This window comes from Colossoma macropomum, unplaced genomic scaffold (genome assembly GCF_904425465.1).
Source record: "Colossoma macropomum unplaced genomic scaffold, Colossoma_macropomum, whole genome shotgun sequence".
NCBI classification, from domain to species: domain Eukaryota; kingdom Metazoa; phylum Chordata; class Actinopteri; order Characiformes; family Serrasalmidae; genus Colossoma; species Colossoma macropomum.
Genome location: NW_023495530.1, coordinates 714,154 through 977,222, shown reverse-complemented (window position 1 = coordinate 977,222; position 263,069 = coordinate 714,154). Strand labels below are relative to the sequence as shown.

Here is a 263,069-nt window from a genome sequence, read left to right as displayed (position 1 = left end):
GCGAATAAGCATTCACTCACGTAAAAATATACATCTTTGTTGTTTTATTAAGTATTTTTCCTGAGCGAATCTGATCATTTATAATAACCTATTAGAATATCTTTAAGTAACACGTCAGAAATCCAGCCTGATTAAGGCGGTGTAGACATTTCATTATTATAACTGCGTAAACTAAAAAATGTAGCTGGTTTCTCAGAAAAAAAGACGTTTTTTGCTAATAAAAATCGCCTTTCCACCTCTCCCCGGTTTATCCCCCCCTCCTCCAGTCGACGCCTCCCCTCTCAGTGAGCTCATCCCTCAGCCAAAGCGAAAGCAGGAGCCGAGAGGGTCTCCAGCATCCATCGCCCCCACAAAACACCTCCATTTTCATCGGTGTCCGTTAGCGGGTTAGCGCGGAGCTCGAAGCCTCCTTCCGCGGAGTGAACGGCGCTGGAGGGAGACCAGACCCGGCGGATGAGGAGACGGAGCTCTAATGGAGATGAATAAGCCCTGAGCTCGGCTCTGTCCAGCCTTGCTCCGGGGCTCGGGACCCAGCGCCGTCGCTTAGTATCGCCGTTTGGCTTAGCCTAGCAGCCCGCCTCGCTCTACCCGCCAAGCCGCATCAGCCGCGCTGCAGCCCGGCTTCGTTTTCGGGGAGCCCCGCGGGGAAAGGGCCTCGGCCCACAGGTGCGGAATAAAGCGTTTTCGGGCGTAAATAAGAGCCTGTCGGCGTATTTTGCTTGTGGCCGGTGGTTTTTCTGTCACTGGACGGTAAGTGGTGTTCATTTGTGAACGTTTTGTTTAGAAATTGATGTCGCGTTTGCAGCCAAATTGTTGTTTACTCTGTGTTTAGGCTCAGGGTGACGGTTAACGGTTTAACGGCTCGGTGGCCGTTGATGACCGTTTCTTTGTACTGAGAAAATGACCGTTCACTAAAGGTTTTCAGTTTGGATTGGTCGTTTTTGATCATATAAATGAACGGAAACACACGTTACCACAGCAAGCTTGAGAAATTGTCCTGGTTTGGGCTACAGAATCTCGTTTGTTTGTCTGGGGTTCAAGTTCACACGCACCGTGTTCCAGGCTGTTTCAACGCTGGCCCCGGACTCCTCTTCTACTACACAATTTGGTGTCTTCCTTGCTCTACCACACCTGAGTCAACCCCTTAGCTCAGAAAGCCCCTCGTGTAGTGAAAACATAGGTTAAAGTGGGCTACAATTGCAAAGGAGATTGGAAATCATTGGTTTGTGAAGCTTCACATACCTGGTGGTGCCCATCCCAGATAGCAAGACAGTTTTGGGCCAATTCTGGCTTTCCTACGTGCGTGTTGGTTGACTGCTGGGTAGATGTTAAGCATGCAGGCCAGAATAGGGTCACATCCTGGACATCTTTGTACCATTTTGCCTCGTGTCTACATTTGTGGGACAATTCTGGAGTGAATGTTGTGGACCAACAATGTAGTTGGGCCAGATTTGGGCCATATCCTTGAGTTCTACTCATTTTACAGTGTGTGGGCGAGAACAAACCAAGGATGTGGTCCAGACAAATTTTGCTGACTGGGATGCACGAATGCCCCAAAGTACTGGATATATGTAGCCATCAAAAAGCCAGTTTTGTCTTGAATGGGGGTTTTTAATTTTTCAAATTCTGCATAGTTCAATTATGTAGATATGAACAGAGTCATTAAGAGTGGTTTATTGTGAGATGGTTAACTGTGAAACCCACGACTCTAATTTTCTTTACAAATAACAATGGAAATGCAATGGTTGCGGTGTGTACAATGCGTATTTGCTATCTCCAATGACCAGTAAACCCACACACCTTTTCAATGTTTATATGTAATGTTGATAATAATATGTAATAGTATTAAAGGCTGAAAGATTAGTTGTTTATATTTTAAAATCACAATTTAAAGGTGCTTTTCAAATCACAAGAGCTATAATAAGTAAAACCTACAAAATTGTTATTATTGTTATTATTATTATGTTGTCTTGGCAAGTTTTAAACAGAGACATTTAAACAGATAACACAGAGCTGGTGAACTGCCAGTAGATGAGTTACACCAAAGGAAGGCAACCAACACCCATGCATTGTGTACATGACAACAGAACCACAGCTGTCTGGCAGTCTGGAAAAATCTGGCATTTAGGCCTTAAAAGACCTTTTAAGTTGTGCATCATTCTGTAATTGGCATTGTGTCCATATTTGGAACTCCATACCTAACCTGGTTTTCTTTATGGCAAAAAAGAAATGACGTTTTCGAAAATTGCTGCTGTTGCATCCTGTGGGAGACAAAAATGCTCCAAAGCTGATATATTTTGTTCTGTGTACATTGGATCCACTGAGTTACTGGATCGTTTTGCAGTTAAAATGTCAACAGTGCTACATGTACGATGCAAGCAAGCTAACATTTGTGCACAATGAATGATGTTGCATGAGCAGAAGTCTGTTATTAGATTTCAACATGGTTATATATTAACACCAGATGCTCAAACTCACACTACTACTGCTAAATAGTGGTAAATCTGAAAAACCTTCACCATGAATGTATTTTTAACAAAAAAAATAGATGGTTTAGCGCAAATCCTCATTTCAAAACCGCTGTAAAACAATGTCTCAGGCAGCATAAACATAACCATTTCGTGTTATAACTTTCTGTAACGTTACCTGTAGAGGCATTAAACTCTTCAGACGTCTAATTCCTATCTGAACAGTCCTGACTACAATTATCTAGAACGATGCATTTCATTCCAAACCACTCTGAATGAACTTGTTTACATCTTAATGATTTAATTATGCTTAATTCCATTTCATTGGCGTCACATACACGAGCCACCTTTGAGATGCAAGTGCAAAATATCTCGTCCTGACACAAGTGGTATTAATATCGAGGCTGCATGTGAGGCTGAGATGAAATGCCACTGCCCTGTCTGGTGCCTTACACTCTTCACGTATTATAACTGCGCCTTTGTTGTAGAGTCTCAAACTTAATTTCAGGGTGGCCTGGTTTTCTTTCAGCCCAATATCCGTTTTCCTAATAGATTCGCTTAAATGTCCGAGTAGCATGTTCATTCTGGAGCGGTGCCCAGACACAGACGGCTCTGCATGGAGCAGATATGCCTGTTCACAGCTCACAGTTCAGAATAACCAGTTTATTATTTATAGTATTTCTGGAACACCAAAGGGAAGTTGTTACATGTTGTATGTTGAATGCTGAATGGGAAAAATGGAGGGAAAAAAACAGCATCTGAAAGCTCTAATGGTTTCCATAATTTGCACTGTTATGAAAAATTTGAAAAACATTTTTAATGATGGCCAGTAAGAATGGATGGGTGGAACAGTGGAATTTGGAAATGAGTGTAATCTTTAAGGTACGTCATGATTACCAAACAAGGCTGTTGTGCCTTTACAGGGAGTGACAATTAAATCATCACCTCTGAACCACAGGAACCAGCATACGGTGATCCACGCTTCCTTCCTTGACTCCTGTCAAGAGAAGTAACTAAAAATGGCCGGCTGAATAAACATGCTAGTTTTTAAGAAAATACAAAGCCATGAGAAATAAGACAATCTAGTATTAAGGGCAGAAAGATCAGTTGTTTATGTGTCAAAATCACAGTTTAATGGAATGCTTTTCAAATCATTCCAAATTTAATGGAATGCTTTTCAAATCATTCCAAAACCTAGAAGATTGTTATAACTGTTGTTATTTTGTTGTCTTGATGAGTTTTAAACAGACATTTATACCTATAACACAGATCTGGTGAACTGCCTGTAGATGAGTTACACCAGTGAACCAAACCACCAGGCAACCAAACACTCATATCGCTGCTGTCGGAAGAAAACCTTGTATCTTTATTTTGTCGTTTTGTTGTTTTTTCAGTATTTGACATAATTTGAAAATGCCTGTTGCCCTTTACATTGTTTGTGAATTTCATGGTTCCACTGACTTACATTAAAAGTAAAGCAGGTTTTTTCCTTCTCTTGTAAAGTTACCATTTTGGAGAGGTTTTCAAGGTTTTCTTCCGACAACAGGGATATAAAAAAACAGAACCACAGCTATCTGGCAGTCTGGGAAAATCTGGCATTCAGGCCTCAATAGACATTTAAAGTTGTGCGTCATTCTGTAGTCGGCGCTATCCTCATTTCAGGAACTCCGTGTCTGACCTTGTTTTCTCTATGCAAAAAAGAAATGACATTTTCAGAAACTGCTGCTGTTGCATCTGCAGTGCTGAGAATGATCCACCACCCAAATAGTATCTTCTCTGTGAGGGTCCATGGGGGTCCTGACCACTTTTCCAGAAGAATTTTCCTGCTCAAATTCACTACTACTGCTAAAGCAACTTAACTGCCACATTTTACAGGGATTACTGGTTTAAACCTGACTCTAGCTTAACCCTAGTAACGGTTGTATTTCAGCTCCTTAATGACCTTGCTCAGAGGATCTGGTGATGTTCTGTGGAAATATGTCAGTATGGCTAGACGTACCTACATAAATCTTGGTTGTCATAGAGAAAAACCAGCTAAGACCAGGAGTTCAGAGGTCTATGCAGAAAAAGTGAATGTGCTGACCTTCATAGCCCAAAAACAGGCCTGGACCTCTTCTGTTTATAGAAAATACCTGACATTTAAGTTGCTATCACAACTGGATTTTCCCCCAAATTGTTAAAATCTAGTACTTGATATTAGGTTGAATTTTCATCATTAGTGCGTCATTACTGTTCACATTGGGAGATCGTTTCAGTGTATTGTAAACTGTTTTCATTGACATGAGTACGGAGATGTTGGAAAACAACAATGTGGCCAATGAAGCGTCCATTAAAGGAAGTGTAGACAATTTTTATCTTGTAGTTATTAGACCTGCTATCTTCTGTTATAATGTCTTTGTCGATCGAAGTTGCTTTTCTTTGGTGCCAATACTCACCCTTATTAGGCTTCTGCTTTCAAAAATGTCTGCTTTTCTGTCAAAATTATAAAGATTATTTATAATTTAGTTAAGTGGTGGGAGTTCTTAGCTCTTAGTCATTTCACAAAATTTCTTTTCTTGCTGGAGTAGCCATGATAAGAAGAACAGATGATGCTAATCTTGACTATTTATGCAGTGTTCTTTATCTTATCTAATCCTTATTCTAAACCTCATTATCTGACTATTCTGGACTCAAGGAGGCCATTTGATAGCCTGATGACAATTGAGGTAGGCCCTGACATGCTTAATCACTTTTGCCTGGCAGGCACAAGGATCCTGAAGGGCAATAGATGCTATTGTTTGAAGACAGCTGGAGCTTCTTTAAGTGGCCCCACCTTTCCATTGCCTATATTCTTGGTGTCGGAAGTCGCTGCAAGTCATTTGATCAATGGTCATTCCAAAGCCATGCATGATAAAGCCATCAAAGCTTGCCCCAGTTACTTCAGCACGAGATGCAGTTGAAACAGAAATCCCCACAGAGGAGATTTAGAGGCAGCACTGCTGAGAAAAATGCCTATGTGTGAAGCAATATCTGGACTGTTACGTTGCATGTTGTTAGCACCTAGTGGGTGGTCACTGTGCTGTGGTCAGCACAGAGAGATATGCCAAACCACACGTTGTGAAGTCCGGTTAAGAGCTCTTGTTTACATGTTTTGTTCAAATACAGTGATTTGAACTTCGTAACATTATATTCACTTCTGGGTTTCAAAATTAATTGTTTTTAATTAGGGACACACCAATTTTGGGAACTGTGGGCTGATGCCACTATCACAGGTACAAGATTTTGTTCCAGCAGTGACGAAATATTGGTTTAAAAATCTCGGTCAAATGTACATATTTGCTCTACAGCGATATTTGATACAGATGATTTTATATATAATGGTTATATTATCGTGATTAATTAGTTTTCCCACTCACCAGTCAGCATGTGTTGATGTTTGTCTTTGCATTTGCAGAACATCATGCAGCATTGTCTCGGAACAGCATATCGTCACTGTCCAATGAAATCCATGTATCTCCATTTTTGCTGATTTTTAGTTTTCATCATTTCAACACACCAGCTGTCCTTTACGTTGTGTGAAAATTTCATAATGAATGGACCAATAGAAATACTCTAAAATCACTTGGAACAAGATCTCTTTACCTTGACTTACATTGAAAGGTAAGAGTGTTTTTGCCCTCTCCTGTAAAGTTCATATTTTGGAGATACTTGTTTTTCATTGGACAGCGACGATATAACTGTCGGCGTGAGGACGGACCGCAGAACATTTTCCAGTCGTAAATGAAAACGAGTGGAAAATTGTTTGAGGGGTTGTTTACACAATCCATTTACATGCCAAACCGTTATATGTACAGCTTATTTTTGCCAAGATTCTCCTCCTTAGTTTGGGTCTTTCTTATAGTCTCACAAGGCATCTTCACAGTTGAAAGAGATGTCAGGTGTCACTGAATAACTGTCATAAAATCAGATGCTCCCTTGTTTCCATATACTGGTTGTCTTCCTAGCAATGTCAGCCATGATTATGTCTTGAGTTAACTAAGGAAAGCTAAAAATATCTTGTGTTTATGTGAGACTGTTTTCTGTGAATTAGTTTGCTGTTTCTGAGTTAAAGCACTGAGATATCCTGGACCGTTTGGTTGAACGAGACACTTGACCCAGTCAGCTGCAGTGGATGTGTCAGATAATGAGTCATTTGTGTTCAGTGTATTTGACATTGCCTGCTGCGTGGCTAATGGAAGAATCATGATGTGGACCTTTGTTATTAGCTGTGGAGTACAGATCATTTCACACTTCATGACCTGAGATACAGAACTAAAACTGATTGATGAAAGGAACCCTGCTGCATAATATCGACATACATGCCTTGAATATGTCATGAAGGACGTCATATACTGTCATGAGGTGTCATGACAGATTATCTCCAGTAATACAGTAATATACCAGTGTCATGTTACTGTTACTGGTAACTGTCATAACAGATCATATCATGGCATCAAACATTGTGACAGATGTCATGATGTTAGATGTCATAACAGCTGACTACAAACCCACTTCCAGAAATCGTTAGGACAGGTATGCAAATGCAAATAAAAACAAAAAGCAGTGCTTTGTAAATCAACTTTGACCTGTATTCAAACAAAAACAGAACATAACTAATGTTTTAACTTGTCAGCTTCATTGTTTTTTGTAAATCAGGCATAACAATATGACCTCGTCTCTATGCTCATTGTCTATTTTATCAGCTCCACTCCAGCAGCACTGCTGTGTCTGATCCACTCAGACCAGCGCAACACCACTAGCACACCACCACCACGTCAGTGTTACTGCAGTGCTGGAATGATCCACCACCCAAATAGTACCTGCTCTGTGAGGGTCCATGGGGTCCTGACCACTGAAGAACAGAGTGAAAGGGGGCTAACAAAGTATGCAGAGAAACAGATGGACTACAGTCTGTAACTGTAGAACTACAAAGTGCACCTATATAGTAAGTGGAGCTGATAAAATGGACAGTGAGCATAGGAACAAGGAGTTGGTCATAATGTTATGCCTTATCTGTATATATACTCATTCTGAAATTGAAGCCTGCAACAAGTTCCTAAAAAGATTGGTTCAGGGGCAGTTTAAGGATGGGAACATTGTTAAGTGTTCAGAAAGTATTTTAAAAGAGGTGACATAATCACACTTGGGTACTAAAGGAGTATGTAGGAATGCCTAGTTCTTTGTGAGCAAGGATGGGTTGAGGCTCGCCACTTTGTCAGAAAATGCATCAGCAAGTAGTCCAGCTGTTTAAGAACCACACTTCTCAACAAGATTGCAGGACTTTAGATATTTTGTTTCCTGTGGTGCTTCATATCATCAAAAGATTCAGGGAATACAGGAAAATCTGTCTGTAAAAAGCGCAGCCAAAAACCACAGCTGAATACCCATGACCTTACGACACTGCATTAAAAACAGACATGCTTCTGTGATGGATATTGCATGGGCTTGGGAATGCTGTCGTCAGTAAACACTGTTAATCACTGCACCCACAAGTCATATGTCAACAGTGCCCGGAAACACTAGCCGAATTTTCTCAACTAAAGCTCATCTGAAATGGTTGAATTCCCAATGGAAATGTGTATTTTGATCTGTATTGTGAGTCCACCTTTCATATTGTTTATGTAAAACAGTGGACGAAGTGTTCTCTGGGCCAAAGAAGGAAAAGAAGGTCCAGATTGTTACCACCGTAAAAAGTTTAAAAGCCAGCATCAGTCATGGTATAGGGGCATGTTAGCGCTTACTTTGCGCATCTATGAAAAAAACTAACTCTGAAAGATATATACACGTTTTGAAGCAATATAGTCGGCCTTCTAGATGCCGTCTTTTCAGCGCAGCCAAAAGCAAAGCCAAGGGATGCCCATGCTTATTTCAACGCGACAACATCAAGAAACATTCTGCATGTGTTATGACAGCATTGCTGCGTAAAAAGGGAGTGTGGGTGCTATAGAGGCCTGCCTGTCTCCTACTGAAAATGTGTGGCGTATTAATGAATTTGACAACGAAGGCCCCAATATGGTTGATTAACTGAGGCATGGCAAAAAATCTGCTTTCAAAACTGCATCAGATGGTGTTTTCAGTCCCTAAACATTCATTAAGTACTGTTAAAAGGAAAGGTAATGTTACACATTGGGAAACAAGCTCCTGTCCCAACTTTTTTGGAACGTGTTGCAGGGATCATATTTGGAATGAGCTTATATTTACAAAAGACCAATGAATTTCATAATGTGAAGTAAGAAATATCGTGTCAAACAGTATTTACTAATCGCTGGCATATTACATATTGTCCCAGCTCTTTTGGAATTTGGTTTGTAGAGCACAGAGCAAAAAAAAAGTATATGACAAAATCTGTCACAACATCTACTGTGACATGTTTATGGCATAGTTATGTCAGTGTTGTGTAGCAGGGTTCAAGTAAAGTGTAAGCACTTATTCTTTTTATGTCAGGCTCTTTCAACACTGGTTAGGCCCTTTGCTCTTAAGTTACTCATGTGCACTAGAGCAAGCATTCATCCAATTCCATTCCATCCACTGCTATCCTAGACTGGCAGCCTATCCGTTGGACTGAGCGAGGCAGGGCCTGGAGCTGTTTTGAGCTGCACTGCTGCTAACCCACTGACCCTGTTAAGCAATTCACCAAACACTTGTTGCCTGCTTTTGCCACAGATAATTAGGCAGCTGTTGGACCCTCCGTGTGGACATGACTCAGTGCACTCAGTGGTTTCTTCCGGTATATTTTTGCTTGCACATAAACAGCAAGTCCTCTTACTCAGTCCCAAGGCAACTTAAGCAGGCAATCAGTCTTTATAGCCACCTGTGGACCCGTAAGGTTGTAATCAGGCTTGTAAGGTGGATTGAAAGCTTTGCTTTACTTTAGGAAATGAGTGTTACATGTTATTGTCCCAGTACCAAAAATAGATTTCTGCGTTTGTACTTTCAGTAAGGCCGAAGACATACTCAACCCAAGCATGTGAACTCAAATGACCACACTTGGCCAACGTATTGCAAATGCATGGCTAAAATATCTGAGCTGGAAGTGGATTAATTTGTGGTGTTACACATTTATAACCACATATATGCAGAATTTAGTCCTTGCTACTACAAAATATGTAAGAATACAAGTAAGAGACGTGGAAGTTCATGCTCTTGGAGTTTTTAAACACTGTGTCCACTCACTGTCCACTTTATTAGATACTCCTACCTTGTCAGTCCACCTTGTAGATGTAAAGTCAGAGATGATAGCTCATCTGCTGCTGCACAGTTTGTGTTGGTCATCCTCTAGTCCTTCATCAGTGGTCACAGGATGCTGCCCACAGGACGGTGTTGGCTGGATATTTTTGGTGGGTGGACTTTTCTCAGTCCAGCAGTGACAGTGAGGGGTTTAAAAACTCCAGCAGCACTGCTGTGTCTGATCCACTCAGACCAGCGCAACACACACTAACACACCACCACCACGTCAGTGTTACTGCAGTGCTGAGAATGATCCACCACCCAAATAGTACCTGCTCTGTGAGGTGGTCATAATGTTATGCCTGATCAGTGTATATTTTGTCCTATCATTGCATCCACAAATAAAGCAAATGTTTTTGGGCAAGCGTTTCAAGAAGCCTTAACTCCCTACTAGAATCTTGATTATTTACAGAACTTTCATGAAGGGCTTTCAAGCAGGAACAAGGACAGGATGCCCAAAGCCATTTGGACTGTAGCCTTTCTTTAAGAGTGCTCTGAGTCATTATCCTAAAATGTGGGTCATTAAAGTGGCCCTTTTATGCTAATCAAGAGCTAGCTCCAACCAACTCCAAATGCTAGTCTCAGACTCAGACACTCCACCCAAATAGAGGTAAGGACCATATGTTGTATGTTATACACTAAGATGGCCAGAACTGTTGGTATTTTGTACCAGTTTGACGGGAAACAAACAATGGGTCTCATTTACCAACATCTTCCTAAGTTTTTTTTTTTTTCTTCAATGTGTACTGGAGAAAGGTCCTAAGAAATGTTCATGACGTGTTCTTAAACTGCAGAATTGTTCATACCTTTGTGCTCTTGAGTGTGTAGATTGTGTTCTTACCTAAGAACGAATCCAAAATAAGAAAAACACTTGTGAATGTCAGAATCTTCATCAAAACTGCGTAAGTAGGTTTTAAGAAGTTTCAGTAACACTTTCTATGAATGTCATCTTTGTAGGCATCTATAAACACATTCATAACATGTTATAATACATTCATAAGACATTATAAACATAGCTATAAATATTTTTTAAAATGCACTATACATTATAGCCATGTTTATTATGCATTATGAATTGTTAACATAGCACATTATAAGTACTGATCATAACAAATTATAAGAGCTCATAAGTCATATTTGTCTGCTCTAAGTAAAGTGAAGCATACTGTACTAAAGCCTCCTCCAGTGTTAAAAGTGAGGCTTCAAGTTGAAGTATTTACTGAAGGATTTACTGAAACACTAAAACATACACAGTAAAGCACATTACAGGCTTCAAATGTCAGATTTTAAACTAGTGCTGCCATCAGTGTTTTACCCAATGTGGGAAAGGTAATGTACACCAGCGTTAGCTTGGTATTTGTCTTTACTTTACATTCTCCAAGCTGGGAATGACTTCTTTGGCAGTGACAGTATAACATGTTATTAATACTATTTATAATGCATTATATTAACAATTCATAATGTATAATAAACATGGCTATAAAGTGTAATTCAGTGTAATTCTTTTTTATAAACATTTATAACCATGTTTGTAATGCCTTATGAATACATTATAACATGTTATAAATGTGTTTATAGATGCTTACAAAGGTGACATTCATAGAAAGTGTTACCGAAATTTCTACTTAAAAATGGTTGGTGAAGGAGGCCCATTGCTTTGTAAAGACAAATGCTGGCTGGTCAGTTTTGGAGCAAAATGAAGTCACTGTACTGAATAAGGTTTGCAAAGTTAATACCATCACAGCTTTTATTCCAGAGTTTTGAAGCAATTAGTAGAAGTTATCCTCATGTGTTTTTCCAGCAAGCACCACTTTGACAGTTGCCTGATACATGCTATTATAAAGCAGCTTATTATTGGTTGTTTTGCATGTCAGTCAGACTAAGCATTTCTTGGCCATGTAAAGTGACATAGAATATAAACTCTCTGAAGTCAGAAGGTATGCAAGATTATTAAAGTGCTAATCTAACCATTATAAAAGAATCCAAAAACTGGTCTTGAAGTGAAGATGAATTTGAAATCATAGCTAATTTTCCTTCTATACGATCTATTATTGAGTGAAACATGATATCAGGCAGGGTTTCTCTGAGCTAGCTGAGCATGTCTCTCAGTCATAGCTGGGGGTGGTGGGATGAAATACAATTTTATTGGTTTACATCTCCACCCACTAGTGTTTATTGTTGTAACCTATAATCAGAGGATATTTTAGGGTCTTTTTTATAAAATTTTACAGAAAACAAGAACTTCTTTATTAAAATGGTATTGTATGAGCCATTGTCCTTATTATGACCAGGGACATGAGCTATCAAGGTAAAAGGTCAGTTTGGATTTCAGGTTGACTGGAAAAAAGCAGTTCTATGATGATTCATTACTGACCACCAGCTAGATCAGTGCCAATATGTGGTGGATGACTTCTTGTGTGGCTTTGAGATGCTTTTTTTGTCTTGTATGTGAGTCAGAGATCTCTCTGCAGGTCTCCTGTGAGCCAGCTTATATTGTAACACATTTGACCATGCTTGTGGTCATGTTTGTTAGCATATTTAAAAGCCCGGAAGAATACATGTTGTTCCTGCGTCATTAGAGCCACCTCAATACTTTGTGTATGTGTGTTCACATGCGCGCTGCAATCGCAGGAAAAGGTCAAGGCATGTGTTGGTTTTGCTTGGACAGGATGTGTTGTGTGCATGAGTAATGCCAGAATAGCTTCGTATGACAATAAGTAGCACTGAGGGAAATAGTGGAGGTCAAGAATGCTGGCCTGCGCCCACAATACACCCATAACACTCTCTTAACACATGACCCGAAATAGGTTTCATCGTCATGTTCTATTCTTTAACCCAGCTAAGCAGTTTGTCTCCCTCACTGGTCCTATTTGTGAGCACGACCTCTTGAGTGTCTTTATAAACCTTTTTTGTCAAGCCTTTTTTTTACTCCATGGGAAACAGTTGTGACCAAAATAAGTAAAGGCTTACTGGTGTAATTTCATTGCCATTATTGTTTGTGGAATGGCCTTGTGCTGCTGAACCCCAGAAGTCACTGTATTTAGCTTTAAGCTCTCAGTCACATAAACATACAAAAACTGCTGTGGTTATAACCACAAATTTGGATTTCATGTTCTTTTGTGGGCCATCTTTCAAATTAGGGTTGCACAACATATTATTTGTTAATTGTTACTGCAAGACTGGCTTCTGCAGTATTAATTAGGGCCTGAGCGATAGAAACTAAATGGCCAAAATTATGTGGATACCCCTCTTTATTATTGAGTTCAGGTACATAGCCATGCAATCTCCATACACCAATAATGGCAATGGCAGATCGTGCTGAAGAGCTCAGTGACTTTAAACACGGCACTATCATAGGATGCCACCTCTGCAGCAAGTCTAATTGTGAAATTTCTGCCCTGGGCAGCTGTAAGTGACGTTATTATGAAGTGGAAGCATCTAGGAGCAACAGCAGTTCAGCCGTGAAACGGTAGACCACGCAAACTCACAGAGCAGGGACACTGAGTGCTGAAGTGTGTAGCATGTAAAAATTGCCTATCCTCTGTTGCATCACTCACTACAGTACCCACATTTACATGCAGCCTAATAATCCGTTAATAATCAGACTAATAGCTCAATCGGAATAGAATATGCCCATTAAATCGGAATAGTCTAGTCCAATTGAGACCATTCGGAATACAATTTCTATCCGACTGAACGAGGTGGGTAATTCTGTAAATAATCTGTTAAATAGAAGAATAATAGCTGTGTAAACGCCTGTATGTGATTACATTTCCAATCAGAACGTGTAAGTATGTTCTGTGCATGTGCGTTGCGTCATAGCAAAAGCAGAGAACTCATAAACCGGTTCTGGCAAACGTTTATAACGTTCAACATGGCGGGAGCAGAAACGGGTCTGCAGAGGAGACGAAGTATATGATCTGATCTTTAAAAGATGGCGGTGGGACGGACGTCCAGCTTATGTGTCTCAGAACACGGCGTCTTCCTCTCGGCCTTCTTTAATAAGGACGTGAGGTTAATTTTTCTGACTCTGACATATTTTAAAGCAATTAAAAACACAAGTGCGCCAACTGAAAACTCTTACTCTGACTGGACTCACGTGATGTTCGCTGTCATAGTAACGTTTACTCTAAGTGGTACTCCACACGTGTGTCATTTTGGATCGGATTAGTTGTACTGAGCATGTAAATGAAGATTTTCCATCAGATTGTTGAATAGAGTGAGCATAAACACCTCAGTCTGAATCTGTAATCCGAATAAATTTTTGCATGGAAACATAGCCAGTGTTCCATACTGCCTCTGGAAGCAAGACCAGCACAAGAACTGCACACTGGGGGCTTCATGAAATCCTAAGATCACTATGTGCTATGCCAAGCGTCAGCTGAACTGGTGTAAAGCACACCATCACTGCAGTGGTGGGATAATGTTCTCTGAAACGATGAATCATGCTTCACTATCTGGGAGTCTGATGGATGAATCAGATTTTGGTAAATCCTACCTACCAGAATGCATAGTGCCAACAGTAAAGTTTGGTGGAGGAGGGATAATGGGCTGGGGCTGTTTTTTTAGGGTTTGGGCTGCTTAGTTCCAGTGAAGTGTAATGTTAATGCTACAGTATACAAAGACATTTTAGACAATTATATGCTTTCAGCTTTGTGGCAACAATTTAGGGAAGGCCCTTTCCTGTTCCAGCATGACTGAGCCCCTGTGCACAAAGCAAGCTCCATTAAAAACATAGTTTGACTGATTTAGTATGCTGCCCTAGTATTACTATCGCATAAAGCTGCCATAGCATCACTGTCATTCAGAAACCTTGTTTCATTTTTGGCACTCTTTGAAAAATCCACTTACCTGGTATGTGTTTTAATAGATGCACTTTAAATCAAATAATGGCCTCACCTCTCACTAGAAGCCCTAGGTAACCAAACTAAATCTCTTATTTTGGACTGAGAAGAACCAATTCTTTGGAAAATCGTTCTTGTAACAGTTGAAGGAAAAGAAGGAAGAGAACGACCAGCAGTGAGATGGATACAATGAGAAGGAATCATGAACCAGTCTAAGCCTAAAGACCCAAACAGAAGACAGGATCTTCTAAAGAAGCACTGTCCATACGTTCGCTAGGAATCGGTAACAACATGTATAATAATACAAAATAGTAATAATAATAATAATGAACAACATTTGCCAAAATAATGAAGGACAACATTAACTATGTCGAGTTAAGTGTACACCAGTGTATTCTTTAATGCTTCCATTACATTCTCATTGTGTGATTAAACAGTCTGTCCATATTTCAAGGCTGATTAAAATCTAAGAGAGGAGTGCAGCATCGCTCTGTCATCTCCAAACAGACATGCGTGTCTTAACATATAACATCACTCTGCAATATCACCACATCTGCCATGTTAGCCCAATATTTGCCTCCGAGCTCCAGACAGGCCTCAGATATGGGTCAGTGCTTGGGGTATTCTGTTCTAGAGATGTGTTGGCTCTGTTATAAATAGTGCGACCCTCCACAGTGTATAAATAGACTGAGGATAGATACAGAGTTGGAGCAGACTGAAGAGTCTGATGCTTGTTTCTAGGAGCTAAGAGTGTTTCCACACTACTGGACATAGATATTTATGGCTCGAATTCTAATGCGGTACCTGTGAGTGAGCAGGACATATGCACCTCAGAAGCTCATGAATATTTTCTCGGTAACACTTTACTATAGGGTGCTGTTCATAAGACTACATGACACCTACATACAGTTGTCATTACAACTGACATAACCCTACATAACTGTTTATAAATGCTTATTACAACAGGTGTCACCTGTCATAAAGGCTACTTTAGCTGACTTTGATCAAAATTGGCAAATGTAACCTTTATAGCGAATAACGCTTGTTGGAACAAGCATTTATAAACAGTTATATAGGGTTATGTCAGTTGTCATGACAAGCTTATGTAGGTATCACGTTGCCTTATGAACAGCACCCTGCAGTACAGTGTTAACATTTTCTTCTTAGCTCAGCTACAGTTTTATTGTTTACAATTGACTTTGCTATTTCTTAGGGTCATATTTGGACATATCACAAAGGTCACATAACAGAATGGTATAAAATAACATCACATTGAGTGGCACCAGAGTGGCATAACTATGTTTGAGGTTACCTGACATATGATTAGAAGTTAATTAGAAATGAATGATGAATGAATAAACAGTCATTCAGAGTGGTTTGACATTAAATGCTCCATTCTAGAGGTACTTGGACAGAATTGTTCACAGAGGTGGTGATAGGAACCAGACGTCTGAACCAGGCGTGAGTTGAACGCCTCTAAGAGCTCACTTATACGTGAAGAAGTTTCAGATACACTGCTTGATGCCTGAGATATTGTTTTGCAATAGTTTGAGTTAAGCTTTTGGCATAAAGCATTTTAAAATCCATTCCTGGCAGAGAAGCATATCACTGTTGTTGGAAGAAAACCTTGTATCTCCATTTTTGATATTTTTCAGTTTTTGACATTTGTAAAAACCTGTTGACCTTCACATTGTCTGTAAATCTCATGATGAATGGACCAAAAGAAACAGCCCAAAATTACTTGGAAAAATGTCTGGTTCCATTGACTTACATGAAAAGTAAAGTTGTTTTTTCCTTCTCCTGTAAAGTTACCATTTTGGAGATACAAGGTTTTTTTCCGACAACAGCGGCATGTATGTAATAACATATTTTTCCAAATTTATCACTATTTTATTATTATCAACATTATACATAGAAACTCAGAAGATATGTGTAGGTTGACTGGTGGTTTTGGATGGTAAATAAAATGTCTATATTTGTGCTGTAGACATTGTGACCCCTGGTTCCTAGCAACACCAGTCTCTAGGACAGAGCATTTCACATAAACCCACCTTGTTTACATCTCAACGACTGAATTATGCATAAATTTTAAAGAATTGATGGGATTATTTACTATGTAACTTATAGCATTTGAAAACGTAGTAATAGTACACCCTCATAACGTCATGCATACATGTAATTTATCATGTATTTTCATCAGGCCTCATTATCTGCACAATATACCGAAGTTATTGTGCAAGAATTAGTTTCCACCTTAAATACCCTTCTGATCACATACGTAGCTCGTTAGCATCTCATTAGCCCTTTGTTAGCATCTTCCTGTGTTAGCGCTGGTACTCTCAGGCAAGGGGGTATAATGTCTCTCAGAGGAGGCATTAGCTGGGATTGGGCCACGCTGTCTCAGACAGGGGGAGCTGACTCAGTCGTTCGCTGGCTGAGCGTCTTCAGGAGGAAGTGCACTAAAGGGGGGGAGGACAGGATGTAAGATCATTAGCTAATGGGTCTTAGGTGAGCTGACAGTTCCTGGCAGAGCGACAGCTGCAGGGATTGGGACGGCGCCACGAGCGGGCTGGCCCAAAGAGGAGGCCACAATACATCTCTTTCTCGCCTTTGTCTTGCCCGTTGGTTGAATGCAGTCTAACACGTTGAATATATTGAATTATCAATATGATATCAATATCATAAGTCATTTTCTGAGCGCATATGATCTGTATTTGCTGAGCTTAACATACTGGAAGAGTAAACGAGATATGTGTCATAGTGTTTTCCTTAGCATGTTAAATTCAGCAAATAAACAGGATGTGTCTGGGTTTTTTTTCAATTAGAAAATCAACAAAACATGGACTTTGAGGGTGCCAAAACTTTTGTATGTGGCTGTATATGAAGCGTCCAATAAATGTCATAGTGTCTACTGGTTCATTTTTGTCTGTTTCAACACAGTAAACAACAACAACAAAAAAAAATGGTAGAATCCTTAGAATTAAACAGGCTGTTTTCGCTGCTTTGTCTTTAAGAACGTTTATATGTAAATGAGCTCTGTTTTGATTGGCTGTACTGTATTGCTTGTTGAAAAAGCAGTCCGGCCTAAAACTTACTGTGAATGGGTAACATTCCACTGCTGTAGGCTGAATAGGTGGATATATGTAAAATTGTTTTTTTGTTGTGACATCACAAAAACACTGAAATAAAAACAGACTTGGTTTCCATATATGGTCTGGACTGTGGAGTTAATATTGCATTTTGAAGCTTCAACAACGTTTCTATACCTCATCACACTTTTTTTACAAAACAAGTCATTTTTACGTGATACGGGCCCCTTTAAAAGGGTAATAATATAGCATTTTTCCTGATTGTATGATCATTTAGAAATCATTAATTTTTGGAAACCGTAGAAGTGGAAAGTAAGCGTCTCTGGAGCTAGGAAGACGTCTTTGTTGTCCTCGGGTTGGAGGGAATATCCTGTTTCCATTGTGCAGAAGCTAAATGAGTCACTAATATGCGACTGAGTGACAATGAGGAGGCGAAATAATAGATGCTGCTTGTTGCTCCTTTAATTTGCCGGTGATTAAAAGGAAACATTACGTACACAAAAAGACACATGTGCTTCCAGGCTAGTCTATAGTCTAATATCCTAATGATGATTACATGATCAAGGAGAGCTGATCTTAGATTAGCGTTGTTGTTCCAAGAGGTTTGGTAAACAGAGAGCTTGTGAAGCTTCAGGCTGGACGAGGTTCAGGCCAGGGGCAGTAGGTACAAGGAAAGCAGCATTGGCAGGGTTCCATCAGTTCAGCCCTGCTTAATGGGAAAAAGGATTTAGTTTCATCTGCAGGCGCGTCCGTCCGAAGCATGACCTCATGCATAGTTCTCGGCATTCCTTTCAGTGGGCCCATTAGCGTGGAGGCCATTTTTTAGTGGTGGATCCCAACTGGATGACCAGTGATTAAGTTTGTGAACTTGACCCGAGGTTAGCTTCCCTGAATCAGTCTACACACCATTGGCCAATACAATGAAAGTAAGTGATGATGTGCCTCTGCTGAAGGAAGTCCTATGGGGCTAATGGTCAGGGTGGGCAATATGGAAAAAATTGTATTTCATGATACTTAAAGACATTTTCCTGATAAACGATATGTGTCACAATGTTTTATTGTTATGTGACATTTTACATACTGTGCCACACTAAATCCAAATAAACAGGACTAATTATGCTTTGTTTGTAGGGAGTTGTTCAGTGTTCAGAGTATCATCTATACTGAAATTTATGCACATGGCAATTAAGTACAATACTGGACGGACTTATTTTATATGCACATTGATATAAACAGATACACCACGTTCCAGTTTAAGACATACACTCACTGACCACTTTATTAGGTACACCCACCTTGTATCTACACTCATTGTCCATTTTATCAGCTCCACTTACTATATAGTTGCACAATGTAGTTCTACAATGGTAGAACTACGCTGGTCTGAGTGGACCAGACACAGCAGTGCTGCTGGAGTTTTAAACACTGTGTCCACTCACTGTCCACTCTATTAGACACTCCTACCTTGTCAGTCCACCTTGTAGATGTAAACTCAGAGACGATAGCTCCTCTGCTGCTGCACAGTTTGTGTTGGCCATCCTCTAGTCCTTCATCATTGGTCACAGGATGCTGTCCACAGGACACTGTTAGCTGGATATTTTTGGTTGGTGGACTATTCTCAGTCCAGCAGTGACACTGAGGTGTTTAAAAACTCCAGCAGCACTGCTTTGTCTGATCCACTCACACCAGCACAATGCACTCTAACACGCCACCACCACATCAGTGTTACTGATCTGTGGGGGTCCTGTGGGGGTACTGATCACTGAAGAACGTGGTAACAAAGTATGCAAAGAAACAGATGGACTACAGTCTATAACTGTAGAACTACAAAGTGCTACTATATGGTTAGTGTAGCTAATAAAATGGACAATGAGTGTAGATACAAGGTAGTGTCAGTCGTCCTCAGACTTTTTTAGTCCAAGGCCCACTTCGTGTCCCAGCCCAGTATAAGCACAGATCCAGTGGAATTCTTTATCTGTGAGGAGTGAGGATAAAAGCTGCAAGGTCAGCACAAAGTGTAATTAATATGAGGAAATATCAACAAGGAAGATTTAGAGGGCCCTCCTGAGTGTGTGTGAGTGTGTGTTTAGACAGGGAGATGAAATCAGTCGAGAGAGTGGGGTGGTAATACAGGGATTAATGAAAGCTTTCGGTGGCCGCTAAATCCGCCCATTCTCCCTCTAATCCGTGACCAGGGATCAGTTCTGCACACCCTCTAGTGTGTGCCTGCATGTGTGTGCTGCATCGCTGAGTGTGTGCACACATGTGCATGTTAAATATGCTCCTCAGTACGTCACTCTTCTTTCTGCTGAAACAAGCTTGGATTGTTCACAGTTAGAATTTAATGCACCTAAGCTCAGTTGCTGGATTGGTGGATGGTAGCAGTGAAGCTGTTACAGTCTTCATATATAAAGGTTGATTCAGCCATTTGTGTTGGATGGAGTGCAGTTACGTATTTTGTTGTTTTTTAGCTGATAAGACGTTCTGCAGCAAACTATAAAAATACATGTGTTTCTGTAAATGTTAATGCAGTTATTTTATATTTGATTAACTTAAATAAAAGTCGAAAAAAATGCCACTGCGCCATGTCCTTTCAACCTCCTAATATGCAGTTGTATGCAAAAGTTTGAACAGCTCTGGATATATTACATATTTTGTTGATTTTCTAAGGGAAAATAAGTTAACATGACCTCTACAGGGAACTTAAATATGGCTTTTTTTTCTGAAAATTTTAGTGTGCAATTTCTATTTATGTATTCAGTTTAGACTATAAAAATGTGCCATAACTTTTGCACAGGCCTTAATTTCTGTTTTTTCCCCCGTGTGTTAAATTCAGCAAATAAACTGTAATTGTGCATTAAAATGGCCACAACTTTGTTCTCTGTAGAAGATGTGTTAACTTGTTTGTTGCAAAAATCAACAAAAACACGTAATTTGACTCAAACTGTTGCATACGACTTTATGCCATCAGATCTCTACACTATGTTTGATGCGCTTCAATGAACCCTCGATAATCAAATAGCACAAAACATACTTATATAGCGTAATCATTAAAGCCCACATCAACATGACATCAACTCCAGAGGTCGGTAGAGCATGATGAGCCCTTTCCAACCAGCAGTGGATCACATTGCTGGCCCTTAGGGAACCGGAGATATGGATCCCAGAATCTCGCAAATTTATATCCAACTTAGGCGCACCCTAGTCAGCCTTGCCCAAGCTTCTCTGGAGGTCCAGAGAGCCAGAGATATTTAAAGCGCTGTAACTTTGTGAAAAAAAGAGTAACTTGCTCCAAACTTTACAGGATTATACAGCGTTATGCCTGCTTTCCAGCGACACATGACTTTCTGTTGTAGTCTTTGGGAAACCAGAGACAGTGACGTTCAGTTTCCATTCTTTGAAGCACTGTAGATCAGTGGGGAAATTTTAGAATGAGCCAAACTCCACAGGTCAGTAGGGCGTGATGTGCCCTTTCCTTTAGAAAACCAGATATGGACCCCAAAATGACCACACTCCTCACCTGTTGTCTTCCCTGAGGCGTCCATCATGTTAGTGTCATCACATCATCAGCGACTACTCAACATCAAGCTTAAAGCGTCATCGCTGAGCAATGAAGACTAGATGACTTCACTAGTCCGTGCAAACCCTAAGTGACGACACCAGTCGGTGTGGTTCAGCCCTGCACGTTTGAGCCTCCCCAAAGACAAACAGACAACTTCGCTCTTCTCGACTGCTCTCTGAATGGAGAGTAAAAAGTGCAAAATGGAGAACAAGCTGTCTAATGGTCATTTCAGAGATCACATTTTACAGCTAATGTTGGAGAACTCAGGCTTTCATCTTATGAGGGGTGGGTTACAAGATGGTGTAATGAACCTTCACAACAAGCTTTTGTGAGTTAGGCCATGCCTTCAACATGGTGGTGGTAGTATGAGTGCAGACTGATTAAGGGAGGGGGTGGGGACTGAGAACTTGGGCTGGAGTTCTGGGCAGCTTCTGCCTGTAGCTAGAAGGCCAGATCCCCCCTCATAGCTATAGCAGCACTGATGCAGGACTGAGGAACAGGGAGGAGATGGGGTGGCGGTGGGGATTGTGAACCCTTCGTCATGGGAACGGAAGGTGATTATGTTAACTTACAGGGCATTAGTTACAAATGTCAGTTAAAACATGACATCTGTTAACAAATTTAGAAAAGCTTAAATTACCTACTTGATGGGAGTTTTGGCTGCGACTCAGAGCAGAGGGAGATCAGTCACTGTATGTGAGGAGAGGAATGAGAGTAGCTGATGTGTACATATTGCTAAATCTGGTTGGTACTTTGGCTGATCTGACATCACCTGCACAAAATTTAGTCATTTTCTATACAGTTCATAGTAAAAAACTTAAAAGAAAAAAAAAGAAAGAGTTAAGAGGTTAAAAGAAAATTGTGAAAATGAGTGAACAGGAGCTTTAAGTAAAGCTTTGCAACACCCATTGGTCTCAACTAAGTAAAAGTAATTGCATCCTCATTCATAAACTGGTAGAGATGTTGTTGTTTATAAGCAGTAACTGCAACTGGATGTTTCCTATGTGTAACATACTGATACTAATGCCAAACTTTCTGTTTTACTTACTTAAACCTCCTGTAAGTTGATGATTCATGCTTTGTAATCACTCTCAAGCAGGGCTTTGTTAAATTTTGATGGATTTATACAGCATCTTTATATAAGTGTTAGCAATACCAGCCAGGATATTAGTGCAAGTATCAATTACCAAAATCGAAAATACTCTTGAGGGCTGAAACACATTCCGTTGACCGTATTATAACAGTCTCCTTCTCTTCATATCTTTTCTTGTAAACCATGCATGAGTCACACCAGTCTCATCACTTCGAGTACTCTGCTTATTGTGCCTATGAGGGAAAACTGAATAAGAAGCAGCATAAAAGCAAAAGAAAGGCCTTTTCCAGTGTAGCTATGAGAATTGACTTAGCTTTAGACGTGCAAATACTGTCCATATTAGAAGCAACATGAAGTTAACGGTACATTGTGTAAATTGCATGGGATTAAATACAGTGTCACAAAAGAGATGGAACCCGTCTGCTTCTGTAATCAACTTTCCCCTGACCAGCAGCACAGCCCAATATGGTCAATCAGCCACATGTTTGGGGTCTTCAGTTTGCTTATAGCTTTGCGCTGGAGCTACAGTGGCAAGAAAAACTATGTGAACTCTTTGGAATGACCTGGTTTTCTGCAGTAATTGGTCATAAAAAGTGATCTGTTCTCCATCTATGTCACAAGCATAGATGATCGCAATGTGCTAAAGCTAGTAACACACAATTATGTGTTTACAATTATGTTTAATGTCTATTTTGCACACCAATTAAACATTCACAGTTTTGATTGTTTATTCATTTTTGACATCTTCACTTACATTAGCATTTCAGTGAAAGCAGCCAGTAGTGACCTACATGCACACACAAGGCTATGCAGAGCCATCATGTACACCTGTATCTTTAAAATTCCATAAAATGTAATAGGAAAGAACTGAACTGTAAATGTAAGAAATATGAAAGTAGTAAGTATATTAATTCCATTATTTACATTACATTATTGTTAATGAAAGGAATAAAATAGTTGAACTAAATCTTAGCCCCTTGCCATATGTTAGGACCTGTTAATTCGGTTTGTTATTTTATGAAACATCGAGTCAATTAACGATTAGTAACTACTGATTACATCAGTAATATGCTTATATACTGGATCATCATATTGGCCGCATCAGCTTCAAGTTAAAGAGCTGCATAAATGAAAGTTTACTTGGTCTTTTTTCAAAGTTGTGCATCAATACCCAGTCGCTAGCATTCTGGCTAGCAACATTTTGGGAGCAAAAGTGCATTAATTTCAGGGGAATTCGCTGTTTTGTGCATTTTGCTGTTGCTGACTTCCGAAGAAAATACATTTAACTTGCAAAAACTCACCACAGTTGAACCCAACACGCAAATTTGTGGCTTCGACCAGTGTTGCAGTGTTATTTGTGGTGCTTTGGCTGTGTTGACCTCGAAAAGGTAAGGATATGGCAGCACTGAGGATCCAAAATGGTGGAAATGCTACATTTAGCAGTGGCTAAGCATAGCTCAACATTTCTTCCCTGCTGGCTACGGATAAACACATAAAAGAGAGACTGCATGCTGCACAGTCAGTCACAAGACTGTATTATTATCCATACTTTTGTGGGTTTAGTGACTAATGGGGTTGGCAAGTTAGCCAGCTTGCTAACTTGCAGTGTTAGCTGCTTGGCTAAGTACAGCTGCACGCAAGTCACCCCATTGCCACCAAACACAGCAGTTATCTATATGTTTTTGCTACAACTTAGTGAGCAGCACTATATTCCTGCAAGTATATGATTACTTGCTATAATTAAGTTCAACTGTATGTTTTTATTCTTTATGGTTAGCAGTTTTGGTAGCTTGCTATCTGCATTAAAATGGAAGATATTTTTAGGGCCATTTCACAAGGCAGTACAAATTGAAAATGCCTGGTGTGAAGAGCTGCAGGCTGGCAGTTTTTATCGGCCATAGGAGTATGAAGGAATATGCCAAAAAAGGTGCTGATTTCAGATCAGTTTTGTAGTGTTGCTCAGCTCAAAGCTTCGTTATTATAAGCAGTTTGTCTTGGAGTCGATCAGTGAGCATGGCCTGAAAAGCTGGATATTCTCTTCCCTCTGGAACAGTTAAATAGAGCTGCATCTCCACAGTGAGTTTTCTCTGACAAAAGCCCTGCCAGCATTCCAGACCATACTCTGTGGACCCTGGAGCACAGTTTTTCTTTCTCTGTCTTTTCTTTTTCACATAACCCCATTACTAACTGAAACATGAGCTCGGCTGGAACCTGAGTGGATGATTTACACATTTTGAAAATGTAATCTAGACTTGGTTTGGATCTTGGATCTTCCCAGAAGCGAATGGAACTGTGGACTGAAATAGTTAGTTCTGAAATAGTTAACTGAAATAGTTAGTTCACATCTTGTGGTAGAAAGAAAAGATGGTATGAGGTTTAGTTAAAGGAAAACACTGAATCAACAAAAACTTTTTTATTGCATTTTTTTACTCATTTACATTTTATACTGAGTCTAAACATGGTGCAACATCATATCTAGAACCTATTGATTGGGTACCTGACATTGTCAATTGCTGGAAGACCGACAAACAAGCAAGATACCAACTGAAGAGAAATAATTTGAATTTAACTTGGACCACTAAGTTAGCAATAGAATATTAGCTTTGATATCCATTGAGTAAAGCGACCTTTATCAGTCCCACAATGGGGAAATTTCACCCCTGCATTTTAACCCATCATTGCAGTGAAACACCACATACACACTAGTGAACACACACAATAGGGGGCAGTGAGCACACTTGCCCGGAATGGTGTGCAGCCCTATCCATGGCGCCCGGGGAGCAGTTGGGGGTTAGATGCCTTGCTCAAGGGCACTTCAGTCACGTACTGTCAGCTCAGGAGATCGAACCGGCGACCATCCGGTCACAAGGCTGGTTCCCTAACTTCCAGCCCACGACTGCCCCTACCAGCAAAGCGGCTAAACTGACCATCAAAGCACATTGCTAAATGCACTGAAACGATTGGCCGAAGTGAAAAATGCTCCTCGCTGAGCTCCACCCAGGGAAACTTCGCATCAGCGGTAAATTTTCATTCATTCAGCACTCGGTGTGAAAGCAGCTTAAAATTGCATTGCGTGCCCAGCTTGAGCCTTTAACACAGTAAAATCACGTGGGCTCTCGCGTCTTATCACTTTAATATGTCAGTGCTGCTGTCTTGTTGCAGATCATGGACAGACTTTATCCTGAGTAGAACCTTATAATGATCGTTTGTCTGTTTATACCTGCTGAAGTGATGAAGACTGAGGCTGTGTGTAGAAAAGCAGACTGGGACTGTTTTGTTTTCACAATGTACAAACCAATCGAACTACAAACAAACCGAACAGTTCGGTTCATTTTTGGGGCCGTTTAGAGGGTCTGAGTTTGTTTGGCATGTTCACATACGCAAAAGAAGAGAGTCCATTTCAGACGCTGAAACGGCCCAAGTGTGAAAACACCTTTAGAAGATGTACGTCTAAAACGTAGTTACTGAATTACCAGTTTAGTTGTTGTGTTTGAGTTGAGGCAACCACTGTACTTTGCCGGACGGTGGTCCTTCTGGACCACTGCTGGGTATTCCTGATAAAGGAAGTTTAACCTTAAGCTCCTCCTTAAAAAGGTTCCTCCTAGAACTCTTTAGCCGTGTCTTAGAGCTAAGGATGCGGTCGAGGAAGGCTGCAAGTCTCGGCCGTGTAGGCTCTCCCGTTATTCCTTCAAATGTGGCAGAGAAATGCATCCTTAGTTTGTGAGAAATGGAAGAATAGTACACTTCGAGACCTTCAGTCACCTGCAACCCTGCAAAACAGTCACGAATGTAAAGATGCCGCGGCGCCAGACTTTGTAACAAAATGGAAAACTGAATGTTTCAAACGTCAGATTTAAATGTGTGTCGTTGTTAACGTCATTGCTCTTAAGAGTCTCTCCTACCTCGTCTGCAGCTTTACTTTGGGACACGCCTTTTGCGTGTCAGCGTTTGAAAGCGTGCAGCCCAGGCGTGTGTGGGAGAGAGCAGAAAGCAGCATGGCAGTTACGTAAGCTCCAGCACTCCCAGTGGGGCCTTATCAGCTCCTGCTCCACAGGCTTGCTGATTTTCTTCTCAATCTATTTATCGCTGCCAGTGGTTGAAATAGGATTGCCACTTACAGCATCTGTAGTGTTTCCCAGACTGGCTGCGAGAATAGTGGATGGCCTGTGTAACTGGAGGTTTTAGAGATTCTGGATGATCAGGAGTACAAAATAAGGTCATTTAGGTCTTTATATCTGGGCACCATATCAAGATATGTTTCGTAATGATGAATGTTATGTGATCTTCATAGTCCATTTATGATAACGCATTCTCTTTCAGTTCCCTCCTTTTCTTTCTCCAGCTTGCTGTTGATCTCTTGGTATTATGTAACTACGGTCGTGCCGTCTGCTCCACATCACGCCTTCTACTTTTCATCCCTCTGCTGTCCAATCGTGTCCATGCTAAAGTCTTTGCATGGCTCTGTGCCTAACATGAATAATAAAGCTGGTAGTGTGGCCATGCTGGGTTAGTTCCAAATGCATTGGGGAATCTGGGATGCATAGCATAGAAATGTTTACAGCCAAGGATGGATCACAGGAGGCCTTGAGAGAGCTGACTGTTGCTGTTGTGGGGAAAGTGATTCTCAGAGGCCTTTCTTTATGCATGTGTGTAGAGTGCTTTAATTACTCTTGTGGTTGCTGTACATGTCTTTCAAGCTGTACGTGACCCCATTGTAGAGTTCAAATTAGGCTATAGAACTGGCTGGAAGATGGTAGCAAGAAATCTTAAGTGGGCTGCAAGTGAATATGTTGTGTCCAGTTGATAAAATAAACACATACCTTCATTAGAAATAACCAATGGTTGTCATCCACAGTGTTAACCACATTGTACCCATTTCTTCCATTTTGGGGTAGTGCGTGTTGTACTGGTATGGGTGTGGACCACCACCTTGAAATATCCAGCCAAGATATGGCTCTATGATCAGAAACTGACTGCGAATGAAGGACTAGAGCATGGCTAATACATATTAACGCAATAGAACACTCGAAGTTGTGTGTTATCATGAAATAACATCACGGCTGTGATTTGGTCACCATAGATCATCACAGCTGTGATGTTATTTGCAATAACACACAACTTTGAGTGTTCTATTGCTTTTATACAACAGTTGAATAAATAAAGTATTTTATAAATAAATTGGGCCGTGAACGCGGCGTTTAATATGTTTTAATGTTAGCAGTTCCTTCTGCCAAATTATAGTTCCTTAACAAGCAGCTTGTTGCTACGTCAGAGTAACGAGCTCCGCCCACTCGCTGCACAGTCTGCTGTAAGCCTTGCCTTTTGAAGTACAGACTGAGCCAAAAAACTGCCACAATATCAGGTTTAGCTCAGTAAAGCATCTTACAGCCCATTTTGTTTGGCGAATAGCATTGGGTTTATTTTTGGCTGATACCAGGTTGTTTAGCTGTTCTTCTGTCACAGCTGCCGACTGAAAAGCTGCTCAGTGGTGACGACAGTTTGGGAATTTAGTGTCGTCTCATCTTCAGAGTCTGACCAAATCGGCTGTCGGTCAAATGTAATCTTTAAAGTATCCATTTTCTGTTTGTGGCAAAGTAAGAAGTAAAAACGTTCAAATGGCTTCAGCGTCTCCTACAGCTGTCAAAGTCAATGGCGTCTCAGCGGAGTGATACAGTGTTTGTGAAAAAAACATGATGTTATGGTGAAATAACAGCACGGTCAGAACTCTTCTCAACCAATCAGCTTGCGTGGCCGTAACTTACTGTTGTATAATGTACATTAACAGAGCTACAGTCTCTAACTGTACACCAGCAAGGTGAAGATACAAGGGGTCTCCATTTTTTATTCCTATACCATGTTATGATTTTCTGCTGTATCATTACTTAGTACTGCCAGCATAGTAAATTTTTAATGTAGGCTAAACTCTGTGGGCTTGGCTTCACCATAGGGTTTGGTGGTATGTTAATTTAATACGGTACTCTGCGGAATTTATGATGCCAGTGGTGTGTCGAATTTATATTCTGTGTCCACCCATTTATATTTTAGAGAATCTCACTGATTGATGGCGTTGGAGCTCAATTATAGGTGGTGCTGATAGAAAGAAGTGGAAAATCAGATCCAGGAAAAAACTCAGGAAAACTGCTAAGCATGATAGCAGCTTAGCAACAGCTAAGAGCTACACTCATCACAGAACATGTTCTATTTCGGCTTCCACTCTATTACAAGTCACTCAACTCCAATCGTGCTCTCAGATGTCCTCTAAACGAGTGCCATTTTAGCTTCAGTTAGCTGGGACCAAGCTTATGTCGTTGTGTGGCACGTATGGCCTGCTAGCTAAGCTCTCATTAGCTTTGCCAAAATGCTACAGTTCCAAGCACTACAAGACAGATTTGATTTCAGCTTTTTGTCACAAACATCAGTCACTCCACTTGCTCTCTAAAACATTAGCTTTTATCATCTACACTTGATTTAGAAGTGCAGCTGTTAGTCAGAATCAAACCTGTGCTGTGGTGTGTGGCACTGTTTAGATGTGTAGCCTAGCGTTAAGTTAGCCAATGCGGATCCAAACACCACAGAACAGGTTTTAATTCAACGCCAATTTCTTGAATTCACTCCCTCAGATTTTAATCGTAATCATGTAAACCTGGTGCTTTAGTTTGCCACAATCAAACCTGTTCATGGGAACAGAGCTGTTATCATGCTAGCTAAGCTAGTGCTTACCAGCTCCTCTCTCCTAGTTAACATTGAGCAGTGATGGATTGAAAATCTTGCACTGTATTCATCTATTTGTTCACCATGTAAACAAGCTAAACATTTTGATTTTTATTTTTTAATAAAATAATGATTGTTTCTTCCCCTTCAACCAGCACAAAAGAGAACTCCGTGCTAATAGTGTTAACGAAACTTCAGATGGTCACACTTGTGAGGAAAATGAGTAACAAATCCATGTACACTTACTTTTCATTTAAAAAACGAGAAGTTTTCCATCGTTATCGGGGAGCCACTCTGGAATTGAGCTATAGGTTCATGTGGGGGTCCATGAAGTATTGTATTTTTGTAATTTTACAATTTATCTGAACTATTGGGACACTTAAGCTGTATGTAAAATGCTGAGACTGTATGCTGCATTCTTGGAAACCCCCAGCATATTTGTGACTTTGTATGCAGCAGCTTTACAGTGAATTCTTCAGTAAATATTTAGACTGTACTACTGTATTAGCATGTTAGCTTCTGAACTGGTTCATGAACAAAGCCACATTCTTAGGAAGGGTGTGTTTTCTATGGTTCCCGGCCTTTTATTTCATATACATGAAATTTGTGACCAATTTGTGACTGCAACCTTAAGAGCTACAAGGAAGGGATTTGTAATAAAGTGGCCAGTGAGTATACAATGCAACATAAAGTACGTATGTAATTTTACTATGATGCTACTAGCCTAGCTTGGAAGGCGTTGTCAGGTGTCTGGCATTTTATTTAACGTGAAAGTGATACTAGATGCTAAACATCTTGACATAAATTAATATTTGTGGTAAGTGTGGGTAATATGGCAAACTTATCAAGATACTTCAAGGCATGTTCACGGTACACAATATACATCATTATATTTCATTTTTCTAAGTTGGAACAGACAAAATAAAATCTGTAGAACCACATATTCATAGCTCAGAAAAGTATATTGTGACATGATTTATCACAATAATAAATTATTGCCCACCCCTAATTTGTATGACTTTTAATGCTAACACATTTTACTTAGGACTAATAGGACCAAACAGCCGAGGGGCTGCTTTTGGCTGTTATATAGATCGCTCCTGGCCGCCGCGCAGTTGTGTGCTTGGTCAGCGGCCAGGTCATGCTGGGGGCTGAGGTGTAAGAAGGATGTTTGGTGGGTAGCGCTACGCTGCGTCTCACAGTCCTTCCCAAAAGCCTGTGCCGACAGCTCTGACAGAGGGAGCTAATTTAGGAGCCTCAGAGGAGACACATGCTTATCGACGCTTTTAGAAAGCAGGGCTGACACAGAGAGGGACTGAGGGAGAGAGTGAGAGTGAGAGGGTGGGTGTAACGAGATACTGGTTGGAGATGCTGGTTGGAAAGATTGTTTATGATTGGAAGAACAGATAGAGTTGCAAAGACACAGAACACAAGTATTGTGATGATATTGCTACATATTGTGATTGCTATTGTCTCTTGCCTGGGGCTGTAAACATTAAAACAATATCTATGGCCGATATAATTCTGTAGTTAATCACAGTGAATTGCATTTGTCTAAATTGCTCAAAGTTGAGCCCAAACAAAGATTTGTTACATTTAAAGGGGCAGATTTTGTTATATATGAGTGGACAACATGTTATTGATGCTATTGAGGGATGATTCTAAACTTTTTTGATCACCGACAGATAGTGAGAGCAACAGTGGCTGCGTGTTCCAACCAGTAATGTATACATCATATGTATCATAATTACAGTCGATGGTTTAACATGTACAGCTTGTGGACTCTTGGTATAGTGGAGACCAGAGTTTCCACATTGCTGTTTCTTTTGTTAGTTTGCTGCTTGTTGATTTATCAGTAGTTCTCTTGCAGGCACTGTCCAGTGTATTCTGCTGAAGGTGCTGAAAGTATCGCTTCAAAAAAACATTTAAAAGCTGTATTTGAACAACAGGGCTACAATCCCATTCCTTCATAGCAACATACAGCCCAGTGCAGCTGGGCTACGATAATGGCGTTAAAAATGTAGCAATATTCATGGTATACAATAAGCATCACAATATTTTGTGTTTTGGAGGTTTGATAAGTTGAAACAGAGAAAAAGCAGCAGTAGTGGCACATAAAACAAGATCACAATCTGTGAATACAATTTGTTATTCAGCATTTCACAAACTGCACTGCACTAACCCAAATTAATAATTATAATGAAATGTGCAGTCGGTCAGTGTTTTTAGATCCACAGTATGTTCAGAAAAGCTTATTGTGATGTAACATGATGTTCTTTATCACGATAAATACAGTCACACAGCCCAATCCTGTGTTGTAGCCTCATGATGTCAGTGTTGCAAAGGCCAACATCATGATTAATGATTAACAAACAATATATTGTTCAGCCTTAATACACTGTTACAAATAAAGGTTCTGTGCAGGTACATTTTTCATTCATTAAGGTACAAACAATGTAAATGTTCCCTCAAAGGTGCAACAGCAGTTTTAAGGTCCAATTGTGAACCTTAAATAAGTTTTTTCATGTGAAAAGTTTGTATTTGTACCTTTTCATAACCTAATGTTTTAAAACAGAGCATTAATATAAAAAGCCTGGAGACGAGACGGGGTGTGTGGAGTCAGCACAGCTTAGAAAATATCATTTCAATGGATTATGGTACAGTTATGTTCCCTGACTAAAGGTACTGAGATGTACCCCTGAGGGTACCAACCCAGTGACAAGAGGGGAACTGCCCCAGTGACAGTTTAGTACCTTTTTTCTGAGAGTGTAGAAATACAGGCCAACTGATAGATGGACAGACACTGGAACATAAAGAAAGCTTTGATAAAGCCACTTACCACTGTTCTTCCACTTCCACTTTTGTTCTGCCTTTGTCCCCTTTCATTCAAACAGAAAAATTCCTATTTACAGGATATGTCCGTATGCTGTTGCCATTTTATTTTGTTTTCTATATCCTGTGCCAGTAGATATTGAACTGAGCCTCTTTCCTCGTACGCCCCACCGCCTTTGTTGATATTATAGCTGCAGAGGGCAGATTATGGATAAGATTAATAATGCGATGGGTCACCAGTAAATTATTACAGTATGGGGAATATTCTTGTCTGTGCAGTATTACTGTTTGCCATTATTTGATGTTGGCTTTACTTTGTCGAGTGACATCTGTCACATGCTGGAGTATTATTATTATTATTATAACAGAGTGGTCCACATAATTATAAAAATTGTTTTTGGGCTCCGTTCCCAAGAGTGATGTTGATTATGATTGCTGTTATGGCTATTAGTTGATTATATACCAAACAAAAATAGATTGTTTTGTAGCTGTCATATCATAACCTTTGCTTTTTTTCTTTATACCATTTGTCTGAGCATTTAATGGTGAATGGACTGAAAAATCTTGTTATTGCATTTGTTATTTAGGTCCACTTATGACATTTATATGAGTTTATGGATTGGACTGTACATTTATATGAGATTATAATGGTCATAATTCAGTTCTAACTTGACCACTTTTCAGTGTTGAACCGTCAAAACTCGGTCAAAACAAGGCTCCCAAATGACACAAAGTGTTGGCCCTTTTGTCAAGAGATCTGTTCAATCCCTGTTCGATCCCTGTTGATGCTACAGCCATCGGTGGCTGGGAGTCCAAGAGAGCGCAATTGTCCTCGCTTTCTGGGTGGTTAGGATGGCCCTGACTCTCCCCATCACTCAGCGTGATGCTAGTCAGTGCAGGCATCTGTTATCTGACGTAACAGATCTGGTGGTTAGTGTTCTCCTCCAAGCACCTTCGGCTGGCCAGTGACGTTGCATGTGCAGCAGTTTGAAAAGATGCAGTGGTGCTTTATAGGTCTCAGAGGAAGCCTGTGCTAGATTTTACTCTCCTAGCGCTGGTGGTATTGTGTGATTGGGGGAGTCCTAACTATTAGGTGGAATTGGATATGACTGGATATAGTTGTGCCTTCGCTCTTTCCATGTTGCTAAATATTAAGAGTCAAAATATTTACCTCACCTTCTCTCTTTTTCTTTTGTTCTAGGTCTCTTGGCCCTCCACCTCCACTGAGGCCTGTATATATCTTTCAGTTTGAGGATCTATTTTCTCAGTTTGGTTACCTGGAACATGTGGGCGATCAGAGAATGAGACCTTCATCTTCCGTCACCTTGGCTAATTCCTAAACACCTCACTGCCTTTCCTGAATCAAAAAATTGAATAATGACTGCGAAAGACTGAATAATGACTGCGGAACATTTGCTCATTTCTGCAGGACAGTAAATCCCAAGGGATGTTCTTAAGGTTCTTCTTGCCATCTTTTGGTGTTGAGGTCTCCTGGAGCTCCTGAATATGGCTGAACTTGGAGAACTTTGACAGGCATCAGCTTCAGGCCCCCTGAATGGGGGTCCAGTAGGCCACGTTCTTCCGTCTTCCTTGGATTGAATGTTTTCTTTCAAGTGCTGTGACGTTGAATAAAACAAGGAGCAATCTTGGTGCCTTCCTTGCGGCCCTTAAACTTGTTTATTTAGATGATCCACACCGCCTGCGGAGACTGTTGTTGTGGAGGAGGTGACCCCCACAGTTGACTTGTTGGGTCCCAATTCCCGACCCCCTTACCCTGCACATCCTCCCCTGTGTTCAGGCCTTTTGGCCTTCATTTCTTTGCCCCCCGTACATCCGACCTCCACCATTCGCCCCTCCCTGGCCACAGCTGTCCTCCCTCCCCGCACCCGCCCCCACCCTACCCCCCCTCATCACCCCAGCCCTTCCCCTCACCACGGCCCCCATCCCTCCCCTCACGTCACCATGGCCACCGGCACCACCACCACTGCCCGGGAGCACCTGCTGGTGGTGCGGAGGCGCAGTCCACACATGCGCTACACACTGGGACCAGAAAACCTCCGCAGCCTGTCGGCACAGGGCGGTAGCAGCGGCACAGGGGCTTCCAGAGGGAGCGCTCCGGAAACGATGGGCCTGCAGCGGGCCAACAGTGACACGGACCTGGTCACATCAGACAGCCGCTCCTCCTTGACTGCCTCAACGTACCAGTTTACTCTAGGCCGAGGCCAGAATCTCGTCATCTCTTGGGACATCAAGGAGGAAGTGGATGCTACAGACTGGATTGGACTGTACCACATTGGTGAGTTATGAGGGGGAAGTTCTAGTTCACAGCTACTCAAGCTGAGAAAGGATTTAGATGTGAAAAATATAACTAATTTTGTAGCTGCTGGATTTCATTTTTGAATGTACTGTAGAAAATATCAGGCCAAAGATGAAGTGGCACTGTTGAAGGATGGAACCAAAGAGGTCTGCATGATACAAATAAACTGACTAGCTATATTTTTCCCAAATATTAGGTAACAAAGCCAGGCTTTCAGATTGTATGATTTTGGGCTAAATCATTCCTCTTCCTTTTGCTCTTATAAACACCTCTAGGCCATTTGAGCAGGCACATAGCTATAGTGAGCAAGCTATACTGATATGGGCTCATATCTGTTGCCAGCTTTGATTATATTGAAACTAGGGCGTGTGGATGGGTAGTTGACTGCTTGCCTAATTGTTTGAGGTGCCAATATTCGAATACTGAAATCATTGTTTGGGTATTTGTTATGTTTCATCCCGAGAAGACAAAGAAAATCTGTAGGTCTTGTTTTTGCTAACTAGGGAAACTACTCTAGCTGATGTTAGCTGGGTCCAGAAATCACTGAAATATATTTCTCTGACAAAATTACGTTGGCACATCGTCCGCTGAGGAGGAAAGACTTAGTGTAGAAGACGATGAGTCCTTACCAGCATCCAATGCTGTACCAGTTAGCTGTAGTATTAGCATTAGCACATTGGCTCATCTGAAGAGGCAGCCTCTGTTATTCATCTGATACAAAAATGACAGATTTCTTTGGCTGTTTTTGAATAATGAGGCATATAATTTCCAATGTATTTCCCTATGTGCTGTAAATGAGTTTTTAGCCTGCTAAAATGTTAGCAGACAGCCCTGCATTCATCCATTCATGCACTCTTACAGATACTCAAGTGTCAAAATTAGTCAGAGTCCATATTTATAATTGGAACGTGTATCATGTGTGTAGTTTTTTTCCAGGCAGGTGAGGTAATAGTTTCATATTAAAGGAATAGTTTGGCCAAAATCATATTTCCACAGTTACCCCAGATGTAGTTGATCAACCAAGACATGTCTGGTGTCCAAATGTTGCTTCTTTAGTTCAGTGCCGGAGCTACAAGGCTAATATTGCTATAAGTCAATAATCACCCAGTTTTTTTTCAGTAAATACATCCCCCAAAACTTCTCTTAACCGACGCAGGCCACATCTAGGTCTTCAGTAAGGTTGCACAGATTTGTTGATGTGGTTTTGAGCACAGTATGACTTACTGTCCCCTGCAAACCATTGAATGCTGATGTATGTGCCTTGGTTGATTAACTGCAGCTGGGGTAGGTGGAACATTAAATAAATTGCAAAACCATTTCTTAACAGCATTGTCAGGGGCCCAGTGAACATTTTGCAGTCTAAGACAGGATTGGGCTACGGGCTACAGACCATAAGTGGACTTTGAAGCACCCTCTTGTGGTCCTCAGGCCAATATTGAGGGGGGGAGAAAGTGGTCTGAAGTGGGCCATCAATGGCACATTGTAATAGAAATCAATGGAAAAATAATTGGCTCAATAATAAGAATGTAATTTAAGTTGTTTTCAAACAGTAAACAATATTAATACAAGCTCTGCAACAACAGCACACAAAGCAGTTTGTCTCTGGAAACAGTCGATCACTTGTCTCTGGAGACAGTCGTTCACTTTAGTCGTCATCCACTCTCCTTGTTTTCGAGGGTCACCTTGCTCCTTGGAACTGAGTTACAAGCGGTAGTGGTTGAAATCTTCCCCACAAAATTGGACCCTCAGATAAAAAGAGCATTACTTCATTAACAGGCCAAGCTGCTCTGTGGGCGACCTGGCCAGTTTGTAGTGAGAGCAGAGGAGGGTAAAGTTCAGCAACCTCGCTGCTGGTCTTTAGTTATATTTAGGGAATCATATGCCTTTAAAAAGGGGGGATAATTATTTATTATCACCCACCCCTAATTCTTTGGTGATATGAAGCTGAGGTCAGATATTCACCAGATTCTTGTTCAGATTTTCCGGTTCCTCCTTAAATGGTGCAGCAGTTACATTCTGGCGCTTCAAGCGTCAGAACCGCTGACTATTTAAGGTGGAACGAGAAAGCTAGCTGTCGAGACATCAGCACACTATTAGCAATTTTTTATGCTGAAAACAACCATAATACATTGAAACAACATTAAACTAAGATAATACAGTGGTTATCGTAATTTTTAACAGAGAAAATTCTCACGTTTGTGGGTTTCTTTGGTCTCTTGTTCAGACATCTTGCCGGGTTTTCTTTGTTTCTCATAACACACCATTTGGAGTGTGACTCTGAAAAACCTCCGTTTGGACAGCCATGTAGACCTAACACTTCACCCCACCCCTCTATCTCAACAAGATAAAGGACACTCTACCCCGTGAACATGCAAAACGGAGGGATTAGGGCTGAGTGGTAGGGGCGAGGAGTGGAAAGGGATTGGGCCTTACTCTGAGACAAATATTAATATATGTCAGACTCATAAAGTTGTAGATGTGTGAATGCCAGTGTGAGTCTTGGTGATTTTCTTGTGCATTAAGCCACATCTTTACTGTGCATAGAGCTCTTTTTTGTTTAGTCCAAGCTTATCTGGCTTATTCTGCCAGCAAAGGAAATAGCTTGGTTTGCTCTGCGTTGCTCTCAGGGGAAGCCCTCATGAGATAGCTACATTGCAGGATGTTTTTTAAGTGCTGTGTCTGGTAAATGGTAAATGTCCAGTTTAGTGTAATTCTCAGAGAATTTGAATGTGTTTTTGTGAGAAATGCTTATTTGAATTGGAGAGGTGGAACAGAACAGATCCTTCTTTTGCAGAGAACCAGCCATGAAAGGTGTCCCTAGTAGCCCAGCATGGTACAGTGGATGGATGGATGACGCAGAATAGATTATCCTCTATTTTGACACTCCACTGAGCTGAGAATGTGAAAGCTAGAGAGAGAGAGCAAGAAAGCAGGCGAGCGAACGTGGGAGAAAAGCGCTGAGTCAGCAGTGTAGTGGTGTACCGACATCATGTCTCTGACTGCCTTTTCTCTGTCTCTCCCTCTCTCTCTCTCTCTCTCAGTCCTTACTCCCACTGAAGGTTAAGTCTAATTACTTAGTGCTGTAGCGGGGTTTAGATGATTCCCAGGGTTCAGTGGAGGGTTGGACATTGGCCAGCAGCACACAGTGAACCGTAAACAAAACTCAGCTCAGCAACACCCAGCAAAACAGGAAGCCTTTACAAAAACTAATGGGCACAATGGGATCAGCTATTGAAGGTCAGCTGATTTCTATTGTGTATTGTTGTGAAAGTTATTGTCATTGACATTGAGGGTTACAGTCTCATGAATTGCTTACATGTCTAGCATTTACAACCAGTGTCAGGGTTTGTTTCAGTCTGTTTTCAGGACGAATCTTTTACGGTTTCTGTGGAAATTTGTGCCCATGTTGTGCTTCACACCACTCTAGCCGATGCTTGGCATTGCACATAGTGATCTTGGGCTTGTTTGCAGCTGCTCTGCCATGGAAACTCATTTCGTGAAGCTCCCAATGCGCAGCTCAAGTGCTGATGTTGCCTCCAGAGGCACTCTGGAACTTTGAAGTAGGTGGTGCAACACAGGATAGGCCATTTCTATGCACTTCTATGTGTATTTCCGTTCTGTGAGTTGACGATCTATCCCCTTTGTGGCTTTAACAGTTCACTGGATCTAGCAGGGCAGAAATTTCCCAATCTAGCTTATGGCAAAATGGTGAATTCAAATTGTTTCCAAATAATGCCTAACAAATCTGAATATCAAGTTAAACTGAAATGTCCAACTCTAATTAAAACATGTCTGAGTCTGTTTTAAAGGAAATTACATGCATTTTAAAGCTTTTATGGCAGCCTAGCATATCTCACCTAAACTGAATGGGTTGTGGTCACCAGACTTGATGTGTGCACTGCGAGGCTGTATTTTCTATGAAAGTACAAATATCAGATTAGACCATGAGCAGATACTCATCCTGGAGCATATGCCTCTATTTTTCCAATGAACAAGTGTTAATTTGCATTGCATGTGTAGTAAGTTGTCCTCTAGTCATCCTTGCATTAGAGTGCAGCAGCGGTTACTCTGTTATTACTAGACCAGAGCTCCAGGGTCGTCTGGCTGTGAAGGGGAGTGAAAGTCTATCCCTCATGCCACTACAACCAGCTCCATGGACCTATCGATCTGGTCAGGGAAAGTCCAGTGTGGCCTTGTCCAGGGAGAGCCCCCCTCTCACGGACAGTGCCAGACATCGATCCCTTCTGAATCCTCTGGAGCTACGTTTACAGTCATACTGGAGCTCCAATTGCTCCTAAGGGAATGTCCAAAGGCAGGCCATCTCAAGTTTTACAGTGGGTTAAAGTGAAATTGATTGGTTGGCGTACAACTGGAAAATGGATGGTCTGAAAGCACGTAGTCTTGGTAAAAGACGCCATGAGTTCCACAGGACGTTACCTGAAGCTTTTACTCTGCAATTGAATATAGTGGTATCTAGTTGGATATAATGGCTTCCATGGTTTCTTTTTCAGCAGAAGATCTTGTTTATGACTGGCCAGAAAGTCTGGCCCTCAAAAATGCCCCAGAAGTGTTATTAGCCAGCTAATAAGTTCATAGCAGTCAGAATGGATTGTACTGAACAGTTATTAAAGGATCAGTTTGAGTCCATTTCTATGTCACCAGCTTTGTCTCAGCTTGCTGATTTCCAACTGAGGCACACTTGACGTTATGAATGCGAATTTTGCATCCACACAAAGTCGGCAGCTTGCAGCTTTTAAGTCTTATTGTCACAGGGCTCATCTATATAGGCTTACCCTTAGCTAACAAGCACATTTGTAGGCTATAGCTTAAGGCTACACTCAACAGAAGCAACATGATGTTTAAAAAATGTAAGTGCTGAAATAGTTGTAGCTGTACTTTAGTTGAACTTTTTATCAGATGTCAAATTAACTTTTCAACTGAAAGCATTGGTTGAACATTAATGTGTTTGTTGTTTAATGGTTAGTTGGTTAATCAAGGTCTTTACTTGACTTGTTTATAGCAGGTCATGCAGGGGTCGACATTGACTGTTGTCCAGTCCCCTGGGCTCAAGATTTTACATGATGGGCAAATAAAAACACAGAGCTAGTGACCTGAGTGGCCATATGGCTTAAATATTTTATTTTATCAACCAAACTCCCAGCCCAGTTCAGTTTTCACACATTAACAAATACGAACTATCAATAACACATCACTGCTTCTCATCCTCCCACATGAGGTCCAGAGCCTGTTTGGTTGGATACGGAACTAATTGCATAGGAATTCACCAACCGTAACCACTTGAGATAGCTAACACAACAGCAGTGTTCTTTTTAATATTTCCCTTTTCAAAGCAACAGCTGGCTGTGTTTTAGTATCAGCGCCAACTTGTTAGTTGTACATACGATGTATATACAATAAATATGCTTCTCCAAAGCTGGTTCTATATTTTGGCTGCAAGATTCATTGGCTTGGTTGCCTGAATGCCCAGTACAGATCTGTCTCTCTAGGTCAGGGTAAAATCTCGATCTATCAGGTGCCGCACTGTGGTTGCAATAAGGTCAACTGGTCATGCACTGGGTAGCCTAATTCATTCATGCCATTAAAAAATGGGTATATGAGGTGGTTCTGTATATCCAGGCTTTGTTGTATTGCCTGGGATTCGAGGCAAGAACCAAATCCTTCTTTGAATCTTTTTGATTCTGTATTGAAATATTTAATAAGCCGGATGTGTGACTGTTTTTTAAGACTGTTCATTTGTAGCTCAGTTAGAAAACATGTCTAGGCCATATTGTCACCAGTCTGACTGCATGGGGCTTGATTTGTGTGGCACAGCAAAGTAGACAAAACCATTGATTGTATTAATATATGAAGTCAGACTGATGGTGGAAATACAGCGCCTTGGTAAACATGAGCAAAACAGGCTCTAAAAAACATCACTTATTGCTGATCCATTTAATCTTGCATTAATGCTATTAACAAGACTCTAAACTTTATTTAAAATACAGTAATTAAACCGAAAAAACTAATTTTTTGTTAAATGTTTTCTCAAATATGTGTGTGCAACAAATGGTACAAACGGCACATCTAATACTTTGCACAGCCTCCCTTTGCAAAGCTAAGTCTTCTTTTTTAATGCTTAATGAGACTGGAGAACACAGGGTAAAGGATCTGAGACCATTCCTCCATACAGAACCTCTCCAGAACCCGGATTCCGAGGTCCATACTGTGGACTCTCTTCAGCTCATCCCACAGGGTTTCTATGAGGTTTAGGTCAGGAGACTGAGGTGGCCATGGCAAAACCTTGATTCTTAGGCACCTCGAACCATCCTAACCGTGCAGGGGTCATTATAGACATACGTCCTCTTCCCAGCAGATTCTTAAAGTCTCAAGTTGCAACTTCTTGATTTTTGCCCTGGTTGTGGAAATGGGCATTTTCAACTGCTTGGCTATTTTCCTGTAGCTATTTCCAGATTTGTGCAGCTCACCAACCTTTTGTCGTACATCACTGCTGTTTTCTCTGCTCTTTCTCATAATGATGGATGACTGAAGGAATTTGGCCTGTGTTTCATCTCATATATATTTCCCAGTGAATCAAGAAGTCATGACTGACCAGGTAAGCGTTCCTAATCGCTTAGGTGAACGAAAACTTTCAATGAATGGGAATAAACTTTATTTAGATTTCACTCGTACAAATTTCTAGGGGTGCCAATAATAGTGGCAGACATAGATGTGAGAAAAACATTTATTTATTGATAAGATTTAGGAATTTTTTGGTCAGTCATTGTACTTCAAATACAGGTTAGAGGGTCATTCTACAGAAACGTCCATTTTTGTGTCCCTAGCATTTACAGATATATTGCCACACTGATGACATCACTTGACTTCCTTTTACCTGTTTTCTGAAGATCTATAAAGAAAAGCACATGGTGAGTCCACTGTGTCTTTCAGTTATCAGAGATTTTCTCAGTTAGCTTGTGATTTCATATGAAGCTTTTAGCTGAAGTCACTGGTGTGACCGAGTTTATTCTTAGGTAGTTGTGAAAAAATAGAACACAAATGGATTAAATTACATATTTTAGTGGATATTCCATGACTGACAACATGTGGTTTGATGCTCTGTAGCAGCTATTTTGTAAAATGCATTTTTCATTAAAAATGTCTCTGGTGACACCATTATTATGTGTAACACCAATGAGGATCAGTAACACAAGTGACTCCTATGGAGAGATAGAAAAGTGGACATTTCTGTAGAATGACCCTAGATTTTAGTTAATATTTTGAATGAATATTTTTTACAGCTCCTTTTGCTCTTTATACTAGGGGTGCCAATATTTGTGGAGGGCACTGTATGATGGGTCATCGCTCGCGAAGTTGTATATTAATTGGTCAAATATGGTTTCTTGTCTGTATGTTTTTATTGAGTGTTTTATTCAGTGTTACCTCACTTGCTGTATTGAATGTGCCATGCTTGTGTTCTGCTTAGAGATTTGTAGCATCAATTATTGACCAGTGCGGTCGAGTCGTCTGACTGGTTTATACATGGTGTTCTGGACTCAGGGAGATGCAGTTAGCTGTCGCTGCGCTCCTCCTTACTGTGATTGATTTTTGCACGGGTCATGTGACAGCGAAGGGTGAATTGTGGCTTGTTGAGGACGAACCGCAACAGAAGACCAATGACAAAGCCTGAAACCATTGGCCGTAGATCATGCTAGACAAGGCTAATCTCTGCACCAGACCCAGTCACAGGGTGAATGGTGGCGTTCTACAGTCACAGTTTACAAGCTCTGTATACAATATGAGCTGTCCATCATTTTTCATTCCAGGTCCTCAAATTCATTGCAAATTAAAGGAATGTCCTAGTAAAAGGTGTAGAAGTAAGAAGTGTCCAAAAAATAATGCTAGATGATTTCTAGAATTTGTAAAAGCTGTAATATGATTCACATTGTTCAGCCATGTTTCAGGTTTGGAGCCTGACAAATAGCTTTTTACTAGTCTGTCTTTTATAGTAGGCGCTACCTAAAAATCTCCAGGCCACATCACTATAAACTAGTGTCCGGTTTGATTTAAAAAATGTCCTTCTGTTTAGTAAGTCAGAGACTTTGCTTTTATTGTTGCATTGCCACAAAGGCTACATTTACACAGCAGGCAAAAGTGGCCCAAATCTGATTTTCTCACCAACTCTGATCTGTATGAGACATCAGTCTGAACAGATCAGCTTCGAAACTGACCCACATGTGCGAAAGAACAGAGCTTCACGTGGCTCGCCCACAGGTAAACAATCATAACAGCCAGTGAATGGCAGTCACTCCTGGAGCTTTCAGCTACATCTTCACCAGCATCACAGGAGCCATCGTGAAGTTCCAATGAGTGACAGCTGGACTCATCACCCACAGTGTGTTCAAGTTCGCTGTAAAAAGGGCGCGTTATTTGGCCTCAGTCACTTCTTTGGTTCGTGTCCTCGGATTCTTTAAACTGTTCTCCGACGCTGCAGCCTTGGGCTCCTCCAGCCGTGTTTCGTCCAAAATCTCTTCAGACTCGGAGCGGTTTGATAAATCTCTAATGTTTTGGTACAGAAACATCAGCCTAAATGATCTCAGCAGCGCGAAATTATGACAAATGTCGAGCTGGATTGACGTAAAAGTCGCATGAATTCCGATCTGGCTGTTCAGAGTCGCATTGCCGCAGATCGGATTTCAGTACCACATATGAAAGTGTCTCAAATCGGAATTGAAAATGTCAGATTCAATGCGTTTTTTGAGTCAGATTTAATTTAATTTGATTTTTTTTTATTTAATTTTTTGTGTCACATATGAAGATAAAGATTGGATTTGGCCCACTTTTACCTGCTGTGTGAATTTAGCCAAAGCCATATTCATACAATGCAGATTTCTTCTGCTGTGACTGCTTTTCAAAATCATGGTTATTATCGCTTGCATCTCTCAGTTGGAGTTGACCGAAACACTTTACTTGGACTTTAGATCATTTTACAAACCAAATGTGATATTTTCCTCATTGTTCCTCATTGTTTTGTGACTAAAAGCACATTGTATTTTAGTAACTTTTGAAATAGAAAGAATAATATCTAGACAAATGGCAGGTCTAAAGCAAGGGTGCTCAGCGATGGTCCTGGAGAGTTTAGCTATAACCCAAATTTAGCACACCTGATCCAAGTAATGAAGGCCTTCAGGAGCATCTAAATATTAAAGCCAGGTGTGAAGGAATGAGCACCCCTGGTCTAAAGTGTACACACCTACTCCCAGGGGCGTTTCTAGACTGCTGGTTGTACAGGGGCACACTCTGAGGGGGGTACAGCCAAGCACAAATAAAAACTGATTATGAGTTTGATTTCAGGGTTAAAAATTAATAAACAATTCACACACATGTATGTAAAATAACTAATTCAAGACCAAAAACCTACAGGCAACTATAACTACAGTGATTTTGTTTTAGTTCATGTTAGTTAGATAAAACCAACAAAATTATTAACAGCACAAAAATGAAACACAAATATTATTGGTTTAAACTACGGAAAATATACCTGTGTATGTTGATAACTAAACTGATGCTTTTGACTTGGTCTAATATGTGTTTTTGCTAGGCTACCGATGGTTAGCATTACTCTGGCTTCTACGTGACTGACTTACTAATACGCATACATTAGTATATCTATGCTGTTAAATACTTGTGACTTCATGTCCACCTCTTGCTAGCTTTGTATTGAGAACAGTTACTGCACATCCTGACTGAGAAAGCTAAAAGCATTCAGAGAAAAGCGTGTTCAGAGGGTAGCCCTGTCGCCTCATGAAGAGTAAGAAGGGCCTGGGTTCGATTCCCTGGCCGGGCGACTGTCTGCATGGGTTTCCTCCCACACTCCAAAGACATGCAGGTGAATTGGAGATTCTAAACTGCCTCTAGGTGTGAATATGTGTAATCGTGTATGCCCTGCTATGGACTAATGGCCTGTCCAGGGTGTTTCCTGCCTTCCGCCCAATGACCAATGGGATAGGGTCCAGCGACTCACGAAGATAAGCAGCTTAGAGGATGTAGGTTTAACCCAAAACTCATGGTTAAAGTGTAAATGTGTGGCAGTAAATTGAGTCTAGTGACGTCCCTGCTACTCCCTGTAGACATGGTTAATTTCTTCGTTTTAAATTGGCCCAGTTTGTTGATCACAATATACTTGGATAATTACAGTAAATTTCCAATTTTGTAACATTGATCAAGGCCGTCTGTACTGGTAAACACACTGAGCTGAATGCTGAGCTGGGCCAAAAAGCCACAGGTTTTATAGACTGAGGGCCAACTGAACCAGTTCCAGCTGCTTCTCATTAATACGTCTTTAGAAGAATAGATTCTATTTGACAGTATGATGTATTCAAGTAGACAGACGCTTCTTACAATGAGCTCCAAATCTACTGCAGATTTTCCTTTGGATATTTTCCCGCATTTGTCCCACCGAATTCAGTGTAGCTTGATAGATATGTGAAGGTCAACTTTAATGGGTGCAGCTGCACTTTAGCAGCCACAGTAAAACCAAAGGAACGGTCACTGCTCTTTAGCACTTTTGCTTCATTGCATATTGTCAGTGCCAAAAAAGACATGTATCTCCATTTTTGTTGATTTATATTTTTACGACATCATTTAAAAGCAGCGGCTGTTGTTTTTACTGTAGGGATTTTGTGATGATGAATGGACCAATAGAAAAGCTCCAGAATGACTTTGAATAAGTTCTTGTCACATTAAATTACATTGAAAGTTGAGAGCATTTTTGCTTTCTCCTGTAAACTTTCTTTTGTAGAGATACATGTTTTTTTTTGGACAGCGACAATAAGCAATTAATGGAGTTTCCCTTTCCAAGCGTACAGTACAGGGAGAAAAGGTTACTTTTGACATTAATGTGGCTGCCATTGTGTTCAAAGGCTACGCTTACGGCAGGCAAATCAAATTTCTCAAATCAGATCTTTTGAGGTGACTGTCCGCACTGTTATTTGCAAGTGATCAGACCTGATTTGTGTGTCCAGACATCACCAACCTATCTGAATAAGTTGTTGTGGTAACAGTGTAGCATCAGTGACTACGTAGCCCGCTGGTGGTGCAAATTTCAAACATGGATGCAGGAGAGATGGAGATGCATCATCTCACCCTCCAAACTCTTCAGAATCGTCAGGCATAAGCATGAATCTCTGACACCCTTCTTGAATCCCAGCACTTCCGTCACTCTGGATCTGACATTGTCATTGTTTGCCACGTTGCGAGTGACGCAAATGACACGTTGAAATCCGATTTGTGCAAGCTGACGTTATTACAGTCAAAAATTAATATAAACAGCCCGAGGCAACCAAAACAAAGACCAACAATCAGAAAAAAAAATACACAGACTGTGGGTCAATGAACATGAAAAACACCAAGAACAATAAATAACAAGGCTTAGGCCCAATCCCATTTCTTCTTTTTACCCCTACCTCTTGATTTCGAGTGTCATTCGCTGCTCTGTAGGCGACCCGGCCCGTCTTCGGCGATAGCAACCTCACTGCTGGGTTTTAGTTACATTTAGGGAATCATATGCCTTCAAAGAGGGGGACAATTATTTATTATCGCCGACCCATAATTCTTTGGTGACACGAAGCTGAAGTCAGATATTCACCAGCTTCTTGTTTGAATTTTCCCGTTCCACCTTAAATGGTGCAGCAGATACATTCTGGAGCTTCAGGCGTCAGAACTGCTGGACTATTTAAGGTGGAACGGGAAAGTTAGCTAGCTAGCTACCGAGACATTAGCATGCTATTAGCGAAAACGACCATAATACATTGAAACAACACTAAACTAAGATAATACAGTGATTATCGTAATTTTTAACAGAGAAAATTCTCACATTGGTGGGTTTCTTTGGTCCCTTGTTCAGCCATCTTGCTGGTTTTTCTTTTTTCTGATAACACTGTTTGGAGTGTGACTCTGAAAAACCTCCGTTTAGAGGGCCATGTAGCCCCAACACTTCACCCTACCCCTCTATCTCAACAAACATCGGTACACCCAAACCCTAGACGTGAACGTGCAAAACAGAGGGCTAAGGGCTAAGAGGTAGGGGCGAGTGGTGAAATGGGATTGGGCCTTAGAATTGCAAGGTAAGATCTGGCAAGATTTCGCAATGACGTCAGCCAAAATACAAGCTATATATAGAGAGAGTAGTGAGAAAACAAGCTTCAGGTGAGCAGTCTGCCAATAAAACTCAGGAGAGAGTGACCTCTGCAGGCAGGGAGGGGAATCTCCAGCCAAGAATCGCTTTTCAAACCACCTCCAAATGTGGTTTGAATCCGATATGCAAAAACTGGATTTCATGTGGTTTTTTAGCTATCAAAAGTCAATCTGGATACAATCTGGATACCAAAAATTGGACATGGGCTGAAAGTCTGAACATAGCCAACGAGTGTTTTTCAAATCCAAATTTATTTATTTTTATGGAAAAAAACACCCTTTAAACATCTACCATCATTGTTAATTTGATGAAGGAATATAAACCGAACCAAATAATTAAAGAAAAAACAGTTTTTATACCGCAATTTCCTAATATTTTGAGTACATTTTACAACGCTATCAAAGAGCAAATTTCGCCTAAATAATGGTGATAGTGATACTGATAATGTGATTATATTCCGAACAGACTGAGACACTTTGGTTCTGCAATCCCTAATTTATTAAAGCTACCCTTTACCTTTACCCTTTATCTTTATTCCTGCACAGTGGTTTATGTGTGCGGCAGAAATATCTGCCATTATTTCATGTACTGCACGTAGCTAAAAGGTTGCACTCAAGATCGTACAATTCCCAAAAGACCTGAGCGTGTTCAGTTAATTTAAACAGAAATTTTACACTGTCACACGGTTCCCAAATGCACTCGGCATAGAACTCGAGTTCAGCTCATCTCTGTATCATAAAATTAACACGGTTCAAAACAAAAAAAAGTAAAAAAAATATTGACATAATTTCCTCATATTTCTGATGAATTAATGTCTTATTTTCTCAAAATAATTACTCATGATGATGGGATAAGCATACTTTCTCAGCGAATAGTAAATCTTTTTTTCCAAGTCAAAGTATTGAGAAAATAAGTTAACATTTCCACCCAGTGAGTCAAAGTTTGAACCCAAAACAATACTTTCATACAAAAAGCACGAGTCAAACACATTCTTAGTTTTTAGTACATAACCTAAAACTAAACTGGCCGCCCTCACCAACACAAAGCGTTGGTAGACTGTCGGTAATTTAGTGCCTCTCTTAGTAAATCTGCCCCGAAGTGTCTTAAAAGCAGATTTTACCTGTATAATGATTTGCCATTTATCTTTTCCAAATGTTTGTTAAATGTGCATATTTAAACACTTTTACTTTTGCAGTCCTTGTATTACTAAAGTCAATACTTGCACACTATGGCAGAAATGTTACAGTGTTTGATGTACTGTGGAAGAAGTTATACTATAAATCTTAAAAATCTTCCAGTTCCCAAATAAGCAGAAGGACTGAGTGAAATTAAACAGATTTCACACGATTGCCCAGGATTTATAGAGAGATATTGTACTAAATTAGCCACACCCACCAGCATAACGTGATATGCTTTGTTGTTGTTCAAAGGCAGTGATGTGGTGGTTATTTTTTATCATGCAGCAACATTTTATGATTTGCTTTGTTGTTGTTGACTCAACCCAACTGATATGAACATTTTGTGGCTGATACCAATTTTAAGAAAGTAAAACTTTTGCTGACTGATAAAATTGGTTGATATCCATTGAATACCTCTCATCAAACATATTATATTATAAACATATTAAACATAAACATATATATTATATTAAACATATTATAAACATTATAAACATATATATATATATATATATATATATATATATATATATATATATATATATATATGTAAAATTTACAGACGAAGACAAAACATTTCTTAACTTTTAATGGAAGTTAATGTAAAGAGCTTTATTCCAAGCAATTTTCTATTGGTCCATTTATGAAATTTTCAAACAACGTAAAATATATATATTTTATGCACATTTCCTCTGGGAAATTGATTGTGTTGTACCTGTACATAAACCATTTATGACATGTTTACTAACCCTAGCATGTTCATTAGCACCTTATGTCTTTTGACTTTTAAAAGACATTTTTTGACTTTTAAAAGACATTTAAAACCATAGTTTACATCAGGATGTATGCTAATTTATGAGTGTTATTATTACTGTACATATTTTCAATGTCAGTGATGTACTGTAGCCCATATTATTTGTACTCTGCCTTATGGATGTGTGTGTGGTCTATATGCGTATTCACAAATGGAACAGTGGGTCACTGGGTCCCTGCTCTGTATGCAGCTGTATTGATCTGGACGTGGGGAGTCGATTTCCCCCATAGCGGCCTGTCTGCTGTCTGCCTGTTGTCCATTGATAGCCTTGTAAAAATTGTGCAGGTTTGGTGGGTTCATACACTGGGGAACATTTCTGAGAAAGAAGAGCTCTTTGTAGTTCATCTCTGAGCCTTTCTTTAACCTTTTCATAGCTCAGCTCACTATGATTCTCACTGAGACGTTCAGATCTTTTCTTCCAGCTGTTATTTGACTTTTACGCTAATCCAGTGGTAGCACGCTGAGTGATTTTTATTGTAATTAGGACATTGAGAGAGTGCTCTATGTTTCAAAGGCAGCGATGTGGTGGTGACTCATTGATTGCTTATTTAATTTATTTTTATTATGCAACTACATTTTATGATTTGCTTTGTTGTCGTTGACTCAACCCAACTGATATGAACATTTTGTGGCTGATACCAGTTTTAAGGAACTAAAACTTTTGCTGACTGATAAAAATTGGCTGATATCCATTGAATACCTCTCATCAAACAAACATATATATGTAAGTATATATATATTGCTGCTGCCGGAATAAAACCTTATATCTCCATTAACTAATCGCATGCATTGTACATATCACACGTGATGCTACAAATTAGATCTGTGCATTACGATGAGCACTGAGACTCGAGTGAGTGATGCACACACAGGGGAGGGACGAGGCGAGAAACAGCAGTCAGAGAAGAAAGTGAGTCAGAGGAAGGTTGTTTCTCATGGCGTGCTCTAAAAAGAGAAAACTTACAATAATTGTTGTTGAAATATGACTGAATTGTATTTTATTTGATTTGACATTCAGTTGTTGACTGCATAAGATGTTTATATAACTACTAGGCTACTTCTTAAACTTAAACCCTGTTGTAACCACAGTAACCACTGCTAGAAAAACCAGCACAGACCAGCATGGCTGGTCACCAGCAAAACCAGTGTCCATTTTTGACGGTTTTCACTTTTTGACATAATTTGAAAATACCTGTTGTCCATTACGTTGTCTGTAAATTTCATGATCAGTGTACTAGAAGAAATGACCCAAAATGACTTGGAAAGAAGTCTGGTTCCATTGATTTCCATTAAAAGTAAAGTAGGTTTTTTCCTTCTCCTGTAAAGTTACCATTTTGGAGATACGAGGTTTTCTTCTGACAACAGCCATATGTCGTGTTTTGGTTGCTTGTATGCTTGTCAACCAGCTTGACTATGCTGGGTGACCAGCTAAACCAGCATCAGACCAGCATAAACGAGCTTAAAGCAACATAGAATGCTTGCTGGTCTATGTGTTTTTCAGCAGTGTGGTCTCTTTGCTTATTGTTCTAATATCACAAGACAGATAAAACAAGACACGAAGAAAACAGAGAACATGATTCAGAAAGTTCAGTGGACATTATCACAGTTATCATACATCATCTGCCCAATCAGTTGTGACCTTTTACTTGCATGACTTTTGTTTTGTTTGCTATCTTTTGATTTTGGTTTTTGATAAAAGCTAACTAAAATTAAAATGCCAATCTATCATCATCTGCTTTGGTCTTGACCAAGAGAACCAAGCTACTAGTATAAATGCACCCTAACTATACCCCAGCTATACACCAGTAATGAGTTTCTAATAAAGTGGCCAGTGGGTACACAATTAAGCCCAATGCTGTGCTAGGCGGGTGTGAGTGATATGCTGTAAAGCTGTATTCCTGTTGGCTCAGTGACTGTACAGTAGGGAAACAGCTACAGTGCCAAACAGATGGGAGTCAGTTGGAGGCTTGTTAAGATCAGAGGGATGTTGGATACCTGAGCTTTAGAGACAGTAAAACATGAAGAGCTGGCTCCTCATCATCAGCACAAATTCTTCATTGCTTTATTTTTAGAAATTCTAATAATAAATAAAGAGTAACTAAAGTTTTATACGATGTACTGAGAATTCAGAGATTGCTTTGTACTGTCATGTTTTTTAATCATTTTAAAAGGCAGATATATAATCTGGTGTATTTTTCTGCAATAAACATGCAAGAGATAAACGACCAAGGATGCAATTGATAGAAATGAAATGCATTGTTCTCGTTCTAAAATCTGATGGTGATTAAAAATTGCAAGGTTTCAGTTTTTAAGGCGTTGCAAGGCATTTTGGTTGTGTTATATTAGTCATAGTTTCAGATGAGGGCACCTTAAAAACAAAAACAGTTGCTTTCAGTTTGATGCTCAGTGGATTAATTGTATCAAGAGATCTTAATATATTGTTATGTTGCTTGGCAACTGTAGCCTGCCATTAACAAACTACACTTCATGGAAGAAGAATTGTTTATTGTGACAGTTATTAATAATATATTAAATTAGAAACATATAGTGACTGTGTAGTTGAAGTAGTTACCCAATATTGCTAGGTTATTGCTAGATGGTTTCAGTGGTGTTCCAGATGGTTACTAAGGGATTGCTGTGATATTGCAGGTGGTGGCTAGATGGTTGATATCATGTGCCAGGTGGTTGCTAGGGTTCTGTTAGGTGGTTGCCGTGGAATTCCAGGTATTTGTTGGGGTGTTGCTGGGTAGTTACTGTAGTGTTCCAGGTGATTGTTAGGTGATTAGTGATTGCATGTGGCAAGGGTGTTGCTAGGTAGTTTCTGTGATATCCCAGGTGGATGCACAAACTGTTGACCATAAATTTCCACCAATTATTTCTATTGGAAGAAAACAACTGTGAATGGTTGCTTGGAAACCATACATCTAATCAAATAGCTGTGTACAAGCACATCTTTCCCAATCAGACTAAACTAAGCTGTCAATATCTTGAAAACTGCCTGATGAGTTAGCTGACAAACAAATGTCAGGAAAGGAATAATATAATCAGATAACAGTAGTGTTGTGCATTGCATAGTAATGAACAATCACTAGTTAAATGAACACCAGGATGTTCAATCTAATTATCGTATTGTATTTTATTGGTTTTCACAAAAGCACTAAGCCAGTTGTTACAGTGATTTTCCACAGTTAACAGGGGTTTCAGGCTCTCTCTCTATATATATGTGTATGTTTTATGTCCACAGATGAGACGTGTCCAGCTAACGTCTGGGACTCAAAGAACCGCGGGGTAAATGGCACCCAGAGAGGCCAGATTGTCTGGAGACTAGAGCCCGGGCCCTATTTTATGGAGCGTGAGTGTCCTACATGGTCTCTGTCTCTCACTGTCTGTCTCTTCCCTCTGTCCTTTGTTGATGCAGCTTTGTGAGAGATTCTGGTTTATTTTCATTTAAATGGTGTCTTGTTTTTTTGTGTGTGTGTGTAGCTGAGACCAAAATCTGCTTCAAATATTACCACGGAGTGAGTGGAGCACTGAGAGCAACGACCCCCTGCATCACCGTCAAAAACCCTGGAGTCCTGGTGAGTGCACGTGTCAGTGTATGTGTTTATGCATGGGTTCAAAAGCTCCCCTCACCCTGGAAAGGGAAAAGAATTATTGAGGTTACCAGTATATATGGCCCATTCTACAAACGTTCCAAATACCTTAACTCCAACATCTGTTTTACCAGAATGTACAGTGGAGAAAGTTGCACACATGCACCTCACACACTCATGTTTAGCAACTGTAGTGATGTGGTCATCCTGTCTGTCCACCACGACTAATAAAGGATATTCCAACTAGGCAATACAAGATGCCACACACTTCATTGAAATTCAGACATGTTTTAAAATGCTTTGAGATCTGGCCACTTTAGAAACACCTACCTTGTGGTTCTGCTCACTGGCCACTTTATTAGAAACACATACCTTGTTCTTCCGCTAACTGGCCACTTTATTAGAAACACATACCTTGTTCTTCCTCTCACTGGCCACTTTATTAGAAACACCTGCCTTCTACTTCTACTCACTGTCATTTGTCTCATACGTTCACTCTTACACTCAAGCTTTCATCTACGACTGTCAGATGCTGCTGGAATTTGATAAATATTACATATTACAGTCATGCTGTCGGTATTAACTGATATTACAAGCTGATATTAGTTGATATTACAAACTATGCACACCATCTGCATCAGCTGAGAAGATGTCGAGCCAGAGAGGTGCGGTAGGAGGTGCGAAAGTCTCCATATATATCGAAGAATTTCAACTGGTATACTACCCACTACTATACATAACTATATATATATATGGGTGGTGGGTCGCTCTCAAGTCTGTGTGTTGCAGCTTTGGCTAGCTCCACAGAGAGTATCATATTCACTGGCATGCCAGGAATGCACCAGCTCCTCTAAAAGGCACCCTTTGATATGCTTTGAGGTTTGCCTAAAAGAGACACACTCTGAACTAGAGCAAAGTTCACATACTTACTCCATGTGATGGCAAACATGTTGAAAAGTAGTATCATCAGTTACTACTGAATCACCAAATTTTCCCAAAATTATCAGATTTTTCTGCAGTTTAAAACATTATAAGCAAAGTTTTCAATAATATTAAACAAGTTTACTAGCATATAAATGTATAAAATTAATATGATATGCTGATGTCTTCTGCAACAGTTTCAAATAATTAATAGGAAGCTCTAAAAATGAGCAAAATAAGAACTGTCATACTGTCCTATACAAAAATGTCCAGCAACCCAGGTGAAATTACACATTTTGTTGATTTTTGAAGTTAAATGAAGTAAACACAACCTCTGCAGCAAACTCTTTTAAAAATAAGTTTTCTGGAAATATTAATGCACAATTACTCAATGTTTAATTAACTTAAAAAACAAGAAAAAATAGATTTTGAAGTATGTTCTGAATCATTGTCCTGCTGCAGAAGCCAGTCTCTTTTCGCCCGCGGTTTCTTGGCTGTCACATTTGCTTCCAGAGTTTGCTGAATTTTAGTTGTCTCCATTCTTCAGTCTACCTGTGCAATGTTTTCTGTGCCACTGGCTGCCCAACAACCCTGAAGACTAACAGATTCACTCCTAGTTTAACAGTTGGCAAGGTGTTACTTTCATCAAATGCTGTTCCTTTTTTTATTGAAAGAGTTCATTTTTTACTTGATCAGTCCACAGCACTTGTTTCCAAAATGTTTCTGGTGTATCTAGATGTAGTTTTGCGCTCTTCAAACATTGACATTAGTGCCCAAACTTGGCAGAATCATCCAAATTAATGAACAGAGCTGTAGATGATTCTAAATTGACTGAGGAAGCTGTATAACATTGAGAATGAAGCTAATAATAAAAGTATCTTCCAGCATTATTCCAGTTTATTCATCTCTTTAGTACTACATGCTTATGACAGCCTTGGTTATAGCAGTTGTTTTCACTGACATCATCATTGTGGTCAGTTGACATTAATAAGGTTATGCGTTTCAATAAAGCTTGAACCTCAGCAGGACGTACGTTAGCCAGAGCACTCGCGGTGTGCTTGTGCTTATAAGATCAGGTTGTCGTGCGCACTCAGCGGATGTTCCTGTGATTCATTAGAGCACTCACATTGTACCAGTAACTTGGAGTGCTTGGATTTGAAGAGAGATCAGTACAAAAGGGCAACCTCCTCCTACACTTTAAATGGAAACCCATTAGGCTGGTGTTGGGGTGAGTAGATTGTAAATGAGTAGGTTTTTATACCATGCATGATACTTTCGTGTAGTATTCACTCACTGGATAATGGGATATGCTTCGTCTTTCAAAAAATAATTTGCCAGAAAGTTACATTTACACATTTTCACCCTTAACCCAAAGTCGAGACATGTTTGGTGTCTGAAGTTTGCTTCTCCTGCTAGAAAAACTAGCGTGACTGGTCACCAGCAAAACCAGCCTGCTGAAAAAAATCATAGAAACCAATAAAAATTTCTCTTGATTCCTGTTGGTGTCCAATAGTCAATAATGGAGTGTTTTCCTGATGGGTTTATATCACCGAGATAAAGTCGATGGCTTCCTAGTGGTCTCTAAAGGTAACCATTAAGCCAATTCCCCTAAAAAGCAAACCCATCTGGTGTTAATGCTAAGCCAACATCAGACCAGCTTATGTGCTAACTGTTTTTCAGCAGTTTTTAGCTTTGCACAATGCTATGAGGCTGATGTAGTTAGGTAATGGAAGCTAATACGCACTAGTTAGCATTGTGCTAACTGTGTGCCTACATCATCACACTGTCGCCTCAAACTGTATAAGGTTATTCATTTCTCAAATAGACTTACTTGTGTGGTTGCTAACAGTGTACGAGAAACGGTCATCTATAAAAATGGACAAGCTTCAAGATGGCTGCTATTTTTGCAGAGTGTCCAGTGTTTCCCTCACCCAGCATAACAACTCATATGCTGGCTGTCTTGGATGAGAGACAGACACTACCATGTAACTGGAAGGCTAACATTTGCTTCCTCGTCTTCAGTTTGTGTAGTATATGAGTGTATTTTTTGGCCAAAATAAACTCAGATCCCAAATCTGGTACAAATCTGATCACAGAGCAGTGAGTGGCAGAGCTGGCTTGTGCCGGAGGAGCAGCATCTAGCTCTAGTCTTGTAGCATCTTGACGGTTTCTGGGTCCTCAAAGAAACAAAGTATTTTTGCAAACTGAATATATATATATATATATATATATATATATATATATATATATATATATATATATATAAACAAACACCATGTTGGCAATTGCAAGCTGTTACGTTCATTTTTCAAACAGTGACATGTCTCCTCCTCCTTTATAATTTCTCTGGTGAAACTCAAGCGTGGTGTTTCATCTTTGCTGCTTTTATCAACAAAGTAATCAGCAAGAGCTTTTTTTCTTCTGGAGATTTGCAGACATAAGCAATCAACCTCCTATAGCAAGTTCTAATAATTAATAGCAGATCTGTTTAAGCTTTCTCACACTGAAGGTCCACGGGAGAGCTTGTTTGCTGTTGAATTTGATGTATCTGGACCATAGCAAGTTTTTTAAACATAATTAATTTCTGAACACTATTTAGTGCTGGTGTAATGAGTTATTAACATTATTTTCATATATATATATATATATATATATATATATATATATATATATATATATATATATATGTATATATATATTCTTCTACACCATAGAAATATAAGCAAACTATTCTTTGGCCCAGTATGAACTACAAAGTGTTCAGTCACAAGTGAATTGTTCGAATGTAATTTAATCTATAAATGAACTCCAGACATAATTGTTCTTTTTGAAAATAAACATGTAGAAAATGTAAAATTTAGTGTATTTACAATGTACAGTGTACAACAATCATGACACCACATACACACAGCAATACTGGTAGCTGTGGAGCGTGTACCACCCAGCCTGAAAAAAGTCATCTTGGGCACATAGAGCTGTATATCTGTACAGTGGACAGCACTGGACAGCATAAATAGTCTTTAAACGTTCTTCTCAGTAAGTGGCAGATTTGTATTGCACTCGCTTCTCCAGTTACCAGTCTAATCTGTATCTCTTCCACAGCCAGAGAGCCATGCTGGTGCGTTAATGTGGAAGTGAATAACAATGGAGTTAAATAATTGAGGGCCATTAACCAACATTAGCAGGCTCCACATTCTGGTCCCTCTTTTTCTTTTTCTCCCTCTCCTCATCCGTCTCAATAGCTGCAGGTCTGCCAGCTGTCACAAATTAATTTGATAGGAGAAATTTTGATCATTTAATCCAGCGGATAGAGTTGGCTGGCACACTGCACTGTTGCTGTCATCTCAGGATGTGGTCAGTTCGTCCCAGCCCAATAAAGCCCAGATGTTTCGCTGCATTTTAGAGGGTGAAGGGCAGTTTTAGCTTGGGTCAAGCCCACTCAACCATGGTAAAAAATTTGCAATCAAGTTGTGGTCATTTCCTCAGGACTTTGTCCCTGATTCAGCTCATTTCATCTTTATTAACTCTTCAGGCCACTTCAGTTCTGTATAGTGTTCTTTACAGCACTTTGCAATAGCCATTTATGTAATGTCCATTCAAAATGTTCTTTAAGTATAAGTTAATCACTTTTCAGAAGATATTTCTGAGGATAGATATAAAATAATCCACTTGCATTAGGAAGAATAAAGTCAAAGGGAAAAAAAGAAGTTTCCAAAACTGGACAAAAATAACCACCTATTAGACCTGGTAGACCAACCGGAACTCTAATCTGATAAACAGCACTTAGAGCTTTCATCTATGAGAGAGAGGAGAAAGTCAAAAATCCACAGGTGCGGTGGGTCTAAAAGGATGTGTAGCTGTGAAGAAGCCCTTACTGAGAAAAGTATTCACATTTCTTATTTTTACCCCTACCGCTTGTTTTTGGTTGGTCGACAATTAGTTATTATCACCCACGCCTAATTCTTTGGTGATATGATACCATCTGCCCATTTCTTGTTTGAATTGTCCAGACCTCCACATCTTTGAATGTTTTAAAGATTACTTGGATTGCAAGAAGCAGAAAATGCAACTTCTAAGACATATTTTTTCTTTGCATAAATTAAGATTAGATGGACAAAAACAGCTTCATCAAATCCAAATAAATCTACTTACTTTTATGGTCTTGATCTGCACTTTCAACAGAATTTCTTTAGATGACTAAGAGTAACAAATAATTAACGAAAAAGTAACAAGAGCTGTTTCAAGGCATATATGGCTTGGAGGGTTCATTTAAGTGTGTCTCTCTCTCTCTCTGTTCCTGCTGTAGGCTGGACCAGAAGGACAAGTCGATGGTCAGTCTGTGACGGAGCACTGTCGAAAACTTGTCAGCTTCACTCTATCAGGTATGTGTTTTCAGACACGTCTATACAGCCTCTGTGGAATTGTTCTGCTTTCCTAGAAGCCAAATTAATGGGACAAGGTTTAATCTTTTTTGTAATGGTAAGTGAATGTAAAGGCCTCTCTGCATTACAAATGCTGCACATCTTCACTGCCTCCCTGTGGATAAAATTTGTCAGTGCATATTTAAATTTCAAAGATCTCTTTAAACACCAGGCTTGTTTAATAAGAAGTTAATTTCTCCAAAAGCTGGTTTAACACACAGAACTGCATATAGAAGCATGAACTCTCTATTGGAGCATAATTACCTATTTATCATATTCTCATGTAAACAAAAGTGCAAGAGCTGATAAGTGCCAAAGCAACATCAGTAAACTATTGCTGTGTTCTCAGAGCATATTCTCTTCACAGCATCAGCTGTTGTTGAATGCAGTTCTCTTTAGCAGGGCGTTATGTATAAGAGCGGTTTCAGTTCAGCAAAATGTGGTGAAAAAATAATTTAAGCTGCCAGTTTAAATAACAAGAAGCAAATGAAGTGCTGCATTGAATGTGAGAGGCAACTGGCAACTTTAGCACAGTAGGTCATGAAAAATTATGCTACAACATGTTGGTGTAATTGTAGCAGCAGCATTCAGATGCATTGCGAGCGTTTTTTATTAGGTTCATGTAATTTATGTCGTAAATAAATCATAGATGAGCCAAAATCAGAAGAATAAATTGGATGGTGGTTGATTGTTTGTTCTGGGCAAATAACTGATTATTCCAGTCCTGCTCGAATCTGACCTACACCGTTTCTGATCATGGTTGATTCCGATCTTGGGCGATTCCAGTCTTAGACAGTTCCGATGCTGGCCAGTTCTAATCTTGGCCAATTCCAGCCTTTGCTGATTCCGTTTTCGGCCAGTTCCAGTCTTGGTTGATTCCAATATTGTCTGTTTCCAAGCTTGGCTAATTCCAGTCTTGACCAAATCCGATCTTGGCTGATTGCATTCTTGGCTGGTTCCAATTTTACCTAATTCCAGTCTCAGCCGATTCCAATCTTGGCCGATTCCAGTCTTGAACAAATCCAATCTTAGCTAAATGCAGTCTTGGCTGATTGCATTCTTGGCTAGTGCCAGTTTTACCTAATTCCAGTCTCAGCCAATGCCAATCTTGGCCAATTCCATCTTGACCAAATCCGATCTTGGCCAATTCCGGTCTTGACCAGTTTCCGATGCTGGCCAATTCTAATCTTGGCCAATTCCAGTCTTTGCTGATTCCAGTCCTGGCCAATTCCAGTCTTGACCAAATATGATCTTGGCCAGTTCCAGCCTTGGCCGATTCCAGTCTTGACCAATTCCAATATTGTCAGTTTCCAAGCTTAGCTAACTCCAGCCTTAACCAGATCTGATCTTGGCTGATTCTAGTCTTGGCTGATTGCATTCTTGACCGGTTCTGATATTGCCCAATGCCAGTCTTGGCCGATTCCAATCTTAAATGATTCCAAACTTGGCCAACTGCAGTCTTGACAGATTTAGATGTTAACTGATTTGGATCTTGACCGATTCGGATCTTGGACGATTCTGATCGTGCACCTCTATTTAATTGAATTATAGCCCACACATCCATTCAAGTAAATAGACTCAGCATACATGCGGTATGTTTTTAGGTGCTTTTCTTAGAGACCCAGCCTTGCTCTTAGTGGTCTTTATCCCTTGGTTCTTGCTTTAAATATGGCCATTACTTAAAGTGTAGCACTTCCCAGATTTGTATGAAATGGAAAATGCATTATCCAGCACGTCTCCCTAGAGGGCAAGCTGTAGACTCAGATGTGTTTATAAAGTATTGAAATGTATTATAATGTAATACATTACAGTGGGACCTGTACATTTCAACTGTAATGAGCACAAATCTAAATTTTGCCATCATGCAGACTGTATTACTGACACATTGAGTTGCTCATTTCTGTTTTAACATGGTAATGTTCACATTTGTATGTGCAGTTGGTTTGACTGCTGGCTTTGTTTTGCAGATATCCGAGCTCAGGGGCTGAAGAAGGGTATGTTCTTTAATCCTGACCCTTACCTGAAGATGAGCATTCAGCCGGGCAAGAGAAGTGGCTTCCCCGCCTTTACTCACCACGGCCAGGAGAGACGAGCCTCGATCATATCCAACACCACCAACCCTGTGTGGCACGGAGAGGTGAGGCTCCCATTAATCTCTCCACTGTCCACAATTTCTAAGCCCATTACAGAGACTGTTTTCCTGGTAATAATTATCTATGCAAAATTAATTTCTTTGTTACTTTATGAAAAATAAAAAACTCTTTATTATCCAGGAAGAAAAGGTTTAAACCTTAGGATGTTAATAAAGACATGGTGTGATTTTATATCATTTTATTTCTTATCGCTCATTGAAACAAAACTGAGAAAGTGCAGTTTCGAATTTGTGTTTGTGAAGAAGAGTAGACGTATTATGATTTGAATTTGATGAAAAGTTATTATGTGCAGTCTTGTTGAAAGAAAAAACATCCTTTGGCATGTTTTTGTCCTATTTCAATATATAATGTACTATATAATTAAACATGCAGTTACAAAATTGTTTAAATAGTACAGCAAGCTCAGTAATCACATTAGTGTAATATAGTAAAATATAGTAAAATACACACACATCTTCTAAGCCGCTTATCCTTCTGGGTCCCGGGGGGATGCCGCCCTGATAGTAAAATGTGAATACAAACACATAGGTACAACCTTTTAACCTTATTTGGCCAGATTCATCATATTATTTAAAAGGCATTCTTGTTGTGATAGGAGTGCGCCGACTTTTGATAGGAATCTGCCTGTAAAATGTCTTCTGAGTTTTGTTTACATCACTGTGCACCAGCAGACAAGACAAATTAATACAAGACAAATGAAGTCCTATCATGTTGCACCCCCCCACCACCCCCCATCATCGAGAGCAAACTCACAGCTAGCTCAGAGACCGTCCCAGATACCGTTTCACTTGGTAATACATCATGGTATAGAAGAAAAATGTGTTATGACATGCATACGTCATCTCTATGTTTAGACATATTAACACATAAACATAAAGCACTTTCATTGTGGTATCATTCTATTCTAGTATAAGACGCTCTTTCTCTCTATCGCTTTACTTTTTCCTGTTTACAGCATGTGTTTTGCTTTTCTTTGTTCTCCCTCTTTTTTGTCAATAACCTGCTCTGTTCTCTTGCAGAAGTACACCTTTGTTGCACTGATGACTGATGTTTTGGAAATTGAGGTCAAGGATAAATTTGCCAAAAGTCGACCAATCATTAAGCGCTTTTTAGGTCAGCTGACTATACCAGTGCAGAGGCTTCTGGAAAGGCATGCATCAGGGTCAGTGACTATCTGTAACTACTCTACAGAATATCACTGTTCAGTATCTACTGTGAACTATTCAGTAAATTCTGTGAATTATTCAGTATCTGCTGTGAATTAATTAGGAACTACAGTAAATTATGCGGTATTTAGTATGAATTATGCGGTATTTAGTATGAATTATTCAGTATCTGCTTTGATTTATTCAGTATCTGCTATGAATTATTCAGTATCTACTATGAATTGTTCAGTTTCTGCTATAATTATTCAGCATATGCTATAAATTACTCAGTATCTGCTTTGAATTATTCAGAATCTGCTTTGAATTATTCAGTATCTGCTATAAATTATTCAGTGTCTGCAAAAAATTATTCAGTATCTGCTTTGATTTATTCAGTATCTGCTATGAATTGTTTAGTTTCTGCTATAATTATTCAGCATATGCTATAAATTATTCAGTATCTGATTTGATTTATTCAGTATCTGCTATAAATTACTCAGTATCTGCTTTGAATTACTCAGTATCTGCTTTGAATTATTCAGTATCTGCTATAAGTTATTCAGTATATACTATGAATTATTCAGCAGCTACCATTATTGAGTATATGTTATGAATTATTCAGTAACTACTATTAATTATTTAATTACTACTATTAATTATTCAGCATTGACAATTATTTATTCAGAACTCACTTTGAAAGTGATATCTAGGTATGAGAGGAACTGAAGTGTGGGAGAATATACAGGGTCTTCTTAGTTTAAGGGCTTAAAATTAGACACTTTATCATGAAATTAGTTATTTTTGTGTTTATTGATGATGATGGTGTGTGTCTGTGTATGTGTGTGTATGCGTTTGATCCAGGGATCAGCCTGTAAGCTATACACTGTGTCGTCGTTTGCCCACGGAGCATGTGAGCGGTCAGCTTCAGTTTAGGGTGGAGATCACCTCCACTGGACATGAAGGTGAGAAGATTTATCGTATGCATACATACATTTATATTTATTCAAAATGTGGAAACACTGGCAGCCAAATAGATACAAAATACCCAAAGAATCTGCAAGTACCTAAGGGTCCATTTATCATGGAAGACAAACTGTCACTTTTTTAAAATATTTAGTGTGATTTAGTATGTAAAAATTTCAGAACATGCCATTTACTCCCCAAGAGACTAGCAGCTGTAGAACTGCCTGTTTTTGTTTTTATTCTTTGCTTTTTATAATGTCACAAAAATCAATATATACCTGTATAATCAGCCTATAGCAGTTTGGCCCCACAATTCACACTGAAGTTATTAGTTGCATTATAGTTATAAGGAAAATTTCATTGAAGTTTTAAAAGTGTTTCAGGCTGGGTGACTGAGGTACATAGTACAGGGCCAGAACAGGGTCAGTTACATGTATCAGTCTTACAGGCACAGGAACAAAACAGCCTGTTTTGAGATAAAGAGAGGTTGGAAATGGTCATGTTTGAAAATTATAGAATTGTTGGTACATAAAACCACACAAATTCTATAAAGTACAAGACAAATATAGGACCTGAAAGACAAGAGCTTGCTTTAGTTTACTAAATATATATGTAGCACTTGAGGACAATAATAAGGGAAAAGAATGTAATAATGCAGTCTTTGAGGATCATAGGAGGCACAGCTTTTCTTTACCATCATTTTGTTTGACTGTTTGTGTATTTTGACTAATAACTGCTAACTTTCTTTCCATCTTCCCTTTAACACTGTAATATTCTCAAACCCACCTAATCAGATGCTATGGGCTCACTGCTTGGAGCCTCCTCCGTGAATGGTGACCCGGGCAGTCCGTCCGATGACGAGGACATCCTGCCTTCATCCTCGCGCATGCCTAGGGGTCCATCTCCCACCGGCTCTGAGGGCTCCCTCCACAGCGAGGCCTTCAGGGCCGACGAGGGTCTGTTGGACCCGGACGAGGAGCGGATCCTGAGGGACGGCGACCCCTGATTCAGCCGAGGGTGCTGTGGGCCACACCCAGAGACAGGTCTCTCTGAATGACTATCTGGACGCTATCGAATCCCCAAAGGGCCCCGGAGACCGGCCCCTGGGTGCGGCATCTCCGAAACTACGCTCCAGCTTTCCAACGGACACCCGGCTCAATGCCATGCTGCACATAGACTCGGATGAAGACGAGGAAGGACACTCTTCTCAGGAGGCCCCACTGACAAATGGAGTTCAGGCAGCAGGGGGGCAGGGGACGTCTGAGCAAGAGCAGAAGGGGGCAGAGGGGAGTCATGGTGGGGAGGTGGAAGCAATGGCTTTGAGTAGTGGCACCACTAAAAGCCAGAATGGCGGAGCAGAAGGGAACCAGGAGGGAGCAGCCAGCTCAGGACCGACAGCTCAATCTGCCTCGGCTTCCCAGCAACCGGCGTCCACAGCTCAGGTGAGCAGCTTCATATATAAATGACCGTCCTGGTTTCAAGCACTTCTCACCAGCCTGTCTAATTGATTGCCATTTAGAACAGTTCCTAATGTACTTCTGATGTACTGTACTGTGTGCTAGGGGTTGCATAGCTGTCACTTTTTACTAGTCAACTTGTCATTACCATATTACAAAAAAAAAAAACACTGTAGTTTAGACGTCTGTAGTTTAATAGTAGTTTGCTAACAGGGGTTGGGGTGGCTGATGTGAAATTGCAGAGGAGTTTTCATTGTATTTCAGTAAGTTTCAGCCTCCGGCCCACAGAAGTACACGGACTGTCTGATGTAAACTGCACGCAAAAAACACCATAGCTCTTAGAATCTCGCATCTCATGCACAATTTACACTGGATCTGCCTGTCTGTGCTTCCGTGCACTGGTTTTATCAGTTGAGTAGGGCATAGACAGTTGTTTAGCTAGATGCTAATAGCAAGAAGTTGCATATATAAACATATGCCTTTCTAGGATATAAATAAATAAATAGTTGGTATAAAAATACCAACATCTTCTTCTAGGACACAGAAGGGGGTTCATCCAAAGAGGAGGCCAGCGAGGAGGTGTTTGTAGCAACAGAAGCTGCTGTCTCTGAAGCCTCGGCAGCTAGCAGCAGCTTAGCTAGCGAAGGTGGAGCCAAGCAGTCAGAGCCCAGCAGCTCCCAGGAAGAGCCTGGCAGCTCTAACAAAGCCAACGGGGAGGAGGAAGAAGGGGACGTGTGGAGGAGGAGGCAGAGTTTACGGGCGTCAGTTGGCGGTTCTCAGACAGAAGGAACGGGGTCGCTGGAAACACGAGGAGCTGCGGGTGATCAAGCACAAGGTGCCACGGAAACAGACGGAGAGTCAGGTGCTTTTTTTATGTTTTTTTTTTTAATGAAAATCTTTCTTGGTTTGTTCAGTGTAATAGGCAGAAGCATTATTTTCAGTGGAATTTGATGTGTTTCTGTAGGAGCTAGTGCTTCAGTGAACGGGCATCAGCCCGTTCGCTCTCTGCCTGCCGTACGTCACGACATAAGCCGCTACCAGAGAGTTGACGAGCCTCTACCGCCAAGTGAGTGCATTAATGTGCTTAGTTGTGCATGAGAAGGTGTTGGATATCAGTGTGTGATGAAGTCCATATGAAACATATATTAGATTTACTGCTAGACAGATGTATTGTAGTGGCTTCCACCAGTAAGGTCAAGCAAACCTTGAAAATGCCAGAATGTCTTCAATATCAGCCACAGAACCAAAGCAGACCTTGGTGTGGAGCCAGTGTGGTGCAAAATAATGTAGAGTGATCTTGAAGGGGGTCAAGATGACCATAGATTACGAATGGGGTGACAAACAAGGTGAGGTCTATGGAGTTACTGCTGTGTAAATTCAATAAATGATACGTTTGAACGCAGTGAATCTTCATTTTCAAATCCGATTTAAGACGCTTTCATACGTGGTACTGAAATCCGATACATATCCAATCTGCGGCAACGAGTCTGAATAGCCAGATCAGAACATTTAGGCTGATGTTTCTGTACTAAAAATTAGACTAATCGCAACTGCTCCGTGTTCGAAGAGATTTTGAACGATACAATAGAACGCGGCCGGTGGAGACCGAGGCTGCAGCATCCAAAAAAAGTTTGAAGAATCAGAGGACATGAACCAAAGAAGTGGCCGTGGCCGAATAACATGCTTTTTTAACGCCGAACTCGAACACCTTCTCGGTGATGAGTCCAGCTGTCAACAATTGGAACTTCATAATCGCTCCTGTGATGCTGGCGAAAGACGAAACTGACTGCGACTGGCGTCCGCTGGCCGTCATGACTGTTTACCTCTGGACGAGCTACGTGAAGCATTGTTCTTTTACGCATGCAGGTCAGTTTAGGAGCTGATCTGTTAAGACTGATGTCGCATACAGTTCACATCAAAAGATAATGTGAACAGCCAAACAAAAACATCAGATTTGGTGAGAAAATCAGATTTGGGCCACTTTTACCTGCTGTGTAAACATATAATAAAAAATAAAGCCAAGAACATTGGATTCTGCCGGTTTGTCAGTAACATTGGCTTCAACAAGTGTTAGTAAATCTATAATAAATCTATCCAAAGATAGATTAAAACTTTCTACAGAAGGTTAGACTTTTCCTTGAAGACATATTTATATGTAAGCCTAATACTGGGGGAACAGAATCACTTTCAACACTCATCACTTTTAGATTATGGCCTTGTCTGGCTTGCTGAAAAAACAGCTTAACCAGCTTGAGCTGGTTGAGGTAGACCCTCTTTGCTGGTTAACCAGCATAGGCTATGTTTTTGTTTGACACCAGCATGACCAGTTTGACCCAGCTGGTCAACCATCGTGACCAGCCGACGTAGTCAACTGGACAAAGCTTGTCAACCAGCTGGGTTAAGTTGCTCTCGCTGGTCAACCAGCTAAACCATCACACTCAACTGAAAACATCTTCCAGCTTAACCAGCATAGGGTATGTTTTCACATAGCCTACCTTGACCATCAAAGACCAGCTTAGACCAACCAAAACCAGATGTTTTTGCAGTAGGGATGCTGGTCAGCCAGCTTCAGCAGCAAGGTTTTGCTAGTTCTCCAGAACAACCATGTTGCTACCAACTTCTAAGACTAACTTCTAAGATGTTGTGTGTTGTAGACTGGGAGGCTCGTATCGACAGCCATGGACGCATCTTCTACGTGGATCATGTTAACAGGACCACCACCTGGCAGCGGCCCACGGCCCCACCTGCGCCTCAGGTCCTGCAGAGATCTAACTCCATCCAGCAGATGGAGCAGCTCAACCGCCGGTTAGAAACACACCCACATTCATACCCGCACACATGTATGTCTGCTGAGGCACAGGAACGACGTTTGAGTAAGGGGACCTGCCTTCCGCAGGGCTGCACCCCTCCTCTTTAATACATAAGAGACGTTTTTGTGTATATACATATGTTCACCAAGCAGAAGACAGGATATTCTGGAGAAACACTATCCATACGGTCGCAAGGAGTCGGAAACAACGCGACAGCACGTAATAATAATGTATGCTCACATGAAATTCCACAAATTAGTAAAATCCTTAACACATATATGCTACGCTACACTACAATCAGCATGTGTTAGCTATGAAATAACTACAATCAGCATGTGTTAGCAATGGAATAACTACAACCAGTGCATATTAGTTATTAAATAACTACAACCAGCATGTATTAGCTATGAAATAACTACAACCACCATGTGTTAGCTATGGAATATCTACAACCAGTGCATATTAGTTATGAAATAACTACAACCAGCATGTATTAGCTATGAAATAACTACAACCAGCATGTGTTAGCTATGAAATAACTACAACCAGCGCTTATCAGTTATGAAATAACTACAACCGCCATGTATTAGCTGAGAAATACCTACAACCACCATAGATTACCTAGTAAATATCCACAACCACCATGTATTAGCTATGCAGTATCTAAACCCAGTATATGCTATGGAATAAGCTAGCTATGGAATATCTACAGCTAGTGTGTATTAGCTATGCAGTATCTACAACCAGAATGTATGTGCCATGAAATGCCTACATTCGACATGTATTTGTTCTGAAATATTTACAACCAGCTCATATTAGCTGTGGAACATCTACAACTAGTGTGCATTAATAAGGAAATATCTACAACCAACATGTACTAGCTGTGAAACATGTACAGACTTTCGACAGCAGCTTCAAACAGTGTCCTTGTCTTTATTGTTTCTTTTTTAATCTTAAATGATTAATCTCAGTTTTTTAATCTGCAAAATATTTTACTTGTTTTTAATCTTTCTCCACCACTAAGAGGTACTGCAGCACCCTCAGCACCCCCTTCCAGCTCCTCTAACTGTGTCAGCAGCACTGAAGTGCTCACTCCGTGATTCTGATCAGATAACAACTCAAAATCCATGATCCAATTCTTTAAAGAGCGAAATGCCATTTTTAACCCTCCTTGACACAAAAGGAATCACTGCTAAAATGCCATCCTGTAGTCACCACAGCAACCTTCTCCATTTGGCCTTTATCTATCTCTCTCACTCTCTCTTACTTTGTGCCTTTCATTTTGCCCCAGTCTTTCACTATGTGCCTGCCTCTCATTCTCTCCATCTGTCACCCTTTTGTTCAGGTACCAGAGCATCCGGAGGACAATAACCAATGAGCGGACGGACGAGCAGGCGGCGGAGATGCCCTCTGATGACACTGACCTGATGCATCACTCCATTCCCGGTACACACACACACACAGTACATTGTGCACTCGACAGTGTCCTGAGATTTACTACAGCAGTTTAGTCGGTAATGGGGCATTTAGGAGGGCCACTCTCGCTTATTCTGACATCAGATCAGCAATAATCCTCGTTTTTTATGGAAAAAGCCTTGTACATGATACAAAAATCTAAGTGATTTTTATTTCATGCTGAATTCAGTTAAATGGTCATCTAAAAATGTTAAACACAGTTAAACACAAAGTCAAACAGAGTGGTTTAATATGAAATGGATTATTGTAAAGATACTTACAAAAAACCTTGGATTTCTTACAGTGGTGGTGAAAGAAACCAGGGATTGCATTTATGGACTCTAAGTAACCTTAAGTAACTTCAGGGGCTGTGGTGCAACCATTTAAACCAGAGGTCTTCAAACTCGGACCTTTAATCCTGCTTTTGGTCCTTTATTTTGAAATCACTGGTAGACCAGTCTTAGTTGACCAGTGGTAGTTGACTGACCTGTTGACTAGATGGCCATGTCATACCTACAAATGACCATCCAACACTGAAAAATGGATTCAAGCTCCAGATTTGCTCTGTGCATTTATCTCAACATCAGGAGAGTGTGAGTTTGTATCCCAGCGATGCCACAGCCATCCAGAACTGGGAGCCCAAAAAAATGCCTGATGGGACTGTGTGATGTCGGATGGGATTGAGTCTAAGCTTGTGGGAAAATTGAGTAAAAACTTTTTTTTTATTAACCTGGCTGAGATTCAGAACTTTTGGCTAAAGAAAGCAGTTTTGGACTAAGGCCCAATCCCATTTCTTATTTTTACCCCTATCCCTTGGTTTTGAGTGTCATCTTGCCCCAGAGGAGGGTAAAGTTCAGCAACCTCACTGCTGGGCTTTAGTTACATTTAGGGAATCATATGCCGTCAAAGGGGGTGGGCAATTATTTATTATCACCCACCCCTAATTCTTCAGTGATATGAAGCTGAAGTCAGATATTCACCAGCTTCTTGTTTGAATTTACTTGTTCCACCCTAAATAGTGCAGAGGCACCAGAATGTATCTGCTGCACCATTTAAGGTGTAACGGGATATTTAGCTAGCTAGACATCAGCTACTACTAGCAATTTTAATGCTTGTTATGAAGAAAATACCATAATACATTGAAACGACATTAAACTAAGATAATACTATGGTTATTGTAATTTTTAAAAAATATTTATATTTGTGGGTTTCTTTGGTCACTTGTGCAGCCATCTTGCCATTTTTTTCTTATAAAACTGGAGTGTGCCTCTGAAAAACCTCTGTTTGAAGGGCCATGTAGCCCTAACACATTACCCTATCCCTCTATCTCAACAAAAACTGGGACACCCTACCCCTAAGCATGAACGCAAGAGTTAAGGGCTAAGTGGTAGAAGAAAAGGGCGAAGGGATTGGACTTAAGTTTCTGCCACCACCACATTGAACAGTGAACACTGTAAGTTGGTATCTTTGTCTACAATTAACTTTTTCATATCAAACCACTCTTTGTTTGACTTTGTTTAACCATTTAATTATGTAGGAATTTGCAGAACTTATATAATTTTAAAAACAAAAGCAAATAAATTTTCTCCTTTCCACAAACATTGTCAGTCAGCTAAGAGATGTTCAGTGTCTGAAGTTTGGTTTTTTAATTTTGCACTGGAGCTATGAGGCTAATGTAGCTAACAAGTAATGGAAGCTTATAGACACCAGGTTAGCACTCATCACACTGTTGCCTCAGCCTGTGATTCTAATAGTTTTTATGTTGTTTCTGATGCTATATAACCTACTGATACTGTAAAAATGAACAGATAAAATTCAAGATCACTACTACTACTGTTTTAGCTATACGGCATACTTTTGTCATTTTGTGTACAGAACAGTACATCATACAGTTATGACAGTGGACACTCACTCGTGAACAATCATGGGAAAAAGAAAGTACACCTTCAATTCTGTATTTTTATTTATCAGTGTCTAAATAACAATTGTGTGGTCTTCACCAACTTCTATAAACGGCCAAAACTCCTCATCCATCATACATCTTGTAAATTCTCACCTCTTCTTTCAGTTTCCCATGACGAAAACTTTACATCCCACCACCGCCCTGTCTCCTCTCACTCTTCTAGGACCGCTCACTCTTGCTGAGAGACATGGGATGTCTGGCCTCCTTGACCAGCTGCCCAGAACTCCAGCCCAAGTTGCTCAGACTTATTTTAGAGATGGCCCAAACTCGCAAAACAATTGGCCCACAGTTGTACAACATCATTTCAGTTCATTGATGTTTAAGGGTATTCGTTATTGCACAGCTCTCCAAAGATCCCACCACAGCATCTCAACTGGGTTTGGTCCGGACTTTGACTTGGCCATTCCAAAACCGTTTTTTTCTTCTTTAGACATTCACATGTCAATTTGGTGTGCTTGGGATCATTGTCCTATTCCCACTGCTGGGAAGAGTCTTAAAGACTCTTTATTTCTAAACGATCCTTCTCACTGTAGAATGGTAAATTTCAAATTGTTTGGATGTGGCTTTATAACCCTTCCCAGATTGATGAGTGGGAACAATTGCTTCTTTGAGGTCATGGCTGATGATCTCCTGGCTGGTGTCCTTTCTTCTTGGCATGATTTGGACACACACCTGAGTGCTCCAGCCAAACTGCCAAAAGTTCTGCTTTTATAGAGTTAGTCACACGTCTTGATGTTTAACTAATCTTGTGAATTTGATTAGTAACACCTGGCTGCTAATGACTCTCTTAATGATTGTGGAAGTGGTAAGGGCATAATTACTTTTCCTCACCTGATTTTAAAATGTTGGTTCACTTTTAAGAAAAAAAAATCAAGTCAAGTCAAGGTTTATTTATATAGTGCGTTTTACAACAGACATTGTTGCAAAGCAGCTTTACAGAAAAAATCTGGGTCCAAGCCCCCATGAGCGTCACCAAGGCAACAGTGGCAAGGAAAAACTCCCAAGAGTAAGAGGAAGAAACCTTGAGAGGAACCAAGACTCAAAAGGGTCGACACCGGACAGCAAAACAATAAAACAAGAGCAATATGAACAGAGAATAAGGTTTTATCATTAGTGTAAAACATTAAAATGCCAAAAAATGAAAAGCAGATTAAGCAATGGTTATGCTAAAATAGTTTGAAGCAGCACAACAGGAGGGTCAGTTTATGCAGGTGAGCTTTGCACAGAATTGTACAGCAGGAAGCTCCATGGTGGTCAAACTGGTCCAGAAGATGGGCGACTACATGAGCACATTGAAATCTGCTGTGTTTTTTAACCACCTGAAGTTATTTGTTTGTTTATAAAGGCTGCTGATGACTACATAATTGTGACTTACGTCCTGATAAAGAAAACAGCAGGCGGCAGCAGTAACGCAGTCACTGTACCGGACTGTTGTGGTGAAGAGGGAGCTGAGCCATAAGGCAATGCTCTCTGTTTACTGGTCGGTCTACATCCCCGACCAGTAAACAGAGAGCGGGGGACAGGGTCGTCTGGGATTCTGTCTGGATTAAGCGGTTAAAGATGATAATGATAATGATGATAAATAAAACATGGAGTTGAAGGATGGTGTACTTTCTTTTTCCCATGACTACATAATGATGCCACACGCGTGCATTAATCCTGAGATCTCTGTTTTCAGAGTACCGCAGGGATGCGGCGGTGGGTCCCGCTAACTCGCGCTCTCGCCTCTCTCTGCTGCTGCAGTCGCCCAGCGCTAAGTTCCTCACCAGCCCTGACTTCTTCAGCGTGCTCCATTCCAACCCTGTGAGTCGCTCTCTCTGTCCCTGCCTGCAGGTCTAGTCTTCATCATATAGAGACTATGTTGTTGCATACACCTAAACATATTCCTTCTCTCCTCAGAGTGCCTACCGCATGTTTACAAGCAACACGTGTCTGAAACACATGATCAGTAAGGTCCGGCGGGACGCGCACCACTTTGAGCGCTACCAGCACAACCGGGACCTGGTCACGTTCCTTAATCTGTTCGCCAACAAGCAGCTGGAGCTGCCCCGTGGCTGGGAGATGAAGCATGACCACACTGGCAAGGTCAGCCTCAGCCACCCAGACCTGGTGGAGCCAAAATCCTCTACCTCTCCATCTTTAATTGAACATCTAAATTTGGTTCTTGGATACTAACTGCTTGCTTGACTTGTTCTTCTCACCTCATCTGAATCCCCTTTGTGTCCTCTCATGCAGCCGTTCTTCGTGGATCACAACTGCCGTGCCACCACCTTCATAGACCCCCGCTTGCCCCTGCAGAGCGCCAGGCCCAGCAGCCTGCTGGCCCACCGGCAGCACCTCAGCCGACAGCGCAGCCACAGCGCCGGGGAGGTGAGCACACGACGTCTGGTGAGCCCTCCCGCCCCATTCACCTGTTCACTCCACCCAGCCAACCGCTGCTCTCTCACCCCCGCCCGCACAGAAGCAGAGTCATCCGTTATGAAGCTGTGTTTGCTTGGCTTACTTTAACCCCATACCCCCCCCCACCACACACACACAAGGTGGTGGTTGATACCTGTGTCTGCATCATCAGGTTCCAACGCCTTTACTACCAGTACTGTCATGTTCAAAATGAAGCATATTGGACTTGATGTGAATGTTTCAGTGCGTTAAAAATCATGTGCCCAGTTTTCATCCATAAAAATCGGCTCAGTGTGTAACGACCTTGCAACAACTGAACGTTTAACTAAGATTAGCACAGAAAATGCTGCTTCTGATGGCATGTTCCCTGTGTGGCTGTGAGCACATGCAGTTGCAAGTGAAACCCAGACTTGAGTTTCCGGTAATGGGAAATGGAAAGAAAAAAATATAAATTACATTCTCTGATCTCATGGTGGCTATCAATAATTACTGATAAATTGATATGTGGTCCTGGCCTTAGATACCTTAAAGCAGGGGTGCACAACTCCGGTCCTGGAGGGCCGGTGTCCAGCACAGTTTGGAGGTTCCCCGCTCAAACACACCCACTTAACCTGGCAATTAACAGATGAGTGTGATCAGGTGTGCTGGAGCAGGTAAATCACCAAACTGTGCTGGATACCGGCCCTCCAGGACTGGAGTTGTGCACCCCTACCTTAAAGGAAACACCTATAAAATATCAATTACATGCTGTGGTTGAATGAAGCTATATTTTTATCTAAAAACATCTAGTAGTGATGCCATTTTTACTATGAGTCTAAAAGATCACAGTCTTTTTTATATTATTATGTTAGTCAAATTGCGTTATTCATGCATGTTCCCCAACCTGATTCTGTGGTCTGCTTGGGGCTACGCTCTTAAATTTGTCTGGACACACCATGGCTAAGCTGGCAAGCATAACGACAAGGCAGCCAAGTCTTGTCTTCTAGCTCCTCCCGGTGGCCATGTGTCTGTTAGCTCTCCAAAACACAGGTACTGTAGTCTTTTTTTCTGGAGTGATTTCAGCATCCTGGAGAGCATCAATTTCTAAAACAGCTCTATGTTACTCCTTCACCGTGTGCAAGCAGCCCTTTATACAGGTAGATGCTTCTCTGGGAATGAGTGTATTTTGACAGATTAGGTGCTGGTGCAACAACTCACCCTAAATCAAGCTCAAACAATAAGTTCACTGTTTCCCACCATTTTTCATATTTACCACTATATTATCATCGTCAACATTCCATATAAAACTCAGTAGGCTCTCTGGTGGTTTTGGATGGTAAATAAAATGGCTATATTTGTGTTGTAGACATGGTGACCCCTGGTTCCTATCAGCACCACTGTAAAGAAATCAGAGTCAGAAAATTGAGCCGTTTAGTATCAAATCACTCTGAATGACCACTGAATAATGCAGACAGTTGGTGGAATACTCATCAGCCTGTAACTCCTGCACATTTTATTAAAATGATGTAGATGGGGTAGAGTAACTCAAACGAAATGGACGCCTTGGAACTGAGTTACAGGGGGTAGTGGTTGAAATCTTTCCCTACGAAATGGGACCCTCACATTAAAAAAAAAACAAAAAAAACATTACTTCATTAACAGACTACTGGCGCTGCCCGTCTTCAGTGACAGCAGAGGAGGGAAAAGTTCAGCAACCTCACTGCTGGGTTTTAGTTACATTTAGGGAATCATATGCCTTCAAAGAGGGGGAGAATTATTTATTATCACCCACCCCTAGTTATTCAGTAATATGAAGCTGAAGTCAGATATTCACCAGCTTCTTGTTCACATTTTCCCGTTCCACCTTAAATGGAGCAGCAGTTACATTCTGGCGCTTCAGGTGTCAGAACTGCTGGACAATTTCAGGTGGAATGGGAAAGTTAGCTAGCTAGCTACCGAGACATTAGCATGCTATTAGCGATTTTATATGCTTGTTATGAAGAAACTGACCATAATACACTGAAATGACAAAACTACGATAATACAGTGGTTATTGTTATTTTTTAACGGAGAAAATTCTCACGTTTGTGGGTTTCTTTGGTCGCTCGCGCAGCCATCTTGCCGGTTTTTCCCGTAACACTCTGTTTGGAGTGTCTCTGAAAAACCTCCGTTTGGAGGGCCATGTAACCCTAACACTTCATCCTACCCCTCTATCCCAACAAAAACTGGGACACCCTACCCCTAAACGTGAACACGCAAAACAGAGGGCTAAAGGCCAAGTGGTAGGGGTGAGGGGTGAAATGGCTTTGGGCCTTAGTATAGGAGAGCTTTTCCCTTCGATTTCTTTAAATGTTGAAGTCTTGTAGGTAAACTTGCTGACAAACTTTTAGAGAAAGAAGAGTCAGTATTTTTCCACTCAGCATTGACGGCTTTAAACAGCTGAAAAGCATTGCCGAGCTAATTTGTATTTAATGTGAGACCAAATAATCTCTACAGGGTTTAAATATGGATTCTGACCAACACCATCATTGTAAAACATTTTTTTGGCTTTTCTTATTTTATTGTATATGTTGGCCATAGTGAAATAGATCAGCATGTTTCCTATCACTATATAAAAGAAGCACTATGCTGCCTTTATTGCTGGATGCACTGCAGTAATAAAAGATGGCTGAACTGTGAGGAACATTCATTCATTCACATTCAACATTTCGCTGTTGTTGGAAGAAAACCTCGTATGTTCGTTTTTTGACTTTTTTCAGTTTTTGACATAATTTGAAAGTATCTGTTGCCTCTTATATTGTGTGTAAATTTCATGATGAATGGAGTAAAAGAAATGACCCAAAATGACTTGGAAAAAATTCTGGTTCCGTTGACTTACATTATGAGTAAAGTATTTTTTTTCTTCTCCTGTAAAGTTATCATTTCGGAGATACAACGTTTTCTTCCGACAACAGCGATATTTATATGTTTGCTTGCTTATAGTGGTAGAAAAATTCAGAAATGTTGAACACAAAAAATATCATTTCTGTTTTCCAGCAGTGAGAAACAAACGTCATTGTGCTTTAGTTATCATTTGTTGATAAGCTCTTTTGTTCTCGGTCGTGCCGCAGACAGCAGATTGCCCTCAGTGCTGATTACTTTTTGTCGAGTCTGACTTATCCTCACTGTGTGTTAGCATACTGTACCTAAATGACTCCGCTAAGCTCTAAATCCCCCTGTCTTCGTAACACGTGAAGGCAAATATACTCGTTATTTAAAATATAAATCCCCTCAGCTGGCGGAGGCACCTGGAGAATAACTCCTGCAAGATAAGGTTTGCAAACAAGCTACTTTAGCACATAATTAAAAACGGGCAGTAAAAGTACATCTGTAATGCTTTTATATGTGGGTAGAAATTACTGTTCATTCATGGAATAAGCAAGTGCAGTAATTACAGCATATAACTGCATGTTGCAACATACAAAGCAAGCTTTATTATGTACATATAATAAAGTCAAATAACACATCCTCTACAAATAAAATTAATTATGGCATTTTTTTGCAAATTTTAGTGCACAATGTGCTGAGTTTAACAGATAAAAAATACAAGCTAAAATCTAAATTGTGCCATAACTTTTGCACAGGCCACATTTAATGTTTTATTTTTTCTATTATGTTCAGTTCAGCAAAAAACTAATATATATATACTGATCAGGCATAACATTATGACCACCTCCTTGTTTCTACGCTCATTGTCCATTTTATCAGCTCCACTTTCTGTATAGGTGCACTTTGTAGTTCTACAGTTACAGACTGTAGTCCATCTGTTTCTCTGCATACTTTGTTAGCCCCTTTTTCCCCTGTTCTTCAGTGGTCAGGACCTCCATGGACCCTCATAGAGCAGGTACTATTTGGGTGGTGGATCATTCTAAGCATAAGTACGCAGAGAAACAGATGGACTACAGTCTATAATTGTAGAAGTACAGAGTGCACCTGTATAGTAAGTGGAGCTGATAAAATGGACAATGAGCGTAGAAACATATATATATGTTCCAGAAATGTTCAGACAGGAGCGTGTTTACTACTGTGTTGTAACATCATCTTTCCTTTTGAAAGTACTTTTCATAAACATAAAAAGGACTGAAGAAACAAATTGATCCAGTTTTGAAAGTGGATTTTCTTGCTGTTCGTTTATTATAGCAGTCTTTGCCTGTACAACATTAATGGTGCCTTCACAGATGTGCAAGTTATCCATGCCAAGGGCACTAATACACAACTGTACAGTGATAGATCCTGGATTTTGAACTTTATGCTGGTGACAGTCTGGATGGCCCTTTTGGCCCAGAGAACAATGTCCACTATTTCCATAAATAATCTAAAAGGCCAACTCGTCATAAAACAGTCTTGGTTTCAGATAAGCTCAGAGAAGTCCGCTCAGCTTTTAATGTCTACACTATTATTGTAAAATGTGAAAAACACTTAAATAAGTAGTTGTGTCCAAAGTTTCTGAGAGCAAAGAAGTACGTGTGCGAGAGTTTTTAAGCTGCTTTTGTTTGTTACAGGTGGGTGATGATCCTCGCCACACCGGACCCCCTGTCCTGCCCCGCCCCTCCAACACCTTCAATGCAACCAATCGCAATCAGTGCCAGGACCTGGTTCCCGTTGGTGCGTTTGATGTCATGAAACATTTTTATTCTTTCATTCTTCAAATAAGTGTTCAGCATTTGAAGACTGAAATCGATTTCTTGAAATACCTCTGAACATTCCTAATTAAGTACTCTTTCACTCTGCTCTCTTTGCAGCCTACAACGATAAAATCGTGGCATTTTTAAGGCAGCCAAACATATTTGAGATCCTGCAGGAGAGGCAGCCGGAGTTCAGTAGGAATCATTCACTCAGGTAAAGTAACAATACTTAAAGCGACACTTTGAAGGGAAGAATCAGATATACGAAATTTCCCATTTTATAGCATTTCATGCTAAATTTTTAGCTAAATGTAGTCAGTCAGCCAAGAGAGGTTTGGTGTCTGGAGTTGTTTCTTTAGTTTTGCACAAAAGCTAATGGGGCTAACAAGTAAGGAAGGCTTATGTTCACCAGTTAGCACTGTGCAAGCTGCGTAACTAAATCTTCTTGCCTCAAACCCAACTGAGTCGTTCAGTAACATTAAACAGACTTGCTTATGTGGTTTCTGACATTGGCTGTGTTTACATGCAGATATTCTTGCCAATCCGATCGAATACATCCCAATTATAGATTGAGACTGAGGTGTTTACATGCTCATTCTACTCAACAATCTGGTGAAAATCCCCGTTTACATGCGACATTACTGGAAGCCTTGGTCTGGTCTCATGTCAGAAACTAAGCAGTGTGGGACTTGGTGAGGGTTTGTATTGAAAACTAACTGATATTAGAAGTTGCAGTCAGGTTTTGAACCTAACCTTTACTTTGAAGTAAAAATGACTTTGATTCAAAATTAAGTGTCATGGTCTCAGTGGACCACAAACGTAGTCTGTTCATGCAATAGAAGGTCTCATTTGTTGTGTGCGGTCTTAATCCAAAATTAAAAGCAGTATTCCAGGGTCAGAGGAAGGTAAAGCAATTGCAAAACTGAAAGAGCAAACTTGAGACATCAAACATGATTGACTACAAAAGTTTGGTAAAAATGCTGTAAAGTACATTCATTACCAAACTATTGCTTTAATTTCTTAGAAATTGAGATATGGGGAGGAGTAACAGTTACTTTTGGAGTAAACAGACACTTAGTCTATTGCTATACTCTGTCATGCAGAGTGTATGAAAGCAGTTTTTAATTTTTTAAGATGGATTCTTAACTGCTATGTTTATTTGTACCCTACAGGGAGAAGGTGCAGTTTATCCGTAATGAGGGAGCAGCTGGCCTGGTCCGACTATCCGGTGACGCAGATTTGGTCATTCTGCTCAGGTAAGCTTGATAAGATCTCAGCACCCTCAGTTCAGTTCGCTCGTGATTGGCAATATAATGATATTACGTTACATCACAATATGCTTTTCTAAGCATATCATGGATGGTCAGTACCTCAACAACACTAAATAACTGCACATTTCATTACAAATAGAGTATGATTTGCAGTGAAATTAAAATTCTTGGTCACACTTTATTTGGATGGTCCTCTATAGATGCTCTACAGCTACTTAACAACTCATTAACAAACTTTGTGGTGATCGTCAGTTGATTATCTACAACATTATGGTTAGGTTTAGGGTTAGGAATAGATATAATAAACTCTTTCACACTGAACTTCAAGTTCAGTTGAATTTAATGGATATTTGGTTGAATGTTATTGAAAGGCAGACTACAAAGCATCTGTAGTGAACCATCTAAGTAACATGTAACTCTAAGTTCAGTAGCATTTAATGACTATTCAGTTGGATGTTACTTAAATATATACTGAACATTTACAATGAATCTACAGTGGACCGTCCAAATAAAGTGTTACCAAATTCTTGACGAAAACTGAAACCGAAATGTAGGATTTTTGCCAAAAACTAAATGCAACAACCAAAAGAAAAGGTTCTTTAATATATAATTTCCCATTTTATTTATGCTTTTGAATCAACAAAATAAGTTGATAAACGCTATGTTAGGAGAGAGAACTATTTCATTTTAAACAACTTGCTTAATAATATTATTACAAGTTGTGAAATATGGAAAAAGTGATACTGTGTGGATTCCCAAAGGCATTGAAAGCTGTATTCCTGAGCCCCTTCTTTAAAACAACAGGAAATGGCTCAGTTTTTAAAATGTAAAGCGCGTTGATGTGGTTTTGAAACTCTCGTCCAACAAATTAAAGTTTCACCAGCATGTAAGTCACTTTAGTGTTTAGAGAAGAGAATTTAGAGAACAAACAGCCAAGAACCTCAGCAGGATACAAACACATGTGCTTACAGTTACAGTAAAATGAGAGGGAGAAAGGTTTATTACCAAAAGATATTGAGTTTCTCAGTATTATTATGTGATTTTTCATTAAAGAACCTTAAATCAGTTAATGCTTTAAAGCATGTAAGTTAAAGATAGACTGTGTTTGAATGTTTCACTCTTGATCCACATGCAAAAGAACGATAGAAACATACAGCATTTTTAATCAGTATTTCTCTTTTTCACCATCACTGTAAATGTTAGATTTCAACATCATCGTAGACCGCTTGCATCCATTTTCAGCCGAACTTTTTAGTTGGAATCTCTGTGCATCTCTAATAATTTGTCCTGTTTAATTGGATTTAGTGAAGTGCAGTTTGTGAAATGTTGAATAAAAATTGTATTCATAGTTTTTTTGTTCGTATTTTGTAATCTTTTTTGTATGTTCAAACTACAGAAAACAAAACACTGTAATTTAGTGTATTATGAAAATGTCTTTAAGTATCAAAGTGTTATATTCGTGCCATATTGTCCACCCCTACTCTCGACTATTCATGATGACATAACAGCACACTAGTCAACTGATTCAAATTCAACCACTTACTCTCTTTCTTCCTGTCTTCAGCCTGTTTGAAGAGGAAGTGATGTCATATGTGCCTCCCCATGCCTTACTGCACCCCAGCTACTGCCAGTCTCCACGAGGCTCTCCCGTCTCCTCCCCTCAGAACTCCCCCGGTGAGAAAAATGACTTAAAAACCAGCCCTGATTCAAAAGTTCTCAATACATGTAAAATTAGCCTCTGATTGGTTGTGTGAGCTGAGCTGAAATCACTGAAAGTCCTAGATTTTCATGGTGATTTAACATCTAGAAATCAGTTACTGCTGTCATTTTGCTGTTCTATACAGTCGTGTGCTAAAGTTTCGGTGCCCATGGTCAAATTCTATGTATTTGTTGATTTTCTAAATTAAAATAAGTAACACATCCTCTACAGAAAACACACTTCTGCACATTTTACTGCACAATTACTGTTTATTTGCTGAATTTAACATATAGGGGAAAAACAAAACGTAAAATGGGGGCTGCGCAAAAGGTATGGCACATTCTGTATTTTATGTTTAATTTTTTTCAATAAGTTTAACTCAGCAAATAAATAGAAATTGATGTGCTAATTTCACTTAGAAAATTAAACTGGGGTGTTCAAACTTTTGCATCCGACTGCAGTTACGGAATTTTGTACACTTACATTAGATTTACATGTTGACATGATTGAGTCTGCGATTTTGTTTCAGTGTTAAACAATGTCAAAACATGGCAAAAAAGTTTTATTACAATATCCACAACTACTTTGCATCAAATTTACATCATTATTTATATATATAAATGTTTCTATTTACAAACACAAATGTGGTATTGATGGAAAGTTTAGATTCTTCACCTTGGACAGAATATCCCTGTTTGTTTCTGTGAGCAATGAGAGAGAAACAATTTAATGCAATGCTTTTGTTATTACCAGCAATATTAGGGGTCCAAACACCAAAGGTTTTTGTTATTTTTTATTATTTCTTTCTGCATTATAGGTAGATCAGTAGCTTTGTGATTTCACAGCTGTAAAGCAGCATTTTTGGACAGCTACAAAACTAATCCCCTGTTAGGGTTGTTTTTTACAAAACAGGGGGCTAGGATTTTAGATAATCTTTACATTTTGTTGTTCAGCATGGTGTCAAATCGATGTACTGATTTTCAAAGTATATCTGTAGGGCATCATTTTACTGGGTGCCAAAGGGAGGTATACACTGCTGTAGTGGTTTGACCTAAATCTTTGTGACACTTTCAGATTACCCAGTGAAGGTAATCTCTGGATTAGGTATGGGGATTTTCTATCATGTTAACGATATTTTCCGGCATGTGTTTGAGAAGAAAGTGGTTCGGTTGCGTCCACTGACTTTCCAGAATGCTAGTTTAACCCATTGCTTCTTTCAATGAGCTATGAGTGAGAAATAATTAGGATAAAATGATATGCTTTAGTCATTGGCAACAATAACTGGGGTTAAACTCATAAGGTGGTAAATATGGCTAGTAAGTGATTCCTGTAGGATTTGTTGCTCATATGTCTAGTACTGTGAAATAAATGGGATTTTTCTCAGCAGATTATGACTCAGGTTTTCTTCATTTTAGGCACACAACGAGCCAACGCCCGTGCTCCTGCCCCATACAAACGAGACTTCGAGGCCAAACTCCGTAATTTCTACCGCAAGCTGGAGACGAAGGGCTACGGACAGGGTCCAGGGAAGGTCAAGTAAGTATTTGTGCAGCTACAAGACAAGAAGATCCCTAAATTTCAACTAACAGAATAAAACTGCCTTGCGCATTGTCATACAGACGTCTCTCTGTCTTTCATCAGACTCATAATCCGCAGAGACCACTTGCTGGAAGATGCATTCAACCAGATCATGTGCTACTCCAGGAAGGACTTACAACGAAGTAAACTTTATGTTAGCTTTGTTGGTGAGGAGGGGTGAGTGTTTGAAAACTGAAAATTCATGTCTATCTTTAAGGACTAATATGAACAAGAAGCTCTTTCTTAACTCGCTCCATACATTGGGATTACTCACTTTTGGTTTGCATGAATGACTAAGGCCCAAGATATTTATGGAAGGTTTAGAATCTACACTTAGGAGAGAACATCTCTCTTATTGTCTGTTTTAATTATACTTGCTTATTGCCTTAATTATACTTACCAATCCATTACTTTCTTGCAGTGATAAAGTAAACAATGTATACTCACTGGCCACTTTATCAGAAACCCCTGTCTTATAGCTCCCCCTTGCTGGTAGAGGCCATCTTTTGATTCACAGCTCCTCTAGTCCTCTAGCTCCCCCTTGCTGGTGGAGGCCATCTTTTGATTCACAGCTCCTCTAGTCCTTCCAAATGTCCTCTAGCTCCCCCTTGCTGGTGGAGGCCATCTTTTGATTCACAGCTCCTCTAGTCCTTGCCAAAAGGTCAGTTTCTGACCACAAAGCCACTCTTGGATGGATATTTTTGGGTATTTGACCACTCTCAACATAGCAACTGTTAGAGGGGGATCCCGAGTGGTGGAACCATATGTGTTGGTAATCAGGAGATCTCACGTTAAATTCCTGTTGATGCCACAGCCATACGTAGCCAGGAGTCCAAGAGCTTGTGTTGAGCAGTCCAGTGACGTTGGCATGAGCTTAAAGGATGCAGTGGCGCTTCACATGTCTCGGAGAAAGCACATGCTAGCTTTCACTCTCATAGCTTTGTAGTGTCCTGTTATCAGGGGGAGACCTAGCTAATGACTAAAATTGTGCAGTTACAGCTATATGAGTGAACAAAATAAGCTTCATCAGAATGTATTCATTACTTTCTCTAATTCAATAACACTTTTGAACAGTCAAAGGTTTTAACTCCTCTTTAACTTTAGCCCTTTTGCTCTCATTTGTTATTAATGTGTTAACTTTAATAGTCCTATTGACTATCAAAGCAGTAGCACTGCTGTGCTGAGAATGATCCACCACCCAGATGAAACGTGGAGCTATAAGGTAGCGAAAGTTCATAAAGTGGCACTAATAAAGTGGACATTCTGTGATGTAGATTCAGTAGATTAATTACATTCGTGGTAACACTGGAAGGTAAAGTTTGCAGAAATTCAGTCATTCAGTATGAGCCCTTGTCTTTTTCATGAGACCATCAGTGAGATCTTTTTTCATAGAGAAGCCAAATCTTTTCAGGTTTCAAGTCAACATTTGCATTTAATAAACAAAACTTAGCTGAACAATCCTAATACAAATCAGTGATGTTTATTTTCATCTCCTTCTAGGCTGGACTACAGCGGCCCATCAAGAGAGTTTTTCTTTCTTGTGTCGAGGGAACTCTTTAACCCCTATTACGGCCTCTTTGAGTACTCAGCTAACGACACCTACACCGTCCAGATCAGCCCCATGTCCGCCTTTGTGGACAACCATCATGAATGGTCCGTGAAACTTCATGTTATACTCAGAACTGATAACACCATTTCTGATCTTATGCTGTATTTACATTCATGTTCGTGTTTCTGCTCAGGTTTCGCTTTAGTGGGCGTATCCTGGGTCTGGCTCTGATCCATCAGTACCTGCTCGACGCCTTCTTCACTAGACCCTTCTACAAGGGGCTGCTGCGCATGTGAGTGGGCACTAGACATGGGCATTTGTTTCACTCATTTATTGTCAACATAGAGCACCAAACTCTCTCTCTCTCTCTCTCTCTTTCTACAGTCCGTGTGATCTGAGTGATTTGGAGTATCTAGATGAAGAGTTCCACCAGAGTCTGCAGTGGATGAAGGACAACGACATTGAGGACATGCTGGACCTCACCTTCACTGTGAATGAGGAGGTGTTCGGACAGGTTAGTTATTTGTATGTGGTGTGTCCAGTTAAGAATTTCACCAAATAAGAAGTCAGGGCTCCTGAGTGGTGCAACAAACTTACTCCTTGAGATTAGCCCAATGCTTAAGTGTGATCTCCAGCGATGCCACAGCCATCCATGGCAGAGAGTCCAATGGCTAAGATTCTAATTCAAGCACACGGAACTGTACAATGTTGTTGCATTCATACCATTTTTTTTTTAAATTGCAGTGGCTCTTCATGTGTCATGGAGGTAGTATGTGCTAGCCTTTACCCTGTCAGCTCGGTAGGATCATGTGATAGAGGGAGACGCAACTACAGAGTAGGGATTATGTGCAAAGAGACTTTACAGTTGTGCCTTTGTGTATTTCCAGATCACGGAGCGCGAGCTGAAGCCGGGTGGTGCTAACATCCCGGTCTCTGAGAAGAACAAGAAGGAGTACATCGAGCGCATGGTGAAGTGGCGTATAGAGAGAGGGGTGGTCCAGCAGACAGAGAGCTTGGTGCGAGGCTTTTATGAGGTACAGAAAAGGATTCTCCTGTCAACGTAAAACAATTAACAGTCCTTGATAATTACAGTAAAATAAAACAGTAATATATGAGAGCTCATGCGTTGCAGTGGCTTTGCTAGGCATGACACCAATAGTCAAACAATTTTATTAATTCATTTATGATCAGTTTTTCCACCTTGCAGTGTAGTTCCGTAACAGTATGCTGTGTTGGACAAGTGACAAAACTGTCAAATACTATTAGATGAAGAGCGTAAACCTGCCACATTAATAGACAATACAGAATATTACTAGAGAATATAGAGTATGTTTGATTTTGTATAGAATATACAGTGATGAGTCAAAACATGACCACTCACAGATGAAGTGAATAACGTAAGGATACATTAAATGGTAAGCGCACAGTCGTTTCTTGTAGTCAATGTGCTGGATACAGGAGAGGTGAAGACCTATGCAACTTTGACAAGGGCCAAATCCTTATGGCCAGACAACTGAGGGGTCAGAGTATCTCCAAAAGGGCAAGGAGCTCCCAGTCAGCAGTGGTGAATACCCACAAATAGTGGTCCAAGGAGGAACAAACCACACCTAAGGCATCAAAGGCAATCCCATCTGATCCAAACAAACAAAGGGCTAATGTGTCACAAGTCACAGAAATTTTGGAGTAATGTGTCAAAACACAGTGCATTGCACCCTGCTGCGTATGGGGCTGCATATCCACAGACCGGTCAGAGTGCCCATGTTAACCCCTGTCCACCATTGAAAGCACATACATTGGGCATGGGATGTGTTGGAAACACAAGTCTGATTCACAATGGCTCCACCTCACAACTTACAGGACCTTCAGAGGTCTTGTAGAGTTAATGGCTCAGCAGGTCATAACTCTTTTCGTGGCACACAGATGACCAACAGCATATTAGGCAGGTGGTCGTAAAATGGTTTGGCTCATCTGTGTACACAGGATTGTGTTGCTGAGGGTATCTTTTATATTGGAGGTCACTAATAGGCGGACCGCAGTCCGAGTCTGGATCCAGACGCTGTCCTATGCGGACCTGGACCTATAACCGAGAAATGATGGAGAACTGTTTAATTTCGATGGAGTGGTCCTATTTTAATCGCCGTAACTTTTCTAGCCTTTATGGTTTCGCTTTAGCGGCCCAGGAAACTCAGATGTTGCGTTGTAAATATCACACGTGACGCTACGCAACCAATCAGACACACTGGGGAGGGACAAGGCGAGACACAGCAGTCAGAGAAGAAGGGTCAGAGGGAAGTTATTTCACATGGCGTGTGCTAAAAAGAGAAAACTGACCATAAATGTTGTTGAAATATTACTGAATTGTACTTTATTTGATTTGACATTCAGTTGTTGACTAATAAGATGTTGATATAACTACTAGCCTGCTTCAGTAAACTGTATATGGCACTGAATCACGATGCAAGTTAGACATTATGATGTTCCGGGCCTTTGCTTGAGGAGTTTTTCTCTAGCTGGACCTTACTTAATTTTAATTAAAGACCCCTGTTTTATATGAAAGTTTTAGATGGATGCAGATCCGTATCACAACGTCAAAAACTAACGGGATGTTTGAATGCAGGTTGTTGACGCTCGGCTGGTGTCTGTGTTTGATGCCCGGGAGCTGGAGCTGGTGATCGCTGGAACAGCAGAGATTGATCTGGGAGACTGGAGAAACAACACAGAATATCGAGGAGGTAATGCAGGACTGATTTTCGAAGGTGTATAAAACATTAAGGATACCCTACACTGATGTAATACACTGTTAACTTGAATCAGATGTACTTGATTCATACTTGACTCATCATTTCTACATCAGTAGAATATATTACATCAGTAAAATAAACACTAACAGTTTACATGGCTGTGTGTTTAGTTTGATGTTCAAAACATCCGTGGTTGTTACTGTATTAATAACTACGATGTATAATTACGATGACTTGTTACATTACGCAGTTGTGTAGTAGTTTCGCTGAAGTGAAAATATGTAACGCATCCTCTACAGAGAACACACTTCTGCCCATTTTAATGCACAATTACTGTTTATTTGCTGAATTTAACATATTGGAAAAAATAAATAAAACATAAAATATGACCTGTGCAAAAGGTAGTTTTTAGGTTTTATATGTACATGTTTTTTAAGGAACATGTTTTTTAGATGTTAAACTCAGCAAAGAAATAGAAATTGTGCACTAAAATTCATGGAAAAACTGTTTTTTTTTTTAACTTTCACAGTAGAGGATATGTTAACTTATTTTCACTTAGAAAATCAACAAAACATGTCTTTTGACCAGAGGTGTTCACATTTTTGCATATGACTGTACGTAATAACTAATAAGTGTACTTTATTTGTTACTGTATATGGATACAATCATGTATAACCACACTCACATATGCTGCTTGTCTCCAGGTTATCATGACAACCACATTGTCATTCGCTGGTTCTGGGCAGCGGTGGAAAGATTCAACAACGAGCAAAGACTACGGCTGCTTCAGGTGGGCTTCCACCCCCACGACAACCCTCACCCCACACATACACACCTCGTTAAACGTTTGAGAACACCAAGACCTTTGTAATGTTTTTATACAAATAAGCATGTTTTCTATATTAGTTTGCAGTAACATGATATAGGAAAGACTAATCAAGTTTATTACGGGGACAACAAGTAAATCGTCACTGTTGTACATTTATGGAAGGAATAATTGTTGAACCTTTTAAAGTGGTCTGTTCATCTTGAAATTTATACACAAGGCAAATGGTAACTGGACTTTTCAAATGAATACAAATAAAAAAAGAAAAACTTTTTTTCCAGGCGTTCTTGACTCATGAAAAAACTGTGTGCAGAAGATGTAATTGCTAAGGGCTTTTGGTGTCAGAAATGTATGGGTCATTCTACAGAAATGTCCACTTTTCTGTCTCTCCATAGGTGTCACTGGTGTTGCCAATCCTCATTGGTGTTACACATAATAAAGGTAACACCAGTGACATTTTTGATGAAAAATGCATTTTACAAATTGGCTGCTAAAGAGCATCAAACCACATGCTGTCAGTCATGGAATATCCACTAAAATATGTAATTTAATCCATTTGTGTTCAATTTTTTCACAATTACCTCAGAATAAAGTCGGTCACACCAGTGACGTCAACTAAAAGCTTCATATGAAATCATGAGCTAAGTGAGAAAATCTCTGATAACTGAAAGACACAGTGGACTCACCATGTGCTTTTCTTCATAGATCCTCAGAAAATAGGTAAAAGGAAGTCGTGATGTCATCAGTGTGATTATTATTTTAAAATAAGAGATTTTTTGTTACGCAGTAACACCAGTGACACGACTCCTGGAGACAACAACTTTCATTATATATTTTATAATATTTATTTGGCATTTGTTTTCTTTATGTCATTTAATTTATATATTCCATAGTCATATATATATTATTGTAGCTAAAATTGCAGAAAAATGAGTTTTTTTCTTCAAAATATGGCCTCAGCCTTTACACATGACTGTGGGGACGAGCTCTTCTGTGGTGCTTGGAATTCTAGATAATTGATTTAAAAACCAATATTGCTAAATTGAGGCTCAAGAAGTTTACTGTTAAAATAACATTGTTTTATTTTAAAATATAAATAAATTGTAACCTCAACATGTTACCAAGTGTAACATATCTGTAAACACTAGGGACACAAAAAATCGACGGTTCTGTAGAATGGCCCATATACAAGATATTGCTCAGTCAGAATGAGTCTGGTTAGGTGTCCTCAAACACCTGATGGCCAGTGAACACAGCAAGAGCTTAAAAAGTACTTGCAAAACATGTTGGAGCTCCAGTATTTTACATTGTGTTTTTTTCTTAGTTTGTGACAGGAACGTCCAGTATTCCCTATGAAGGCTTCGCCTCCCTCAGAGGCAGCAACGGACCTCGCCGTTTCTGTGTGGAAAAGTGGGGCAAGATCACCTCTTTACCCAGGTACCCTCACTACTGATTTTCAGTGGTAGTGATTTAGTGATGACGTAAATGGCAGTTCCACTCATTTCTCTAAATTCCTGCATAATTCAGAGGTTGAGATGTAAACAGAGTCATTCAGAGTGGTTTGGTGTGAAATGGTTGACTGTAGAGTCTCAGGTTTCTTTACAGTGGTGGTGATGGGAACCAGGGTCACCGTGACTACAACACAAATATTTTATACAAATATTTATTTATGAACCTACACGTCTTCTGAGGTTTTATGTGGAATGTTGATGGTAAAATAGTGGAAAATCTGAAAATAATAAGTTTTCTTTCTTGCTTCTATTTTGCCTCATAACACCCTAGATTACCCCTCCACCATGAATAAAGTTTAAAAATACATTTTTGGCCAAAACCTTTTCAAAACTGGAATGTTTTTTTATACAAATAAGCATGCTTTCTATGTTAGTTTGCAGTAACATGATATAGTAAAGACTAACCAGGTTTATTATGGGGACAACAAGTAAATTGTCACTGTTGTAAATTTATGGAAGGAATAAATGTTGAACCTAAATCAAAAAACCCTCAGCCAGTTCGCACTGTAGTCCATGGAGTTCCTGAATAGTAAGTTTTAGGATGTAATAAGCCTGGGATTTTAAGGGGTCAGTTAAGTTTATTAATTTTGTTAAATCTTCTGATATGCTTTGAAAGTTATGATACTGAACTTTGCCTAGCACTACTTCAGGGTTAGGTTAGGGTTAGACTAGGGTTAGAGTTAGGTTTAAGGTTTTATTAGCTATTTGCTTAAAGGTCAACTGTCAAGCTGAGCTTACACAGTTGACGCTCAAAATAAAAGTGACATTGTCTAAGATGTCTAAGACACATGATAACATTAGTCAGTAGTCATTAGGTGGCCAGTAACCAGAAGGACTGGGTAATCCTGGTTGTGCCCTTAGCCAAGGCTCTCAACCCCCCACTACCCAAGGCAGTGCTGCTCTGCTGGTGCCACTGTTCTGCTCCCAGACTGGCACAGCAAAATGACAAATCTCCCTTGTAGAATCAATAAAGTATGACATTACACTGAATTGCCCTGCACAAGACATCCACTAGATGGCACTGGATGCCAAGACACAACTACTGACGTGAAATAATTTCTTGTTTTCAACAGGGCTCACACGTGTTTTAATCGTCTGGACCTCCCTCCATACCCCTCCTTCTCCATGCTGTATGAGAAGATGCTGACCGCGGTAGAGGAGACCAGCACCTTTGGCCTGGAGTGAACTCCAGTCTGGACTGATGCATTCACTCCTTCTCCATAAGCTCCTTCAGGAGAGACTCGAAAGCCTCAAACTTGCGAGTTCAGTTCCTGTTGCTCGATGAAAACAAATGGTCACCAAAAGCACTTAGGATCCTTTTTTCCCTTTGTACACTGTCTTACTTTGTTATATTCACGGGTGTAAAAGGCTTCAAAGATCGGAAAGGTGAACCCGTACAACAGGTAAAAGCTCCCAGCTGGTTGGGAGAAGAAAGGACTGGGACAACCCTTTCTGGAAAGAAGACAAGAAGAAAACGACTGGCCAGCCCAAAGCTGAGACTGGAGTGAATGTATGAAATGGCTTGAGAACAAACAAACTCTATGCTGGACAACTGACCCCAATGACGAGCCCCAGTCAGAGTGGCTCCACTGCAATGAACCGCTGCATTTGAAACAAGTTCTCACGGCTGAGAAAGAAACAATCCGAGCATGGCAAGCTAACTTTGTCCACTTCTTCTGCAAAAAGCCTTTCTTTCTCTGACCACCACAGCGATGCGGTGTGAATGTACACGCGATACGTTGCAGAAGCAGCTTTGTAATAAATCGCCACTGCTTTCTTAGATCGCCTCAAGCACGGTCACAATCAGCTTGTGTTACGGGGCTGACCGACACTTACACCTTACTTAATGTACTGTAAGTTCCAAATGTAAACACTTCTGTTTAGTCATATTTATACGTTGCTAGTTACATGTTTATACTTATCGTTTGACACCATGTTATTCAGGTAGGCAGACGGTCTACAACACAGACGGACCAATACACTTTTTTCACTACATTTGAAAGGGCACCTGTATACATAACACTTGGATATGGCATGTGTCCACTATAAATAAACCATCTCTAAGAATAAGTGGAGAAAGGGTTTATCTATAAGAGAATGAACTGAAAATGGCTTAATTGTATGCAAACCATCATCAATCACTTTCAAAGAAGGGAAGATTTGGAATGTTTAATAATTTTTTTTTGGCCTTGTATGAAGAAACGAAGAGGATTATAAAGATTTGAGTCCATTCCTTTTTTATTTTGAAGGCTATAGGTGTTGTGTACAGGGCTCTTATCACTGTTTGTACTGAACACAGCTTTTTTGAATGTGCACACATTTTGTTTCTCTTTTTTTGGCACTTCTTTCAAAGAATATTTCTTTCCAGGTCTGAGCCAAGAGTAGAAACCTCGGTTGCTTGTACTCGTGCTCCCTGGATTTGTAACGACACTGCCATGACCTTGGACCTTCTGGATTGTACGCTTCCTTCGAATGTCTTGCAACGTCGAAATTGGAACAAAAACGTAGAACAAAAGGAAAAAAAAACACACTTGAACTCGTTCAGATGAATGGTTTGTCGTAGTGTGCCTAGATCAACTCAGATCAGTCAGGTCCAAACCCACGCTTCTCTTTTAGTTCAACGCTGTCACGATTCCATGTTTATACTTGCACTGAATGTACCAAAGGTTTTGGGAAGGCTTCGGCCGTCCTCATCTTCCTCGCTTTCTTTGTGTTTGTTTGACGAGAAACATTGAACTTCACATTCCTTTAATCACTCAGATGTCCCTTCACTTCTGCATCGTGCTATAGTTTCATTGTACTCATTTTTTCCATCCAAAAGTAAAAAACTGGTGAAAGAACTGTGTTGGTTACATAGTGGCTTATCTGTATTCATTTTCTTTTCTCTGGCAGGATACGTTTGATTGCTTAAATAAATGAAGAAATTGTAAAAAAAAAAATGTAAAATGGCTGATTTTTTAAGAAAACAATTGTCTTGTAGAAATATTTGATTTTGTCAAAAATGTGCTACTCCACCCCCCCTCATATACAGTTGTGTGCAAAAGTTTGTGTTTTAGTGGCAAAAATCAGTATATACATGTGTATATATATATATATATATACACACAGTGGATATAAAAAGTCTACACACCCCTGTTAAAATGCCAGGTTTTTGTCATGTAAAAAAACGGACCATTATGAATCATTTCAGATTTATTTCCACCTTTAGTGTGACCCACAATCTGTACAATTCCATTGAAAAACAAACTGAAATCATTTAGAGGGGGGAAATAAAAACAACACAACTAAAATAATGTGGTTGCATAAAAATGCACACCCTTAAACTAATACTTTTTTTGAAGTACCTTTTGACTTTATGACAGCATTTAGTCTTTTTGGGTAGGAGTCTGTCAGCATGGCACATCTTGATTTTGCAATCTTTGCTCACTCTTCCTTACAAAAGGGCACTGAAACTGTCAGATTGCGAGGGCATCTCCTGTGTACTGCCCACTTCAGGTCTACCCACAGATGCCGTTGTTGATTTGGAGCTATGCTTTGGGTCATTGTCATGCAGAAAGGTGAAATTCCTCTTCATCTTCAGCTTTTTAGCAGAGGCCTAAAGGTTTTGTGCCAAAATTGACTGTTTTGAACTATTCATAATTCCCTCCACCTTGACTGAAGCCCCAGTTCCAGCTGCAGGAAAAACAGCCCCAAAGCATAATGTAGCCCCCACCATGCTTCACTGTGGGTATGGTGCACAGTGTTGGCTTTGCGCCAAACATACGGAATTTGGAATTATGGCCAAAAAGTTCAACCTTGGTCTCATCAGACCATAACACGTTTTCCCATATACTTTTGGCAGACTTGATGTAGATTTTGGCAAAACATAGCTGGGCTTGGTTGTTTTTCTTTGTTAGAAAAGGCTTCTGTCTTGCCACCTGACCCCACAGCCCAGACATATGAAGAATACGGGAGTTTGTTGTCACATGCACTACACCAACCAGTACTTGCCAGAAATTTCTGCAGCTCCTTTAATGTTGCTGTAGGCCCTTGGCAGCTTTCCAGACCAGTTTTCTTCTTGTTGTTTCATTTTTGAGGGACGTCCAGTTCTTGGTAATGTCACTGTTGGGCCAAATTTAATTCACTTCTTGATGACCATCTTCACTGTGTTCCATGGTATATCTAATGCCTTGGACATTTTTTTGTACCCTCCTCCTGACTGATACCTTTCAACAATTAGATCCCTTTGATGTGTTGTAAGCTCTTTACGGACCATGGCTTTAGCTGTAAAATGCACCCAAAGAATGTCAGAAAAATCCTACTAGAACATCTGAACTTTATATGGGGTTAATCAGAATCACTTTAAACAATGGCAGCTGTGTACTGACTACTGTTTAACATGAGTTTGGCTAATTCTGAACACAACATCCCCAATTATAAGAGGGTGTTCACACTTATGCAACCACATTATTTTAGTTTTGTTGTTTTTAACTTGAAGAAAAAAAACATTTCAGGCTTTAGAAATTATTAATTCACATTCATTTGCATTCCTTTAAGGTTATACATGACTGTAATGATTAGAAAGCTAGCCAGACAGCACTGTATAAGAGAATGTACAGCGCATGTATTCAACTGTATTTAGCATAATACATGATTACAGCTGACTAATCACAGACAGTGAACTCATCTTACCATGAATCTAAAAAATTAAAAACCCTCAGCCTTTTGCTGCATAGTCCATAAAGTTACTGAATAGTAAGTCTTGGGATGTAATAAGCCTGGGATTTTAAGGGTTCAGAGAAGTTATCTGTGCTGTATGAGATGCTGATCACGGTAGAAGAGAAGGAGCTGATCACTCCTTTGGCCTGGAGTGAACTCCAGTCTGGACCGATGCACTCTCTCCCTCTCCATAAGCTTCTTCAGGAATGCCTCAAACTTGCAAGTTCAGTTCCTGTTGCTCGATGAAAACAAAAGCACTTAGGATCCTTTTTTTCCGTTTGTGCGCTGTCTTACTTTTTTATATTCACGGGTGTAAAAGTCTTTAAAGATCAGAACAGTGAACCTATTCAATTAGGTAAAAGCTTTATAATTATAGAAATCAAAATATAAGCAAGGACATTGAGATTGTCTACTTGAACAGTGGATTTTAGTAGTAGCACTAATACTGTGTAAATGAATATTTTGCCATGGTTATTGGACCTATTTCTGTCTCCATGAGAAGTACCAGTAGAAGTATCACAGAATCAGTTCTCATTTTGGAATAAATTAGATCTAGATTTGAGAAGGGAAAATACCAAGGACCTGGTACTCAGCACTTCAGCTAACAAAGGATAAATGTGTAATTTTTATTACATTTTGTTAGTAAGATGGAAAGAAACTGAAATGTCCCCTCAAGTTCACCAAATCCAAATTTTGTCAGGAGAAAACAGCTCCCCTCAAATATAAAAAGTACAATGGGAGCCAATTATAATTTTTACACTACAAATTTGGTTTAGGCTATACACACACACACACACACACACACGTTTTCTAAGCAGCTTATCCTTCTGGGTCATAGAGGGGAGCTGGAGCCTATCCCAGCAGTCATTGGGCAGAAGGCAGGAAACACCCTGGACAGGACGCCAGTCCATCACAGGGCATGGTTTAGTCTGGTTAGACAAATTAGAAAAAGAACAAAGAATACTGAGATGGATTGCATTCAGTAATAAATTTAATCTAAGGATAAGTGAATCAGGATTCTTCAAACAGTCATTAACAAAGGGAATTACTGCCTTATGCACAGTAATTGCAAATGAAAAAATGAGGAGCTTTCAAGATCTGAAAGAGAAATTCACACTTAGGAAGCAGGATTTATTTAGGTACTTGCAACCTAAATATCATTATTATAGAGAAGTAAAATTTGCATGTCATGATAAATGCATACAATAATGAGGCAACCAAAAGTGGAGGGAATGGTGTTGGTTAATTCTTTACTCTTAAAAATAAAATTAAATAGTTGTTAGTACAAAAACATGTGGTGGCAGAGTGGAATCTTTGGTGCAAACAATGCACATATTTTCTAGAGTTGCCAAAAATTAGATCAGTTTTGGGAAAGGGCCAAGCTCACTGTGAATACACAATTCCAAAGAGGGGTAACATAATGTACCTGGGCAGCATTTCACCTGGGTTGTACTGAAGGAGTACAGATACTTGGCAAGATTGTTCCTCATAGCAAATAATAATGCATTTAATAGAAACTGGTGAGACTGATCCCCCAAACAAAGTCAGTATTTTGACACAGAAAAGGAGATATTCCAGATGAAAATTAAATACACATTGACACTGTCTGCTTTATGACCATTCATTGTAATTTGGTGAAATGTAAATTTAATGTATTTATGCTGTGTACTGCTGTTATAAGTCTTGCAGGCAGTATTCTGTTCCCCTTTTTTGTTGTTTTTTTTTCCTTTTTTCATATTTTCTTTGTCTTTTTTGAAAACTAAACAAATAAAGTGAAAAATGTACAGAGATGGCTATAATAACAAAGGAATAATGTGAGATTTTTTATGTTAGGTCTGTAGAGAAGTGACAAGAGACAAAAGGAGAGAAAAGACTTTTATATGTGGGAATTTTTCCAAATGTGAAGTGAGATATGTTTCTCTAGGGCACAGGAGGCTTCTCTATCTGACAAACACACACTGAGGAGTCATAACCAAACCCAAACCCTGCATAGAGGGGCTCATTGAATAGGCAGTGGAATGTGTGTAATTGTGTCAGTGTGTGTGTGTCAGCGGAGACGCTGTAAAATGACAGCGTGCCAGCCTTCCAGTCCAGATACACTCCTACTCTGTTGGAACAAGTTGAAGGGACAGATATTTCAGTGATTTTATCATCATGACAGGCAGCATAACCGTTATTGTAACAGCTCAGTCTCCAAGATTTTCTATTGTATCCAAATCTACACTCACGGCTCCTCCCTTTCCTCCCGATTCCTTTATATGTCACTGCTATATCTGTATCTCCACTCCAGTCAGCCTCCCAGTAACAGCGTCCACTCAGACTCTCTCTACACATCACTTGAAACCTGCAATCGAATCTCTCTGGATGATCAGGATACGACTGCTCCTTTCTCACACACACCACCTTCCTGTTCTCCTCACTCAGAGAGAGACGTCTGTGTGCTGTGTTTGGGTCCAGAGTGAGATCACAGGAATCTGAACACAAGAAAAGAGATTAGAAGAAAAAACATCAACTTAAAAGAACAGAGATTAGAAGAGGGAATCCATACAAATTGTGTATGTGCTTTGCATGCATGCCCATGTGGGCCCATTCAGGGCTATCCGTGGGCTGTATTGGCTAGGGCTAGCCAACAGATAACCCTGTATTGGCCCACTGTGAGTCAGTCCACAGGGCCCACATCACTGAACCCACAGTGGGCCCTAAAAGGTTTCCTGACACAGGTCTAGCATTATCAACAATAATATTAACAACAGCAGAATACTCTTCGCCATGGTTGACAACCTAACTAAGTAACCTACATATATGTACCCCGAATTAGTTTCACCTGAAAAATGCAATGAGTTTGCTACCTTTTTAACAGTAAAATCCAGAGCATCAAGCAAGCCATTAACATATCTATATCTGCCAAAGAGCCCATGTCCTCTCCATCACCACATAAAGATGTCATGGTTAAAATGTCCCAGTTTAGTGCTATAAATAACGAAATTTTAAGCGATACAGTGAATCATCTCAAATCCTCCAACCAACTTTTTAAAGAGTGTGTTTCACTCAATAGCAGTGGACATACTTCAGATAGTAAACACCTGACTCATGTCGGGCATTTTTCCTAACAAATTAAAAACAGCAGGTGTGAAGCTTCTCTTAAAAAGAAAAATCTAGAAGCAACTCTATTGAGTAATTACAGACCGATTTCAAATCTACCTTTCATCGGAAAAATTATTGAGAAAAAGTCTTTAAGAGACTTAATGCTTTCTGTCCTTAAATAGCTGTCTAGACAAATTTCAGTCAGGTTTTCGGCCTAATCATAGTACTGAAACGGCTCTTTATCAATGACATTCACTTAAATACAGAAATACAGGATACAGGATTAAAAAATCTGTTCTATTACTGCCCGATCTCAGCGCTACCTTTGATACCACTGATAATAAAATTCTAGACAGACTTGAGAACTGGGTTGGGTTCTAAAATGGTTCAGTTCATGCTCGCAAGGAAAGGACTACTTTGTGGAAATTGAAAATATTTCTAGGAGAGTGCCAGTGACCTGTGGACAGTCTTATTAAATTTATGCATGCTGCCTCTTGGCCAAATAGTGTAAGTCGAGACTATGGGACATCTTAACACAGCTATGCAGATGATACTCAGATCAACTTGGCCCTTTCCCCAAAACAACTATGGTCCCCTTGACTCACTCTGTAAGTGCCTTGAACACATCACGAACAAAACTTTCCGCAGTTGAATAAAGATAAAACAGAGATTATTTTATTTGGCAATAGCAATGAGAGGCAAAGACTAGCTGCCTATCTGGATTCAAGAGCCCTTAAATCTAAAAAACTAGTATGTTACCTTGGTGTACTAATCTTAGTTTTATCAGTCGTGTCAAAGCAATTACTAAATCAGCATTTTATCACCTTAAGAATATCACCAAGATCAGAGATTTTCTGACTAAAGCAGCCTTGGAGAAACTCATCCATGCCTTTATTTCTAGCAGGATTGATCACTGTAATGATCTCCTAACTGGACTCCCAAAAAGACCATCAAATAGCTTCAGCTGATTCAGAATGCAGAATGCCTTATTAGATTTGCGTGGGCAGTACATCACTGTGCAAGCCCACAGATAACCTGACACAGGCCCACTGTGGGTCACTCCATCGTTTGGCCCACACTGTAAGCAAATGAGGAGACAAACTGCTGTTGTTTTGAAAGTGAAATGTTTTCCCATTCTTACTTGATACAGGATGTCAGCTGCTCAACAGTTCGGGTCTACTAAGTACAGCTCAGTATGACAACTTAGTGTGGGTTTCCCGAAGTGGGGCCCCAGTCAACCCACACTGAGACCCATGTAGGCATGTTTGCCGGGTGTATGTGTATAAACTTACATTTCTTTAGTCCTGGTTTGATCCTCCACTCTCCACAGCGATCCAATCTAAAGAACAGACATACACAACAGAAAGAGAACAAACAGAAAACAGAAAATGTAAATATAAAGTATAAAATCTTTATTTACTTCCCATCAACAAACTTGTCCTGTATGGGCCCAGTCTGGGAACAAAACTAGCCCCCACGTTGCAAGGTCTTGAATGTAAGAACAGTGTAAGTTGATGTAAGGAGCCCACAGTAGACCTCTTTGTTCTCAATCGTGATCCTGGGCGACCCAGTCATGCACATTTTAATGTCTTCCCTGCTGTCAACAAACTTCATTCAGCTTATCAGAATCGGATTCACTTCATTTCACCAAGTATGTTACACATAAATTTGTCCTCATGTCTGCACACATGCATGACATGTAACATACAAAATAGAACAGACAAGTACACAGACTATAACAAATATTTAAAAGACAACAAGATGGCAACCAAGTAAAAAATAAAAATAGAAATATAACCACAAGTGGCAATCTGCGGGGTCTAAGCACCATGAGGTCAAAAAGGGCTTATAGACAGATAGTTTGATTTTTAAGAAAGACCTCCATTTCTTATGATTAAGACTGCTAAGTGTTACATCCACTACAATTTATACAGCTGTCCATCATCTCTGATGGGGAATCAAACCCACAAACTTGGTCTTCAAAGACAGATGTTTTCATGGTGAGCCACAAGACATCCAACTTTCAATTACTGAGATTATATTGTGAGTAATATAATTGAAAATTAATGCATAATACACCCTCAGCTTGTCATAAGTTTCAAATTTTGGTATAATCAGAAAATTATTAATGTATTTGTAGCCTTTTAAGGCAGGATAAGCCAGGTCACACCAATTGGTTGCAGCCATACCGTGCTGAAAATTCATAATGTTTTTAATGATTATTTCTCTTTGGGTTCCAAAGAGTTCTTTTGGGCTTTTTTCACAAGATAAATACAGTTAGATATTTGTTTGCTTCTATCTTTTGAAGCATACCCACTGCAATTACTCTATTGACTGGAAGTAACATTGCAATATATTAATAATTTTAATATGTTAAACATTTAACATAAACATTAATAAGATGCAATAAAAATGCAGTGAGTAGTATGACATTTTCAAACTTTGATGATTTGCTGGAAAATGTTTTTTAAAAGACTTTCATTTGCAAAACTGTCAGGCTTGGTGGAATACAAAACATTCTGCCACTTTCTATGCCAAAAAATAAATATAGTATTTTGGTTATTTTTTAAGATGGCTATTATAGTTATTGCTGAAAGTCCCTCTTGTGGCTGGTAATAATTATAGCATCACCTGATTCTGTGATCAAATAAATTTACAGGATTTCCAACATACATATATTTACAGGATTTCCAACATACATATACATATGAAAAAGATTGTCTTATTGAGATGTTTAATTTGAAACCCTTATAGTTTCTTTATTTTAATCTTCAACAAAAATATTATTTAAAATTGTTAGCAGTACATTGAGTAGTGTAAGAGCCAGTTTAAGTTGATTAAAGCCAATGTTTCCTCGGCTGATTTTTGTGAATGAACTTTTCAAATTTAGTCACAATCAGAGCATCACTGATGGATTTATGGCTTTTGACTATTGTATATTTTGCTGAAGATTGACATTTGCAGTTACTGATGTGGCTCCCTGTGGTGGCCAAAAAAAAAAAACACGTTCCGTGATCAATATTTGTTCAAATCAAATTAGGATTTCCTGTGAAGTTAAGCAACATACACATATTTGCAAAGTGTTAAGGCTCATCAAAATTTACATTAACTGAATATTAGAACATTAAAGTGCTTAGGACTTTAGATAGAACAGATTGAAAAAATGTTATCTTTAAAAAGATAAAAATAAATTACTTAAAGGGCTCTTGATGATGTTTATTAGTCAGTGATGTTTGTAAGAAAAAAAACACTCAAAAAGGGGGCTCAAAAACTTTAAATCCAAAACATTTTACAATTATATTAAATATACTTGAACAAATTTTATATAAAACAGATATGTAGTATGAAAAGACTTTCATAACAGTGTTGAAATCGTAAATATTAGGGGTGAAGCTTCCCTTTTCAGTATATAGGTGCAAGCAAGAAAGCCCAAATACTGGCTAAAAACTGCATAAAGCCTACACTAAACAATTCACAGAATTGTAAATGTAACCACAATAAAAAACATCACAGTAAACAGCTAAGCAATCATGTTTCCTTTGTAAAAAGAAACAACAGCAAAGGTAAATAAATGTTAGCATGTTTATTTTATTATGTTTTTCAATCAAAAATGTATTTTATGAGATAACAAGCACAAGATGAATGTAGCTGACATATTCTGACTAGCTTTTGAAAATGTGCTGCATGATTGGAAACGGTCCATTTAGCCTAAGCAGAATGGTGGAATCTTTGGAAGTAGCGAGCTGCATGTATAACTTATTTTTTAAATGCAAAAAAAGTTGTGATTTTACAAATAAGTTAATGCTTTCTGGAGGCTGGTCGGCATAATTGGCCACCCACCCAAACACTATGTCTGCTCCCATACACATAAACCTTACACTCAACGAACATGTGAGGGGTGTGTTGTATTCTTTGGCTGAGGAGACCACAGATGTCAGTTTAAAGGGCAAAAGGTCTTCATCTTCCTGGACTTTACCAGTTCTGTCATGGAGAAAAGAAGGCAGTTCTCAGGTTTGATGAGAGAGCTGCAGAGCTCAACATTTAACATTCACTTTGTTTCCCTGTCAGACTTTGCATTGAGGCTAATGGCCAATCCCAGACATTTACAGTGGTTAGAGAGGCAAAATGGTTTGTGGATTCAATGTTGAAGAACAAAGGAGAACTTACAAAACTGTTTCCAAAAAAGTTGGGACACTGTGCAAATTGTCAGTAAAAACAGAAAGCAACTGATGTTTAAAGATGTGGAGGGCTTCACCACTCTGTGAAAGACTGCATGGGCAAATTGTGCAACAATTCAAGAATAACATTTCTTAACATAAAATAGTATCATCTGTCATGATTGTGCAGTGGGAATCATGGCATGGGCTCCAGAACACTTCTAAAAAACAATGTTTATGAACACAGTTTGTCGCTGCATCCACTAATGCAAGTTAAAACTACCATGCAAAGAAGAATCCATGATTAAACAGGATCTGGTAATACCACTACTTTCTCTGGCCCCGAGAGAAACTGTGGTGAAGGGAAAAGTCTCCTGTGGTCCGATGAAGCAAATTTTTGTTTGGAAATCATGCACTCCATGTTCTCCAGGCTGAAGAGAAGAAGGACTATCTGGCTTGTTATAAGCATACAGTTCAAAAGCCAGTATTCATGATGGTTTAGGGATACATTAGTGCAAATGACACTGGTGACTTGCACATCTATGAAGGCACCATTAATACTGAATGATGTATACATGTTTTGGCAACATATGCTGCCATCCAGATGACGTCTTTTTCAGGGAAGGCTTTGCTTATTTCAGCAAGACAATGTCAAACCACATTGTGCACAATTTACAACAGCATGACTCCGCAGTAAAAGAGTCTGTGTGCCCGAACTGTGGAGCAGCAGAAATCTTATATCAAGCAAGAATGGTTAAGAATTTTTGTGGCAAGCAAGAATTTTTGTGTAAGAGGCCTACTTGTGTAATTGTATATATATATATATATATATATATATATATATATACATATATATATATTCATTTCCAAAGCTAGGGGGTTGCTATTCTCTTTAGAATTTTATGACCAATGGTGACTGCTCTAAATTTTTTTAAACTCCACCACGGTGTAGTGAAATATAGGCAGTTTAGAGAGCATCAATAGTAATTTAACCTATGTTACTCCTGTACCACACACACACCTTGGTTTGATCTCATCTAGCTAGGAAAGTGTGGGTTACCCAAGGTCAGAGATCATTCAGGCAGACAATGATATTTCACATATATGACATATATGATATTTTCACTCCATATTGTTTACAGATAGCTAGCTTTTTTATTATTGGTACAAATTGACATGATAATCAGTCTAATCAACAAGTTGGCATATATGAATCTAATACAAGAAATTAAGCACAGATTACATGAGTTATTTATGGCTAAATGGTAGAGGGGTCTCTGGTAAGAACTGAGACAGATGGCTAAACTTAAATGATGCAAATATGCTGATATTAAATCAGGTTAGCTTCAGAGGAAGGCTAGCAGGGCGGCCCGGGCATCAGACCTGAGCATACAAAGGAGTTTCAGCCTTAGTGCGCTAGCAGGTGCTAGGTAGATGTTGTTCCTTTTATGCAGGGTGCACATCTGGTCACTTGGTTTAGGTCTTGGCAGGCGGCTTCTTGTCGAGCTTCTACAAGCGCAAGACTGGGTGGTTAGACTCGGCCTAGAGCTCAACCGTTGATAAGGCACAGAAACTGCATGAGTCTCTGTGGGACGGGCTCCAAGCCACATCTTCTAGGCGAGGATTGGGTATGGAGCTAACATATCATATATATACATAGCTAACGTATGTTCCAGGCTATTAAGTGTCTTACATGCTGATTGGTGGACTCAACCCCAGGTGGTTCTACTCACTTCTTACCAGAGATTTTAACGTAACTCAATTTTTTTCTCTAAATTGAATGAGCCCTTCCTTGACTGAATAAAAGTTTTAATCTCACAGGCCATATATTCATTTACATTGATAGTGCCTGGGTAATTTGATAATTCATTTTCAAGCATATACTTTTACCAGGCTATGAAAATATTTTCCTTCTAGGACAGACAAAGAGATATTCTGATTATAGGTTTATAGATTACAGGTTTTTATAGGTACAGAGTATTACTATTACTAATAAACATATGGATTTTTGAGGTACAGAAATACATCTTCTATGATGGACATAAAAACATTGATAAGATGATAAACAAACACATGCAGTTTCAAAACTAGGTCACACTTTGTTTGGACAGTCACCTATAGATGCTCTACAGATACCAAAATCACTAACAAACTTTCTGGTGATGTTCAGTTGATTATCAACGAAAGTATGGTTAGTGTTAGGGTTAGGAGTAGGTGTAGGTTCTGCCTTGAGGTTAAGATTAGGGTTAGGTTTAGGATTAGGAATAGATTTAATAAACTCTTTCACACTGAACTTGAAGTTTAGGTTTATTTCATGGATATTTAGTTGAATGTTACTTAAAGACAGACTGAGCATTTACAAAGTATCTACAGTGGACCATCCAAATAACACTCAACTTTACGTCAAGTTGCACTTAATAGATATTTAGTTTAATGTTACTTAAAGATATACTGATCATTTACAAAGCATCTGCAGTGGACCATCCAAATAAAGTGTTACCTAAAACTATACTAGGCAGCTAAATACTCATAGCTAAGGCAACTATTAGGATTATTAAGGTTCTATATGACTAACATTCGGACACTCCTAGAACTCTAATTAAATAAAAAGCCTTAATTTGGACCCAATAAATAACATTTACAAAAGATCATAACAGAGACAACACTTAAAAAACAGAATAAGGGAGGCAGCTGTGCCTTAATAAAGGCTGTTACATGTTATTAAATGTTAATAAAGGCTAGACATCAGTTCATTTGAGAAAAACCAGACACTACAGCAGAGTGAGACAAGGTGATCCTCTGTCTCCCCTACTCTTTGACTTTGCTTTGGAACCATTGGCAATAGGAATTGGCAGCCACTCATGCATTCATGGTATCAAGTTAGAAGATATAGAAATCTTGGCCAATCTATATTTGAATGACTTGCTTTTGTACATTTCAGATCCTGTGTCTTCTGTTCCTAATTCGCTAGACTATACTGATTCATTTCGTAAGCTATCTGTTTACAAAATCAATTGAAAAAAGTTAATTTATACAGCTTACTAAAATTTTAGATCATAGTTTTTTAAATTCATTATCATTCAAATTGGTGAATACATGTTTTTCATAATTTGGTAATCCAAAATTGTTGTATAGGCTAAACTTTCTCTTGATAAGTTTAAGGCAAGTGCTGAAAAGAGGAAATTATTTCCTTTGTCAATGGTGGGATCATTAACGCAATCAAAATAGTGATGCTACCAAAATGTTTGTATCTTTTTCAGAACCTAGCAAATGTCTGGGCTCCAGCTTTTTGGCAGTGGAAATCTCCAGATGAGCCATCACTGAATCCATTATGCTCACTTAAGATTCTTAACCAGATACAAAGTTTTACTAAAGCTCAATCAACATCTCTTTGTACTCCAGTCTTACATAGACACTTATTTCAGCCTTCTCAGCTGGATGGGGCATTCTTTGTTTAGAAGGACAAAGGTTTGCAGTGTATTGGGGATTTTTTATGAGAATAGGAGATTTGCCTCTTTTGACCAGCTCAAAGATCTTTTCTATTTAAGTTTTTTTTTGCTATCTACAGTTTAGATATTTTGTCAGAGAAAATATTCTTTAACTTTACAGTCAAACCTGATGATTATTCACTTTTTTGTTTGGTGTCCCATTTTGTTTAATTTTTTCATAAATTCTAGATAAAGCCAATTTTTAGCACACTTATTCTGGTTTTGCCTTCTGTTGCAAAACTTCTGGTTAAGTGTTTTTCAGTGGTTCTCTAAAACGCTTACATCCTGACCCTGTTATTGCGATCTGTGGCTTCTCAAATTCATGTGAATGACACTTCGAGTGAAACTAACCAGCACTTCTAGTCTATCTCTCTCTGTCCCACCCCATGTTGAGTAAATCGTGTCAAACATGCTTTCTGGTTTTGTGAGAGATGCAGGGGAGATTAAAGCAGTGCTTCCTTCACTTCCACAGGGACAGAAAAAAAGTATGAATATGTCAAGGTTTAAACAAAGCAGTTGGCCAAAAGCACAATGCACTCAATCATATAATTACTCACTCTAGCCAGACAAATGTGACTTATGCATGCAGCTCAAGCCCTGCCCAAAACATCATGTGTTTGTTGAGAGTGAGGTATCTGTATGGGAGTAGATATGATATGCAGACTCACACTGCTTCTGTAGTCATTTGAATGTGTTCGGAATATGTGTGCATAGACTGGAGCTTCAGTGGGTGACCAATTATGCAGACAAGCCTCCAGAAAGCAGTGAACTATTTGTATTCAATTTCATTTCTATTTTTTATTTGCTAAAGGTACAGACAGTTGCAGCTCGCTACTTCCAAAGATTCCTCTGTTCTGCTTCAGCTAAATGGGCTATTTCCATGCAGCACATTTTCAAGAGCCAATCAGAATACAATCTGATACGTTCAACTCATCCAACTACTGCTTGTTATCATATAAAATATATTTAAATTAAATTAAATAAACATGTTAACCTTCATATACCCCCACTGTTGTTGCTTTTTATGAAGTAGTGACAGTTTTTACTGCATGATTGCTCAGATGCCTAGTTCCTGAATACATCTGGACATAAAGTGTATCTAACAACAAGAATGGTGAGTCTGCAGGCATTGCAGCAAAATCCTGGCTGAGTCTTATTTCAAAACACCATGGTTCCAGCATCTTGGTTTACAGAGATTCTGCGCTCCAATATCATATGGTTTATGTTCTACATCACTGGTTATCAGATCAGTCCTTTTTTTTGCTGTAAACCAGCTCCAGACACACTTGAACCAATGATTTAAGAACACTTATTACCTGGAACAGATGTGTTGGGTGCTGGGTTAGAGCAAAATTGTGGACTGGCTGTGGGCCCTGAGAACCAAGAAGGACTGGTTTGAGAATCGCTGCTGTACATACCTGAGTGTCTCCAAGCTGCAGTATGGATCCTCCAGTCTAGCAGACAGCAGGTTCACTCCTGCTTCTCCAGGGTGATTGTAAGTCAGATCTAGTTCTTTCAGGTATGAGGGATTTGAACCTAGAGCTGAAGCCAGAAAAGAGCAGCCTACCTCTGTAACCAAACAACCAGACAATCTGCAGACAGGAAGTACAAAAGAAGGGTGAAAATTATGAGTACATAGTGTAAACAAGTCTCTACATAACTCTACAATCATTACTTTTTAAAATATGTACACAAACAAAAATTAGATTTTCAACCTAAGATGAATCTTCTGTCAACTCTAACACTTATTAACAGAAACCTCACCTCAGGGTCGTCAGTTTACTGTGTGGACTTCTCAGTCCAGCATAGAGCAGCGCCACTCCTGAATCCTGCAAGTCATTGTTACTGAGGTCCAACTTTTTCAGTGATGAATTGGAAAATTGCAGAGTTGAGGCCACAATTTCACAGGACTGCTCAGTGAGCTTACAGACAGCTAGGCTGAGAAAGGGGAGAGGGGGTAAAAGATTTCAGAATCACTCATGGCCCATCCACCAAGACAGTGCTCTTTATCACAGTCAAAACACAAACAATGCTATTATAAAAGTAAAAGAACTTGTCACAGCAGCGAGGATGGAGGAGGGGCAAGGAGCAAGACTGATGATAGGAAACTGGAACTGGACAAAGTTCTGGATTAGAGACAGGACAGCAGACTGGACAGGCAACTGGGCAGGAGACTGAACATGGGACTGGATAGGGGATTGGATAGACATAATGAAAGGGACAGGAACAGAGATAGTAATATAAACATGGGTGGTGAAATAATAGGGACAAGGATAGATGCAGAGACCAAGATGGTGATGGACACACGCCGTAAAAGGGTGAAGACAGAGACAGGGAAAGGAATGGGTAAACAGTGATGGGACTAGCAATCAAAATAGAAAGCAATCACAACCTGAAAACAAAACAGGAGGTGAACCATAATCAGGGAGAAAGTCCAGGAGCACATGAAATCACCAGATGTAAATCCCAAATAAAGCACAATGCATGACACAGAGACACAAGGAAAATAAAGGGGTATGAATACACAGAACAAAACAAAGAACAGCCAACAGAAATAATACATGGAGGGGTTACAGAGGGCAGGGGGCAGTTGTGGACTGGAGGTTAGGGAACCAGCCAGGTTCAATCCCCTGAGGGGACAGGATGTGACTGAAGTGCCCCTGAGCAAGACATGTATGTACAGCTGTGTTAATGTTATGTTATGGAAGTGAAATTTCCCCATTGTGGGACTAATAAGGGTCACTTAATCTTAATCAGAGTCAACACAGGTGAGAGGCTTAACAAGCCAGGGTGGCTTGGCAGACAAACTAAAGAGGGAAAGGGAGAGACAAGTTAATTTATATAGCACCTTTCATATACAGTGGCAATTCAAAGTGCTTCACACAGAAAAAAAGAGTGATAAATGATATTAAATAATAAAGATTATGATGTCCTGAGATGTAGCACCTCAGAAAGGCATTCACAAAGACAGTTACAAAAATTAAAAGTAACATGCTAAAGATAAAGAACATTAAAATAGAAAATAAAATAAAGATTAAAAAAAATAAAAATAGTGCTAAGATAAAGTGTAGTGTGAAACAAAGGCAACCTCATCGGAGAGTTTGTCCCAGCATTTGGCAGCATAACAACTGAATACTGCCTCACCCTGTTTGTTCCTGACTGTGGGCAGTAATAACTGTCTGGCCTCTAGTGAACAGAGAGACCTGTTGGGTTTGTATATTTCAGGCAAATTAGCAATGTATTTTGGTCCAAGTCCACGTAGAGAATAACATGCAATTAGAGGCACTTTAAAGTTAATTCTGTAGTTGACTAGTGGCCAGTGCAGTTACATGAGGATTAGAGTATCGTACTGCATGTAATGCAGCTGCGTTTTGAATAAGCTGTAGTTGTCTGAATGTGGTCTTGAAAAGGCAAGTATAAAGACCACTGCAGTAGTTCAGACTGTTGGAGATAAATCCATGAATTAGTTTTTATAGCTCGTTTTGACATGGAAATTTTACATTTTAATATAATCTTTAGATGGTAGAAGGCTGCATTTATTGTTGGTTTTTGATCTGAATCAACAGTTATGCCAAGATTTCTGACTTCATCTTTAACCCTCAAAGCTGTGGTTCCACAATGAAAACTGACCTCAAATCTTTGCCTCTTTACTACCAAATACAATGATCTCTGTTTTTTCTTTATTTAGATGGAGAAAACTTTTTTTCATCCAGTTTTTGTTGACTCTAGGCAATGACATAGAGTGTCAATGAGACTGTAGTAGGCAAAAAAGTAGTTCTGAGTGTCATCAGCTTGGCTACGGTGAGATATGTTATTATTACTAATGATTTGGTCCAGTGGTGCCATATAAAGATTGAACAGAAAGGGCTCATCAAATGATCCTTTTGGGTCATCAAATCAACTTTTCCCATTTAGATTTGTGGCTGTTGATGGCAAAAAATTAGCTTCTATCTTCCAAATATGACTAGAATCATTCCAGAAAGCCCTACCCAGTTTCCAGTCTGTCTTAAAGAATTTTATGCATAATTGTATCAAATGCACCCTGCAATGGATTGGCGACCTGTCCAGGTTTTTTCTGCCTTCTGCCCAGCACCCCTGTGACCCAGGAGGATAAGCAGATTAGAAAATGTGTGTATCAAATGCAGCACAGAGATCAAGGAGCACTAGCACAAATATTATGCCAGCATCTGTGTTCATACAAATGTCATTCAAAACTTTTATAAGGGCAGCCTTTGTGCTGACTATTTGCAATAAATCTGCTCCTAGGCAGCAAAAGATGTCTTTCAAAAAGTGAGTGGGCAAAACATCAGGAACACATGTGAAGGATTTTAGATACTGAAGTGTGTCCTCAGGGATTTGCAGGTCAATAGCAGTGAATTTGGACATATTTTATACCCTCTTATTTTGAGGCAATACATGCTGACTAGCTCTATTTATAGAAGGCATAATAGTGATAGCCTGTCTGACCTTCAGGATTTTATTGCTAAAGAAATTTGCAAATTCATTATCTTTCTCCATAGTTCTGGGTCTACCTGTGCTGGTGGGGGTGTTAACGGTTGTACATAAAATGAAGGCATTTTTAGCGTTCTTTTTAATAATGTTAGAGATGATGGATTATTTAGTCTCACTTTACAGATGTTGTGTCTTGAAGTTTTGTGCATCTCCATCTATGCTCAGCTTTCCTGCAATCACTTGCAATCATTTTTCTTTTCTTTTGTTTTGATTCTCACACGTGCCAAAGCATCAATATCACTCACAAATTTAGGCTGCAGAGACCTTTTTTTACAGTCAGATATTATGCATTGCATTTTATCCATAACCTTTATAAACAGCTCCCCAGTGTTCTCAATTATTTACCTTTCTTTACACATACAGACCTAGTTTGAACAGCTGGAGAAGTTACAAAATTAAAAAAGAAAGAATATTTAACCCTTTGCTAATAACTAAGTCCCATGTCTGCCCGTGGTTGTCTGTAGGCCCTTTCACAAGAGCCAAAAATTGGAGTCAAATTTGCAAAAAATGAGCCAAGTGTTGAGGCTTAAATGATGGGACAACACGTTGCCTAAAGCTGGAAGTGCTCCACTAATGCATGTTTCTAAGTTTAATCTCTCAAGTGTGTTAAAGAGTTCAGAAAATTCCTTCTTTAGGAACTCAAATGGCTCCCATTGAATGTCGTGCTTTAAGACATGCACAGTAATATGAGTGATTATCTGATGGCTAGCTACAATATCAGAAGGCTTACTACAGATGTCTGAAACTGTAGCATCAGGGAGGCAGTGTGTTACTGTAGCCCTGCTACTTAAATTTTGTAGGTCCACACAGTCAGAGTATTCAACTGGGCTGAGGGTTTCCACTGAGAGCCACTTCTGCTAGGTCCTGGGTGTCCAATGCTCCCTTTGCTGGGGCTATTGCCCTGGTTCTGCACTCTGTTTGTATGCACTGTGAGGTGATAAGCTTTTATATACATTTGTTAACATTGGAGATGTCTTTCATTATAGTAGCTTGAATCTTTCTCTAACCACAGAGGTGATGATAGTCTAGTGCTGTTTGCATTCGCTTAGCATTAAACTGAGAGGGGCAGCCAAGTGTAATGCCCATGGTAGTGCTGTGCTGCATATAGCTTTGGGTCTGGCACCCTGCTTGTGCCATCTGTCAGTGCCCTCTTTTGGTCAAGTCTGATTCTGAGGTGCGGCTGACCCTACTTCAGTACATATATTAAACTCTACAGGATTGTCCAAGGCTAACACAGCCAGCTGTGCTGTGCTACACTGAGCTAACTCACTAAGATAGTGGTCTTAATTTCCCATGGTTGAGATAATGACCTTAATTAGTAAAAACTTACCTGAGTGATTCTAGTTTACAGTGTAAACTCTTCAGTCCAGTAGAGAGAAGCTCCACTCCTAAATCATGCAGCTCATTGTAACTGAAGTCCAATTCTTTCAGGGAAGAATTTTCTGTTTGTAGTACTGAGGTCACAGATTCAGCAGACTGCTTACTTAGATTACAACCAGCTAGTCTATAAAGTTTTGAAACAAATAAGAAAATAATTATACACTACATATGTATATATCATGTTTTAGCCGAGAAATTTCACTGCGCCACTTTCCACAACAAGACTTGCATTCCTTGATAATATCCATAATTTCTGGTTGCTAAGTCCTTGTTCTGTCTTTATTCTAAATGTAAATATTCATAAATGTGTTCTTCATTTGAGGCCCAGGGCTATGAATATTAATATTTTCCAGCTTTCCAAATCGGCAGTCATGCTAAATGTACGGAAACGTACATTTCTTGACAATTGCTATTTAGAGCATATGAATAGGCTTGAACATGATAAATGATGTGTGATAGCACTATGTTTTATGTGCACTGGGGAGGGACATGTTTCCTGCTGACCTAACCCAAGATGACTAAACTTAAATACCAGAAACTCATGACGCAGCCCATCAAATTCTCTGTCAGTTTCAGTCATCTCTCAGTTAAAGACATGAGGTTTTGAAAAACAACACAAAAAAATAAAAACACAAAGCTGCAATAAGTGACAATTTTCTCAAGCCTTAACAAAAAATGTACTATTGTTAATGTTATATTGTTACTTTCGCTGAAAGAATGTAAAACAAATTACGTTTATGGTTCTAACATAATATGGATTTCTGGGCCTTACTTGGACATATGCTTGCTAAGCATTGTTTGTTATCATACTGTTAAAGGGACACTACAGCCAAAAATAAAAAATTGCCCATCGCTACATCTGCTGCAAGTTAATCCCCTCTTCTGATGATGTATTTGGAAGGTGCAAGGATAATGCAGAAGAAAGCGAGAGAGTTAATGTCACTGCTTGGAAACCTAATATCTATGGTAACTGTGTTCTTGTATGATCATTACAAAACAGAACATGGATCACTTGTGCAGCAAAATGACTCATCTGATGGCATCCATTCCGTGTTGAGTACTGATGGAATTGACATTTTATTTTTAAAATCTGCTTTGGTGGATATTCCAGTAATTCCACATTTAAATCATTAAAGTAGCCCTATGGTTTAAAGTACTGGATGCAAATTCCTGAATATACTATATATTTACTTAACATTCTTTCTAATAGTCACTTACCATTTTTTGCAGGTTAATATTTTTGTACCTTTGCATATTTGGCAGACAGTGTTATTTAGAAAGAAAAGATAGAAGGTAGGAGAATTTGCACACAGATTCGCCTCTTTGTATTTTACACATTTCTGTATGCTGCATTCCAGAGGTATTCTTTAATTGAGTAGTGTCTTTGATGGAGCTATTCTGTTCAACATCTGAGGTAATGCTAACTAATACCAAGGCTGTATATATTAGCCTCTACATCATGGCTATGCTATCAGTCAGGATTTCTTGCTAATACGTGCTGGGTACTGCAGCGAGAGAAAACTAATGGAGGAAAACACAAAAAGGATACAAAATCATGAATTCTGTCAAAACAATGAGAGATGCAATGCTTAACAACCTGGGCTATCATTATGGTATTACCAACATTTTGTACAGTCAGCATATGTCTGTATTACTCATGTTACAGTACAATGTACAAATGTGAAATAATAAAATGAAAAATAAGTTTTAAAAAGAAACTGACAAACACTGACCTCAGTATCTCCAGTTTACAGTTTGAGCTCTTCATCCCGGCAGACAGTAATTTCACTCCTGAATCCTGCAAGTGGTTATAACTGAGGTCTAGTTCTTTTAATGTCGAAGTTCCAGATTCTAGCAGTGTTGCCACAGTTTCACAGGATTGCTCATTCAGACAACAGCCAGCCAGTCTGAAAAGTGGTGTTAAAAAGGAGAACATAGCCAGATACATTGCTTCCTGTTATGACTAAAAATAAAAACTCAGTTGTAAGATGTATTAAGCACAATCTCCCCAAATGTCAGTTTATCACTGTTTCTAGATGGTAATTCACACAACAGTCAAGAAGATCAGTGGAGAAATGAGTATGTAGTGGGATTGGATGGGATGTACTTTCCCTCAAAAAACACTTCTGTTTCACTTTGAAAGTGACATGAAAGTGATTGGTTCCAAACATTTGGTTGGTTCACATGCTTGAAAATAATTTTAAACTACACACAAGTTTTGGGACACACCCTAACATATTTTACTTCATAAGACCATACATCTTGGTGAAAATTCTTCTGAAATTTAGTCCTAATAGTTGTCTTATTTCAGCAGTTAAAGGGGAATTCCACAGATTTTTCAAATCTCTGTATAATCGTGCAGTTGAGATATAAACAAAATCATTCAAATTGGTTTGATGTGAAATGGTTCCTTTGCAAAGAAACTTACTGACTCAGATTTCTTTACAGTGGTGGTGATGGGAACCAGGAGTCCTGAAGTCTACAATGCAAATGTAGCCATTTTATTTATTATCCAAAACATTCAGTGAATCTACACGTGTCTTCTGAGTTGTATATGTTGATGATGACAAAATAATAGTCATTCTACAAAAATAAGTTTTGCCTTAGAACACCCTTCATGGATCCCTCCAACATGAATGGATTACAATTCATTGATTAAAACATGTTTTGGACCACACCTTCATCACAAAACTACATCAGACATTAGGCAGTGTATTCATAAGCATTTCATGCGATGAATTTCTGTAAGGGAGCTTTTAGAGACATTAAACTCCTCAGATGTCTGGATCGCCACTGTGAACATTTCTGACTCTGTAAGTTTCTCTGGAGCTAAGCATTTCAAGCCAAACCACTCTGAATGATTTTGTAGACATGTTAATCATTTAATTATGCAATTATCAGTGGAGTCTACAGATTGATGGAGGCTAGAACAGTGATATACCACTTGCTATTAAATATAGTAAATACATATAATGTGTAGTATATGCTAAAAACAGTATAGCTTCAAAAATGTTCAGATGAGTTACTCACAGAGCCTTTCTGCAGTTTGTAATTGCTGGGATCAGTCTCCTATAACCCTCCTCTGATGTGTTGTATTTCTTCAAGTCTAACTCCTCCAGCAGCTCATCTGACTGCTGTAGCATATAAGCTACTGCTGAGCAGTGTGCAGGAGAGAGATACTCTGAACGATCCTTTGATTTTAGATATTGCTGAATCTCACTGTGAAGAGACTGATCATTCATTTCAGCCAGGCAGAGGTAGAGATTAATGGAAGTATCCACTTTCATCTTTGTCATCTGCTTCTTCTCTTTCACTGATGTACCTCTTATCCGATCCTGGATGTACCTTACAGTTTTCCTAATGCTCTCTGCGTTGTTTTTAGTGACTGTCAACAGTCCTTGCAGAAGTCTGTGATTAGATTCTAATGAGATGCCCAGCAGGAAACGGAGGAAAAGATCCAAGTGTCCATTCTGACTCTTTAGGGCTTTATCCACTGCTTTTCTTAGCAGCTCATCTAGTGAAATGGTTACATACTTTTTCAGCTTCATGTGGTCATGATCCTGTGGAACACCCTCAGGACAGTCCACATTGTTTGACTCATCATGCATGAAGAACTGCAGTGCCCCTGTGCTCTGGCTTAAATAGCAGTGGAAGACATACAAAGCAGCCAGGAACTCCTGAAAGCTCAGATGCACAAAGCAGTAGACCTTCCTTTGGTAAAGCACAGATTCCTCTTTGAAGATCTCAGTGCATATCCCAGAGTACACTGAGGCCTCAGTGACGTCAATACCACACTCTCTCAGGTCTTCTTCACTAAATATAACTTTGCACTTCATCAGCTGTTTAAAAGCCAGTTCAGCCAGTTTCAGAAGCATCTGTCTGTTAGATTTCATCAGTTTCTCAGGATCACTCACTTCCCGCTCATCATACTTCTGGTTCTTCCTCTTTGTCTGAATGAACAGGAAGTGTGTGTACATTTCAGTCAGAGTTTGAGGGATTTTTGCACAGGCATCTTCATTCAGGATTTGCTGTAGCAATGTTGCTGTGATCCAGCAGAAGACAGGTATGTGGCACATGATGTGGAGGCTCCTTGCTGTCTTAATGTGTGAAATGATTTTCTCGGCTTTGTCTTGGTCTCTGATTTTTTTCCTAAAGTATTCCTCTTTCTGTGAATCACTGAATCCCTGAACTTCTGTCACACGGTTGATATAGCAAGAGGGGATCTGATTGGCTGCTGCTGGTCGGGAGGTTACCCAGATTTGAGCAGATGGGAGGAGAGTTCCTTTGATTAAGTTCATTAAAAGTTTGTCAACTGAAGATACTTCATTTATATTGGAGACCAGTTTTTGGTGGAAATTCAGTGGGCAATAAAATTCATCTAGACCATCGAGAATGAAGATAATTTTACATTTGTCATACATCTCTGTGGGTAGATCTTTCAGTTCAGGGTTGAAAATGCAGATAAGTTTACACAGACTAAACTGGTCAGCTTCCACCACATTCAGCTCTCGAAAAGGCATTACAATCATGAGATCTATGTCCTGGTTGGCTTTTCCTTCAGCCCAGTCCAAAATGAACTTCTGCACAGAGACAGTTTTCCCAATGCCTGCAATACCTTTAGTCAGCACAATTCTGATGTCTTCCACTTCAGCTGCCTCTTCTTCAGCTTTCTCTTTTAATTCTGTACTTGGTTTACAATGAGAAATTTCTTTGAAGATGTCATTGCAGAGTATAGGAGTATGATGCTGGGACTTCTGCCTTGATTTTTGCTCAACCTGACAAATTTCATTCTTATGTTCCTCCACTCTTCTGTCCTGTCTTTGTGTTATAAAGAGTCCTGTGTAAATGCTGTTTAAGAGGGTTTTGTGCTCAACCTTAGAATCACCCTCACAAAAGAATGTGAACTTCTTCTTCAGTCTAGTTTTATGGTTCATTAAAACAGTTTTCAGGATTGTTTTCACTGCAGAGAACAAAAAAGACAAAACTTAATTTCTGTTAAGTGTAGCAGAATACTAAATATACTAAGAATATAGTAAATTCAGTAGTGGAAAACATTATTTACCATGGTCATTCACTACAGCTGGGCTTTGTTCTGCTGGACGAAGTGCATGGAGGGATGGGGGACAAACAATTGTCACACATTCTTCACTTAATTATTTAGATGGAAAAATATTTTTCTATATCAATTATTTGTTGATTTGATCTCAACCATGGGAAACTGGTATCTAAAACAATCATAACTTACCTGTATGTCTTGTGTCAGCATAGAAGTTTAAATTAACTGAAGCATTGAATGTGTTGCTAGCAAGCACAGGGGCAATTAAAGAGCTTCTTGGGTGAGCCTTTATATTGGTCTGGACTGGGATGACATCAGCATTTGTGGAATGGACAGGGGTAGCCTTGGTTTCAGCAGACATTGCAATCTTGTCAACTGGTATTTTTCACCCCTAATATGAACTAAGAAAGAAACCAACACTTTAGTCACAACTATATACACAGCACAACAACTGAAACACATTGTGGGTCCACAAGAACCCAGAAACCTTCAGAAAGTACTGGGCACAACTTTGTTTAAACCTTCATTTAAACAAATTTCATACTTTGCCATTCAGTTAACAGGTTTGACATGAAAAGACCAGGGTGAGTAGCCACTGCATTTGACCATGTATACATGTTAATTAATTGGACACTTCAAACAGTAAACAAGCCCAAAATGCATACCTTGGAGAAAAGCACTATAACAGACACTGAGAATATTGACTACCTGGAAGACCAACATAAGAGGCAAAACCTTTGGATCATTGGTCTTCCTGAGAACACTGAAGAGAGAGAAATAGAGGTGTTTTGAAAAAATGGTTGCCTGAAATGCTCAGCCCAGAAAATATTCCATCATCTGTGATAATTCTTCATACATGTTTGTGGGTAGTTCTTTATGTTCAGGATTAAAAATGCAGGTAAGTTTACATAGACTGGACTGATCTGCTTCTACCATGCTCAACTCCTGAAAATGCATTGGCATTACAATCATGAGCTCCATGTCCTAGTTAGCTTTTCCTCCTGTCAAGTCGAGAATGAACTTATGCACAAAGACAAACTGCAGATCATCATTCCTGAGAACACTGAAGAGAGAGAAACAGAGTTTTTTTGGGGAAAAATGGCTGCCTGAAGAACTCAGTGATAATCAAGCAAGCCCATAGAATCCCCAGCAGGAAGCTGACACCCAGTACACCAACACGTCTGATCTTGATCTACAGGTACTATGATGTATGCTCCTCAAGACAGTATGGTACCCACAGACATACAGTAAAAATAATTTTACAATTCAGTGAGTGACCTTAATCTGTGTGATGTCTGGAGGACCGTGAACCAAAAAAAAAAAAATTCTTTTGTTACTGCTCCATGCATAATATACACTTGTATGTGAAAGTTTGGGCACCCCTGGTCAAACTACACAATTTGTTAATTTTCTAAGTAAAGAGAAATTAACACCATCTCTGCTTGGAACAAACTAAATACAACATATTTCTGTTAGTTTTAATGCGCAATTATAATTCATTTGGTGAATTTAACATATTGGAAAAAAATACAAAAGAAAACGAGATATTTACTTTGCCTTTTCTTCTCCAAATATATCTTTAGTGATTGTGACCAAAGAATTAAATTTCTTATCAGACCACAGAAATCGATATCAGAGTTATTTACATACTTCAGAAGTTGACTTTTGTGATTAACTCACAGATAAGGTTATCCTCTGATCACCCTTCCATGTAGATTAGGTATCTGAAAATACTGACCTTCAGGCTACATGAGAAAACAACTTCATATTTACAATTTATCCATAAATAATGCCCACAAATTTTTGTTTCTGAGGCTAAATTTTACGTCTCATGGGCCTAGGATTATATGGTTCTAACTTGCATTTTTTAAACTGAGTTATGTACATATAGTTAATCATTTAATGATGATTACCGTTGTTTTGGCAAATAAAAAAAAAAGCGTCATGGTCTGTTTTTTAAAAAGTAAAAGAATTTCTTGAAAATAGCCTACTAATGGAGATTTCACATCTACCTTGTTTGGTGCAGACCTGTCTACCTTTTTGTTTAGTTAGGTCTAGTCTGACAGGTGTGAATAGTCCACCCATTCTCAGGTCTGCACCAAACAACAAAACCATAGTCTACCAAAAATCATGGGTCTTTGTCCACTTCCAAGTGAACTCTGGATCAGTTTTCTGCTGATGGCAACACATTTTTGTGGTGGTCTGCATCAAAGAAGGGAATAGAAACATCAGAGTATGTTTTTCTGGCACTGTACTATCAACGAGCCCTCTACTCAGACACTCATATCTTTTTTGCATCATGAGTTGCTGTTAATAACAGCAAATAAGCAATGAAATTAAAAATAAAAGTAATAATTATAATAAAAGTAATGCATTTGATTTTGGCTTATGAATCAATGAACATATTGCAGCAGCAACATGACAGGTTAGAATCAAATTGACAAACCAATCATAAAGCAGATATTAAGTAAGGCGTATTATTACATGGCTTTGATTGTGATACATGTCAACATTAATTATCTCTGTTTTCTACTTTCCTGTTTTTAAGAAAGCAAAAGTGAAAGTAACAGAGTGCTTGCATCCCTGCAAAATTTCTCACCAATAAAGAAAAAAACACGTGTATAAATTGGTGCACTATAGCCATTGCAGTGTAAAACCAGCCGAACCAAATGAAAACATACAATATCAAAAAAACCCAAACTCTGGTGTGCACTTTAGCAAACAGACAAACAAAATTCAAACAATGCATCTGCATTCAGGAATTTAAGGTCCGATTTTCAGTGAGTGATCATCGATCTGATTTCCAAAACTGTTTGTCTATCATAAATTACAGTGTTGGCAACATTTAATGCAAAAGTAGTTACAAATAAAAACAAAATTAATAAGAAGTTGATTTAAAATATCTGAGTTTTGAATTGCAAAATATGCTTTTGTTTCATTTTGTTCTCTGTTTATTTTCTTTTGCATTATTTCATGTACATTATTTGAGTTTAATAATAACCACATGAAGTCATGTAAATAGGTTCAACTGAAAAACTATGTCTCACCATGTATTTGCACAGGAACTGAAGTTTGCTATTTATACTTTATAGTTCTATTCTTTTTGATGCAGTCTTGATTCAAAATACACTGACAAATTTCAAGTCAGAAGTGTGACAAATTAACAATCTATCCAGGTGCTGTCACTGACATAAAATAACACACACACACACACACACACACACACAAATCAAAATTTTCAAATCAAATTAAATATTTTTAAATAAAATTTTACAATGTTACTAACTCACAGATGTACTTTGAAAAGTATTTGAAAATACTCAGGAAAGTATGAATCCATCAAAATATTAAATGAGTATAGGTAACTAGTTACTATCCACTCCTGGAAAACACCTGCCACCACTGACCTCTCTAAAGTTGAAGAGGGGAAATGCATAGCCTCTTATGCCCTTGGAAATTTACAAAGTACAAAGAATGTAAATGTACTCTTAAAGGTACAGCACTGGTTTTAAGGTGCAGGTGAAAAATCATTAGTTATAAAAGGGGTTGATCAGACATTATTTTTATTTGTGAACTTTTCAATGAACAAATTGACTTCTGTGCCTATGATAATTCTGTGGCATTGAGAGGGGTTACAAAAAATTATTAAGGTTACAAACTGCATTCCACTCATTTTAAGATCTTTATTTAAAGGAAATTTAAGTTATGGTTTTTTGTCAAAAACATTCCTTTACTCCCAATTAAGGGGGTCAATATTTAGAATGAAAAATGCAATAACTACTTTAACAGGAAATCCTTAATTTCAGGAGATAACAGTACGCTTAGAGTATGTCATAAGTGGAGTTTATATATCTGAAAAATCAGTAATAAGTGGATTGACTTGTGACCCGCAAAATTAGAGGAAGTGATTTTAAGATTCTTCACAGCTACTATCTATGTCATGTTGTTTTGTAAGTTCTTTGATAGCATATCTCCTCAATGCTTCTGTAAAAAAGATGAAACAATCCAACATTTATTTTACAACAGTCCCTGCTCTAAAAATGTTTCTGTTTTACAGTCTAGAAATCACACTGACTTTATAAACAATAAGAATAAACAAACAGCGTCTGTTCCTGGCAGCTTCAAAAAAACCATACACTTTGTGTCCGACAAAACATCCACACACAAACATGTATATTCCACAGCTCTTACCTTACTTTGCCACAGTGAACTGATCAGTGCAGGTGTCGCGGTGCTTCTCTGCTGCTGCTCTAGTGGCTCCCGTGCGCTGAAAGGAAAGAGAAACGTTCCCTGTTAATGCCATCCTCTACATTACGTGTTACATCCAATGTTTATGAAAGTATTTCTCAGACTAAAGCCCAAACGTTGCACAGAAATAAAACCAGGCACTAACTTAGCGGAGTGTAGCCTATCACAACAACATTAATTTTACATAGGCGACCACACCCATGGTTCAGCCACTGTTGAAAAAGCGTTGCTAACGTGCCCTACAGAGTGGAACAGGAAGAACAGAACGACACAAAGCGACTTATTTTGTGGCATGCACTACACATCTACAGGAAGCATCTATACCACAATGCATAAAGGGACAAGCTAACCACAAACAAAAAGACTGCACAGGAACTCAAACTTCTACAACAAACTGTCAGAACTGCTTCGAACCAGTCCATCATTATGGACCCTTCTCACCCAGCTCACACCTTGTTCACCCCTCTCCCCTTGGGCAAACACTGAAATGTTACAGTGCACATCACAAAACAAAAAAGCTTCTGCCCAGAATTCAGGATTATTTGAATCATACACTGACTGACTGCTGTCTGTCTATACAGGTTTTTTTGTATATATTGCATTACACTGTACCATTCTATTATACACTGTATTACCCCATACATGGTATGTTAGATACAAAAGTATGTGGACACTTGCTGTCACACCTATATGAGCTTGTTGGACATCCCATTCCAAATGTATCAAATGTGGCAATTTGTGCCTGTTCACTCAAAAGAGCATTTGTGAGACCAGACACTGATGTTGGATGAGAGGGCCTGGCCCACAATCAACATTCCAATTCATCCCAAAGGTGTTTAATGGGGTAAAGGTCAGGCCACTGAAGTTCCTTCACACCAAACTCAGCAAACTATGTTTTTATGGAGCTCACTTTGGCTACAGAGACCAGAAAAGGGGTCTTCCCCAAACTGCTGCCACACAAGTTGAAAGCATATAATTGAGTAAAATGTATTTGTTTGCAATAATATTAACATTACCCTTCACTGGAAAAGGCCCAAACCCAGATTCATCTATCAGACAACCAGATAGTGAAGTTCACTTCATCACTCCAGAAAACACGTTTCCACTGCTCCAGAATCCAGTAGTGGCGCTTTACACCACTCCAGCCGACACTTGGCACCGTGCATAGTGATCTTCGGCTTGTGTGCAACTGCTCAGCTGGAAACCCATTTCATGAAGCTCCCGACACACAGTTCCCGTGCTAATGTTGCTTCCAGAGGCAGTTTGGAACTGTGAGCCCCACTCTGTGAGTTTGTGTTGTCTACTGCTTTATGACTGAGCTGTTGTTGCTCCTAGTTCCATTTCACAATAACAGCACTTACAGTTCACTGGCACAGATCTAGGAGGACAGAAATTTCACCAATTGATTTGTGGCAAAGAAGGCAGCACATCATAAAGTCACGAGCCATGAGCTCTTCAGTACACTCAATTCTACTGCCAATATTTGTCTATGGAGTTTGCAAGGCTATGTGCTTGATTTTATACATCTGTTAGCAATGAGTAGCTGAAATGCCTGAACTCAATAATTAGAAGGGTCCACATACTTTTGGCCATATAGTGTATCATACACTGTATTATTCTGCATGTTGTATCACACTGTTACACTTTATGCTGTATTATTATGTGGTATTATTCTACTGTACTGGTCTTCTCACAACCATGTAACATCCAAACTAGCATTTTTGCACTATTTAGCTATTCATTCTGGAGACCAACTAAAGTAGGATTTTAAAGACTGGTACTCATTTTGATATTCAAGGATTTAAAAATCTGATACATCCATTATATAGGCTGATATTCTGTCTTCTTCTTCTTCTTCTTTGGAAATATATAACATAAACAAAGATTTCCCCAACCCCCATTATGTGTAGTTATTTAAGAGTCTTCACCAAGGTAACATGACATTGTGCAGTTTAAACATAAACTTGCAACTTTGGAATTTCACACTGTAGTGTTACGAACACAAATACGCATCTGTCGTTTAAAGAATTTAAAGACTGACCGGATTAACATGCAGGATCATCTGAACATGGCGTGTTACTCATAACTATATCGGAACTCCTTATTGAAACGTGAATAACTTCTCACAGCCTATCAATGCGCACTGCGCTCTAACAAAATAGTGCCATTAGACACTCACACTACATGTTTGAAAGAGAAGCTAGATAACTTTGTTTGGCTACCAAATCATGTTAGAATCTTGTCTCCCTCTGGTTTAATCGTTTTCAGTGCACCAACTGTAACTGCAGACATTTGAGTGGCAGATAAATTTACCATTCCTTCATTTAGCCCTGAGGCTGGAGTCCGCTTCTTATTTGCCAGCCTGTAATTTGAATTTTCCAGTTCCACCTTAAATGGTGCAGCAGTTACACTCTGGTGCCTGAGGCTGCTGCTGCAGCTGCTGCACAATTTAAGTTGGAACTGGAAAACTTGCACAAGAAGCTGGCGAATAAGAAGCTGACTCCAGCTTCGTCATCTAGGTAAAATGTAAATGTTATAGTTTAGCCACTGATAAACATTAACTGTTTTCCACTTATAAACATAGTATTAGCTAGCTTTGTGGGTATGGCGGTGCAGTGCCGCAAATGACACGGATCTGATCGTGAAAATGGCTCACATACACAGAGGCATGTCTCTTGATTTTGAGAAAAGGGGAAAAAAGTTCAACAAGAAGCTGGCGAATGTCCTGAGAAAATATTCTTTGACAGCATTAAAATAATAATTAGGATATTTTGAGAGCAATCAGCAGTAATTTTCAGTGTTTCGGTGAGTATCAGATGAAGGACAGATAACTTCATCATAACTTAACAGGGAACTCTGTTCCTAAGTTCCTAATATGGGTATAATGCAGACTACAGAATGACACACAACTACAGTGGTCTATTAAGGAAATGTGTAGTCTGCAAACGGGGCGGGGCACTTGACGATGAGAGTGTGGGGGTCGTAATCCTGGCTTCCCCACCTCTGCTACACCCTTGCATAGAGTGCTCCAAAGTTACTTGCTAAGGTAGCTAGGTTGAGAGGCTCGTGTGCACGAATGTGTTCTTAAGGGTACAACTGTTTTGCCGTGCTGGATGTCTCTACTCAATTTAAGAAACACTATTGAATATTTTATGGGGCAGTAAACGATGCAGTTAATTTTGTTCGAAAATGTTTGAGAGAAGATTATGATGTTTGAGAAAGCAATATTACACTTTGAGAGGACAACAGTGCTCTGAGTGTGCAGCTAATGAACTTGAATGCACTTGTCAGCGTGAAGTGCTCAGATAAACACATTCGGATTTGTTTATCAAAACAATCTGGTTTCATGCAAAACTCAAAAACTTGTTCAGTGGTGCTCCTCACACGCAAAACTAGTACGGGCGCACAGGTTATTTTCACTCCCAACTCCACAAACCTCTGTCAGGTTTCACATTTGCTCCACGTAAAACATTTGAATGTTTGTGTCAAAACTCCAGCCAATTAGGGGTTTTGAGGGGTCTTTCCTGTCGTTGTACCAATCATGAGACTTCTTTGTGCGCCTGTACTAGTTTTGCACTAGCAAGTTTTCACGTTTTGCATGAGACCAGATTGTTCTGATAAACAAATTTGAATGTGTTTGTCTGAGCACTTCAGGCTGACAAGTGCATTCAAGTTCATTAGCTGCACACTCAGAGCAATGTTGTCCTCTCGAAGTGTAATATTACTTTCTCAAACATCATAATCTTCTTTCAAACATACTGGCACAAAATTAATTCCATAGTAAACAATCTGATGTGCTGTTAGAAATACAGAGGCTTACAATGAGAAAATACAGACTTTTTATGCTTTTATCATTTTCAGAATGCATCCGTCATCCACAAAAGCTATAAAAGTAGCTCACTCAACCTCACTAGCAAGCTACCTTAGCAGGTCACCTAGGTTAGAGCTCCAAGTAAATTTTATCCAAATAACTGTCTTCCCCCCCAAATCTCATCTACCTACAGTTCTGTAATTAAACCACATATTTTTACTATTATGTAAAGCTGTTGTGAATTTGAAGAAAAGAAAGAGAGCTGTTCTTGTTGTTGTTGTTGGTAGCTGGAGTTTTCAAAAATGACCTCTGTTGGATCCTGTGATAATCAAAAATGTTCCAAAGCTGATACATTTTGTCCTGTGAACATTCTTCTCTTGAATGTCACTGGATCCTCTGAATTACGATGTCGTTAAACGTTAGACTGGCAGCCTCCTTAAGCACGCTTTGGCAGTGTGGTAGTGTATTTCCATGTACAGACTGAGGGCAGATGAAAAGAAGAACAAAAGAAACAGGTTTCTCTGTTAAGTTATGATGCAGTTATCTGTCCTTCATCTGATAATCATTGAAACACTGAAAATGACTGCTTATCCTCTGATAAGCTGATTTAGACTATTAACATATCTCAATTATTTATTTCATTACATTTAAGGTGGAACGGGAAAATTCGAACAAGCGGCCGGCGAAAAAAGAAGTTGACATCAGCTTGAAAGGCATGATATGAGCAGGCTGTTCTGTTTCTGCTGAACCTATTTATTATTTCATTTATTCATTATTAAGAGATGGATCCCAAAACTCTTGTCCATAGAGTGTATCAACATCAGTACTGACATAAGATCATTGCATCTCTTTATGGAAGGCAGCTCACCACATGAAGCTCAATCTTACTAAGGCTGAGCTGCTATTTGTCCCTGGAACTACAGGTCCTCATCGTGATCTTGCCATCTCATTTGAGAACTCTTTGATTGTTCCGTCTGAAGATGCAAGAAGTCTCGATGTGTCTCGGTTCATCTGGAATGCAGCAGCAAGACCCCTTCCTCTTTTTCTCCTTCGAAACCTTCTCCTGCCTGCAGATTTTGCCTCAGAATAGACATGTTTTAATAAGATTTCAAATGTCGGATGGTTGTGTGCAACGATTCTAATGTTAGGCACAGATTTCCATTTTTCCATCACATTCCCCCCTTGTTATGATTTTTTCATAAACAAACATAAAGAAAAAAGAAAATGCAACAGATATCATCAATCAAAGGACTGCTCTGTTTTCGGCCTGGGCATCATATCTAATGCACTGTACAAAATCATAATATCTATTTACACTTCTCACTTTCTTCTTCAGTCATCAAGGTAACTGGGCTTGGAAAAAGATCTTCCTCAGAGTCAAAGTCCTCAATACCAATCAGAGTCATGCGAATCACTGTGACACAAGTGACTGACCATTCAATAGTCTGCATGACTAATCCTCTCAGGTGTGGGATAACACAACACCCTAACACAGCTAACACTACCACAACCACTACAGCTTGTTTCATAGCCAGTGCACCCCATCCGACAAAGTATGAACTCAGCCACTCAGTCCAATCATTTTGCACACCCGAATGCCTTAATTTCAACCATCAGGGCTGTTAGTTTTGCCACTGCAGCCACGAATGAGCCATTAGCTGCTGATGGCTACACGGTCATCTTTGAATCCAGTCTCTCTTTTGATACACGTTTGCAACATCGTTAGAACCGCATTCTTTCACTTGGTTCCCCTTTTGAGTCTTGGTTCTTCTCAAGGTTTCTTCCTCTCGCTCTTCCGGAGTTTTTCCTTGCCACTTGCCACCTGTTGTAAATGAACTTTGACTTGACTTGACTTGGATATATGTACGACACTGGTCCCCTAACATGTGGCACACCCTTCCCTTTTTTGCCAGTAACATATCTAGGGCCACTCGATTCTGAAATGCCATTTAAAAGGGTGGGATGCGATTACTCACCCAAAGCTTTCAGCACATCTCTTGTCAAGTTTGGTAAACGTTACTGATTACACCAAATAAAATTCATCCAATCTACATTCTTATTGACAGTAACCCAAACAAAAATAGACTCAAATCCTGCATCTGATTACAGGCTTTATGCTCACCAGGAACTCCTTTTCGCACACCAGTAGCATCAATATAAGGCGGTCTGTTAGGAAATCCCTTTTTTCTCTACCCTAGTGTGTGTAGCTTCAGCTCAGTGGTCCAATATCTTCCTAATTTTTTTTTCTTAAATTTGTTCTTGAGAAAGGTTCTAAGAAAAACTTTCAGGTTCATGACGTGTTCTTAAACCACAGAACTGTTCACACCTTTGTGCTCTTGAGTGTGTAGATCTTGTTCTTAACTAAATGCCAAATAAAACACTGGTGAATATCAGAATCTTAATGAAAACTGTGTGGTTTTTAAGAAAAAATTTCTTCTTAAGAACGGCTGGTGAATGATTGTCAATGTCTTTATATGACGGACTGCCTGTGGGTTAAAACACAGAGAGTTAGGTTCTCAGTTGGGTTTCTGGATTACAAGTCAGAGTTCAGTTTCCACAAACACTTTCTGGCTTAGGGGGGCAGCAATGGACCTTTCCCTTTCCCTAACTTCCAAGGATTACAGGGCCGAGGATGCCAATTAGATCATGAGGTGGCATGTTGGTTATGACTGATATGATTAGGCTAATGCTGCTTGCCAGACAACATCAACTAGCAAATGCTAGCAAAAGCTGACAGTTTATTAGGCAGACCCAAGGTGCAAAATGTGGCTCAAATGCGTCTCAGTCTACCTTCTGAAGTGGTTTAAAGCGATCGGATTTGCATCTGTTTTAAATGCATCGTGGGTGTGTTTACACTTTTTATTTATCTTTTCTGTGGCTTGGCCTTATCAAGATATAATCCTGATACTCAACACACATGGTGTGACCGAGTGTAAATGGGGTCTTATTGTATGTTCAACTAACAGAAAATAAGTCAATACAACTTCTAAAGTCAAAGAAGTACATCAGTACAAACAAAACAAAAAGGCATTAAAATTATATATATATATATATATAAATATATATATAAAACAAAACATTTGAAAGGGCATCTGCATATTTAACACTTGGATATGGCATGAATAAACCATCTCTGAGAATAAGTGGAGAAAGGGTTTATCTATAGTCCATTCCTTTTTTATTTTGAAGGCTATAGGTGTTGTGTACAGGGTTGTGTATCACTGGTTGTACTGAACACAGCTTTTTTGAATGTGCACACTTTTTTTTTTTTTTTAATAAAGTCTTCCTTGGAATATTTCTTTTCAGGTCTGAGCCAAGAATAGACACCACAGTCGCTTGTACTCGTGCTCCCTGGAATTGTAACGACACTGCCATGACCTTAGACTTTCTGGGTTGTACGCTTCCCTCGAATGTGTCATAACGTCGAAATTGGAACAAAAACGTAAAACGTGCTGGAAAGAACAAACAAAAAAACACACTTGAACTCGTTCAGATGAATGGTTTGTCGTAGTGTGCCTAGATCAACTCAGATCAGCCAGGTCCAAACCCACGCTTCTCTTTTAGTTCAACGCTGTCACGATTCCATGTTTATACTTGCACTGAATGTACCAAAGGTTTTGGGAAGGCTTCGGCCGTCCTCATCTTCCTCGCTTTCTTTGCGTTTGTTTGACGAGAAACAATGAATTTCACACTTCTTTAATCACTCAGACATCCCTCCCTCAACACGAAATAACGGAACTTCGTATCTCCAAACAGGTAACTTTACAGGAGAAGGAAAAACTATTAATGGAAGTAAATAATTATTAGATAAATAATTTTTCCAAGTAATTTTCTGATGCTTTCATCATGAAATTTTGACACATCATTTTATATATATATATATATATATATATATATATATATATATAGCAAACAACACCTAGAGATAACGGTGGAAGAAATAGCCAACAGTACAGAAAAAATAAAAAAATAAAAAAATAAAAATAAAAAATTCCTCCTTGGAAAATATAATTGTGTGGTGACAGAGGAAAGCAAGAGACGAGGACAGGCAGGAACAGATAAATTGATAAATTTAGAAGCTGACCTTGTCAAGTCTTACAGCCTAAGACAAGTGTGAGGCTATCGTAAGGTTAAGAAAACACGCACTCACGCACTTTCTAAGTGCACTGCTTTTTATCCTGGGTCGCGTGGGGGGCTGGAGGTTAAGAAAACATTTGAGAACATAATATTTTCAGGAATAATTCGTAATAAGTTTTTTTAAGAATAGCAACTTTTTTCTTAAGAATGAAGAAAAAAACACTATTAAGAAGATTTTCTTTCTCAAGACACTTTTGCATATCCGACCCCAAAAGGACTTACTGTGTATTCCTGCTTGTGCCTTTGGCCAAGACACTCAACCTCCCCCACTACCCAAGGCAGTGCTGCTCTGCTGGTGCCACTGTTCTGCTCCCAGACTGGGGCAGCAAAATGACAAATCTCCCTTGCAGAATCAATAAAGTATGACATTAAACTGAATTGCCCTGCACAAGACATCCACTAGATGGCACTGGAGGCCAAGACGCAACTACTGACGTGAAATCATTTCTTGTTTTCAACAGGGCTCACACGTGTTTTAATCGTCTGGACCTCCCTCCATACCCCTCCTTCTCCATGCTGTATGAGAAGATGCTGACCGCGGTAGAGGAGACCAGCACCTTTGGCCTGGAGTGAACTCCATTCTGGACTGATGCACTCACTCCTTCTCCATAAGCTCCTTCAGGAGAGACTCGAAAGCCTCAAACTTGCAAGTTCAGTTCCTTTTGCTTGATGAAAACAAATGGTCACCAAAAGCACTTAGGATCCTTTTTTCCCTTTTACACTGTCTTACTTTGATATATTCAGCCCAAAGCTGAGCCTGGAGTGAATGTATGAAATGGCTTAAGAACAAGCCAACTCTATGCTGGACAACTGAACAAACCAAATTATGTCAAAAAATGAAAACGCAACGTTTTATATATATATATATATATATATATATATATATCGCTGCTGTCGTGTGAAAACCTCGTATCTTCATTTTTGTTGTTTTTCAGTTTTTCCATAATTTGAAAATGCCTGCTGTACTTTACATTCCGTGTTAGTTAATGCAAAAAGGTAATGTAAATTGTATTCCAAGCAATTTTGGACCATTTCTATTTGGCCATTTGATATGAAACTACATTTTTTTTTTCAAATTATATCAAATGATGAAAACTTAAATGGAGATTTTGGAGGTTTGGTTCTGACAGCGGCAATAAACAAACTCTATAGTCTGCATGTTGGTTGCAAATCAGAGAAAAAAAACTGACAATGTTCCTCATCCATTTCATTTTCCTTTAAATTCAAAATAATAAAACATCCAGAGATCCAGTTTTCTATAAAACAGTAATCTCATAATACACTCGTTTATTCAGATACAGCCTTTTTACTGAACTGAAGTGCTGTACTGATGTTTTTCCACCTGTGTGACCCAGTAAGCCTGGGTCCATATCATTCTTCTTACATCATTAGATGGATATCTAACTTGAATAAAACATGGTTTTGATTATATACGGTTTTGTAGCGGTTTAAAGGCAGTGTGGCCTGTGCAATCTGCGATACTCACACTTGCTTGAAGCTCAGATTTCCAAATGTTTTCTGAGATCTTCCAAAACATCACATTTTCTTTCCCTCAGGAAGCTCCAATCTCTCCCTTCCTTTACTTATGCACTATAAAATGGTGCAAAATGGAGTGATGTGTTAATCACTAATGGACAAACAACAGAACCGTGTCTGCAGGAAAACAAAGCCCAGGATAATCAGGATACCGTATATATATATACATACTTTATTATTTCTCCTCTTAAAAACAGCCCACTATTACTTGCACACAGCACTGATACAAAACACTTATGAAAACATATTTACAACCAGGACTGCATTCTTCTTTTTCACTATGAACTGAGTGAGTTCTGATGCTTCCAGGCTGAATTTTTAAGTGCTGTAAATCACCTGTGTTCAGGAAGCTTCCTCAGCAGTCAGCAGTCCTGAACGGTCAGCTCAACACAGTAACGGAGAGCTTATCAAGTTCACTTCAGTCCTCACAGTCTTCACACTTCTTCCTCTATTTTAGAACTTTCTCCTTCAGGAAAAATAAACCTTTTCAGCGCCTCAGTCCTCTCCTGGTTGGTCAGGGAGTCAAACTCATGGACTGGCACCTGAATAAATACATAAACAAAGTCTATAAAGTAATAGTTTTTAGAGAAGAAAGCTTTGCTGTAATACCAATTTAATCCTACTTCCATTAATACAATTTGTTTTTCTTTGCATCACACAGCATGAGACTTGAGGCTATTACCAGAAAAAAAAAGGTTATTTATGAAGTGCATACAGAGCAAACACAGAGTGAGCACTAATTTTATGTTTTAATGCTGTAACAGAGTGTCCACATAATCAGTAAGTCACATGTATGACACTTATTTTTATTATTTGTTTGTATGACATTTATTTCTTGTTTTAGGACAAATCATCTTTTTTCTCATAACATTGACAGTTCAGGTTCAAGTATAAAGGTCAGTGCTAAAGGTCAGTTTTAGGTAGGAACCATTAGTTTTAGTGTCCTTTAGATTGGACAGCGACCAGCTACTGTAATGAACTCTCCCAGCAAGTGTAATGTCAGTCATGCTTAACTAACGTTACAGTATACTAACAATATCCAGCACCTTTCTGGTGTCATTAGCATTAAAAACTTTCTTTACTTCAGCACCACCTGACTTAGAGACGTACAGTCGTACGCACCCCGTCCAAATGAAATGTGGTGTTGGTTTTCAAGGTGACCACAAGTTAAAACATCCTCTACAGAGTTAAATATGACAAAGTGCACAAAGTTTAACATGTTGGAAAAAAATAAAAAAATAAAATATTAAATGTGCCATAAGTTTTGCATAGACCACATTTTTAAGGAATTTTTTTAACGATTTTTAAGGAATAGAAACAGTTTCTACTTGTAATCTGTTTTAAAACATAAAATTAGTGCTGTCACAGAGTGTCTACGCTATCAGTAACTTATGCTCACGGGTATATTTTGGTTTTTCCATCTGAATTTACATGTCCAAATCATAAGGCAAATTATTCAGTAACTGCATGAAATAAATGTAAATTTAATATATGAGTTTTTTGGTAAAAGTTCACCTCAAACTAACAGAAAATGTGTTCTCTGATCGTAAACATATTGTTATATGCTTACAATTTACTGCTGAAAGCCAAAAATCTTAGACGCTCTTTGTATTTTTTTATAAAAATAATCCTTACACAGCAAATCACTGAAGAGACTCCAGTTCATAGCTCAGGTTTGTGGAAAAATGGGTCGACTTTCAGTAGAAAAAAAACTGCAAGTTCAGCTTCTTTTATTATAAAGTTTTAAAATTACATTACCCGTCTATTTGACTGGAAAGAAGACAGTTACAGCTCTCACGACACCCACCTTTTAAATGAAGCTTATGAAATATGAAAGTTATGAAGTAAATAATATGACAAAGTGTATTTTGGAACCAAAAAAAGGTTTTCTGTGACATTGTTATGACATTTAATTTTATTATTTGTTTGGTTTGTATGACGTTTATTTCTTGTTTTAGGACAAATCAACTTTTTCTTATTCAAAAAAATGCACTGATTGACAGTTCAAGTATAAAGGTCAGTGCTAAACATTCTGTCCAGTGCAGAGGTCAGTTTTAGGTAGGAACCATGAGTTTAAGTGTCCTTTAGATTAGACAGCAACCAGCTACTGTAATGAACTCTCCCAGCAAGTAAGCAAGTAATGAGCCAAAATGTCTAATTTTGGGAGAAAGAAGAAAAAGGAAAAATGGATGAATGAATGAAAGTAATGTTTATGTTGCAATTAAGACCCCATCAGTTTAAATGTTTATTATTAAATTATATTTAAGGCTTAATATAATAATAATAATAAGAAGAAGAAGAAGAAGAAAAAGAAGAAGAATACAATTAGACTTTTTAAACAACTGTAATAAGAGAAATATATTGACTCTGCCTATATATTTATTTTACTGGAAAGGAGGATTATTTTATTTTTACCTACAAATCTAATTCTGCTGTCGAGCTGCAACAGGGCAGTAAAAGAGCTGTATGTTGCCGACCTCTGACCTAGAGGAAGGTTTATGTGATGCAGTTACTGATGAGGTCATATGCTTCATCTTAACAGCAGGAAATCACCTACCAGAACAGTTTCATAACCCAGTTTTCTGAGGTGACGCATTTTCATCGCCAGTCTGCTGCGAGGGTGGGTTGTACCAAAGCAAAAAGAGGACGGAGGGGCACAGAGCACTGCAATCCTGAAAATTCAAAATTCATTTAGTTTCAATGTTTCTCCTTAAATGATTTAATTAATTAGGCATTCAGCATCTGAGAAAATTATATGTAAAGCCATTTATCAGGGCAATAATCATTTATTTGCTTGAAAAAAAAAAAAAATAAACAATCCATTGTAATTTTGTGTGGGTCAGTGTGGTATATTAACGATTTCCAAAGCTCTCCTGGATGAGGTCCAGTATTTTCAGTTATGATCCAATACCTACTTTACCTAATTAATTCTTTTTTTTATTAAATTAAATCAGGTGCTGCTGATGGAATTGAACAAATGTGAAGGCTGGAGTGCAGCATGAAGTCTTCTTCTGACTGTATTATCCTAACCCACATGTTAAGAACTAAAAATAATGTAAAAAAATGTATCTTTTAGTGTATATATGTTTAATTGTATTTATTCTAGTGCGGGGTGCCCAATCTTATCCGCGAAGGGCCAGCGTGGCTGCGGGTTTTTACTCCAAACAAGCTGAAGCACACCTGATTCTACTTGTTTAAGTTAGTCTTAAGCTCATTTCACATCAGATGCGATGTGGTGCGCATGCTAATCTGGAACCACTCTGCGATGCTTGGTATTTTATACCGGACGCGACACACACATGTCGCAAAGTGAGAGCGGTTGCTGTTTGTGTTGCATTTTCACATAATATAAACGCCTACATTGTCCATTTAATTCATATAAACACTGGCCCTCTGCGGATAAGACTGGACACCCCTAGTGTGTTTACATTTAATGCCAAGAAAAATAGTTTTGAACTATTTTCATGGTTGCCTAATACAAAAATGGCCTTTAATGGCCATTTAGGGATGGGTAATATGAAAATATTTTACCATTACTGTGATAATTTTTGTTATCGTGACAGAGAATACGCATTTCAGTTACCCATTTTCCAGTTACCCATTTATTTTCTACTACTGTCTAATTCATGGTCACTGGTGAAGGTTACCTCCGGGGTTCCTGAGGAGTGTCAGAGTGCTCTTCAGGAGAACGACGGACATTTTTGGCTTCTGGAGACAAAGTGATCACACAGTCTGAAATAGGAACAAGACTGAAATTACACCTAAAGGCAGAACAACAGTGATCTGTGATGGAATCAGCCAAAGAATGACGTTGATCATGTATCTATAAGCCATTGATATCTTCAGCACATTTGATCATACAATTAAAACAAATACATAGAATGACTGACCATCACAATCATACCAGCTGACCTTTTAATATTCACGTCAAAAGATGATTATTACCAAAGGTGTGTCATAGCTTTGGTACTGGAGGTGTAACTATCTGATCTCACAACAATTTGATTCGTCCCAAGAGGCCTAACGAGAACGTCTGGGGACAACCATGAGAAACTTTGGGCTAAATGTGGGTGGGAACGTAGACTTATTAGTACCACATTTCTAAACTAATCCACCATCTCCTGAAAGTGGAGCTCAAAGTAGGGGTGACAGGGGGCTTGTCAACACTGATGAACAGCAAGCCTGTCGTTAGCCTGTTTATGTAACTTAAGTTAGCACTGTTGTTTGTACGGAGAACAGTTCCATTAGCTAACGATGATGTTACGCTGTTTTGCTTGTGTTATCACTGTATTCTGGACATTAAAAGAGCCTGACTAGAGCAGGGGTCAGCAACCCAAATGTTAAGAAGAGCCATTTTGTCAAGTTTCAATAAAAATCAACCCACCTTGGGAGCCACAACATTTCATGTCCATTTTATTGAAGTAATGTTTCACCATCTTGGCTGTAAATATGTCTCATTATGTGCTAATATACTAGTATAGAATAAAAAATATAAACGAAAATGCAGACTTACTTTGCTCTGCTTTAAACTTAAGCTCAGCTATAGCCACTTTTCTCACATCTCCGGCAGGAAACTATTCCACAAAAGTAGAACAGTTTCTTGTAAAATGTCTCTCAATGTTCGACTTTTTATGAGACCGAGGTCAGCTTCTTATTCACCAGCTTCTTGTTTGAATTCTCCTGTTCCACCTTAAATGGTGTCCAAGGTGCCAGAATGTAGCTAACTGTTGCACCATTTAAGGTGTAACGGAAAAACTTTAACAAGAAGCTGGTGAACGAGAAACTGACTTCAGCTTTGTGACTTTTTAGTGTTTGACAGTTTCTCGTTGAAGATTAAACGCATCAGGAAACCAGCTGGAGTGATTATAAACGCAAAAAAGTCCATTCGTCTCCACAGCATCAATACACAAAGCTTTTTTGGAGGAATTTTTAGGTTTGAAAAAATCTTGAGAATTTAAGTTTTATTTTAAAAATAAGCACAAACTTTGCTAAATATTACTATAATTCATTTCAATTGATTATAGAATTGATTTAGCAGGTCACTAAAATAGAGCAAAAGAAAATTTCTGCTGTGGGCGTATACGGTTTTAGGTTAGTTCAGAGTCCAGGGTTATAGCATAAAGCTTAATAACTTTTAAAAATGTCCACCAATGTAATCAGTTTCCACTGAATGTATGCATTCTTTTTAAAATGTTCACCCAGTTTAATTATCTCCAGCCCGGAGTATGTTCTAATGTTGAAACTTCAGACTAAAGCCCAAGCCCATGTCTTATTTTTACCCCTTTCCCTCATTTTTGAGTGTCACCTTGACTCTTGGAACTGAGTTACAGGGTAGTGGTTGAAATCTTCCCTACAAAATGGGACCCTCAAATAATTGCTTCATTAACAGGCTACTAGCGTTGCTCTGTAGGCGACCCTGCCAGTCTGCAGTGATAGCAGAGGAGGATAAAGTTCAGCAACCTCACTGCTGGGCTTCAGTTACATTTAGGGAATTGTATGCCTTCAAGGAGTGTGACTCTGAAAAACCACCATTTGGAGGGCCATGTAGCCCTAACACTTCACCCTACCCCTCTATCTCAACAAGAATCAGGACACCCTACCCCTAGACATGTACACGGAGAACGGAGGGGTAAGGGCTAAGTGGCAGGGGCAAAGAGTGAAATGGGACTGGGCCTATGTCTCCTCAAAACTCCAGCGTGTAACCAAACTACTGGCACGACAAACACTTATCACTCTACTTTTCAATGCTATGGCAGTAATGACAGTTCCCTCCTCAGAGCAGTGCTGAGAAACAGACACCACCACAGCTATAGACGTATAACAGCCCTTTCAAATATTTCAGCAGCACTGTGTAAGCATGAGCTGTGGATCTTACCAATAAAATAGACCCTCTCTTCAACAACAGTGTCCCTCACATCAGTTTCCCCAACCACATCCTTCAGAGCACTGAGAAGTCCAGGGTTTACAGGGAGCTCGTATGGAGGGAGGAGGTGGTGGAGGTCCGGAATGGGTGAGACGGTGGGAGGAAGAAGAGGTCTGTCCAGCCGCAAACACAGGTCCAGTGTGTGTAGCTTCAGCTCAACACCTTTATACAGCGGACTGCCTGAGGGTTAAAACAGGAGGAACTGGGTTCTCATTGGGGCATGAGTTTACTTTCCACAACCACTTTCAAACATATGGGGCAGCAGTGTTTTGCCGCAAAACAGCAACTAGAAAATGGTGCAAAATGCTGAGCTGCCAGCTTTTATCTACAACCAGTGGCCATATTATCAGAAACACCAACTATAGAGATGCATTTGCTGGTTTACGATTACTGATTGTAGTGAAGGGTTTGGCGATGTGGCAAAAATATCATATCACAATACATTTTCAGGTCTCACTGTATTCGGATAGTCCACTATAGTCATTGACAGGTGTTCAAATTGTTATCAAACTATCTGTTGAAACTCAGTTGATTCTAAACAGTGGTGGGTTTAAGGTTGGGATCTGGACCAGGGTTAGGGCTAGGACCAGGGTGAGGGTTTAGGTTTTGGGTTGAGGTTGAGGTTAGAGTTAGGATTAGAGCAGGTTTAGAGTTAAAGGAAACTGTGGTCAATTGAGTAGATGTTAGTTGAATGTAACTTGAAAGTAAAAAAGCGTTTAAAATAGACTATCCAAATAAAGTGTTACCCATTTTCACGACACGTATCCCAAAATTCTGACACAAAGACACAGTATACCAGTAATGCCATATTCCAAACAGCTATATATAATGATTTTTCTCGAACTTTCAATATAGTGTTGCACACAAAATCCAATTACTAAAACATGCACTTACTTAGTTTCTTTTAGTGTTGACGATATGCTCAGAAAAGCATATTGTTTGTGATAATAAATGATAAAAATTATATTTCTAACCTCTCCTGTAGCCCATCTTCTGCTGTACAATTTATCTGTACCCTGTCCTTCAATCACTGACAATAAAATAACATATGGTAAAATGACCTCTTGGTAGCAGCTCATCTAGGCGGTCCTTTTGAAGCAGCTTCTCCAGAGGAGCCTGAGGAAAATGCTCCATCACACATAAACAGCTGATGGCCTTCAGCAGATCAGCACTGGACATTCTGGTGAGATAGGACTCCAGGACGCGTGTAACGCTATCCAAAAACCTGGACGGAGACAGAACATGATGCCAAATGAACAAAGCTGATTAAAAAAAGGGAATTCAAAGAAAGAATCACACCAATAGTGAGATATTCTACTACATGAGTAGAGGCAGGAAACATTGCTCCACAATCTTCTACCAACCTGATTAAACATTAAAAACTCACTGTTGCCGATTTTCTTTCAGATCGTGATTGAGGGAGGAGTACGACTTCAGAATGCTGAGGAGGTCTTTGAGCGTGAGGCTGTCCGGTTTTCCGATCACTCTCTCCGCAAACGCGTCCATCAAGGCGACCGGGCAAAACCGAAGCCCCTCAAACTCCAACAGGAAGAATATCAACTATAAATCAATGACATAAGACATGGTGTAATAGAAGGTGATGTCAGCGAGTAGGTGACACTTTATTTTGAGTGTCCTTTTTATACTCAATAAACCCTCAACAGACTCTCAGCAACATCAATAACATATGAATGATGTAGCAGCAGAGAATACATTCAGTAGATCATCAAGAGACTTTAATTAACTGCATAAATAAACTGTTTATAATCTGCTGAATTCAGATGTTTTTCACTTCATTTGGAGTCCAAGTTCAGATCTGTAGCTGTTCAACTGAGAGGTCACTGAACACGTAACAGGTTTAATACTGACCATCAGCATCCTCAACAAGCTGATACAGACACACTGACATCATCCTGTAACTAGAGCTTCAATGGATTAGGGTTTAGTTGAGGTTAGGATTAGGGCCAGGGTGACGGTTGGGATTAGAACCAGGGTTGGGGTTAGGATTAGGTTTTGGGTTGAGGTTAAGGTTAGGTTAGGGTTAGAGTCAGAGTCAGGGGGTTAGAATTTGGATTAGGACCAGGGGGAGGGGTAGGTTTAGGCTTTGGATTGAGGTTAAGGTTAGGGTTAGGATTAGGGCCAGGGTGAGGGTTAGGATAAGGTGTTGAGGTTAAGGTTTTGATAAGGGTTGAGGTTAAGGTTAGGGTTAGGATTAGATTTTGGGTTGAGGTTAAGGTTAGGATTAGGTTTTGGGTTGAGGTTAAGGTTAGGATTAAGTTTTGGGTTGAAGTTAAGATTAGGATTAGGTTTGGGGTTGAGGTTAAAATTAGGGCCAGGGTGAGGGTTAGAATTAGATTTTGGGTTGAAGTTAAGATTAGGGTTAGGATTAGGTTTTGGGTTGAGGTTAAGGTTAGGATTAGGGCCAGGATGAAGTCCTGTTTAGTGGTGACACTACTACTGAATGTTAAAGGAATGAATTGCACTCATCAGTTTGGATCTCTAAATTTCAAACTCAGAACATTAAACTTGATACGAAAGTATTTCAAATGCAGAAAATGGCCTGAGAGAAAAACCTTTTGATTAACAGGTGTCAGAATGGCAGGAAATGATCAGGGCTTGTTTCCTAAACGCATCTTAGCATTAAGATTATCTTGACTGATAGAGAGAGTGTTCAGTGTGATGCTCGCTCTACCATTTAAGAATCATTTTTGTGCTGAGATTCTTCTAGGAAACCCAGTATTCTCTAAGTATTCTCAAATCATCAAATGTATTTTATCCTATTAGACATATTTAGTATAAACCAGTTCAGTGTATTTTGTGGATTATGACACCTTTACAGTGAATAATAATTACAATAATAATAATGATAATAATAATAAATTATTATTATTCATTATCAGTCTAGTCCACTTTTACATTCTGATTTGCTTAACATTAAAAATGACTTGAGGCTAAACATTAGTACTCCTGCCCTCCATTATGAACATCTAACCTGTTTGTTGCTCCACATGGTGAATGTGTTGGCCACATAGTCAGAGATGGATGAGAAGAGAGAATAGTTCCTGTAGCGGAGCTCACGACAGGATTTCAGCACCCCCAGCAGCCGGGTAAAGGGGACGCTGTGCACATTTTCTGAGGAAGAATGGAAGAGGAGAACAACATAAGAATCAAGGAGGAGTCAAACCAAGAGAGAGAGATTAGATTAAAGTGAAAGAACATTGGAAAATCACAGCATTTTCCTTTTGTACCATGCAGTATATCTGAGTGAAATACAGTATCAGAGAGGGTTTCTGAGTTAGCTGAGCATTTCTGAGGAGGTTGGGGTGGCAGGAGGGGGAAGCAAAACATGATATTATTGGTTAAATATTATTTTTCCCCATTTACTGGCACATAGTAACATAGTCAAAAGTCAGAAGATGTTTTAAAGGTGGCTAATACAGTGGTGTGAAAAAGTGTTTGCCCCCTTCTGGATTTCTTATACTTTTGCATGTTTGTCACACTTAAATGTTTCAGATCACCAAACAAATTTAAATATTGGACAAAGATAACACAAGTAAACACAAAATGCAGTTTATAAATGAAGGTCTTTATTATTAAGGGAAAAAGAAATCCAAACCTACAGGGCCCTGTGTGAAAAAGTGATTGCCCCCCCTGTTAAAACATAAATTAACTGTGGTCTATCACATCTTTGGAAAGCTGAGTTCAATTTCCCTAGCCACATCCAGGCCTGATTACTGCCACACCTGTTCTCAATCAAGAAATCACTTAAGTAGGACCTGCCTGACAAAGTGAAGTAGACCAAAAGACCCTCAAAAGCTAGACATCATGTTGCGATCCAAAGAAATTCAGGAACAAATGAGAAACAATGTAATTGAGATCTATCAGTCTGGAAAAGATTATAAAGCCATTTCTAAAGCTTTGGGTCTCCAGCGAACCACAGTGAGAGCCATTATCCACAAAATGGCGAAAACATGGAACAGTGGTGAACCTTCCCAGGAGTGGCCGGCCGACCAAAATTACCCCAAGAGCGCAGCGACGACTCATCCAAGAGGTTGCAAAAGACCCCACAACAACATCCAAAGAACTGCAGGCCTCACTTGCCTCAGTTAAGGTCAGTGTTCATGACTCCACCATAAGAAAAAGATTGGGCAAAAATGGCCTGCATGGCAGAGCTCCAAGACGAAAACCACTGCTGAGCAAAAAGAACATAAAGGCTCATCTCAGTTTTGCCAGAACACATCTTGTTGATCCCCAAGACTTTTGGGAGAATACTCTGCGGACTGACGAGACAAAAGTCGAACTTTTTGGAAGGTGTATGTCCCGTTACTTCTGGCGTAGAAGTAACACAGCATTTCAGAAAAGGAACATCATACCAACAGTAAAATATGGTGGTGGTAGTGTGATGGTCTGGGGCTGTTTTGCTGCTTCATGACCTGGAAGACTTGCTGTGGTAAATGGAACCATGAATTCTGCTGTCTACCAAAAAATCCTGAAGGAGAATGTCCGGCCATCTGTTCGTGACCACAAGCTTAAGCGCACTTGGGTTCTGCAGCAGGATGATAATCCAAAACACACCAGCAAGTCCACCTCTGAATGGCATAAGAAAAACTAAATTAAGACTTTGGAGTGGCCTAGTCAAAGTCCTGACCTGAATCCTATTGAGATGCTGTGGCATGACCTTAAAAAGGGAGTTTGTGCTCGGAAACCCTCCAATGCAGCTGAATTACAACAATTCTGCAAAGATGAGTGGCCAAAATTCCTCCACAGCGCTGTAAAAGACTCACTGCCAGTTATCGCAAACTCTTGATTGCAGTTGTTGCTGCTAAGGGTGGCCCAACCAGTTATTAGGTTTAGGGGGCAATCACTTTTTCACACAGGGCCCTGTAGGTTTGAATTTCTTTTTCCCTTAATAATAAAGACCTTCATTTATAAACTGCATTTTGCGTTTACTTGTGTTATCTTTGTCTACTATTTAAATTTGTTTGGTGATCTAAAACCTTTAAGTGTGACAAACATGCAAAAGAATAAGAAATCAGGAAGGGGGAAAACACTTTTTCACACCACTGTAGTCATTAGATTTTCATTCCATTGCAGGAAAACAAGCCTTTTGTCTTTTACATATGATAAGATAAATCATGCTTAACATAACCAGGGACTGAACTAACAAAAAAAGGTCCAGTTTGATTTCAGGTTGACTTTACGGTTGAACAGCGACCACATAGCATGACTAAGTGTTTTCAGTTGTGTCAAGGAACATCCATGAATCTAAAGCCTTCTGTGGACAGTAAGGCTGCATTAAGAAACGATGAGATTTAAACATAGTTCTACAAGATTAAAGTTACATTGCGCTCTGGAACGGTTTCCTGGAGATGTTGTCAGCTTAGGTTTGTACCGAACAGCAGAAGCAATGGTTCTAAACATCCTAAAACCCAGTCTTGTTTTAGGCCTGATCTTGGTCTGGAGGACTACCCTTAAATGTCAGATCTCAAATTGCTTGGTATGGTATGAGTGATGGGTACAGTATGTGTCAATGAAACTGTCTTTACCAGCTATCTTCTTGCTGCACAGGTCCAGAAGTGGTTTGGAATTTAGATGCATGGCAGCCAAGGTAGTCAGCATGTACTGAGCATTGGGAAGAGTGAACTCCTCTGCCATGGACAGCGCCTTCATCTGGAGGGAACACAAAAAGCAGATTAGAAAAATGGTAAGTCAGAGCAGGAAGGTAAAAAAAGGTATTTAGGACTATTTAACCATTACTAAACTTTAATGACATTCTTTACCCCTTAACAGGCCATGGCCCCGAAGGTTTATTACACACTTCCATAATCTAAGAATAGCTCAGCCAGTTTGCATTGAAGCCCCTGTAGTTACTGAATAATAAGCCGTAGTATGTAATAGATCTGGGTTTTAAGGGGTTAAATTAGATCACACGACATTTAAATTATCGCTGCTGTTGGTAGAAAACCTTGTTTCTCCATTTTTTTGTTTTTCAGTTTTTGACATCATTAAAAAAAAGGCCTATAGTCTTTCACATTGTGTGTAAATTTCATGATGAATGGACCAAAAGAAATGGTCCAAAAGGCCTTAGAAAAAAGTCTGGTTCCCTTGACTTACATTAAAAGTAAAGTAGGTTTTTTCCTTCTCCTGTAAAGTTACCATTTTGGAGATATGAGGTTTTCTTCCGACAACAGCGTCATATTAGTTTCAGAGAGAAACACCTTTAGCATCAAACTGAAGACAAAATTTCATCCAGGTTGCACTAAGACTTTTTCTTACAATGGTGCTTGAGTTCATGGATGGGATCATAAAATCAGAAGTGTGCAACACCATTCTGTATGTAAGTCCTCAAACAAACTGTTCAACCTGTTCGAATCTCGCCAGCCACCTTTCCAAGGTACACAAGTAGTCTGTTTAAAATAAACTTGAGATTTTGTCTCTCAACACAATGAAGGTTAAACATTTTTATGTCCTGTGCAAATGTGCAAATATTCCTGGCGGCCACTGTATTTGACATTCCAACGGCCGCATTGCCCTTTTCTTCAAACCCTCATATCAAACTCTGTGCACAGCTCCACAATCTAAAACGAAGACACATCCTAATAGTGGAATAATAATCAAACCTCTAGTTTCTTCTTTACGGCTGGTGAAGTATCTTCCCCCAACAAGCGCATCATCGTCTGTAGAAGCATCACGTTCTGGATCTGAGGTATTCGGTCCTCCAGTATAAGCCTTAAAAACAAGATTCACTGATAAGACACAGACACAACAGAGCACGCTACTCACTGCAGGGGCTGTCACTTTCTGCAACAACTGTCTGGGTCCTTTAAACTTACTTTAAACCCTGTTTAAGCGCCTCAGCATTTTTGCTGCTTTTCATCTCTTCAAGGCAGGTGGACAATATGGAGAGGGACTTGTCATCGAACTGATTCAGTCGCTCCTACAAAGCGAAAGGACAAAAGAGCAAAGAAGGTAAGAAACTGCGTCATGTTTAACACAGTGCTTCAGCCAAAAGTCCAATTTATATTCACCACAAACGTAGTCGGTCAGCCATGTTTGTAGTTTCTTTAGCTTAGCACTGGAGCTTTGTGGCCACCAATTAGCATCCAAACTGCAAGCCTAAAACATCATGTACTTGCTTCAATCACCTCAGAGTTGTTATGTAAGCTAAATAGATTGATGTGGTTTCTGACACTGTACAACACACTGCTCAATGCAAACTAGTGGCTAGAAGCTTCCATTACTGTTAGCGACATTAGCCTAGCAGTTCCAGTGCAAAACTAAAGAAGCAAACGTCAGACACCAAACATCCAGATACTGTCAGTAGTTAGAGGCCTTTATCCTGCATTATTCTTATATTCAAGGTCCACTTATGATGCCATGTGTGGGTTTATGTGCCAAAAGTAGTACAGTCTATCTTTTAGAATTCATTATTCATTTTTTACTTGATCATTTTCCAATCACTGTTCATCTCTTAGAATTATATACACTTCCTTTTCTTCTATCATGGCATATTTGTCACACTTGAATGTTTCAGGTCACCAAACTATTTTTAATATTAGACAATCCATATTAGATAATCCATATAAACTGATTTTGCTGTTTTTAAATGATTATTTCTTTAATGAAAGGAAAAATGCTGTCAGTTCAAAACGCAGTTACCTTCTTAGCTAATTAATCAGACAATTAGTCGAATTCAAATGACTATTGGGTTCAGTTTCACCAGCCACACCCAGGCATAATGTATGCTAGACCTGTTGAGTCTAAACATCACTTAAACAGAACCTGTCTGGCAATGTGAAGCAGCTAGAACGTCTCAAAAAGCAGCGATAGATGCCACGTTCTAAAGATCAGGGTTACAAAGCCGACGCTAAGGCTCTGAGACTCCAGCGAACCAAAGTGAGAGCCATTTTCCACAAATGGAGAAAAAGCTGGAACAGTGGTGAACCTCACCAGGAGCGACTGGCCTACCAAATTTTCACCAAGAACGCATCAATGACTCATCCAGGAGGTCACAAAAGAACCCAGACAAGCATCTAAGGAACTGCAGGCCTTACTTGTCTCAGTTAAGGTCAATGTACACGATTCCACAATGAGAAAGATCCTGGGCAAAAATGGCATCCATTAGAGAGCTGCAAGGTGCCACTGCTGACCAAAAAGAACACAAAGGCTTGTCCTGCATTTGCCACATCTAGGTGACCCCCAAGACTTCTGGGATGATATTCTGTGGACTGATGAGTCAAAGGTGGAACTTTTTGGAAAACATGGGTCCAGTGACATCTAGCGTAAAGCTACCACTGCAGCCCACCATAAAAACATCATACCAACAGTGAAACATGGTGGTGGCAGTGTGATGGTCTGGGGCTGCTTCCCTTCTGTAGGACCTGGACAACTTGTCATAAATAATGGAACCATGATTTCTGCTCTCTGAAAGTGAACGCCCAAGCAAGTCCACCACTGAACGGTTCAAAAGAAACAAAATGAAGGTTCTGGAGTGGCTGAATCAAAGTCCTGACATAAATCCCATTGAGATGCTGTGGCAAGACCTTAAACAGGGAGTTTGTGCTTGAAGACTCTCCAGTGTAGCTGGATTAAAACAATTCTGTAAAGAAGAGTGAGCCAAAGTTCCTCCACAAGGATGTAAAAGACTCATTGCAAGTTATCGCAAACGTTTGCAGTTGTTACTGCCAAAGGTGGCACAACAAGTTATTACGTTTGGGGCAGGTACAATTACTTGTTTACATCGGTCATATATGTTTTGAATAAATCTTTATCTCTTTATAAATGGAACAATCATTTAAAAGCTGTATTGTGTCTTTATCTTATATTAAACTCATTTGGACAATCTGAAACATTTAAATGTGACAAATTAGCAAAAACAGAAGACGTCGGATGAGGGGCAAATCATTTTTCGTCTTTTTGGACTAATCTGGAAATTGTTTGACAGCAGTATGCTACACACGCCATTTAGAGACCAACGGTATATGATTACAGTGGGTTACCTGTATGACCCGCAGCAAGGTCTGCACCACGAGGCTGCTTTGGGAAACGCCCAGCTTGACCACAGCCAGCAGGGTGTAGGCCAGGTCGTCGCTGTGCATGCGGGGGGCGTCTATCCTGGCCCTGTGGCACAGACCCTCGAACCCCGGGTGCTCCAACATCAGCCTGAGCTCACAGCGCCTCTGCTCTTCCGACATCTTCTTGGTGGTCTCCCACATGCGCGTCAAGCTGTTGCTGATGTGCCTGTGGGTCAGTGTGGTCCTGTCCACTAGATCCAAAACGTCTGAGGGCGACAGGCACCCCTGCAGCTTTCTGTAGAACGGGACCCTCACCTCCGTCATATCGGAGAGGTCTCTGCTCCCTCTGGACGCAGCGTCGGGAGGCTGGACGCAGAGAGATTTATCCTGCTGTTCTTCAACACTGGGTCTGTGGGTCTCTCCTTGACACAAATACCTGGTGTTATGTGTCCAGTTAGGTTCCTGCAATGTTCTCCTCGACCACAGAGAGGGTCCTGCACAGTTCCTACAGCTGAGAACAGCAGCCCTGGTCCGTGAAAGAGGACCAGGATTTTTCCACACTGAGCTAAACCTGCCAAAGAAGATGGTCCACCTCAACATCTCCTCTCCTGATCTGAAGGCGTTCATGTTGTAAGAAGGCAAATGAGTTAAGGATGGAAAGCTCCAAATGAAGATAAACCTGTGAATAAAGGAAAGTGAAAGGATAAACAAAACTTTTCAAAAAATGTTTTTACTCCGTAAAACAAAAATAAAGGAAACTAAACCTTCGCACAGAGCTGACATGGTGATTGTTTTAATAAGGCCTGGCAACAAATCAATATACTAAGGCCACAAATTACTATATTAAGGCCACAAGTTAGTACATTTACTACACTGAGGTACAACATTGAGGTCACAAGTCACTATACTGAGGCCACAAGTTACTACATTTACTACACTGAGGTACTACATTAAGGCCACAAGTTACTACAATGAGGTCACAAATTACTATACTGAGGCCACAGGTTACTATATCGAGGTAACAAATTACTCAATATACTATTTTGTGGCCACGCCTTATTAAAAATAACCCCCATGTCACCTTAGGAGCTCCGTACGTTCCCTGTTATAGTTTGGTGACGTTAAGCCAAACTGACGTTAGCAGCCACTTAGCCAGTTAGCTCTAGGAGCTAATAAAGCTCAGTTAGCGCTGAAATTGGACCCAAACTGTCGGCTAAAACAGTGTTTATTAAAGTTTGTACTCCACACGGGGAGGCTGAGGCTGCAGTACGTTCAGACATGAAAGTCTAAGTTGTAAAAACAGGTTTAACCTTCACTTCGCTGCCCGGCTCGTTTCGCTCTGTGGCCACATATTCAGCCTGCTCGGCGGTTTGTATCGTCAGTTTTCAGACCGTCGTTTGGAGATAAATGAGTCTTCGGCCGTACCGCAGTTAAACCGTCATCACTGCGTTAATAACACAGTTCACTGTAAACTATCCCTTCACTTTCACACACGAGGAAAGCGGTTCACTCCACAAACCGGCGCTCCACTGGCGGAGTCCCAATCTGCTCTTTACACCTAGATCCCTGCCCTTCCCTCCGTGTGGAGGCAGTTCGTTTCGTGACCTATGTAGTGCCCTACGTAGGGAGTAGGGAGCTTATTGGGATTGAGCCATTGCCAATGACGAAGCGGATATGTGTCTTTACCCAAACACCCAAATCAAGAGGCTTTTTCTTTTCATAAACGACTTAAAAATGTGGTTAAAAATAGTAAAATTGTACTAAAAATAGTAAAAAGAACACTATTCTGAACAAAAGTAACATTTAAAAATATTAATAATTTTATGTATTTTTTTTACGTCTTCTCGTCCTTTTCTTTATTCATTTTAAAGTGCACATGACGCGTAAACCTGTTACTTTAAATGAAATTAAAAACAGAATTAAAAGAAATAAAATTATCTGAATTTAAATGTAAAAATAAATATACGATTTTGTTTTTAAAATAACAAAATGTAAACAATAAACTAAAGGGGAAAAAAAGAAACGGCGCGAGTGGTTGCCTAGCAACGGATGTCAACTACAGAAACATGGCTAAGTTTGTGCTAGCAGGTTGTATACAGTTCTTCAGGCTGTGATAAAGCTGTGATAAAGGCTTTATTAATGTGTGAATAGATGTGTTTTTAATTAAAGCTGAACAGTGTGGGCTCATCCACTTGTTCTTCCTCTCTTTCCCGCTCAGGGAAGGCGGATTGTCCGTACTACGCGAAGGCTGAGCTGCTGGCAGACTCGCTGCAGAGAAACCTGCCAGATTTCCACGTTCATAAGATCTGCCTTCAGCCCGCCGACTGGAAGGTACAGCTCTGACCAACATGACTAAAGTCCACAGGTGTAGCCCTTCAGTAAATTATATTAGTGAGACTTTCATAATTATGACTTTGCATCTCGTAATCATGATTTAACATCTCATTACTATGACTTACTTTCTCCTAAGTATGACTTCGTATCTCTTAATTGTGACTTAGCATCTCATAATTATGACTTAGCATCTCATAAACATACTTAGCATCTCATAATTATGACTTAGCATCTCATAATTGTAACTTACTTTCTCGTGAAAATGACTTAGCATCTCGTAATTATGACTTAGTAACTCATAATTATGACTTACTTTCTCATGATAATGATAATGAGATAATAATAATGATAACGTAAGCATGAATTAGTATCTCATAATTATGACCTTACATCTCTTAATTATGACCTAACATTTCATAATTATGACTTACTTCCTCATTATTATGACTTAGTATCTCATAGTTATGACCTCACATCTCTTAATTATGACCTAACATCTCATAATTATGACTTAGCATCTCATAATTATTATTAGTAAGTATTTTTCTCATTATTATAAGAAATGAAGTAATAATTATGGTATAGCATCTCATTATCGTAAGACAGTAAGTCATAACTATGAGATACGAAGTCATAATTACGGGAAACTTTCTCATTATTATGACTTACTAAATGTCTATATTTTTTCTACAGTGGCAAATAAGGGCTTCCATACGTAATGTTGATTTGGACTCTGGTGAAATGAATAGCACTGATCTTTGTGTTGAAATGTTTCTGATCTTTATCTCAGGACTGGCTTGAAGAGACATGTTCATCAAGAGGCTGGAAACATGAGAGCTGTCCCATTGTGTGGAGAGAGCTGATTGATCGTGGAGGAAAGGGCATGCTTCTCGGGGGTTTCAGTGATTTTCTTGAGTTTGTACAGGTATGCAGACAAGATGATGATTTATCAGCTAAAAGAGGAATGAATGAGAGCCACAGGACCTTCATATGTATTATAAGCTACAGTTTAATGCTACTCTGTGTTAAAGCGCCCATATCATTGAAAAAACAACAATTTTGTTCACATAAAAGAGTTTGATGTAGTTCATAACACTGTTAATGCTCCAAGCATTGGTCCATACAGTACATATATGGAGACTAAGCAGCAAAAATGGCCTGTTTTCAAAAACAAATATTTTGTGATGTCATAAAAACTCATTTACATACATACCACCTGGCAGTTTAGCTCTGCCCTTTCGGCTGAAGTTGTATGGAGTGTTTCAGCCCAGGCTGGTTTTTGGGTGAGGCACAAAACAGAGCAGCAAATCAGAACAGAGCTCATTTACATTTACATCTTAAAGGGACAGTAACAAAACAGCCTGATTGATTTTCAGGAATAAAGAGAGGTTGGAAAATGGTTGTGTAAAACCTAAAACCTAGAAGAATACTGTTTTGGTTTCATGGGTAGTCTTAAACGGCTATGAGAAAACACTTAACATCAGCAGAATCATTGTATGTAATATACCTGAATAGGTTGAGATTAGCTTTGGTTTTCTGATAGATTGAAAAGCATTAGATTATTAGTATTTGTAACTTGCTAAAGGGGAAATTGTACTGATATTTGAAAATATCTGCATAATTCAGTAGTTAAGATGTGAACAAAGTCATTCAGATTGGTTTGATATGAAGTGGCTCATTGTAGAGAAACTTACAGACTCAGATCTCTTTACAGTGGTGGTGATAGGAACCAGGAGTCACAGGAGTGACTACAACACAAATATAGCCATTTTATTTACTATCCAGTGAACCTACACCTGTCTTCTGAGTTTATATGTAATGTTGATGGTAAAATAGTTGTAAATCTGAAAAAATAAATTTTCTTTGGGGGCTGTTTTGCCTTAACACCCCCCACATGTACCGCTCCACCATGAATAGAGTTTTAAAAATATGTTTTAGACCAACAGCTTCTCTCACAAAACGATGTCTCAGGCATCAGGCAGCGTATTCATAACCATTCATAACCAATGTCTGGTTCCTATCACCACCAATGCTGATTCCCGAGTCTGCAAATATGGATTTGTGATTTTTTTTAAGGCATTTGGTTTGATAAAACCCACTTTTTGGTCATCTGCATCTCACAGGACTACTACGGTATCACCTCTGACATGAGAACAGAGCTGATGCTGAAGATTGCAGAGGAGAATCTGCAGGCGACTGAGCTGCGCTTGGAAGAAGAGGCGCGCCAACGCAACTCACTCAAAGTGTTTCACATCTGGATCAGCAGGTGAGATTGAATTGTTTCCAGTACTAGTTAGCGATATTAGTTAAACTAATATTAGACTACTTAAAACACCACAAATGTAATGTAATGATATGCAAAGTAGGCTAGAAAGTGGTATCAAAGCTAAACAAATGGTTAGCAATTAAAAAACGTAGGCCATAACAGCAAGTATGGAACATTCCCTGTGATGGGCAGTGGAATGTACAGACCAGGATGGCCGAGTGGTTAAGGCGTTGGACTTAAGATCCAATAGGCGCGTGCCCTCGTGGGTTCGAACCCCACTCCTGGTATCTGTGTCCTTTAAGTACATAAAGCCAGTATCAATGGAGAATTTCTGTAATTTCAGCTGTATTTATCATCCCATCTAGTGGTTGGTGTAGAGTAGTGCAGTGGTCACCATCTCCAGGAGATCGACTTTCCTGCATAGTTCAGTTCCAACATGCTGGCCCTCCCTTACTTAACACTAATGCGTCTGATCCAGCCAATCAGAACTTCTGAAGAAGATAATTAGCTGGAACAGATGTAGCAGATGGTGATTGCTCGATTTGGCTGGACGGTAGACCTGGGCAAGCACCCTCATACTCTTCAAAAAGATGTTTTTTCAAGGGTTCTTTCGTAAAGAAAATAGTTCTATAAAGAACCATGAGCACTCAAAGAACCCTTTGCATTTGTATCATGAAAGGATTCATCAGATTGCTGGAGAATGGTTATATGGTTCTATACAGAACTGTTTTGAAAACGGTTCTATAGAGCACCCAAAAGGATTGACGTTGTAACAATAAAATAACCCTTTTGGGTGCTATATAGAACCCTTTTCAAATACACTGTGCACATTTAAGGTGAATGTGTTCATATTTTTTTTTCTGCTTCTGTAGTGCTCTAAACTGCACTTGCTACAGCCTCATTCCCCTGCTGTTCACTACTGGGGTCTTCAGGGACATGCCCACCATCAGCCTCCACCTTTTAGACATGGACAGCTGTGAAGAATCTCTGTTGGGTCTCAAAATGGAGGTTGAGGACCTGGCCCTACCTCAGCTCCACCAAGTTACTGTCCATTCTGACCTGACACAGGCCTTCCAGTCAGCTGACAGTAATCATTTTCCTAGATGAGTGGCCATCAAATATTGCAGAACAAGAAGAGCAGGAAGACAAGGAACACACGGTGAGGCTGGTAGCAGAGCTCTTTGATCGTTACGGCCGCCTCATCGAGGCCAACGCGCAAAAGGACGTCAAAGTGATTGTGTCAGGAGGCACCTACATCAACCTGAAGTGCGCTCTGCTGATTGAGAACGCGCCCTCAGTCAACCCCTCTCGATTTGTGGCCTTGGCAACACAACTGGAGTGTGAGGCGAGGGCTCAACTTGCGGAGAAGCTGTCAGTGAAGACCTCAGGTAAGAACTCCATTCCCTTAAATCGATAGTTTGACAAGAATGCTAATTTACACAATTTGTCAGCCAAGACATATTTGGTTTAAAGTTTCCTTCATCAGTACCGGCGCTATGAGGCGAATGTAATTACAGGCTAATGTAGCTACAATGTCAGAAACCAGATAAGTATGTCTGTTTGAAGTAACTTGATGGGGCTAAAGCTAAAATATCTTATTTGTTGGGTTATGTAGTATTTTGTAGTGCAGAGTTATATCCCTCTGTCTTGTTGGTTTGGCAGAATTCATGATTCATTCATTTGTTCATTAATTTCTCACTAGAATACCAAGCATGCGAGTAAACATTGGACATCCCTGTGGTGTCTGCCATTCCTGACTGCTAGCCCAGCCGATGAGCTTCAGGCTAATAAGTATAACCCAGCTGTCGTTAGTGTAACTTGGTTGTCATACAAAACTGTGAAGAGAACAGCAATTCTATCTTTATTCAGCACCAAAATGGACAACATAGACAAGTTTTTCTACACTTCTACCTAGAGAAAAGAAGCCAAACTAAAGCCATGTTGCTGCCTTCCTTCCTTAGCTTTTAGCTTGCTGTCCTCTTCATCTGACGAGTCTATGAAATCTATTCTCTCCATTTCAATGATGATTTTAAGATACAACCACCAAGCTGTAAACTTATATATATCGTCACATCCTTTGGGTATCCCTGTGGTGTCAACCAATCCTGACCGCTAGCCTAGCCACTGAGCTGTAGGCTAATAAATATAACCAGACTACCATGTAACTTAGCTCAGTTGTCAAAATTGTGAAGAAAACAGCGATTTTATCTTTATTCGGCAGAAAAACAGACAGCAGAGAAAGTTTTTAGCATTTCAGCCAGAGACAAGGTAGTTAGCTAACTTGCTTACCATCATTGGACAAGCTTGAGTAATCTATTCACTCTATTGTACTCATGTCCTTCTCATCTGACAAGTCTATAAAATCTGTTCTCTCAATTTTAATGATGATTTGAAAGTAGTTACAGAGTCATATGGCTGTGGGAAGATATTCAGCTTCCTAGCGCTACCGTTAGCTACCTGCTTTCCTTCTGCATTGAACAGCTAACATTACTGCTAGTTTGTCAGACATTTTATCGCAACTATATAACTGTAATGTGATAACTGTCTTCAAATCATCATTACAATGGAGTGAATGGATTACTCAAGCTTGTCCAGTGAAGGGAACGGCTAGCTAAAAGCTGAAGTAAGCAAGTTAGCCAACTTTTCTCTGGCTGAAATGCTAAAAACGTGTCTCTGCCGTCTATTTTTCTGCTCAACTTGAAGATAAAATCAACTGAGGTAAGTTACATTAATGGTAGTTTGGTTATATTCGTTAGCCTACAGCTCAGTGGCTAGTCTAGCAGTCAGGATTGGTTGACACCACAGAGATACCCAAAGGTTGTGACGATATAGGCAACACACACTAACACACCACCACCACGCCAGTGTTACTGCAGTGAATCCTGAGAATGATCCACCACCCAAATAGTACCTGCTCTGTGAGGGTCCATGGGGGCTCCTGACCACTGAAGAACAGGGTAAAAGGGGGCTAACAAAGTATGCAGAGAAACAGATGGACTACAGTCTGTAACTGTAGAACTACAAAGTGCACCTATATAGTAAGAGGAGCTGATAAAATGGACAATGAACGTAGAAACAAGGACATAATGTTATGCCTGATTGGTGTATATAATACTTTTAGCTCCAGTGCAAAACTACACTAAAGAAAACTTTGGACCCAAACACAAATTATGTATTCAATCCCAGGCTTGTTTTCTGTCTTTAAAAAATCCTAGATATCACTGATGTCATCATTTGGGGCAACATCAGTGGCACCTCCCACATCGACCTGCAGAGGGCGAAGGTTCTCAGATATAAGGGGGCAATCTGGGGACCAACAGGTTTCTCTCAGCAAGTACTGGAGATGGTTTATGACAAGTAAGATAAAAACAGTACACAAGGATCTCTATTACTATTACTGATCTAAATTTTAAAGTGAAATATTATTTCATAATAATAATATGTTTTATTGTGCATCAGGGAAACAGTCTGCTTATACCACAAGTTCTTCAGAATTCACGTTCAGATTTTAATCCAGATTAAATCCAAAAATCAAGCATCACTAAAAAAAGACAGGAAAAAAGAAGTTTAGAAAGTGAAAGACTATGTAAACAGTGTTGAAGTTTCAAAAGTTTCATTCACTTCTCAATTTAGACATGGAAACTAAGCTACAAAAACAGCCTGTTTTGAATTTGTGATGTCACAACCATCCTGCAGGGAATGGTTAAAATTATTTAACTGGGTGATGTTGTTCAGCCCAGACTGCGTTTGTGAAGGGATCGGAAAAAACAAAGGTCATTCACAGAGTCTTAAAGGCAAAGTAATACAAACAGTCTAATTTTACTTCTAAAAAAATGATAAATGGTCATAAAAGTTTGGTTATGACTATCAATGCCATGTAAATTCACACAGAACCACATCCAATTATATTTTACTAGATGTACAGACAAAGATTGTTGTAACGCTGCCTCAAGTCCTTCAATAACAACCTTAATTCATTGCTTTGTCCACTAAAGCACACGCATACCAGGAGTGGGGTTCGAACCCACGAGGGCATGTGCCCATTGGATCTTAAGTCCAATGCCTTAACCACTCGGCCATCCTGGTCTGAGGTGGTCATCGCAGAGGTCCTGTCATGCCACTCGGACAGTTAACAAAAATAGGATATTTTGTTAGTAAAATCAAAGATGTTGCCCCAACTGTGGTAAAATCATTGTAAAGCACGGCTGTGGGCCAAAACAGCCCATTTTGAATTTATCTTTGTTGTGATGTCACAACCATAAACACTGTAACATATCGCTGTTGTCAGAAGAAAACCTTGTATCTCCAAAATGGTAACTTTACAGGAAAAGGAAAAAACCTACTTTACGTTTAATGTAAGTCAATGGAACTAGACTTTTTCCCCCCAAGTCATTTTGGGTCATTTCTTTTAGTCCATTCATCGTGAAATTTACATATAATGTAAAGAGCAACAGGCATTTTTAAATTATGTCAAAAACTAGAAAAACATCAAAGATGGAGATACGAGGTTTTCTTCCAACAACAGCAATATCCTGGTCATTTAAGCCTGCAGCAGTTAGTTGCATATTCATGTTGAAGTTATAAGGAGTGCAGACAGTCCGTGTAGCAGCCATTGTAGTGGAAGATGTGGGAAAAACGATTAAACGTTGCGCTGTTCATGGCTGTCAAAAAGCTAATGTATGACTACAGCATTCAAATGATCCACAGCTCTGAAAGGAGTGGCTGAAGTTTACTTTTATCAAATGTCCCTGAGGATTTCAGTCTGAACTTAACATCTTATTCTGTACATTTTAGTCCAGACTTGCTTGTGGAGGGATCAGCCAATCTGAAAAGAGCATTTACAAATGTCAGTCTTAATGGCAAAGTTAAAAAAAAACAGCTGGTTTAATTCTAAAGAATGGTTGAATAAAATTTGCTACCTAGCTATGTCCAGTTTGGGGACAGTGGAGGGCTGGATGCATTGCTCAAAGATACAACAAGGGGATACCCAGTCTGTCCTGGGATTTGAACAACCTCTTGGTTGCTGGCACACCTCGCTTACCATTTGGCTTCCTGGTTACACAATTTAACCCCACAAATAACCTGCATACCTATATCCTCCAAGTAACTGCTATCATGTTCTCTTTTTTCAGAAAATGGCTGGCAAATGATTTTCTGAGCTTGGTTGGCTCACGAAGGAGCTCCATTTCCCTCAAGATGAACAGGACTGCAGCTATCTCAGCAACCAATGGAATCCTTGCAGTTCTGAATGCTTGGAACAATGGTTCTTCTCCTGAAGAAGTCTTTTCATTGGGTGTAGTCAGTACAGGTAAGAGCACATCCATGAACACACTTCCATATCGCTGTTATCGGAAGAAAACCCCCATATCTACAAAATGATAACTTTACAGGAAAAGGAAAAAACCTACTTTACTTTTAATGTAAGTCAATGGAACCAGACTTTTTTCCAAGTCATTTTGGGATGTTTCTTTTGGTCCATTCTTCATGAAATTCACACACAATGTAAAGGACAGCAGGCACTTTCAAATGATGTCAAAAACTGAAAAAATGGAGATGAGAGGTTTTCTTCTGACAGCAGCGATATACTAATAATTTCAGCCTGCAGCAGTTCAGCTGCCCATTCACATTGACGTTATAAGGAGTGTTGTTCCTGCAGACAGTCTGTAGTGGAAGATGTGGGGGAAATGATTGAACCTTGTGGTGTTGCTCAGCCTAGAGTGCACTTGTGAAGGGATTGGCCAGTCAGAACAGAGTTCATTCACAAAGTCTTAAAAATAAAGTAACAAAGCAGCCCGTTTCATTTAAAGAGATGAAATAGAGTTATGACTCTCTTTTCTATGTAAGACCACCTCCAGTATACTTCACTAGATGAGAATTGCCATATCGGCCATAGTTCATTGCTTTGTTCTCTTAAAGAACACGTATACCAGAAGTGGGGCTCTAACCCACAAGGGCATGTGCCCATTGGATCTTAAGTCCAACGCCTTAACCACTCGGCCATCCTGGTCTGCTGACCTTTTATGCTACCAGGGCTCTTTTCTATGTAAGACCACCTCCAATATACTTCACTAGATGAGTATTGCTATAACGGCCATAGTTCATTGCTTTGTTCTCTTAAAGAACACATATACCAGGAGTGGGGTTCGAACCCACGAGGGCATGTGCCCATTGGATCTTAAGTCCAACGCCTTAACCACTCAGCCATCCTGGTCTGCTGTCCTTTTATGCTACCAGGGCTCTTTTCTATGTAAGACCACCTCCGATATACTTCACTAGATGAGTATTGCTATAACGGCCACAGTTCATTGCTTTGTTCTCTTAAAGAACACATATACCAGGAGTGGGGTTTGAACCCATGAGGGCATGTGCCCATTGGATCTTAAGTCCAACGCCTTAACCAGAGAAACATTACGGAATTTCTTTGGTGCTTAGCAGTGGTTACAAACTACATGGCTAGGTGGAAGAATTGTTGCCTAACAACACCACAACACTGTGGTAAAATCATTGTAAAGCAGAACTGGTTTCCTTTTAAAAACATGTTTTAAAACTCAAGTTTAAAGTCAAATCTGAACATAGTTGTCCAAAATAACTGAGAGAAGATGAGGCCAAGAGGACTATACAACTTGAAAAATCTCAGAATTACTGTACTGCTCATCCTACACAGCATTTATTACTTTATTATTTTTCTCTTTGCTTTGACCCGAGTCTCACGTGCAACGTTAACCTTGTGATAATAAATAAGGGAACTGTCTATTACACTCATTTGTGCAGAAAGAAGAACAAGTATTCCTCTAGAACTGCCAGAGCTCTGTAAAGCCTCCTCTCAGTTTTCTTGGTTCACACAAAACACATGTGGTCTTCACCATGAATATTGTTGTTCTGTTTGCTCTAACCTCATTCATTACACCACATCCAGTCCACTAATCCTAACCAGGTGAACTGCTGTAATTGTGATAGGACTGCTTCCACTCTGTTTGTAATTCCCTTCGTTCATTGCTTTGTCTGCTTAGAACATACATACACCCATGAGGGCATGTGCCCTTTGGATCTTAAGTCCTGCACCTTAGCCTGGTCTGATTCCAGTCCCATGGCGGTCCTTTATATACTAATATGGTTAAAAAGTAACAAAAAAAACCCTCAAAGAATCTTTATGTAAATACACAAAAAATTAATTTGTTGCTTGGCAATCAGTCTGTTTATGAACTACCTTGCTGGGCAGTAAAATTGGTGCCTAACAACACCCCCCGAAAATAATTGTAAAGCACCTCCTCGGGCAGATTTGCTTTAGCAACATTTGGTCAATGACATTAAAAGAGAACATTGTTTAAAAATGATTTAGCATATCGTTGCTGTCCAATGAAAAACATGTATCTCCTTTTTTGCAATTTTTACTTTTCTGCATTATTTGAGCTCAGAAGCTGTCCTTTACATTGTGTGAAAATTCCATGATGATTGGACCAATAGAAATGCTCCAAAACTGCTTAGAATAAAAACTTGTTCCATTAACTTACATAGAAAGTAACGTTTTTGCCCTCTCCTGTAAAGTTACTATTTTGGATATACTTGTTTTTCGTTGGACAGCGACGATATATCCTGCATATACACAAATCTCAACAAAAAATGCATTGCCAATTGAATAAGACACTCTGAAGCAGCTGCGAGTCACCATGCCCAATGCCAAGAGGGGTATAAAGCCCTACACCATTGGAACTGCATTCTCTAGAGTGATAGAGCTCCATCCATCCTTTGGAATGAGTTAGCACAGTGTCTGTGATGTAGAACTAATCATCCAACATCAGTACCTGACCTTACCAATGCTCTTATTGCTGAACGCAATCCATAGTCTAGATCTAACACACTTAAAGGACATACCAGGAGTGGGGTTCGAACCCACGAGGGCATGCGCCCATTAGATCTTAAGTCCAACGCCTTAACCACTCGGCCATCCTGGTCTGATGGCTGTTTGGTTGTAGGTTCATTCATCCATCAATGGCTGGCGTATTGTACTTCACTGAAAAATTACAGTACTGTTTCAAAATATTACTAAAACAAAAGCAAAGTATCCTGGCGCCACCGAATTAAATTACATATTTTGTTGATTTTCTAAGTATAAATAAGTGAACATATCTACAGAGAAGTACATTTTGTAAAAGCAGTTTTCTTTAAACAGTTAGCTTTTACACTTTAGGAGAATGCTCTTAGAATACTTAGCCACTAAATTTTATATTACTATTTAATGCTTGTTCATGAGCTATTTTAAAATCATCACACAGCATGTAAAGATGTCCTCTAAAAAAGAATGGCTTCTTTACAAACACTGAAGTTCCTGCTAAAGCCTGAGTAGACTGATAAATCAATGTGATGATCAGTTACTAATCTCAGTGTTACTGAGCTCTGCTAAAGCCTGAGTAGACTGATAAATCAATGTGATGATCAGTTACTAATCTCAGTGTTACTGAGCTCTGCTAAAGCCTGAGTAGACTGATAAATCAATGTGATCAGTTATTAATCTCAGTGTTACTGAGCTCTGCTAAAGCCTGAGTAGACTGATAAATCAATGTGATGATCAGTTATTGATCTCAGTGTTACTGAGCTCTGCTAAAGCCTGAGTAGACTGATAAATCAATGTGATGATCAGTTATTGATCTCAGCGTTACTGAGCTCTGCTAAAGCCTGAGTAGACTGATAAATCAATGTGATCAGTTATTAATCTCAGTGTTACTGAGCTCTGCTAAAGCCTGAGTAGACTGATTAATCAATGTGATCAGTTATTAATCTCAGTGTTACTGAGCTCTGCTAAAGCCTGAGTAGACTGATAAATCAATGTGATCAGTTATTAATCTCAGTGTTACTGAGCTCTGCTAAAGCCTGAGTAGACTGATAAATCAATGTGATCAGTAATTAATCTCAGTGTTACTGAGCTCTGCTAAAGCCTGAGTAGACTGATAAATCAATGTGATGATCAGTTATTAATCTCAGTGTTACTGAGCTCTGCTAAAGCCTGAGTAGACTGATAAATCAATGTTGTCTGATGCTGCCTCTCTGGTTCTCCAGGACATTTCGGTGTTCCAGCTGGACTGGTTTTCTCTTTGCCTGTAAGATTTCAGGACGGTGACTGGTCAGTGTGCTCAGATATCACCATCAGCGAGGAGCTGAGGAATAAACTAGAGGCCATCATTCATGAGCTTACAGAGGTGAGTATGAGACAATTAATCAATCAATAAATAATAAATAATATATATATATATATATATATATATATATATATATATATATATATATATATATATATAAATAAAAAAATCATTATTCAGAATTGATCTTTGAAACATTTCAGCATCCTACAAGTTAATTGCAATTACATTTGCTTTCCTCCTGTCTGCTAGGAGAAGGACGTTGCAGGTGGAATGAAGCAGAATCGTCCAGTTGACTGAAAACATGCTGCTCTTTTCTCATTTAGAGTCTCACAATCTGATGGACAATAATAACTTAAGAAAAAACATCTACGTCTAGTTTAACTGGACAGCATGTCTTTAAGTCCCGTCAGTATTTAAATAAAACATTGAACAGTAAACACATCTGAGGTATTTCCTCAATGTCTCGATGTCTGATGACACACACGGTTCTGCCCAATGAAACATGAATGTGATCAATAAACAGGGAACACTACTGAATGCTGTGCTATTCCAGGTTTCACTGCAGCCCTCCGAAGCATCCACACTTCTGAAGGGAGTGGCTTAAGTTTTTGCACTTCATCTCACTTGTGAAGGGATCAGCCAATCAGAACAAAGACCATTTACACCCATCATTCTTAAATTCAATTGTAACAAAAAAAGCCTGTATAATTCTATAGATAGATAAATTTTTGCTACACAAAACCACACAACATTATTTTATACTTTTACTGTACTTCAGTCATTTCTCTGCCTAGCTATGTCCAGGCTGGGAGCAGTGCTATGATGTCGTCTGGGGTTTGTATTCCTTGCTCAAGGGAATTGGGGATTCCCGGACAGTCCTGGGATTTGAACCTGCAAACTTCTAAAATGAGACGAAAACATAAAACGCAATTCTCAGAAACAGAGCTATGAATTTTAAGGGAGGAAGTGCTGACAGTAATAGTTAATTATTGGTACAGATGCTTTTAACCCTTAATCAAGAAGTTTCTTCATCAGAAAATGTCTTTACTATAAAAAATGACAGGACAAAATTCAACTTTCAATTGTGGGAATCATATTTTAGCATGTAAGACTTTTTTCCAGTTTGTTAATAATTGAAGTAATGACAATTAAAGTACATACACACATCATCTAAACCACTTATCCTTCTGGGTCGCAGTGGGGTGCTGGAGCCTATCCCAGCTTTCATTGGGCAGAAGGCAGGATACACCCTGGACAGGTCACCAGTCCATCACAGGGGCAATTTTTGCATGTCCAATTGGCCTGACTGCATTTTTTTGGACTGTGGGAGGAAACCGGAGTACCCGGAGGAAACCCATGCAGACACGGGGAGAACATACTCCACACAGAAAAGACCCTGGTCACCCGGTCGGGAATCAAACCCAGGCCATTCTCGCTGTGAGGCAACAGCACTACCCACTGCGCTACCGTGCCACCCCGACAATGAAACTAACATTAATTAAATTTTAACGTATTTTTTATTACCAAAAAAATAAAACTGACATCCATTTTAGCTTTTATTTCCTATTTTACTCGCTGTCAGGAATTCAATTTGCATGTGAAAATGAAAATTCCATCGACTAGTAAAAATTCTGTTTTTTCACTCGTTTTTAAAGAGTATAAAATCTAATCCAGATCTGCTTTTTAACAGGAAAATTACCATCAGAATGATTCAAGCGCTAATTTTTGCTGGATTGTGTCGTGTTATAAATCGATAACAGCATTTGAAAAAGAAGGGAAATTGGGTACAGTAAGTACAGCTCGTAACTAATACACCACAGCAAAACACATGTAACGTGGAAAACTGCAGGAACTGTAACTTCGACTCTTGATCACCCACTTAAAGAAGAGGAGTGGGGTTCAAACCCACAGACATGCACCTATTAGATCTTCAAGCCAACACTTTATCTATTTAGCCATCCTGTGTTAACGTCTTCAGGGCCAAGTGGTCGTCTTACTGGGTGTGGTCAGTACAGGACCACATCAAACACAGCTGTAATGGTCCTCTTAACTTGCTGTGTCATCCACTTAAAGGAACCCACTACCAGGAGTGGGGTTCGAACCCACGAAGGCATGCACCCATTGGATATTAAGTCCAACGCCTTAACCACTCGGCCATCCTGGTCAGACGTCAGTGGCCTGTCGGTTAAACCTCAGGCTTTCATCTTCGAGAGGAGAAAATCAAGCTGCTCCAGATCTGAAAACATCCACAGGTAGAAACACCTCCTTCCATCCACTGTGAGAAGACGACTCAGCGCTATGGGTCTGAAAAGAGGTGCAGCTGTCAAGAAGCCTCACTAGCCACGTTTACATGCAGCCTAATAATCCGTTAATAATCCGACTAATAGCTCAATCGGAATAGAATACGTCCATGTAAACACCTCAACCTGAATAGTCCAATTGATCGAGGTGGGTGATCCTGTAAATAATCTGTTAAACAGAAGAATAATATCTGTGCAAACGCCTGTATCTGATTACATTCCCAATCAGAAAATGTAAGTCCGTTCTGCATGTTCGTCGCGTAGTAAAAGTTTATACCGTTCAACATGGCGGAGCAGAAACGGGTCTGCAGAGGAGACGAAGTTTATGCTCTGATCTTTAAAAGACGGTGGTGGGACGGACGTCCAGCTTATGTGTCTCAGAACACGACGTCTTCCTCTCGGCCTTCTTTAATACGGACATGTGAAGTACGTTTCCCTGAGTCTGACATCATTTTAAAGTAATTAAAAACACAAGCACTGCTCACTGCTGCTCATCTCACTCTGAGTGGACTCACGTGATGCTCGTTGTCATGGCAATGTTTACTCTAAGTGGTACTCCACGCATGCGCGTCATTTTGAATCGGATTACTTGTGGTGAGCATGTAAACGAAGATTTTCCGTCAGGTTGTTCAGTAGAGTGAGGAAGCAAACACCTCAGTCTCTGTCATCAGAATGTATTCAATTGGATTGGCAAAAATCTTTGCATGTAAACACAGACACTGAGCTTCTTTTCATTATGGCAAAAAAAAATGACACCGTCTGCATCAATCAATATCTCCCCCCTTCGTTCAAAATAAAGTACTGCAGGACTGTTTATCACATCACTCAGAGCAAAGGAAAGGAAAAGACCATGTGACGCTACGTTTTTGTTAAATGATGTGCCTTTTATCGATCAAGAAGCAGTGAAAGCATGAGCAAAACACGAGTACTATTACACAAACATTCTCTGTTAATAGTTTCAAAAAACAAACTAGCTGTTTCCATTGCTTTTTACAGGATCGGAGGTTATCTACAGGAGCGGGGATTAAAAAGAAAAGAAAAACAAAGTACTCTAATCTTATTTGATCCCTCTTATTTCAGTCAAATTAGCACTTTTAGCATGGGGTGAAGGAGGTGCTACTCATGCTACAGTCAGCCATTTTTTACAGTGTTGTGATGCACATTTTTCTTTTATTGATTACAAATCAAACTGTAATAAAGGCCAATTATAATAAATAAATGTCCCTAAAGCACGACTACATGAGGAGGCTGCAGACCAAAAATGTGACAGCTGTGTGGAAACTTCAGGAAACAATGGGTGCATATAACCGTAAGCGCTTTGTTCATCACTTCATTTCCAATTTCTGTTTTTTTTTGTTTTTTTTTTTAAATTAACCACTCTCCATTTTCATAGTGGGCGCTTCAAAAAAAGGGGAACAACAACAACAACCCTGCTAGGCAGGAAACATCCTTAAAAATGTATGTATGTAAAAACTAGAGCTGAATTTGCAGAATAAAACTGAGATGGGAAAATTTTTCAGAATTCCCTTCCAGTTGTTCTGCATGTAGAAGCTCAGTAGACGCTTTGCATTTGAAGATAAAGAAGAAGCCCACAAATTAAAATATTACACTGCTTTACAGACGATTACATCCAGGTAGACTTTACCCACCAGAAGGTTTGCTCTGATTCAGTATGTGGGTCTTATGAAATGGCTAATTACCATGCCTACAAATCTATTATTAATTCCAAAGTGCATCCAGTTAAAACTCCTCCATCCACACCAGTCATTAATCTAACTGCATGAAAAATGATTATAAATCAGCAAAGCTGGGGGCATTTTTTAAAAAAAGTAAGATTCTTTTTCTCCCCCACGACTGTATTTTTGTCGTTGTGCAGTATTTCACAAGTGCTTAATGGATTACAGAGAACCGCAAAGGGTAACATTGATGGCGGGACGCTTCAGTCATCTGTAGAAACATTCTTCAGATCCAATGTTTCGATTGTGCAAGACCAGAGATAATAATGCCAAATTACTTGAATGGAACCACATCTTCTGTAACCTGTGCAAGGCATACGTTTTTACTTCATAACTGACCAATGTTCATAAATAAAAAAAAATCCCCAACCCTTAACATATACACAACAGCATATATTAACATGGCTATAAATGATAAAATATCTCTTTACCGCTATAAATATAAACTTTCGCAACTACGAATAAAGTCAGCCTGGCTGGTCAGTTACTTGCTTCTTTTCAGACAGCAGGCTGTAATGTAGACTGGGTTAGTTCCTCTTCTTGAGTCAGTACAGGAATCTGGCTCATATTAGACCTGGGGAGTATTTCACAAAGCAGGATTTCTCAGTAAGCCAGGTAACTGAAGCCTGTAGGCCAGACTGGCCAATAGGAGAGCAGTTACTGAACATTCCTACTGAGCAATCTTCTCTGTGGATTTAAGTTGTCCAGCTGCCGTGAGATTATCCCCAGGTTGCTTGTGAGGTTCTGCAGTTTAGATTTCACCACTGTTAACCGGGAGTGGCAAACAGGACAAAAGCATGGAAGTAAAAAGCAAGACAGAAGGAAATCTAGACTGGCCCATAGGATGGGGGATACCAGACAACGTGCGCAACACAGAAATTTAGACGAGATTATCTGGAACTAATGTTACTAAGTGTGATATCACTTGGAAGAAATAACATGGCCCTGGTGTTTAACCTCGAGAGCTCTAATTAAGCAAGTAACTAAGTGATTTCTTTCTTTGAAAATGTTTGTTACCATTTATTTAAAAAAAAAAAATAATAAAATAAAAAAAAACTGACTGGCCAATCGAGGCCAATATCGTTTAAGGAAGAGCGCTTAATTCGGATCAGCTCCACCGGTCCGTGTAATTGTAGTTACTGGACATGGCAAGCATTGACCCTCGCTCAGCACTCTTTGTCCAAAAAGTATGCACCACTAAATTTCGACTTCATTTTTTCTGTGGTTTGTTTTGGTTCACCTGAAAAAACAAAGCAAAAAAAAGGTCACAGTGATCTCACAAATAGCAGAACTGACAGAAAAATTATTTTCAGACCTTCTCATAAAGCATATATGTCAGTGTATGGTATATATATCTACATGGACTATAAATAAAAGGGACAGTTTAGCAAGGATGATGGGCAAGCTAGGACTCCTGTTGGTCAGCCTGCTGTTGCTGGCCGCTCGGGAGCGTGTCCGTAGATGTCGGGCCACCGCCCGTCCCCTGTCCGTCGAAACCTAGACCCAGCCCCTCATCCATCTGCTCCAGTTCGCTTTGGTCCAGTAGCTCAAAGTCCTCCTCCTCGGCAGGAACAAGTGTTACGTCCGGTTGCTCCTCGGTGCTGGCTTCGGTGGTTACATCCACGTCCTCGTCGCTCGCCTCCTGGGCCGCGGGTGAACCGAGAGGCGACTCCATTGGACAAGGCGGCGTCTCGGTGGGGAGGAACTCCGCCATGGAAGGCCCCTCGCTGGCCTCTGTGGACCGCAGAAGGGCTGAAAGAGTGTTCTGCACCACGGTGGAGATGGCTGTGCTCACAATCTCCTCGCTGAGGGCTTCCAGGGACCGGGTAGGTCCTTGTGCGGCCCGAGCAGCTCCTTCTCCCTCTTGCCCGGCTCCCGCTGAACTCCGGTCAGCTCCAGAGGATCGTCCATGTCCGTTGAAGTGCGTGTTGACAAAGTGGAGTGGGGAAGCCAAGTGCTGAATAAGGAGGCTGGTGGGACTTTGGGAGTCCTCCTGGTGCTCCGTGCTGGAGCCCTCAGGCCGGCCAGACCCAAGCACACCCAGGGGAAAGTGGAACAGACCAGGTTCGATCGACGGGAACTCGTCCACTGAGGGGAACTCCGGAAGGTCCTTGGAGAAGCTCTCCTCAGGTTCACTGTGCACACTCAGCTGGTCCAAGTCTGTGACAGCAGGGAGACAGATGGAGCATTTAAGATTCATCTTTTAAGGCCAAAGCACACCAAAAACCAACAAACATCAAAGACTGTATTATTAGCCATTGACTATGGGAGCTTTAGAAAACCAACTCGTAAATCATTTGAATTAGTGTGGATAGAGCAGAGCATTCTGAAACACTGTGAATGGAAAGAACACTAGAGTTTTCCAACAAAAAAAAATAAAAAAATAAAAATAAAAAGGGCTTTCGTTTGTAGATGTTTCGAACGAGTGACCTGAACCAGTTTAACCAAGTTACCTTCCAAAGAATGTCAGGTCCAATGTAATTTGAGGTCTCTTTACATTCCAACACCCGTTAATCTAGAACTTCTAGATTGCATAGCAGAAACAATACAACAGCTTTCTAGGGAGGTTGCGGTCACTGACCGAGAATATAACAAAAGTGCTTTTAAAAAGGACAAAAAGCAAAGCATTCTTCCCTTTTACAAAAACACATCAGTAGTCACGAGACTCATAACATCTCAGACATCATTCCAAAGAGTAAAGTGACTAAGAAAAACACATGATTACTGACAACATGAGTTTGTAGTGGAATCACTGTATTCACTACAAACAAAAACAATTACAACAACACATTCAAATACGTCAGTTTACCCCCAGCACACTCATCAACTGAGAGGATCAACTAAAATGAAAGGAAACGGTAATAAAGTGAACTACACCAGCAAGTCTTGAGAACATGCTGTTCTAGACTTCTGTACATTACCTTCAGAGACGTCCGTGAGCTGTGGGGTAGTAGCTCTAGACACAGAGAACCCCCCACTCTCCAGTATAGACGCCTCCTCATCAGACAGCTCTGAATCGGTGATGGCCATCGCTAGAGCTGTGGTCTTCACATCCACCTGGCGACAACAGAACAGCTAATCAGCAGCCGGCATCACCATAAACCGGTCAGACCAAAGATGAAACTTAAGAAGTTATACTAGTAGCTTTAAGAGGAAACAGACTGTGTTTATGCATCACATTTCCTCGGTTCTTCGACGGCACACGGGTACGAATACTGGTGCACAATGCTTGTTCAAGAATATCATATGTTTATTAAACTTACAGTGGGAGCAAAGCAGGACAGCTCCTCCTCACTCTCGCTCTCCGTTTCTGCCCTTGGCTCATCTCCCTCTTCCTGCTCTTTCTTCACCTCTGCGTACACAGATACTTCATTAGACAACTTCAGGAAAAAGGACAAACTATCCTGATGGAACAATGAGATGTGTTTTGGCTGGGGCAGGGCGATTAATCAAAAAGTAATCAAAAACGACACTTAGAACTTCTAACCGTCATAATCTTGCCCATGTCGGTTATTACGATTTTTTTTTAAATTCTGTTAATCCTTTCCCCACTCTCTGTGTTCATGTACTGTTCCCTTAAAACTTACTACCGCGCCCGTAGTCACGTGACTCCGCCACGTCCACTCTGCGACAAGGAAGCTAAGGCTAAGTTCACACAGCAGGTAAAAGTGGCCCAAATCTGAATTTTTTGTTTGGCTGTTCACAATATCTTTTAAACGTGATCTGTATGCGACATCAGTCTGAACAGATCAGCTCCTAAACTGACCCGCATGCACAAAAGAACAGAGCTTCACGCGGCTTCACGGCTCATCCAGAGGTAAACAATCACGACTATGAACGAACGCCAGTCGCTCCCGGAGGATCAGCCAGCATCACAGAAGCCATCATGAAGCTTCACTGACTGAGAGCTAGGTTCATCACCCAGAATGTGTTCGAGCCATAAAAAGTCTTTACATTTGTTCTTGATGAAAGTCCTAAAAAAAAAGCTGTAAAACTGTTTGCATCTTTGTGCTCTTGAGTATGTGTGTGGATTCTGTTCTTACCTAAGAACAAATCCTAAATAAGAAAACACTGGCGAATGTCAGAATCTTCATAAAAACTGCATAAGTGGGTTTTAAGAAGAAATTTATTCTTAAGAACGTATGGTAAATGAGGCCCAATGGCAACCGATTTCAACAAGAACAAACTTGGCTTTTTCAAAGCAGTAATAATAGAGCCAAGTTCATGTCCTTCGAAACTCTGAGCTTTCTTGAGTGATTTATACTCGTAACGTTAATTTTTGCTGTACTTTCATTTTATTCAGCTGTAGTTAAAGCCACAAACTGCACGCTGAGCCAAAATGCCTCAGAAGCCTTTACTGTAACATAAAATCATAACTGACTTGGTGAAAACAGTCATGATCTGGAAATACGTTACATGAAAATTAAAGGTGAATACAGAAATATGTCTTTGCGACACGAAAACCGTATGAACTGGGGAGTGACTTCTGCAACAGTCAGTGTGTTTACATGCACTTAATAATACGATCATAATCGGATTTCTGCAGTTATCTGATTATTCAAATGGTCATGTAAACACCATACTCCGATCTAGACTTTCGATTAAGAAATCGAGGCTGGAATTCAGCACAGTAATCAGATTTCTCCATGCATGTTAACTCTTACTCTGATTTCTTTCGGATTTCTCAGTCTGTGCACGTGTGACTGCGCTACCGGAAATAAGCAAGCAGCGTTGTTGCAAGACGTCAGTAAAACACTTTTGGAGCGAAGCTGAAACAGAATGCTTGACAAAATGAAGGATTTAAATACTCTTCATCCTTTAGATGATGGATGTTCATATTTTCAGGTAAAGTGGCACAATGTTTTTTAAAAAAACAGCTGCGGCATAAAGTTTGAGTTTTACATTACATTCACGTCACGTCTTCTTCTGTGATTTTATTGATTGGTTGCAAAGCAGAAATCTGATTACTGTCTGACTCATGTAGACCTGGAGTTTCCCCATTGTCTGATTACTCAAGTGCATGTAAACGTGTTGATCGGATTACTGCCAAAATCTGATTTTCTGCAGTTATTGGATTATTAAGTGCATGTAAACGCACTCAGGGCTTACATCCTACATCAAACTCGTATGAAAACTTTCATATGAATTCAGCTTTCCTTATGGGCTTTTTTAAAAAGTAGAGCATTTATTTGTTCCACCTTTGTTTTTGGATTTCACTCTTGTATTTTAGAAGCCCCAAGCCTCAAAAATACAGGAGCAACACTACCGTAGTTGCTACCATTATGAGCTTATAATTATGGAAGATCCTACTACTGAATAGGGAGACGTTTGTGTAGGTGGACATGTGAAGAGACAGAATAATAGGTTTTACATGCTACAGCAACACAGAAGTGTCTAATACGGGAGCTACAGTCAGGTAGGACCTGGCTACAGTTGACATGAGGAGACAAGTGGGTGGCCAAAAAAAGGAAAGGCTCACTTCTTTTGTCGTGCTTGCGGTGCTGCGTGTCTCCCTTCATGCTGTAGTCCAGCTTCATCAGGATGGGCTCCAACCCCGTGTACATCTTCTGAATCAGCTCATGGTACACAACCAGGGGCCACAGCAAGACACTCAGCACTATACAAAAAAAAACATAGACAGAGACAATTAAACCTAATCACATGCAGCACCTACATATAAAAAAACAAACACGATATACAAAACTCTGAGTGTAAAGAGGGCAAAGCAACCCAAACAGTAAGACTCACATATTATGTAGGAGATCATGATTCCAGGTATGTAGTGACCAACCACAGCTAGCAGGAGGCATCCTGAGCATGTCATTGCACAAAACTGAAAGGAAAAGAAAGAGACACACAGAGAGAGAGAGAGAGAGATAAGACACAAACAAACCCATATCTTATTCAAGAAATCAGCAGAATTATAACATGAACCGCATTACATATAACTGCTATTCAAAGACAGAAGTATAAAGTCTTAAAAAGGAATTTCACTTAATTTCTTTCATTCCGAGTGGTTTGATGTGAATTTTTGTGAAATTTTGAAAACAGTCTAGAGAAAGTTGCTGAGTGCTGAGTTGTTCACAGTGGTGGTAAAAGGAACCAGACGTCTGAAGATTTTAATGCCCCTGAAAGTTATTACATGAAATGTATCCTTTATTAGTCCCACAACGGGGAAATTCACCTCGACATCGAAATTCACCTCGATATCCGTGCAGTGGAACACCCACATACACACTAGTGAACACACACACTAGGGGGCAGTGAGCACACCTGCCCAGAGCGGTGGGCAGCTCTATCCAAAGCGCCCGGGGAGCAGTTAGGGGTTAGGTGCCTTGCTCAAGGGCACTTCAGTCACGTACTGTCGGCGCAGGGGAACGAACCGGCGACTTTCCAGTCACAGAGCTGGTTCCCTAACCTCCAGCCTACGACTGCCCCAAATACGCTGCCTGATGCCTGAATCCTTGTTTTACGATGCAGACATGAAACTCTCTGTTCCTCCACACAACCGGTAGTATCAATCTATTTCCATATTTAAATCTCAAAACCCATCTCTGCTCTCTAGCTTACAACTCACCACCGAGCTATTCTTCTCTGTTGTCTGCTTCTGCTTTCGTTTGTCTTCTAGTGTTCTGCGTTTTATTACCATTGTAAAACTCTTCAACACTACAAAAATACTATACAAGACATATTTTATTATCTTTTGTTATTAACATTATTCTTATTATTAGACATGAAAACTCCTGTGCGGTGAAACAGGTGACAAGTTTAGAAACCAATCCCTTCTATAAATGCCCGTTGCTGTCGTTCCAAGAAGAACATTCCAGTGATTTTAACATGAAATTCTGGTGCACTCAAGACTAAAATACAGGGGTATGTGGAACTATTTAGTTTACTGATTTCAACAACTATACAAACACAAGCCATGTCCAAATATGGGTGTCCCAATTTTTGTTCAGATAGAGGGGTAGGGTGAAGTGTTAGGGCTACATGGCCCTCGAAACGGAGGTTTTTCAGAGACACACGCCAAACAAGAGTGTTATGAGAAAAAAGAAAAACCGGTAACATGGCTGAACAAGAGACCAATGAAACCCACAAATGTGAGAATTTTCTCTGTTAAAAAAAATACAATAACCATCATATTGTCTTAGTTTAATGTCATTTCAGTGTATTATGGTCTTTTTCTACATAACAAGCATAAAAAATTGCTAATAGTACACTTCTGTCTCAGTAGCTAGCTAAATTCCCCGTTCCACCTTAAATGGTTACATTCAGGCACCTCAGGCTGCTCCATTTAAGGTGGAACAGGGAAATTCGAACAAGAGGCTGGTGAACAGCTGACTTCAGCTTCGTATGACTGAAGAATCAGGGTGGGTAATAATAAATAACTGCCCCCTCTCTGAAGGCATACGATGCCCTAAATGTAACTAAAGCCCAGCAGTGAGGTTGCTGAACTTTACCCTCCTCTGCTATCACTGCAGACTCGTAGGGTCGCCTACAGAGCAGCGCTAGAAGCCTGTAGGGGCAAGATTTCAGCCACCACCCCTTATAACTCAGTTCCAAGAGGAAAGGTGACACTCAAAAACCAGAGGCAGGGGTAAAAAAATAAAAAATAAAAAAATGGGATTGGTCCGAACAAAACTGGCTGACATCACAACCCTTGGTTCCTATCAAAAATACTGTAAAGGAGTCCAATACAAAGCACCATTTCAGATCAAACCACTCCAAATGACTAACATTTCAATGATTCAATTATGCAGAAAAAAAAATGTTGGAATTCCTTTTTAAGCCTTTAACTTAAAGCACTAGAGACTTGCTCTCATAGTTGGGGGAACATGTGTCCTCCTCACCTTGCCGTGATTCTGCCGTTTGTACTGGAGCATCTCTTGGATGTAGAGACTACAGGTTAAGTAGCTCTCCGCCAGATGGTGGCTCAGTTCATCCACGCTCAAAAGTCTAGGGTGGACGCTCATGCTTTCTCTGCACCACCAAACAGATCAGATAACAGGAATTAATGTCTTATTATTTGTGATGCACACACTGTAACCACCACCTATCACTAAAACATGTTAAAATCACAACTTATATACTAATTAAGAGTGTAAAATTTTGAGTATGACCTTAAATGATGACTCAAAACATCTGTGCTACAAGTTTTAATGCCATTCTCAGTTAATGGGAAAAACTAAAACAACATATATGCAGATTTTAATACCTTTTCCTCCTTAGCCGTATGAATGCAATATTACTGTTAATATTCGTATTTGATTATTTGTCCCAATTTGGTCCCAAGCATTATATTCAGGGAGAAATGGTCTTTCTATGTTAATAACTGAGGAAGCTTAGAACAAAATATATATAACAAGCACTTTACATGCAACACTGATATATAAAAAGCATACCTTTCTATGACTGGGGCCTCTGGATGCCGCACTGTGTGAACAAAGAAGATGGATGAAACCACATCATTATAATAAAGCACCAATATAATTTTAATTCTTCTCTATGAATATTCTTCTAGATGAAGCAACAGTCTGGAAAAAAAACAATCAGAGTTTTACTTTTGTGAGAATTGCAGTCATAGCACACTTACACTGCTACTCAAGTATGGTTTAACGCCAGGGTGTCCAAACTTTTTTCCAAAGAGGGCCAGACTGTACTGTATTAAAATACATATTGACAAATGATTCAAAATATCAGCGCACAGAATCTGATCTTTCTGTGAGCTGCTGTGTTTCCTATCACTGTATAAAAGATGCATGAGGCTTCTTTTATTGTTGGATCATTCATTCAGAGTAGTTTGGATTAATAAGCGTTTATAATAAACAAATAAATTGTTTAAAAGTAACAATACTACATGTCTAATGTATTATTCATATTCCTATTCAAGTGTTTACTTGTTGAAAAATATAATTTGTGAGACAGACTAAACAAAAATCTATAGATTTTCGGTTTTGTTAGTTAATGTTCTTTACATATCAAATAAATGCAGTGTAGCCACGTTTTTGTTCAACCTTAAAGGGTTAATATTTGCTGAACTACTGAATTTGCTCTGATAAGAAGTTTTCCATCTCACCAAAATCATCAGTTTTCAGTGTTTAGTTTGAGCCTAATGTCTATAGTCTTGACTAAATGTTGTTCACTAAACGAAGCTGCAGGTCTTGTCAGCCGCTACCATCAGGTGAAAGGAAGAATTGCAGCGTACTGGCTGGCGGACCACCTATAATACACTGTAAAACATATGCTCTGTTTGAGTTTGATCTGTTCGAGGGCCGCATTTGGTCCCGGGGCCGGACTTTGGACACCACTGCTTTAACGAAAGCAGTATACTTTTCCCACAGTTTTAAATTCCTTGGGCTGCTTTGCTTTCTCATTTTGAGGCTTTAGTAATTTTTCCAGATCTGGGTGCGAAACTGAGGGCCAGAGTCCAGCACAGTCCGGTGATTTTCCTGCTCTAACACAATTTCTAAACCTGGCAATTACCCGCTGAGTTGAATCATGTGTGTTTGAGCAAGAAAACCACCAAATGGTCCAAGAATCCGGCCCTCCAGGACAGATGTTCCTCAGCCCTGTTTCAGACCAAAAGCCAAAAGAATTCCACCAACTGAACTTAACTGGCAGCATAGTTACATCACTGAGGTGTAAACAAAATCATTCAGAGTGGTTTAGAATGAAACGCTTCGATCTAGACAAACTTACAGTAAGAACTGTTCACAGTGGTGGTGATAGCAACCAGACGTCCGAAGAGTTTAATGCATGTAAAAGCTCCCTCACAGAAAGCGCTTACATGAACGTTGTTACACAATACTGCTTTATAATAGCGCTGAGATGATGTTTTGTCCTAAAACATATTTTTATATATCCATGCAAGGCAGAGAGGTACTCACAGGGCGCTGTAAGGCAACAGGGCCCAAATAAAACTTATTATTGCCCTTGTTTTACCACTCGGAACAAAACCTTATGACTCCATTTTTGACGTTTTTCAGTTTTTGACGTAATTTGAAAATGCCTGTTATCCTTTAAATTGTGTGTAAATTTCATGATGAATGCACCAAAAGAATTGGCCCAAAATGATGTGGAAAAAATTCTGGTTCCATTGACTAAAAAAGTAAAAGTATGTTAAAAGTACAGTATGTTTTTGAATTAGATGGATGGATGGATGGTGGTTTTGGATAGTAAATAAAATGGCTACTTTACACCTGATGGCTACATTTGCACTGTAAACAGCGTGACCCGCCCATTCCTACCACCACCACTTTAAGGACAATCAGGGTCTTTACAATCTACCATTTCACAACAAACCACACTGGATGACCTCTACCTCTGGAAAGCAGTGTTAGGTTAGACAGTGAGAGCTGTTTTTACCGGTTATCTGAGGCAGCTTGTCTTTCCATCTCTCCAGTAACGTGAGGACAAGCAGAGACGCGCTCAGGAGGAACAAGGGCCGTAAGGACGTGGAGGACAGCAGCCTAGAACACAGACAGGACTTTCAGCTTTTAGACACGGGCAACGTTACCGACCACAAAACCACAGACCCCGCTGAGAGCTAAGGAGCTAACGCTACGGCCTTTAAAAAGAAAAGGGTTTTCAGGGGTTCTTTATAGAGTGAATGGTTATGTTTAGAACCATGGGTCCTTTTAGAACCAAGAGTTCTACATAGAACCATTTCATGCTTACATAGTTCTCCACGGCTGGCAAAATAGTTCTTCATATTGATATGGAATGTGCTGTACATTGTTCTATATAGCACCAGAAAGGGTTCTTCTACTGTTACAAACTTGACAACGTAACAGTAGAAGGTCATTTTAGAACCAAGAGTTCTACAAAGAACCATTTCATGCTTACATGGTTTTCCACAGCTGGCAATATGACTCTTCAGATTGATAGAGAATGTGTTGTACAGGGTTCTATATAGCACCAAAAAGGGCTCTTCTATTGTTACAAGCCTGACACCGTAACAACAGAAGAGAGTTCTATATGGGACAATTTATGCTGCAAATCGTTCTGTATAGAACGTCTTGAAAATGGTTCTATGTAGCACCAAAAGGTTTCTGGTATTGTTGCATTGTCAAGCTTGAAACAACACAAGAACCCTTTTTGGTGCTATACAGAGCCATCTCCAACACATTCTCCATCAATCTGAAGAACCATTTAAACATGGGAAGGTCCATGTAAGCATAAAACGGTTCTATATAGAACTGTTGGTTCTTAAACGTTCTCCTTTTGTTACAATGTCAAGGTTGTAACAATAGACGATTCAATAAGAATCGATATGAAGAGCCATTTTACCACGCAAAGAACCATTTAAGCAAAAGAATCAATACAGAACTCATGGTTCTAAATACAACCATTCCCTCGGCTAAAGAACCCCTGAAGAACCACCCTTCTTAAGAGTGTGGCTTTAACTACACCATCAGCTCCATATGGTAAAGTACGTCTCAGGATAAAGGAGCGTGTCTCCTTTCTCTGTGCTAGATATGCGGGTCCCTAAATTCACCAAGTCACAGCTTATCCGAGACCCTCGGGGCGACTGAGAGCTACAGTACGGGTTCGTTTGTATGTGTGGAACTCGTGCTAGGCCTCAGAACAGCACTGAGAGCTGCGGTTCCACCATGTCAACACTGTAAACACGGGGGCTGGAACCGGAACCGGACCGCGGAGCCCGGACTTCTGCGCTAACGTTAGCCTAACTGAACAGGAGGTGCCGGAACAGTCCGTGAAGATGAAGACAGTCAGTTTGTTCTCGCTGTAAACTTCAGTTTTCCGAGCTTCCGAGCTGAGAAACCCAGTTAAACGTTAATAAAACAGCGCTAACGGCTGACTGGCGCTGCCGCGGACAGAGGGCTGGCTCGTTAGCAAGCTAGCTAACTTAGCTAGGTTAGCTGGCTAACTCCCATCACGGAGGATTAACGACGTGTAATTAAAAGTGACCGCCGTAACGGAAAACAACAACGAGACAACAACGAAAACAGCAACGTTTACTAACAGTTTTTACACAGCACACGTTTAAAAAACGAAAGACACGGCGCTCCGTAACGGCCGTTACTCGCACAATTTAAAAACCCGTAACGGTCGTTACTCTGAAAAAAAAACAAAAAACACACCAGCGTTTAAAAGCCGTTAAACGACGTATCCTAGGTAACATACACAGTGAGGGCAGCGCGCGGTCTTACCAGAACGCAGTGTTGAGCGCGAGCGCCACGGCTCCGCTGCGCACGGGCCTCTCCCACACGAGCAGGCGCTGCAGGCCGAGCACGGCGGCCTCGTGCGGACTCAACCAGGCCTGCAGCCGCCGCCGCAGACGCGCCAGCTCCGGGTCTCCCGGCTCCGCTCCGCCTGCGCCAGCCCCGGAGCAGCCCGGGAACAGGGCCTCGAGACCGACCGAAGAGGAGGACAGCGAGGGCCGTCGGGCCTCCTCCCCGCTCGACATGATTCCGCGCTGCCGCGAGACGCTGAGACGGTGACAGTGTGTGTTTGTTTTTCTTTTTTTCCTCCTCGCTACTTTTGTTGTGATGCGCAGCTGACGGGGAGGGGGAGGGCGCGAGCGCGAGCGCCAGCGCCAGCGCCCGTGACGTCACGAGCGGATCAACGAGAGCGAAAACAAGAAAAAAAATTATAATATATATATATATATATATATAGCATAAGAAATAAATAATAATAGAATAAAAAAATGAAAAAGATTACAATTGTTTAACGATAATAAAATAAAAATAACAATAATTTTACCAATAAAAAACAACACAGTACATTCTCCAGCATCTGGAGCCCTGGAGGATGTTTAAAATGCTCCTGTATCTGATTATTCCTGATACTGTACATTATTATTATTATTATTATTATTATTGGAATTGCTATTATAATTTTCGTTCATTGTGTATTTATTTAATTTTAAATTTAGTTTATTTTACTGCTATCTTGCCAAGTGACTGTTTCCCTTTACTCACTGTATTTATGTATCGTGTAACTGTTCAGAATCAATGCAATAATGATATATGATAATAACTTAAAAGGATATGAGCAAAAAAAGCAAGGGACATAAACAGAGTGAGAAAGACAAAAAACAGTGTATATATATATATATATATATATATATACATACATATATATATATATGTATGTGTGTGTGTGTGTGTTTGTGTGTGTGTATATATATACATACATACACTCACACACACAGATGGAACGTTTGGTCAAACTAGTTTTAAAGTACAGCGAATATATGAAGAGTTTAGTTCCAAAATGCTGTAAATCCATATATGACAATGAATATCAGTTGTCATATAATGTATTATATGACATTAATCATAATCTAGCACTGATATTCCTTGCATATTTCATATATATATATATCACTGTTGTTGGAAGAATCAGTATCTCCAAAATGGTAATTTTACAGGAGAAAGAAAAAAACTACTGTACTTAATGTAAGTCAATTGAACCAGAATTTTTTCCTCATTTTGAGTTGTTTCTTTTGGTCCATTCATCATGAAATGTACACACAATTTAAAGGACAATTTTTTTCAAAATATGTCAAAAACTGAAAAATGACAAAAATGGAGATATATCGCTGCTGATCATTTTGCACAAAACATACTTTACCTATAATGTAAGTCAATGGAATCAGACTCCGCCCCATATACACACACACACACACACACACACACACATATATATATATATATATAAACGTGTGTGTACATCAACGTAAGTTTGTGTGTGTATTGGTAGAGAGAGATAGAGAGGGAGAGAGAGAGGGAGAGAGAGAGGGAGAGAGAGAGAGAGAGAGAGAGGCAAAACAGAAACGCCCTTTCATGCGGCCGTATTACAGGCTGTGCTGCGTCACGTGACACTTGTTTACTGCAGCCTTGCTGCTACCTGTCGTCCCCATGGAGACGGTGAGGAAACAGGCTACGTTTAAAAGCACATTTCCACTCTAATGAGGAATAAACGGGGTAATCAGAGCACTGAGAGGCGTTTATTACCATGACTTTTCAAAATGCACCCCAGAGTGGCAAACAAATAAATGAGTAAATAAGCATCTAGCTTGGCAGAGGAGGGAGTGAAGCTGAGCACAACTGAGACTTCCTTCTCTTGTGAAATAGCCACCAGCACATAAACAACACTTGAGCAACCACTTCAACAGCACTTATTATTTTATTCTTTTCAAAACATAACATCCCAGCATGCCAGTGGTGACGCTTCGTAAAAACATACAAAATATTATTTACAGTGATTACAGACATGTAGCATCCATTACAGGGGGAACGAATCAGAATACAGCAAATGTACAAGCCCGAGCTTTATAGGTGCTGTTTGTATACGAGCCTTTACTCAAATATGCTTTACAGGACTAAAAGAGGGTTTTAGACCTACTCTAACCAGTTATGGTGACAATACATAAAACACAGAGGTGAAAGCTACTGCAGCACAGCGGCCTATTGTTTAGCCACATGACACTCCGTTTCATTTCACAGCAGAGCTGAATGGCAGTGACAAAAGGACAAGGACGGTGGTGTTCCAGGCCCTTCAGGGAAGGCCAGCATCCACGAGGACGGAATACAGCGAGGTCTGGATAGCCTGGTGTGGTGCAGACGGGATGTTTCAGATTCACACTGACTGTCTGTTTGAAAAGTTCGATTTCAGGCCTGAAATAAAGCCTCAGGCCACGCGGCATTTACAGCTGTGGAAAACACAAAGTCCGCAGTGGACGCTGGACAATGTCTGTAGCAACCTTTGTTCAATACCAAACACTTAACGAGTGAGTCACTGAGTGCTTGCTGGACAGGTCAAAGATCAAGACATTATCACATGTACACACGTTCTTCAAGGGCTCTTTAATAAAGGCAATGGGAAAGAACCATGAGCTCTACAACCTCGTTTCCAAAAAAGTTGGGACGCTGTGCAAAATGTAAATAAAAACAGAATGCAATGATGAAACCCTTATATTCATTTTAAAATAGTACAAAGACAAATCAAATGTTTGTTAAATTTTATTGTTTTTTGTAGGAAAAATGCTCATTTTGAATTCTTTTCTTTTAACAGCACCCTGTAAGTCGCTGTTGTTGGAAGGAAACCTCGTATCTCCAAAATGGTAACTTTACAGGAGAAGGAAAAAACCTACTTTACTTTTGATGTAAGTCAATGGAACCAGATTTTTTTCCAAGTCATTTTAGGTAATTTATTTTAGTTCATTCATCAAGAAATTTACATACAATGTAAAGGGTAACAGGTTTTTTCAAATTATGTCCAAAACTCAAAAATGTAAAAAAATGGAGATATGAGGTTTTCTTCCAACAACAGCGAAGTGTTTGGGAACTGAGGAGACCAATTACTGTAGTTTTGAAAGTGAAATGTTTTCTCATTCTTGCTTGATATAGGGTTTCACTGATAACAAGTTGAGTGGTCTTTAGCCCAGAGGACACAGTGGCCATGATTTCAAAAAAGAATTTAAAATTTTGATTTGTCAGACCACAGGACACTTTTCCACTTCACCTCAGTCCATCTTAAATGAGCTTGGGCCCAGAGAAGGCAGCAGCATTTCTGTATCCTGTTTGTATATGAGTTCTTCTTGTGTTTTAACTTGCATTTGTGGACGCAGCGACGAACTGTGTTCGCAAACAATACTTTTCGGAAGTGTTTTTGAGCTCATGCAGTGATTTCCTCTAAGAATTATGTCTGATTTTAATCTGTCTGAGGGCCCGAAGATCACAGCCATCCAGTATTGGTGTTCAGCCTTGTCTCCTGCATACAGTGATTTCTCTAGATTCTCTAAGGTTTTTATGATATTTTGTATGATGTTTTGTTCGTACATGATAAAATCTCCAAGTTATGTAATATTTCAAGTTGAGAAACGTTATTCTCGAATCGTTGCACAATTTGTTGGCGCAGTCTTTCACAGTCCTCCCCATCTTTACTTCTGAAAGACTCAGCCTCTCTGGGAAACTGTTTTTATACACAGTCATGTTACTGACCTTTTGCCATTTAACCACCAGGTGTTTTTTTAGCATTACACAATGCTAAAGTGTCCCAACTTTTTTCTCTTCAGATTGATGGAGAATGTGTTGTATATAGTTCTATACAGCATCAAAAAAGGGTTCTCCTGTTGTTACAAGCTTGACATCATAACAATAGCATGCAAATAACAACTTACGCATGAAATAGAACCATTGCCTTTACTGATGAACCCTTGAAAAGCTATCTTTTTAAGACTGTTGTAACAGTGGCAGAACCCTTGTTGGTGCTATATAGAGCTATACACAACACATCAATCAGAAGAACCAATTCACCATGCAAAGAACCATTTAAGCATGAAATGGTTCTATATAGAACTCGTGGTTCTAAAGAGAACCACTGCCTTTACTAAAGAAGTGTTGAAGAATTATCTTCTTTAAGTGTGTAGTGCTGTATCAAAAGTTCAGTACTTAATCAGTACTACAAGGTAAACAATTCAATACTGTCTTTCAGTCTTTTATGAAAATAGCAGGTAAAATGGAAAACTGAATTTCCCTTTTTTGAAATGAAATACTTTGATGTGGTATATAAAGATTACGTTTCAATTGTACCCAGTCCATATACAGCCCGCTTTGATTTCACAAAAACAATAAAACATACATTCACCCATTCACGCTTAAGTTATAAGTAGTGTTGTTACTGCAGACAGTCTATAGCAGAGTTATTGCAGTGGAAGATGTAAAAAGATGATTAAACGTTGTGCTGTTCCAGACTGTCAGGAAGCAAATGTATCACTGCGGCATTCCATAGAGTTCGGATAACTGAAAGGAGAAGAGGATGTCAGTCTGAACTTCACAGCTGGTTCTATATTTTAGGTTGGACTACGTTTTGAATGAGACATGATAATATAGGGCAGACAATCAGAACAGTGTTAATTTATATACACTGATCAGATAACATTATGACCAGCTCCTTGTTTCTACACTCATTGTCCATTTTATCAGCTCCACTTACTATATAGGTGCACTTTGTAGTTCTACAGTTACAGACTGTAGACCATCTGTTTCTCTGATACTTTGTTAGCCCCCTTTTACCCTGTTCTTCAGTGGTCAGGACCCCCATGGACCCTCACAGAGCAGGTACTGTTTGGGTGGTGGATCATTCTCAGCACTGCAGTAACACTGATGTGGTGGTGATGTGTTAGTGTGTGTTGCGCTGGTCTGAGTGGATCAGACACAGCAGTACTGCTGGAGTTTTTAAACACCTCAGTGTCACTGCTGGACTGAGAATCGTCCACCAACAAAAAATATCCAGCCAACAGCGTCCTGTGGGCAGCGTCCTGTGACCACTGATGAAGGACTAGAGGATGACCAACACAAACTGTGCAGCAGCAGATGAGCTGTCGTCTCTGACTTTACATCTACAAGGTGGACTGACAAGGTAGGAGTGTCTAATAGAGTGGACAGTGAGTGGACACAGTGTTTAAAAACTCCAGCAGCACTGCTGTGTCTGATCCACTCAGACCAGCACAACACACACTAACACACCACCACCACGTCAGTGTTACTGCAGTGCTGAGAATGATCCACCACCCAAATAGTACCTGCTCTGTGAAGGTCCATGGGGGTCCTGACCACTGAAGAACAGGGTAAAAGGGGGCTAACAAAGTATGCAGAGAAACAGATGGACTACAGTCTGTAACTGTAGAACTACAAAGTGCACCTATATAGTAAGTGGAGCTGATAAAATGGACAATGAGCATAGAAACAAGGAGGTGGTCATAATGCTATGCCTGATCAGTGTATATCTAGCTTGAGAGTAACGAAAGCAGCCAGTGTAATTCTAACGCATAAAGAGAGGTTAGAAAATGATCAAGTAAAACTAAATTATATCTGCGATTCGTACATAAATCCACTTAAATGTTGTAAGTGGACATCAGTAAAAAAATGACCTGAATAATAAACTCAGGGTTCAAAGGATTAAAAAGTTTTCTCTTTAAATAAATGGCAAAGGTTGTAGCACAATGAGACTTGCAGAGTGATTTCAGGCAACAAGGTCAGGAGTTCCACCAAGTCCACAAACAAAACTATAATGCTCTATACTGCTTGTACTATACAAACGTGGACATTCCGACAGAATGCAATACACTACAAGAAAATTGAAGGGGGCTTCTATTGATGTGTCTTCCATTGTTTTGTTTCATAAAAGAACAAATCAATTGACATGCAGACGGTGTGGTGGCCGTAGTGGTCCCCCCTGCTGAGCCAGTCCACCTTAACGTTATCCAATTTAGTTTATGTATTATGTATGTGTTATCTACTGCAATGAGAGCGCAACAACTACTTATTACATTTCATTTAAGACCTCATTTCATAGTGACGGTAACACATGGTAAACGTAAATGTAAACTCAACATGGCGTCTGTTTATGAGGAAAGTCCTGCCCTTCGGTAAAAAAGAGGCTTTTTGGTAAAGCTGGCTTGTTGGCTTGTTGGTAAAGCCCCAAGTGGGGAAAGCCCCCTTCATTGTGGAAAGCTGGAAATACACTACATGGACAAAAGTATTGGGACACCCCTCCTAATTATTGAGTTTAGGTGTTTCAGCCACACCCATTGCTAAGAGGTGGACAAAATTAACATAGCCTTGCAGTCTCAACAGACAAACACTGCCAGTAGAGGGTCGTACTGATGAGCTCAGTGACTTTAAACATGGCACTGTCATAGGATGCCACCTCATACTACCTCTGGTGTAAAGCACACCGCCACTGGACTCTGGGGCAGTGGAAACACATTCTGTGGAGTGTTTAATCACGCTTCTATCTGTCAGTCTGATGGACGAGTCTGGGTTTGGTGAATGCCAGGAGAACATTACCTGCCTGACTGCACTGTGCCAGCTGTAAAGTTTGGTGGAGGAGGGATGATGATATGGGGGTTGTTTTTCAGGGGTTGGTCTAGAACCCTTAGTTCCAGTGAAGGGGCAATCTTAATGCTTCAGCAGACCAAGACATTTTGGACAATTGCATGCTTCCAACTCTGTGTGAACAGTTTGGGGAAGAACCTGACTGAGCCCCAGTGCACAAAGCAGCTCCATAAAGGCATGGCTGGGTGAGTTTGGTGTGGAAGAACTTGACTGGCCCACACAGAGCCCTGACCTCTACCCCATCAAACACCTTTGGGAAGAACTTGAACGGAGATTGTGAGCCAGGACCTCTCGTCCAACATCACTGTCTGACCTCACAAAAGCTCTTTTAGATGAATGGACAAAAATTTCCACAGACACTCTCCAAAATCTTGTCTTGCCAGAAGAGTGGAAGCTGTTAAAGGGGGAAAACTCCATATTAATGCCTATGGATTTAGAATGGGATGTCATAAAAGCTCCTGGAGGTATAATGTGTAGGTGTCCCAATACTTTTGTCCATGTGCAGTAGCCATAAATATAACAAGCAGAAATATATGTTTCTTACATGTTATTTGAGCTACACCCTACAAACTACGACTGCAACTTTTGTCTGCTTTTACCAGTGATTTCCAATATGTTTCTGACACTTTAATGTGGCTTTTAATTTCAGGTTTATAGGTCTCTACCCATTATAAGAGGTAGGAGTCTGGTCTTGACTGACTGGAACTAACTGCCCAGGGGTTTTGTCAAGTGTGGACAGACTTTCCTACCAGGACTCTGGTTTAATTAACGCTCCCGTGAGATCCCCCTGTGTAACTCTGCATATCTTATTTAATGATGGGGCTGCAATTATAAGTAATATCACTGCATAAAATGATTGTGGTCACAAAGTGTCTCTGTTTAACTTTCATCCCAAATATATCTGGCCCAGAAGGTCCCCCTTGAAATGAAATAGCCCTGGGAGTTTCACAACCTTCACATAAAACAATGTCCGAATTGTGCCTTGCCTGTGAATTCATTCCTCATATTATTATGAGTGTCAATGATTATGGCAGTATATTTGCTCACGAGCTGTCTATTTCGAAGCACTTTGGAGATAAAAACACTTTCTTTAGTAGATTAAAAATGTTTTAAATCTATTTCACGTGTGGCATTTATGCAATAGGTAACCATGTGGGTGATTTCAGCCAATGGAACAGGATCTATGACGCCAGAAGGACCAGCTTGGCATCATGAACTTTGAACAATGCAGGTGCTGTGAGAGGAAACTGCAGAAGCCATAATGGTTTGATTAGCCAAATACTTTAATAATAGACAACAGATGAACAGATCATAGAAATAATGGTCAGTTGCACCCTACCTGCATGGATGAGGACAGGTGACTGTGTGGAGGATGAAAATCGGGCCTGTCCCCATCGGGCTAGGAAAGCAGAGCATCTATGCCCGCTGGAGAAAGAACTATGGCCTGCAAGAGGTCCGATAAGGAGATGATGCCACACACCACATTGTCCCGGTCCACCAGGACCAGCCTGTGGACCTGAGTGAGAGGAAAGGAGCTTAAAACCATCAGCTAGAAAGTCTCTAAAACAAAGAGAGGTTAGTTACAGGTGCTTCACTTAACTAGCCACTCAGTGGCCACTTTATCAGAAATCCCTCTCTTGTAGCTCCACCTTGCCAGTGTACAGTTAGACAGTAGTTCTGTATCTGTTGATGTGCAGATTGTCCTATTGATCCTCTAGTCCTTCATCAGTGGTCAGTTTCTGACTGCAGAGCTGCTCGCATTTGGAGGTTTTTGGATGATGGGACTGCTCTCAACCTAGTAGTGACACTGATGTGCCAGATACGCTCACACCCGCACCACACGCACCACCATGTCTGTGTCACTGCTGTTCTGAGAATGATCCACCACCCAAATTACACTTACAAACGGTGCAGATTTTCTCAGTCCTGACTTCAACTACGAGGCTAATGTTGCTAACAAACACTTCAATAGTCACCCAAATCTTTTTTGCAAATACAACTTCAAAACTTGCTGAAACTGTATCCAGGTCTTCAATAAGGTTGCACAGACTTGATGTGGATATGCAAGCTGGAGTTTTTAAACACTGTGTCCACTCACTGTCCACTCTATTAGACACTCCTACCTTGTCAGTCCACCTTGTAGATGTAAAGTCAGAGACGATAGCTCATCTGCTGCTGCACAGTTTGTGCTGGTCATCCTCTAGTCCTTCATCAGTGGTCACAGGACGCTGCCCACAGGACGCTGTTGGCTGGATGTTTTTGGTTGGTGGACTATTCTCAGTCCAGCAGTGACACTGAGGTGTTTAAAAACTCCAGCAGCGTTGCTGTGTCTGATCCACTCAGACCAGCGCAACACACACTAACACACCACCACCACGTTAGTGTTACTGCAGTGCTGAGAATGATCCACCACCCAAATAGTACCTGCTCTGTGGTGGTCCTGTGGGGGTCCTGTCCATTGAAAAACAGGGTAACAAAGTATGCAGAGAAACAGATGGACTACTGTAGTACTACTGTAATTGTAGAACTACAAAGTGCTCCTATACGGTCAGTGGAGCTGATAAAATGGACATAACAAGGAAATGTACTTAATAAAGTGCCCAGTCGGTGTATATATGGACATAGATTAACAATTTCTGTTGTTTCTATTTATAAACATCATCAGTTTGAAAATCCAAGATTAGAAATCATGAATGTAATCTGTAGCATATTCACCTGCATTTAACTCACAGTGAAGTTTTGTGTATTTTATAGTTCACAGTAAGTCATACTGTCTCCTAAACCACATCAACAAGTCTTCACAACCTGGATGAAGACCTGGATGAGGCCTCAGTGGAAAGAGAGAATTTTTGGAGATGAATATACAGAAAAGATTTCAGCGACTACTGATTTCTAGTGTTAGCATTAGCCTCATTGCTCCAACACTAAGCTAAAGAAGCAACATTTGTACATCAAACATGTCTTGGCTGATCAACTACAGCTGAGGTGAGTGGAAAATTGTGTACAGTGATTTTTTTCCTAAACAATTCAATAAAGTGGCTGAACGAAAAAGCAACCGAAACACAAAAGGCTTTGTTTCTACATCCAACTGAAACATGCTGTTACCTCTGCCTCCACGATCCTATCAATAATAGTCTCCAAAGTCTCATCAGGGTAACACTTGATAACTCCTTCGACGAAACACCGGCGTCTCCTCACGGCCTCCCGCATGGTCATGCTCAGGTTGTTGTAGGTTTTCTGCGCTGCCAGATTCTGAAACCAGCAGAACAACTGGCAAATTACTACAAGTCATTGTAATGAGTGTGTATACATGCACTCATTAATCCGATTGTAATCGGATTTCTGCAGTTATCCGATTATTCAAATGGTCATGTAAACACCATACTCCGACCTAGAAATCCGATAAAGAGAGCTGGATTTTAGCTCAGTAATCAGATTTCTCAGTGCATGTGAACTCTTACTCTGATTTCTTTCGGATTTCTCAGTCTGCGTATGTGCAAAAACAGACCGCGGTACTAGAAATAAGCAAGCAGTGTTACCATGAGATGCAGCAAAACACTTTTGGAGCGACACTGAAACCGACTACATTCTCGACAAAATGAAGGATTTAAATACTCTTCATCCTTTAGATGATGTATGTTCATATTTTCAGATAAAGTGGTGCAATGATTTAAAAAAAGCCGCGGCATGAAGTTTGAGTTTTACATTACATTTACGTCACGTCTTCTTCTGTGAGTTTATTGGTTGGTTGCAAAGCAGAAATCCGATTACTGCCTGACTCATGTAGACCTGGAGTTTCACATTATCTGATTACTCAAGTGCATGTAAACGCATTGATCTGATTACTGGCAAAATCTGATTTTCTGCAGTTATCGGATTAGTAAGTGCATGTAAACACACTGAATGACAACTTGAACCTGAACCTCCTAGTCGTAACCACTAGAGATCATGAGACCATTAATTATTTTCTAAATACTGCTCTTTCCAAAATGGCACTGCAGAAGGCTGAAATATGCAAAGTGTTCTAATGACCACAGATGTGTTTTGTTGCTTTGTGGAAAACAATCCCAGATGTTCTTCCTGACGGTCTTCTCTCAGCGTTTTGTGAAACCATAGACATTTACACAGTGTGAAATATGAGGGAATCTATTATCAGCATTATGCAGCAGCTGTATTAGAAGGAAATACACTATATTTCCAAAAATATCTGGACACCCCTTCTAATTACTGAATGCAGCTATTTTAAGGTGCTGAATTGGAAGGCATTCAATTGGACAGTTTGTATAATCTCCTTAAAAAGCATTGACTAATAGAATGGGATGCTCTGGAGCAGCCGCACGGGTCTAAGGTCATCACGCCCAAGTGTCAACTACAGAGGTCTGAAGCCCCCCAGCATTGGGCTGTAGAGCAGTGGAGCAGTGGAACTGCATTTTCAGGGGTGATGGACCTCCATCCAATACCTCTGGGATGAGTTGGAGGGATCCAGAACTGATCATCAGTGCCTGACCTCACTAATGCTCAATCAAATCCTCACAGCAATGTTCCAAAGGAACATCTTCCCAGAAGAGTAGAGGCTGATACTGCAGCAAAGGGGGATAAACTCCTTAATAGTACCCTTGATTTCAGAGGAAATACCAGATAAGCAGGTGTGTACAGATGTTTGGACATACAGTGTGTATTGAGTGTTAGTCAATATGTTTTGTCTTTTTTGTTGCTTTGTAACTGTAACAAGAAATTTTGTCCACATCGTGCTGATTATTTAATATGGTTTACTTACAATCACATCAAATCTTGAGTAGAGAGCAACAACCTTCCCTGAAAAAGAGTAAAATACAAATGACTATCAGTATCAGTGGATCTGTCTTTGTGAAGCCTCTGGAAGAACAAAGCTTTCTCTGTTGCAGGAGCCAGAGGCAGTTATGGGGGAACAGCACAACTGCATGAGAATTTCAATCATTCAGTCTACTGAGCTCCATCAGAAGCCAGATTTCCTTTTAGCCTTGAAGCATGTAAAAATATCTGAGGATCATTCTACCAAACTGGTTCAAAGTCAGAGCTAAAAACACATTTTGGACTTTAAACTGAAATCCTTTTGCTTTGAATGACCCTATACTTTCATTATGTTAGTAAAATAACAACTGAGCATTGTTTTGTGTTGTGAAAAAATGGAGTCATAACACTACACCACTGTTTCGGTAGTGACAAGTTTTGGCTCATTTTGAGCAGAACTCAAAAACACTAGTCACTACCGAAACTTTACTAAATGTTTCAGTGGCGATTGTTTCGGCAGTGACAATTTTAGCTCATTTTGAGCAGACCTGAAAAAGCCAGTTCATGACTAGGAAACAGTGCTTTGAACAGTTACACACACATAAAATCATCATATTTTGCCTGTCATGGTGTAGTAAACGCTTTGTTGCCTCAAGTTTCTATTTTTCACTTGAAACTTGTCGTACCTCCCACATCAACCACTGGCAGCGCGGACACTCGTCTCTCCACAAATATGGACAGCGCATCATAGACGGTGGCCGTCTCCTGGACTGTGGCGATGTCCCGGAACGTCCCCACTCCTGCATCCTGGATTTTCCTTTGTAAGAAGCGGGGCTTTGGGACTGAGGCTCCCTGTGGCCGGACAAATAATATACGGTCAATAATAATATACTTATATACTGTTTAATATCATAACAACCAAAAAGCTTATGAAATGCGCAATATATGCAGTCCTGTGCAAAAGTCTTGGCACCCCAGTCAGATAACATGTTTGTTGATTTTCCAAGTTAAAATAAGTGAGCACATCCATCCATCCATCCATCCATCCATCCATCGAGCAAGGCACCTAACCCCCAACTGCCCCCCGGGCACCGTGTGCTCACTGCCCCCTAGTGTGTGTCTTCACTAGTGTGTATGTGGTGTTTCACTTCACGGATGGGTCAAAATGCGGAGGTGAAATTTCCCCGTTGTGGGACTAATAAAGGTCACTTAATCTAATCTTTGGCCCCTCTCAGGAAAAGAAAGCCTTTTTTGTGCTGGTGGCGAAGTGTTTGCGATGATGTATGTACGCATTTACCTTTACATTACAGGCATTTTAATGCGCAATTACTGTTTATTCGCAAAAAATAAAACACAAAATGTGGCCTGTGCTGTAGTTGCTGTGCTGTGAAGGCAGGAGGATGTACTAACTTTTAAATGGGACTGGAAATGTTCAAACCTTTGCATACAATCGTACATCTATATGGTGTTTCTGGTAAAATGTTCAGTGAGTGGAGCTCGAGGTAGCATAATCTTCTAATAATAATAATACACTAGATACTCACAAATATGTAGAGGAACTTGAGGATTCTCTTATGTGTCAAAATGTGGAGGACGTTCCCGGACTGAGGGTCAATGACCGGCAGCCGGTGAATCTTGTGCTTCAGTAAAGAGTAGACAGCATCGAAAAGGCTGTGAAGAAAGAAAGAAAGAAAGAAAGCCATTAAGTTCTTAGTTAATATAGGAAACTGGACCAAACTAATTTTATTTACAGTCCTGTTTACATGGCCACCAGCATACTGTGACTTTATAATGACTGCAAACAACAGTCCGGTTCTCTCGGTCCGGACCAAAGCAGAAAGTAATAAATCGTTGCGTTTTAGTTCTGGTTTGCTTTGTCATACTGACGTAATTAATATTGAAACAAAAGGTGTAAACAAAAGTAACGCAACTGATTGGGCAGCTTTAATGATGTACAATTACAATAATAACTTTCTGAATTATACTCTCTGTCTCTATCTGAGGTAACTGGTTTTATTTTATTTATGTTTTGTGATATTAGAGCAATAAGCCTCTGCGTTACTATGGTTTTGCAAGACGTAAAGCAAGGTGAAATCCCTGTAACAGACGCGAGTGGCTCACTGCTTTTACAAAATGGCGCCTTAATGCATAGTATAATTTATGCATGCAGTCAAATGTGTATATTGAGTATTTTATAATGACTTCAAATGTGCCTCGGCCTCGTTAATCTCACTTAGGCTTAGGCTAAGACCTTAGTCGGACCACAACAATCGGGCAGTGTCACATCTTAGCGAGACTAATATCAAAACATTAGTGGGACGTAAACTTGGTTGTTGATAATCCAATAAAAATCATCCTAGCTCAATTACTTGTTTACACATACACATCATCTAAACCGCTTATCCTTCTGGGTCACAGGGGGAGCTGGAGCCTATCCCAATGGTCATTGGGCAGAAGGCAGGATACACCCTGGACAGGTCGCCAGTCCATCGCAGGGCAGACAGACAGACAGACAGACATCCACATTCACTCACAAATTCACACCTAGGGGCAATTTAGCATCTCCAATCGGCCTGACTGAATGTCTTTGGACTGTGGGAGGAAACCCACACAGACACGGGGAGAACATGCACACTCCACACAGAAAGGACCCTGGTCACCCAGCCAGGGAATCGAACCCAGGCCCTTCTTGCTGTGAGGCAAAAATTGAGTTTCATTCCAAAATGCTGAATATAATTACTTTATTTGAATTGCCCCTAAAAGATTATCTAGAGGTGTTCAGTCTAATAACAAAAGTATTTGTTGAAAGTCAGCTGATTCTACACAGTGTTAAGGTTCGTACCAGGTTAGGTTTAGGTTTTGGGTCTATGTTAGAGTTAGGGTTAGGTCAAGGTTTAGGGATGGGGTAAATTAAGGCAAACTGAATAGATAATAAGTAGGAAGAAAATTAATGTGAAAGTGGTGTTTATTGTATTTTGGTACTAAACCCTTGAAATAGTTAAAAAATCAACTCTAATTAGACTGTTCCTTCTTTTGGCTCTTTGAGATACGGCGGACTCCATCATTACCTTGCGTCAGGTGAGATGCTGATGAGGCTTTGGCTGTGGAACTGCAGGAAAACATCTGGACAGAGAGACAGAGACAGAGAGATAAAGGAAAACGTTAGGAGTATCTTCTGTGGCAGCAGAGCATCAAACACAATGCCATCTTATGTACAATGTGGCTTTTCAGTATCTTACGCAGGGGTCATCAGCTCTGGTCCTACAGAGTCTGGCCTGGAGTCTCTGATCTATAAATCACTCTGTCGTCTACATTTGTGCACACTTTCTACTCCACCTTTTTCTCTACGGCATTTTGGCAGGCGCTTTTATTCAGAGTGAATTACTATACACAGAAAAAAAGCTAATTCAGCATTGGGAGTCTTGCCCAAGGACTCTTAATGATATAGTGTGGTTTACTGGCCCTTAAGAGAAGGCAGAGACAGCACGTGAAATGCTAATAAAACAAGTGATAAGTAATTTCAGTTTGACCTGTATTATGTTGAAAACAGTACACAATTATGATATTTGATGTAATGTTAATATTTGTTGTAAATATTTGCTCATTTCAAGTAAGAAGCCTCCAAAATATTCCAAAAAAGTTGAGACGGGCGCATGTTTACCACTGTATCACCTTGTCTTTTAACTCACTTAATAAACGTTTAGGGACTGAAGGCACCAACTGATCCAGTTTTGAAAGTGAAATTTTTGTCATTCGTTTGTTATACAGCTCTTCAGCTGTGCAACCATATAGGGCCTTTGTTGTATTTTGCACTTCGTACCATGCCACAGCATGAATATCTTTAAAAAAGACATACTTTAAAAGGCAGAATATGATGCTTCAAAAATGTGTATAAATCTTTCAGTGTTAATGGTGTCTTCACAGATATGCAAGTTACCCACTAATACCTGCCATACCATGAAAGATGGATTTTGAACTTTACACTGGTAACAATCTGGGATGGTCCTTTGGCCCAAAGAACAAGACGCCCATTATTTCCATAAATAATCGGAACCGTTGACTCATCAGGCCACTATACAAGTTTCCACAGTGAATCAGTCGATTTCAGATGAGCTTGAGCCCAGAGAATTTGGCAGCGTTTATGCACACTGTGCCACGGTGTACAGTCTTAACTTGAATTTTTGGATGCAGCAATGAACTGTGTTTACGGTCACTGGTCTGTCAAAGTGTTCCTGAACCTATTCTGTGATATTGCCACAGGCAATCATTTGTAGTTTTTGGCTGTGCTTTTTTAATCACAGAGATTTCGCTGGATTCCCTAACCATTTGATGACACATAGCAGGGGTTCTCAACCTTTTCCACCCCAGGGCCCACCTGTGTATAACTGTAAAGCATAGTGGCCCACAGAAAAACTAACATCTTTTTTTTCCCTAATTTCTCACACTGAAAACCTCTGAATTAGGGCCTAAAAAAGATCAGATCGTCCATTTAACTTCAATGACAGAAACCACAATTTGCAGTTGAAGAACATGGTTAAAACCCATATGTGTGCAGAGATGTCAAAAAGGGGGGGAAAAGAAAAAAGGTAGGTATAGATGTGGACCGTGACTTGGAGCTGCAGTCAATCGCCTTTTTTTTACTGAAAATTGTGGCTCCCAGTGACTATTTGGTGTCAAGATGTCTCTTTAGGTTTGAGGGTTTTAGCGCCTAATTTGAAGTAAACCTCGCTAAACTCAGGGGGCTTCTGGACTACCGTCGCCACAATCTTCAATAATGATAAATCTTGATATCAGCGTCTTTGTCATTAGTTTAGCAATTTGAGTTCATCATAAAATGCGTCCCACCCGCCGTGAACTGAAGAGGGTTCGGTTTGAAGCAGATCGAGACCCGCGGGTTTTGCCAGACCATTACAGCTGTATGATGCAGACCCGAATACGGGTGGAGTGTTGACACACGTCAAAACAGAGCGAACTAAAGAAAAGAGTTTGATCAGTCCAAACTGGACAAGGTAGGAGAAACACCCTGAGAGAACTTTCAATCTCTGATTGTCTGCACTGTGCGCTGGCGGCTGCGTCGTCTCAGACTGGTGTTGTCTAATTAGTCTGCGACTGAGGTGTTTTCATTTATACGTCTCCACCGGCCCACTGGCCCAAGGACCAATGGAGGGCGCTTCACGTCCCACTGGTGGTCCGCGACCCACAGGTTGAGAAACCCTGACATGTAGCATCACAGAGGGTGAAATACCTAAAATTCTTCCAGTCGCTTGTTGAGGAATGTTATTCTCAAACAGTTGGTGACACATCCTTGGCAAAGTGGCGAGTCTCGACCCATCCTTGCTCATCAAGGACTAGACCTTCCTACATGCTTTTTATATCCAAGCATCCAACATTCCTAGTCTTAAATCGTCCCCATCCCAACTTTTTCGGAATGTGCTGCAGGTATTGATTTCATAATCAAATTACAAAAACAGTGAAGTTAATAAAACATTACATATCTTGTCTTTGTACTGTTTGTGTTCAAATACATGTAAAAGTAGATTTATAAATCACTGCTTTCTGTTTTTATTTGCATTTCACTGCAAATCACTCATACTGTTAGGGCTGTTTCATGCTATAAGCCCGAGCTACATTAGCCTCGTAGCTCCAGTGCAAAACTGAAGAAGCGAACTTTAGACACCAAACATGTCTTGGTTGTAAGTAGGAAAACTTCTCGAAATTTCAATCCATTCACTCCATGCAGGATCCATTCCTGTAGTGCTTATATACACCAAGTCACCTTAGATGCTCTACATCATGCAGCTCATTTACTTTGAAATGAATCACCTCTCCATGTCTCAATCTTGTGCTCCTCCAACTCGTAGATCTGAACCTTCAAAGAGAAAAACACAGTTACAGGGCAATGCAGGAGCATCAGGATAGGAAGCTGGAAACTACTGTAGATCTACTGACCATTGGAGATTTGTAGTAGCAGTGAAGAATGTTGATGAAATCTGTGATGGTCAGCATACCTGGGCAGTTGTAGGAAAGGGACAGTGAGTTAGCGTTAGAGAGCAGCATGAACGGAGTGGTATGGTGAAAGAACAGAACAGTCTGGGGGAGGTGACCTCATCTCACCCACAAATCTCTGGAGATTACTATTCCACAGTGGCGCTGCTCGCAAACCATTCGCCACCAGCGCAAAGAAGGCTTTCTTTACCTGAGAGAGGGCAAGAACAGATAGATAGGCAGAGAGATAGACAGATATAGAGATACACAGATAGACAGATAAACAGATAGACAGACAGAAGGACAGACAGACAGATAGATAAATATACAGATAGATATACAGATAGATGGATAGATAGATAGATAGATAGATAGATAGATAGACAGATATAGAGATACACAGATAGACAGATAGACAGACAGACAGACAGACAGACAGATAGATAGATAGACAGATAGATAGATAGATAGACAGATATAGAGATACACAGATAGACAGATAAACAGATAGACAAACAGACAGATAGATAGATAGATAGATAGATAGATAGATAGATAGACAGACAGATAGATAGAGAGATAGATATAGAGATACACAGATAGATAGATAGATAGACAGACAGACAGACAGATAGACAGACAGACAGACAGACAGACAGACAGATAGATAGATAGATAGATAGAGAGATAGACAGATATAGAGATACACAGATAGACAGACAGATAGATAAATATACAGATAGATAGATAGATAGATAGACAGATGGACAGAGACAGATACACAGATAGACAGATAAACAGATAGACAGACAGATAGATAGACAGACAGATAGATAAATATACAGATAGATAGATAGACAGACAGACAGACAGATAGACAGACAGACAAAGACAGATAGACAGACAGACAAAGACAGATAGACAGACAAACAGATAGATACAGATAGATAGACAGACAGACAGACAGATATACAGATAGACAGACAGACAGACAGATATACAGATAGAGACAGACAGACAGACAGATATACAGATAGACAGACAGACAGACAGATATACAGATAGATAGAGAAAGACAGACAGACAGACAGATATACAGATAGACAGACAGACAGACAGATATATACGTAATTCTTGAGAGAACTTCAATGTGGCATTTTTTCTGCTAATTTTAGACCAAAATTTCTACTTATTTGCTGAGTTTAATGTATTGTAAAAAAAACCCAAAACCATAAAGTTTACATGTCATAACTTTCGCACAGACCACAACTTCTGTTTTTTTTCCCCAATATGTTAAACTCAGCGGTAGGTGTGTATGTTCTGTCACGTTACAGTCAGAGACCACCTTCTATTAAATTTCCAGTTAAAACAGCCATTAAGCAAAAAAACCCAACAACTCAAATGAAATATCCATGTTTTCAGTGTTCAGTGAGTCACTCTTCACCTTTATTCCAGCTTCCATTCTTTTCAGGAGACTCACTTTCAGTTGCTCAAAGAATCTGCAGACACACCTCCAAAGTTCAGTCTTAGAAGCTGGTTTGATCATTTTCTGAAGTAATCAAACCCATTCAGTGGTGTTGAGGTCTGGACTCTGGGGTGGTCAGTCCATTGTTCAACTTCTTTGTTTGATGTGTCTCCTTTTCTCAGTGAGGTTCTTCTTGACAGCTTCACATCCTTTCAGACCCACAGCGCTGAGTCGTCTTCTCACAGTGGAAGGATGGACAGAAACACCTGTGGATGTTTTCAGATCTGAAGCAGCTTGATTTTCTCCTCTCTCTCAAAGATGAAAGCTTTAAGTGCTGTTTATCTGATGCGGCAAGTGTTGCAGATGGTTGTTAGGAATCCCATTTTCTCCCAGTTTTTTCTGAACACTCCTTTCGCAAACTCCTGTTTTTCCCCAACTTATTTTCTTTTGACGCTGCCTTTACTTTGCAAGTTGATTATCTTATATCTAATCTCCTCAGAAATATCTCCTGAAAATGAATAACCTGTGCTTAATGGCTGTTTCACTGGAATTTATAAAATAGAGGTGTGCTTTGACTTTTGCACAGTACTGTAGCTCATCTGCTGCTGCACAGTTTGTGTTGGTCATCCTCTAGTCCTTCATCAGTGGTCACAGGACGCTGCCCACAGGACGCTGTTGGCTGGATATTTTTGGTTGGTGGACGATTCTCAGTCCAGCAGTGACACTGAGGTGTTTAAAAACTCCAGCAGCACTGCTGTGTCTGATCCACTCAAATAGTACCTGCTCTGTGAGGGTCCATGGGGGTCCTGACCACTGAAGAACAGGGTAAAAGGGGGCTAACAAAGTATGCAGAGAAACAGATGGACTACAGTCTGTAACTGTAGAACTACAAAGTGCACCTATATAGTAAGTGGAGCTGATAAGCGTAGAAACAAGGCTTTGGAGTTTATCATATAAATACTACATGCTATGCTACAGTGTATTCTGATTCAATTGGGGCATTAAACCAACTCAAGTATCCGTCTGCAAAGCTCGGTAAGCCAGTCTGTCAATGCACTCGAGAACCATTTTTTTACTCTAAATCCCTAAAAACAACTAAAAAACCTGGAGAACCGCACCGGCAGAGCAGTGTCGAACACCACCAGTTTGCAGCTGGTCGGAATGGCGTCATAGCAGCGGTGCTTCTTCATGAAGTTCAGGTAGGCCTCGGCTGCCGGGTCTGGCGCTTGTCCGGGAGATAAAAACAGAGGCACAGTTGGTCACCACACACTCTTAAAGGAACCCTTAGGTTTCCTCTGGTGCTATAAGGCTAACATAGCTAACACATAATGGAAGCTTATCGCTGCTGTGGGAGGAAAACCTCGTATCTCCACTTTTGTTGTTTTTCAGTTTTTTACATCATTTGAAAAAACCTGTTACTCTTTACATTGTGTGTAAATTTCATGAAGAATGGACCAAAAGAAACGACCCAAAACGACTTGGAAAAAACTCTGGTTCCATTGACTTACATTAGAAGGAAAGTAGCTTTTTTCCTTCTCCTGTAAAGTTACCGTTTTGGAGATACGAGGTTTTCTTCCAGCAACAGCGAAATGTTCCAGCGGTTAGCGCAGTTAGCACTGTGCAAACTGTGTATGAATCATTCTACTGAACTGGTTCAAAGTTGAAAACAAGTTCGGAACTTTTAATGGACTAAATTCTGCTTATTTTATTAAAATAAATGACTGGACATTTCATTTTGTCATTACCAAAACAATCACACTACTCAAACTTTACCAAATGTTTCGGTGGTGACTATTTTAGCTCACTTTGAGCTCAAACTCAAAAACAAGCCAGTACATGATTAGCAAACATGGCTTTGAACAGTTATACACACAGAAAATCATTATATTTTTCATTAAAACACAAAAAAGTTGACCTAATTGCAGAAAATGTGTTTCGGACGTTCCACACTGATTTTCAGACTTTGGGACACGTTTATTTCTTCAGAACAGTGGGATCTAACTGCTCACCATGTGGCCATGAGGGACAGGGATGAAGCCTCACTTCCTGCTCTAAAATACAAGGGGCGTGGTAAAATAAGGCTCCGCTCACATACTAAAAATCTGTTTCAGTAGTGACATTAAAACGTGGGACAACATTTTTTGAATTAGGTTTTTTGGTTAAATTTGAACTCATGATAAATCAAAACTTTCAACTTCACTTTAAGTCGTTTAATTTTATTTTTTAAAACACAAAAAAGTACTTGATTGCTAAAAGTATGTGTTTCAGTTGTGACAATTCCTAAATGTTCCACACTGATTTTCAGACTTTGGGATGCCTCCTCATTTCTTGCTCTAAAACGCAGGGGCGTGGCTAAAATAAGGCTCCGCCCATAGACTAAAACGCTTTGTGTTTCGGTAGTGACATCAAAACATAGGACAGCAATTTTTTTACTTAAAAATTCAACCCATGATAAATCTAAATCTTTCAACTTCACTTCAAAAGTCACTTTAAAAATCAAAAATATAATTTAAAAACTATTTTGAAAAAAAAAAATCTTTTTTTTTAAAACACAAAGTTTACTTCATTACAGAAAATGTGTTTCAGTAGTGACATTTCTTAGTGTTCCACACTGATTTTCAGACTTACTTTTTCCCCAACTTATTTCAAACTGGCCATCTTCGAATATATATATTTCAGCCACATATAAACACACATGTAACATATATATTTAACAATACAGAAGACATTCATATAAGCAAGGCATATAAAATATATACATCAAACAGTATATACACCAATCAGGCATAACATTATGACCAGCTCCTTGTTTCTACAATCATTGTCCATTTTATCAGCTCCACTTACTATATAGGTGCACTTTGTAGTTCTACAGTTACAGACTGTAGTCCATCTGTTTCTCTGTATACTTTGTTAGCCCCCTTTTACCCTGTTCTTCAGTGGTCAGGACGCCCCCATGGACCCTCACAGAGCAGGTACTATTTGGGTGATGGATCATTCTCAGCACTGTAGTAACACTGGCGTGGTGGTGGTGTGTTAGTGTGTGTTGTGCTGGTCTGAGTAGATCAGACACAGCAGCGCTGAAGAACAGGGTAAAAGGGGGCTAACAAAGTATGCAGAGAAACAGATGGATGAACTACAAAGTGCACCTATATAGTAAGTGGAGCTGATAAAATGGACAATGAGTGTAGAAACAGGGAGGTGGTCATAATGTTATGCCTGATTGGTGTATATGTGTGTATAAGGCCTTATACCATATTCCTGCATGGGAATGCTAACCAGACTGGACACAGAGAGAGACAGGATGACCACAGGGAAAGGCAGCGTTAGCAGACACCGACAGGTCAGCTGTGGACTGTGTGGTGTTAACCCACCTGTGTTACTGACCCCGTGGCCCTCAGGAGACACCGCCTGTCCGAGAAACAGCGTTAAGACAGAAGGCTAGTGCTGTGAGCGGATGTAAACAGGCTGCCTCGTTCGCTCTCCGTCACTCTCTGGACTCTTTCAGCCGCTCAGAAGGAGCCCTGAGGCGGCTGTGGGTCTTACCTGCTCTGCGGCCTCCATTCTGCGGAGAGAGGGAGGAGGAGGAGGAGGAGCAGGGGGCTGCAGAGTTTATTGAGGCGAAGTTGTTGGTCTGAGGGTGTGCGCGGGTGGTAGGGGGGTCTCGGAGAGCTCAAACTTCGAGGGTCTACACTCCGACAGCGCCGCTCTGTCGAACTGTCCCCGGTTCTGTAAACTCCGGAGGCCGCTCGCGCTGTAAAGATGACCGGTTTGACACCGACCGCTGGCATGCTGGAGGGTTCGGCAGGTTAAGTCCATATTTAGCCCGCGCCCTCAGGGAAATGCGACCCGAGGCAGGCCGCGTTCCAATCCGCGTCCTCGCGTCCTAACTAGGCCGCCTATCTAGTGCGCAGAGTTCTAGAACGCTTTAGACAAAGAAATTCGGAGTTCTAGAATGTTTTCCGTCATCTGAGACAATGGCTGTCACGGAAGCTCGTTTCCGTCACTGAGAAAATATACATAATATATCAATTCAGTAAATCATAATAATTATGACTTATAATCTAATAATAATGAGATACTATGTCATAATTATGACTTACTTTGTCATAATAATGAGGTCCTACAACTCATACAACTTATGATTATGACTCAGCATCTCACAGTTAAGACTTATCTCATAATTATGACTTAACATCTCATAATTATGACTTAGCATATCATAATTGTAACTTAACATCTTATAATTATGACAGTATATCATAATTATGACTTAGCATCTCATAATTGTGACTACTTTCTCATGACTTAGCGTCTCATAATTATGACTTAGCGCCTTAAAATGATGACTTTAGCATCTTATAATTATGACTTACTTTCTCATAATTATGACTTAGCACCTTATAATTATGACTTAGTGTCTCATAATTGTGACTTTCTTATGACTTAGCACCTTATAATTATGACTTAGCTTCTCATAATTATGACTTAGAATTTCATAATTGTGACTTACTTTCTTATGACTTAGTGTCTCAGAATTATGACTTACCACCTTATAATTATGACTTTAGCATCTTATGACTTAGCGTCTCATAATTATGACTTACTTTATCATAACTCTGACTTAGCGTTTCATAATTGTGACTTACTTTCTCATAATTATGACTTAGCATCTCATAATTGTGACTACTATCTCATGACTTAGGGTCTCATAATTATGACTTAGCACCTTAAAATTGACTTTAGCATCTTATAAGTATGACTTACTTTATCATAACTCTGACTTAGCATTTCATAATTGTGACTTACTTTCTCATAATTATGACTTACCGCCTTATAATTATGACTTAGCATCTCATAATTATGACTTGCTATATAGTAAGTATGGCTTACAATCTCATGACTAACTCTCCTCTTTTGTTGAAGTGGCAGAGACAGGCTGCCGTTGACTGTTGTAAAAGCACTACCTAAATCAAATTGAAGCGAGTTGAATTTCCCCCCATTCTCACTCAAGAACACTGAACACAGTTCATTTAGTATTCAGTATGTTTCTAAAGCTGAGTGACGTTAGAACTTTAGGCTGCACTCCAGTCTGTGTTCTAATGGTGTCTGAGGGAATACCAGCTTACCCACGTATGAATTTGGACACAAGCAGTCGACAAGTCGTATTTACAAGGGGGAAACTTGGTAAACTTGCCGGTGGTCCCTAAATCTGTGTACCACCGCCTGTTATGATGTATTAGCTTGTAACTGCTAGCTACATGTGTGTTGTTCCTTCTGTATTAGAGTCAATGGCAATAATATGATGTCAGATTTTATTTACATTTTATTTTACAACTCAATCTGTATGTTTGGCCACTAAAAGTACTTCAGAAATAAAGATTAGGAAAATTAAAAATGTGATTTCTCTTTGACTGAGGGAGTCTGGGGCACCTTTTGGTGGGCCTAATCAAATGTCCTTCAGGCCCCACTTTGGGCAGCCTTAAAGCCAACTGACCTTAGAAGTTTGTACAGTTACTTTTAGGGAGAAGATCCATCATTCTTATTAACAGAGGAGGGATTACCTGGGAATTTTAAGTTGTAGATACATATGTCAGTTTATTTCAGCAGCATACCAGAGACTCTCCACTAGCTACAGTAAATATGGGGCTAATTTCTGTAGAGACCCCTCAAAGACCCCTCAAAGAACAGAGAAGTGGATAAAGCAACTGGATGTGGCCCACAAGTGAGCCAGACACATTTTGCTAACTGGGTAACTAGCTGCTGTTTGTGTGTGTGTTTGCTTCATGAGCTTGCTTAGCTAAACCTTCATGGGTGCTTTAGCTTCTGACTGACTATCCTGTGTGAATGAGATGAACACTGTGAATTCGGTGTTAAACACACCAAAAAATAGACATTTTTCAAACTGTTCAGTGCTGGGGTTAGCAATAGTGTCAGTGTTCCCTGCTGAAGATCACTTATATTCCGTGATTTAAATAAAAAAGAGCCACACATGAATAAAACATTTGATGACAACCAGTGCTTTCCAACCAAATCCTTTATTTGTCACCTCTTTACACATTCAAAACAATGAGGCCATAAAGGTCTTAAACTCTACTTCAAAAACTCAAAAACGAGAAAGCGAACGAAGGTCGGCTGGACACTGATTCAAAAGTGTGTTCAGCAACCTTTACAGATGAGAACCTGTAATACAGCTTTCCTCAAGCCGACTTTAACATTCACCACAGCAACGCACTTCACTCAACTCCCTCCATTTTCAACCCTCAGCCATTTGATTTGGCTAATGAGCTGGACAGCTAGCTATTAGCTTCATCTGAAGGTCAAGCCTTTCCAACAGAGAAGAGGAAGGCTGCGACCAGAGGAGGACACTTGTTTGCTTCAAGGAATAGTCTGGAAAAGCTCAAACTTATGATAGCTAGCTCAAGCTAACCAGCTAATTTTCCCCTCTTACTCCAAAACAAAACAAATTTGCTTCCTTAGCTCAGCATTGGAGCTATGCAGCTAATGATGTGTTCGACGTAACCTGGAACTGGGAGCTCAAATTTATATATATATTTTTCTCAGTTTTGAACTGTTTGAGTTACAAAGTGGGAAAAACTCCATGTAAACTTGTACTGTTAGCAACGAGCTAGCAAGCCGAAGCTGAGGTGTACATTGTCTGCTCTGAAGCAAACTTCATTTAAAACTGGTACTTTATTACTATTGACTGAGTGAGCAGCCATTCTGATGTGGCATCATTCGCTGAATTCCCAATTTTCCGAGTAGGAATTCCCAGTTGAGCAGGTGTTTCTAGTTGGAGGTCGGAAATTCACCTTATAATTATGACTTTAGCATCTTATAATTATGACTCACTTTCTCATAATTATGACTTAGCATTTCATAATTGTGACTTACTTTCCTATGACGTAGCACCTTATAATTATGACTTTAGCATCTTATAATTATGACTTACTTTATCATAACTCTGACTTAGCGTTTCATAATTGTGACTTCCCAACTTTCCGAGAAGGAATTCCCAACTGAGCAGGTGTTTCTAGTTGGAGGTCGGAAATTCTGAGGTACGAGTTCTAGTCGAGTGCAGCACAATGTAGCTAACAGGCTTAGAGTTACCAATTAGCACCAAGCCTAAATACAACGTTAGCTCAGTCCGGTTAAATAAAAACAGACTATAAAAAGAATTAAAAGAACTCACAACCTATAAAAATGGTTCACTGCTTGTTAGCTGTATTAGCTCTAACGCAAAACTAGAGAAGCAAACTTCAGACACCAAGCATGTCTTGGCTGACTACATTTGGAGTAAGAGAAAAATACTGTAAAATTACAGGGGAAAATAAAGTAGATTGTGGGCCAAACTACTCGTTTATGTCCACGGTTTCCACATCGGTCCTTAGGCCCACCAGAAGGTCCATTTTTCCTTCATCTTCATGTGGTGCAAGTTGGGTTGGAGCAAAAATGTGGACCTTCTGGGAGGCCCTAAGGAATGATTTTAGAACCTCAGCAAGTTATCCAGCTCATTAGAAAAGCCATATTCACCCTTCCTCAGCCTCATCAGCAACTTAGCGGTAGTCCAGCCAGCCTGATAGAGCCATCCTGAAACTGAGCTTTCAATGCTTTGCGTGGTTTAACATCCACACACGGCTGTATTATCTTACTGACCGCAGCCGTGGTGGACGAAAAATCCTGCAGGAGAAATCAGAAAGTTCGCTAAAGTAGAAGAAGGTTAAAAAAAATAACAGTAACAGACTGCAGATGATTTAATGTTCAGTTTTTTGTAATAAAACAGAACAAAATAGAACAGTTGTATGAACCTATTACGTTCCTATTACCTTATGTTTGCTATAAAAATTAAAACAAAAACTAAACCTGAACCAATCCAGCAGTAGATGCTCGTTCACTGGCAATGGACAACATTACAATCCCCTCCTCAAGAGCATAACGTCCATAACAGAATCCACTCGCAAACCATTTCCAAACCAGAGTTACATACTTCAAGTTAAAACAACTAACAAACAAAAAAATTCCTCACTCGTCGTTTCCTGTGCTTGTGCGCACTTCTGTCAACATTTTAGGATGTGAAATATTCCTATATAAATGTGTTATATAAAAAAGGCAACACACCAAAATGGTTAAAATGCGCTGTTGTGGAAAAAGCTAACTTAAATCAGGGAGACAAAGTCAAGGTAGGATTCAAATGAAAGAAGATGCCAAGCAAAACTAACCTGTAAAAGCTCCCGAAACTTATTGCAAATGCACATCTGCATGGTGCAATAAACAATCACAGAGGCCAAGTTATAACGAATTTGGCACAAGAGCTAAACTGGCCTTTGGAGAGATTTTCCAATGAGATTAACGAAGGTTAATGCCTCGTTTAAGTTTTAAAAAGTTTTGTGAAGACCATAGCCTTCACTAACGTGGACACCTTACAGGTAGCTTCTTTACACCCACCAAACTTTTATCTCGTATTCAACCCATATAACTTATTTACAATTGCAGCTTCCTATCGGTATCCTTAGCCTATTGTAAGGGTTCCTAATCCTGGTATGTTAACGTCTTAGATGCCTGATCCAATGTATTAGCTTATAAATAAGCTCGTTCTAAGTCGAGTGGCTGAGTTCAAGCAAGAAAATATTCAAATGTGCAAGACAGGGGTACGACCACGACCACCGGCCAATCGCCGATGGGGCCTAAGTGCTTTTAAAGACTTTTAAAGACTTAACATTTACCAACAAACACCAACAACCCAATGTGGGCAGTTTATACTACCCTAGAATCTAGAACTTCAAAAGCCATGTGAATGAGGAAGAACATTCTTAACACTCCCGACAATCACATGCACATTTGCTGGTGTTTGTTGGAGAACGCTGGGTCGCTGTGCTCTGGGCATTAGAAGGTTTTAAGTATAGAAACCCCATAGAAAAACCAAGGGAGGTATTATAAATCAGGAGAGTCTAAAAGACAAGCTGGTATGATTCCGCGACCATGAGCAGGGGTTTGGCGGCCCATCTTTAAGCAGGTATGAGGAGCGCTGGGGATTTCCCAAAAGGCAGTGCGGTCTCGGGGGAACAAGGGCGTCTCTGGAGGGTGGCCACCGGGATTAAAGGACCCTCACTTAGCAGAGCAGGAGACAGCCACGGTGTAGCGAACCAGTTGTACCAGGACGAGTGATGGTTTGTGGAAACGTTACGAGCCCCGCACTGCGACGGGGAAAAAACGTCCAGGTGACCGTGACAGAAGAACAGGGGGTCGGTGCACTCCTGTGGGGAGGGGTCCGAAGAAGCGAGGGCCGAGAAGAGGGAACCGAACAGAGAGAACGCAGAGTTCTGAGGGAAGGTAGAGTGTGAGGACGGGCCATGGTGATGGTGGTGAAAATCCGGCGAGATGGGAACACGGGGTTTTTGGCTTTCGTTACCTAAGACACAGCAGTGACGATGGGGGGCTGTGGAGGGGGTGTGTGTTTGAAGGCTGGAGATACGTTCAGGGGGCTGGAGGAGGGCAGGGTTCATCACGTCGACCGGGACAAGAGGATAGCGGCTGGTGCTGAGCTGGTGCAGGACGGCTGAGGCTGCGATGAGTCCGGCCACGCTGGTCAAGTAGAGGAGACCCAGCATACATGTGACCTGCAGAAAGGGAGGAAAAGAAGGATCCGTTCAGCTCGACAATCACCTCCAACTATGTGATCTCATCTTTTCAAACGTCTACATTCTTGTTCTTTCTTTACCCATAACCTTTTACAGTTACAAACAAAGGACAAGTAGCCTAAACCTTCTTTCAGGATACAGTACCTAAAAAAAACAGGCAAATATACATAATTATATTTGATATATGTTAACTTATTAACAGCGTTGATCAAAATCTTAGACATTAAGTAAAAAAAATTTTTTTTGTTATCAAATTGCTATTTAACCTCCTTAAAGGTTTTAGATTAATCAATTAGGAGATTCTTTGTCCCTAGAGCCATTAGGCTCTTCAACCCTTCCCAGTGGGGCCAGAAGAGAAGAGGGAAGATGAGAGATGTGGACTGAATCCCTCATGCTAAATTACAGGTTTATTTTATCTGTCTGCACATATGAACACCTCACTGTACATATTGCACTTTCTGCACACCTTATCACGCATCTTACACATCTGGACACTTTATTTCAGTACCAATACATGCACATATTTATTCAGTATTGTCATTATATGCTGCTACCTGCGCCTCCTTGTACAGCCATCACTGCACTGCCTTTTTAATCTCAAGTTATAGATCTTATAGCAGATTTTTGTATATATGTCTGTAGACAGATTTTTTTGTGTATATTATTCTGTTTATATTGTATCACCCTTATTATTATAACAGTCCTGTGTTGTGTGACTGATACAGGCTGCTAAATTAAAAAAAAATTAAAGTATCTCTCTCTCTATCTATCTATTTCTCTATCTATCTTTACGTACTACTTAGTAACTAAAATGAACATTTCAGTAACTTATGTAAAGTGTATATAGCTATAAGAATGAAGAAAGGATGTCCAAACCCGCTGACACATCTTTAAAGTTCAAGTGTTTAACATCACACTAAATAAATTTCATTATAGACAACTCTGTTGAGATAACTGCAACATCACTATTAGTTTTTCCAATTTGAGTTCAATGCAGGGTATATCGGTGTTTATGGATGGACTGTTCTGCCTTTACCTTGGCAAAGTGCTGATAGATGGCCGTTAGCGCCTGCCTCCAGTTGGACTGCTCCAGAAGCACACACAGGTCTGTGTAAGTAAACCAGCCCCGCTTCATGCCCTGCCGTTCCGCAATGCTGTCAAAATGGGACGAATCACAGTGTTATCATCATGAGCAGGCACAACAGATTCATTCTCCAGTTCTCTGGGAAACACTCAATACATTTCAGTTTGATCAAATATGGATAATCAGCGCAATCAACAAACTATGCAGTGCTGACTGCTGATAGAGTTGGTTCAATCATCATAAGGATCTCAACAGTATCAGACTTGGGGAGGAAAAAAACAACACTGACCTGGTCTCAAGTTGGTTGAGTACATTAAATAACTCACTGGGCTCAGTGAACAGACTCCAATCCTGAAAAATAAAAGGTCAAAGCTTTGGACTAGGTGGGAAAGGAACGCACGATAGCTCTTAACAAGAAGCACCAACTGCAATGAAAAAATGGCAGAGCCAACATACATCCAGCAGGCTTATTATGGCTCTTTTGTGAATACGCCCCGAGTCAATGTCCCTGAACCATGCGACGTTATGCACGGTGGACTTACAATAGCACTGAGGAAATTCAACTCCAGGGTGTTGACAGTCTGCACGTCCAACTTGCCGGCTGCACCCCATTCGTCATTGAAAACCTCCTCTTCCTCTCCTTCGTCGTACAAATATTTGCTGGCCACCATCTGCAGAGAGAACACAAAGAAGCACTTCATGACTCAACTGAAAAAAAAACGCCAATACACAAAGTCCTAATATGCAAAATCTCTAGCAGTCCTAACATTTCAATTCCTGAATAGACAACTTTATCAGCATCCAGAAAGCATGCTTGCTCTAAAACGCAGGCTGCTCACTGGCTGTCTAAATTATATTCTGTTTGTATCTTAATCATGTCACACTAGCCAGCTTGATGCATCTTCAGTCCACTGAGGTCAATAAAAATACCCACTTTCCGCACCTCACAACCATAGACAGATAGATGCCCCCAAAACACAGCAAGAAGGACGAAACTAAAGTTGGCTTCTAATTTGCCAGCTTCTTGTTCGAGTTTTTCCGCTCCACTTTAAATAGTGTAGCAGTCACTTACTGGTACCTGAAGCTGCACCATTTAAGGTGGAACGGGAAAATTCGAACAAGATGCTGGCTGATGCACCATTTAAGGTGGAACGGGAAAATTCGAACAAGAAGCTGACTGATGCACCATTTAAGGTGGAACGGGAAAATTCGAACAAGAAGCTGACTGATGCACCATTTAAGGTGGAACGGGAAAATTCGAACAAGAAGCAGGCAAATAAGCTAGCCTCGGGTTTGTGTAAGAAAGTGCTAATATTAATCTATTGTTAATATCTACACGGATTAAGGAATACTATAACTTACCTACAAAGCATTAACCATCTTCTACATAGAGTTAAGATCCCCTGAATAGACTGTTAAATGAAATAAGCTTAATATAAAACCAGAGGAAAAACAATCACATCAACAGGTTCTCTGTGCCTCACCAACCACACGGCCATACATAAACATCACACAGACATGAGCGTGGATCGCTGTGTTCCCTCCGTTATATAATCCTATCCCTCTTTCTGAGAGCAATATTCTCGAAATAGTGTAATTTTGGACAATATTTTTCTTAAACTGCCCGCTCTGTAATGGTACTGAATGCAGTCCAGCAGCAATGTTCACGGCGGCGCCGTTCACGTGCCTGGCTGGACCCGATTGCAGCATCTAGGTATGCATAGCTATGCTCACAAGCCACACCCACTTCCGGTTTGTAATTCAGAAGAAGGTACTGAGAAAAAATAAAGCACCAGTATTGAAGCCAAAGATGGAAAAGTTTTGAAGGATATGCAGCCCCACTGAGAACAGCATTAACTTGTTCAGTACTTCTTGACTTTTCTCTCAAAAACACCTTCTTGGGGCGTCTTTTATTTGAAAGCTTACCATGGATATCAGAAAGAGGTCGGAGGAGGAGATCTGCTGCAGGTACTCTGGGTTTCTGTGTCGGAGCCTTTCAATGTAAACCAGGGCCAACATCATAGCGCACGGGGAGATGCATGCTTCTCTGAAATGGAAAAAGGTGTATTGTAGAGGCCAAATGCACAGCAGAGCAAGAATAGTGCACGGAAGCATTGGGAGGAAAAAAGAAGAGAAACTCACCTGGCTACATGTGCGGCATATTTCTTGTGGAGCTTCCGTATCGGGCTTGGGGCAGATTTCTGGAGCAGTTCAACGGCGATATCTATTGTGAAACGAAAGTAAACGAGCATTAGGTGTAAATCATCCTACATGCTTCACTAAACTGATGGCAACCAAACATCAAGTAGACCTACCAACATGGACCCGCGCCTTGATCCAAAACAACGTAAGCAAGCATGAGTAGAGCAGCACTCTCAAGTAAAAGTACTGATACTTTGGTGAAGTTGGCTACGTTCACATTACCAGGCTGAAGTGGCATGAATCAGATTTTTTGCCCTAACGTGACTCAGATCTGATGTTTTCAGGGCTGTGTGGACACACAAATCCGATTTTTTGCCCTAACGTGACTCAGATCTGACGTTTTCAGGGCTGTGTGGACACGCAAATCTGATCTGTTCGACGTGAGCCACTTTCATATGTGGTCCTAGATCGGATACGTATCCGGAAAAAAAAAAACGGATTTGAGCAAAAAATCGGATTTGAGCGATAAGGCTTGTAATGTGAACATAGCTTCAGAAAAAAGGCTTAATTGAAAAAAGGTCACGTCCAAAAACTCTACGAGGCGAGTTCCCTTGTAGAACTGCAGAGGAACTTCTTAACAGGCCTGTCACAGTTATTACAAAGTCACCTTACTGCAATTATATACACCACAGCAAGGGAATGAATGTATGCATTGAAACACATTGTGGGACTAAAGAAAACAAAAAAGTTTCAACTTCTAACTTGCTGCTCTAACATTCAGAGGGCACTGCTGAGTAAAGTTGGTTTATCTGTTGTAATGTTTTTTGCATGTATTGTTACAGTTTTTTACTTGTGTTTTCACTCTCTGCGATTGGTTTGGCTCTACACATGATTTTGTGGAACTGCAGACATTTGTGTGAGTGTGAACAACTGTGTGGTGTATCATTCTGACAGTACAACCAACCTTAGCTGATAAGCAAACACAGCAAGTAAGCAAGATGGCTAATAAGCCTATTTCACCACATTCAAAAACAAAGACGGTTAATCGTCAGCTAAAATTTCCTGATCCTAACAGGCCTATCACTTAGTTACATCCAGCATCTTTGAGCCAAGGAAGGTTATTTGTATCTTTTTTAAATCAATTTGGGGTAAAACACAGTGCCAAAACTCAAAGTGAGGGGTGGGAGTGACAGCAAAGCTGTCCAGGAAGTACAGCAAACAAAAGAGATCAAAATTAACCCCCAAAAAAAGGAAGTGAGAGTTAATGAACTAAAAGGAAACTGAATCAAAAGTAAAATCCTTCCTCACCACTTCATTAGAACTCAACGTGCTGCTTACAAACACTGAAGTTATTACAAATGAGCCAACATGTTGCTTGAGTAACGTTACATGAATGTGAGTGAACGTATCCAGTGAGACCACCGAGTAAAAGAATGCAGTCTAACATTAGAAACAGCCTAAAGGTCATGATGGGGTCACCACACCACGTAAAGAAACGTACAGAGCCCCTGAAGTCACACGGTGACTATTTTAATAAGGCGTGGCCATGAATTGATATATTGAGGCCACAGATTACTAGGCTGAGGCCACAAGTTAAGCTTCTCATAACTCGTGGCCTCAATATAGTAATTTAACAGTAAATTGTGGCCTCACTATAGTAATTTGTGGCCTCACTATAATAATTTGTGTCCTCAATACAGTAAACTGTGGCCTCACTATAATAAATTGTGTACTCATTAAAGCACCTTCTTTATATAATAATTTGTGATCTCAATATAGCACCTTGTGGCCTCATTACATTAATCTGTGGCCTCAATATAGTAACTTATTAATTTGTGGCCACGCCTTACTAAAAATAAATCACCATGCCACCTTAGGGGCCGTAAAAACGCAAATAAATAATATAAAAGCAACACAAATGCGTCTATATATCTAATATACATCTACAGTAATAACTTCACCCACCGGTGACAGGGCAGGACAGCGCGTCCAGAGAAGTGTCCGGATCAAGGCCGTAATACAGGCGCTTCCGGACTCGGTCTGCCAGCTGCTGATGTCCAGGGAGAAACTAAAATAGCGGAAAAAATCAAAATATGTTGTCCTCAGAGCAAAACAGCACAGTAAACAGTGCAGCCGACACACCTGCTGCTCGGTCAGCGCGTAAATCAGCCTGGGTGTCAGCAGGTTAGCACTGCTAGCTAACAAACCAACAAACAGCAGCGCTGAAGCGGGTTAAATGTGCTCGTTTACCTCCCGAGAATGTCTTAATAACGCACTAACTCCTTATCAGAACCGCTAATTCACAACAAAAACGACATTATTTCGTTTTCTGTGCCATTAAGGCCTTCAGCTACAGCGCGCTTAGCTTCGAGGCTGTCGTTAGCTTCCTATTCGCCAGCTTCCTATTTCAATTTATCCGTTCCACCTTAAATGGTTCAGCAGTTATATTGTGGCGCCTGAGGCGTCAGAGTGTAACTGCTGCACCATTTAAGGTGGACCGGAGAAATTCGAACAAGAAGCTGGGAATAGCTTAGCTAATAACTATAACAGACAGTTGGCGGGCTCGGCTGTATACCCCAGTACACTATTCAAACTGACACAGCTTGAAATGTGTTTATGTCGTTCATGATGAAGATATCGAGCTAACTAAACTGACAGAAACGGCTCTTTACCTCGGGCGGAGTATCGTTAACGTTATTAGGGAGTCGGCTAACGGGCTAACGCTAATGTTATTTAGCGCGATGCTAACTCGCGCTCGCTTTCGACAGCAAACATAAAATATCCTTTTCTGTACCGTAAACTCTTGAAAGTCGGAGAAGGGAAAGGTCCGCTCGTCAAAGAGATCCCCAAAATCCATGTTTTAGAGGTGAAAGGTGGAGTATAGAGAAGCAGAAGCCCCGGTGAGCATGTAGAAAGGCGTCTCCCCTCCGCTCACAGCCGCTAGAGGGACGGAGCTCAGGCTAAAGCTAAAGCTACAGCAGTCAGACCGGTCTGACCTGCGCCTCTGCTGGAAGAGCTCGAAACACACCGTTAATAACGGCCGTGTTAATGTACAGCAGTATTAATGTACAGCTGTGTTAATGTACAGCAGTGTTAATGTACAGCGGAGAGTAATGTACAGCTGTGTTAATGTACAGCGGAGAGTAATGTACAGCGTGTTAATGTACAGCGGGAGTAATGTACAGCTGTGTTAATGTACAGCTGTGTTAATGTACAGCAGTGTTAATGTACAGCGGAGAGTAATGTACAGCTGTGTTAATGTACAGCAGTGTTAATGTACAGCGGAGAGTAATGTACAGCTGTGTTAATGTACAGCGGAGAGTAATGTACAGCTGTGTTAATGTACAGCAGTGTTAATGTACAGCAGTGTTAATGTACAGCTGTGTTAATGTACAGCGGAGAGTAATGTACAGCAGTGTTAATGTACAGCAGGGTTAATGTACAGCTCTGTTAATGTACAGCAGTGTTAATGTACAGCGGTGAAAAGGTACAGCAGTGTTAATGTACAGCAGGGTTAATGTACAGAGGAGATTAATGTACAGCGGAGATTAATGTACAGCAGTGTTAATGTACAGCAGTGTTAATGTACAGTGGAGATTAATGTACAGCAGTGTTAATGTACAGCTGTGTTAATGTACAGAGGAGATTAATGTACAGCAGTGTTAATGTACAGCTGTGTTAATGCACAGCGGAGAGTAATGTACAGCAGTGTTAATGTACAGCAATGTTAATGTACAGCAGTGTTAATGTACAGCTGTGTTAATGTACAGCTGTGTTAATGTACAGCGGAGAGTAATGTACAGCTGTGTTAATGTACAGCAGTGTTAATGTACAGCAGAGAGTAAAGTACAGCAGGGTAATGTACAGCAGGGTTAATGTACAGCGGAGATTAATGTACAGCAGTGTTAATGTACAGCAGTGTTAATGTACAGCGGAGAGTAATGTACAGCAGTGTTAATGTACAGAGGAGATTAATGTACAGCGGAGATTAATGTACAGCTGTGTTAATGTACAGCAGTGTTAATGTACAGCGGAGAGTAATGTACAGCAGTGTTAATGTACAGCAGGGTTAATGTACAGCTGTGTTAATGTACAGCTGTGTTAATGTACAGCGGAGAGTAATGTACAGCAGTGTTAATGTACAGCAGTGTTAACGTACAGCAGAGAGTAATGTACAGCAGTGTTAATGTACAGCAGTGTTAACGTACAGCGGAGAGTAATGTACAGCAGTGTTAATGTACAGCGGAGATTAATGTACAGCAGTGTTAACGTACAGCAGAGAGTAATGTACAGCAGTGTTAATGTACAGCAGTGTTAATGTACAGCGGAGAGTAATGTACAGCAGTGTTAATGTACAGCGGAGAGTAATGTACAGCAGTGTTAATGTACAGCAGTGTTAATGTACAGCAGAGAGTAATGTACAGCAGAGATTAATGTACAGCAGTGTTAACGTACAGCGGAGAGTAATGTACAGCAGTGTTAATGTACAGCAGTGTTAATGTACAGCAGTGTTAATGTACAGCAGTGTTAACGTACAGCAGAGAGTAATGTACAGCAGTGTTAATGTACAGCAGTGTTAATGTACAGCGGAGAGTAATGTACAGCAGTGTTAATGTACAGCAGTGTTAATGTACAGCAGAGAGTAATGTACAGCAGTGTTAATGTACAGCAGTGTTAACGTACAGCGGAGAGTAATGTACAGCAGTGTTAATGTACAGCGGAGATTAATGTACAGCAGTGTTAATGTACAGCAGTGTTAACGTACAGCGGAGAGTAATGTACAGCAGTGTTAATGTACAGCGGAGATAATGTACAGTGTTAACGTACAGCAGAGAGTAATGTACAGCAGTGTTAATGTACAGCAGTGTTAATGTACAGCGGAGAGTAATGTACAGCAGTGTTAACGTACAGCGGAGAGTAATGTACAGCAGTGTTAATGCACAGCGGAGAGTAATGTACAGCAGTGTTAATGTACAGCAGTGTTAACGTACAGCAGAGAGTAATGTACAGCAGTGTTAATGTACAGCGGAGAGTAATGTACAGCAGTGTTAATGTACAGCGGAGATTAATGTACAGCAGTGTTAATGTACAGCAGTGTTAACGTACAGCAGAGAGTAATGTACAGCAGTGTTAATGTACAGCAGTGTTAATGTACAGCGGAGAGTAATGTACAGCAGTGTTAATGTACAGCAGTGTTAATGTACAGCAGAGAGTAATGTACAGCAGTGTTAATGTACAGCAGTGTTAACGTACAGCGGAGAGTAATGTACAGCAGTGTTAATGTACAGCGGAGATTAATGTACAGCAGTGTTAACGTACAGCAGAGAGTAATGTACAGCAGTGTTAATGTACAGCAGTGTTAACGTACAGCAGAGAGTAATGTACAGCAGTGTTAATGTACAGCGGAGAGTAATGTACAGCAGTGTTAATGTACAGCAGTGTTAACGTACAGCAGAGAGTAATGTACAGCAGTGTTAACGTACAGCGGAGAGTAATGTACAGCAGTGTTAATGTACAGCGGAGATTAATGTACAGCAGTGTTAACGTACAGCAGAGAGTAATGTACAGCAGTGTTAATGTACAGCGGAGAGTAATGTACAGCAGTGTTATTGTACAGCAGTGTTAATGTACAGCGGAGAGTAATGTACAGCAGTGTTAATGTACAGCAGTGTTAATGTACAGCAGTGTTAACGTACAGCAGAGAGTAATGTACAGCAGTGTTAATGTACAGCAGTGTTAATGTACAGTGGAGAGTAATATACAGCAGTGTTAATGTACAGCGGAGAGTAATGTACAGCAGTGTTAATGTACAGCAGTGTTAATGTACAGCAGTGTTAACGTACAGCAGAGAGTAATGTACAGCAGTGTTAATGTACAGCAGTGTTAACGTACAGCAGAGAGTAATGTACAGCAGTGTTAATGTACAGCAGTGTTAATGTACAGCGGAGAGTAATGTACAGCAGTGTTAATGTACAGCGGAGAATAATGTACAGCAGTGTTAATGTACAGCAGTGTTAATGTACAGCGGAGATTAATGTACAGCAGTGTTAATGTACAGCAGTGTTAATGTACAGCAGTGTTAACGTACAGCAGAGAGTAATGTACAGCAGTGTTAATGTACAGCAGTGTTAATGTACAGCAGAGAGTAATGTACAGCAGTGTTAATGTACAGCAGAGAGTAATGTACAGCAGTGTTAATGTACAGCAGAGAGTAATGTACAGCAGTGTTAATGTACAGCAGTGTTAATGTACAGCAGAGAGTAATGTACAGCAGTGTTAATGTACAGCGGAGAGTAATGTACAGCAGTGTTAATGTACAGCAGTGTTAATGTACAGCAGTGTTAACGTACAGCAGAGAGTAATGTACAGCAGTGTTAATGTACAGCAGTGTTAATGTACAGCAGTGTTAACGTACAGCAGTGTTAATGTACAGCAGTGTTAACGTACAGCGGAGAGTAATGTACAGCAGTGTTAATGTACAGCTGTGTTAATGTACAGCAGTGTTAATGTACAGCTGTGTTAATGTACAGCAGTGTTAATGTACAGCAGAGATTAATGTACAGCAGTGTTAATGTACAGCAGTGTTAACGTACAGCGGAGAGTAATGTACAGCAGTGTTAATGTACAGCAGTGTTAATGTACAGCAGTGTTAACGTACAGCGGAGAGTAATGTACAGCAGTGTTAATGTACAGCAGTGTTAATGTACAGCAGTGTTAATGTACCGCTGATGATCATTTCGACACAGAAGGGCTGATGATACCGGATAAAAGGCACTTTAAAAAGTGACAGTCAGCTGGAAATATTGTGAAACAATAACTCAAACTAATTTGAGGCCATGAGTTAATATACTAAAGCCACAAGTTCATATTGAAGTCATGAGTTCATATATTGAGGTCATGAATTATTATATTGAGGCCACAAATTAATATATTCAGGCCACATGTTAATATATTGAGGCCATGAGTTAATATATTGAGGCCATGAGTTAAAATATTGAGGCCACAAATTAATATATTAAAGCCACAAGTTAATATATTGAGGCCATGAGTTAAAAATTTGAGGCCACAAATCAATACATTGAGACCACAAGTTAATATGTTGAGGCCACAAGATAATATATTTGAACCACAAATTAATATATCAAGACTAAAAGTTAATATATTGAGGCCACAAATTAATACATTGAAGCCACAAGTTAATATGTTGAGGCCATGAGTTAAAATATTGAGGCCATAAATTAATACATTGAGGCCACAAATTAATGTATTGAGACCACAAATTAATATATTGAGGCCACGAGTTAATATGTTGAGGCCACAAATTAATATATTGAGACCACGAGTTAATATATTGAGGCCACAAATTAATATATTGATGCCACAAGTTAATATGTTGAGGCCACAAGTTAACATATTGAGGCCACAATTTAATATATTGAGACCATATGTTAATATATTGAAGCCACAAGTTAATATATTGAGATCACAAGTTAATATATTGAAACCACAAGTTAATATATTGAGATCACAAATTAATATAGTGAGACCATAAGTTAATATATTGAGGCCACAAATTAATATATTGAAGCCGCAAGTTAATATGTTGAGGCCACAAGTTAATATATTGAGGCCACAAGTTAATATATTGAGACCATACGTTAATATAGCCAAAGTTAATATTGAGACCATACGTTAATATATTGAAGCCACAAGTTAATATATTGAGACCATAAGTTAATATATTGAAGCCACAAGTTAATATATTGAGATCACAAGTTAATATATTGAAACCACAAGTTAATATATTGAGATCACAAATTAATATAGTGAGAGCGTGAGTTAATGTATTGGGACCATGAGTTAATATATTGAAGCCACAATGTTAATATACTGAGGCCATGAGTTGTTAGATTGAGCCCCCTTTCACCCTGTTCTTCAATGGTCAGGACCCCCCACACAGCAGGTACTATTTGGGTGGTGGATCATTCTCAGTACTGCAGTAACACTGACGTGGTGGTGGTGTGTTAGTGTGTGTTGCGCTTGTGTGAGTGGATCAGACATGTCATTTGACCAAAGGTGTTCACAAACTGCACTGTATGAGGATAAAATTACAAAAACTGGACATTTTTGCAAAGTAATATTCTTATTTCCTTTTTATTCCAAACAATATCTGCCTTTACATTTGTACACAACATAAACTTACACATACAGCATGGATATAACCACACTAAAAGGGAAAATACATTTTCAATATATATATAAAGAAATAAAAACTGAAAAGAGATGTGCTGGACCACAGCAGGCTGTTATTTCAGACAGGTCAGTGATTTCACTGCTTATTTCATCCCCAGAAAGCAGGTTACTGTCAGAATTACTAATATACTCCATTACAAATACATTCAACCTTTCACTGTGTCCTTGGCATCTCACTGTACAAACCCAAACTCACATTTTCCACTCAGGATGACCCGCTTTGTGTGGTCAGTTTCAAATTTCATTTCATTTTCAAAGTGCAAATGTTCCAGCCTTAACAGCTCTGGACGTTTTTCAACTTAACAGCATTCGCTTAGCCACGTTTCAGTGAAACACCACTGAGAAACACTGTGAAACCTGTCAGTTTAAACACGTCTGTAGTTCAAACAGCATCTGCATTCATCCTTCGGCACGTCGGCTCCCTCCTACTTTAAAAACATAGTCCAACAAAACACACTGATGAAAAATAGCTGCTAATAGAAACGATCGAGCCTTAAATAGACCTAAAGTAAGACTCATTCACACAAAATCAACATAGACATTCAAGCTACGTTCACATCACCAGGCTGAAGTAGCACAACTCCGATTTTTTGCCTTAATGTGACTCAGATCTGATGTTTTCAGAGCTGTGGACACACAAATCTGATTTTTTGCCCTAATGTGACTCAGATCTTGTTTTCAGGGCTGTGTGGACACACAAATCCGATTTTTTGCCCTAAGTTTACTCAGATCTGATGTTCTCAGTGCTGTGTGGACACACAAATCTGATTTTTTGGCCTAATGTGATTTAGATCTGATGATTCCTGGGCTGTGTGGACACACAAATCCAATTTTCTGGCCTAATGTGACTCAGATCTGATGTTTTCAGAGCTGTGTGGACACACAAATCTGATCTTTTCAAATCCGACCTGAGCCACTTTCATATGTGGTCCTAGATCGGATACGTACCCGATTCGTGGCTATGCGACCTTAATGTGACGCTCAGATCGGAATTCATGTGCTTTTTTTTCCACTGCGCGTGCACCATCATTCAGCGTTACCATGGCAGCAGCGCCGAACAGAAGTTAAAGCCTGTAAATGGTGAAAAAGCAACACCTCACCTTTTTCACCTTCGTCTCGCTCTAATAATGAAGCTGAGAGCTGATCAGAGTTAATGATCTTCAGTGAAGCTCGTTCTGCTCGTTAGTTTGTGCTGATGATGCTTGTGATTCATTCACGTGACGTTACTGAGTAGGATGTGGTCATGAGGGTCATTTCAGGACACCGGTTCGTCACATTAATGACAGATTTGAATCACTTACCTAAACGAGTGTGAACCATTGTGTCAGAGATCGGATCTGAGCAAAACATCAGATTTGAGCAACGAGGCTTGTAATGTGAACGTAGATTTACACACGCCCCTCAGACTCAGTCCTAAACAAATTTGCATTGAATTATATCAGAAGAAAAAAAGTTTAGCCCTGAACTCAAACTACTAAATCTACAGTACGGCTGCATGATATTTATTTGATGTGTTCATATTTGTTCTCCCTTTTAATAATAAGTGAATAAAGTCAGTTAAGCAAAAGTATCACAGGATATAAACTATTTCACACGGTGCACCTAACAGCCCTTATTCATCAAAGTTGCTTACGTTCCAGGAGATCGCGAGTTCGATCCCTGGTGATGCTACAGCCATCCGTGGCCAGGAGTCCAAGAGAGCACAACTGGCCTCGCTCTCTCTGAGTGGGTAGGATGGCCCCACCTCTACCCCCATCACTCAGTCAGCTTTAAATTAGAACATAACAGTTTATTAACCTGATTGATTTCCAGTTTACTAATTATCTATTATCGATAAGAATAAAATAAGAATTAAAATAGAAAATAATGATAATGCTAAGTATTTGTATGCATGACAGTACAGTACAAAGGTAGACAATCTTTTAAACAATCTACTATCTTTAAAAAAAAAAACAGATGTTTTGTTCATTTCACGTTTTATTCTTTCCAGTGGTTGTAATTTTGACACTATAAGGTTTGGTCAGCAGGGGGAGCTGTGCACTCACTGCTCCACCTGAAACTCCGTCTACGAACTCAGCAATTGGCTCACGAGCTCCTGAATCGTGTTGTTTTATTGGCTCCCTACTGAAACATCTGTATAAATTAGGGCTTCATGTAAATAATACGTAAATAAGATTATGGTGCTAAGCGGTGCTTGATTTCACGCACTGAAGCTGATTGCGCTCACCAGTGCGATGGTTTCACAAACTAGAGCAGTTCGTACGTCATTAAAGACGCTCTTTTTACGCAACTTTGATGAGTAAGGGACAATATGATTCTCTAATGTGATTCTAAACGCGGACCCTCGTCCCCAAATTACTGAAAAATAGGCAAAAAAAGTAAGAAAAAATAAACAAGATAAAATACAAACTGTACATTCAACCTGTCTAAGTGTTGCTCATATTGCTCACACAACTATACCAAGCGATATGTATACTGTAGTAGTGGAGTGGTTAACTTAAATACTCCAGTGTATTTCATCCTGATCTCTATCGACTCCATCTGTATTACAGGTTTGATTACCATGAGCAATAATTTTGATGTATTTCTCTGCACTCGAAAATCACAGATAACAGAAGCCGCCGGGCTGTTGATGAATTCCGTGCATAAACATTTGAAAAACATAACATTTTGTCTAAAAGCATCTGTGCATTTCTTAATTAAAAGTGTGAAGCTGTGTATAAAAGGACTAACTCTACTTTTTCCCCCTCAAAACAACAGAAACAAACATCAAAACAATAAAATTATACCTCATGTTTTAAGAACTGGCCTCATATCAAACCCACAGATATATCAAACTAAACATTAAGCACGATCGGTGCAAAATGAAACCCTTTGAAGCTTAACACCCGTCCTTAGTGTACGAAGGCTGTCAGTGACCCCTGTGGGCCGCAGAGGATGCTGGGGGCTGTAGCTTTTCAGGCTGTGTGTCTTTGGCTTCTGTGTCGGAGGCCGAATCGGAGTCCTGGGCCTGCTGTTGCCGGAGCCACATGTCAGAGTAAAGACCTCCCTTAGCCAGCAGCTCCTCGTGTCTGCAGCAGAGCCAGATGATGACATGTTAGTGACAGATCTACGAATCCTCAATTCTAAAAATAGCTGCTAATAAAAACAGAAAGCAGTGATCAGTAAATTCTGTTTGACCTGTATTACATAAAAAACAATACAAAAACATGATATTTCATGTTGTAGCTAGGATAGGAGGATGTTTACCACTGTATTATATCACCTTTCCTTAATAATAACTTCATAATGCACCACGTGATTTCAGTCCGAAACAGGCAGGCCAGTCATGTACCTGCACTCTCTGATTGCAGCCATGCTATTGCAACACACAGAATGTTTCTCAGTGTTAACGTGTTGAAATAAGCAGCACGTGTTGCTCCAAAATGTGAAATCGTTGCAATTGCCTTAGAGGGATTCTTAAAACATTGAGGTATAAGGCTCAATCCCATGTCTTTTTTTCCCCTACCCCTTGTTTTCGAGCATCTCCTTGCCCCTTGGAACTGAGTTACAAGGGGTAGCAGTTGAAATCTTCCCCTACGAAATGGGACCCTCAAATAAAAAGAGCACTGCTTCATTAACAGCTACTAGTGCTGCTCTGTAGGCGACCCTACCCTACCTTCAGTGATAGCAGAGGAGGGTAAAATTCAGCAACCTCAATGCTGGGCTTTAGTTATATTTAGGGCATCATGTGCCTTCGAAGAGGGGGGGGGCAATTATTTATTATCACCCACCCCTAATTCTTCAGTGATGTGAAGCTGAGGTCAGATATTCACCAGCTTCTTGTTCAAATTTTCCTGTTCCACCTTAAATGGAGCAGCAGTTACATTCTGGTGCTTCAGGCATCAGAACTGCTGGACTATTTAAGATGGAACGGAAAAGTTAGCTAGCTAGCTACCGAGACATTAGCATAGTATTAGTGGTTTTTTAATGCTTTTATGTAGAAAAAGACCATAATACACTGAAATGACATTAAACTAAGACAATATGATGGTTATTGTATTTTTTTAACGGAGAAAATTCTCACATTTGTGGGTTTCTTTGGTCTCTTGTTCAGCCATCTTGCCGTTTTTTCTTTTTTTCTCATAACACTCTGTTTGGAGGGCCATGTAGCCCTAACACTTCGCCCTCCCCCTCTATCTCAACAAAAATCGGGACACCCTACTCCTAGACGTGAATGCGCGAAATAGAGGGCTGAAGGCTAAGTGGTCAGGGCAAGGGGGTGTAATGGGATTGGGCCTAAGTCTTGACCCCTTCTTGCTCATAAAGGACAAGGCCATCCTTGGATGCTCATTTTATACCAAACATGATTTTATACCCATTTTTCTGAACGTTTCACAATGTTCCTAGACTTGTATTGCCCCAGTCCAAACTGGTGCTGGTATCTGCTGGTATCAGGCACGTCAGTGTCATTGCTAAATTGAGATAGGACCACCACCCAAAAACATCCAGCCAGGAGTGGCTATGTGGTCAGAAACTGACCACTGATGAAGAGCCAGACTAACAGATGAGCTACAACCTCTAACCGAACACCAGCAAGGTGGAGCTACAAGAGAGGGGTTTCTAATAAAGTGGCCACTAAGGGCGTATGGTCAGATTAGAGGAAATGCTTAGAAGGAAAAGCTGCACCTCACCTTCCTCTCTCCGCAATCTGTCCATCACGAATAACAAGGATCTGATCCGCTCCGATGATGGTTGACAACCTATGGCAGACAATGACGTTACTGACAAGTCTACGAAAGACAAACGTGTTCAGTATAAATGGACCCTGATCTGATATGTGTTGCGGATGGTTCACTCGTGCATCCTTTACCTGTGGGCCACCACAACGGTGGTCCTGTTGGTGCACACTTTAGCCAGTGAGGCCTGAATGTTGCGCTCTGTCTGGGTGTCCAGGGCAGAGGTGGCCTGAGGGGAAAAAAAATAAATAAATTGGAAATTAAAGCCGATGCCACACGAATTTGACAGGAAACACAAGTGAAGTGCTCACTTACCTCATCCAACAAGATGATCTGGGGGGCTTTGAGGATGGTGCGAGCGATGGCCACCCTCTGTTTCTCTCCTCCACTCAGCTTCAGACCCCTCTCGCCCACCTGGGTATCATAGCCTATAAAATGACAATTCAAACAACAAAGCTTTCAAACCTGAACTGATAGCAGCTCATTCCAGATTTCTACAATGTTCAGAACTTTGGTGGAATTAATCTACAACCCATTTCCAAAAAAGTTGAGACGCTGTGCAAAATGTAAATAAAACCAATGATATACAAATCATTTAAACTCTATATTTCATTGAAAATAGTACAAAGACAACAAATCAAATATTGAAAAATATATTTTGAATTTAATGCAAGTTCAAATGCCAGTATTCATGATGGTATAGGGGTGCATTAGTGCACATGGCATGGGTGACTGGCACATCTGTGCAGGCACTATTAATGCTGAATGATATATACATGTTTGGGCAACGTATGCTGCAATCCAGATGACATCTTTTTCAGGGAAGGCCTTGCTTATTTGCCAAACCACATTCTGCATGGATTACAACAGCATGGCTCCGTATTAAAAGAGTCCAGGTGCTACACTGACCTGCCTGCAGTCCAGACCTGTTACCACTGAAAACATTTGGCGCATTATGAAATACGATAAAGGAGACCCCGAACTGTTGAGCAGCTGAAATCCTGTATCAAACAAGAACAAGAAGGGCTCCCGAGTGGCGCAACCGTCTAAGCGTTGGCCCTATCATCAGGAGATCGTGAGTTCGATTCCTGGTGATGCTACAGCCATCCGTGGCCGGGAGTCCAAGAGAGCACAATTGGCCTCGCTCTCTCTGGGTGGGTAGGATGGCCCCTCCTTCTCCCCCCATCACTCAGCGCGATGCTAGTCAGCGCAGGCGTCTGTTAGCTGACATAACAGATCTGGCGGTTGGCGCTTTCCTCCGAGCGCGTTCGGCTGTCCAATGACGTTGCGTGAGCGGCAGTTCGAAAAGAAGCGGTGGTTGGCTTCACCGGTCTCGGAGGAAGCCTGTTTTAGCCTTCACCCTCTTAAGGTTGATAGCATCGTGTGATTGGGGGAGTCCTAACTAGCGGGTGGAATTGGAGACGACTAAATTGGGGAGATAATAATTGGGTAAAACAAAAAAAACCCACAAAAGAACAAGAAAACATTTCACTTTCAAAACTACAGCAGTGTCTCCTCAGTTCCCAAACACTTAGAGAGTGTTGTTAAAAGTAGAGGTGATGAAACACAGTGGTAAACATGCTCCCGTCCCAACTTTTTTGGAACGTGTTTTTGGCATCAAATTTAAAACGGGCATATATTTTTCAAAAAACAATACAATTTCTCAGTTTTAATATCTAATTTGTTGTCTTTGTACTGTTTTCAATGAAATATAGGGTTTAAATGATTTGCATACATTTTGCACAGCATCCCAACATTTTTTGCAAATGGGGTTGTAGATTTTACTCTCCGTTCATGTCGGTGCACAACTGAACATTGTAACAGGAATCCAGAGAAGTAAAGCTCTGTTCAGAACTGCCAAGTCCAAGTGGAGCTGCCTACCATCTGGGAAAGACAGAATTCGCTCATGAATGTCAGCAGCGATGGCCGCCTCCTCCACCTCCTGATCAGTGGCGGAGACTCGGCCGTAGCGGATGTTCTCGCGGATGTTGTCGTTGAACAGGACGGTGTCCTGAGGGACGACGCCGATGTGCGCCCGCAAAGAGTCCTGCTTCACCTGACGTAGACACAACACGTCCAAGCATGTCAAACAATTTAACATATAATATTCTCGGGTTTTGCGTGACGTCACACTGTACAGTCGCCGCCATTTTGAGGACCGAATCAGGGAGTAACTGCGCTGCGCGATCCCTTCAGTTCGCTGTGCTTTGTGAATGATTTATCTGCAAGACGTGACAGAAGCCGAGAGACAAGAGACACACAGACCTTTAATTCAGTGTTTTCACTCCAGGCTTGGAGCCCCTGCACTATATAGTTTAGTGTTTCTCTCTGCTGTTCACCTCGTTCAGCTCAAGACGGGATTCATTAGCTAATAATATCAGGCATTTTAACCAGGAAACCACAGTTATGCAGTGCAGGGGTTTCAGGACTGGAGCTGAACTCTGAACTAGCTGCTCTAGCAAACTTACAGAATCACGTCTGTTGAAACACGATGTCGTTTCCCGACCCACGACATTCAGTCTGATATTTAACGATTATGTTCCTCCATTTAAATCCTCATTTAAACCTCCAGAAACAGAGAGTAAAGTTATACCGGCTGTCTGCAGCTCCGTTAGGGGGCGACTGTTTATCTCTCGGCTGATAACATCAGCTAAAGTTATCTAAAGGCTGGCATTGATCACATCTGTGTTAATTAGATATTATACGTTTTTCTCCTCTTTATGCAACACCATGGGATCTTTTACCCACCCAGACGTGAAGAACCGGTGGGCTTCTGTGCTTCTGGAGAGACTCTCCAGAATAGGAAGAGGGGTTGTGTATGAAATATAAATGTCAGGAAAACACAAATTTGGTAGCTTTCCATCAGTTTAAGTGGGATCAGGAGTTCAGGGGAAACTGTATAAGGATTTCAGCCTATTTTATCGACTTGGTCAAGGCAACTTTTTTCTCTTCCAAAGTAAGGAGAGTAATTTTAGCCATCTTTCACCTCTAGTTACGTTCGTGTGGAGCAGCGAAGCCAGAAATTCAGTCCTCAATATGGTGGCCACCACAGAAAAATCACATGACTGAAACCCTGGGATAGAAATTCATAGCACATCTGCATTGCTGAAAACATTTCCCTGGTCTTCTAGAACATACTCAGTCCTTGGAGGTCTGGTACTGGCCAGTCCTTAAAAAATAGACCAGTCCAGTGTAAAAAGGGAAAACAATCTGGTAATCAGTTCAAGTCCTGAAGCAGAGTTTGGGGATTTTCCTGCTCAAAAAAACACCTGATTCAACTTATCGGTTCATTACCAGTTTAGTTGGTATGTTTGAGCAGGAAAAACACCAAACAGTTCTGGACGCTGGTCCTCCAGGACCAAAACTGACTCTTCAAAAGTGAAGAGGACGCATATTTGATGCCAAAGCTGTTATATAACGACTTCTAATATTCACGGCTTCTTGAACATGCCATTATTCTTACTGTTATCGTGCTAATTTACTTTTATGTCCAAGTGTTGAGTCTCAATAAGCACACTCTTACTGAGTTCTCACCTTGGCGATGTCTTGGCCATCAATGCGAATGCAGCCCCCTTGAACGTCATAGAAACGGAAGAGCAGGCGGATGATGGTGCTCTTCCCTGAGCCTGACTGGCCAACCTGAGGACATTCAGTGAGAGAAGAACCATGAAGAATTCATGAAAGAACAGTCAGAAACACCTACTTTGTGCTACCACTCACTGGCCACTTTATTAGAAACACCTACCTTGTGCTTCCACTCACTGGCCACTTTATCAGAAACACCTACCTTGTGTTTCCCCTCACTAGCCACTTTATTAGAAACACCTACCTTGTGCTTCCCCTCTTTATTAGACCCCCTCTTCTCTGTTCATCGTGAATGGTCCTGTCAACAGTGGTCCTGTGATCAGCTTCTGATCACAGGACCACTGTTGACCAGTGTGGTGCCCCATTCCCAGTACAGGAAGCGTTCAGTGTAACTGCTAGGTTGAGAGTGGTCCACCACCCAGCCAAGGGCGTCTCTGTTGACAGAAACTGACCACTGATGAAGGACTGGAGGATGAGTAAATCACCAGATGTGCTATGGTCTCTAACTGTACACCAGCAACGTGGAACTACGAGGCCAGAGGTTTCTAATAAAGTGGCTAATGAGTGCGCAGATTAGGAGAAACATTTAACAAAGATAACAGCCTCTATACAGTTTAATACATCTATACATAACTGACTAACTGGTAGGGGTGGGCAGTATAATGATAACTTGTCGTGATAAACTATGCAACTATACGCTTTTCTAAGTATGTCATTGCTACTTCTATTACACACTGCTATAACTTATTTATAACACAGCCAATCTTTATTGTAGTCATTAAAGTTAGTGAGTAATAAGCTTCAAAGTGTAATAATCCTGGGATTTAATGGGGTTAATCAAGTCTGGTGAAGTGACTGATGTTAATTTGCTGGCTAGTTTAATGCAGCAATCTTTTACTCACAAGTGCGACGGTCTGGCCTGGCAGGACGGTGAAAGAAATGTCCTTCAGAATCTCCTTCCTATGAGGATAAAAGTGCTGTAACTGAATATACAGCTTCAATAAAGAGTTTTAGAAATTAAATTAGCCAAAAAAAAGAAGCGAACCCTTCCGTGTAGCTGAAGAAGACATTCTCGAACTCAATCCTTCCTTGCTTGTAGACAAGATTTCCCGCATTGACATCATCCTTCACCTGATCAACAACACAGGGCGGAACAAACTATTAGCTTCATATTCTTATAGAGTTTAATGATAGATTTGTATTTTTGTGAAGGACGAAAAAAAAAGAACCTCCTGTTCTTCTGTGAAGAGCTGGAACATGTTCTCCATGTCAATAAAGGACCTCTGGATCACCCTGGAGGGAAAGAGGGATACTTGTTTCCTTGTCTTTCTCTTTTTTCTGATTGACACAACAGTAAAGCACAGTGCTGTGGCTGAACGCAGCGCTTACCTGTAGTACGTCCCAAACCAGTTGAGCGGCGTGTAAAGCTGGAGGATGTACGTGCCAAACAGGACATAATCTCCCACCTGCAGGTCGACAGTGAGTGAGTACAGTTATATATCTTTCATTAATTTCATCTGTAATTTATTACCGTATGATAGTGGGTGCAGCCGATTCGGCTGAAAATAAATGGGGTAATTTCGTAGCTGGACGACTCATCAACAAAGGGATAGTTAAGCCCACTATACTACTACAACTGCATAACTATACATTCTATAAATGCACTCACTGGCCACTTTATTAGAAAACACTTACCTTATACATTCACTAACTGGCCACTTTATTAGAAACACCCACCTTATACATTCACTAACTGGCCACTTTATTAGAAACACCCACCTTATACATTCACTAACTGGCCACTTTATTAGAAAACACTTACCTTATACATTCACTAACTGGCCACTTTATTAGAAACACCCACCTTATACATTCACTCACTGGCCACTTTATTAGAAACCCCTACCCTGCACTTCCACTCACTGGCCACCTTATTAGAAATACCTACCTTGTACTTCCACTCACTGGCCACTTTATTAGAAACACCAACCTTGTGCTTCCACTCACTGGCCACTTTATTAGAAACCCCTACATTGTACTTCCCCTCTTTATTAGACCCCCTCTTCTCTATTCATCGCTGTTTAGCTTCTGATCACAGGACCACTGTTGACCAGTGTGCTGCACCATTATCAGCATAGGATGTGTTCAGTGTAACCGCTAGGTTGAGAGTGGTCCGCAACCCAGCCAAGGGCGTCTCTTGTGTACAGAAACTGACCACTGATGAAGGACTAGAGGATGACTAGTCCTTCATCAGTGGAACTATGAGGCCAGGGGTTTCTAATAAAGTGGCTAATGAGTGCGTACTAGGAGAAACGCTAAAGCAGAGACATGAAGGACATACAATCTCACTCTAGATTTATAAATGATAAAAATGTACTTAATATCTCCTCTTTACCTGGAGCTGCACGACAAATGAATGAAACAAAGCAGAACATAAAAACCAAGAGAAATCAATTACAGACTATAAATAAATAAATAAATTAATAAATAAATAAATAAATAAGGCCAATATTCAACAATTTTCTTGTATTTTTTCACTGAGGTCTCTTCAGCCGCTCTTTATCCTAAGAATTAAACAGGCTTTAAGGCTTTGAAGTTGATATATGTAAATGAGCTCTATTATGACTGGCTGTCCTCCATTGTGGGTCATTCAAAAAGCAGTCTGCGCTCACCCCTTATAACTTCACTGTGAGGGGAGGGCTAAGCTGCTGTAGGCTGAATAGGCAGGCACATGTAAATGTCTGAACGGACTGGAGAGTGAACAGTACTTATTGAAATTTTAACAATGACTACATTACTACCCAGAACCTAATGGTCTTCTATGATATGGGCCCTTTAAACACCCTTTTAAAAGCTTTGTCTGAGAAATGATGAGTACCTCGAATTTGCCTTCTGTGACAAAATAAGCACAGAGCAGTGAGCCGGCCAGCAGGCCTGAGCCGATGATCAGATTCTGCGTCTGGTTTAATAGAGCCAGCGAGGCGTTGGTCTTCCACTCCAACACCTGAGCAAACAGAGGAAAAAAGCAGCACGTGAGTGTGTAAAACTACAACTAAGACATACGGATGAGATTAGTTTTACATACGGATGAGATTAGTTTTACATGAGGACGGGATGAGGTTTACATGAGGATAGGATTACTTTTATATGGCGACAGTATTAGTTTTACACAGGGACAGGATTAGTTTTACACAGGGACAGGATTAGTTTTACACGGGGACAGGATTACTTTCACATGGCGACAGTATTAGTTTTACACAGGGACAGGATTAGTTTTACACGGGGACAGGATTACTTTCACATGGCGACAGTATTAGTTTTACACAGGGACAGGATTAGTTTTACACAGGGACAGGATTAGTTTTACACAGGGACAGGATTACTTTCACATGGCGACAGTATTAGTTTTACACAGGGACAGGATTAGTTTTACACAGGGACAGGATTAGTTTTACACAGGGACAGGATTACTTTCACATGGCGACAGTATTAGTTTTACACAGGGACAGGATTAGTTTTACACGGGGACAGGATTACTTTCACATGGTGACAGTATTAGTTTTACACAGGGACAGGATTAGTTTTACACAGAGACAAGATTAGTTTTACGTGGGGACAGTATTAGTTTTATGTGGGGACAGGATTAGTTTTACATGGGGACAGTATTAGTTTTACGTGGGGACAGTATTAGTTTTACGTGGGGACAGTATTAGTTTTACGTGGGGACAGTATTAGTTTTATGTGGGGACAGTATACAGTCTGACAGGAGAATGTAAACTGCAATAACTCCTTTTCCATATGATGGAATATTTACCAGCCTATCAATTTGCACAGAATTAACATGAAGTGCATTATTTCTACAGTTTTTTAATATTAGGTCAAATTTGCTAGAACACCCGTGGGAGCATGCAGTCTGTAAAAATGACTGATATGGCGGAATCAGACGGGACTAAAATCCAATCTGCTTATAACTGAGCAGAGACCCACGGCGTTCCCACCTGCCAAAACAGGCCAAACTAAAATGTCTGATTAGTCTGCAACAAACAGGTAGCAGTGAAAATGAAAACATGGTAAAAAAATTGCTTAATAATCTCAATAATTTAGTGTTTATATACGGATCTCATGCTGTGTTACCTGGTACTTGAGGATGGCTTCCTCAAAGCGGCTCACTTCATAACTCTCTGCGTTGTAGTATTTCACCTGTTCATAACAGCACAATGACACATTAGACATCAACCTACAATGTCTGGAATATCAAACATGAATCATGATCCATCTGTTTACAAGATATATTTGGTGTCTGACGAGGCTAATGTAGCTCAGAAATGGAAGTCTATGGTACCGAAAACTTTATGACAACAGCAAAAACTAAAAAAAGCAGCAAACTTCTTGGGTAACCATTCATTTAATAAAGCTACTTCGGCTATGTATCCGATCTAGGACCACATATGAAAGGCTACGTTCACATTACCAGGTTGAAGTGGCACAAATCGGATTTTTTGCCCTAATGTGACTCATATCTGATGTCTTCAGAGCTGTGTGGACATGCAAATCTGATCTTTTCAAATTCGACCTGAGCCACTTTAGCTACATTCACATTACAAGCCTCGTTGCTCAAATCCGATTTTGTGCTCAAATCCAATCTCTCTGACTCAATGGTCCACACTCGTTTAGGTAAGTGACTCAAAACTGTCATTAATGTGACGAACCGGCGTCCTGAAATGACCCTCATGAGCACATTCTACTCAGTAACGTCACGTGAATGAATCACGTGCATCATCAGCACAAACTAACGAGCAGAACGAGCTTCGCTGAAGATAATTAACTTTGATCAGCTCTCAGCTTCATTATTTGAGCGAGACGAAGGAGAAAAAGGTGAGATGAGCTGCTTTTCCACCGTTTACAGGCTTTAACGTCTGTTCGGCGCTGCTGCCATGGTAACGCTGAATGATGGCGCACGCACAGTGGAAAAAAACACATGAATTCTGATCTGAGCGTCACATTAAGGTCGCATAGCCACGAGTCAGATACGTATCCGATCTAGGACCACATATGAAAGTGGCTCAGATTCAGATTAGAAAAGATCAGATTTGCGTGTCCACACAGCTCTGAAAACATCAGATCTGAGTAACATTAGGCCAATAAATTGGATTTGTGCCACTTCAGCCTGGTAATGTGAACGTAGCCTTTCATATGTGGTCCTAGATCAGATATGTATCCGATCTAGGACCACATACGAAGGTGGCTTACGTGTCGAATTTGAAAAGATCAGATTTGCGTGTTCACACAGCTCTGAAAACATCAGATCTGAGTCACATTAGGGCAAAAAATCGGATTTGTGCCACTTCAACCTGGCAATGTGAATGTAGCCTTTCATATGTAGTCCTAGATCGGATACATATCTGATTTGTGAGTCACATTAGGTCAATAAATCGGATTTGTGCCACTTCAGTCTGGTAATGTGAACGTAGCCTTTCATATGTGGTCCTAGATCGGATATGTATCTGATCTAGGACCACATATGAAGGTGGCTCAGGTGTCGAATTTGAAAAGATCAGATTTGCGTGTTCACACAGCTCTGAAAACATCAGATCTGAGTCACATTAGGGCAAAAAATCCGATTTGTGCCACTTCAACCTGGTAACGTGAATGTACCCTTTCATATGTGGTCCTAGATCGGATACGTACCCGATTCGTGGCCGTGCGACCTTAATGTGACGCTCAGATTGGAATTCATGTGCTTTTTTTCCACTGCGCCATCATTCAGCGTTACCATGGCAGCAGCACCGAACAGAAGTTAAAGCCTGTAAACGGTGGAAAAGCAGCTCATCTCACCTTTTTCTCCTTCGTCTCGCTCTAATAATGAAGCTGAGAGCTGATCAGAGTTAATGATCTTCTCAGCGAAGCTCGTTCTGCTCGTTAGTTTGTGCTGATGATGCACGCGATTCATTCACGTGACATTATTGAGCAGGATCTGGTCATGCGGGTCATTTCAGGATGCCAGTTCGTTCAGATTAATGCCAGATTTGAATCACTTTCTTAAATGAGTGTGAACAGAGTGTCAGAGAGATCGGATTTGAGCAAAAAATTGGATTTGAGAAATGAGGCTTGTAATGTGAACGTAGCCCTTGACAAGCCCTGTTATACTCCACCCACCATTACATGCTGAGAGACACTGAGTCTTTCACCACATCTGGCTTACTTGCTTCTATCTGTGCCAAACAGGACGATCATTAACTGCAACCTTTCGGTCATGAACTTCGTGAACTCTTCGGAACCGCTGTTGTAACACTACCACTTTTCTGAATGGATCACACTGTGGAAAATCTAGAATAAATGCCGGATTGTTAGCAGGCCAACCTGCATCTACCTGGCTTAGTTTCAGCTTTAATCAGGTCCAGCTGTTAAGAGAGCTTAGAGTCAGGTGGGCTAGATTAGGCGTGGGTTACTGCTGAGCTCAAACGTGAATTATACTGTACCGTCTCAAAGTTCAGCAGGGAGTCCACTGCTTTGGCTTTGGCGTTGTTGTCGTGAGTGTTCATATCCCGCCTGTACTTGGTCCTCCATTCAGTGATGATGATGGTGAGAGCTTACAGAGAAAAACAGACAACAAAGTCAATCCAGCGGTTCTTAGTGTTGTATCTGTTCTTGCACAAACAGCATGAATTTGTCTGCATTTTGAGTCTATTAGAGACTCTATTAGAGTCTATTAGTCTAATACAGATTATTTAAAATCCTGGGAAAACCTAAATCCATGCAAATCCAATCTTGCTCTTGTGGGCTCAGAGTATGCATGGACAAAGAATGCCCTACAAACGACCTTCCAATGCCCACTGACTGGCCAGATTTTTCCCAATGTTTCCCTCTCGATGTAAACTGGTCAGACTTAGTGTTGGGAAGCGCTTGGATGAGCAGCATCCTCACCAATCACAGAGCTGGAGTGGTCTGTCCCGCCCACATGGCTTTAACAAAACTGGGGTAGTAACCACTGCTTAGCAACCACCTAGGACGCCATAGCAACCGCCTAGCAACTACTTACCAACGACCTAGGACACCATAGCAACCGCCTAAGACACCATAGCAACCGTCTAGCAACTGCTTAAAACCATAAAGGTGTCGGGACCAAGGGCTATAGCAGCCACCTAGCAACTGCTTAGCAACCACAAAGGACACCAGAGCAACCGCCTAGGACACCATAGCAGCCTCCTGGCAACTGCTTAGCAACCATGAAGGACACTTTATCAACCACCTAGTAACTGCTAAGCAACCACAAAGGACACCAGAGCAACCACCTAAGACACCATAGCAACCGCCTGGCAACCACAAAGGACAGAGCAACCACCTAGCAACCACCTAGCAACTGCTTAGCAACTGCTTAGCAACTGCCTAAGACACCATAGCAACCGGCTAGGAACTGCTTACCAACCATGAAGGTGTCGGGACCAAGGGCTATAGCAACCATGCTTATTAGAATATTAGGCCACGCCCAGCCAGTTCTCAGGTCTGATGAACGATTTCTAAGCCATTACATTTTGAGCTCGTCTTTTTTATTCAGACTGAATTTCAGTATCATACAAAAGTTCCCTGAGACTCTAATGACTCAACATGATTTGAGGGAAGTGTGTGATGGTTTTGTTATGCAGTTAGCACGATGCTAACTGGTAGCTTCCATTACTTGTTAGCCAGCCTTGTATACATGTACTGACTAACTGACTTCATTGAACTATATTTTGTCAATGTTTAAATAAAGCTAAAGCAAAGACAGTAAAAAGGAGTCAGTAATACAGCTATCAAGTTTAACCATTAATAGTTTAATCAATACAATACCACCGGTTTCTATGCTACAAGGGTAAAGGAGAAGGAGGTGTGGCGCTCAGGGCAGGTACTCACTGAGGTAAAGGGCCATGCAGATGAAGACGATGAGGCCGAACCAGGCGTTGAAGTAGGAGATGAAGTAGATGATGGCTATGACGATGTCGGCGATGGTGGGGAAGATGCTGAACACGATGTAGCTGCAAACCAAGAGAATCACGAATAAATACACAGTCCAGGATCTAAAAATGACCTTTTTTCTTCTAAGGTATCATATTGTTTTGTTTAAGAAGAGGAACAATGACAGAAACTTCTTCCTGATGCAGGTTTGGAATCACAGTTTGCAGTAACACATACATATTTACAGTGATGCTGATACGATGCGAACACTGTACAGCTTCACATAATTAGCAGGAAGCTGCAAAATGTGTCCAGAGCTGAAGACGATTCTAAAATGACAGATATACATGGAAAATATCAGATATCACTCCAAAATTTACACATCAGCGCAACCCCAATTCTTTTTATACAACAGTTAGTTCCGTCCATGCAAGCTGACTGGTTGAGAAGCGTTCTAACCGCTTTTTCACAAACACTGTATCACTCCGCTGAGACGCCGTTGCTAAGCAACGACTTTGACAGCTGTAGGAGACGCTCAAGACATTTGAACGTTTTTACTTCTTACTTTGCCACAAACAGAAAATGGACACTTTTAAGATCACATTTGACCGACGGCTGATTTGGTCAGACTCTGAAGATGAGACGACACTAAATTCCCAAACTGTCATCACCACTGAGCAGCTTTTCAGTCGGCAGCTGTGACAGAAGAACAGCTAAACAACCTGGAATCAGCCAGAAATGAACCCAATACCATTCGCCAAACGTGTAGTCTGATCTTCAGAGTCTGACCAAATCAGACTGAGCCATAAAACTGCTGCAATATCAGGTTTAGCTCAGTTTTGTCCAGATCAGTATTAATGTTGTTTTGTTCCAGCCAGTCTGTAAAGCATCTTACAGCCCATTTAGTTTGGTGTAAGGTATTGGGTTAATTTCTGGCTGATTCCAGGTTGTTTAGCTGTTCTTCTGTCACAGCTGCCGACTGAAAAGCTGCTCAGTGGTGATGACAGTTTGGGAATTTAGTGTAAGGAGCTGGAGAACGAACTGCCGGCTGTGCAGCGAGTGGGCGGAGCTCGTTACTCTGACGTAGCAACAAGCTGCTTGTTAAGGAACTATAATTTGGCGGAAGGAACTGCGAACATTAAACCATATTAAACGCCGCGTTCACAGCCCAGTTTATTAATTTATTACTTTATTTATTTAACTGGTGTATAAAAGCAATAGAACACAAGAGGGAGTGTGTTATGGCCAATAACATCATGGCTGTGATGATCTACGGTGACCAAATCACAGCCGTGATGGTATTTCGCGATAACACACTCCCTCTCGTTCTATTGCTTAAGCACACAATGACCAATCAATGAATGCACGTTTTGCTAATCGCAGCTCCACAAGTATCTCCACAAGCTGCTAATACTCCGGCAGGCTGTGCTGCAGCCGCTGTGTAGCAGAGCTGTAGCTGTATTCGGAGTGAAGCTGGCCGACCTGAGGAGGCTGTCGATGGACGAGGTTCCGCGGTCGATGCTGCGGATGACCTCGCCGGTGCGGCGGCCAAGGTGCCAGCGCAGAGAGAGCGCGTGCAGGTGGGCAAACAGGCGCACCTGCACCACACGACTGGTGTACTGCTGCACACGGATCCACAGGAAGGAGCGCATGTTACTGATGAAGCCGGAGGAGCCTGAGAGAGAGAGAGGGAGAGAGACAGAGAGAGAGAGGGGGGAGAGAGAGAGATATTAGAATAAAACCAGAATAAGAAAAAGTGATGGAAGAAACGGTTGATGGTGGTTTTGATTTATATTTCAATGATTTTTAATGGTTCTGGTTTAGCTTTGGTTTATGTTTGGAAATGAACTTTTTTCTCAATGTTCTGACCTCTTGTCCACATGAACACAGCATTTTTGGTAGACATTTCTTGAAAATTAAAATTTCAATTTATTTTACTTAAATTTAGTTAATTAGTAATCAAGTATCTAGTTTGTTTTATTAATTTAGTAATAATTTATTTAAGTTTTTAGTATTAGCAACTAAGTAATTAGTAATTAAGTAATAATTTAGTAATTACATTTTTGAAAATGTAATTAATTTATTGCATTTTTTATTTATTTTGTTTCAATGTAGTTAATTAGTAATTATTATATTTTTTAAATTAAGTAATTCAGCAATAAATTCAGTAAATATTTTTTAGTATTAGTAATTAATTTATTAGTAATTAAATAATTTAGTAATAATTTAGTAATTCAGTTCTTTGAAAATGTAATTCTCAATGTATTTATTTCAATTTCTTTTATTTCAATTCAGATAATTAGTAATTATTTAGTATAAATATTAAAAATTAAGTAAGTAATTACTTCATTAAGTAATTAAGTAACAACTTTAGTAAATACTTTTTTAGTTTTAGTAATTAAGTAATTTAGTAATAAATTAATGAAGTTTTTTCCTCTATGTTCTGACCTCTTGTCTATGGTTTTTGAAAACATCTAATTCCTGAAATCAGACCGTTAGGCTGCGCGTGTCTGTCAGGTGATAGGGTGATGTCGATCATCAATGATTTACAAGTGACCCCATGACCCCATTATGCCTAAAAGGTGATAATCAGTGTGTTAGGAAACTGACAGGGAACGAGAGAAGACTAAATTCCCTTCAAACAGCCTGGTAAATATACACTTTTACCAGTCTGCAAGGCACAAAGCTCAAAGTTTCCTCCGGAGAGAAACTCTTTCCCACAGAAACCACTTTTCTCAGCTGCCTGAAACGCCTCGTCGTAATTCCAGCCCTTTTCCTTTGTTACACGATGACATCTTCTCGTAACACAGTACTTACTGCCTGCCTACCGACAAGCTTGGCCCCCTCACACAGCACACAGCGGCTACTGGAGGAGGAGGAGTGTATTCAGTGTTGTATCCATGTGGACATGCTGACTGGACTTTCAGGATCTAGTCTGGATCAAACTGATCCGGCAGAACCGATGCCGCTGGAGAATCAGCCACAGCGGAGTTTACAGCTGCTCAGGAGGGAAGGGTCTGTCTGTAGACTGCAAGACAGGGGCGGAACGTGGAAGGGCGGAACCGCTCTGATTGTTGAACAATCAGAACAGAGTGGGCGAGCTGACCAATCAGAGCACACTGGGCTCATAGGGAAGCAGGGCTTAAAGACACAGAAGCTCTAAAAGAGCATTTCAGACAGTGGGTGAATAGAATAATGTGTTTTTGGAATACTGAAGCATGTAAAACTGTTCTAGACCACAAAAATAAAATTACAAACACTGAAAATGAACAAAACAGGTTCTCTTTAAATTATGAAAATTGTGAAAATTTAAGACATCGTTTTCTATATTCAGCTGAATTCCCGAGTGACTCCACTGTTACGATGGAATCGCTTCGTTTTTTTAATGTGTAAAGCACGTGGGCGTGGCTTAGGAAGTCACTTGCAATGTGAAGCTTGTCCATCAGGGAGCACTATAAGCATGAAAGTTGCCATAATCTACACCAGAAGGAGCTCATGAATGCACGTTTGCAGTAACATATATTAAAACAAGTAGTTTTCAAAAAATGTTGGTTTATAAATTTTCACCTCAGACACCAAACATGTCTTGGCTGATCGACTGCATTTAGGGGAAAATTTAGATTTTTTTGCCAAAAAATTCTTTTAATTGCCTCCGGCAAACGTTGATCTCTCAAAAAACATCACACACACTTACCAGCTCCACCACCTTGCAGGAACTTCAGCAGGACGTAGACACACACCGTAGTGGCCACGGTTTTCCAGGCAGTTCCACCTGTGAGCTGGTTCACTGCACACAAGAGCACAAGTGTGGCCTTTTCATAACTCCCTTCAATAACACCACACAAACACCTGGCTCTTCAGTATTACACAGAGCTGAAAGATGAATTGTTTTTATATCGAAATTTGAAAGATGCAATTTTGCAAACTGCAAGAGCTGCAAGTTTTAAATGGAAAACAATAAACTAATAACACAGAGCTTGTGAGCTGCCTGTAGATCAGTTAGACCAATCAGAAGCAACAAAACACATATTCTGTATATGTGACATCACAACCATCACAGCTAACTGGTAGTCTGATCATTTAGCGTTCAAGCTTCATGTCAGAAAAAGTGGATATTCTTGTCTTCTTGGGCAAAAAAATTAATAAAATTAAATAAAAAATCAAGAATGGAAATTAATTTATAGAAATTTACTGCATTTAAATTGCAATTGCAATACTGGTCAGAAAAAATTGCAATTCGATATTTTCCCCAAAATCGTTCAGCCCTAGTATTACGCTCAGTGGAGCAGACTGAAGCTCAGTCCTTAAGTACTGATACACTTTGGTGATGAGTTTGAAATCACTATTCAAATGACTGGAATCACCGTTTTCAATAAAATAAACCCAATTTTCCCGCAGACGCAAACGTATGAAAAGGGCTGTCAAAATGTTTGCTTTAATAGCATGTTAACATGCTTATTAACCCGAATTATTATTGTTCCCACAAATACGGAAGTCTGGAGAGGCCATGAGCTGTTGCAATAATTTTCTGGATTGTTATCTTGAGATAACAAGATAAGTAACTCGTTATTTTGAGATAACAATTCTGAGATCGCAAGATAAATAACTCATTATTGTGAGATAACTTTTGTTATCTTGAGATAACAACTTTTGTTTTCTTAAGATAACAAGATAAGTAACTCGTTATTTCAAGATAACAACTGTTATCTTGAGATCACAAGATAATTAACTCGTTATTTCAAAATAATAATCCAGAAAATTATAACTACCTCATGGCCTACCTCTGGACTTCCGTACACAAATTATTAATGCCACCAACTGTTTTAGCTCTGTTAACACGTCTTCCTAGTTTTACCCTTCAAACCATTCATAGTAGCCCAGGCTGAAGCCCAGCTGCAGCGCACTGTATGTAGCGATGATAGAATGTGTGGTTGTAGTGCTCCCGTTCAAATACAGTGTTTAAATGGCTTTTAAAGCAAAACCTTCAACACGTTTAGAAGTACTATAAGCAGACAATTACAGTGTGTTATTTATCATTTAACAGCTTCTTGTTGTTGCCAAGAAACCTGAAATATCTAAAACAGCTGAAACAAAATAACAAATTATTAACATCACAAACCATTTCAATATTAACAGCACAGTAACTCACCTATGTTCTTGTAGTAGATGGGCACGAAGACATTGACGGCACGCTCCACCCCCAGCAGGCTGAGGCAGAGCAGCACCAGCAGCTGCAGGAGGACGCTGCCGCTGGGCCACATGTACGGCATCAGCAAACGCACCTTCTTCCTGAAGTCCCGCCATGCTGACTGATTCTGCGCAGCGCCACCCAGCAGAGGCTGGAGAAAAGACACAAGGTTGAACGGGTCAGTGTATTTAACTGAGACCTGTAGTGTATTCATGACGGGGGAGGGGATGTATAAGGTAGGTGTTTCTAATAAAGTGGCCAGTTAGTGGAAGCACAAGGTTGGTGTTTCTAATAAAGTGGCCAGTTAGTGAAAGCACAAGGGTGGTGTTTCTAATAAAGTGGCCAGTGAGAAAGTCAGTACTACTACTGTGTATCCACACACCTGTCCTCCATTTTCCACATCACGCTCGTCCTCGTTGATGAGGAGCATGTACGGTCGCCGTGGCAACCCAGGAGCCTTGAGGCCTAAGAAGAACAGCGTCCCAGTGCTGAGATAACGGACCAGCCAGAGCGCGAACTCCACCTACAGACAGAAGGTCATGTGGATCTTACCGTGGGCAGAATGATGGACAGTCTGGTGACAGATCACATTTGCACAGTTTCCCCTTTTCCTAAACGTTGTCCATCAGCCAAGACACGCTTGGTGTCTAAAGCTTGCTTCTTTAGTTTCATAGAGGAGCTATGAGGCTAATGTAGCTAACAAATAATGGACGTACATGCCCAACAATTAGCACTCTGCAAAACGAATGTCTAAATCATTATACTTACCAGAAAATAGCCATTTGCCTTGTTGACTACTAGTGGAAAACTGTATTATTTACTATGTCCTCATGGCATTTGGCGTAATAACGCATGACAGCAATCCCCAAACTTAGTCTACGACCTCCATTGAGGATCGTAAGTTCCACTGCACGTGCACTGGTCCTCCCATTCGTTCCCCTGAATGAATGAATTATTACTGACTGGCATGTACTTCACTCTAATAATGTTTAATACCATTTACTATTTTAAACAAGTACTACTTTCTTTTTTTAGAAAAGGCCAAAGCAGAGTTAATCAGCTGACCCCCCCCCAGCTTAAGTACCACTGATCTAAGGGTTCTGTACAGTGAAGTGGAGGTTACCAAGAGACGTTTGAGGGTCATATTGTGCAAGAAAGCATAAAATATTAAAAATATGTTGATTTCAAAACAGGTTTCATGCCTTAATAAGGTTGCATGTATATTAAATAAGTGATTACGAAACATTTTGGGCAAAAAAAGTGAAAGAATGGCATTTTTTTGACTAAATACATTCATTCTAATTTAATTTCAGCACCTAAATTTTGAATAAGAAAGTTGTTTTCCCTCCTTCCACATTAAATACAATCAGTATCAGCAAAAATGTGTGTTCTGTAGGACAGTAAACAGTTTATATTCAGTCAAAACCAAATACAAACCAAATACACTCTTATGGTGCATTGCAAGTGCGTACAAAGTGGCTAAAATGAAAGTGAAAGTGTAAGAAGAAATGATAAATACAACTCTAATGACCTGGAACCTCCAATTTTGGCTTGCACTTTCCATGGATTATGGGTACTGAACATTTATGCTATATCCTTTGAGTTTAAGGATGGTTCATGGTTCATTAATAAGTTCATTCTAGCAGCCACAACCCCAGCTTTCATAGGCCTTGACAAACAGAACAGCTGCCAAACTACAGAAACACACTTCACCTTCCAAACAGGGAGTTAATCACAGTGGTTTGCCGCAAAACCAACATGTTTTGGAAGCAAATTCAATCTCGCTCACTGAGGCTGCGGAACTAAAACCAGCTGCAAAACTGCTGTGTCATTGGGAGGAGCTTCAGAGGAGCGTCAGAGGAGGTGAAGCCCAACTGGTCGGAGCTGAACCAGTTTGGGCGTGGCCAGACAGAGCGGGGGAGGAAAAGGAACGCAGCCAGTATCAACCATGAATCAGCAATTTTCACAGGAGCGTCATATAGTAACAGGAGTCTTCAGAGTCCATATTACAGAAACTTCTTAAGTCTTAAATTTTATCTTATCCGCTTAGTCACCATGGCAACTTTAGTTAGGACTGAATTTAGGACAGAAGCTGATACAGAAAAACGGTTCTTAAATTCATAATCTTACCATTAACTCCAGATAAGAAAAGTGTTACAGAAACATCCTAACTAGACTAAACCTCCTAAATACTGTCCTAACTTTAAGATAAACCCCAGAGGTGTCCTAACTTCTGTTTTAACCATCTGTTTCTATTGTTTTATGCAGTGCCAGGCAGCACAGTTCACTATAACCAGCATAATGACGCTACATTTATTTACATTGAAAACGGTGCTTTGACTTATGAGGTTTTTTCTAACAGCATTTTAAAACCCTAGTCAATGCAGACTCGATCTCCACCGTCCCCTCTTATTACCTTCATGTGTTAGTGTTGATGATACAATATTACAGTGATGGTGCTGAATAATGAGAAGACAGAGCTGAACAAGTGTCTGTTTATTAGGAGGAATAACGTTAGTGTGCTCGGCTAAAGCGTTTGGGAAACTGAAACTGAAACCGCAAAATGGCAATGCTCTGATAAAACAGCACGAAGCGCTGACACAGTATTATTAACTTTAGGTTTATCATGCTTTAGTTTTGTTTGACCTTTCTAAATCAGTAACGGTAGCTAACATTAGCTGTCTGGTTAACTAGCTTGATTACTTTGATTACGTGTTTATGTTTCAGCTGTGAGCGTATAGTTGGTGGCTAGGTAACAGTCGTGACAGTTGATTGTTGACTTTGATTGAATAAGTTAAGATTTCCTAAGTTAAATTTCCTAATATGAGATAAGAAAAGATGCTGTAAGATAAGATTCCTAAATTAAGATCAGATTTGCTTCTGTAACACAAATTTGTGAAAAATTATATCTTGACCTGTCAGATCTTAAGTTAAGACAAGAAGATAGGAAGTTAAACTTAAACACTTCATCAGCTTAGTCGGGTGTTACATTAGGAGTTTGCGACGAATTATAAACGTGTTTTTTCTTGTTACAGGATATTTCAATGCTTGAAAATATTTAAAATATTTGACAGTTGCAGCCGTACTCAACATTTCTTAAACTGCCCTGCACTAAAGCCAGTTAAACAGGCCTAATTAGGGTCTCCTTTTAACGAAACATGCAATTGGTCAGTGTGTTAGAAGTACTGAGCGTATCCACAACATGCTCAGAAAAGCGTATTGAGACATAGCGCTGCTGTCGAGACAAATCCCCAATATCCGTTTTTGGCATTTTTCATTTTCTGACATGATATGAAAAAGGCAGCTGCCCTTTATGTTGTGTCAAAATTTCATGATGAAGTGGACCAACAGATATGGTCCAAAACTACTTGGAAAAAAGTATTTCTCCATTTACTTCCATTAAAAGTTGAGAATGTTTTTCTTTGTCCTGTAAAGTTACTTTCTTAGAGATCTGAGGTTTTGTTCCGACAGCAGCGACATACAGGGTGATTCAGAAAGATTCATCTGATTTCAAAGCGCCATATTTTTACAACCGTGAGGCGCCTAGGAACCAATCACAATCCAACTGAAAGAGGGGGTCTTAGAGTTTCTGACTGGCTCCCTTCAGTCTGCGAGGAGATGAGACCCCTGAGCAGAAAGCGTTTTGCGTTCTCCACTTCAATCAGAGTGAATCCGTCATAACTGTGCGATGTGATTTTCATCGGCAGTGAACCTCTAACAGCTCAGCGCGCTCGTCGTTGGTTCCACAACACTGGATGATCTCCGAAATTGCATTGAAGGAGCCGCGAGTGCAGCGACACCGGACATGTTCAATCGAGTAGGGGATGAATTTGACTATGGCGTTGATGTTGTCTGTACAGCTGGAGGAGGTTCATATTCAGCACTTGTACAATTACATAAACTTTATGCTCAATTAAACCATTTACAGTTTACTGCATTGTTCTGTAATGATTTACAAGTGAAACATATAATTTTGAAATCGGATGAATCTTTTTGAATTACCCTGTATTATCATGATAAAGACAAATACTGTTGAGTTGCCTATTTAATATTGTTAAATTGCCAGACTGATAACAGAGTTATCAACAAACAGAGTGAAGACTTTTACTAACATACGCTACAGTACGAGGGCATGACTGCAAATCAGTTAAATGTTGGTTAAACGTCAATAAACATGTAGAAACATGTTGAAACGTACACTCACTGCATGCTCACACTGCTGTACTGAACCTGAGTGACCTTTCAGTGTCAGATCATGCTGATAAAGTCTTTCAGCCAACAAAGTCATTCAGAGTGGTTTGGTGTGAAACGCTCCATTCTAGAGAAACTTAGAGTCAGAATTGTTTACAGTGCTGCTGATAGGAACCAGACGTCCACCTCTAAAAGCTCCCTCACAGAGAGTTATTATGTAAAATGGCTAGGAATTCACTTCCTGATGACTGAGACACTATTTTGAGATAAGCTTCTGACTTAAAACGTTCTTTATAGGATAATCAGGGCGGAGGGATACATGCAGGGTGTTGTAAGTCCCCAAAGAACACTTTTTTTCGGATTTATGACTGTTTTACCATCATCAACACTCCATATAAACACTCAGAAGACACAAGTAGGTTCACTGGTGGTTCTGGATAGTAAATAAAACGGCTATATTTGTGTTGTAGTCATGGCGAGCCCTGGTTCCTATCACCACCACTGTAAAGGCATCTGAACCATTTCCCACCGACCCACTCCGAATGACTTTGTTTACATCTCACACACTGAATTATGTAAACATTCTAGAAAAAAATGAGTGGAATTCCCCTTTATTAACTGTGCTGAGTCATGTGTTGACTTCTCCACTGAGCTCAGATCAGCTCTGAAACGCTGTGTCATGGTGTGTGTGCGTTTGTCCAGTGAACACTCGACTCTGACAACAATGCTGAATGAAAGCGCTGGTGCCAAAGGTCATTTACTTCTCACATTACTGGCCTGTCTGAGAGGCACTGCATGCCTAAAGGCCAAAATTAGCAGCTTCTTTTATAGCGCCGTATTTAGGACAGTTGAACTGCCGGTGAAGATGCTTTACTGCACTTGACCCAATACACATCAGCTAAAGGTGACACTGCACTAACACTTCTGCATTTTACTGCATTTGAAACTCTGTAGAAATCAATACTACATTTCTCTGGGATGATAATGTGGGTGGATTCAATGTTTACATCGCATAAATGGGCAGTTTAACAATATTTATCTTCATCATAATAAAACGTGTCGTGATAAGCTTTCCTGAGCATGTTGTGGACGTGGTTAGTACTTCTACCATCTGACCAACTGTATGTTTCATTAGGAAGAGAGCTTAATTAGGCCTGTTTAATTGGCAGTTTATGAAATGTTGAATGGGGCTGCAACTGGCAAATATTTTCATTTTCAAACACTGAAATATTCTATAACAATAAGAGAAGACATGTTATTTTTAATAACTAAACCTTAAAATTATTGTTGGCTTTATTATTGTTACTATTATTTGCACTATTACATTGATTGTATTTCTCCATTTTGCTTTTTAATATTAATTTAATTGAAATACTATCACTGTTAGATAATTATTCCATAGAAACATGCATTAAAATGCTGATCCTACCCAATCTGGCAACCCTAATCTGGCTCTTAACAATGAAATCTTATTGGAGTGCAGTCTGAATAATTATCCTTCATCTCTGGGCAGCTAACTAGCCCAGCATTCCCGTATCAGTGCATCCTTTGCTTTAACACCAAATCAAGCTGCAATACGTAAGATTTTTTGTTGAAATTTAAATTAGCAACATTAGTGAGTCAGGAGACAAAAATGGCTCAAATATGATGAGTGTGCGCTGCTGTGAGTCGCCCTCTAAAGTCTGAAATAGCAGTTTAAAAGTCAGTGGGGTCATCTTTATGTACTACCGTCACACTCACAGGCTCAAAAAGAAGCTACGACTTGATGTTTAGGCCTCAAAATAAACATTATACTGATGAAGATATGAAAACAATAGGAGATAATACATTCATATCCTTGGAGGACGCGTCTTTCAGTCATCAGAGTCATCAGTCATCAAGTCTTTCAGTCATCAGATTCATCCCCACGGGGAAGGGGTCAAGCACAACCCACGTGCAATTACACATTTCCACCATAGGGGTCTCCAAATCCACAAATGCGTGGTATATGGTTGTGTATGGAACCGTTTTGAAAACGGCTCCATATAGCACCAAAAAAGGGCTACAAACTTGACTCTACACTCTTAAAAAAGATGGTTCTTCAAGGGTTTTTCAGTAAACAAAATGGTTCTGTATGGATCCATGAACACTCAAAGAACCCTTTGCATTGTTACATGGTTCTTCGGAGTGATGGAAAATGTGCTGTTACAAAATGTTCTTCCGCACGCCACGTGCAGTTACACATTTCCGGCAGAGAGGTCTCCAAATCCCCAAATCTTACGTAGTGCAGCATTAACTTACATGCATACAGTTAACATCATGTTATTTTTAGGTTTGGCAATGACATGGATACACAACAATTCTGAATATTAAACCTAGCATCAAGGATCGAATCGAACTGTGAGCTTAGTGTATCGTTACACCCTTATAATTAACCGAATGACTATGAAGAACGTAAAAAAATTCAGATTGCCAAGAAAAACCCATTCGCTTAAGGGAAAAAACCATCCTGAGTAGAGAGCATAAGAGCCAAAAGCCTCTGTTTAATGCTTGGTAATTTCACTTATGGGTGGGTGACCTGATGTGCATACATAAACTATGCAGGGCCAGAGATTCCTAACAAGCACTATGGAAATATGAACGCCAGCCAGCATATCCACTATGAGATCAATAAGGCTGGAGAACAGGAAACCTTAAAATGACTAAGTAATAAAGTCAGCCTTAATATAAACACCCAATTTCAAATGTATGCAACAGGTGAACGATCCCGAACCCAACTTTCTACTGCTTAGCAACCCCTGCTATCTCAGTGGCCTCTCAGAACCCCACACGGTAAGTCACGAACACCCACCTGCTGCTCAGTGCTCTCCAGCCCCCACCACCACTGAGGGCTCATCCAGGACACGAAGGCCAGGTTCTCGGCCGCGAACGCCAGCGCCCAGAACAGCAGCAGCACCACGCTGTGCCCTCTCGTCCGCTCCCTCACCAGGACCCTCCGGTGCTCCAGCCTGAGCGAGGCGCAGGCCCAGATCCACCCGAGAGCCGTCAGGCAGCCGTAAAGCACCACGTATCCGTAGATCCCGGCCAGCGCCGCCCTGACCACAGTCCAGATCACAGCCTGGAGGACCAGCAGTGCCGAGAGGACCATCTGCAGGCCGTAGAGGCGCGAGCGCGGCACATACTTGGGCTCCATCTGCGCGCCGTAGCGGCCGTAGCACACGCCGTGGAAGGCACCGAGGACGAGGGCCAGGCTGAGGAGGACGGACGGGACCAGCGTGAAGAAGAAGCAGGGGGTCAGGCCACCCTCCACCCACACCCGCTGCATGGAGACCCCCGCCTCGCAGTAGCTCTGTAGCGCCACCATGGCGGCCGGGTGACGCGGTCTTCACTCTAGATGGCTGAGGGGATGAGAAGGAGTGTTAGTGTTGGTGCATCAGAGGAGCCAAGCGTATCTATCAAACCTGTAAAGCTGAACACAACAGCTTTTTATGGACTTACCAGGTTTCATTTCAAACTTTCTTCTCCTCACAAAGCCATTTTAAAGCTTCTTATAATTTGTGTAATCGGTGTATAATAAAACATGATTAAATATTGGTTTACTGGTTAATCACTCCAATGCTGATTTTTTAAAGCAAATATCGACCCCTACTGATATGATTCCATTATCTTTGTACATCTGTAGTACAAAACAATTAACTTTATAACTAAAGCATAACGTAAACTTCAGAGAATTGCCAGTAATGATGAGTGACGTAGCCGATAACTCGGTGTTGAAAGAGAATATCCTCCATTACTGGCACAATTAATAGCACTCCCTGCTGAATTCTCCCAGTTTTTCTTCTATCTGTAGCTTTAAAGGTGAAACAGGTGTTGCACAAAACTACAACACCCATGGTGCACTGCAAGAGCAGCGTGCTAGCTGGCAAACAGCAACAGAGTAAACTGAGGTGATGAAGATTAAACTCACAAAAGAAAAACAAATATTATAACTCATTCAGACACGAGAGTCATAAACTGGGCGAAGTGTCCAGAAGCTTATCTCCGGTTCGATGGCCAGTGCTGTTCCCTCTGACCATGTGAACAGATGTTAGCTGTACAGTAAAGCCTGCAAGACATTTCCTATTTTCATTCCTCAATAATGCTAAAATATTACTTTCACTATTCATTTCCACTCAGGAGTTTTGGATCCGCACGTTTAAATGGGAAAGTGTTTTTAAAGGGGAATTCCACCAATTTTTCCAAATTTCTGCATATAATTCAGTAAACAGTCATTCAGAGTGGTTTAATGTGAATTTGTTCACTCTAGAGAAACAACCTCTGGTTTCTTTACAGTGGTGGTGATAGGAACCAGGGGTCGCCATGACTACAACACAAATATAGACATTTTATTTACTATCCAGAACCACCAGTGAACCTACACGAGTCTTCTGAGTTTATATGGAATGTTGATTATGGTAAATCTGAAATAATATGTTTTCTTTGGGGGCTATTTTGCCTCACAACGCCCTGCATGTATCCCTCCACCATGAACAAATGAATAAAAGAAGCTTACTTTAAAACTATCATTGAACAGTGTCTCAGTCATCAGGCAGTGAATTCATAACCATTTCATATAGTAACTTTCTGTGAGGCAGCTTTTAGAGGTGGACGTCTGGTTCCTATCACCACCACTGTGAACAGTTCTCACTCGGCAAGTTTATCTAGAACGGAGCGCTTCACACCAAACCACTGTGAATGACTCTGATCACAGCTTAAATGTTAAATTATGCAGAAATTCTGTACAATTGGTGGAGTTCCCCTTTAAGCATAATATTGTGCAGTATGAATTTCGATTAATCTTGTTGTTTTTATTGGGACATTTCTCTGTCTCTCTCTCTCTCTCTCTCTGGATGAACCAAGGCCTTGTCCTCCTCTGAAGGCTCTGACAGGACCATATGGCTCTAAGGGTTCTACTTTAGGGACTCCGACTAAGAGAAAACAATGGACACTTTCCATAGATAAGCAGTTAAATCTACTGACCATCAGTCGTTTTTACACATTACTCAACATTGATGAACAATTTAAGCATGAAATCGTTCTAAATAGAACTGTTCCCCCTTTTTTTAAGTGTGTACTGTAAACAATGTTGCACCAAAATATCCAAAATATTGAGCCTCAGCGCTCAACTGCTCATCTATGGAAAGTGTCCATTGTTTTCTGTGGTAAATCCACTTTTCTCTTAGTCGGAGTCCCTAAAGTGGAACCCTTAGAGCCATATGGTCCTGTCAGAGCCTTCAGAGGAGGACAAGGCCTTGGTTCAATGGTTCTATACAGCACCGAAAAGGGTTACAAACTTGAGTCTACACTCTTAAAAATGACGGTTCTTTAAGTGTCCTTTAGTAGAGAAAATGGTTTTATATGGAACCACGAACACTCAAAAGAACACTCTGCATGATTAATGGGTTCTTTGCATTGGTAAATGGTTCTTCGGATCGATGGAGAATGGGCTGTGGATGGTCATGGATGGAACCTTTTTGAAAATGGTTATATGTAGCACCAAAAAAGGTTCTGCTATTTTTACCATGTCACGCCTGTAACAACAGAAGAACCTTTTTTGGTGCTATGGAGAACCCTTTTCAAGAAGGTTCTATATAGAACCATATACAACACATTCTCCATCCATCTGAAGAACCACTTCACGATGCAGAGAAAGCAGAAGGGTTCTTCTGTTGTTACAGGCTTGACATCATAACAACAGCAGAACCCTTCTTGGTGCTATATAGAACCCTTTTCAAAAAGATTCTGTATAGAACCACATAAAACGCACTCTCCATCAATCTGAGAAACCATTTCATGATGTAGAGCAACCATCCATTAATCATGCCAAGGGTTCTTCGATTGTTCATGGCTCCACATAAGTCCATTTGCTTTACTAAAGAACCCTTGAAGAACCATCTTTCAAGCGTGTATAATAGCAGAACCCTTTTGGTGTTATATAAAACCATCATCAAGACAAGAAACACGTTCTCCATCAGTCTGAAGAGCCACCTCACCATGCAAACGACCCTTTAGCACGAAATGGTTCTCATGGTCACTAAAGAACCCTTGAAGAACCTTGTTTTTGAAGCGTGTAGGTGTCATGCTACCTCGCTAGCATGGCTATCTCACCCAGACAGCTCTAAAACTCAGTAAGTGTGGATATTCAGCAGTACTCCAGGAGGAACGTGTGTGTTTAGGACGCTGTGTGATCAGAGATGTGTTCTAGATAACTGACTGACCGAGCGAGCGAGGCCGCCTCCGTCTAACCGGCACAGTGACATTCACAACAACTCCGACCAGCAGGCTCGAACTCACCGTAACAGAGGCTAACACACTCACCTTCTATCACACCGGGCACTCGGGCGACTCTTACGGTCCTCCGCGCTGTCCTGACCGGCTGTCCGCTCCAGCTGTGCGGGGGACACGCTGTAAACACCGCGGCTCTGTCCTTGTAGCGCTCACTCACTACCACAGCAGCTCCATCCGTCACTCGGCGATCGACACTCTCCTGCGCAGGCGGTGTTTTATTCCCCACCGCTTTTCAGACTGATCCCCACCCGTATTCCGGCCTGTAGGCTCTCTGTGGAGGCTCGTGGAGGCTCGAGTGGGAGGAGCTAAGCTTGCAGCGCTCTGTGGAGTTTTAAAGCAGCCCCGGGGTTGCCAGGTTTGGTTTTCCCGCCAAATCGAGCCAGTTTTAAAGGAAAATAATATGAAAAGGTGCGGTTTTTTGACCTACCTGTAAATGTACTGCCACCAAAAAGATGATTATCTGACAATATGGATGAAAAATGACAAACATATTCCTTTTCGTGAGTGTAATGATTTTAGGATGTGTGTAAGTGCACGGTTGCCAGATTGTCAGATAACGCACTCAACAGTCGAGAATGTCTAAAACCGACACTTCAGGCAGAACAATACAGCGTTTAAATCAACATGATACAAATGTAAACTGCTCTGTTAAGGGTTAATAAGTATTTGTTGTGGTGTCTCTGTCGATCTTTTGTCTTTATTTTCACTTGGATGAAGAACCAAAAGCTGGTATGACGAACCAAAAACGTCACTTTTGATTCTGAGAAACGCCTGGGCAAGAATACACTTTTCTTCATCAACGTTTTTAAATATTTTTGTACAGAGTTTTTACTTATTAAAAATCCACCCAAAAATGACCAATCCAACGAAAACCTGCTCAATTTGGCAGCAAACCACCCAATCTGGCAACACACATCCTTACGCAAGCAGCATTTTTTGCCCACAAGAATGTCAACAAATCCCACCCGCGCTCCGACAACCGCCCTAAACATGAAACTCTGTGTTTTTCTTAGTTTTCTTTAGATTTCGTAGATGTTCCTCTGTTTAAGCAGGTAAGTCTGTTTAATACAGAGCTTCTGTAACCTCGTTGCCATGGTAACGCCTGATACCGGTTAGCTCACGTGACTGACTGGAATTCCGCCTCCTGTACTGGAATTATTATTATTATTATTATTATTATTATTATTATTATTATGTTCTAAATCTCTCAGGTTTGCTATTCCACATCATTCAAAAATCTCTGACCACCTTTATATATATATATATATATATATATATATATATATATATATATATGTATATATGTATATATATATATATATATAATATATATATATATATATATATATATAAAATCATAGGCACTGACTTTTTCCCACTGGCCACTGTTGATTGGCCAGGCGAACTACTCGTGAGTGTGAATTGGCCAATCACGGCGCAGGAGGCGGGTCCTGTGCGGCGTGCTCACTCCTAAAGAAGAAGCCGGTCAGCAGCTCGAAAGAAAATCAGAATTTACTTTAAACCTAAAACGATTACATCTTTTTATGAATAACTAACTAACTTATTGCCCTTTATAGACAAAATAAAACAACCGAGACGTTCGTTTCAACTGTTACAACAACAATAACGTGTAAAAATGGAGTTTGAACACATAATTCCCCTGTCACCTGTAATAATTCAGCTTGAACATGTAATATTTTTACTGTGATATTTATTTAGCAATAAATAAACATGTAAAACTGGAATTGTTACTTTTGACATTATTTTATATAGTTATATTTTATATCATTATTTCTTCTATTAAAATGAATCAGGAACAGCTTTCAGTTTTTTCAGTGCTACCTGAATTCGTACATGCTACAAAATAAAAGTCCTACTAGGAAAGATCAGAGTTCGATTTCTTACGTTGAAAATTTCATTTTAATTAATAACAGTTTAGATTTAATTTTTGATATAAAATGGTGGAGTGACGTCTATTTATAAAGTATTTATAAAGCACATATAAAATCAAGTGTTAGACAAAGTGCTGGACAAAAATTTACAAACTCAATGACGTAACAGAGGCTAAACTGCCCCAAAACAGAGGCTAAACAGTGTTACAGCAGATATTTTTATGTTGTGATCATTTCTTTTCCCACTTCTGAACAAAAAAGACACTCCTTTCTGCTCTATGACAAAAGTGTCTGTCCCACATTGCAAAACAGTTATTGAATCAAAGTTAAATAAATGTTAAATGGTCAACAATAATGTCACTGAATCGTCTTTCTAATTTGACGTTTATTCTTAATCACTTCTACATTTTGAATTATTACTGAAACAACATGGAAAGTTTAATAAAACCCAACATAGCACCAACACTAACGCTCCTCAGTTATTATTCAACCTTTTGAAACTCCTGTAAAGCACAGTCAGTTAGCCATCCTGCTTAATCTACAGTAAAGACCATTTCTTAAAGAGCCAACAGGCCTAAAACTACAACATTTACTGCTGTATAAAGTTTCTTTATTCAGATTTACACCAATCAGACATAACATTATGACCACCTCCTTGTTTCTATGCTCATTGTCCATTTTATCAGCTCCACTTACTATATAGGTGCACTTTGTAGTTCTACAGTTACAGACTGTAGTCCATCTGTTTCTCTGAACACTTTGTTAGCCCCCTTTTACCCTGTTCTTCAGTGGTCAGGACCCCCATGGACCCTCACAGAGCAGGAACTATTTGGGTGGTGGATCATTCTCAGCACTGCAGTAACACTGACGTGGTGGTGGTGTGTTAGTGTGTGTTGTGCTGGTATGAGTGGATCAGACACAGCAGTGCTGCTGGAGTTTTTAAACACTGTGTCCACTCACTGTCCACTCTATTAGACACTCCTACCTTGTCAGTCCACCTTGTAGATGTAAAGTCAGAGACGATAGCTCATCTGCTGCTGCACAGTTTGTGTTGGTCATCCTCTAGTCCTTCATCAGCGGTCACAGAACGATGCCCACAGGACACTGTTGGCTGGATTTTTGGTTAGTGGACTATTCTCAGTCCAGCAGTGACACTGAGGTGTTTAAAAACTCCAGCAGCACTGCTGTGTCTGATCCACTCAGACCAGCACAACACAAACACACCACCACCACATCAGTGTTACTGTAGTGCTGAGAATGATCCACCACCCAAATAGTACCTGCTCTGTGAGGGTCCATGGGGGTCCTGACCACTGAAGAACAGGGTAAAAGGGGGCTAACAAAGTGTACAGAGAAACAGATGGACTACAGTCTGTAACTGTAGAACTACAAAGTGCCTATATAGTAAGTGGAGCTGATAAAATGGACAATGAGTGTAGAAACAAGGAGGTGGTCATAATGTTATGCCTGATTGGTGTATTAGATAACAAGATACCATTGAATGGCAGCTATGTAGAACTTTTTGGCTAGTTAGCATAGCTAATATGAACAGCTGTGAGCAGAGATTTTACCTCTATAACGTAACGGCAAATCAAGAAATGCTTCAAAAGGATTAACATTCAGTTTTAAGCCAGTGTTATGTGTCCCTCAAACATCAAACTTTCAAAAAATGTTAGAAATATACGTCTGTTGGCATGTCCGTCACACGATCTCGCTCTCTGCTATAAATCAATGTACATTCAATGTCACTCTGGCCTACGATAGCAGCTAATTATTTTCATTGATAGTTCACGTTGATCCAACACAGTGTTGACAGGGAAATTTCAACCTCGACCAAACTGATAATTCTGATGCAAAATCACAAATAGATGACTGTCACCGTGCTAACTGGTTATGTTAGCATACAATGCTAATATAGCTGAGTACTGACTCTACAAACCTACTAGATAAACTAGCATATCACTGTTGTTGGAACAAAACCTTGTATCTCCAAAATGGTAACTTTACAGGAGAAGGAAAAAACATACTTTACTTTTAATGTAAGTCAATGGAACCAGACAGGCTTTTTCAAATGATGTAAAAAACTGAAAAACAACAAAAGTGGAGATACGAGGTTTTCTTCCAACAACAGTGATATGTTGTGTATTGAGTGCTGGTATGCTGACCATGCTGGATGACCAGCTAAACCAGTACAAACCGGCTTGGACCAGCTGTGCTGTTTTTTTTTTCAGCAGAGCATACAGCTTTGAGTCCATCAACAAGTGTAGGCTTGAAATCACATTTGAATGTTTAATATGAAGGTTTCTGTTAGCTTTGTAGCTCAGTATTTAACAGAGAAGCTGTTTCAAATACAGAATCAATCAAAAAGTGGTGTGCAACGTCTTTTTAAGGCCCTGTAGACAGACGGGCAGGAACAGGGACAGCAGAGGGCAGTATTACTCCATCTGTCACTGTGACGGTGTGGCTTTCTGGGAGTTTTTGTACATTCGAGGGATTAAAATAGTTCAACAGTGGTGAAAAATACGTCAGATGTAAATGACCATGTAGCTAATGACTTGTATCTAAGCTAAGTGTTCATTTATGAACCATTTTAATGTAACTGTGGACTGTAGCCTAATGCTAATGTAAAATACAGCAGGGACCTTTTAAAACCATTGATTTGAGTGTAATTAATCATTTCTCCTGAAGGTTGTTTCTTAAACAGAGCTGTAGTTTAAAACATACATATCCATTTTTGAAGTTAAATCAGTGAAAAAATGATTAGCTACAAGTAATTAGCAAAACTAGCAAACAACATCCTGAGGTAAAAAAGTATCAGGCAAAAGCTTAGCATATGTTAGCATAGGAGCTAAGGTTTGTCAGGAGCTATTCTTCTATTTTCGTGTGGTTTTTGGTTTGATACAAAATGTTAAAGCTCAACAGTGAGAGCTACAAGCAACAGCAAAGCAGCTTAGGTGCTAATAACAGAACAGAATGAAATTAAACCTGAAAATAGAGCCAAATGCTAACTGTGAGGCTAAATGTGACAGAGTAGAGTCCTTTCTTTACAAATGTTCTAAAAGTAAAAGTGTTATTTGAAGACACTGAGCTCTCAGAAAAGCACAAATCTTTTTAAGTGGTTGAATGGAAACATTTTGAGGAACAGATGGTGATTTTTTTTTAAACTGAAAGAACAAAAAAACATTTTATTTGATGTTTCTGACATTAATGCTATAGGCTTATTATTACATATTATAACAAGTAAGGTATTTACGCATATAACACCTATAGATCACCTTAATATTACATATACATACCTTTTTACTATATTATATACAGTAAATATTATATATGACACTGTATAGTACAATATATATTATATGGATTGTATTATTATATATCACTATATGGCTGAAAGTATGTCAACACCTGACCATCACACCAATGTGAGCTTGTTGGACATCCCGTTCCAAAACCATGGGCATTAACATGGAGTTGGTCCCCACTTTGTGGCTATAACAGGCTCCACTCTTCTGTGAAGGCTTTGCACAAGAAAGTAGGAATTTGTGCCGATTCGGTTAAAAAAATATTTGTGTGATCAGGCAGTGATGTTGGACGAGATGGTCTGGCTCACAGTCGACATTCCAGTTCATCCCAAAGGTGTTCAGTGGGGGTTGAGGTCAGGGCTCTGTGCAGGCCACTGGAGTTCCTCCACACCAAATTCATCCAACCATGTCTTTATGAAGCTCACTTTGTGCTCAGTGGCGGCATGGAAGTTGGACACGAAGTTGTTGATCACTTAACATTCGCCTTGGGATCACATCCTGCCAGGAATATTCTTTCACAATCACATCCACTTCCCCAATACTGGTGGAGCCACATAGCCTAACAAAATGGAGGCAAACCAAAATCTACCAAAATCAGTACTTTAATGACTTTACTGTTTGACTGCATGGAACTGCAAGGTTTAAACGTTAATACGTTGATTTTTTAAAGTTGTCTTAGTGAACTCGGCTGTAGAGAGACTGTATTGTCTTACTGTGTACATCAGCACCTGGTTTTAGCTTCAGTGTACAGTGTGGTACAAGTTAGCAAAGCTGCTGTAGCTCAGTTTCTCAGTGTGTTTGCTCAGTACTCAGTTTTACCAATAACTGAAACAGCTTTATTGATAATTGTCCGTAGACAGAGCTGACTTTAGAGGCTGCGTTTCACGCAGCAGGTCAATCACACTGAGGATTTTTCAAAGAGTATATACAATATATAAAGTATATTATAGAGTATATAAGTATATAGAGTATATAAATCATAGGCTTTGTCTGTACACAATGGTCTATTCGAACATACAGTGTGAGTCACCAAAGAACAAGGTTTCCAAAAACCACACAGTGTCTGTCAGCCAGTTCAGCCAGCCAACCAGCCAGAAAGACTCCACCAAGATGTAAAACTACACAAGTTAGCTTCTTGGATGCGTTAGGCTCGGAGGTGAGCCCTGCTGTTATTGTGCTACAAAGACTGTTGCCTATCCCAGTGGTCACTGGGCGAAGGCAGGAAACACCCTGGACAGGTCGCCAGTCTATTTCAGGGCAGACAGACACACACCTAGCATCTCCAATCGGCCTGACTGCATGTCTTTGGACTGTGGGAGGAAACCAGAGCACCCGAAGGAAACCCACACAGACACGAGGAGAACATGCAAACTCCATACAGAAGGGACTCTGGTCGCCCGGCTGGGGAATCGAACCCAGGCCCTTCTTGCATTGCACTCATTTACACCAATTGCTACTTAATTCTAAATTCTAATAAGTAAGTATTTGTACTTGGTCTGAAAAAAATGGTATCAATGCACGTCTAATAATTAAATACACTTTCTTACACATATATAATATGTTCAGGACATATGTGTGACTGCCATTCCAACATTGTATAAAAGCCACCTTGTGTGTGTGTGTGTGTGTGTGTGTGTGTGAGAGACAAAGAGAGATTGGAAGGAGAGGCTTGTTTTGGCTGAAACAGATAACTGCAGAGGTTGAAAAGGTGCTCACACAGAAAATCCTGTTTTCACGGCGAACGGCACCAGGAACTATGTTTATTAGCAGTTTAATGCAAACAGGAAAAAGTTTCTACCAACAGGCCGAACCCCATCCCATTCATACCCCTGCAGAAAATTCCACAGCAAGACCCCGGAATGCCACGGCTGGAAAAGAAAAGCAGGATACCCAAAGAGATCTCACCTGGGATTAGATTTTGCGTGCCAACAATAAAGGTGGAAACTGTAAAGACGTGCTGGAAGTGCTGACGCTAAGCTTTTCGAAATCCAGTGGGAACGTTCACGCCACTGTGGTTTCACGTCAACAATTAACATTATTGTTACAGGTCACTAGTTTGGCCTCATTAAAGGAGATTCCTGTATATGAATGCCCTGCAAGTGGAATGTCAACATGCCAATCAGGATTTGAGGTCACAATGTGTAAGACATGTATAAATAAACCATTAAACTGTGAAAAACAACCAACTGTGGTGCACAGATACTGTTTTGTCCCGTTGGGAAGGCAGTAAATTCCTTAAACCTATTGTGTTTGATATTAATATACCTTTGTTCCGCATCACTAGGAGTGAAGAAATGGATCAAAAGTCACTTAGTTTAGCATTTAAATGGATATATCGCAATTTATTTAATCCAATAAGTAGCTTATTTAAGTGTATTAATTTAAAATTGAAATTAATCAAGTACCTACGTTGTAGCTTCATCTTGCTGTTATGCAGTTAGAGACTGTAGCTCATCTATTGATGCCTAGTTTGTGGCCACGTTACACTCATTCCAATGTCAAGTGGGCCAGACCAAAAAGATTCGGTTTAGTGGGCCTATAACACATAAACTGTGTTTATTTTGTCGTCATTGACAATGCTTGAAAAGCTAAAGCTGTTGTTTCTTTAGCTTAATTGTGCCTATATATTCCAGGTGGTTGCTAGGATGTTGCTGGCCACTATGGTACTGGGGGTAGTTGTTATAGTGTTGCTGTGTGGTTGCTATTATATTCCAGCTGGTTGTTAGGACGCTGCTTGGCAGTTGTTAGGTGGATGCAAAGTCACTTCAGTCTATGTATTTAGCTTAATTGTGCCTATATAGTTATTCCAGGTGGTTGCTAGGATGTTGCTGGCTGCTATGGTATTGCAGGGTAGTTGTTATAGTGTGCTTTGTGGTTGCAATTATGTTCCAGCTGGTTGTTAGGACATTCCTTGGCAGTTGTTAGGTGGATGCAAAGTCACTTCAGTCTATGTATTTAGCTTAATTGTGCCTATATAGTTATTCCAGGTGGTTACTAGGATGTTGCTGGCTGCTATGGTATTGGGGGTAGTTGTTATAGTGTTGCTGTGTGGTTGCTATTATATTCCAGCTGGTTGTTAGGTCGTTGCTTGGCAGTTGTTAGGTGGATGCAAGGTCACTTCAGTCAGTTTATCACATTATCTGACTATTCGATTCAGTGAAGCTCTCAAATAAGATGGCTCTGTTGGTTATTAGAGAGATTTCAACACTGAACCAAAAGCCCAGGAAGTTTGTCTTTGTCATTTTGGAAAAGGTTTACAGGTCAGTCTCCAGTCCTGCTAACTTCCTGTCGCATGCAGGAAGTAGACTCGGCACAGGAAGAGAGTGGGCCAGTTAGATTGACGTGTCATTTGCACCTAATTTTCAGTTGAATAACAGAATGTTTTAATAAGGTTGTGAAGTATGAAATTCAGGTGAGGAGAGAAACTGGTCTGGTAATGTAGTAGTAGGTTACTTGTTTATTAGCAAGTGACAAACTGTAGGCATAGAATTTCTAGCCATTCTATTTCAAAAAACATGGTAAATACACCCCCCAATCAAATTCATTAGAAACCCCTCTCTTGTAGCTCATCTGCTGATGCATTTGCCATCTTCTAGCTTCTGAAAACAGAGCTGCTCTTTGCTGGATTTTTGGGTGGCGAACCACTCTCAACCTCTCAGTGATGCTAATACTAATAGTTAACATAAACATAAGGCCTATAGTGAATATCCACTTAAAGGAATAAATGACACAGTCTTCCCCAGATGTAGTTGATCAGCTAAGACGTTTGCTTGTTGAGCTCAGAACTGGAGCTATGAGGCTAACTTTGCTAACAAACACTAGAAATCAATAGTCACCCAAATGGCAGAAATAATTTCTGTAAAAATATCACCAAAATGTCTTTTAAACCGTTTAAACAGCGTACAGGTCTCTTTTAAAGTTGAGCTGACTTGTTGATGTGGTTTAGAGTTTTGTACACTTCCAGCACCATGAGTTGAAAATGTTGAGCTTGAAATTGTCAAGTAGCCTTCATGAATTCTGACATAAACAAAAAGCTTTTTGTGTATTTAACTTGTTTTGCTAGTAACTCTATGTTTGCTAGTTGATATAGTTGTAAAAGGGCCTGGAAAACTTAAACATTCAGAAAATGTATGATTTTGGCCCTTTAACGTTTTGCCTGTACATTTCAAAATGCTAGCTTGCTATCACAGCTAACTAACATTTACAGTGATGTTGTTTGTGATGTTAGCAATGAGGAGATGTGCAGCCAGAATGTCTTGCATTGTTCTGCCTTTTTTTGTAGATCAACTGCCGAAACTGCGTTGTAACAAGTAGCTGATTGGAATTAAATCTGTATTCTTGTTTGTTCTCCTGTTTTTTTACCTTCCTAAATAGTTTATTTAATGTTAGAAACATAAAAACCTCTTTTTAAATGTGGCACTTGTTCACACATCTCAGAGAAACTAAATCATTCGATAAATGTTGGGCACTGTGAAAATATCTTTACACATCATGATGTCAGATTTTTGCACTATTCCCCATCCTTAAATAGCGACACACCAGAATTTTGGAGACTGAAAGTGCCACTTTCAATTTCTGGCCAAAATTGTTTTAGCCTAAAAAAAGAAAAAATATTAAACATGTCTATAATGAAGTGTCAAAATCTAACACTTACCAAATAATCTGAATGATAGTAAAACTAAGAAATAGTAATTAAAATGCTGGTTGTACTTTCGCTCTCCAGCACTGGTCAGCACGGACACGTTCAAACAGTTTGAGCCGCAGCAGATCAACAGTGAAACACTCAAGCACAATCCTCTGCAGCTGCGTTCTATATGGCCTTAAACTTACATGCTTTGTATCCTTAACTGATTTGAATAAATTAAATGGAAATTACATTAGTAATACTGAGTAACTCAATATCTTTGGTAGTAAACTTTTACCTGTTGTTTTGAAGGCTGTACAAGCACTAGTTAAATCCTGCTGAGGTTTATGGCTGTTTCTTCTCTTTAAATGATGCACACTAAAGCGACTTGTGTGCTAATAGTGCCCCCTTGCTGGAGAAACATCAGCCTGCTAGACAGAAGTTCCAAAGCCACATTCACATGCTTTAAAAATGAGGAGTTTTCCATCATGGAGTTCAGCTTTAGATGCCTTTGGGAAACCATGAAATAGTATATTTTTATAATTTTACCACTTTTAATATTTAATATTACTTAATAAGCTGTTTAGTCCTTTTTGTTCTCTCAGTTCTCTTTCCCAACATGGTGATTATCGCCGGAAGCATTGTCAGTATTACTACATTAATTCAAAAGCATTAATAAAACTGCAAATTACAAATAAAAGAACTCTTTATTTCAGTCTTCAGTTTAGGTTTTTGGCCGAGTGCGTCCTGAGTTTTGCTTTCCCTTAAACCACAGCAGTGTCCCGTAAATATGCTTGGACACGATGTCAGTCTCTGCAGTGCCTGTGTTTTGCTAATCATCAAACACAGAAGGCAGCTTTGCCATTTCCTAAATGGTTCTTGATGTCATGTCTTCAGTGCTTGAAGATTCCTCATCGTTTATGGGTTATTAATAGAATAAGGCAGAGTAAGCCAGACTCAAAGACCATTAGGCACGCTAAGAGGGACTTAATTGTTTCCTGAGTGTCTGGAAATAGGAGCTGTAAGAGGAGGCTAATTAAATTGCTTCCTCCATTATCAACCTCCTTTTTTGTTGACTTGGGTCTTAATTAAGGCAGTTCATTATGACATGTGACAGGGGTCGTCTCCCTGCACGACAGAAGGCCTTTTGTCTTCTGCCTTGTTCGTCTACCTTCCTCGCCCAAATTGAAGGGCCACAGGGTCGTTTTCCACGGTCCGGTGAAATGGAGCCCGTCACTGCCCGACTGTGGTCATTTGATATTCTTGTTGGACTCAATACTGGCTCAGACCAAGTGTAGTCTGTCAGAAGTACTATTCACTTTACTGTTTATTTGCTTGGAAACAACACTGTGTGAAATGAGGAATATTACAATGACTAAGAACAAACATTAAAGGAGTTTTCCAGCAACAAAATTTCTACCTGCTGCATCTGTGGTATATGATCGATTACCATAGACAACGATTTTGACATGTTTCTCTAACTAACAGGCCCAGCCAAAAGCCTGAAAAACAGTCCCAGACCACTATCCCTTCTCTACCAGCTCCACCCATTGCTCACAGGTGTATAAAATCAAGCACATAGCCGTGCAATCTCTATAGACAAACACTGGCAGGAGAATGGGTCGTACTGAAGAGCTCAGTGACTTTGTCATAGGATGCCAACTTTGCCACAAGTCAGCTCAATCGCTGTCCTGCTAGGTTTGCCCCAGACAACTGTAAGTACTATTATTGGGAAAAGGAAGCACCTAGGAGCAACAACAGCTCATTCATGTAGCGCTAGACCACGCAAACTCACAGAGTGGGGCCACCAAGCATGGAAAATTCAGCTGTTCTCCTTTGCATCACTCACTCTAGAGTTCCAAACTGCTTCTAGAAGAAACATAAGAACGGTACATCGGAAGCTTCCATTGGGTCCATGGCCGAGCATCCACACATAAGCCTAAGATCACTATATGCAATGCCAAGTGTCGGCTGGAGTGGTGTAAAGCGCGCCGCCACTGGACTCTGGAGCAGTGGTAATGTGTTCACTGGAGTGATGAATCAGTCTTCACTATATGGCAGTCTGATGGACCACTCTGGGTTTGGTGGATGCCAGGAGGACACTACCAGAATGCATCGGACCAACTATAAAGTGTGGTGGAGGGGGGATAATGGGCCAGGTCTGTATTTCAAGGTCTGGGCCCCTTAGTTCAAGTGAAGGGTGATGTTAAAGCAAACAAAGACATTTTAGACATTTATATGCTTTCACCTTTGTGGCAGCACTTTGGGGAAGAGCCCACCTGAGTCCCTGTGCTCAAGGCGAGCCCCATAATGACATGGTTTGATGAGTTTGGTGTGGAGGAACTCCAGTGGCCTGAACAGAGCCCTGACCTCAGCCCCCACCCTACACTTTTGGGATGAACTGGAACGTCAAATGCAAGCCAGGTTCTCTCGTCCAACTTCAGTGTCTGACCTCACAAATGTTTTTTTGACTGAATGGACACAAAATCCCACAGACACTCTCCAAAATCTTGTGCAAAGCCCTCACAGAAGAGTGGAAGCTCGTATAGCCGTAAAGGGCGGGGGTGTGGGGGGGGGTCCACATGAGTCCCCCACATGAGACATGAGATGTCCAACAAGCTCATATGAGTGTGACGGTCAGGTATCCTCACACTTTTGCCCATGAGCAGCTAAATTAGGTAGAAATTTGAATACAAAACGAATATTTGTTGATTCTGTATGGAAGTGCAATTAAATAAAAATGAAAAACTTGTTTTTAACCACAATTCCATGTGTGTGCATGTACCCGAGGACCACCGCATTAGACTGGTCACACTGAAAGGGCAACTCAATAAAGAAGAACTGGACAGCCATCCAAGCTTCATGTTATTAGAAACTGGTGGATGCATCAGCACAGTTATTGGGGCCTGAAGTGAACCTACAAGGCAGCACATTCTGCAATAAAAGCTTGTTTGCAATAAAGCACATTGGTCCAGTAGTTTGGACAGAGAGATCTAACATTATTTTAATGTACTGTAAAAATAATAACACAGTAAAATGGAAGGATATTCTTTTTCTAGTAAGTAATGGTCACTGCAAGGCCTTTCTTCACCACTACAAGAGATTTGACTGGCATCTTACGTGTTAGTTTTGCTTCGGGTCAATGCATTCCTTGCTTTTATAGCCAGTCCACTGAAATATACTACAAGAACAACATTTAATAGTACACTATGCAATTAATTGTGACGACAGTAGTTGCCTGTATTTTAAATGGCTTTGATGACAACGCAGTGGGAAATGCCACCAACTTCAATGTTAGCTCATTGAGCTGTTTCCAAAACCAACAACAGAGACATTTCTCAAGTCTCTGCACTGTAGACATGAAAATATTCAGTAAACACCTAAAAATACCCTTGTGAGAGTGAGAGGAATGGAATTTAAAGGGAGCCAACACATCCCGTTGCAGTGAAAGGTGTTGCCTGTGGCAGATGGTAAATTATTTTACGTATTATATCATGCAAATTAAAAAAAATCACACCTGGCAAAGGTGATATACTCCAAAACTTTTCTCATTTAGCACCATTGCTGATCACTGCTTGTGGTAATCGAGCTAAATCGGATGGTCGAACTGGTGAAACTACAAAACAAAAGCATGAACTTTGCCATTACTACTGTTTTCAGCTATGTGACGTATTTTAGTTCATGTTTATATTTGATGTTATACCATTCAGTGTCAGAAACCACATAAACAAAGTCTATCTGAGATAACTTAAAGGGTTATTCTTGCCAAAATGAAAATGCCATCACTACATCTGTTGCATACATGTTCTCAGTGGTACTGAGGGCCTCTAAAGTGAGATTTTCTCATTTAAAGACTATAAAATCCCCCTTCTGATGATGCATCTTGAAGGTGGGAGGGATGTTTGAAAAATTACAACTTTTCTAAGGTGAATTTTTTGGGACGAGCTGTTTTAATGACGGTTTTTGTCCGCTAGCTAGTGAATGCAGAGGGAACCCACATAGCTAATGTACTGCTAGGGGGCCAAATATCCTATCACAGCCATATGACTTTAGTAACTGGCCTCAAATCATGACTAGAATGGAGAGAATGGATAACTCCGACAACAGAAACGGCTTGTCAGATGAGGAAGCTAAAACAACAAGCTAAAGGTTGCATTTAGCTTTAGCAACAGTTAGCGTGAGTAAAATTAGGGTAGTATGCTAATCTGTAGCTATAAGGACACCACATAGGGCTCATCGACTACATTTGGAGTGAATCTATGCCATTTTCATTTTTGGCTGAACTATTGCTTTAAGCATTTGACTGCTTTATATTATAATGGACGAAAGAAATGCACCAGCATGACATTTCCATTCCATCTCTTATCTTGTAAACACTCGTGAGAGCAAATCTGCAATGATGTGGCTTATTAATCGACCTACTGCATTAGTTCCCCAAGACTCAGTGCACTAAAGACTGAATCATTGAAGCTTTCGCTGGGTAAAGGCCACTATTTTGTCCTGTCCTGCTTCATATTAATACAACTCCTCAAGGTTTATGGCCTCTAATTATAGCTATTTGTCATTCTGGCCTCATGAGCAATGGGTACCGATAGGAACTATTCTACCAAAGCCATAGGCCATAAAGCTCAGCAAGCAACCCCAGGCAAAATGTCATGAGATGGAACATTAGCACTCTGCTACCATCTAAACCTCAATGTAGTGAATTGGGTGGGTAGGATGGACCTCCTTTTCCGTCACTCAGCGTGATGCTAGCTAACGCAGGTGCCGATAACTGGTAACAGAATTAGCAGTTAGCATTGTCCTCCAAATGCATTGAACTGTCAAATGACATTGGGTTAGCAGCAGTTTGAAAAGATGTGATGGAGTTTCACATGTGCTACATGTGCTAGCCTTACCCCCTCCTCGCATGGTAGCATCATGTGATAGAGAACTAGCTAATTATAGTAATAGTTTTATATTTAATTTGTTATTTTACACATAAACCAAAAATGATGAGTCTACATCATGGAGGTAGGAGAGAGTCTTTAGCATAAGCACCTATTCATTTTGATGAGATTAGCTCACTGGCGCATTTACCCTTGAAAGTAAATGTGGTGGATGCCACCATCTTTGCTTCACTTTCTTCTAGGACCAAGCTTAATTTGAAGTGACTCACTAAATTAGTTAAGAAATCACAGGCTGAAATGTTTGAAAAACAGTACACATTTCCACTGAGCATCAGTCCATTTCACATGACACTGAGCCCAGAGAAGTTGGCGGTGTTACTAGACATTGTTAATATGGCTTCTAATGTGCACAGTACAGTCTTAACTTTTGTAAATGCAAGTGAAAGTAATTTAAACAAATTTCTGTGGAGAAACTTTTTTACAAGGCAGGATTTATACCATCTGCCCCTACTGAAAAAAAATGGTTTATGCTGGGCTTGTGCTCGGCTGATGCTGTTTTAGCTGGTCACCCAGCATGGTCATGCTGGTTGACCAGCATACCAGCGTCAAAACACGACCTATGCTGGAATTGATGGTGATCAGTATATCAACTTCATTTGCTGGTGACTAGCATACCAGCATCCAAAACACAACATATGCTGGTTTTGCTGGTGACCAGGGCATGCTAGTCTATTCTGTTTTTTTCTTGCAGGGTGGCCAATAATTCTGGCTTTTGCTTTACAATATCTACGATATCTTATGTTGCTATCATGAAAAGGAATTTAATGGCATGCAATTAACCCAATGCTGTTTGCCAGCCTTCCTCACACCATTCAAAACAAACTAATTCTGTACTGAATTTATCATGTAATTCACTCGTCACATCATTCTTCAATTTATTCTTGCTGAAAAGTGTAGTTGTAGTCATGGGGACTAATAGCGGTGTCTCTATTCCTGTAGTAACTGTCATAATGCTAAATGGGAATGCTCCCTGCTAGCACTTTGCTAGCACTAAGCTTTTGGATCTTGTTCAAATCTGTAGAAGTTGAGTGCTTCCTGGAATTGCTTTCCTAAAAGCATTGTAGCACAGCTAAATCCAGAAACAATCCAAAATTGCTTGGAACAAAATCTTATTACATTAACATATATTAAAGTTAAGACTGTTATTTTTTTGAGACAGTAACTTTGGAGATGTAGGCTAACCAGTTGGCCAACTGTAAGTGATGAAAGGAACTGTTCTTCTCCAATCTAAGTATGAGGTTGAAGAATAAGGAACCCAAGAGGGTTTCAGGTCATTACCGCTGACATTATACGTGCTGACATTTCAGAACAATTTCAAAGGGGCTTAAGTCAGGGGCATTTTACTGCACTTCTATAATAGAGGTATAGTCTAACTTTGATTCAAAGTGTCCTTGAACTGTCAGAAAGTACCTACCTGAATACTAACCATTACTGCATTAGTACTGACAGCAGAGGCACCAGGAATCGTGCTCTGCAAACGTTTCAAACTGACGAAATATATCAAATAAATATTTGGAAATATATGAGTTAATCTGCAGAACACAACATAAGTTTGAGATTTACAGTCAAATGTCATTTGTCTTCTGAATTAGATGCCTGTGACGTAGCTAAGTAGTAAAAATTCAAATAAAGAATATTTATTAAGCGACATTCTTTAAGATAACAAAATTTGGTTTCTATGAATGCCATTATTGTATTATAGCCAGTCAAAGTTTTTTTTTCCTGAATGTCAAGTCGACCAATCCCCGGCTTAGCAACCATTGCCTCAAGCCTTCGGTTCAGTATCATCACGTTTGTGTTTCAAAATGTATTTGGGGAATCTATAAAAGTGAGATCCCTGATTGACTAGAGTATGTTTTTTCTGCAAATTTAAAGCCAAAAACAATTTGAAAATGTTGTTGTTGCTGTTGGTCTGTGAATTTACAAACCCAAAATTCCAAAAAAATGAAGCATGTTCACCACTGTGTTACATTGTCTTTCATTTTAAAAGCACTTAATAATAATTTAGAGAGAAGACACCAGTGGATCCAGTATTGAAAGTGTAAGTCTTCAGCTGTGCAACTTTGTGGGGCTTTCATGGTCATATTTTGACCATGAAATACTCTGGCTTTTGAACTTTAAACAGGTAACAATCTGCACTGTCCTTTTCATCTTTTTTGTCATCCATAATTTCCATAAACCATCTGAAAGGTGGACTTGTCAGACCACACTACACAGTTCCACTGAACATTAGTCCATTTCAGATGAGCTTAAGCCCAGAGAAGTTGGCGGTGTTTTCTAGACATCATTGATATGACTTCTAATGTGCACAGTACAGTCTTAACTTGCATTTGTGGATGCAGTGATAAGCTGTGTTTATTGACAACAGTTTGTCAAAGTATTACCAAAGCTATGTGGTGTTATCCATTACAGAAGCATGCCTTTTTTTAATGCAGTGCCATCTTTAACCCGGTTATGTTGTCTTCATTTATGCAGAGGTTGTGTCTGTGGTGAGTGGACGCATGCCTTATCGTGCTTTATATGGTGCTACAGTGTTTATGTGAATCCAGCATTATGGTTGTTGAGTAAGAGCATTGCTATTGTTTTGCATCACCATAGAGTGGAAATGTTGGAATAGGTAGGATGATAGCTGCACTGGTGTCAGAAATAGGCTATGGCCTGAAGTTTTGACATTGGGACATTGCATTTGGAAATTGTACCTACCAAGTTGGCCAACTCACTTTTTCACAGATTGTTCACAATATTAGGTAACGGCAATAACAATTCCTATTGTGGGATACCTGTGCCAAAGCAACCACATTTGAGACGGCTGGTTTGCGCAGGGTATTTTGGTGAGGCCAGTCTTATGATGTTAATATAATGTGCTGCAGTGTTAGTTTGCATGTTGCACCTTTTGTAATTTAACTCCTTAACAGCCCTGTAATTCAAACGGTACAACAAGACACAATAGCAGCAATTTCTGAAAATGTATTAGAGATCTTATCATGATCAGAATGTGTGTGTACAGTCTTAGTCCTATGCATTTTTACCATGTTATTGTAATTAACTGAAACAGATTGATTTTAACCTGTGAATACAGAATGTAAATTTTATGTAAAGGTAATCCATTAAGTATGTGATTAATTCTGCAATTCTGCAATTGTTTTTACATCATTTTGTAAAATGTCAGCAATAACTCCAGGCTACTAAGGGCTGAGATTCTCTGCACTAGCTAATCCTCTATTGGCTGAACATGAAGCAGTTTGGTTGTTGTTATTCTGAACAAGTGGTGGGATAACACATCATTAACCCCGTTCCGCAAACTGACTGTTCTCAGGATATTATTCTCAAATATAAGCCTTTCCTTGTCCACCGTGTTTTGACAACAGAAGAAATATCATCCGATATCTCTGGCAGAAGACCGCAGAGGGAATTAAAATAAGTGATTTATCGCCATTCCCAGTGCTTATCATTAGAAGCATAGAGCGGCAGTGACGGTAAGCAGCACCTCTCGCAGGAATAATGTCCTGTCACCAGATATGTCAATTAGGCGGCCAATAAATCCTAAATGTTATTTTCATATTCATGAAACTGACACTCACTTTCAGCATCTGCGGAGAAACACACACTCTGTTGGTATTCAGACATTATCAGGACGTCCCAAGTGGATATATTTATGTAAGCACATACATGTAATAGGTCCCATATGCATTAAATGTAGAAAATTACTAAATATAATAATATCTATAATATCTATGTTTTCAGTGTTTAGTCTGTCACTCTTTACCTTTATTCCAGCTTCCATTCTTTTCAGGAGACTCACTTTCAGTTGCTCAAAGAATCTGCAGACACACCTCCAAAGTTCAGTCTTAGAAGCTGGTTGATCATTTTCTGAAGTAATCAAACACATTCAGTGCTGTTGAGGTCTG

The 263,069-nt window shown here is 40.1% G+C and overlaps 8 protein-coding genes and 6 non-coding genes across 21 annotated transcripts; 3 read left to right on the top strand and 11 right to left on the bottom strand.

The window, feature by feature from the left end:
- Positions 1-33,541: 33,541 nt before the first annotated feature.
- hecw2b (HECT, C2 and WW domain containing E3 ubiquitin protein ligase 2b) lies at positions 33,542-90,373 on the top strand. The gene is given in 30 exon segments (XM_036562840.1): positions 33,542-34,140; positions 51,591-51,698; positions 51,830-51,924; positions 57,167-57,242; positions 59,249-59,418; positions 60,454-60,596; positions 61,441-61,541; positions 62,337-62,530; positions 62,532-62,984; positions 63,537-63,861; positions 63,964-64,065; positions 65,654-65,804; positions 67,155-67,255; positions 70,906-71,030; positions 71,127-71,312; positions 71,463-71,615; positions 76,148-76,250; positions 76,388-76,484; positions 77,443-77,526; positions 79,106-79,215; positions 80,656-80,776; positions 80,882-80,995; positions 82,319-82,471; positions 82,561-82,659; positions 82,752-82,881; positions 83,255-83,401; positions 84,985-85,099; positions 85,813-85,898; positions 87,259-87,371; positions 88,519-90,373. Coding segments are annotated over 30 exon segments (4,401 nt in total). The 5' UTR covers positions 33,542-33,806; the 3' UTR covers positions 88,631-90,373.
- A 3,025-nt stretch (positions 90,374-93,398) lies between these two features.
- On the bottom strand, positions 93,399-127,980 carry LOC118802322 (NACHT, LRR and PYD domains-containing protein 12-like). 6 transcript variants are annotated; one of them, XM_036562829.1, is made up of 12 exons: positions 127,889-127,980; positions 127,503-127,606; positions 118,012-118,087; positions 114,010-114,221; positions 113,827-113,859; positions 111,795-113,724; positions 110,498-110,671; positions 108,715-108,888; positions 104,637-104,810; positions 104,291-104,464; positions 96,520-96,566; positions 93,399-94,617 (listed from the first exon to the last, which is right to left on the bottom strand). In XM_036562829.1, exons 4-12 carry the CDS (start codon positions 114,179-114,181, stop codon positions 94,064-94,066), a joined length of 3,432 nt encoding a protein of 1,143 aa, XP_036418722.1. In that variant the 5' UTR covers positions 114,182-114,221; positions 118,012-118,087; positions 127,503-127,606; positions 127,889-127,980; the 3' UTR covers positions 93,399-94,063. The 6 variants fall into 6 exon arrangements, with proteins under 6 accessions (XP_036418722.1, XP_036418721.1, XP_036418725.1 ...); XM_036562828.1 differs by lacking the exons at positions 127,503-127,606; positions 127,889-127,980 and adding an exon at positions 118,214-118,418; XM_036562832.1 differs by lacking the exons at positions 127,503-127,606; positions 127,889-127,980 and adding an exon at positions 118,214-118,418 and having other exon boundaries at positions 113,827-113,856.
- On the bottom strand, positions 127,935-144,027 carry fastkd2 (FAST kinase domains 2). The gene is made up of 12 exons (XM_036562834.1): positions 143,800-144,027; positions 142,475-143,168; positions 140,309-140,412; positions 140,096-140,204; positions 139,022-139,145; positions 136,468-136,607; positions 134,863-135,035; positions 134,537-134,700; positions 133,428-133,655; positions 131,200-131,284; positions 130,110-130,224; positions 127,935-128,094 (listed from the first exon to the last, which is right to left on the bottom strand). Exons 2-12 carry the CDS (start codon positions 143,114-143,116, stop codon positions 127,987-127,989), a joined length of 1,992 nt encoding a protein of 663 aa, XP_036418727.1. The 5' UTR covers positions 143,117-143,168; positions 143,800-144,027; the 3' UTR covers positions 127,935-127,986.
- Positions 144,028-144,522: 495 nt separating this feature from the next.
- On the top strand, positions 144,523-156,585 carry mdh1b (malate dehydrogenase 1B, NAD (soluble)). Its single transcript, XM_036562827.1, is given in 10 exon segments — positions 144,523-144,577; positions 144,708-144,820; positions 145,614-145,748; positions 146,947-147,089; positions 147,962-148,175; positions 148,177-148,477; positions 150,305-150,446; positions 152,222-152,397; positions 156,144-156,283; positions 156,476-156,585. Coding segments are annotated over 10 exon segments (1,434 nt in total). The 5' UTR covers positions 144,523-144,555; the 3' UTR covers positions 156,524-156,585.
- Positions 147,294-147,376, top strand: trnal-uaa. The gene has a single exon. It is a non-coding gene; the product is annotated as a tRNA-Leu (tRNA).
- On the bottom strand, positions 151,093-151,175 carry trnal-uaa. Its single transcript has one exon. It is a non-coding gene; the product is annotated as a tRNA-Leu (tRNA).
- Positions 153,014-153,096, bottom strand: trnal-uaa. The gene has a single exon. It is a non-coding gene; the product is annotated as a tRNA-Leu (tRNA).
- trnal-uaa lies at positions 153,218-153,300 on the bottom strand. The gene has a single exon. It is a non-coding gene; the product is annotated as a tRNA-Leu (tRNA).
- trnal-uaa lies at positions 154,959-155,041 on the bottom strand. The gene has a single exon. It is a non-coding gene; the product is annotated as a tRNA-Leu (tRNA).
- A 1,722-nt stretch (positions 156,586-158,307) lies between the features above and the next one.
- On the bottom strand, positions 158,308-158,390 carry trnal-uaa. The gene has a single exon. It is a non-coding gene; the product is annotated as a tRNA-Leu (tRNA).
- Positions 158,391-159,389: 999 nt separating this feature from the next.
- Positions 159,390-172,810, bottom strand: retreg2 (reticulophagy regulator family member 2). The gene is made up of 9 exons (XM_036562826.1): positions 172,436-172,810; positions 170,628-170,731; positions 168,665-168,695; positions 168,113-168,242; positions 166,011-166,095; positions 165,742-165,879; positions 163,526-163,614; positions 163,184-163,319; positions 159,390-162,422 (listed from the first exon to the last, which is right to left on the bottom strand). Exons 1-9 carry the CDS (start codon positions 172,690-172,692, stop codon positions 161,668-161,670), a joined length of 1,725 nt encoding a protein of 574 aa, XP_036418719.1. The 5' UTR covers positions 172,693-172,810; the 3' UTR covers positions 159,390-161,667.
- Positions 172,811-176,671: 3,861 nt separating this feature from the next.
- prkag3a (protein kinase, AMP-activated, gamma 3a non-catalytic subunit) lies at positions 176,672-195,156 on the bottom strand. 3 transcript variants are annotated; one of them, XM_036562822.1, is made up of 13 exons: positions 194,901-195,156; positions 194,729-194,765; positions 192,473-192,579; positions 190,019-190,100; positions 189,854-189,912; positions 189,713-189,773; positions 186,973-187,027; positions 185,449-185,575; positions 184,591-184,756; positions 183,912-183,949; positions 182,240-182,386; positions 180,474-180,650; positions 176,672-177,037 (listed from the first exon to the last, which is right to left on the bottom strand). In XM_036562822.1, the coding sequence occupies exons 1-12, from the start codon at positions 194,916-194,918 to the stop codon at positions 180,534-180,536; spliced, it is 1,014 nt and encodes a 337-aa protein (XP_036418715.1). In that variant the 5' UTR covers positions 194,919-195,156; the 3' UTR covers positions 176,672-177,037; positions 180,474-180,533. The 3 variants fall into 3 exon arrangements, with proteins under 3 accessions (XP_036418715.1, XP_036418718.1, XP_036418717.1); XM_036562825.1 differs by having other exon boundaries at positions 189,728-189,773; XM_036562824.1 differs by lacking the exon at positions 176,672-177,037 and adding an exon at positions 179,546-180,381.
- A 2,217-nt stretch (positions 195,157-197,373) lies between these two features.
- Positions 197,374-207,205, bottom strand: cnppd1 (cyclin Pas1/PHO80 domain containing 1). The gene is made up of 8 exons (XM_036562821.1): positions 207,013-207,205; positions 206,184-206,286; positions 204,219-204,300; positions 204,003-204,123; positions 202,619-202,747; positions 202,366-202,427; positions 202,029-202,146; positions 197,374-200,971 (listed from the first exon to the last, which is right to left on the bottom strand). The coding sequence occupies exons 1-8, from the start codon at positions 207,073-207,075 to the stop codon at positions 200,360-200,362; spliced, it is 1,290 nt and encodes a 429-aa protein (XP_036418714.1). The 5' UTR covers positions 207,076-207,205; the 3' UTR covers positions 197,374-200,359.
- A 6,500-nt stretch (positions 207,206-213,705) lies between these two features.
- Positions 213,706-244,585, bottom strand: abcb6a (ATP-binding cassette, sub-family B (MDR/TAP), member 6a). Its single transcript, XM_036562852.1, has 20 exons — positions 244,422-244,585; positions 240,916-241,462; positions 234,277-234,417; positions 233,856-234,045; positions 232,401-232,493; positions 230,189-230,381; positions 228,665-228,786; positions 227,254-227,363; positions 224,909-224,974; positions 223,653-223,778; positions 222,164-222,240; positions 222,004-222,067; positions 221,820-221,905; positions 221,677-221,734; positions 220,724-220,828; positions 219,071-219,245; positions 217,505-217,617; positions 217,324-217,418; positions 217,145-217,213; positions 213,706-215,542 (listed from the first exon to the last, which is right to left on the bottom strand). Exons 2-20 carry the CDS (start codon positions 241,426-241,428, stop codon positions 215,383-215,385), a joined length of 2,556 nt encoding a protein of 851 aa, XP_036418745.1. The 5' UTR covers positions 241,429-241,462; positions 244,422-244,585; the 3' UTR covers positions 213,706-215,382.
- Between the last annotated feature and the right edge of the window lie 18,484 nt (positions 244,586-263,069).

What these genes read in the sequence shown, in the direction of transcription:
- LOC118802322 (XM_036562829.1), bottom strand. Translation starts at nt 114,181, where the DNA reads ATGTCTGCTGAAACCAAGGCTACCCCTGTCCATTCCACAAATGCTGAT. An exon ending in ACAAACTGCAGAAAGGCTCT is followed by an intron (nt 110,672 to 111,794) that starts GTGAGTAACTCA and finishes ACCACTTTTCAG; the next exon opens with ACTGGCTGGCTGTTGTCTGA. An exon ending in TGTAAACTAGAATCACTCAG is followed by an intron (nt 104,811 to 108,714) that starts GTAAGTTTTTAC and finishes CCCCTTTCTCAG; the next exon opens with CCTAGCTGTCTGTAAGCTCA.
- cnppd1 (XM_036562821.1), bottom strand. Translation starts at nt 207,075, where the DNA reads ATGGATTTTGGGGATCTCTTTGACGAGCGGACCTTTCCCTTCTCCGAC. An exon ending in GCTGTCCTGCCCTGTCACCG is followed by an intron (nt 204,301 to 206,183) that starts GTGGGTGAAGTT and finishes GTTTCACAATAG; the next exon opens with ATATCGCCGTTGAACTGCTC. An exon ending in ACCTCTTTCTGATATCCATG is followed by an intron (nt 202,748 to 204,002) that starts GTAAGCTTTCAA and finishes TTCTCTCTGCAG; the next exon opens with ATGGTGGCCAGCAAATATTT.
- abcb6a (XM_036562852.1), bottom strand. Translation starts at nt 241,428, where the DNA reads ATGGTGGCGCTACAGAGCTACTGCGAGGCGGGGGTCTCCATGCAGCGG. An exon ending in CCTGCAAGGTGGTGGAGCTG is followed by an intron (nt 230,382 to 232,400) that starts GTAAGTGTGTGT and finishes TCTCTCTCTCAG; the next exon opens with GCTCCTCCGGCTTCATCAGT. An exon ending in TCACAGAAGGCAAATTCGAG is followed by an intron (nt 222,241 to 223,652) that starts GTACTCATCATT and finishes GTCGACCTGCAG; the next exon opens with GTGGGAGATTATGTCCTGTT.
- retreg2 (XM_036562826.1), bottom strand. Translation starts at nt 172,692, where the DNA reads ATGTCGAGCGGGGAGGAGGCCCGACGGCCCTCGCTGTCCTCCTCTTCG. An exon ending in CAAGCTGCCTCAGATAACCG is followed by an intron (nt 168,696 to 170,627) that starts GTAAAAACAGCT and finishes TTGTTCACACAG; the next exon opens with TGCGGCATCCAGAGGCCCCA. An exon ending in CCGCAAGCACGACAAAAGAA is followed by an intron (nt 163,615 to 165,741) that starts GTGAGCCTTTCC and finishes CTGTGTACGCAG; the next exon opens with AGGTGAAGAAAGAGCAGGAA.
- fastkd2 (XM_036562834.1), bottom strand. Translation starts at nt 143,116, where the DNA reads ATGAACGCCTTCAGATCAGGAGAGGAGATGTTGAGGTGGACCATCTTC. An exon ending in AGATGAGCTGCTACCAAGAG is followed by an intron (nt 133,656 to 134,536) that starts GTCATTTTACCA and finishes TTTAACCCTCAG; the next exon opens with GCAGTCCGCTGTATAAAGGT. An exon ending in AGAGAGGGTCTATTTTATTG is followed by an intron (nt 131,285 to 133,427) that starts GTAAGATCCACA and finishes TTCCTATTTCAG; the next exon opens with ACTGTGTGATCACTTTGTCT.
- prkag3a (XM_036562822.1), bottom strand. An exon ending in GAGAGGTGATTCATTTCAAA is followed by an intron (nt 187,028 to 189,712) that starts GTAAATGAGCTG and finishes CTCTCTGTCCAG; the next exon opens with ATGTTTTCCTGCAGTTCCAC. An exon ending in AGCATCTCACCTGACGCAAG is followed by an intron (nt 185,576 to 186,972) that starts GTAATGATGGAG and finishes CTTTCTTCACAG; the next exon opens with CCTTTTCGATGCTGTCTACT.